This window comes from Atractosteus spatula, chromosome 18 (assembly GCF_055471065.1).
Source record: "Atractosteus spatula isolate fAtrSpa1 chromosome 18, fAtrSpa1.hap1, whole genome shotgun sequence".
Classification (NCBI taxonomy): domain Eukaryota; kingdom Metazoa; phylum Chordata; class Actinopteri; order Semionotiformes; family Lepisosteidae; genus Atractosteus; species Atractosteus spatula.
Genome location: NC_142723.1, coordinates 17,080,113 through 17,368,470, shown reverse-complemented (window position 1 = coordinate 17,368,470; position 288,358 = coordinate 17,080,113). Strand labels below are relative to the sequence as shown.

General features: G+C 39.3%; 7 protein-coding genes and 1 long non-coding RNA gene across 20 annotated transcripts; 4 read left to right on the top strand and 4 right to left on the bottom strand.

The window, feature by feature from the left end:
- Positions 1-48,579: 48,579 nt before the first annotated feature.
- pdgfaa (platelet-derived growth factor alpha polypeptide a) lies at positions 48,580-74,106 on the bottom strand. Of its 4 annotated transcripts, none has more exons than XM_088936670.1 (6): positions 73,528-74,106; positions 72,478-72,574; positions 66,089-66,202; positions 64,018-64,205; positions 53,818-53,944; positions 48,580-50,662 (listed from the first exon to the last, which is right to left on the bottom strand). In XM_088936670.1, exons 1-6 carry the CDS (start codon positions 73,588-73,590, stop codon positions 50,652-50,654), a joined length of 600 nt encoding a protein of 199 aa, XP_088792796.1. In that variant the 5' UTR covers positions 73,591-74,106; the 3' UTR covers positions 48,580-50,651. The 4 variants fall into 4 exon arrangements, with proteins under 4 accessions (XP_088792796.1, XP_088792795.1, XP_088792798.1 ...); XM_088936669.1 differs by having other exon boundaries at positions 48,582-50,665; positions 73,528-74,105; XM_088936672.1 differs by lacking the exon at positions 66,089-66,202 and having other exon boundaries at positions 48,583-50,662; positions 73,528-74,105.
- A 19,127-nt stretch (positions 74,107-93,233) lies between these two features.
- prkar1b (protein kinase, cAMP-dependent, regulatory, type I, beta) lies at positions 93,234-170,557 on the bottom strand. 2 transcript variants are annotated; one of them, XM_088936206.1, is made up of 12 exons: positions 170,245-170,557; positions 169,876-170,053; positions 168,730-168,955; positions 150,699-150,869; positions 143,729-143,820; positions 118,792-118,853; positions 111,802-111,848; positions 109,797-109,955; positions 107,558-107,618; positions 102,457-102,578; positions 95,353-95,434; positions 93,234-94,298 (listed from the first exon to the last, which is right to left on the bottom strand). In XM_088936206.1, the coding sequence occupies exons 3-12, from the start codon at positions 168,898-168,900 to the stop codon at positions 94,126-94,128; spliced, it is 1,140 nt and encodes a 379-aa protein (XP_088792332.1). In that variant the 5' UTR covers positions 168,901-168,955; positions 169,876-170,053; positions 170,245-170,557; the 3' UTR covers positions 93,234-94,125. The 2 variants fall into 2 exon arrangements, with proteins under 2 accessions (XP_088792332.1, XP_088792333.1); XM_088936207.1 differs by lacking the exons at positions 168,730-168,955; positions 169,876-170,053; positions 170,245-170,557 and adding an exon at positions 152,156-152,931.
- A 1,112-nt stretch (positions 170,558-171,669) lies between these two features.
- On the bottom strand, positions 171,670-173,346 carry LOC148818727 (uncharacterized). Its single transcript, XR_016094414.1, has 3 exons — positions 173,275-173,346; positions 171,953-172,032; positions 171,670-171,757 (listed from the first exon to the last, which is right to left on the bottom strand). It is a non-coding gene; the product is annotated as an uncharacterized LOC148818727 (long non-coding RNA).
- dnaaf5 (dynein axonemal assembly factor 5) lies at positions 172,971-217,258 on the top strand. Its single transcript, XM_088936636.1, has 13 exons — positions 172,971-173,514; positions 174,937-175,121; positions 175,345-175,469; positions 176,459-176,577; positions 179,945-180,177; positions 180,623-180,835; positions 185,786-185,929; positions 189,276-189,444; positions 200,396-200,543; positions 209,624-209,774; positions 211,840-211,996; positions 212,279-212,470; positions 216,587-217,258. Exons 1-13 carry the CDS (start codon positions 172,986-172,988, stop codon positions 216,724-216,726), a joined length of 2,505 nt encoding a protein of 834 aa, XP_088792762.1. The 5' UTR covers positions 172,971-172,985; the 3' UTR covers positions 216,727-217,258.
- A 1,190-nt stretch (positions 217,259-218,448) lies between these two features.
- LOC148818725 (uncharacterized) lies at positions 218,449-223,148 on the bottom strand. The gene is made up of 5 exons (XM_088936908.1): positions 222,845-223,148; positions 222,412-222,447; positions 222,187-222,327; positions 220,476-220,594; positions 218,449-219,315 (listed from the first exon to the last, which is right to left on the bottom strand). The coding sequence occupies exons 1-5, from the start codon at positions 222,927-222,929 to the stop codon at positions 219,190-219,192; spliced, it is 507 nt and encodes a 168-aa protein (XP_088793034.1). The 5' UTR covers positions 222,930-223,148; the 3' UTR covers positions 218,449-219,189.
- Positions 223,149-227,945: 4,797 nt separating this feature from the next.
- sun1b (Sad1 and UNC84 domain containing 1b) lies at positions 227,946-257,777 on the top strand. 8 transcript variants are annotated; one of them, XM_088936611.1, is made up of 23 exons: positions 227,946-228,178; positions 231,806-231,900; positions 237,396-237,587; positions 238,013-238,203; positions 239,391-239,417; positions 239,818-240,027; positions 241,334-241,456; positions 242,262-242,342; positions 243,450-243,557; positions 244,945-245,043; positions 246,418-246,511; positions 247,068-247,126; positions 247,842-248,008; positions 248,611-248,871; positions 249,280-249,372; positions 249,581-249,624; positions 249,819-249,957; positions 251,334-251,588; positions 252,210-252,294; positions 253,337-253,452; positions 253,962-254,129; positions 255,665-255,757; positions 256,365-257,777. In XM_088936611.1, the coding sequence occupies exons 2-23, from the start codon at positions 231,824-231,826 to the stop codon at positions 256,479-256,481; spliced, it is 2,799 nt and encodes a 932-aa protein (XP_088792737.1). In that variant the 5' UTR covers positions 227,946-228,178; positions 231,806-231,823; the 3' UTR covers positions 256,482-257,777. The 8 variants fall into 8 exon arrangements, with proteins under 8 accessions (XP_088792737.1, XP_088792743.1, XP_088792738.1 ...); XM_088936612.1 differs by lacking the exon at positions 227,946-228,178 and adding an exon at positions 228,239-228,277; XM_088936610.1 differs by lacking the exon at positions 227,946-228,178 and having other exon boundaries at positions 231,644-231,900.
- Positions 257,778-260,260: 2,483 nt separating this feature from the next.
- Positions 260,261-272,775, top strand: get4 (guided entry of tail-anchored proteins factor 4). Of its 2 annotated transcripts, none has more exons than XM_088936625.1 (9): positions 260,261-260,459; positions 262,966-263,044; positions 263,855-263,936; positions 265,784-265,933; positions 266,586-266,724; positions 267,242-267,382; positions 267,756-267,831; positions 268,639-268,711; positions 269,324-272,775. In XM_088936625.1, exons 1-9 carry the CDS (start codon positions 260,317-260,319, stop codon positions 269,407-269,409), a joined length of 969 nt encoding a protein of 322 aa, XP_088792751.1. In that variant the 5' UTR covers positions 260,261-260,316; the 3' UTR covers positions 269,410-272,775. The 2 variants fall into 2 exon arrangements, with proteins under 2 accessions (XP_088792751.1, XP_088792752.1); XM_088936626.1 differs by having other exon boundaries at positions 260,274-260,459; positions 263,858-263,936.
- A 7,517-nt stretch (positions 272,776-280,292) lies between these two features.
- Positions 280,293-283,967, top strand: LOC148818722 (uncharacterized). The gene is made up of 6 exons (XM_088936885.1): positions 280,293-280,592; positions 281,181-281,320; positions 281,715-281,782; positions 282,369-282,476; positions 282,970-283,068; positions 283,855-283,967. Exons 1-6 carry the CDS (start codon positions 280,482-280,484, stop codon positions 283,914-283,916), a joined length of 588 nt encoding a protein of 195 aa, XP_088793011.1. The 5' UTR covers positions 280,293-280,481; the 3' UTR covers positions 283,917-283,967.
- The last annotated feature ends 4,391 nt before the right edge of the window (positions 283,968-288,358 follow it).

The window sequence follows — 288,358 nt, the reverse complement described above, 5'->3', positions numbered from 1 at the left end:
CAGCACCATTATAGCAAGTTTCCAATGCCCATATCTGCTGTTGCAACTGAAACTACATTATTAAAGCGAAATATAATTTATACATCGTAAATTAATATATAGAGAGTTTGAATTAATTGTCTTTCCTGAAAAAAAAAACAGAATGTTAAATCTCCCCTTATTTATAAGATCCATAAGACAACATGACCCTTGGAAGAGTCTGCTTCTTGCTTTTCTCCTTGCTGTGTTTTTTTCCAAATCATCCAAACCAAAGGTCATCCCACCAATTGGACAGAGGCCCTTGCAAAGCAAACAGTCAGATGTTTCAGTCTGTTGTTATTATAGCAACATTAACTGCTCTCATCACAAGTTTTAACAGGCTTCTGCCTGCTACCCTTTTAATCTGTGGTGCTTGTGGTCAAAGTCATTGCCCTGCTGTGGCTGTCCAGACGTTCCATAGTAATTCTGACCTCAGGCAACCTTACAGTCTTTACTACCCACAGGACACAATACGCTCTGAAAGTTATCTACGGCGTTCAGTAGAACTAATCCCAACAGTGAGGCTTCTTTTTTCTCTAAATCCCCAGCCTTCCCGTTTGAAAAACCTTCTTTCTGACTTTCATCTTTTAGTTAAGAGTGACAAAATCACTTTGCAGTTCAAGCAAATCATTTGGTTAAAATGGATCAAGCAGTTAGAAAATGCATGAATGGATGTCATGATGTCTTTCTTTGCATACAATATCACACCGAATTCACAGTGTCAAATGCCAATGCCAGATTTTTTCTTAATAAAAACGTGTTATTGAGGACAACAGCATGAGAAAAATACAGAGAATATTAAAGCAAGTCTTTGGCTTACAAAATCACTGGTGGTTTCTGAACTGTGTGAGAATATTTTTTTTAAAAAAAGCTCATGGCTCAGAATTAATAAAAAAAAATAACCTACAAATCTGTACTTTTCTATCCTTTACAGAGCTTGCCAAATGAGCTTTTCTTCCTTAGGTTTGTCTGTCGGAAAGCGACAGTTTCTAAAAGGTTTGGTCAATTTAAATGTAGTTTGTTACCTTGGAATTACTGTCAAATACCTTATAAAAACAGGCCAAAAATTAGTTTGTCTCATATTGTAGCTATTTATTACTGCACAAAGATACTGTATTTATCTACACCCAACATGGATTTAAAATTAGAATCTTGTGGCAAGCCTGTCTTGAAGCTTTTAATTATGTAAATAGTTTTTGGTTTCCATCCTCTGATTTTATTTCTTTAATCTTTGGAATTTATCTTTACCAAAAATAATCAGAACTAATATTTACCCATCTGAAGACAAACCTGAGGAGAGGTTTTGTGGCTTTGCAGCTGATCGTAGTGAGTTTGGTCAGTCAGTCTCAAAATAGCCATAGAATAACATGACTGGCACTTCTATCTCATTAAAACAAAGACTAGCATTTACCTTTTTTTCCTATCTGTAAACAATAGGTAATTTGGATTTCTAAAAGTATAAAAAGGCATTTATTCTTTTATAGTTGGTGCATTTGCAATTTTTGGCTTTTACACAATTTTAAAATTGCTTTTTGAAAGAGAATCTAAATGATCTTAGTGTAACAGAGAAAGGACAAAGAAGATTAATGTTAAGAATAAAACCTTTGCATCAGTCACTGAAATCCAGCTGAGCTGTCTGATTTTCTTGGTACAGTACATGAGCAAGTCTATGAAAAAATGGCAACTCAGCCAACATTTTCAACACAAAGAATTTTAATACACTAATGAGCTGGACCACTACTCATTACAAGTTGTACTACTGGGCTTTCTCTCTCTTTTTTCCTCTTTGCCCAGTGAAAATTCAACAGAGATCTTTCCCATGCATTTCAAGACTCAGATAAGATTGATTCCAACTCACTTTCATTTGTCTCTCAGGTGGAAATAAGAGATTGTAATGGGTTACAGTACCTTTCATTTATTCAAAATAAAAAGGGTCCTCTCAAATTAAACTTGCCCAATGTGGCCGCTTTATAAAAATAATGTCAAAGGCAAGCTGTAGGCTGATAAAATGTGATAGAGTAGGCTAAGTATTGTCTTTTAGACACTAGAGCTATTGTTACAATATAATCATCGGTTCACATGCCCACCTTTGCAAAAATTCTGGTGGTTAAATCCATTTCAGTTCTATAATGAAAAGGAACAAATCCTTTGGCCATGATATTTTCATGTACAAAAAAATCCATTATTTCTTTCACTAAACCTTCAGTCCCACAAAATTACTACATTAAGGTGAAAGTTTCTCTATACTAATGAATGATAAGGTGCCACGTAAAATAGAAAACATTTTAGAATAGTGCATACTATTCTAATTGACTTAATAATGGATCCATAAATCCATTTCAGAAGATTGCAGTAACCTGGATTTCACCAGGAGAAAAAAGTGGACAGTTTTATGCTAGCTAAATCAATCTCGGAATATAAATCCAATTGAAAATGTATTTTACATGCCGTTACAACACCCCAGGAACAGGAGGTTGAAGAACTCAAAGTGATTGCACTGAGTCTGGGAAGCTCAAAGGGTCACAGACTTGGTACAGTTATTGCCTCAAAGGGATATGCAACCAAATACTTGACAATTTACTCAAACTGAACATGTCCCACTACGTACGATCATTTGAAATTAAATATATTACCCCCCCAAAAAATACGTACATTTTTTTAAATGATATATTGTACTTATCATTCATGTTAATCTTTTCATTCTTATAAATGTCACGTTTACAAATCAGACCACAAAAACAAATTCCTTGACTGTAAAGAAAAATAAGTTTAGACTTTGGTGTTCCAATACGTTTAGAAGACACCGTGCATTCTCTTTAACCTCTAGCTCTATCACAACTATATTTTATACCACCTCAAAAGCAGTAGAGATGGTGGTAAGAAATACTGTAAATACATTCAGGATGCTAACAGGCCAATATTCTACACTTTGTTTCTGGTAATAGAGTTTTCAAAGAGAAAATGCTCAGAATCTATGGTAACAAAGCTGTGCTTCAAAACAGTCTCATTCCTGTCTTGCAACTGAAGAAAATGAGATAAGTCAGTGGAATGAGGCCAGATAGGTTGCATAAAACATAAAAAGGAAAAATGTGAAAAGATAAGGGCAACGAGAATAAAAAAATGCACAAGAGATAATGGAACTCAGCAAAGACATGATGGACTATATCATTGTCTGATAGGAGAGCTTGGCAGGAAATAATTTGTAGTGAAGAAAGCTTCATTGTGTGACTTTTTTCTTCAAAAGAGAAGAAGAATGCAAAAGAGACCAGTCAAAATATCCCCTGCTAACTCTTTTTTTACTTATTCCTCAGACAAACAGGCTATTCCCAACAGAATGAGGCTTACACAACTGTTTATTGTTATTCAAAATTACTGCTTCGTTTTGTAAAACATGAGGTGCTGGGATCTATTAATATGCTTTGTGAATGTGTACACGATCTGTTTTTTTTCAGAGTCACTGCACTTCTAAATTCACGAATAGTTTTTAATTTAAATTTTTTATAATGATATCATAACTTAACATTTTGCAATGTGTAGAAAAACAATATTTGGACAAAAGTGAATTACCTGCCCAGGGTAAACCTTTATCTTTTATGACCTCATTCTGGTGAAAAATATATTTTGTCACAAGGAACTTCTGTATAATAATATGCTGAGAGCCATTAAAAACACAGTACCGTAAATATGTATTGAAACGGATAGCATTTATTATTTATTAGTGTTGTTCAGTATACTGTATATACCAGTATACAGTTCACGTATATACTGTACATTGTCTGAAGGTTACAGTTGAGAAAGTACTTTTATTCTGAATAAATCAGGAAATTAAATGGAGTTTTTAACAGAAGTTTGGAAGGGATGACAGAAATCAAGATCTTTTTCAACACTGATATTCTAGTGCACAATTCTCTGTGACTTCACTTCCTGAAAAACGTAAATACCATAGATCCCTTGCCTGCATTTGTCTTTCTGCATCCCATTTCTTACACTCTCTTCTTCACCTTTGCAGCTACCCCTTGCTCAAGTTTTTCTATGGGGATCCTAACCTCTTTGTCCTGTGGCCAAACCAGGTTCAATCCAAATGGCCTGTGCCTAACTTGTGAATAAGTTCAATTCAAAACCATTCCTAAATGCATTTTCCTATTGCCTTAGGTTAATCATTGTGAATTAAGGCTCTGGAATCTATATTTCTATTTTCATAAAAGTACATTATACAAAATTGGATCTGGGAAGCAGTAATCAGTCACTGTCCCTTTAATTACCCATAGAAAATGGTAATCAGCGCCTGTTATGGCATTCCAGATATTAAAGGACCCAATAAGACAAATGTGTACTTTAATGTGAATCAGAAAGATTCTCATCCTGTAATTACCAGTAAGCAGGAGCAGGGTATGAGGTCAAAGAAAGTGACACACTAGTGACTGCTATGAACTGCCAAATTTTCATGGCCTACCTCCATAGTAATGACTAATGCAAACATTTGCAACCTCTCTTTACTGTAAAAGGGTTCACTCACTGTCAGAGAAATTATTTTAGCATACTTTGTTACTAGCCCTTAAGAGATGTGTGGACTCCTTCTACTGAACATTTAAAGCATTTCTTCGTTTACTAGAAAAATATGACCTCCGATCCAAGGGACTCATCAAGCTGTTTGCTCCACACATCCAACACACTGTTTGACGTTTTGCCTTTTCTGACCAGGAATTAATCAGCTTGCTTTCCTTTGAACGACCTTTGTTATGCAGGGAACCAAGTGCCTTTATATTGCATTCCAACACCACCAATGTAATCCCTTAATCCTTCTAAATGATATTGCCTGTGCCCACGCCATACGGATCACTTAGAACCTTCTACCCGCGATGAGCTGGCCTGCGTTATAACCAGATCGTTCTTGAATCAAGTACCTGTTAGATCAGAACAAGAACTGACACTCATGTAAACCTCAGCCCTCGCAAAACAAGGTCACTCATCACTTTCCAGGTTGAAAGGGAATACATTGAAGAATAGGTTTGCTTATTCTTTTTTCTTCTTACCATTGTACACACACTGGCATATCCATCTCTGTCATACAAGAAACTGTAGCTTATATATGCATGGTATACTGTACAAAAAGGAGACGTAAAAACCTGCGTAAATCACTCTTGCCAAAATACACGGATGTATTGCGCTCCCTTCCTCCAGCTTGTCTTTATTTGCATATCATGTCACGAAAAGCGAGCAAGCAGATGCACGAAGCCAAGTTTTTAATCCACAGGATCCAACATGTGAGCACCACTGAGAATGAGAAGAGGGGAAGAAAAACTTATCATACGAAGGGTTGGGCTCTGTTGCAAGTGATTTGTATGTGTCTTACCACTAAATAGAATACAGGGGGTCAGGCTTGATTAAAGTCAGTGTGTTTGAAAAAGGATTTGAACTCTTCTGAAAGAGTTGTACATGTTACTGTATTTTCAAATCTGATAGCACTGAGTTTAGCATTAGGGTAGCAGTGGTCGCCAAGAATTCTTAGTTAATAATGTATAAACATTTACCTATTGATCTAAACCAAAAACCTGGTGATCTAAACCAAAAAGTTTTAAGTATTCACAAATCCTCTTTGTCCCATTATTTCTGCCTTGTTGACACAGATGACCTGTCACTCTCTCAAGGATACCTCAGCTCTCAGAGTTATAGTTCACATAAAGTTTTGCATTTATTTTGTGTTGGTTAAAAACAACTCTTTGTATGCTTTAGGAAAATGAAAATCATTAGTAAGAGTACTCAGTGGAAAAAAAAGCTGTTTGTTTTACCAAAACCTGCCCATTATTAAAAAAAAATGAGCATATTTTTAATAAGTGTTAATGAAAGAACATGTTGTTTCAGCTGGGCCCTTAAGTGAAATTCAGTTTTAAAAAAAACAAACAGAATGACATAGGCTTTGGCACACATTTCCCTATAACAAAGAAGACAAAGTTGGAGAATTATTGACTCTTAAGGTCATCAGTCATGTATACTCAGTTAATAAAGATAGTAAGTTTGAGCTAATGTGTAATGACATTTTTTTTCAGTGATGTTTCAGGTTGTTAAACAAGCCTCTATGTAATTTCTTGATCTTGGCTACCCCTCGACAGCATCAGACCGATTTGCTGATCAGCAGGTACATCAATGTAGTTTTTTTTTATCACTTTGCCATTTGCCACTCGAAATTAAACATTTCTATAGCTCAAAAGATACTTCATGGTCAGGTTACTTTTTTTTATCATTGTCCTTTTTGTTAGTTTTTTCCAAGAACGAAGAAACATCTTGAACATTAGTCAGATCTTACATTAGATGCAAGTTGGCAGAGGTCCAAGTGAAAGCCTCTGATATCGCTATGAAATTAAACATGTAGCATATTCATCTCTGTAATACATTGAGAATGTTGTTCTTAATCTCCACTCCAAACTGGAAGGGGGTTTATTCTAAAAGTAATGAATCTATGTCACTGGTCAGCATTTGCTATATTATACTTATGAGCCCAAACACGGTTAAAACAGCTGTCTATGGACACTGACTTCAACTTTATAGGAATTAAATATACAGTAATAGGGTAGTACTGTCTACAGTATGGCTGTGAATGGTACAATAGCTAATTAATTGTCAGGTCTGTAATTCTATATAAAGGTACATTCTTTCAAGATTGCAGATTGTAATGAAGAAATGCAACTTACACATTTGGAAAAGCAATAAAGATAATGGTCATGTCTACAGTATCTTGTATACACATGGGTCTGCAATTGTGTGTTAAGCTTTTAAAATTATATACTAAACGAGGGTACTTTCAACTTGTGCAGCACATTGGAATGCTTAACCAATGCAAAACCTTTTCATTAGACTTTTTAGTGAAACCACCTCAAAACTTAGGACTTCCACCAGCATGAACCCTGCAAAAGGTCTTCAGGAAAAAAGGATGGCTTCAACAAAGGCTAGAAATATGATTTTAAAAACTTCTTAAGATAAATATTTCTGAATGGAAAAGAAAATGAAATAGATTAACGTATGATATATTGAAATCAACTGATAGCAGAGAAAACAAAAATATAGTGATGTGATTACTTAAAATATGCTATGCTGTTTTCATATGACATTGATGTCATCTGCTTGAGGGGCAGGTGGAAAATAAAAATGAATATTCCAGTGCTCTATGTAACGTGTCTGAGGATTGTTTTCAGAAAGCAAACATTTAGTGCAGTCTATTTGGGATCTGGGGCATATACTGTAGAACTTTCTCTCACAGAACAGTCACCTTTCAAACAATCGACTGGACAAGAGGTTCAGAAATTAGTGGGCAGTACTGACTATAACACTCAATGACATTCTCAGCATATATGTTTTCCCCATGCCTGAAGTGAGACAGCTTGAGCTTCAAATGATTCTTTGTTATCTAAAAACCTGAAGAGATCTTTGAATTGATAAACTACAAGGAACCCCATCATTTTTAAGGGCCTCCACTAGTTTGTAAACTGCAAATCAAATGGTATTTGGTATATGAAGATTTATATGAAGAGGAATTTATCGCAATTTATCAAATCAAATCATCATTCTTTTAATGCTTGGTCAAGTGAATGCATCTCATTTATACACTGCACAGAGCAGAGGGAGAAAAATAAACGGGATTAAGTTCTATACATTTTTACAGTCAGAAAATAGTGAGATTGTGCACCTTCTAATTAATGTAGACATCTTGCATTTGCTGAATTGATGCATTTATGAACGTCACGCTTGCTTTCTGATCTTTAATTAAATTCCCTGTGAAAACAAGGAACAATACATCTTTTTATGTTTTCTAAATACGTTTTTCCTGGGGTGATGGGTGTGTTACAATTTCAAGGGAAAACCCAGTAATGTATTGACTTACATACACCATGCAATTTTGCGAGGGCATATCTTAATTGGATTTATTTTCTTCTTGCTTCACTGCCTTGTGCTGCACTTTCACTGTATTGTAAGGAGGCTTTCATTGCGGTTCGAAAGATGGTCATCAGTAGCTTTGTTAAAAAACTTGCAAATGGTAAAGTGAGTCCTGTAACTGGGTAGTTGATGTGTTTAGTCTTGGGCTGTGTGCCAAACCACAGTTTACCATTCAAGTGGTGCCTTGCTATGCAATTTCGCCATCTTTAAGGTGTGCCTAAACCTCAGGGAGCACACGAAAGGCTTTGCTACATAACGTCTGCTGCTTTCTGGTCAGATTCGAGGTGTATAGCTTTCAGGTGTTTATAGAAGCTACAGGTCAGACAATACACTGAGGTACGTTTTGCAGGAAACTTAATTTGTCCATCCTCTGGTTAGCATATGCCGAGATGTATAACTGCAGTGCAGAGTATAGAGCACTGGTGAACACATCTCCGGTCTAAGGATGAATCGGCACTCTTGGTCTGAAATTCAAAAGAAACACAAGCTTATCATCAGCAAGTCAGATGGTTTGACGTTGAGTAAGTTGCCACACCACAATTCCATCGAGGTCCAACATAGACTGTTAAATGGGAGATCTCTTCCTTAAAGGTGGTTTTACCTTTGAAACAATCCCATTTCCAAAATGGTTGTAGAAGCACTCTCAGATATCAAATTCAGGGTCCAACTGTTCTGCTTTTACCACAGGTCCCACTGGAAGCAGTAAGTAACAAGCCTAAAATACGTGTTAGACTTAGACAAGAAGTAGATAATGCTCTTAATCTATTATGAATGAGAATTTTAATTAGCTCTGGCTGTTCCATTAATACTAGAAAACAGAACTGTCTGAATAGACTTCTAATTCCGCTTCACAAACAAATAAAATGCTATAATCACATAACAAAGACAACACAATCCTATTTCATCCATACCCCTCCCCTCACCCTATCCCTCCCCCATCCCAGAAACCCTCTGCAGACCATCAAATTAAAGGACAGAATCATGAAAAAATAGGCAAATATAAATGAACACTTTGTAGCCGTGTGTTTTTCTATGAATATGTCATCAGATAAGAAATAATGGTCCTAAATCATAATTTGCATAGTTAAAATGAATTAATGACAAACATAGAATATTATAATCTGTACAGATTTTTTTTGTGTGTTTTTCGCCATGTACTTGGAGTGTTTGCATCAAACCAGACTGACGGAAGTTTGGTATAGATAATCTTCCAGATGATTTCTCATGGTATGAATGTGAAATTCTTCTTCCACAAAAATGTGTAGATTACTGAGAACAATTTAGGGGAGGAAGTGGAAGCATTAATCTGGAGGAACTGACATGGGGACGATATTCATACAGTTTCGTGGTTCATTTTTAACAGGTTCATTTTAAAGCAGAAATAGCTGCCCCAGGAAACTAAGTGCAACACAGATCCCTCATTGCATGTCCTCGAGAGGATGATGTGATGAGATGAGACAGATATTTCTCCACTAGATTGTCAACCTATAGAGTTTAACCTCTCTGTACAAGACCCCCAACACTGCAGAAGAGATCAAGAAATGAATTAGCATTTCTTGACTGAGCCTGACTTTGGCCAGGGAAAGAGCTTTGCACTCGGCTGCCACTGACCAAGAATAATTAGCCCAGACACAGATATACTTAGCACAGATGTCGTTAGTTGTGCTCAAAGCACTGTGCTGTTATCCTGCATTACCATGTTGGGTGGGACCAAAGACTTGGTCATGGTTTGTGTTACCATGCCACAGAAAGCTCGCTTGACTGAACGACTGAAAAAATAACAAGTTACATGATGTTCACAGAACTTTCTTTTCACCTTCAAACAAATTGGTCTTACTCATGTATTACCATGTAGATTTGACGGTGTGTCCCCTAAGCTCGCCGGGGGTGATCAGCAAGGTACCTTTCGCCTTTTGGCTGGGCAAAGACTATTTTTACGTCCCTGAATATTAACGGAAGGATGTCTGGCCAAAAAGATAGTCATGCCTGGCTGGCTCCCTCCTCACTCATTCTGCTGATGACACTGAGTGCTATCTTTCAAAGACTAAATGTTGCGGGAGCTCTCAACAGCCTGTATGAACAAAGCCAAGGCATCCACCCTAAGGGCATGGGAAAGGGACTTTATGGCAGACTCTCCATTGCTAGACCTCCCTCTGAGAGTGTCTCCTACTGATCTGCTTACGCTGTCCATAGCCTTGCTGCTCCTCTTGCAACCACTATGCCTGCAGCCCGTATCCAAAAGCCCTCCTCAGAGAGAAATCGTTGGGGGGGGATGTGTTGAGCTGGATGTTTTTGCAGGCTGCGAGGAGGGGGCAGGGAAACACGTGTTTGTGGTTTAGGTTTTAGTTGTGTTTTGGAAACAGTTACAACAACGTGTGTGTTTAAAGCCGTGCGAACAATGTTTTACATGACCACGGTCATTTATTGAAATGGACTGCATAAAACAAGATCACCTTGATATTTGCTCGTCACGATCCAATTTTTCATCAAAATAGAAGAATATTGATTTTTTTTTAAATATTGGTCACGGAAATTCCAGTGCCCTAACCCAAACTTCAGATTTTGCATGGGCCAGAAATCCTTTCTGTCACTGGAATCCCCAGAGCTAGTTGAGAACGGTGTGGTCCTACCACGGTTTTAGATCAGTAAATGTCTGTGACTTTAGGGTTATTTCTGAGGGTTTTAGTTTACAGAAATAAGAAAGCTAGACATTAAAATTCTGCAACTTACAACAACCTGTCCCCTGAAGCAAAGCAGGGGAACAACTGCACAGCTAACAAAGAAAGCTGCATTTCCACTTTAAAGGTCCACTGTCTCATCTCACTGTACCAGAGATGAGACATGAGTTTTGCACATTTTGTAGTCCTGAGATTTTAGGCTCTTTTATTACAGATTTGCAGCCAAATACAGTAGTTTTACATGTCCAAAATAATCTTTTGGTGTGAATATAGGACATTGTAATTCTTTGTTTCCAAGAACTGGTAAGGAATTCTGAACGATTTCTCCAGAGTTTTACCTGTTAAAAAAATTAGATGGTTGTCGACTGGCATGATTATGAAGTACTATGAAGACAAGCTAACTTCTGTACAAATCTAATGATCCTAAATATGAAACACACTGCCCCCATGTAACACTTCCTATTTTGACATTTCCTGCTAATAAATGTAACAGATAACTCCTTTGTTTTTGTAATAGACTGAAACACTGCACACATTTTAAGTCAGAAAATTTGGCATTTTATTGTTATATATAGAAAAAATGTAAAAAAAACCTGGCGTGCTTTTGTTGTATAAAACAAAAAATACAGGTTAAATGCACACTTAGTAGTAGAAAGAAAGAGAACAGAAAACATTTTTTAACCTTACCTTGTTCCTGTAAAAAATATTTTGGTAGGACAGAGAGTCGATATTAAATCCTGGCTCATAAATAATACAAAATAATGAACACAAATATACACCCATAAAATGACAACATCCAAAACACCCGAACACAACGAAAATAACAAAAATGCAAATAAGTCATTTAAATTTTTTTATTTCTTCATATGTTGTCCGAGATGACACATGATAAATCTGGACATAGGCTGTATTAGATGAGCAAACACTGCCTAATCTGAAGTACTTCATAGAAGGTCATGGAATGAAGGCAAAAAACAGCTCTTTATCGCACAAAATCCGTTCACGGGATCACAACTTTCTGTACACTGATTCTACAGTTATGTATTTTAGGCTCTTCATGATATGAAATCTGAGTATTTTAATCTACTAGATTGACAAATATTTTAAAATAGCCACATCTGCATCTAATTTACACTATATGAGATATTTTATAATTAGCACTATCTTGCTGTGTCGCCAAGCCTGATTGGAGCGGTCTGACAGTTATCATGTGGTTTCTGACTGAGTAACAGGAGATTTGGTCATTTACATTAAGCCATGAATTTTATAGATCTAGAGTACAGGGTAGTATAAAATAAATGTGTAAGGAAATATGCAGATGAAAGGACACTTCGTGTACTCTGTGTTTTTAGTTCTCAATGCACCTGCATTCGATTTCCGCTTGTTCCCTGGTTCTTTTTGCACTTGTGAACCTGAAGTTTTTCTTTCAGTATTGTCTTGTCAGCAGTTTGAATAACTCAATCAGATCCAGATTTAATCTCCTGTGTTCAAAGACATGCAGCTCCTTTAATCTTTTGCGTATGATATACAGATAAATACTCAATCAGGTTGGTCTTTTTTGTACTCTTTCACAGCAGCAAACTCCTTTAAAATACCTTAGTTATTGCATATGAATGCAATATTTTAAAGAAGGGTTTGCTGGTACATTATATAGTTTAGAATTTTAATTCTGTTAAAGTGTGAAGTTCGTGCCAGGCAAGGTTAGAATAATCAGCTGTGTATGAGGTCTAATTTTGGCACTGCAATCATTAAAATCCAAAACAAAATTAAAACAAATCTCAGAACAAATCACTTTATCCAAGACAAGAAATATAGATAGTTTGCCAATGTTAAACACAAGTTTAACAAGTGAAAAACACAAATAAAAATATATGAAGACATAGTAGGTAATTGAATATGAATAATTCCATTGAATCAAATAATTTACAACAACGAGTTTGCGAGTTTGAAAGATGATATATCTTATATGGTCTGATTAATATTAGGTGACAAAGGGAAGGTTATATCAAAGACAAAGGTGATCTAATTTGAACACTCGGCAAATAAAATTGTAATTGTGGGCTTTTACAAAATTACCTTTTTCTTTTCTCAGGTGCCCAACGCGGACCGTAACATTAGTACGTACGACCAATGTACACACGTTTCATCAGTCGTTTTGTTCATAAACATTATGCACCTTGATATTAACTCGATATGTTACTGAACCAGGACTATACAGTACAACTACTCCATGATTTTGAGTTTTCCTGTGTGCCTGTAGACATTATCGCCCTATTGCTCCTTGTACTGTCTCTTCAGATAAGCCTGGCTTGCACATTATCCCACATAACATCCCTCAAGAGTGCTGGCAGGCATCCCAGAACATCTTACCTCCTCCCTGGCTGGAATGAGTGCCTTTTTTCCATTCCTTCAATAGAGAACTCTGATGTCCTGGCCATTCCCCCTCCAACTCTCAAGGTTCCCAAGAGCCTCATAGAAGTGTTTCATACCTTTGTTTTAATAAATGAATGTGTATCACTGTGTACTCACTTTTTTTTTCCACAAAGGAATGTTTTAGCTTTCACAGACGGACAGCATGAGACTTGACGAATGAATTTCAATGCCCAGTAAAAGACAGTGTGGTTCCATCCAGGAAGATTCTTACTGTATGATATTAATAAATTACTGCGTAACCCTAGCCTATATACTATACCCAGTTAGGGCTGTTATCAGATCATCTAAATTAATTCTCCAGAACAGCAGTGGCATTACAATGCCATTCCAGTGTATTTATGTGCAGACATGTTCTACTGACCAAATATGTAAGATTATTCTCCATGCTGTGCAACATTATTAGAAAAATATCCAAAACAGGTGGTTCTATGGAGTGTTTAGTTTGTTAAGGCATTTAGCATTTAAACCCTCTCTGAACCTAAAGTATTTTGCAAGTACAAGTGTACATGAACCCATATCTGCAAAATCATTATTAAACGAAGCTGTCAGTCTCACTGTTAGCTGGGATTTTGTAGCATCACGTATACTAATACAAGGACAAAAAGCGAACAAGCACATGTTTGAGAACACATTAACAATACTTGACACATGAAAGCAGTATATTAATTATTGACGTAATTATATTTTATAAAGACAATGTTTAAAAGTTTCTTAAGACATTGTTCCTTCCAACAGTTTTATCAGTCACAACTCCCAATAATAAGTCGTTAATATGTTGCATGACTATTTCGGTATGAACGTTCTCTGGGTGGAACAGTGGTGGGCTGGTTAGCACAGCTGCCTCGACACTTTTGTGTCCTGGGCTCACTTTCACACTGGAGCCCCTGTGTGGAGATTTTGTGATTGTGGGAATTTTTGCTTGGTGCTCCAGTTTCCTCCCACTTTCCAAAGACACGTTGGCTGGGTGAATTGGTGACTCTAAATTGTCCCTGTGTGCAAGTATGTGTCTGTCCTGCAAATGACAAGGCACTTCTTCAGGGTGTAGCCTTACTTCACTTCATTTGTTTGCAAAAGAGGCTGCGGGTTCCTGTGACACTTCCCAGCAGTAAGTGGCTCTCTGATGAGGGATGGATGTCTTTCCATGTTTTGGAACATGGGTACGAAAAGAGCCATACTGCATTTATGTTGTAAGCTTGTGCTGCTGTCATGGCTTTGGGACTTTGACCTACATTAGGAACAGACAGCTGGACTGTTTCTGAACTTGTGAGATGGACGTCTTAGGCTCAAACAGGCATACAGTAGTCTCACCCCTAGAGGTAGCAGAGTAGTCCTATCCATCTGTCACAGGGTGCTGGAGCCTTTTGCCCTTTTTATTTACTGCTAAATAAATTTAGTATCTGTTAAACGGTCACAAGATGAAAAAGAGAGAAGGAAGGAAGAGAAAAAGATGAGCCATAAATAGGAAATGACAAATGTTACTGGAACCGTTCACTCTGAGGGGTGTGCAAAGCTACAGGTACGTTATGATTTTCTGGAACTACCAGTTATTTTTATTTTTAGGATATTTGTGTTGTGAGTTTTGTGACTATGTTGTGTTCTTGACTTACATCCAAAATGTTACAGTTTCACACCTGCAATTAGGATTTACCTTGACATTTTTTGTTGATCGTTTAAATTGAAAACAGCACTTTTTATCAGTCATAGTGTTTATATCCACATTCTGTTCCTACTACTTACAATAAGATTAAAACAAAAAAGTTCAAACCACAAAATTAAATACTCATTTATATTGTAGTACCAGGTTGTCAGAGGAAATTAATGTTTAGATAGTATGAATAGGTTTCCCTGTTACTGAAAATACATTGAAAAACATCTTGGTCAGACTGTCTGGTTCATACAGAATGTTATGTTTCTTGACTGCAAAGGGACAAATGTCTGGTTAATGCACGGGATCATTTTAAACTCACTTCAATCAGCTTCAAAAACACATTTTAACTTTTTTTAGTCAATCCAACAACTTTGACCATTTTCCTCCATTTAATTCTTAAAGCAAGTTTTAGGGCAGGAACTAATTTGGTCATAGGTTATCTGTAGACAATCTTTTAATCTCTGAAATACTGAAAGATCTGTTTCAGACTGTTTGCTTTTTTAAAAAAGGCTGGTTCTTCAATTAGTGTTAGGTTTCAAACCATAATATGATACGTTTGAAGACAGTTCAAAATCCTCCAGCTCAAATGTGCATAGGTTTCCATAAATAGTATCAACAAATTTAAATAAAATATGTCTAAGAGGACCACAAAGAACTATTAACACTGTGCAACCTAACTATTAACCACTGAGCATATAATGTTTCACCTATATGTAATGAGGGGGAGTGCTGGTGATTTCCAGGCAGACACCAGGCGCAGGCTGGTGAGCCGTGAGCCGAGACAAGGCGGACATTACACCTCAAAATCCAAAGGGTTTTCAAAAACAGGGAGCCAGACAAGCGGGGTTCGTAGCCGGGGAAGCTCGGAGTAGACAAACCCAGGGAGTACCTGGGATCGCGCTCGGGAGACATGGAGGTTGGAACATGGTAAACTGGCAAGGAAAACAAGCAAGGTAGGCAAAGTGAGAACATAGTACGAGAAGCTGACGGGACTCTTACAGGGACGTAGTCAGGGGTAGTCATGAACCAAATACTCATTGATCTGAGGCAAGGAGCACTGAAAACCACCCATACAGTGTGTGGAAAGCCCTGGTGGCTGTATCGGACCGATGAAGATGCGGTTGGGAGAGGTGACATTCTCGTGGGTACCCCCCCTCAGCGGGTGGCCTCTTGGGAACCATGTGGAAGCCAAGCGGCATGAAGCTTCCTGGCAGGGACCCAGGACTGTTCTTTAGATTCACGACCCCACCAGCGCACCAGGTACTGAAAACATCCCTGGACCCATCGAAAGACCATAATGCAATGGGGCCTGGGTTCATGGGATAACGTCACTGGAGGGGATGAGGTCTGGACTGGCTCAGGTACCAGAACATTTGTCAGAGCGGCTTTTGGCAGAAAAACATAGAAGGCCATAGAGATGTGGTGTCCAGGGGGGGTGGAGCAAAGTGAGGTGGTACGTAACTGTGTTTATCCTCTTTCTCTTACCTTGGGCCGATGAAGCGAGGGGCTAACTTCCTGGAAGAAACCTGCAGTCAACTGTTTTTTACGTGGATAGCCTCAATCCCTGACCCTGTCTCAGTTGTAGGACAGTACACTGGTGACAGTTGGCAGGCCATTTTGGGTGCAACGATGGTAGCCTGAGCAAGGGGAGAAAGTGAGCGGCCTTGGAGAATCTGTCAACTACGGTGAGAATCACGGAATGACTCCAGGAGCAAGGAAGCCCCCTGATGAATTCTGCAGAGATGCATGACCACAGACATAATGGAGAGTGGGAAGAGATAGGAGTAAGACCGCAGGAACCAGTCTAGGGTCCTTCACTTGATTGCAGTTGAGACAGGTCTCCATGAAGTCATCTAAGTCTTCCTCAGGTAAGGCCACCAGAATTACCAAATATGTTCTGCTGTACGCTGTATGCCTTGCTCCTACTCCCCGTGTCTGAAACATGCACCTCAATCACACAGGATAAGGAGGGATCCAGGTGCCAGATAAAGTGACAATAGTATCCAGCGAACCCCACAAAGTGTTCTCTGTCACCACTTTGTTAAGGTCCATTTGCAGGCCCGAGGAAGAGGTCCGGTAGCTCAAGCAGGTCATCTCCTGTTCGTAAAATTCACACTTTTCCAGCTTTGTATATAGTTGATTTTCTTGTAGCCATTGTCAGACCTGCCTGGCATACCGGCTATGTTAATGGAGAGATTTGAAATACGTCAGGATGTCGACAATGTAGCTGGCCATGAAATCTCCCTCAAAATCTCTAAAGATGTCGTTCATGAGAATCTGGAAGATGGCCAAGGCATTGAGTCCAAAGAGTATGTCAAGAGCATGCCCCAGTGCTGGTGTTAAGCACTCTTTCACTTGTTTTATTCCTGATTCATGCCTAGTTGTTGCCCCACCTCAGATCGATCTTACTAAAGATCTGAGCTTGGATGGCCAGGTCTGATTTTTGATGGTGATTTTGTTGAAACCCACTGGAGTAGATACAGGGGCACAGGGAGGACATGTGGACAGGTGGATGGATTGTTTTTGTGGTTTTTGGAAATGTTTTCCTCCATAGCCTGGGACTCTGGAGGCTACAGAGTATACAGGCACCCTCTTGGTGAGGCAAGAGTCTGCTGTATCCTAGTCATGGCAGCACACAGATCCAGAATCTCCTCCTACCCTGACCCCCTGAGCTTGTGGAGTGGACTCATGTGAGGCCAGCATCTGCAGGGTTTCCGATGGCTCTTTCATACTGTGATGAGTCAGCCTCAGGGGGAGTGCTGGTGATTTCCAGGCAGACGTCTGAATCCAGGCGCAGGCTGGTGCCCGGCGAGCTGAGACAAAGGTGGAGATCACACTTCAGACTCCAAGGGGTGTCCAAACAACATGGGGTCAGACAGCCAGGGTTCGTCGCTCGGGGAATCTGAGAGGAGACAAAGCCAGTGAGGATCCAGGATCGAGGTCGGGAGACAAGCAGGAGGTTGGTAGACAGCAAAGCAGGCAAAGCAAGCAAAGCTGTCAGGATTCTTCAGGGAGAAAACCCACAACGAGAGAGCACTAGAGCAGGAGAAGTCAGGACTACAGATATCAATAATATAATGGCCCTTTAATTAGAGGCAGGGGACACTGACAACTGCCCATACCATGTGTGCACAGCTCCAGTGGCTGTATCAGACCGCGTGAAGACACAGGGTGAGAGCTGGCATTCACACAGGTACTACACTCTTTAATGCTCCATATTTCCAATAAAACTAAAATCCAATAAAAATAATGAAGTGACTCTATTCTATATTTGTATTTATTCTGTGTTTAATCTAGATTCAGTTTTCCTTTGCTAAAACAATTTAATTTAGCAAGAGCACTGTAATGAGACAGCCTAACAACCATAATGAGACAGCTGTTGGGCTCCTAAAGTTCAGGGCTGAAGCTGTCAGTTATGCAAGTAAATTGTTTTTTACACTGATTTGGGATGGACCTTCACCTGATTTGCCAGATTAGACATAAGACATCTGCTTTACTGGACCTGTTGCCAAATATATTTTTTTTAAAAATAGGTTTTTAAATTTTGCACATGGTAGTTATCTGTTCCTAACGGAGTCTTTTCCAAGTTACACTAAGCAAAGAGAGATTGCCTTTAAAAGACTTCTAACACTGTATTGTACAATTGGAAAATTGGGGAAAGGGAGAATTGGAGAATCAAAACACATTTTATTACTTGTTTCTGACTGTGAACATGTAAATAACTTTGGTTACCCACCGAAAGGTGAACAGGATTCTACCTGGACTTTTGTCAATGCAGGACATTTTCAGCAGCACTTAATCAAAATCATTTAAATCAGAAAATTCATAACATCTTTATACGAAACATAGAAACATGTTAAAACATGTCCCGATGTTAAAATCACAAAGTTCAAAACAACTGAATTAAAAAAAATATTCCCCACAATTTCTAAAACACTTAATGCAAAAATAAAAAAAAATGTTGTCTCCCAGACTCTCAATGAAATTGCTAATGGAGAAACACTGAACATCTGGCAATGCCTCTAAACCTTTATCAGTAAGATTTCTGAGAGGTTTTTTTAAAAAATAAAATGTATTCCAACTATTTCAGTAACTGCTTCTAGCAACAGCTGTGTGTTCATACTGTGTTTTATAACATTCAAACATACTTATTAACACCTTTCCCAGTTTACAAAGTCATTTTGTGGTAATTGTAAATGTAAAGATCTATGTCACTTGCACAAAAAAAAGAGAACATTGTGCTTATTTTGAAAAGCCAGATGGTTTTAGTAACTGTAAAACTGAGAAGAAAATAGAAACACCACTTGAGCTGCACAAATAATAATTGTGATTTTACAAAGGTTAAATACAATATAATCAAAACAATTTTTGCCAGACATTTCACTGTTTTAAAAAACGTTTTTACCATTTGTGAGAAAGTTAGAGGTGAGTTTTAAAAAAAAACACTTATTCAGGAGAAACAAACTGGGTTAAATGAGACACACCTGGCTGATTGACTAATTGGCATCCAGCAGGAGTGAAATTCCACATGAGAGAAGAGCAGATAGAACAGGCTCTGTGAGGGGTGGGTTACTCCCCTGAGCCAAAGGCAAGATTCACTAGAGCAACCAGCAGAAAAAAGGGTTTCAGTCTGTATCTAGGCTTTAGTGTGAAATAATAGGGAATGAGAGTTCTGGAGGGATTTTTTCAATTGATAACAACCAACTGAGCTGACTTACAGGCCTGTAAGATTCACTAAGTAAGGGACACTTGAGAAAACGTTCAGGGATACCCCTTAGTGTAACCTTAGAAATGTGCAGGAAGAGTAGAGCAGTGATTGGCAAAGTAGTGTGTGTCCCTGACAAATTAGGATGAACTGGTTTTGTCAGAGATGAAGAGTAATATGTTTGTGTGCTTGGTTCAAGCAAAAAGCTGAAAGAACAGAGTTGATTGAGCTGAAGTGATTAAGAAACTGAATAATGGTTGGAGTTGGGAAGGATACTCCAGTGTTGTGCTTATCTTTTAAAAATATTTCAAGTTGGTGATTTGTAAAATAAGAGTGAAACCTGGCGTAGAGAGCAAAGAAGCACAGGACTGTGGCATTTTCCCTGACAGGAGATCAGTGAAAGCCCAGAGAGGTTCTGTCTGACAATTAATGAACAGGCCTCATAAAATGTGGAAATTCAAGGTGACACACTGGCATGGTTTTAGTGTACCTCTGTAGCCACAGTGTATAAAAACATCGTTTCACTAAAGTCTGTTGGTTCTAATTACACATTCATTTACTAATGGCAAAATAGTAATAAAAAACCCTTACTTTGACTGCATTGTGAGCACCAGTGTTTGGAGAACTGGATAGTAGTTTTGAGTCAAGGTTAGATTCCTTCAAGAGGGGAGTAACAGCAGCTGCCTTGAGCAGAGATGGCACTGCATCCGTCTTCAGGGTTTTATTAATCAGACTGATAAAATGAGTCTGAAAAAGTGCTCTTTGAATTGAGAAGTAAGAATAGGATCCAAGGGAAATATTGATGTTTTCATTTGAGAAATACTGGCAGCAGCAGAGATACTGTAGAAATTAAAGTACGTGATATAATTTTTATTTTTGTCAGATGATGAAAATTCTATCCTTAAAAAGTCGAGAAAAGAGTTTTCCCTTTCTCTTTCCAGTGGTGGCTGTAGAGATTACTGAGGGGGCAGGATTGAGAAGCTGGTTTATAATGGAAAAAGAGTGCTGGGGTTGCTTTTACCTTCACTGAATAGTGATGAATAACAAGTGCTGTGAGCTGCTTTGTAAAGCTGTTGGTCTTTAAACGTCCTTAAATGGGCAGATGGGGCCGATTTCCTCCACAGGCACTGCAGCCCCTGCCCTTGAACCTTCAAAAAACAAAGAACTCTCCGTGGTTTACAGAAGAAGACAGACTGAGGCCCATCCTTAACCACCGGCTTTCTTCCAGTTATGCACTGCAATTAGTGACATGGTCCAAGTTCAACCCAGTGATATCCAGGCCACTGTATTCAGCCAGTTCTTACTGGTTTATAAATGTATGTCCTGGTAATATAGTACCGGTTGTTGAGTTGATGTTCTACTTCCATGTCCTTAAAAATGATTGTCATAGAATGTCATTTTTAAAGTGTTAAGTACACAACAAATGAATAAAATATCCAAATATAAAAAGCTGATCAGGAGGCTTAGTCAGATGGCCCACAACTAAAACAATAAATAAGGGATGCTTTATTTTAATCACTCAGTTGGGAATGGTTTATTATTTTCTCGAGGATGTGTGATGCATTCTGATAGCCTGCACAATGCCAAGACCATTCAAACAGGAATTTGGACACCTGGAAAAGTTGAATTTTCTGAAGACTCCACCTTCTGACTGAAGAGTCTCGTTTCTGTTCATGTTTCTCCCAAAAGTATCACCCGCGTGAAAAGCAAGCAAGTTTGAATACTTTAGTGGCCAAGCTTAAAGCAAAAAAAAACAAGGCAAACAAAGTATTTCTGAAATTAGTAACAAACTCCTGGGCAGGGCAGATCTACAGGCTGATAAAAAGGTGTGGTTTATTGGCATGGAGTTAAATACACCTAACCTCTGATTGTATCTGATGGCCATTAAGCTTCTTTTATTATTATAATTTTTAATTCAACCCCACCACACTTCCTTTCCTCCAGGAAAAACATAAGCCGTGTTTTTCTAAGATTTTGGAAGTCATACTTGGATAAAAATAAATTGTATCACTGACTGTCAGTTCTAGTGGTGCCCATGGACACAGCTTCACCTGCTTCTCATGCTACCTGATACCCAGCCTTGGACTTAATATGTTGCTTTCCCTATCAATGTTCAGCTCGACTGACTGTCTAATCACAGATTGCTGACTAATAATAGATTAAATGATTGTGGTAGGAATAATGACTACGGTCCCCCAAAATACCTGCTTCAGTGAATATGTTGAAAAAGTTTCCCCTCCTTAGTCCCTGTGCAGGGCTCACACTTCTTTTAAAAAATCTGGTAGCATTTCATAAAAGCTTAATAGGAATCTGTTTCAGCATAGCTAGTTGGTAAAAGTAAATGCAAAGTGAAGAATGCTACAACCTCTTCTGAATTTTTGAAAGAGTAAGGTACTTTGTAGGAAAGATATTCAAATTCTACTGCTTAAATAAAAAACACTTCTTGTATTGAGAATTGTACTCCTAATGGGTATGGCTGAGGTGCAATCAGCGATTGATAATTTCTTGTTGCAAAGTAAATATTAAAATTATTTTGTTAAAATATAACTTGGCATTGAGAATATAAGGCAATACATTTATAACTTACAGGTAAAGAATGCTAGTTATTGAAACGGCATGCAGCATTTCTCTAGTTAATCATCCAAGGTCATTTCATATGGACTTGGGTAATTCTATTTCAAAGAAGACTTTTTTTGGTTCATTTTTCATCACTAAAAGCTACTGAGAGGAAAAAAACACAAAAAATCCAGATATATTAATAGGCATATATCAGACTGCTCAACAAGTCCAAACTGTTTTATAAGCACTGTGATTTATTGCATATTACGGGAATATGGCATGAATATTAAAGGCATTTTTAGAGAAGGTGAAAGAGGAAAAAAATAACAACCCAGGTGCGAGTATTAAAAAATAGCTCAAAACAGTCCATTTTTTCCCAAACACGGGAAGAACATGCAAACTCCATGCAGATAGTACCCCAGGTCTGGAATTGAACACTGGGCCCCAGTGCTGCAAGGCAGCAATGCTCACCACTGCATCTCCAAGCCACCCACATTTTATGAGAGATCTTTTTGTGAGTTTTTTATCTTCTGTAGTTGCTTTCTTTCAGATTTGTAAGTTTTATTTCTATATAATTGGCATTTTTTATGTTTCAAAGGGCAACACAGTTGCTTATAAAGAGGCTTGGAAAATTGGATTTCTTCTTTTTTTTTCTTTTTTTCTTCTTATTATCAACATAGAAGTTATGCTTACAAACTTTGTAGAATCTTCATTCCTGAATGACCATGAAGAATGATAGTTTTGAAATTTCCAGGACATATATAATGTAGAAATTATTGCTGTTTCTGGTGTTACTTTGATGGATAAAAGCAGTTAGACTACTGAAATGACTCACTACCAGAGAGGCACTGCCTGTCTTTAACTGCATTTTTTGAAAACCTTAAAATAGCCTATTTTTATTTAATTGTGTAGAAAACAGTTTTTGTCCTCTTTCATATAATGAATCACATATCCTTTTCCACATAGTCCCTGTCCACATCCAGAGTTTGTTTCCTCTGTTTGGGTGTGTATGATCTCTTGAACCATATTGCCGTTTCTCCACCTGTTTTACCTTTTAAATGTTTCCTGCTGTAACTCAGGAATGTCCTCAGCACTGTATATCTTGTTTTAAACGAAACAATCTCCATTCTTTTCAGTGTTGAGGTTCCCCTTACTTTCCATCATAATTAAATCTTGCTGAAAATATTTGGAGATTTAAACTTTTGTGCTCTCACTTTAAAAAGTACACAAAGCGGGGGCCTCTGACAGCATGATGAGACGAAGTTACTTTTCATCAAGGTTTTTGTGCCTACACAAAGGAAAAACACACTCCATTTGTCTTCTGGAATCCTGTTTCAACTTGAACAGGTCTTTCTAAATTGCCAGGGAGTGTGTGGAACATTTAGAAAGAGTGCATCTTCTGCATTTTGTAGGAAATTGCCTTTTGTATTGTTGTTCAATGTTTGTTTTACAACTTACACTTATGGGTATAGCAGTTTTCCCCCTTTGGGCAGTAACTGTACACTTCCACCAATTGAGCATAATTGGAAAAAAGTAGTAACTACAAGGCAGTGGGAGTTGTAACGATAAAACATTTTCTTCCTTGGTTCATGTCTTTTTCCACACAAGAGTAATTATTTTGCTTTCCACATTTGAGACGCCCATGAAATCCACTTTGTTAGTGCTTACTGTTGCCATAAAGCTTGTATTCAGAGAACATGTAGAAAACATAGAACTTGTTCAGGCTTAATATAAGTTTCCACATGCCATTTCTTTTAATTTGCTACCTGAATTTTTTTTTCTTCCCTCTTCTTTCATTTGCATTTCTGTTATTTGGGTGTAGTTCTACAGCAATTCATAGACATTCGGCTCAGCTAATACAATTAGCTCTATTTGTTCTGGTCTGAAGACTGTGTGTTTTGCGGCCAGGGGAAAAAAAATCAGACATACTCCTTTTATGTTATCCACAAAAGATATAAATAAGCTTAAAATGCAATGTGTCATCGGGATTAGATGGATAAAACATAACAAACTCCTCAGGTATTAAGCTACTTATCACAGTAAAGTTCACTTGAGTTTATGAAAAGACTTGGGTTCTTTGTTAGATTCTTGGATAGTTTCAACTTCATATTCAGGATAACATCTCTTCAGAGGTAATGAACTGTGATGAAGCCATTAAAGAGATAAAAGAAAAAGTACAAATAGACAGTGACACAACAAAAGAACCCTTTGCGGAGCTTTCATTTGGACACAATTTCAAAGACTTTTTTTGCTTGTTTTTATAGAAAAGATCCAGAACAGACAAAATAGTAATATTGGAATTCTGTAATTGGAAGTGCAAAAATGTATTTTTACCGTAGTTGTTTGTTGTTTAATTTGTTGTTTAACTATTTCTAGGCTCTTCATTCTTATGAAGTTAATTCACTCTGTTTTGAAGCAAACCTTTTGTTTCTTTTCAAAAACAGAAGGGTGGGACCAAAAATGAAATAATACAATGACAAAAAAGCGAAACCAAATGGAAGGCATCTCCACAAAATGGCAATTAAGAAAATTAACTTTACAGCAGTATCAAAGATTCTTAGGCTGTCCACAATGGAAGCTGATTCAGAAGGACATCTGGTTCATGTGTACAATGTTTGTCACAATATTACAAAATAGATACTGTACTACTGTCCTGGAATCCGTCCAAAGAAGAGCAACTAAGAATGTTCCCAGGATCAAAGCAGTGTCCAAAACTGACAGGCTAAAAAGAACTGAACTTTTTCAGCCTTGAATACAGAAGGCTTCTAATCAGGGACCTGACTGAAGTATTCACATTTTGTTGGCTATACCCAACCCATCGGACTTCTTCAGAATCCACAGTGAAACACAAATGTTCTTTACATTGTCCGTGTTGCTGGAGCTGATAGCCCTACAGTACCTTCTTTCAAGAAATAGCTGGGCGAGATCCTTTAATCAATTAGCTGCTCTTTGATGGAAAAGTAAAGACAACAAAAGCAAAGTAGCACAATAAATGGAAGCATTCAAAAGACTTCATTTAATTCTGTAGTTGATGCATTAAGCATTGTACAGAGTGCACTGGATGGAATAATTATTTGACTAAAAAGAAGTGAAACACCAGCTAAGCTAGACTGGAATTTCTTCTTTAAGCACATCTATTGGCCGTTGCCCAATTGCTGGAGACTGGCCAGGTTAAAAATGTTTTCCAGGGCCTACCACATACTTTCTTGGCCAATCCCAGCCCCCACCTGGGTTTCTTTGCTCCAACCACAGTTTATAATGTAATTCAGGGACATAATTTAAACATGAAAGGTGAGTTGTATTGCCAGTTTTAATCATGCTGCACTAATGACCTCTTTCCAGGTAACTGGCTCCGCAGCACAATCATTTCTTTACAAGAACACCCTTTTCCTGCCTTCCCTGCACTCAGAGCTGCCTTTTTCTGAAGCTGAAACCCACGGCCAGCTGGGAGCTGCTTTATATTAAGAGATGGGGTTCAGGAGAAAGCACCCTAATCACCGATCTTACAGCTAAAAGTTGGAAAGTTAATACACCACATGAAATAATTAAAATTCAGCACTTCAGTTTATCATAGTTTTTGAAACCTCTACATTTCTTTCATTTTCTTTCTAGTCACACAAAGTCTCTCTTTGTAATACATGTATTAAGGAATTTATAGTAGCAGTCTATAGTTATGCTTCCTTATGTTGTCTAAATTCAGCATCTCAATAAATTCATCACACTCATGTTTTGTGTTTCTGTGTGTATATTATTCTTGTCCATCCATACAGTACTTTGCAGTTACACATTGGACAACACTGTAGTAAAAAGGAGTCTGTTCCCTGAAGTAAAATCCCCCTATAATGTGTTTAAATTCAGTAGTCTACTCATATAATTTGCTTTAGGGACTGAGTAGCTTTGGGTTATATTCTTGGTTTTATTTTTTAAGGAAATATCAGCAGAGAAAAGGCACTCTATCAAATCTAAAATGATCATATACCAGGCCTCTCTTTGCGCTCTCCTACATTAGTTTTAATTGAATTACTTCTAATGAGAGAGGATGTGATATGCCCTCTGCCTTTCCCGGTTTTAGTTACGAAAGTTAATTGCCATCGTTTCTTCAAGGACAGTGATGTGTGTGGGTAGACTATGGCAGACTGTGGCATGACGTCTCCTTTCATTCCACCGGGAGCTCTCGTCAGTTGGGGTGTGGCCTCTGTTGGGGTCACCAAGGATGGGTGAAAGTATTCCTGATACCCCAGGAAGGGGCAGGAGCTGAGGCCATAACTAACAATGAAGTGTTGATGAGCAAGATCTTACAGAGGTAATTAATGAAATACAAAAACATTGGCCACAGAAGGGACAAAATATCGAAGTCTGATGGAAATTATCATGTTACAGAATATGTAGGCGTGCTCCTTGTCTGTGCCCATTTCTTAGAAATTCATTATATTATCCCAACTACCTCTGACCCAGAAAATGTGTTTGCACTGTGGCCACAGTGACTGGGAGCTCACTTTGTTTACTCCAAACGAGAAGGAGATGTAGCTTTGATACCCTGTTCTGCTCTATTAAATGAGTGTAAAAGGGAGATTAATCATAAGGCTAACTCTTAACTCTATTATCCTTTAGCAGGCAAGGACAAAATTGAATTTGTTAATTTGTTAGAGCAATAGTAATATGCAAAGCAAGGTTAGACACTGCCTCTAGAACTTTTTTTTTATAAAAGCAAGTTTTAATAGTGCTGCAAACTGCCTAGGAAATCTGTAACCAAAGTTAAATTAAACAAAATAAAATGCAACACATGTTACAGATAGCTTTAACAGAAAGAATAGAAGTTGTGATTTTTTTTATTTCTGATGCATAACTTGTATTCCACAGTGTTATCAGTGAAGTTAGTCAACCTTAATTCAGAAATTGAAAGAAGCAATACGTTTTGTCACAAGTACCCGGAATAATAATCTGAGTTAATAATGTTAGTCAGAATCCTGATCTTACTGGATTGTGTCAGTGAAGTATAAGGAAAGCATTAGGTTAGTTTTTCTTTTATCTACCTAGATGGATAACTGATTAAAGATGATTTCTTCAGAAATGCATGAAAGATCATTGATGTAAAACGTTTATCTTAAAATTGTGCAATTTTAAACAACTGAAAGGAAACATCTAGTTGATGTCATTGCTGCTCAAGGAAGTGCTACCAGTTAAAGAGTCTAAGGGTTCACGTGAGGATATTTGTTGTCTGATATTGTTAATTAAATAATCAACATGTATCTATATATATCCGAAATCCAGCCTCATTAAATGTATGTGTTATACATTGAATCATTATTGAATTATTATTATTAAGATGTTCATGGAAATCTAATCAGTGTTTTAAGTCTAACATGTGCAAGAATACAGACCAACCTATGTGATCCACGATTTTTATTTCTTGGCGCTGTCAATGGATTTATATTTAGATGACTACGATATGTATAATATCGAATAAACAGATACGTTATACAATGTTTGGATTACCAATTATAAATCAAACAAGTCTTTGTACTTGTACACCTAATAAAAGCCTTCTACAGTTCTTGAGAACTACGGAGGGATTGCTGTGCAGAGAACACTATGGAAGGGCAGTAAGCATTTCAGTGGAAAAGCAGCAGAATTATGAGCTGTTGTACAGAGTTCCATATAAAATTATATAGGCCTCATAATTAACTGTTAATGATACTGATATCAGAGATGTGGATTTTTTAGATGTTTTCCAGCTGATGATGACGATCTGCTTGACTTCTTTACCCAAACACATGGCTTCAGAGATACTGCCAGAAAAGTATGTAATGGAGAAGTTACGCAACACTAAATTTAAAGATGTAGACCACGCAACACTTTTCTCCGAAAACCTTGTACATGTGAAAGCATCAGTCAACAGCGTGTAACTACGATAGCCTGGTGACAAGCTGTCATTGTGTTCACAATTCTGAGTCATGGATCCATACAGTTGGTCACTCCCTCCCTGCAGTGATCTAGGTTTCACATATCAGAGGGGGAAGTAGTGAATTAAAGCATGAAGCTTATGCCATGTGCTGGTCTTCAGGCTTTGAGACAAATTACATGCAAACAGGTGTGCACGCAGATTCTTCTGACGATCCTGAACTCTCTTGAACTCTCATTCAGGCTGGCATGTAGCATGTCTGACTGATGACACTTAGGAAACTTGAAGTTCCTTGGAGACATCTTCTATATCTGAGCCTTGGTCAACACTCACTGCAGTGAAAATGTGCTCACTGTATTCCATGCCTGCCGAGTTTAAGCAAACATGCTCCATGCAGCAGACAGGCTGGAGCTTCCTTAAGCAGCAATAGATTGTTTTGTTGGGAGTAGTTTGCATATGAAGACGATCTCTGCATTAAGGATGAGAGTAAAAAGTTCTAATATCTTGTAAGCATTCAGTCATTCAGTGGCAGTTCCCAACTTTTCTTCTTTTCACCTCCACCACATACAAACAAATATCCTGCCCCCCCCCCTCTTTTGCGCTAGCAAACACAAAAATAGATGAGATATGTGTATTTTCAATTGCAGCTGAATGCGAATTCCCGCCAACTGTTCCTAGACGGCAGTGCAGACAGCCACAAGAAATGCAGGCAGTGTTGCTTCCAAAACCGGTCCTCTGAAGTGGCTAATTTCTTCAGATAAATAATGTCACAGCCACACACACAGTCAAAAGGTCAGTGGGGAACAGATGGTCACAGTTGAGATTTAGCAGTAGCAGAGCATTCCAGAGTTCCCACTTGTCAGAGGTAGTCCATGATTTGTTTCATATGGCTGAAAAAGACTCACGCACAGAAAACTAATTGTTGGGAAGCTGCACAATAGCACCTCTGTGACTCAGACTTTCTCTGCTAAAAGGAGCCTAGAGCATTAAATATAGCAAGATTTTTTTTTTAAGATGACTATCTAACCTGGCAAATTACACCCGTACAGGGATGACAAAAAATACTTCACTAATAGTTACTGTTGCCACTCCTGGCGCTTTACTTTGGTGTTTCTTCTGGCATGTCTTGTTATCTTGTTCCAAAGATGTCAGAAAATGCATGTATTCTGTTTCCATCTCCATTTGAAGATCCTGTTTATTAAATACAACAGCATCCTTGTTGAGCTGAAATTGAAGCTTTCAAGGAAAACCCCAGAAACTGATGCCTTCATGAATTGGGCTTTGCTTTTTAATTAAAAGAATGTTAAGAGTATTAATCAAGTGGCTTTACTTTCAGTCTCTCAAAGGACTTTTGGTAACATCTGGTAAAATATTTGCAATTCAACTTTAACTACACAGAAAATGAAATAACATGTAATTTCATATTCAGTCAACTATATCTTGAAGAAAGTCAGCATCTAATTTCTCCATGCTCATATAAGAAATAACGTGCAACATGAACCACCTCTTATTAAATAGTTGTTGCTTCAGTTTTTTTTATCCATTCTCCGTGTACAATGTAAAGAGGCAACACCTTCTGAGTTAATTCTCATTTTAAAAAATGACTATAGCACTTCTTAGACCAGACCATATTGCACAACACATCCCAACATTTCTAACAAGCATATGGGCAAAATATTATTATTTTTTGTACGTCATAATAAAATTCTTTATTGGCTGCAATTTCAAATGCAAATAATGCGGTGCATTGTCTTTTCAGTATTGAGGTGGAAAAACAAGTAGATGACCAAAATAAACTGGCACCAATTCAATACTGTATAACAGGCTGCCTCCTTGGGTTTAACAGTTTAACAGAAAGCAAAAGATGCTTTCGATTCTGAAACAACGAGAAAACAATTAGGCTACTTCATAATGACAGACGGAAATATCCAGTTGTCAAGGGACTGCCCGTTTTAGCTTTTGTTACCTTATTTCACATTACTATGGAGATACACGTACTCACTGTATTCCATACGTGGTGCGAAGGCATATTTAATACAAATAGCTGAATCACACGAAGAAAAAATATCCGGAGAGTGTTAAGCTGCTGAATTATGAGGCAGCAGAGACCCATTAGGCAACATATGGTTTTGCCTTTAAGTCTAAGAAAATGCTCCAGTAATTTGCTTAGCCAAGGAACTATCTTCATTTTGGTTTTTCAGGAACATGAGGAAAACTGCTGGCAGAAACACTTCATTAAGAGTCCAGTGAGCCAAGGTCAACAGCATTGATGTTTCACACTCTGTCATGACCTGCCTCTGCTGCATACAGCTCGCAAGCCATACATGTAAAAAACCAGAGGAGGCCATCTGCCCCATCCAGATCCTCGTGTTTTGGCTGCTAGTGTGTACAGTAATTGATTCTAGACCCTCATCTGTCTGTTGCTCTCACATACAGTACCTTTCTGCAAAAAATGAAGACTCCTATTTCAGTTTTAAATAAGCTGCTTTTGCCAATGCCTTTGAGGATTTTGAATATTTGTGTTAGGTCAGCTTGTAGTCTCACATGTCCTAGACCATAAAGATTCTCAAAATTTTAAACTCAAAATTCTTCCATGTTTTCAGAGATCTTTCCATTAAGCCCTGGAACTTATCAGCTAGATCTCTGGACTGATTTCAGAGCAGCGATGTATTTTTGTAATATTTTGACCAAAACTGTACGCAACAAATCTACATCATATTTATCCATTGGTCTGAAATGACTATTTTCACTTTACTGTCTAATACTTACACTCTTTACTGTATATTTCAAGAAGAACAGTGGTCCTAATTCACTGTGGTATGCCACTAATTACATCACTACAATTTGAGCATTCACCATTCACCTCTTACTTGTACTTTTTCCTATCCATTAACCAAGCCTAAACCCAAAAACATGCCTCACCTACCGATTTGAGCATTAAACATTGAAGAGAAGCTAGACAAAAACAATCTAAATATATTGTGCTACAGTTTGTATCCATTACTGTTTTGCTTGCTTATGGGAGTCTCACTAGAGAGGTAAGCAAGGCCTACCAGACTTCAAAATCCAAATGAAATGCTAATTCTCAGAAATAGCCCAGGGAATTGAATTAAGCACATGCAAGTTAATTAGGAATTGGTTAACGGACAGAAAACAATGCCCAGATGAGGGGAAGAACATAAGCTGGTGTTATAATACTGTATGTATGTTTATTAATATATAGTATGCTAAAGAATAATATCATAATGATCTACAACGGAAAGTATTTTAGCCAAAAAGAATACAGGAAAATGTTCAATGTGTACTGATTAAGCACTTCCGTTCCGTTCTCCAAAAACAGTCCAGAACAAAAAGTGTCAGAGGAATCCTACTCCGTTGGGCCCCTGAGCAAGGCCCTTAACCCCAACTGCTCCAGGGGCGCCATATAAATGGCTGACCCTGCGCTCTGACCCCCGGCTTCTCTCTCCCAGTCTGTGTGTCTCATGGAGAGCAAGCTGGGGTCTGTGAAAAGACAAATTCCTAATGTGAGAAATTGTATATTGCCAATAAAGTGATCCTATCTTGTTTCTCCATATTGGGTGCCTTTGCATAGCAGAGTATGCTCCTTCTATCTTTCCCAAGACTGGCGGAGCCGATAGACTAGAACTTGATCAAGAGTCAGCCCTGTCCTCCACATGTTTGCAGCAGGTCTCCCCGATTTCTGAAGTATACTGCTGTGCAAATATTGGCTTCCCTTAATCTCTTATTCATATCAGCCCGGCTGACCACTCAGCCTGGTCTTTGAGAGCATTTTTTTTGGTACAAAAGTTGTCATGTATTAAATACTGAGAATGAGCAGATGTCCGTTTCTTCAAACCAAATCCAGTGTTTAAGTACAGCATTATTTGGCAAGCACTTTTTTTCAAGTGTGTTCAAAGTTAATCCGCAACTGTCAAAAATGTTCAGAGCAGCTTAAATGAAGCTGTGACAATAAACTAAAAATGTGGTGGATTTCATCGTGCATTTATATCTTTCACCTATTTCTCATGCTTTAAGTGTCAAAGCCAAGCAAAGGAAAAATAGAAAAAATAAACCAGAGTCAATCTTAGGCCTTGTCTCCATGTGTTTGAATAGCTCTGTTGTCTTGTTAGCCTTTACAAAGAACCTGACTTGACTTCAGCGGGTAGGACCTTAAGTCAGTCTGTGATTTATCAAACCGCCAAGTTTACCAAAGGCATTGACCTAATTGTAATTTCAGATTTCAAATCCTGCCTTTGACTGGTGTGCTAATCATGTATGGTAGGGATGGCCACATCTTTGAATAGCTTTTTGGATTTTTAGTCCTTCCTGCCTTTAAAAAAGTAACTGACTCATTTGCTGAACTTCATTGTTTGAAATTACCACTTGGTTTGTGGTAGAGGTTATTTGTCTGGAGATAACTATAAAGACCCATATGATTGTGGCTCTCCAGAAGTACAAAAACTACTCAAGTATACTAAAAGGCTCTGCAAATGATATTTTACTTCATATCCATGATCTATCTGAGCATAATTGCAGCAATATTTATTTGCAACAGAAATGAATTGTATTTTATACCCCAATCTCTGTTTTTTTTTTATTGTTAACTGAGTATACAACTTAAAAGGTGGACAAAATCATCCTTGTAACTTTTTGTTTGTTCTTAATAGCCATGTTGGTACATTTTAGAGATACTTCATTATTAATTTACTATTGCAGTACACATGCAATAGAACCAATATTCCATTTTCTTCTGTACTTTTTTTTCCATTCTGAGCTCCATTTCTCGGTGAGTCGTTAATGTGAAACTGTCATCAAAAGTGTGGCAAAAGGACTTGTGACATATACTGTATGGCACTTGTTCTCTTGCTTGTATTGTGACCTGCAACCCCTCAGACTATTGCAAGCAAAGGCTGTTTGAGGAAGACCTCGCCTTGTCTCCTGTTGATATCAGAGGGCCTCTGTAATGTTAAAAAGTGCACAAGCAACAGAGAACAACTTCTGCAGTATTACACAATATCAATACAGACAATGTGGACAGAAAGGTAAATCGTTAGCAATTAATATACATTTTAAACATGTCTTTAAGACTTTTTAACAGAAAAGATCACATCTGAATATTTTGTATAAAAAAGGGTTTCCAGTTTTGTCTGAGATCTCACAATTTGAACTGATAAAGGAAAAAAAAATAGCTTTTCTTGCCAGTGTAGGATTTGATTTCACATCTTTTATCTCTTCATAAAATACATCAAGCACATTCTGAAGAGGGGTAGGTCCGACCAATCTCCTGATAATCACAGCCATCAGAACACTGAGAGATTAATCATAAGTGAACCAAACTAGTCAAGCACTTCACAGAGCTGTAGTGTTTATTGTCTGTCCTTCCCTTCTTTAATGTTTGTTTTCTTCAGTGTGAAGTTGAACCTTCTCGGCACACAGTAAGACCGATGGGAACCCTCATGCATTTATACACATAGCAGTTTTAAGGCCAAAAGGTTCCTTATCTGATGGCCTTTAACAACAGCAGGCACTCATCAGTAGCTGGAGCTTTCCAGAAAGTGTTAAAGCCATTAATTGGCTATCCTAAGGCGGTTAAAGTGACAGAACCTTGCAGTCCTCTTCTCACAGTACTGACAGTGTTGACACAATAAGTCTCTCACAAGCTCCTACTTCAGAGGATTATCACTGAAGAGCTCTGCCCTGAAAACACCTACTAAAGTTTCTGCAAAGGTTAAAGCTCACCAACGTTGCGATGCAACTTCTCCCACAGGTAAAATAAAAATGTATTCACTTACTTCTCTCGGGTAAGAGAAACGTACCACATTTCAGTGTCCTATAGCAGTGTCCAGACTGCAAAGGTAAAAAAACCAGTGGAAATCCTCACCCTCAACAAAACGCATAACCATAATATGTCATTCACTACATTTAACTTAGAAAACCTAAACTGAGGAAACCAACTTGTACTTCGCAACTTAAAGCTCAAATGGCTTTCTACATTTAGCTGAACTCGCAATTGCTGAATTGAGCCATTAACTGAACAAATAATATTCTGAATTGGTGTTTGAGTTGCTCTCGGCAATAAAATGTATTTGTTTTTGTGAACAATTGTTTTTATTTTGAGTTCTAAACCAGACCAAGGGAGGAGAGGAAACAAGTAAAAGGTTGTGGTGTAATCCCTGCAAAATGTATCACACAATACACAACTTCTGTTTAGTGAACAAACATTTTTATGTACAAAAAGCTGCTTACAATTATATCTGTAAATATAATTTTACCACTACCCTAAAATCTGCTGCTGTTTATGCGCTCAAATAGCAACCCTTTTATTGAAGCATTCATATAAAAAAATCTTCTTTCCTGAAGAACTACAATTTGATAACACAGGTCTCAGTATTTTTCCCCAGTTTTGTAAATTTCCAAACATTCTAATGCATTTTGTGGTTTATCCAGTGACTTTTACTTTGCAAATTTTTAACTCATGCAAGGTGGTCCAGCTTTTCGCTCCGATATACAGCTCAATTGTGTTATCGTTAGTTGCACCATCAAACCTCTTAACTTTAACAAAACCTCGTGAAGGAATCATTAGCTGGGTAAACATTCAAAATGGGCGAGGTTAGGCTAACCAAAGAGAGCTCACACAAGATATGGCAGGGATCAAGGCATTGATGTTCCCATTGTGGCCATCTCTCTATGACCAGGCAAGATCAGGAGGACAATTGGAAGCAGTCTGACCACCGCAGATGTCATTCAGTCGGGAAAGTCAGAGGGAGCACCTCTGATCACCATCAGTTGACCCAAAGGCTTCTTTGTCAAACTCTTATCTCATTGTCTTTGTTAGGCTGTGAAAACCCGGGGTTTGAAAAACAAAAAAAGCCTCATTTGAAAGCTGAATGCAACATACAGGGGGAGTTTGATCAAACTGGAAAACTCAGTTTAGCCTGTGCATTCAAATAGCTGGAGATTTGTTTTTATCCTGTTAGTTTTAGGAATTCCATTTTTCTAGTTCAGACCCTGTATTTTTATACGCCTTGTGTGATGATTTTCCTACTGTTTATGTAGTCACATTTAAGCCACAACTTTGGGACGCAAGGTTGAAAGGTTATTGGGAAGAGATACAAGATAACAGAAGGAAATGAATTCTAGCAAAGCTACTAAAACTGTGTTAAAATGTTTCAACAAACCAATACTTTCCAGTTTTCAAATGAAAAATAAATGTGACAACAGAACCAAAAAAACAATACGTTTAAGTTCTTTTAGCCATGCATTCCATAGTACAAATGTTGTTTCTGGAAAGAAAATAGTATATTTTAAGACAGACAATGAGTGAAATGACATTTGAGGTCTTTGGGGATGCAAGAAAATTAGCCCTCTGCCCTAGAAAACATATAAATATCTGCTGCTTGCTGATATTTGCCAGAGTCAGATTGTTTCTTTCTTTGGCATTCTTACAGTATTTTACTGGGCCCCACTCAGGTTTTGGACCGATACCTTCAGGAGCTCAGTCGGGCAAGAAGAGCCGAGCTGTGCCCCAGGCTGAACTGCTGGAGGCTGGGTGCTCCAGACACACCTCCCTGAATATGTGACACATGTATTTAAAAGTAGTTATAGTTAAGAGATTGCGACTTGCCCTTACTAAATAAAGAATCTGACAAAAACAAATTCCAGTCTGCTGAGAACATGTTCTTTTTTCTGAACAGAAGTTGAGATTAGGGAGAGTATGTGGTAAAGCCCTACGCTACTCCAAGAGACTTGTGATTTACTCTCATGGTTTGTGTCGAAACTTGTGTCAATTAAAATAACAGGTGTTCACACACTGCACAAAACACCAACTTGACAATTCAAGCAAAGTTTAATTTTTTTACAGGAATATGGAGTTCACACTACTTGAGTTTTTAAATGCCTTTCCTTTTTCTCAACTTAGTTTGCAAACTTTTCTCATTCTAAAAGTATCTTCAATCTAAGGGTGTCATTATTGCACAGCCTAATAATACTCAGATTTCTATTTTTAAGTGTTATGACTTTTAACACCTACATGTGCCCTTAAATCTGCTTACAATTCCAAAGATGTCTCTGCAAGTACAGGATTAAAGGCCTACGAGTTCAAACATTCTCGGTGTCCTGTTACATTGAAATTATTTCTTAGGTTTTATCTAAGAATACTCAGTGTAATAATACATGGAGTGTGGATGTTTTAAAAACAGTTTAGTCTCTCATTTAATATTTTAATTCACTTAAGATAATATGGAAATGCATATAATGCACATCAAAGGTCACTGAATGAAAAGTCTTCATTTTTTTTATAAATATATAAACATCATGACAATAATTTTGCAATAGTCACTTCATCATGTATATTATGGCAGTTTTTAGATTTAATTCAGCAAACAAAAACAGGAGTGAATGTTGGCCACTGAGAGTTACAATAGCTTTGTAAATAGCACACCTAACACTGGAGGAAGTTACAGTAGCTGCACAGTATCTTATCACTGATCCAGTGCAGCTTTGTCATCTATTACTGGAAAGCCTGCAAATATAATGCAAAAGAAACTCGAACACTTACTCAAATTCAAACAGCCTTATTGGTAAGAATGATGAAGTACATACTGTACCGTGTTGCCAAAGCAATAACACATAGCAAAACATTTATAAACACTGGAACAATGACATACTAATATTATGTGAGAAGCTCACTCTCTGTTTCTCAGGCTATAATAGATCACATACTATGCTGCCAGGTATATTAAGTTTCCGCCACCTTCCTCCCAGCGTGCTCTAATACTGGCAGGTGTGTGAATTCTGGGATTTGATTTGCTTTTTATGCTGCTCTCATCTTTGTTTTACAGTGTATCAGTGCATCTGACTCTACTTGTCCATCCTGGCAGCGGGAGCACAGCCTGTCCTCTCTGGGCAGCCAGGCCTGCCTGTGTCGCCTGGTTTCTGTAGGCTGTAGTCATTGATTGTGGTCACAAGGTCTTGCTTCTCTTTGCTGCCTCTCACCCCTGTCAGATACTTGGACAGTGTGTATTGACTGTTTAGAGCTTGGTAGCATTCAGGTTTATGTTGTGCTTGCATGTACTTGTCCCAGTGGGTGTGGTAGCGTTGTTTGGCTTGTGATTTGGCTAACTCTGATTTGTGGTGTTAGCAGTGCTGTCCTGAAGTTGGTTGGTATTGGTGTGGCTCAGGACCAGCTACAGTAGCTGAGGGGAGTCTTCTGTGGACAATGTTTAACTGCACTGTTCTGTATATTAACGAGAAAAGGATATTGGCTAAATTAGGACCTGTCTGCATCGTTTGCTGTTTGTCTCCGCACATAAAGATATTTTTACTATAACTCTGTGTGTAGGACTTTACTATAGAGTGTTTGTCCCATTTTGTGCAATTCTGTAATAGGACTGCACACTACATAGTATGTTGAATTGAACTTTGAAATATTCAGAGCCAGTTTCTCTTTGGGGTGTTTATATTTCACAGCCTTTTTATGATGCAGAAAGGCCTGTGTATTTTCATCTTCAGTTCTTCATTTAATCCAACATCTGAAGGTCCATTATGATTATGCTTTGTTAAAGATTATACAAAAGGTGCTCATTTAAAGAAATCTTGTTGAAAAGATCTTTAAGTTCTCCAGGTCTACATATGCTGTGGAGACTTATTTCTTACTAAGCAACTCCTGCTGTAACATAATAGTACTATAGCAGACAGTAGGTAGGAACTAACCATTCCTTTCTCATACAAATACCAAAAAGCTTAATATTGTCTCATACATGTTTTCCTACCTGCGTGAATTCAATACATCATATTAGACAATGAATAGCTTGCATTCACATTCACATCTTTTCGTTTGAAACAGCTCTACAACTCTTAGAGTAACAGCATAACTACTTCCTATTTATTTTAATACATCCCCTGAAAATTAATTAATTGCATTTTTAAAGCTGAAGGTTGAATATTTCAAGGAAACTAACATTTGTTTTTGATGGTCATGCAGAAAAACCTTCCATGTGAATGTCACAAAAGAGGAGTAGGTTAAAACAGCAGTTTTGTATCCTGACTTGGGTTTGGGAAATTTAGGCACGGCACAAAAGAAATGTAATTGTTCAATAGGTTACATTTGGGTTTTGTTTCTGAATGTCTTATACGGAAAGCAAAATAATGGTACCAAATTTTATTTTTTCTTATAGTATTAGAATCAATCAAGCTGTTGAAAAAACAAAATGTTACAGCCATATAAAGATAATGGTGTTTGTCCTTACTTTTTCCAGTGATTGAAATAATCATCTTTCTCAAACAGATCATATGTCCTGAGCCTGAACAAACCTTTTTGATGATCCTTCCACTCCTGGTGGTGGTAGTTGTGTGAGAATTTGCAATGTGGGTTGCTGGTGTTGGCAACAGTTTGATGATCTGCATCTAATCAGAGGAGGAGAATGAGGAGAATGATGGAGCAACAGGGCTGCAGGTCTTGCTTTACTCCAGAAGTACTGTTTCAAAGCTGCACTGGCACGAGACACAGATGTTTGACAGTTCAAATAAGGCAACAGCTGTTTTCATCAGATGTGGATCCAGAAATAATTAGGGGGCACTGAAATGTAAAGACTGGTGTTAAGGTGACATGGGTTAACATGTTCTGATGTTGGCTTCAGTTGAAGTCAACGGAAGTTGAATTCACCAGCACTTCTTTCTTATGCTTCTTGTTATGTTTAAATGTATTATGAAGATGTTGAGTGAAACACACAGAATGAACATGACATGGACTAATCCATTCCTTACTAAACAAAAATGATGTTAGTTAATATATTGCACTTGCTCAACATGAATGATTTTGTTTGTTTAGTTTTGAAAAATGACAAAAATGTACGGGGTTTGTCAAAATGTTGTTGACAAGTATAAATTACTAAAGTTTTGTTGTCTCCTCCACAGATGGCGAAGGATTGTTATGTTACTGTTAGAAACTTTGACAGCTTATTACAAATTAATTACATGGGTTACTGTGACAAAAAAGTTTTCAAACGGAAGCATAAATATCAAAGTTGTCGACAGCATTTTGACTAACCCTGTACTATGTACTTGCCTCGCATGAAATTGTACAGGTTAGCTAAACAAAAGTGAGAGAGTTAAAATAACCTCTATAACCATTAATACTATCCCCCATACCAGGTGGGCAGACGGATGACGAGGGGTGATATGATGGGAACAGAGAAAGGGCTGTGTAAAGCCCAAAGGCCAAGATCCTGTTGGCGAAGGTGTTGAGCTTGAACACAATGGGAACAGACCAATAAATGAAATACAAGAACACGTTTTGGAATGCATGCCTCAGGCCCATGATCAGTATATTTGACACTTAAAAGCAACAGGATATTGCAAAATGACTAAAGCAACAATTGAATGAATTGCATGATATTCAGGGGGAGTGATTGACAGACAATTTGGTGTGTAAGTGATGCATTTCCTTCCGAACGTAAGTGCAGATACTCAGGACGAAGAATGGCCAAGAAAGTCAGTCTTCAGTCCAAGGCTCAGCTGAGCTGCTCTGATCCTTTCTATTGAGCTTTGTCTTCAGCAGTTCAAGGGGTTAGTGAGGTGCGAGTCCCAAAGACAGGTATACACGACTGGCAGCTAAAAGAAAGAGATGCTAAGAGGATACATGAAGCAAACAACCTTAAAAAAAGGAAAAGAAAAAAGTGAATGTGGACAGAGTACCCACATTTGGTTTTAGAAAAAAAGACTTTGTCAACAACAGTGCTGCCTTTCAGGATCAAAAGAACAAACAAAGCATTGTGGGGAAAGGGCTTATTCTAGAGTGGTAATATGTCATCAACAGAGCATCATGTTCAACCACCAGGGCACCCTCCCACACAAGCCTCTGACAGCCCCCCATGCTTTCAAAGAAGTCCCCCATCATCTGTGGCTTTCACATCATCAAAGGCTGCATTTTGTGTTTTTTAAAGCAAATCCTTTCTAATGGCTTCAACACAGAAGGCAAAACTTTGACTGAGGATTAGCTAGGCTCAGATATGGTAATATTTTTGAGCACCGCAAGTGCTTAAGTGACCTTGCTACAGTGTGAGATAGGAGTTTGATGTTGCCCTCTTCCTTTGAAAGGACTTTTCCCCACTGAACTGGCCATAAATACTTGGGTTCTAAAGTATCTATGTCCTGTATGTATTATGTATTATTAATGTATTCCGAAGCATTTTAATTGGGGTTCACAATACTTCAAACTTTAAGTTTTTGTATTTTGAAGAAACAACTGTACAATACATATCTTCATATCGTCATGTTTTTTTCCACATAACATCCTGCACCAGACATATGACACACCAATAACCCTGTTCTATTCAAATTCGTTTCTCTCATAAATTAGTCGGCCCACCGTATTGACCCGCTCTAGATGTTTATAATACAGACCAGTCACTCCAGAGAAACATGTAAACTGAATGAAAGAAAGGGGGCAGCGCAGTGGTTAGTGAGGAGTTTTACGTTCTCCCCGTGTTTGCGTGGGCTCTCTCCAGGTGCTCCGGTTTCCTCCCACAGTCCGCAGACTAATTGGCTTCTGTGACAACAGGGCTTTCTTGTGAGTGTGTGAGTGTCTGTCTGCCCTTTCATCGCGTCCAGGGATGGTGTATCTTACCTTTCGCCCCTGTGCTTGCTGGGATAGGCTCCGGCTCCCCCACGACCCTGTACTGGACAAATCGGTTAGAAGATGGATGGACGGATGGGGACAAAGCAGAGTAAGATTGACCTGCTTGGCTGAAAGAATGGCAGCCTGGCCATAAGGCTATCCCATTAGAAGAAACAAGTAGGACATGTTAATGCCGGTGCAGAGTTCTTGCTTGCAGAGTTTTATTGAGTTTGTTTCAGATGGTTCAGGTCCAATCAGATATACAGCTGACAGGCTTCAGAACGCCAGCGTTCACAGGGACAGGATTTCCTTGCTGGGCAGTGGAGGATGCCCAGTACTGGGCTGAAATGAGCAGCCAGAATTACTTCCACCACAGAAGAGGTCTTGCAGATATAGTATAGATATAGCAATAGTGTAGCTGTTTGTCAGTTCTTGTGAAAGAATATAGGAACGGTTACAGAATAAGGTCAATCAGTCCATCTTACCCATTTGGTTCTACTAAGAAAAACAACATCCAGGTTGTGTGTGTGTGACATTCACGACACTTCTCAAGGAGATCACCAAGGCCAAGTGCTCATACCTACGAAATATCTTTTTTTTTTTTAATTTGCTAAAGTTAAGGGCTGAAGATGTTTCCAAACAAAATTATGGCTTTGGCTGTTCTGGGGTGCAAGAGTGGATTGCTGGTGTTTAGGGCCTCAGTTCAGCTGAGAAGGGATTAAAGATTTGGCAGCAGTGGGCGGGGGGTTATAGCAGGTGGAACTGGGCAAGTTTTGGCTAAGAGGACATTTTCCAGGGATATCTAACTTTTTGAAAAAGTTCTTTGTCCAAATTCAGCTGGCGTTCCATGGTTTTATCCGTTTATCCGTTTATCCCTGACATTTTGTTCTCAGAAATTATAATGTGTATTTTAGGTTCGAAATATCTTCTTGGTAATTAAATGGAAAAGCCGGCAATTCCAGACAGCGCTTCCCCCATTAGTCTGGTAAAGCGAGAGTCTGGTAAAGCATTAGACTGGTAATGCTATAGGCGCATTTTAAACTGATTTATGTTTATTTATGATATTCTGCATATATGCTGAAAACATATTTATGCTATGCTGTCCATTTGGTGATAGATTTACTGGTGTATTTGAAATTAAGAGGTCCTATCAGTTAGCAAACAGTGACAATAGCTGTGCTTTCAGTTCAAGCTGTGGAAGGGTCTCAACGGATTAACAACATGAGTCCTAAAAGACACCGAAGATGGAATTCAGCAGAGTCATGTACTACCCCCACCCCTGATCCCCGGCGGATCACACGCATCAAGCACACATTCCAGCACATCAGCGCCTTTTCTACAGGAAGGAGAAAAGATGCTCTGAGAAAGATCAGAGGTTATTCTTCAGATAGACCTCAGCACTGCTTCAGCAATTAAGCTCTTGTTTCCAAAGCCATTAAAGATGGTTTGAAGAGAAAACAAAATGTAGGGAGAATAAAAGGGAAAAGTTGTTGATTTCAAACAGGTATTTACAGAAGGACTGTCTAGTTGGCACAGCTGACAGGCACAGTGAAACTCAGGTCAGCACAGCCTGTAGTGTTTGAAGCACCTTGATTGCTTTCCCTCAGTGATAGACTTGATGGTTCAATTGCATCACCATGTAACCCGTCATAATTTATTATCTGTAGAAGCTGGAAGTATCATTATTGGTTTATTTCCATCCCCAAGACAATATGGACTTCAAACCTGGTTAAAGTGGTTAAAGCTGTTGCACTTTAAAGGTCTGTGTTGTGCAAAGTTTCAATGTTTGTATTCGAGAACTTTTGACAATGCTCAGGATGAATCTTTTCTGTGTCACAAAGAGATACTATAAGAGCTTCACAAACAACAATTGCTATAAGGTTCACATGAAGTCATAAGCACTGCTTTTGTCCAAGTTCCAAAAATAAAAGCACCGTGATTAATTCCTGGGATGATACAGTACATCCTACAAAAAAGCGTACTTGGAAAATGTAAGTTTACAGAACTGTTTGACTTTGGTCTTTTAAAATGTCAATGCAAATACATAACATTCATCATTAAAATTCATCTTCCGGTGTATGATTTTACTATAAAAAGTGTAATTTCAAAGGTCCTATTTACATGTTATCCTAAACATGTTGCTTCATTCTAACTTTGAGCTAAGATCTGAGAGAAACTCATGAAATTCTGAAAGACTAATGCAAACTACAATAGGAGGTTTGTAAGTCTATATAAGTGAGGGAGTGCAAAACTTTTAAGTTATTTTAAAATAACCTTTGGTATATTTAGGGATAATTTAAACTGACTTGTCTTCTTTCCAGAGGGTAATTGTAATTCATTTAAGGATTAGTTATGCCTTCCTGTTTAAATATCCCTGTAATTAATCCTGATATCACCAAATTATTAAAACATTTAAATATTTATTTTTAAATAAATTACAAATTATGATTAATAAAAGAGTACTTTGTGATAAACACAATGTCAAGTGTTAAGTGTAAAAGGACAATAAATGTATTTCAGATATAATTCTAGATTTAATCTTTAATATATCTCTAAATATAGTATGAAAGCCTATACTCTTGAAAGAGACTTGCCAAAAAAAATACATATTTCTTTAGGTGAACAAATGATTGAGGTATCATAAGTGAATTTGAAAAGGAAAAGGGTGTCATTCTGAGGTGTATGCTAATATGTATATACCCATCTGGGGGTATTTTAAAGAGAATTATACATATCTAAAAATTAACCAGACGTCATTAAATATATTTGTATATGTAGGGACATCATTATGAGATATCTTAATAAGTAGAGATGTTGAAGATATTTTAAGATGAAAGGAAATGATAAATCATTTTTAGGCTTATCTAAATATTTAAAGGTTCCCTAAAACGTTATTATTAAATGTTGTTTGGAAATATTTATATGTCACTCTAAAAGCATTAGAGTTGTCTCTAAATAGTTGTACTCTTTGATGTTAAATTGTAATGACGTTTAAATAATCTCACATGGTCCAAATAGTTATGAATCTAGTTTCTCCTTATGATGGATATTTCCCGTACGTGCTAAGAAAGAAACAGTAGTCTGAAGATACTTAAAGTACCGTACAAGCTCTGTATCACGTTGATTGTGTCAGTGATGTCAGTTACTGTTCCGCAGAAGACTCACGCTTATGCGTATACGTGTTCACTCCGCAGATGTAAAATCCGTAACCGATTACATCATTCTTAACTCTGAATGTTAGAATCCATCATTCTTTCATCCCTCTAATTATAGGCCATTTTTCCGAGAAAACTAAAACTGAACTGCGCAAATTTACCCTACCCACAGTGGGTAAACGTATCCTTCACATTAACTATTTCAGCCTGCTTCTGTTTGATTTCAGTTTTCCTAATGCTGTGTAAAATTGGTGGACTGCCCATGACATCCCACAAAGCACAGAAAGGCTGCTGCAACAAGCCAACCAGCCCTTTGCTTTATTTCCCAGAAATTCCCAGGAGTGCTTTTCATTTCAATTGCTTGACAAAAGCTAAAAAAGCCTACAGACAACTCTTTCTGTGTTACAAAGTCTTTTTCCTTCATGCTTCGCTTACCATGTACCTCACCAAGACTTAAGTGCTGACTTCAGATGCTTGAAAGAAAGGAAGGAAGAAAAAAAAAAAGAACTGACCATTTATGTGGCATTCAGAGAAGTTTCCGGTCTGTCCATTCTCTGCATTCTCTGAAAATGGCAATATCACAAAACACTAAGTGCCATCTCTGATGCGTTTGAGTGAATCACTGGTCTGTAACAACTAGGAGCAAACTTTGTCATTGGCAAGGCAATCTGTTGAAAAGATAAGAGGCTGCCATGTTTTTGAGTCACATCTCACAGATCAAATTCTGGACAATCACCCCCCCACTTAATATGAATTTACACTGTGAATTTATATGGCTCTGGCCTATTTTGCAGAAGAAAATGAATACTGCATTAATATATTCTTTACAAGAATTAGGAGGTTTACAGATCAAGCAATGTTAGAAAATAAATCATTTGGATAGATAATATGTTCTAATAAAGGCATAGTTATAAGTGTTCAATTGTTTTTTAATTCTATCCTTTCTTCTGATTTTTTTTTGATACGGCAAATTGAATATTTTAATGGCCATAGTGTATAAAACAACTTGTAGGCTGAGAATTGTGATGTCTTTTTAGTTTAGTTTTAGTTTGTTTTTCTATTGAATGAGCTGCTTAAAATTAATATTTGTGACTAGGTAAAAGACACCTCATTATGCATAAAAGTAACTACCTCCCCAAGTTAGGGATTTAAAAAAAGCTTATTACGCTGTTTATATATGGATTCTCCACGTAATCATAGCTCTAGGGCTCCACTGCACACTGAGAAATGCCACAGAATATGTTTTTACAAGACTGGAATACGTTAAATACATAATTAGTGGGCAATTTCTTTACATTCTGAAATTTTAGCAGTCTAGTTATGACAAAGAACACCATTCACAAACACGTCTGAAGTGAAATCACAGGGAATCCTCAAGGAGTATTTCTGTATTTCTTCAAGGAAAGACTTTTTAAGGGGGTATTTTTAATGCGGAAGGTTATGGTCCGACTTTCATAGAGAGATCTGTGATGTTTTGGGACTCATGAAAGTAAAACTGGAAACATATTGGCCTTTTTACAGGCCTTTCCACAGCTTCCAAACAGAGAGCATACAGAACCTGAACTATGGACCATAACTAAATATGTTTCTGTACTGGGGAGAGGAAACTATTTCATGGGAAAGCAAGGATCTCAGTGTTTTCTTTTCCAGCTCAATTCCTAATCAATTCCTGTAGCACTGTGACTTCACCACTATGAATTCAATAATAAAATCAGGTATACTATACAGTACATTACATAAAGCCATAGAAATTATTTAGTATCAATGTAAATCAAGACTTACTGAAGAACACAACATTTGTAAGGATATGTGAAACAAATTATGACAAAATCAAATACATCAGGTCATGTTTTCAGGAGGCGTTTATAACACATTGATTTGAGAAACCAATAGCCAATGGCTGAAAGGACACTTGGTTTGGGTACTTGGCTTTGATATCCTCTTGAGTCCAGCTCTGTGTGCAGATATATCTACTACCCTTGCCCCTGCATTAAGGAGCACTTTAAACAGCAGTGCGAGGAAGTCAGACGAGGCTGTCGCAGCAGATTGAAAGACTGGACTGGCTCCCCCTCTGCCCTCTTTGGGCCACAGTGCTCCTCTTCCCCACAGGACGCTCATTCTGTTCCACAGCTTGAGCTCTGACCTCTGTCCCCGGGCAGGTGACGGCTCCTCACCCAGGGCGCTGGATGCTGTAACTAGCTTGCAGATGAACCGCAGCACCGCATTGTCTTGGTTCTTGCACCAGTGGCCCTTTTGTGATAGTGATTTAGCTGTGTTGGCAGCACCCCCCCCCCAAAAAAAAAACCCAAGAAAATAAAAAAAATCATGTTCAGTAACTGATTAACAATCTCTGGTTTCTGGTTTCCCAGCTCAGCACTTTCACACCACAATAATGTGTCCATAAAGGTAAAGTGTGGTGCATACAGGCTGGGGAGGAGTAATTGACAATGAATGGGTTCAGCCAGGGATTGCACAGTATTCACCAAACACTTGGTGCCGATGCATATATTGGCGGCCCCTGTTACAAGTCGCCCCATGATACAGTATGCCGTTCTGCACCACTGACCTTGAGGAATGGAGGAAGTCGATGTAGCCATTCTTTCAATCGACTCCCCTTAACAAATATCATGTTATCTTCCATGACGGTTCTTAGTTTTTAAGTAATAACAAACTGCCACAGAATCTCATTGCTGGTTAACTTTACATCCTTGATCCCTGAAAATATTTAGATACTCTATGTATATATACTTTAGCTTCGTTTTTCACATTCAGAGTAAGGCTGTATTGCCCAAGGTATTGAAAAGAGAAAACTGAACCAAAATACAACCAAAAACTGCAGCGCTACTTTAGGTCCAGGTGTAAGTCTTCCAAAAAAGAAAGAGAATCAAAATATTTCAGCAATGTTTCTTCCCAGGATTTCAGCCCAACATGGAATTAAACAGGACCGGGGAGTGAGATTCTTTTGTGGCTGATCTCAACAAAGCTTGGCATTTAGGATTAACTGATATAGACACATTCCATGCACGGTTTAAGACCACACCAATTAGGACTAAACCTTTCCATGATTGATTTTCATCGCCCTCCGATGCACTTGCAGGTCTTTCTAAAACGTCAGCGTGCCCTTTTCTGAGTCTGGAATCCACAGCTAATGCACTGGTTCAAAGACTAGGAAGTCACAAAGAGTTTCATGATTCCTGAGCCACTTTGGATTAAAGGTGGCAGCAGAAAAAAGAAAAAAAGATCTTCCTGAGCCGGAGATCAGATGTTTCTAACAGATCTACACAGGCTACAGCAGATCAACACAGACTGCTCTACTGTCTGCACGAGTCCTTATCCTTGAGTTTGAAAGCACGTCCGATCCTTAACTCTTCACCAACTTACATGTGATTTGGTGTATTTGTAATTAAACATGTGACTACAATCATGTGAAATGCAGGTACACATACTCATTTACACCTGTAGGTCGTCCAGTTTGCGAGAAGCACCCCCTTCGTAATATTCGCATGATTGCCATGGTAATTAGGCACTGTGTCATTTGCAGGTCAGAAGTGTTGAGTGTTTCCTAGTTCTGAGACTAATGTGAGATGTCTCCTGTGCTGGTGACAGATGTTGCCAGTAACACTTGTTGAATGTTAGTATAGCTCATGGTAATTTTGCAGCAGCTGTTGGAAGCTAAATGAATACCAATAAAAAATGTGTGGAAAATATGCTGTCCTTCTCATACAGGGGAGGTTTCAGTCTTCGTTCCATTCTTTTGTTATGTCTTCAAGTCTGTAAATGCGGCCAACTGTAAAAGTAGGCAGTGAAACTGGAGCTCTCCTACAAGGCAGTACAGTGGGACATCACCTAGGGATGGGATTTAAAATATTCAATTTCACTGAGTTCTCAATGTAGCTGGTAGACAACACATAACCCATTATCCAGTATTCAATACTGTGGTGATTATAGGTACGATTGTGATGCTCAATTTTGACAATATTTGATCACTGGTGCCATGAAGGGTACACCATCTAACTTCCTTCTGTGTATCAATTTATACCATATTTCACAGCTTCCATTGTATGCTATTGGTGCCTTATAAGGTCTAATGAAAAATATTTGTACACAATATACAAGTACCAGAACAATAAAGTAGGTTTTGTGCCACATATTAAACTGCCTTTGTTTGTTTCTTTTTAGGGCACAAATGTTATCTTTGCATCTGTCCACCTGAAGTTGGGAAAAAAAAACACTAGTGCTGCCACAGATTGCTTTAAAAAAAGTAGTAGGAAACTGTGTGCTTCGTCTGTGCTTTGTCTCATCTTGAGACTCAGAAATGACCGCGTGACTGGCCTGTAGACACAATGGCTAGCCAGCATCTCTCGGGGAAACTCCCTGCTCTTGGATTGGCTGAGTTGGAAGCAGTCACCCGAATCTGTGTATTGTGACTGGCTGGGACTTGTGAAGCTCTTTCCTGTTTTAAACCCTGCCAATCAAGTCCTTTTGCTCTCCCACCAGAGGGCACCACCCCTTTTCAGCGGAAAGATGATTCATTACTGTACTGTGGGCAAAAAGCCTGATAGCTGTAATACATTTAACACATGTTAAATGAAAATATGTCAGAAGTTAAAATCTATTAATTAGCAAAAAATCTAAATATGGTTATGCCATATTTTTTTCTAATTGCAGAAAATGCATTAAATTATTTCTCTGTATAGCACAAATTCCATTGGCAGGGAGAGAATAGCACCTTCTCCTCGTACACACTTGCATTTTTAGCAGATATGCCAAACAACCACATCCAACTCGGATGCCCCTTTTCAACAAATGCAAAAGTGCCATAGACAGACAAAATATATAAAAAAAGAAGTTTTGTGAAACAGATCAACATCGAGAGAACACAAAAGAACACCGAACAGTAGATCACTCTTTGAATGCAGGATAAAGACAAAAGAAATTATTTTTTGTACAAAGTTTAATGAAGCAGAAATACGTATACTGAAACCATAAATATATAAATTATTTTTTCTTCCATGGTGCCTGAAAACCTCAGGACATGTATTGAGTTTATTATGGAAATGGTCCCAGATTGGAGCCATTTTGTGTTTAACAGGGAAGACTTCAGTTGTCAGCAAAGAGGCCTACTATGCTTTTTATGGAAAGTGATGCTGCAAATAATTCCTTTAAAAAAATAATATATATTTATATATATAGCACCGATTACAATGTATTCTTTTAAGGAACTGAGCTACAGAAGAAAGCAGCAGTTTCAGTTTAAATAACTTAACAGCAGGACTATTGGGTAAAACATCACATTCTAACAACACGGTCTGTTTCCCCTCTGGTTTCAGCCCTCCCAAGACAACTAAACCTGCTGCAAACCACCACACTGTTTGCCCAGTGGACACATCTTTAATTTTTCTCAGAGAGGCTTCCTTCAAACTCATTAGCATGTGAATTTTATTCCCATAAAAAGGAAGGCGGTAATACGCCATCGGCCACCTTAGAGGCTTTAGAGGAATATCTTTCTGTGAACAAGTGTTCCACTTATTTAGACTGAAATGTGTTTGTGAAAACAGCCCTCTGCTCTTTTTAGTGGGAACTACACTATATTGATGTCATTGAAGGTAATGTAGGTTTTTAATTATCCTTGCAGGGTTGTAAGCCTAAATAACTGAGCTATTGCTTTTGATTTGTAAAATATGTGAAATTTACACAACAAAGCTTATAATCAGCCAGAGAAGTGATGGTAATGGTTTGTTTACTTGATATGAGCCTGCATACAATGTTAAAACATTTCCCCAGCGTGAGTCAACAGACCAGGTTTTGAAATTAGTTTTTTTTTCTGAGTATTACATCATATTTAACTCTGAGACTTTAAACTCAAAGCAAAAAGACGGTAAATGAAATGTGTAATTGAAGCAATATTAAGTTAAAGAAGAGCATATTAAATATTTCACTGGGATGTTTAAAAAAAACGGATTTCTTTTTTAGATAAAAATACAACCATTTGAAGACAAGAAAACAAATCCTGTTGAATACATGTAAGCATAACATTTTACCAAAAATAAAGAATTTTCCCCATCTTTCAAATATTTGTAGTCGGTATTCTGCCGAGCAAAGCAGTTTGTCAGAAAACAGACTTTGTTTTTCACACAGGTCGCACAGAAGCACGTGTGAGTAACTGGGAAAAGAATGAGCAAAAAAATGCCAAGAACCGAAATGATGGAGAGACTGTTGTGAATATCACTACAGAAAACTGCCAATGGACCCTCAGGAGAACACATAGGCCGGAGTCGATGTTGAAACGTCAGAGCAAGTGGTTCAGCCATAAGAACAGAGTGTGAAATGGCATTTGCTGGTAGTAATCGCTAGGGTTGGACGCTCAACCTTTCTGGTTTATTGTTCGTGTTGTCCCCCCAAATAATAAAAAAGGGTTAGGAAAGGTTAAAGGAAATGCTTTGTTTAAGAAAATCCTTGATGCTGAAACAAAACCAGCTGTCTGTTTAAGGATTCCCATGAAGAAAAGACTTAAACCACTCAACAAGAATGTCCCACAGCAGCTCTGCAGATTCCAAATGGCTTTTATCCATCTCTGCTTCGTACGCGTGAAGTCCATTAAAGTCTGTTAGAAAGCAGCAAGGTTTCTGGCCATCAAGCACCTCTGACTACTCCAGTGTTTCTCCTTTATTCCCTTCAAATTCCTCTCCTCTTCTCATCCAGCTCCAACAATGTGCTGTTCTTCTCTTTACCTCTCCTGAAAGGAAATGGTTGTATAGTCCCAGAGTGCCACTATTCTTTTCATTTTTAATCAGTTATTTCATTTTCCAAGTACAAAAATTGTTCTGTTCTGTTCATCCGCTGTTTGTCCGTGAGACGAGTAGTTTGTTATTAATATTGATTTGTCGGTTTCACATTTTGGAGCAATTTACTGTTACTGTGAGAAAGCACCTTTGACAGTTTGTTTTAGGGTGTTTGAAGAGTAGACTGCATCACTCCCCTTGACGGTCATCCTTCGGTTAGTCATTTTCACCTCACATCTGCTGGAAAAAGAAAAGTATAGTACACAGATGACCAAAACAGCTGTGGGAGTCTCAGAAAAACAATCTATTCTTTTGTTTCAAAAATATGAAACTGTTAAATCATTAAGAAGGCAGAAATCTTAAACTTCAGAGTTCAGTGTTTGATGTTAAACGCTTATCATCAACTACATCAACACAACACAAAATAATGCAGCTTTGATTTAAATTGATTACTTAATCGTTAGAAGGACAAATCAAATGAAAAAAAATGCTTCCACTATACATTTATAAGAGACTATAATACAAGTAATAAAACATTTCTAAATAAACCTCATGGTATATTGTAAAATAAAGTTTTTCTGATTTACTAGACGAAAATCAATGCATGGGAAAGTAGTAGCATTTTCTGAATCTGGAAAAAGACTTGTAACGTAATAATTCTGTGGAAGTAATTTAAAGGTGCACATGCAAGACCACAGAAGGTGATTTTCTTACCAATTTAATTACAAATTTACAGTTACAGAAACCTGTGGAAGCACCCAAAATCCACTGCAAACTTTCCAACAGCAAGTTCCCAAAACGATTTTCTGTACAAGCTGAAGCTCATTCGGGAAAAGGGTTTTTTTCTCTGAAGTACTGAGTTTTGGAAATGGAATCATAACAATGGCAGAAGACGCCAAAACGAAAGATAATCTCAGCTTTATACTTAAACAGGTGTCTTTAGCACACTTAAGTTTCAGTATACTCGGCCCCTGACTGCCACAGTGCTGCTTAATGTCTCACAACAATTTGAATTTATTTAAGGAGTGGCTTAATCAAGTTTCCAAACCACAACAATCAGAATCTATGCCTTTGCCAAAAGCTGTCTGAAAGATTAAAGAAAAAAACAAAGCCCTATATCCCTTAGATCAGTTCTAGACACTGATTATATAAAGAGTGCTGCTTTGGTATTCATTGAAGGTGGGAATCTCATATTCCCATGAACGGTTCCTGGAGGTGGATGGGTAAGATTCTAAGCCTGAGCCGCAGCTCCTTCGAATCAGTGAAGGAAGGGAGCGAACAAGGAGGCCAAAGGAGTACGCTAACAAGCACACACACACACAAGAAAAACTTCAGAAGAATTTGCCAGCAGGTAGGATCACCAAAGCACATCACATCTGATCTCAAAGCAGCCGTAGAGTGAGAGCAGAGCGAAAATCACAGGACCATTCTGAGGCCTGCGCAGTGCTATCAGATGATTGTATTTTTTTCATTGCTTGCACTGGCTTTTGATTTATGGCCCTTCATGTGAAGTCCTACCTGTACTGCACACAGGTCCAAGGGACTTTTAGCTTTTTTATGTCGGCAATAAGTCCTTGTTGCGTTATAACTTTTTGCGTTTCCATTTTTTACCTGTGGCCCTACTTCGCCCTGTAAACAGAGGGGGCGGGGCTGGTTTAAAACAGTGCCCCAGGGAAATGCATTTCAGTTCAATATAGACAGAAAGCTATAAATACCTTGGATGACTATCAGTTCAGCAGCTCTTTTTTTATCAGATCGGAGAGCTTTTGATCATGCACCAGAACTACCTTCTGAACAGCAGGAAGCCTTTGGAAACTGGTGTCACCATTTTGGCTGATGATATACATCAGACTGACGTACAATAAGAAGGTTCATTAGCTAATTTAATAGTCCTGTTTGTTAGAAAATGGAGCAATTTCAATTCACACCATCATGCATGGCAGTAGAGCTATGGTCTAAAAGCCACTGCCATCAGAACTGACCAGTCCTATCGAGCGTTTTGGGTGACACATGTGTTTTTAATGTGACAAGAAAAACAAACATTTAATCTATGATTAAATTTTCATCAGTGAAATTGGGTCACAAATTTGCCACGTTAAATAATTTTTTATATTTTCCATTATGATCGCTTTATTGGAGACAAATGGTATCAGTATAAATTTCCACATTAATATGTATTGTATGTTTTATGTAATCCCACTTGATTCTCTATGTATAGTTTCTACAAGAAAGATTGAAGAATGGTAATATAATAGATATTCCATAATAAATGTTTTCATGTAACATACTAAAAGACACCTATAACTGAACTGAGCAGCAAAGATATATGTTTGACCACTTTTAGTGGTGATTGTACTAAATCCAGATTACATTATTTTAATTAAACATCTTGTAACCTATGTTATCTCAACCCAATATGGGTAAAAACTCACTGCCCAAGCTTGAAAATAAAGGCTAAGGCCACTTTTAAAACTGAAATATGACACCATTGTTCAGTATAAGTGTGAGCAAACTTGTTTGTCTCTGTTTATTCATTTAATGCTTTTATAAAAATGGAGTTAAAAAAGCACCACTTATCAATAGAAAAGCTGTTAGCACTAACAGGCTGGAACTATATTTTACTGCAAGCAAAAATACAGGTGTCAAAAACTGCATTCAAGAGTCTTATCAAACAGTGGAAGAGTGTACCAGGCACTAAGTACATTGAGGCTAACAGCTCCTAAGCATGAAAGATTCCACATGTACTACTTTAACACAGATACAAAGGTTACAAAGGGACACCCGCAGGGGTGGAGGGTCATTGAGATAGGAGGAGCTGTGAAAATATCTCACTGCAAAGCTGAGCAGGACTCTGCCCCAACTACCAAGGGGCCTCTTTTAAACTCTGTGCAAAAGCAGAGGGAAAAAAACATGTAAATGTGGTCTTCATTGCACATCAACCCTTCTCAATAGTAAATTATACACATGTAATGTTGTTAAGCTTCTTGATGAGGTATTGATTTTTAAATCTTCTTCTGCTCTCCCAGCATGGGATAGTTTGTCCATACCAAATATTGAGGTGACTGCAAATTATCTCCAAGGGTCAAAACCAAACGTTTGGAAATCACTCACAATTCTGAGGACCTTTTTACCTGAGGGGTTACATAACCTTTATTTTACTAAAGCTTTGGAGATGAACTGCAAATGCAATACAGCTCTAACGCCTTTAGAAGAGGAGCTTCAGCAACTTAAGACAAAAAAGAAGGGAAAATCCCTTTCTTCAGAAAGTTGCCCCACGCATCTTCAGACACATGATGTGGGATACATTTGTGAAATGCTAATAAACACGTACAACTGTAAAGACAGTGGTTTGGACCATATGCAAATGAGAACTAGAATAAAAGGTGAATTACCTGTTTCTGCCTCTGTGTGCTCTGTGACATGATGCTGTGGTATACAGACACATTCCAAATGCTCTTCTAATCTCACAAGAACCTCTTTTAATTTGGGTCTCCTCCTGACATACTCAACTTTGGCCACCTGTACGAAAAAAAAAGAATATTAACAGTTGGAAAATGTCTACACCGGGAATGAACTAGCTTGCTGAACAGCTGACTAGGTATTTAAATTGGGAAGAATGTTTTAAATCCTTAACAGACGGTATATTTTAATTAGGATTGGTTAGCAAGACACTTTACTGCACTCTGATGAATGCATTCACTGTTGCAAGAGATCATCTCTCATTTCAATGGCCCCAACATAACTATAAAAGAAAAGTTCAAAGAAGGGTCAAAAGTCAAAATAATGTATAAGTAATATATTAAAAATGAATGCTGCTTCAAATATGTCTGTTTATATACACATAGATCATTGTGCTGATACTGCATTAGTATGGGGTGTGTGGTGAGTCACTGTCAGTTCCTTTGCTAAAGAGATCTTTCTCCTTCTATTCATTTTAAAATATGCTATATAATTAAATGTACAGTATAAAGTGCCACAACAATTTTTTATGGCCTCCACCTGCATTTTCACAATTACAACAACTTTGACAACTTTATTAATAGAGTTTAGCTTGTGGAGAGAACAAAACCCTCATTTAGAAATCCTTAATTCACACTGACAAGAAACTTCATAAATGTGATCAGGTAAACCTTAAATGAGCAGCCATTAGGATAAGCCATCACATTTACCTATCCCATCCATTTTGCCTTCGTCATTTGTTCTTCATCATTAACATTATTATATAAAACCTATACAAATAAGAATCAAAGTCTATATATTGTTATGCTATCCTAAAACAAAATGGCTTGAACTGAACTGTGCTTCTCAATTTAAAAAGGGAAAATACTGAGTGAAAATCAAAACAACGCAAAATGTCCAGTGTAAAGCAGTGCACAAAGAAGGGAAGAGAAATTCTAGTGCTGCTAATATTGATTTAAGACAGGAATATGAACACCTCCATTTGAAAAAAATAGTTCCCTGCTATAACAAGTTGGGAGAAAACTACTTAAAAAGCCAAACACAGCAGCAGCCCAATTTAAAGACTTAGCATTCTAGTGATGTGACTACCATGTTGAAAACAATCTGGCTATAATTCCTGAATTCCTCTTCAATGAGTACAAGTTATAAACCATCTTCCTCATTCTGACTCCATTTAGTCCAAGAAGGCACTTTTTTTTACCATTGTCACTTATAAAATGTTACTTTTGATGCCAGATTTGAATGAATTGGTAGTAAATTTCAAAGAAATAGCAATTATTTATATTTATGCCGCACTTTATATTCAGGAGGTGACCTATGTCTTACTTCACAACTGAAGTGCAGCCCCCACCTGAGTGATTAGCGGAAGTGACTTTGAGCCAGTAGCCCCACTATACAGCAGACCAGGTGCTGAAACGAAGTGTTGAGAAAAGATAAACTTCTTCTCCAGTTGAATTAAGGGGGAATTTCAACCAGTCCAGATTGCACAAGGTCAGAGTGTTAATACCCCTACTATGAGGAACAGTGTCATGGAATCCTAGTCACTATACTGGAGTAATGGTTTGAACACTCTGGTCCAGAGAGTAAAGAGCCACCCACTGGTCTACAGTGGGTAGCAACCTGGTTTCCCTTAGATGTCTCCCATCCCAGTACTGAACAGGTCCGTTTTATCAGAATCAAATCTGAATCTGAAGAGATCTAACTACAAGATGATAGTGCTGCCGTCCACATAGCACGATGGGATTGTGGCTTGGCGTGTGCATCATGAATTCTTTTATTTTGCCATGAAATTCTTCATTTGAATAAAAATAGATATGGAAGACACGCTTGCTAAAGGTAATTCTGCACAGAAACCATTGAAGTATTTAACAAAACAACACACCCCGTGATTCAAAACATCACAAACCTGTGCTCTGAAGCTCTGAAACAAACGGTGATCATAAGTTATAATGTATATTCATGTATACTCAGACATCATAAGAAACAGTTGCTCCCTTGGATCCCTGACATCACTATAGAGTATGCAACAATGACAACAGAGCTGCAATCTGAAAAACATGCAGGGGCTCAGAAACACTGGAATGTTTTGGGGGTACACATATACAGTATTTAGAGAACAAAGGAAAGGTTACAAACACGACAAGACCACAATGAGCCCATCTAACCCGTTTGGCAGTGTATCTACAGCTCACTTTCATTTATTCCCCACGCAATGTCTGTTGGTCATTGTGCGTCCTTATGTTTCCTCTCGGCTTCCTAAATTCATAAGCTGCCACTGGTCTTTGGAACAACAGCTTAGTCTTATTTAATTTATCATCAGGGAAAAAAAAATGTTTAATAGTTCCCTAATGTCTTTCAGCGGCTCACAGAAGAAAAAGGAAAAGGAAAGGAGAAATAGAATGCCACAAGCAAATAGTTCACAATAGTGTCTGCCCTCTGCTTGTGTACAGTCTTATCAGGCCTCACAGACTACGGAAAGGTACAGGTCAAAGGTGCACACTGGAATCTATATGCTTTCTGTGGTCTGGATTCGCAGCAATAACAGCTAAGGGGTTACTATGTTATATAAAGAAACCCTGAACTGGGACCAAAATCGTAGCAAATAAGGATATTGTAATGTGCAACACACAGCATAATATACATAGGCAAAATAATTTGGGTTATGAGTATGAGTAACGTGTTATCAGCACTATTATTATGTGAACAAAGCAAAGTGACACATTTGTGTGCAGCAGAGCACAAAATGGGCTCAGGCTGTGTTTGAATTAAACTGCTGCTTTGCACGAACTGTAGGTCAGCGAAAACAGCACACAGTGTAAGTCAGAAGAAATCACTGAAGAGAATCGTAGTGCAGCAGATGTGTCCGTTCGCTCCTGACAGCCTTGGACAGTAAATATGAAAGTGTTCCTAGTTTTGCCTAACTGTTTGCCAATCACTGTGCCCTCAGTAATGAAGCTCAAAACGCATTAAGGCATTTTTCTTCAGTCAGGGTATTACAGATAAACGTCTGCCACTTCCACCACCAGAAACCGCATTTGATCAAGAGCTGCTGTACAAATTACATCACAAGGCCGGCCCGCTTGGTCAACACGGAGTGGGGCCTGGTCTCATTGGGATGGCAAACAAAAGTCCTTTAGATGCATGAAGCTGTGGACTATAACACATTTTTCAGGGATGTCGGATTTATACAAAAAAGGCTTAAAACTGCCCTCTGACATGCAAGAATGCTTTGTTGCAGAGGTCAGTAGCAGGTCACAGCAATATGTTTTCGTCTCATCGTCTCTGTCGCAGCACAATGCTTCCAGTCCTTTGAAAGCAACATTTTATTTTTTTACCCCGAAAAATAAGCAGGGCAGCTTCAAAGTCAGAATACAGCCCATACTATTTATACCAGAAAGCTATAATTCAAGGCTTGGAACCTTCAGTCTGAGAAAGAATCTGGGAGCAGTTATAAAATGATATCTGATATGCCTCAAGGAATTAAGGTTTACATTAACTGACGAAATCAGAAAGCGGCCCGAAGTGACTCGTTTGTAAAGCTCATTGTCTGTGGAAAATGAATGAGGATTTCCCATCTAAATACTACTACAGTAAATATGCTGACAATGCAAGACAAAATGCACAGATAATAGATAAGGGCAAATGAGCAACAAGATACAAAAATATTTATGGGACATTTGCAAAAGGTCTGTTACACATAGTACACCATAATGATGAAACAGAACTAAAGACCCAAACCTCTTGGGAACAACATCACCAGACAAAAATGAAACCAGGTTTGTTTTCAATTTAGTGTGGTGAGTGATAAAAGTTATGAAAGCTGTGCTGAACATGTAATTGTAATTAAAAAATATGTACATTTATTTGAACTTGTGTACCCAAAGTAAACTATGACTACTATGAAAAACGTCTGAGAAGAGTATGTTCATGGGTTATTTAAACATAATACTTTTGCCTTTACTGTCCAGCAATCTCATTATGAAGAACACAGCTTTCAGACCGATGTCTGGTCATAGATTGATTCCTTCTCTCTTTTCACCCTATCAGATTTCAAAGGAGTTCCATTTACTATTAAAAATGTAGTCTACCAGACACCCTCAACTTCTTTCCAAGCCTGTTTTAAAGCTTTACTGAAAAATACTCCTATCGTAGCTTGCCTCAAAGAAGCACAAAACACTTCATTAAAAATAAAAATGGAAGACTTGGAAGATAATGACACAGTTACTTTTTCAAATTTAATCTTCATATTGTACATATTTTGTTATAAAGTGAATTACGATGTGTTCGTAGTAAAAGGTATTAGCTCACTTTTAGAACCAGAAAACATTTTTCCAAAAAAATACCTCCACTTGAACTCCAGAAGACTTTATGTTGTATATAAAGATAATATTTTCTCACTAATATGAAAATATTGAAATGCTGATTCATGAAGCAATGTTTTGGATCATCAAAGGAAACTTAACAAATGCCAACATGGTCATTCTTGCAAGACGTTTATGAAGAAACTTTTGTAAATATGCAATACTTATTTCTTAATTAATTTATTAATACAATTTTAAAATGGTTGCCTTTGCTTCATTTCTAACAGTTCCAGTGCAGGTGAGCGTACTTTAGTTTCTGATTAACTAGCTTCCCATTAATCTTTCGCTAACCCACTTGGCCTCCTGCAAATTTCTCCAAGCCTGTGTAATTTCAAATAGGCAGCTTTGTCTTACAAGGCAAAGAAGCTCCATACCTTACCTCTGCTGAAGTCATTTTGCTTCGACTAAATCATCTGCTTGTTCAATTTCTAAAAAGATCCTAATATTTAAAATTTGTTTTGGTTGGATTTATATGTGCAATTTGTGCAAAAACACCGTCATATTCTTTAACGTCTCTTCTAAAATGATGTGTAGTAAAAAAGAGACCCCTTTCATATATAAATTTAAAGGGTGCCTAGCATTTCAAGAACAAAAAGTCCCATGTACTGTACATTAATTCCCTTAGACCACTCTTACAACAAGAAATGCTGTCAGAATGAACATTCATAGTTCCTGATGCTGATGCACTACTTAATCTGTAATTATTAAAGTGGCTTGGGTTTTAAAAAAGTCTCATAATCTCTAATGATGTGTTGTTGACTTTGTTGCCTGTTACCCAGGAGAGGAAAAAAGACCTATGGTGGGTACAAGATCAAGGTCACTTTAAATATACTGAAACAGCTGCCGGCATAGATTCAAAAACAGATCTTGGTCAAAACATAACCCACAGGACATGTCAACAACATAAATTAAACATATAGACATCACAGAGCTCTTTTCATTTTAATACACCCAGTATATTTCCAGTCCTAAAGATCTGCAGTCATGTTAATGCTGTAAGTGTAGTAACAAATATAATAAAGTGATATGGTGCTCTACAACACTTAAAGAGTCTTTTGTGTTACATTTTCCACTTGAAGAATCAGCTTCTTTGACTATTCCTTTAACCAGCCAACACATACTATTATTGAACATTTTAGAGCTTCATACTCTCCATTCTGCATCCTGCAGTAAGACTAAAGAAACTACAAAGTAACAGACGGTTTGACTTCAGTCAGTGAACAGTTAAATGGTTCAGTTTTTCATTCTCCTAATCCATATTGAATATTCATTCATTCCATATTCATTCTCCTCCCTTCGTTTGTTTTTTGACAGAAATTGGACTGCTGTAGTCTGGGATTCACTTTACACTTCATAGCAGAACAGATTCTGCAACCGTTACCACTTAAAGGTCAGTGGGATGCTCTCCATGTTGCCCCACAGCTACTAGCACTGAAGCCTGATCTCATTAGATCTCGGCCTGATGATTCATCTGAGAGGATACATCTGAGAAAAACTGGGTTGCAAAGTATTGGTCTTGAACCAGTAGGTGTCTCCGTTCCCTGTGAACTGGGTCTTTGCATCCCTTATGATAAAAAGGGACACTATGTTGAAGAAGGTTTCACCTTTCAGTTGAGACGTCAAACCAACATTTGACTTTCTGCAATTCAATTATTCAGACTCTACTTGAATCAACAGCTAATAATCCAGCTAATACAACTTTCGTGTTGCAGTGGAAATGGCGGAACAACTCCTCAGTCCTGCTGTCCAGTCCTTCTGTAGAGTGAGCTAAAGGAATGAAATGCAAAGGGACAAGTAAAGGCTCATTCCACACTGAAAGATAAAGAAAAGAAACAGTGCATTTCAGCATAGAATGAACCTTTACTTGTTACTTTGCAGCCTGCGTATACTGACTCAGCTCCCTACTAAAACATACTGGAATTAAATGAATGCGAACTCAAATGTTAGGGTTATGAATTTCACTTCTGGTTCAAAGGTGTGTTAACCTACCTGTTTCTTGTTTTGGGATGCCTCTTGATGAAAACAATATACAAATGTTCAAATAATCAGGCAACCTCTGAGTATTTACCCTTAGCAGATACGAGTGAGTTTTGGAAAATTCAAATTCAGCAGCTAGACTCGCTGGATTTGGTGGCCAAAATATTCGAAGTATAAAGACCATCAAACTTCAAGACCTTTTTTTACAACCCAATAATCCTACTTTTATATTGTCGTTCCCCAGGGCAAAAGCGGTTAAATGTAGCACAGAGGCAAATCTGAAAAACTAAAGACACATTTGGCAAGTCAAAGCACAAGGGGGATATAATGAAATCCATGCTGTTTCATCTCCTTAAACACCAGCTGTCGGGGACACTGTAATTAATGGCCTTGCTTCTGCTCCAAACTAATAGATATGTTTTTTTTTGTATTTTCCATTTTATAGTGCTCACATGTTTCTGTAGCACTCTGTCTCAGCGCTTCAGCACATGAGGATAATCATATACTATTACCAGGTACTCCTCTCACCCTTTCATTAAAGCATGGAAAGTTGAGAACACCATGTCAACCCTTAGAAGTATACAAAGAGAAGTCTACAGGATTATTTAACAACACAGAAGAGACTCCGAGGTCCCTTCTATTAGCAATTACTGGCTCATTTTATTGACTTGCGCCTAAAATAGGGCTGTTGGAGGCCGCAGTAAAATAGTTAAGGACAGTAAACTTAGAGACAGAAAGAAGAAAATAGCACACAGAGTGTAGCGGGAGTGGCAGTATGGAGAAAATGTGGTTACATGAGTAGGACACAGCGGCAGCACTGAGAGGCAGCCCCTCCAGACTAAGAACTGGAAGGTCAGGGACCTACAGCCACGCCTTAGGTTACACTAGATGTAATCCACCAAAGGATACACTGCTCTGGTATGAGACACTGCCTATTTCCTTCGAGGTCACCCGCTGTACATCAAATGGAAACCCCGGAACGTAAATCAACCAGAAATGTTGAAGAAACGGAACGGTTCCACCGAGGAGTGATGGAGGGGGGAATGGGGTTAGCGGCCGACCCTTGGGGCCAAAGTGCTCCGATAAGTGACTCCTTGATTGAAAGAGAGGATGCACCTTAATGGGAATAAGGGGAAGCTCATCATCTTGCAGGAACGTGTTCTAATGTATCCGATGACATACAATGACAGGGTGAGATAGCTGTAGTCTTGTGGTGAGCGACCCCTTGGCAAAGCAAAGAGAGCCATTTTCCAATCGACGCAGAAGAAGCCTTCTGCTGTATTAGTCATGTATTTAATTATTTCCCAAAACAATTTGTGCTGAATTATCTAAAAGCTTTCTGAAAGCTATTAAGCAAATTCTTGAGAATTGTGTTACACGCCCTGCTAATGTTCCCTTTGAGAAATACTTATCTGCATAGCATACTATGGCCTTGTACACCGGCTTCAGTGTAATGTTCCCTAGAGCGATCATTTCTGGTAGATGTCTTGCTTGCACAGACATGGTTTTAGGTCAATAAAATGAAAACTGACAAATGCTGTCTACTGTATATCCACAAAATATTATTTTAAAAATGGAGAAAAAAATATATTTATTTCCTTGTATAAAAAGTGTAAGAACCGGGCTAATGTTTTTATCTTTGAAAAAATCTAAAACACTGACCCCTTCAGAATCAGAACTTGGCACGGAATTAATGTTCTTTAAACAAATATCTTGAGTGTCTTAACCAAATGCTATGTCTACCACATCAGGCCCTGACCTTTCAGAATAAAGCTTTTCTCCTTCATATATGAAATGCCTTGACCTCAGTGGAAAGCAGGCTCTATTAATACTTAATCTCCTGAAGGGACCTTATTATATCAAAGATCATGTCATCAGAGAGACACAAAAACACCAATATGTAACTACATTCCGAGAATAACCCACATAAACCACCAGTTATGGGCCCGCCTAGCTTTTCCTCTGCATGGTCTACTGAATAATGGCATTCAGATCCCTTGCACAGACGCTTAAAAAGCTTCCATTGAACTCTTAAAACAATTCATTATATCAAAGGAAGACCGGGCAGTTGAAAATGAATCAGATCGAGCCGGTGTCCTATGATTCAGTTTATGACGGCCAGGGCCAGCCTAAAAAACAAGACCTACAAAGAACGGCTTGTCCTAGCTGACCTGTCTTTGCATTGCCTTTGAAATACAACTGGCTGCCAGAAAAAGGAAGGCCCAAGGAGGAGGGGGCAGATTCGGGGAAAAATCCCAAACTGGGAGCTTTTCAAACATAACAACGCTTTTCCTAGAATTATCACGGGGATCCACCCCATTTCAGCCTGCTCAGACATTTCTTGCAGTTAAGCTGTTAGAGTTATCAGTCTGCATCTCTAGTGTCTCCCTTGCCTGGTCCTGTGAAGTACTGCATGACAAAAGGTAATGTCTCACTGGCGCATGACCAAACAGATCACTTAAGAGAGCCTGAGTATAACACAAAAACTACAGTTTCTCCACAACAGGCGATTAAATCTTGAAAAAGACCAGTTTAGAATTTCAGCAAAACACTGCTGTTAAAACGTGCCACGAGACAAGGGCAGGGTGAAAATAAGGTACTTCTTAAGGAATTTACACCACACATAGGAACCACAGACAATAACAGAAGGAGTACAGATTGAAGATGTGTCAAGAAAGCTTACTTATTTTGTACTTATTGACAATAAGCAAATTTAAGGTGCTGTGAAATGTGTTGTATTTTAAAAGAAAAGGCACAAACATTTGCTGCCACAGGAATGTTCCATGAAGGCCATTAGCCTGAAAGAAGTACTATGCAGCTCTTCTCCATAATGTTGGTGAATCTGAAGAACCTTCACAGCTTAAAAAAGACTGGGAAGCCTGAAAATGAGAAGACTCCAAAGAGAGCCAGAGCTATATTTGTGCTCAATCTGCTCCTGTATTAAGAATGTCCTCCTCTGACTCCTCACCTTGGGCTCTGAATCTTTCTGCTTCCTCCCAACTTTAATAATAATAATGCATAGCACACAAATCAAAGCATGTCTTATGGCTACAAAGTGTAGTGAATTCTTTTCGACATAATCTTTGGGCATAATCATTACCCTCATTAGTGCTATCTTTCCACATCATTGGAATTGTAAGCATTTTACAAATTACCAGATGCTAATGAACCCATAATCTTAATTGTAATGTGTGTAACACATGGTTAATGAACTTACTGTGGTTAATGAACATGGTGCTGAAATGCCTATCCCCCAGCCTTTGGATAAGACATGTCTGATTGAATTGGAACCTTTTAGTGATCAAGGCCCACTGAATCTGGACAATTCTGACCATTTTTCCGAGCGCTGAGTTGTCATTTTGAGGTGTTCCAAAGAATAACTTTGTGTCTTCTTCTCCCCCAGTCGTCGGTGGTGTTTGAACGCCACAGCACACTAGACTGTAAATCACAAGCAACCCCCCCCAAGAAAATGGCAGCTAACTGGTCCGTGTGGGGCAATGGAAAGACTGAAAAGCTGAGAAAGTGATCTGGAGTATTGAAAAATAATGACAGAAAAGGGGATTCTGAAATGGAGGGGAGCCACTGAACGACAGCTGCTGTAGCCTCAAGACCACCTCCACCAGCCGGGATCAAAGCAGAGCTAATATGTCCCAGCGCCACCTAGCAGCTGCTGCCCTGGCGACTGCACCAGTCTCGCTTTCTGCCCCTCAGAGTCCGCCTGGGCTCGGGACCAGGCAGAGGCACCTGTGTGGGGCGTCCCAGAGCAGGGGGCAGCCCCGGCCGGCCTTTCCTCACCTTCACCGTCCTGTGATGCCTCCGCGCCGCGTGGCATTTCATGTTGTTGGTGTTGCAGCAGCCCGTGCAGCGCTTCACCTCCACGCAGGGTGGCCATATCAGGAAGTTGGCGGAGGTGGGATCGATCTGGCTGCGCGGGATCTCGTAGATGACTGTCCGGGTTTTGCACACCGCTGGGACAGCTTCCTCTGAAAGTGGAGGAGGAGAAGGTGATGGTCAGTCACGTGCACTGCGTTAAGAAGAGCGTGCTTTGTGGGTTTTCAATATTGATAAGAAAAGCATTTCTTAGTGTAAATACCTTCCTGTTTTGTTGCATGAAAAATCAAAAGGCATTGTGCACTGCGATTCAGGTGTTTCTTGCATCGACAAAGGCTCATTAAGAGCACATACAGTATGTGTACTTTCTGACCATATTATGAACAGCCCTAAGGGTATGGTGCTGTATTCCTGGGTGTCAGCCAGTATATACAAAAAAATCTTGCTGATAGAGAAATACACAGCACTTCTTTGGAACTGTAAAAGACTTGTTGCCCTGTCAAATCACCACGTTTCACAAAGCGAGTTTCAACGGAAGCACAGAGGTAGCTGTGCAGTTTGTCTAGTTTTGTCATTGTTTTCCATTTAAATTCAAAGAACTGGATAAAAAAAACTGCTGCATATTACATAATAGACGAAGTGAAGGTAAAAGAGGACCTCATCTGCACAATCGTCTTAATTTCTCAGGATTATATTATTTAACAATACAATGTCTAGTAAAACAGGCAGCGGACCCTTTCTAGGAATTATTTGATGGGTAACAAAATCAAGTTTTATTGACATTAATGATGCTTTAGTAATTTTAAGGATTCGATAACCATGCCCAATATTAACCATGTCCAATATTTAAATTATTGGGATCTTCCACAAACAATTCTCAGGCTTATTACCATATTTAAAATTCAGTCCTCAATATACTTTGGCATGACTTGAAAAAATAAGTATTTTTAATGTATTATACTACTTTATGAGAAAGTAGTGCTTTAGTGAGCTGGAAACAGAGAAACCTACGGTTTAATATGAAAGACAGATATGTGAAATAGTGCTCTTAGGAAGCAGCAGCTAAATTCAAGGTTTCCTTTAGGCAGCAGATAATACATGAGCAGGGAGCTAACAATATTCCTTCCATTATTATCACAAAACATCCTTCATCAAATTGCCCTAAAGGAAGGTAGAGACCGTCCTACACAGAACACAAAACAGAAAACTATAAAGGACTTGGCATTTAGCTTCATAGAAGTTCTCAGAAACAGAAAGAACAAACAGAAACTTCTGGGTGAAAGGCTGCCCGTTCCTTCTTTCTGCACACAGGAAATGCGCCCCAGTAACAGCCAGTTTGGTCCCTTGTAGTAAATTCTGTCCCCTCTACCACTGCTCTGTTATAAATACCCTGGCAGTCTATATTTATCCACTGTGACAAGCAATACATGTCCCGAGGATTTGCTGAATCCCACTTGTTCAGGTTCACCACACCAAAACGGACCACTGCCGGTCAGCAACAACAAATTGATGTCACTTAATTTCACTTGGTCTCTAGATCCGATGTACTTTCATGCCTGTTCCCAAGTACAGCATTACAGAAGGTACCGGTAATCTAGTTTAGTCCTTAACAAGCTGTGTCTTGAAGATGAATGTAAGGAATTTCCTAGCTCGGGGATACATATATATTTTTTTCTCCTGTCATGTGCACAGAAATCTCAGAGTTCACAGCTAAAAAGAAGCTGCCTGAAGCTTGAGTTTGTCCCACTAATGTCTGTAAATACATTTTCATTAGAAGGTGCGGGGGGTGGGCGGGGCTCTCTACAAGTTGTCTACAAGCCCATACAACTGTATACAATTTCAAAAAGGAGAGTGGGAGACTGTAATTTGAAATAAATGCAAAGAAATGTTTTTACAGTATGTTTAGTCACTGTTATCTTTTTAGAAGAAAATCTGATTTGGCCGCTATGGAATGATTTTTCAATTGCTCTAAAAGGAGAAAAATTAAAAGCTACAATAGTTTGTTTACGGACACCAGTTATAGACCATTCCTTACCGATGCTTCGCTTCCTTCTAACTAATGTCTGTGAGTTCTTCAAATCAGCATGGCTTGCAGAATAATCCTTGTGTGATCTCTCTTTGGATTCTGGAATAATTTCATTCTCACTCCCTGAAGTAACCAAAAAAAAGAAATGACAAAAAAAAATCACAATATTCATTAAATGTAAAATGTCAAACTTTTACTTTCAAATTTAGCCAAAACAGCACTCATCTCGGTTTTTGTTTTGTTTTTTCTCTGCCTGCCTCCTGATTTTACCTTATATTTAAACATCTGTCAGTCAGTCTGTATGATGTGACATGTTTGTAGCTGATAATGTGGGTAGAGTTTGCCACCAGTTTTGCTCTCTTTCACAAACAAAACATTTTAGGGGATGCAAGATGAGCAGTGAATGAGCAGTATGCAGCAGAGGTACTGTATATAGTCATACTGTATCATGTTCCGAAATGATGGTGATAAAATCTTGAGAATTCAGTTTGCACTAGGCAGTTACATACAATGCAGAGATTATGTCCAGATTCCTCAAGTTCTGAATTCCGGAGTTTGCTTCTCTGCAGTTGTTGAGCTGCACTGCTACCATGACAAAACTATTTGCCCTGCTACTTAGGCCGTACAAAATAAGGAACATACAGTGATCCAAAGCAGACAGCCAAGTCAGCATCTGAACGGCTAAACAGGAAAAGGATCAAAAGACTAGGCTGACAATTCCAACCACCTGACCCGAGCTCTGCCGAACTATAATGGGTGGATCTGAAGGAAGCTGAGACTGCCAGGAAGCCTCACATGTGAGTGCCCGCACAATGGCAGACATCAGAGAAAAGAGTCAGACTTCACAGAACATATTCTAACAACAATTAATTCAAAGCTATGGAAGAAAAAAAACCATCAATACAGACCAAGGGAGGACATACTATGTATGTAATACTGTGTATTAAAGAATATTCCAGTTGGTATATGTATTTTTGCAAATGACTAGATTTACAAAGCATTGTTTTCTGTCCCTGCTTTTCGTTTCTCATTACATTCTTGCGCCGTACATCCATACTTTTTTGCAGGAATGAACAGCACAGTCCTACAAGAAGATCCCACTGTGCAGCCAATGAGAAATGGCATCAGGGCATTTTAAATGACTGCTTGAAGCTTCTGCAAATGAAATCAATGAAACATCCCTTTTGACATCAGAAAGATCAATAGTACAATCAACACATTTAGGAAACGTGAAGAGATGAGAGAGCTGAATTAGATCCAACTCCTATCAACTCCAAAAAAGATCTGAGTGCATACTGGTTTGACAGGTAATTATTGAGCATAAAGTAGGTAGCTCATTAGTGGTTTGCCTCCATAATTATATTTAATAATTTATTAAATGCATTATACTGCTTTCCCTGCCATATAAAACAGAAAAATATATTGTTAGGTGGAAAAAGTTAATGTTTTATGTGATTCAGGTTCTGTTTGAAATGCACTTAAAAGCGAAAAACAACAATTCAGGTGAAAGAAGACAATTTAATTTAGTGTAAAAAAGCGTAAACACAACTGGAAACAGACATCCTATAAAAAGCTGACTTCTACGAAATGAAATACAAACTGAATCCATTAAAACAAGGATACAGTTGAAAATATTCAGTCTAGACATGGGATTATGAAAGGTGATTCATTAAAGCTTGTAGAATACAACTACCCTGTGATTTCTGCAAATTAACATTTGTTTAAAAGAAGACCAGGGCACTATGATGTTCATTTAAATCTATGTGTATTTAAACGTATGTGCCTATCCTTGAAGAACAATACTTCTGCTTCCAGCATGAAAAACAAATGACTTGATATCAATTCTTACTCGGCAAAAGTGCTTATTTTGCATCACATTAGAGTGACTCAGGTTTAATACTTTTGGTGTGTGATGTTGAGGAATACACTGCCTTCTGGAATGGTTACATTGATAAGAAACATTCATTTATGAATTTCTGGACACTGTTCAGACTCAAACTACAGAGCAACAGCGAAGCAGTACAAATGTTTCATTTTAACCTGACCAATGCGTACCTATAGCTTATGGCTTCTGTTATGATTTCAGTGTTACAAGGATTAGACTCCAGTTACAGTGAACATCCCCATGTAACACTAATGTACCTTTTTATAGATGAACACGGGCCTGACTTCTGCACAGACATCAACCCCCAAAACTTGCAAAGGCAACACAAACAGACACAACTGGTGTTCAGAACAGGTCACGTCCCTGTTAGTTCCATCTCGAGATTTATAGTCTGAATATGAGCTTTCCTGTGTGTCTTCCACATAAAGCATTTCTAAGTTGCCTGGTTCTTGTCCAAATATTTTCCTAGCAGCGACTGTGAAGAAAGGTATTGTTCAGTCTGACACTGTTGCTCAGTCTACCCTTAAATGTTCAGATCAAGTTGTTTACCCATGACGTGTAACCCGTCCCCCTCTTTTGAGTAGAGCTTGTCTTTCTTATAACTCCACAGCACTTGCAGAAAACGGACAGCAGCGTAGGAAAGCGGAGCAGCCTTCCTGTCAAAGATATGCAGAATGACAGGTGCCAAGGTTTGTGAACCTGCGTTTAATAGCCTGGGTCACTTCCAGAGAACACCCAGCATGAGAACTTCCACTCCCTAACCTTTTCACACGCCTGAAACCTTACCATTAAAATAACATGTGTGTGGCACCTCAGAGACAGGACTTGTCACTTAAGGGAATGCAGACAACCGGAGAACTCTTTTGGGAGTCTTGCTCGAAACAGCAAACACTTTTTTTTTTTGGGGGGGTTCCTTTCCTCTGAGAAAAGCACAGGGTAGCCAGAAACAAGAGATGTGAAATAACACTTTCAGTCTTTGTTCGATACAGGAGACTGGCAGGACATGAGAGTTTGAGTGTTAACAAAAGAGTCTAGCTGACTAACCGTTACTTTGGGAAATTTACCGATACCCATCAATTGGCTGTCAGCTACCGATTTCATTAAGAGTTTTACAGGACTTTCTCCCTTATGTAAATAAACATTGCTGAGTGCTGAGTTAGCAAAGTATATAAAGGACAAATAATTCCAGCGTGTTCCACTAAAGGAGGAAGGAAAATATGACATGCCAAATTAGTTAAATAACCAAGGAAAAAACAGCCTTAAATGTAAAGGATATGTCAACTGCTTTGATATTTTCCCAATTTCTCAGAACGATATAATGAGGCCTTGAGAACTTTTAAAACTGCTGCAGCCTTACAGCATTATTTATACACACAGATATATACTGCTAACTTTGACTTTATTTCATCAAAGGTGGAACTAGAAGACTCTTTAGATGGTTAAATGCCCCTCGGCATTGCAAAATGTCAAGAGCTAATTGATATTCATTCCCATATTATACAAATACACATACAGTACCTTCCCCAACTTAAACATCTAGATATGCACTGTGCATATCCCTTTGGGACACCTCTAGAATGTAATTCATAAACAATATACCTAATGAGAAAACTGTGCTTGAACATGTTGATTGCTAGGTGTGTTTGGCCAAGTATCACAGATTCTGTGAAACAACTCAATCATCAGAATTGATAGCCCTGGGATATTTACAGTGGAGCCACCTGAATTCATATGCAATGAAAGGTAAGATTTATACTGAGGGAGATTCTAATTCTTTATTAGATAAAGAAGCCTGGTGAACCTTTGAATTTCTAAAAATATGTGGGAGATCATCAAAATGATGGCTTTAACCATGGCACAGCAGAAGAAGAGTGTCTGTACCCTTGACTCAGGAGTCTCTGTGAAGGACTGTACTATGTTGTCTTGTTGCAGAGGATAGTGATACACTTGAATCACAGAATCAAAATCTTTGCAAGAGTGGTGAATAAGAAAGTTCATACGATATAAACCATGACTTTTCACGAAACAGCAGTACTCGCTGATCATTGTAAATATCTAAGCAGTAATATGGTTCTCAGAATGCTCTAAACTTATTGCAAACTGACTCTCTATACCTCTCTCCTGTTACAATATTAAAATGTGTTACACACAAATAAATTTTCGTGCAACACCATGTGTCATACAGCCACTAAGAGTATTTTAACCACAACTAAATCCACCCACAAACAGAATTACAAGAACCAAAGTTAATTGCCAGGAACTGGGCAGAAAGAAAGGACAATAATGATCATATTTGATTGAAAATAAGTTATTTATTATCCTGTCATTTCTCGTTCTACACTCAGTAATTTCTCAAACACATCACTGTCACTAATTCTCATAATTATTACAGGAAAATACACAAACTGACCCCCACTTGAAGCTGTGCTATACTGCACAAAAGATGACTGTGCAATTGAGCCTGACACAGAATGGCACTTACTGTAGACTACAGTGAAGATCTTGCTCAATAACCTGTTCAGCTTTTTAAGTTTTCTATTCTGTCCTTTTATAACAAAAGTGGCTGAAACAGTTATTAATGCTTTTTAATGGAAAAGACTGATGCAGTCTGTGTACTGATATTTTTATGCATCACTAATAATAAGCATGGAACAAATGTCCTAGAGCAGATTAATCTATTTTGACAGTGGCATTTTGATTTATAACACCTCTTCTCATGTTATGTGAGCAGTGGGCAACAAAGCTGTCCTTTAAATCGTCCTTAGTTCTATTTGATATGATGCAGAACAATAAAGTTACACTACAGGTACAGAGATGTCATACTATAGGCTAATAACATGGCTATTAGCGTTTGTGGAAAATAATCAGTAAGAAAACATAACTCCAGAGTTGCTTAAGGCTCTTTAGAATTCGGAGCTTTGAAGCTACATTACACTGCTAGTTCTTTATGAATAAAACATTTTTTAAATAAGAATACTGTTATCGAGACAGACCTTTGAAATAAACCCTTGTTTTTCTGTTGATTTACATACGCCAGTTCATGTAAATAGACACTTAAAAGTAACATTATCCTACATAAGGGGCCAAGGGGGTCAAGCGTTTAACCAACTGGTTTGTAGAAGCCCGTGGAAAGTGACATTTCTGGTGTTTTACCTTCATACTGTGTATGTCTAACAATTGCAGCAAGTTGCGTTACCTAGTATACCCCCACCCTCATTCAATTTCAACCCCGGATGCTATTCAATGGAACACGCAAAAAAAACCCAACAACTTTAAAACACTGCAACTGCAATATTTATAACGCGGAAGCAGGAATCGAAAAGAAATCCGTTCTTCCTACAATGTAAACAGATCACTCATGCAGAACATGATCTCGTGCTAAATTAACTGAAAATTTAGTAAAATATCATGCAATATTTCATAAATAAGCCAGTTACACACATACACTCCTCGGTTATTTGACACTTAAATTTGCATTTAAGCAGATATGGGGCTCTTTCTCCTAACCTACGGACACGTGAAAGCACTGGCGGTGGTTTTGTCTTAATGATATCAAGGGGCTTCATTCGGCAGTCGTATTAAATGGTTTCTTGACGTGCCATTCCTGACACCAAAATGTAGGAAAACCTCAATGATATATGGCGAGAGCCTGTGTAAATATAGGTTCATGTGAATGCAAACATCTTGAGCAGCGACTCTGAAACATAATCTATCGTTTGAAAAAAAGAGCTCCGACATGGATCACGTCCAAGACTCAGACTGCCCTTGGTGTTCTGTACTCATTTTACAAGACGACATATTTCCCTCCGTGCCGTAAAAATAAGATTATTGTGGTGACAACTGTTTAAGGAATTTATGCTATCAAATACCACAGTGACGTTCCACGCAAAGGTCTTTTATTCTTATACTTTTTCAGATACGTTTTATGCACGGAGCAATAATTGAAGGAAGGTCTTGAAAACTTCACATACTCCGCAAAGCATTTACGCGTGAATATTTTCCCCCCTGCTTCACAGCTCAAAGTTAATTGGAGCTAATTAAGTTCCCTGGTCCCTACAAAAAGCCGTCACACCAACGACGGTCATGTGAGTGGCTGGAACGAAGTGCAGGGAGCGCCTTTAAACTGCAAGACAAAACGATCATTTAGTAGCAAGTGCTGGTGAAGCTTGCTGCAAACCTGCAGAATTGAGCAGTAGTTGATGTCTCAACGCAACATCTCTACGATCAAAACTCAACTGAGAAAGCGTTTTTTTTAATACAGAAATAACTTAGCCGCCGCTAATGTTAACAAGTGAAACAAAGAATAGGATCATATGAACAATTTGTTAAAGTGCTGAATGCACTAGTGATAGTCCGGGTGTCTTATGACCTTCTCTGCGCTCTTTGGTTTATTACGCCGTTAAGTAACTTATAAACACATTAGCACAACACACAGCAGACCCCCCATTCGTTCATCTACCAGAAAGAAAGCAAAGTTCAGAGAAGGAGGGAAAAAAACAAAAGCAGAATTTACCTACGGAGTCAAGCTCAAGGAGGCGCTGGAGATCGCTAATGGAGCGAATTTCGCTGCGAGAGAGTCTTTCAATAAGCTCCTGGGGTATCTCTACTTCCTTGGGGCAAACAAAACGAAAACACAGATTAGAGAAAAGTACAGCTATATTCACAGTGCAGAATCGCCACGGTCATTCCTTTCTCACGTTTCCCCGAAACAGCGCTTTGTTTTCATTATTGATCTGCAAAGCTGTAGCATCCTTCTCTGGAGGCGACAAGGAAAAGTTGGGCATTTGCTCACCCACTTGCGCTTGTTGCAAAGATCTGGATTTTGTAAGCGAGGGAGAAATTAAAATTATTACAACGCTCGAGTGAAAAAAAGTTCGAAAGTAGTATTCGAGACACAAGTTGGGGTGCTATGCTTAAAAATATTTTTTAAAAAAACGATAAATGACGTATTTGTTCAATTTGGCACAAAAAATATCTGAAACGCCAATCTAATAGCGCTAAATGCTTTGGAACGACAGGTCCATAATGAAAACAGCACGGCAACGCGCTTTACTTTAAAAAAAAGTCTTCATTTGCTATCGACTTTTTCTTTGGTATTGATGGCACTTTATTTGGAAGGCCTTCATACAAACGACCTTTTACAATGGGGCATGGAAACAAAACGACCAGAATTGCGTTTATTGCCAGCCCTGTATAAGAGAGAAAGTGAATGTGTGATGTATATATACTTAACTGGCTCCGAAATTCAAGTTGTAAAGATCGATATGCCTTCCACACGTTGCATGTTTCATTCGTTAAAAATAACATATACTGGCGTTCAAATTTACATAATAGGTGGGCCAAAAGCGCATTAGTTGAATTACCTAAGGGCTGAACTGTTTCACTTATATACTTAAGTATAAACCATCTCATCTCGCTTAACAGGTATCTGCAGGAAATAAACAGCTGTTAGCAACGTCTACAGCGTTGCAATGACTTGATTAACAATGCCGTGCAGTTTTCAGAACCTAATGAGCAGTGCAGCTACGGTAGGTCACGTCTATAGTGATGCGACGTTACTCACCTCAGCAATAGCAGACAGCAGGTAAAAAGAGCAGGCGAGCAAACAGTAAACTGTGTTCCTCATTTCCCTTCAGTTTAGATTGTCCCCCAAAAAAGAAAAATGTATTCAGTAGGAGCTGAACAGTTGCTCCTGAGTTTAGGAAATTCAGTACCATCCCTCAGAGAAAGTAACGTGTGTGTGAAGATGTTTATTTCACATCTGGTATTGTACGGTTCCTCTCCTCCGAAATTTCTGTGTTTAGTAATATATGACCAGACAGTGGATCAGCATGCCTCTTCTCATTACACCAACGTTTAAAAAAATGCTAGAAAAGACAGGCGTTGAAGTATCTTAAAAGAAAAAAAAAACACTTCTGTGACAAATACAGTGTCAAAGAGCTCAACTTTAAAGTCGAATAAATGAAATTATGATCAAATCGGATCCTTTGAAAAGACAATCTTCACATTGAACGTTTCCTTTTATAAGATCCCCCAAGCTTGTCATCCAGACGCGTTTTTGCTGCTTCTTCTGAATTTCATCCCCGTTTTAATTGAGATAAATTCCAGCTGTCCGGTAAAGTCTTAAGCAGTCTGGTGAATGAAGGCGAATGCCCCGTGAGCAGGAGAATATACTTCACCAGCCTCCTGACGCGCCTCCCCTTACAGAGCGCATGTAATAATGTTATATCAAATCACCAGAGCCAGCCGCTGTTGGCTGCGCCTGACTCACGAGTACCCCTGCCTCGTCCTCCAGTGCGCCTCTGCGCATGGAAGAGCTGTTCACGTTTCAGCAGGTTGTAGACTTGTTCATCAGGAGCAAATTGCACCTTAGTGCCTAGTCCTGAAACTCTGAAAACTGGACCGCAGACTGGAAGCATTTTTTCACGGCGCGAATGGAAAAAAAGGACTCGCAAGTTTGTCCGCCAAGTCTAGTTGTGTAGTCGCGCTGTTGTAGGGTAATGGAGTAATCACTCGACTGTTAATGGGAAAACGGTACCGAGCGCTCCTATGTGCAACAAAACATGATATTGATAACAAGAAAGCACCCTGTGATTTCAGATTAAAGTGTTAGTTATCCCAAATAAAAGCGAGATTTGAAGAATTTGGGATTTTCATGTGTTTTATTTAGTGAAAGTGTGCGTGCGCGCAAAATAGATTTAGCCCTTATGATCTCCACGTAGTAGGGAGCAGAAGTGGAATAAATCACTTTGGAAGATATATACAGCAGCTTATGCAAACGGCATGGTTTTCAAGTGTTTGGTCATAAGCTTTGTGATTGATATGCGCATGAACACAAAATAAACAATGACATTATGTACTAATGGGTTTATAATTCCGTCGTCTGATCTATGTATCCTATTGTTGTGGAGCACCCAGTTACACTCTTATCATGGGCCGGTACTCAGCATAAACTTGTTTAGTTCACAGGATGAAGCCTAATAAACTTTCAGGTAAGACAATGTACACCATTGAAGCTACAGGCTGAAGGCATCAAAGCTGACGCCTTTTAACAGCCCCTTCTCGCATCCCAATTACACATACATATGCGCATTTAAAAACTAACAGGACAAACACTGGAACGCTGCTGATAACGGTCATTAATGAAGACAATTGATTGTAATGGAGACGATGAAAAGACTTCTATTCTTTCATATACATCACCCTATTCTTTACACGCACAAAAAAAACGAGTAAAAGAAGAAAATGTGTTGCCGAAGGGGAATAAATATAACTGGCTATGACACGCTCAGAGGAAGTAACTTGCTCTTTCAACGCTCGGGTTTCGAAAGGCGTTTCAAACGTTGTTCCAGCACAGACTTAATTGCCCATTCAAGGTCATATGATGCATCAGGGTCTTCCAGGGTGGTCTCTGTTCAGTCGAATGAACACAAATGTAGAATCCGTCAAAAGACAATGTGGTGAAACAGGGGACAGAGGCTGTGCGATTAAAGAAGAGGACTTTTATTAATACTGGGAGACCGAATACCTTATAGAGTATTTCTTTGACCATTGATTCCATTAGATTAAACTGTTTGATAAAGCATCATGTGTTTGCAAGACAAAATCCCATTTTAGGATTCTGCATGTCTTCATTATCCAGAGGATAAACTTGCTGTCCTCGGTTAGAATCTAATAAACATGTTGAGTTGTTTTCTGGAGGGTTTTAGTTCATGTGACACATCCTCCCGACAAGTCAGTGTGGTCAGGCGCGGGTCTTACACCGGACAGGGAAGAGTGGTCAAAGGACTGAGGCTCACAATGTGGGAAAGGGCATTATTCTCCTTAAAAAGACAGTCCGAAATGAATTCAATGAAGTTATAGCGGGTATGTTCTTCATTTCATTCGCTTATCATAGCACGTTTCTACCAGGCACGCCAAGCAGAAAGTACCCAACAGCTCGCGTACAACGACCTCCACCCACGTGCTCTCACTCTGCTTCTTTTGTGACACTCGATGTCTCGGGGTTGACAATCCAAATGACACCCCCTGCCACCTACTGAGGTTCTGCCCTCAACCACTTATCGGGGTAGAAAACGGCTGCATCTGCCAAGTTCACATTTGGGCGCATTCTGTTATACATGCTATTAAGAGCATGTTTACTGGCAACTACGGTTTGTGTACCTAACAACATAAACCCCAATAAAGAGTTTTATAGACACTTATGCAATAAAGCCCGGTCATAAAGGCATAGCTAAGAGGACATTTTTCTGAGTAATGTAGCGACTCCTGTTTCCCCAGGCCACACAAAACTAAAATGAGAAAAAAAAATCCCCTTAAATTCCTTAGTGAACTGTACATTGCTAGGGGTTGTAGCAGTTTTACAGCTTCAAGTTTAAGTAGAAATACATTATTTGGTCACATAAACAACAATTTTGTTTTAGCAAGTATTTTACACAAACAAACATGAACAACATAAGTTGCAAAACACGAATATTTTGGCTTTTTATATTAGGTTTGCATGATGACTGTTTTATGATAATATGTTTGGTAATTGAAATGTACAGTAGCTCATCCAGTATGTCTGAATAGAATGCCAGAGGACGAAGAACAGTCGATGAAACAGCGATAAAATATCTATCCAGCAAATAGTGGACATACAGTATATTAATAGTACAACATGATATCCACCACACTGTGGATCTAACATTTCTGTCCGAACTGTAGCGAGGAATGCTGATAGTTAATACAGATTACTGTAAAAGCAACCCAGAATTTTGGTTTGGTCACTCTCTACCCTGGTGAAATACATCACAGCTGGTTTTTATAAGAGTATTTATATAGTTTTTTTTTACAACTCTCTGGTTTGGTCTAACTTGCATAATTGGTTTTAATATTTCCTCTCCGGGTAACCAGGTAAATCCACATGTTCTTTATTGTACAGGCATGCAACTCAGTGCTGACTGTCATTTAAACAGATATCTGTGCCTCTGGTATTGCTTTCACGATTTTATATGGCAAATACTCATCAGTGTATGGGGCTTAATGAAATTAAATTAAATTAATTTATTACGCAGCCTAATCACCGTGTCGTGATACACGAGTCTCAATTTAAAAAACACGATGCATGCTAATTGGCTAATATTTATTAGTTATGTCGCTGCAGAGAAGAAAAGCCCACAGATATGAACACTTTGCAAGTATCCCTGCTGTTAGATTGGCACAGGGGGTTGTACTCTCAGAACCACAGTGAACCTGCCACAGACGACAAAGTCAGGAGCTGTATGAGGATTTGCCTTGCATGTACAGTACCTACTGTATTTCCTTGTCTCAGCTAAGAGAGAGGGCTCAGGAAACAACAATGGGGTAATCGCAAATCACTGATGGCATCTTCCTGTATTTTATCCAAGCTTTGTTTATGGAGGATTTTGTTTATGGCAGTGGTTGACATCGCTGCCTTGCATTGCTGGGGCTGTGGGCTCAGTACCTGGGGAGCTGTCCGCATGGAGTTTGGCTTCCTTCAAGAAATGACTGGATGAGAAACCCGGCTCAGTAAGCTACCAAATGGGCCAGTAGTCATCTCGTTTGTCACCATTCTTATGAAATTACCTCCCGTTTTCCTTAATCGCATTCCAGTCTCTTACGGGAGAGAAGGGGCAAATGAAATGACATTCTGACCGATATTTTAATGAGTCGAATCTTAGCTTGCTCCAGGATTTACAGTCTCAGTTCAAACTACCTGCGTCTTTCTTTTTCTGCTTCTGTGTCCCCCAAGGACGTGGGTGTCTACACATTCAATGCATAACAAGGAAAACAAGGGATGAGGGCTGACTTCATACCGGCATGAGGCAGCTGTTACTGTTTGGAATAGGGGTTGGACTGTTACAGACGAGGAATCTTTCTGGGACATTGTAAACTTTGGAGTCATTCGTATAGAGCTCTCCGTTGCTTGGTTCCATGGTGCTGTTTTCAGGGAGCTCTGCTGCGGAGGCAAATTGTCATTACGCAGAACTTACTCCTGCATACTGGTCTGACTTAATTTAAGGGCCCTTTTGATAGGAATCTAGGGGAAACCACTAATGGTGTAAAGGGCAGTTTGGGAGGAGGGCAATATTTTGTTGTATTGTTCTTATTTAGTCATGATTTAAATAAAAATATTAATAACATGATTAATTCTGCTTAAGTTTTAATATGCCAAAGCATTACTGAATGATGGTGCCAGTTGAATATTATTATCCTGTTATGTTTCTTTATTTAGAAAAAGTAACTTTTTAGTGTTTAAAAAGAACACTAAATTCATTGGTAAGCAGGGGTTGTAAATGTTAGTCTTCTTAAAGCTAGCATGGCACACACACAAGTCAATGAATGTGCATATACGCCACACTGTTTTATTAATAATGATGGCTTTCCCCTTTCCATTTTTCAATCTCTCTGTCCCTCTGTTCTCCCAGCTTGTGTAGCCAGTTTTGCTAGGGGGCATCATTATTTTATTCTGGAAAGATTTCAGTCTTATGTTGACACCTTTTATTCCCTTCTGCAATGTCAGCAAACCGGGAGCTGGGGGTTATTTTTGCTTCTCTCATGTCTAATTTAAGAGTTGTTAGTTTAAGGGTTCACAAACGCAATTACAGTTGGAACTCTTGTTGATGATAAGTTTGGACAACATGCTTTATTCAGATCCAGCTTTGATTTATTCCAGAATGATGTACATTGGTCACACTGGCCAATTGGGACTCAGAAATTTCCCCCAAAATGACTGATTAAACAAAGAAAAACAGGCTTCCTATTCTCCACAGGCTGAACTTTCTCAAAACAAGACCCCAAAACACTGACTCTTTATTTCTAGTGTGCCAAAATTAGAGAGCACTGAAATGGGGGGAAAATAGCAGTGTAATTGCTGTTGCTCTGTACTCTATCAACTATTGACCTTTTCAACATCTTACAAAACTGGCTCTACATACTTTCAGAAGCTAAGGTTTCTCTGCACTGTTTCAGCTTGTCTGATAGAACAGTTTTCTTGAGGCTGGGGAGAATGTGGGCAGATAAATAATCATAACATGGCGACAAGAGTGCCAAGAACTTAGTTTCGTGGGTTTTTTTTTAGGAAATAGCTATGCCAAAAAGACGAGAACAAAATATCAGGCTAGGTTACACACAGCAAAGGTAGTGAGCAGGAAAGAGGGGAGAGTAATTTGGAAATAAGGACAAAGAAATTGCTCTCCCTGCCTTCAACATTCTTTTCATCTGCTGCAGCTCCACACTGAAAGGAACATAAGGCCATCTTCAAAAACATATTAGACATAAGCCCATAATTACTTAAATTGACGTGTCTTTTTTTTCTTCTGGTCACCAGTTCCAGGCAGTATTAATGGTGCCGAGTACTTCTGAAGAATGTACGAGCCTGGAAGTGAAAGGATTAGGGTGGAATTCACTGGTCGGCTTCATCCTCGCTGGCAGCAGGTCAGAGGGGCAGAAAGGTCCACGCACCACATGGATTCACACACGAACGGGCGAAAGCATCTGGTGTCAAGAACAAACTGCAAAAAAGTAATAACCTTGTTGCAAGAGTAGAATTAGATACTGGAGGTGTTTTGTCTCTAGAACCACTAGCTCATACTGTCCATCTGTATGTCCACCCTATAGCCATCAGCAGCACTCAAACCCTGCTGCATCTTACTCTATACTGATGAAATAGTGTATCCCAATCCCAGCCTCGCCTGGCAATAGTGAGTATTTCCATCATGCATATGCTCCTAGTCTCTCTCTGTTTGGGTTTCTGTGTACCCCTCGGGACAATCCTGTCACCTCTCACTCTTGTTCTACCAAAATATATGAAATTCTGAAAAGGAAAACAATTTCAGTATATGTCACTGTGTGTTTAGGATCTTGGCAGTGTTGGCATCATATTGAAAAGCTGAATGACAGAATTTGAGCAAAGGTAGCAGCACAATGAGGAACAATAAGAAACCTACAACATCTTTACATCTTTACTCTTAATGAGCATATCATTAGGCAGCAGTGTGGAGTAGTGGTTAGGGCTCTGGACTCATACCTGGAAGATCAAAATACCAGGGGGGGCTGTTGTACCCTTGAGTAAGTTACTTCACTCACAAACAGTAGTTTCCATAAAATACACAGCTATAGAAATTCAGACAAATATAAGTCTCTTTAGATAAAAGCCTCAGCCAAGTAAATGAAGACTAATAATTAACAGGTTCCTTTAAAACCTGAACCAAAAATCTCATACTGTACTTGTGAAGATTAAGGTTTTGACTGAAAACTGCAGAATAAAAGAAAATGTCTTGTTAAGAGACTTGATGGCTAAAATCCACTTCTCCGCAAATTGGTTATGTCATGTTATAATTGGCTTCTGGGAAAAACAGCTCTGGTATGAGTGTGAGCGTGTGTGTGTCTGCACTGCGGCTCATCCAGAGTGTGCCTCATCTTGTTCCCAGTTCTTTGCCTAGATCTCTGCCTCCCCAGCAACCCTGAATTGGAGAAACCAGTTAGGAAATGGATGGATGGACATATATATATTCCAGTATATAGCATGTTAATCAATTTGCGTGATTTAGATCATGCATAATCCTCGTTTTTCCACTGTCTATTAAAAAAAATAAGAATAAATGTATTGTATATGAATACATAGTTATGAAAGGTGTTAATAACTATCCTTACTGAATGTATTGTATATTTCAAATACATGCCACATACCCTTTATTTTGGTAGTTTTCAAGAAACCTTTGAATATTTGAATATTTATACTTTTTAAATACGTGCTTTTCTTGAAGGCCTGTCAACTACAATTTGAGAAAAAAACTTTTATGAGGAACTTAATAAAAAGCCTTGGGAAACTCTAAACCTACCATATCATATGCTCGGCTTCTACTACAGCTTGTTCAAAGACCTCTAACAAGTTCAGCAAAATCTACTTTAACAATCCCATCAAGCACTATTGCTATACAGATGATTCTCTCCATTAGTTGTAATTATCAATAATATTATAAAAATAGGGGACTTTAAACTTTATCAGGGGATTTGCTATACTAAAGGACTGATACTAATACTGTGCAGATTCGTTCCATGAGTGATTCTGAGCTGCAGAAAGCTGTGCACAAATGGTTTCTGCATATTTATGTAGATCCCTTTGTGGCATCATCTAGACAGTGTGGGGAAGCAAGAAAAAGCAAGCAGAATATGTCTGGGTGCAGCGTAAATTAAAGTGTACAGTTTGACTGAAGGGTAATTATACACATGCTTTACAATGCACTAGCAGGTTTGCATTCATTCTACTTCAGTTATGGTTACTTTACCACAAGAAGGATAAACTTAGAACTACATTAATAATTACTTCCTTTAGGAGTTTGTCATACAGACAAGTTTAAATAACTAAGTCTCATCAGTCAAGAATAAAGAAGATTGAGAGGAGAAATTGAACGGTGTTCTTGAGCATGAATGCTCTTTTCTATGTGTAGTGGTACACCACCCCTTGTTCGGCCTTTTCTGTCTCATCAAAATGACATGTGTCCACCGATGTTGTATTCACCATCACCATCACTCTCTGTTAGCCATGTTTCAGTGATTCCAGTTACATTATAATCTCCTGCTAGTACAGTGGCTCTTATTTCTTGTATTTTGTTCCTAATACTCCTAGCATTCCTGTATAAAAACTTAATTACCAGGTTCTTTGACGTTTTATTTTTCCTTTGTGTTCTCTTTTTGGCTCTATGTATCCTGTTGGATCCCTTCCATTCCAGTTTAAAAGACTTGGAATGCCTCTGGAGATCCTGGCCCGGTCATGTGCTGTGTTTACAGATGAGCTTTTCTAGTTGTCCACCTTGGCGTGGTCTTCAGCCCTGTAGCTGTGTTGGTGAGCCAGCAGCAAGCACTGTGATAATGCAGCTGAGCGGCTGGAGTATTCAGCCCCGTGGCTGTATTGGCCTGTCAGGCCCCTGTGGTGAGTTAGCGTGGCTGCCGTGATAGTGGCACAACCGGTCATCAAGCCTGGAGGCCAGTATTATAACAGGAGAGGGATTCTTTAGCCCGGAGGTTGGTTTGGTGTCGTGTCAGCCTGTACAGAGGCAGAGGCTGACGTGGAGGTCTCGTGTCGCTCGTGCTGTGACTTCTTCTCGACTACGTCACTCTGTTTGCGTGCAGAGCTGATCCCTGCTCCAGTGAGTGCCGACGTCCAGACTCTTGGGAGCTGCATCTCGGGTAGTGGAAAAGCTTTTAAGAATTGGGGGAGACCTTGGTGAAAGTAACACCCCATGTTGTAACTCCCTGAGGATAGAAGCCAGAGAATCTAGAGAAGATCCCCGACCCCTGGGACTGAAGTACTGTAAATATTTAGGCAATTGAGTATTTGGAATCTCAATTTCTTCCACAGTGAAAAGAGGGATGTGTATGATAGACATGCAGGTTATGCATGAGTTTTGGCAGAATTAACCAGCTCCCAAGACCGAGAAAGCAGCAGGTCTGGAAAAACAATAGGAAACACTCCATTAAAGGATTAAGGATTTGGGGCTCCAGTTACACTCTGTACTAAATCAACATGTTCTGTAATGTGTGAGGGGAGCTATTTCACTCCTGAGATTTATGCTACTGAAAATACACGGGGCAGTTTATTGATCCATTTCTCTAGCTCAACAATACTGTGCATATATACCACGATTTTACTGTACATTTCTAAAGGGTAAAGAAGAATTGAAGAATGCATAGGTCAATTTGAACAAGGGAAAATTTTAAATGTAGGAGTTTTTATCTGAATTAATAAAGTTTTTACCATCAGCAAGTTAGGCTGAAAGGTAAAAAATAAAGTTTGCTGTGGGTCTTACCTTTTAGTTTTAAAAATGCACAAAATAATCTACACTACTCTTGTTCTACACTACACTACTGAGTTTTTATTGAAAGGCAATCCACCTTGTTCTAGCAAGAAACTGGCACAGTTAGCATTGATTTACATATGGTAGGTTTTAATCTTTAGTCAGAGATCATTAACATGCTTGCATTTGTTGAAATGTAAGACTTTAGGGCAAAGAACACCACCCAGAGTGTATACAATAAGTTATTCAAAAGTAATGTACAGTATCCAAATTAACACCACACCCTTATGTATACTGTTATGTATATGTATACTGTTAACCGCTGAACGAAATTGTTGCTTAATGTTGGCAAGAATGTAATTTAAAATTCAAATTACTGTAGGTAAATAATCAACTCTAACTTTGCAAAACAGTGAAGCACAAATCCTCTCGCATCACTTCAGTGAATAAATGGTCTGAAAATTGTGTATTAAATTTTAGTTTTTACAATCCTGTTTTATTTTAGGAGTGCATTTGTTACTGTTCAGTTGGTACTATGAAAGTAAAACTGCCCAATCGTCAGTCGTGGAGAAAGACTCTCTTCAATAAGGGCAATAACTTCAGTGAAAGGAGCAGACTGTAAACTGTAAGCAAATAAAATGGATTCATTATCTCTTTGCTGGAAAAACTCTGCATTAATCAACACACAACACCCAACTCTTCCTCAGAGGCCATGAACAGTGGTATGGAACTCATCTACAACCATCTGTCTGTACTCTCCTGTAATCTCCTGTCAGAACAGTTGTAAAAACACAATAGGTATTTAAGCCTCACTGTTGTTTTAAGAGATACCAACACAGCCTATTGTTAGTGTGAATACAGTCAAAAGGGTAGAAGATCATTTCAAAACGCCATTTGTTAATTTTGGAATTTTGGAAAGATCGAACTGAAGATGACATGGTAGCTTATCATAAATGTTCTAAACAGTTCTGCTGCTGGTACAACTGTGCCATAGCTGTTGCCAATGAAAACTCCCGCCTGGATGTATGTTATTGTAAGTTATCACCACTTCTTGAGTGGGTGAAGGCACAAAGACATGACGATATCCCCTGATAACAGAGATCCTTCTGTGTACTATTGCCAAGGATACAATTTTGCCATGATATAAATATCACAGCACTGTTGTGGTTAAAAATAGGTTATTTCATTAACAGGTCATAGTAACATGTAGTAAAGCTGCCAAAGATAAAATTACCAGGTTTCTTCCGTGAACAAATGAGACAGTAGGGCTGTAACAACAAACTCCACCACACGACAGTGCTGTGACTGACAAGATGGAGAGTGTGTGGTGGGAGTTTAGATTTCACTTGATGGTTCCCATCATCTGCTAATTAAAATACTTTCCCCATGTCAACAGACAGAGCACAACATTTTAAATACTTGTGCTGATCACATGGTAAATGCTCAGAACCATGGTTTCTTTGAAAGCAGTCATGAATCATGATCATGTCACAATTATATCCTTAATTAATTTATTAGCAGTTCCCTCAGAGAAAACCAAAGTTGAAGTAGCACACTAGTATAATGTTGCACATATAGAAACATTAGCCATTCCTAATGGGTTCTCAGTATCAATAATAGAGTAGGTTGCTGGCCACTGTACTGTTATACACTTACCCAAGACCCATTCCACACAAGCGAGCCAGTTATAGTCAACATGTTGATATGGGATAACCAGACAGCACTTTTACAAAAGTTGGGTCTGAGACAGAGAGATACAGGGTGTTTGAGACCAGCACAGCAGAGATATGGCAGATGGAGGGGTCCATAGGCTGTACAGAAGTGCAGGGCTTGACCAAAAAGTGCTGAATATAGAAACATGCATCAAGCACTGGCAGACCAGTATGTAGGGTATCCTTATTGCACAAGAAACTGAGAATTGGTGATGGACAAAGAGCCATCAGAAGGTAGAGAGTGCCCTTTCAACCAGATACCCTACAACCTGGCCAGCAGCTTTCATCAGAGTTGTTAGCCAAGCAGGGGTGAGAGTCTAACAGCTGCCTCTACAACAGTGTAGAGACTCCTCGAACTACTTTTTACTCACTGGTCCTCTGGTGCTATGAAGGAGATGAGCTAGCAGGTTAAAATAAGTGGAAGTGGAAGACAAGAAAGAGAAGAATGAATGTGTCTGAAATAATTTCTGCCGATTGTCGGACGTCCTCTGCCTTTGATTATGGTCCCCTATGGATGTTTCCTTTCTTTTCCACCCCCAGAGAGGAAGCAGATGCCAGGTTTTAGAGTGAAAGTAGAGATCCTTCAATCCAGGGGAGCACAGTACAGGATGACATCTTCTTCCCCCTACAGTTCAGATGCTCAAAACAGTCACCTTTGGATACTTCTGCTCACTTTTAAACTGTGGGTGGTGCCCTCTCTAGGACATAACTTATACACACAACATGAACTACATTACAGGGTTTTGCAAAAGCTCAACCCAGTACATGTCAGTGTTTGGCTGGGAAAAAAAAAACTTTTTGTAAAGCCTGATCTGCCCACCAGACTTTTGCACATTCTCAGTTTAACATGCTCATAACAAAAATAACAAATCCATCCATCCCTCTCTTTTCTAACCAATCCAGGATCGCAGGGGAGATGAAACCTGTCCCAGAAAGAAAAGGCACAGGGCTGGATACAGCCTGAATGGGACACCAGTCCATCACAGGACACACACAGACACAACCACACACACCAGGGCCAGTTCTACCAGAAGCCAATTACCTCACCAGTATGTCTTTCGACTGTGGGAGGAAACCGGAGCACCCAGAGGAAAGTGTAACTCCAAGCAGATAGCACCCCAGGAATTGAACCCAGGGCCCGAGCACTGCAAGGCAGTAATGCTGAACACAAGCACCAACATGCTGCCCCCAAAATGACTAATATCATTTCCATTTCATTAACAGTTCATTAAAATATTGCAGTTGAAAAATAAAACCAAACATGCTATTTAAAATCTTTTATAAAACCATGGCCTACTTACCTAAAAAACTGTTCAAAGTGGCTCTGAAGGTTACCGGGTTCACCTCATCTGTCCACTACCTGCTCTAAAGCAGTGTGAAACCCATGTTTGTAGTCATAGCATCTCATGCCTGTCAGAGAATAACAGGGGTACTTGGCAGTTTGGCTTTTAACACATTTGTTAAAAATGGAAACTATCAGAATGATACAAAGACTTGACAGTATTAAGAACATTGAATCAGTTACAAAACTGAATCAGCCAACCATACGTTATTTTAGAGTTAAAGTTGATCAGTACCCCACTGCCACAAATTGTGGCAGTATAGTTTTGTCTGATAACAGATTAGAGGCAGTGAATTACACAGACTGTACAGTTCTGACCTTTCTGTTAAGCATCACCCAGGGGGGGCTTAGAACACCACTCACCACCTTCCCCACTCTTGGAATCTCATCAGCTGCTTCTAGTGTTCTTTCACCTCTGACCTGGGAAGGTCATGAACTCTGACCCTACTGGGTAAGATTAAAAACCTGGTCAAAGATGTTCACCCTGAGCTTAGCTCCAGCAGAGACACTTTAAAATAAGACCTGCTTATCAGCCCATGCTCATTACAGCATTAGGGGTTAATTTGTGACACAAAATAGGATTTGTCATGAATTGAGGCTTTCCCCTCCTGACTTTGATGTGTACATCTGTTTGCATGTTATTTAATTGGTCTCCTAACTGAAGGCAGTTATATTTTAGAATAAAAAAAGCAAAGTGATTCACTAGGACAGCTTATTTGAGAGGAAAACATGGAATTATGTAGCATGAAAGCACTGGCATTTAGCACACAGAACATTTCTAAAGGGTTTGCTCACATTTTCTAGCAGTCCTAGTAACATTACTGGTTATGCCAAAAACTTTATAAAGGAGTCCTTTGATAATTTCAATCCTTCTTAATATGAGGTAATTGTTATATTTTCTTTTCATCTGCAACTTATAGACTTATTACAATGCACGTAGTGTGCTTTTCATTAGGATATTTGATGAACTTTAATTACATCACCAAATAATTCAAATGCCAATGATTGTGAGATCCATTAACAATGGGTATTCCTGTCACCCCTATCCTCTCATGGAATTGCCAAAGCTTAGCTAGAACATTTGTCAAGAGAGGCAGACTTGGAAAGAACTAACTGGTGACTTCTTGAAGGTGACTTGATAAAAACAGGGGCTTTTCACCTGGTCAGACAAGTCCTATATGCAGGCAAGAATGACACCAGGAGTTACAGTACAAGCGCCGAGACTGGAATACTACTCCAGTCTCATGAAGGTAGCCAGAGGTGATTGTATGACATCCCTGTAACATGACCAGAAATGCCCGAACTTGTCAGATTCTGCCATTCAATCCCTACCCCAGGAACTGTAGAATCTGTATTCCGGATGGCCGCGGCTGATGGCTGGGAGAAGGTAGTGGGTTCCGGCAGTTGCCATAGCTCTGCCTAAAGCTTCTGAATGAAATCCACAGACTGGTATGACCAGGGTACCTGAGCGTCACCCCAAACCCTGAAGCTCTCATCTGATTTTTCCACCGGCAATCCGCAGGAAATAGTGTAAGAGAGCTTTGGGGGACAATGTTGTACCCATGCTGTGTATGTCTGTGCATGACAACTTGAGAAGAACCAAAATTCTCCCTGGTAGTGAAGATGTTAACAAAGGGAGTCCAAGAGCAAGTCCAGGTCAGTCTCGCTTCACCCAATCCCAGAGCGCTCTGACTTTGACAGAAACCTGTCACCATTCACTATGGACAGTGGGTCCAGCGCGTTACCTCTCCAACCGACACAGTCCACTCATCAAACCTCACGTGGAATAACATTCCCCAGTCAGAAACTGCTTTTAGGAATGTGTGTTAAGTTTGGCCTAAGAAGCTTTGGCGAAACCCGTTTTGCTGGGCCCAACTACCAGGCTTTCTTGTAGGACAAGGAAGTCAGGACCTCCATACAAAAAGAGAACTTAACCAAGGATTAGCTGTAAAGGGGGACAGGGGGTGGAGGAGGGGATGTGAGCAAGAGAGGTTCACTGGGGCATTAAGAGTTTTTTGCGAAGTGACATCATGAAGGAGGACAAGTTAGTTTAAGGTGGCTGATGGAGACCAGGGTTGCTGTCATCTCTCACACACTTTTCCATTAAAATCTCAGTTTTGTCTTGAATTATCAAGTATAACATTGCATTGATACAACGGCCACAGCCTGCTTGTGGTACAGTACAAGAAGTTAGACAAGCCATAGTTTTTGTGCTGGTGTATGGATTCTGGATTATTGTATCCGGGTTGGGATTCAGCCTCACAATCAGCTGCTCGAGAGTGAGACACATGCTTCTGTAGTTAACTGTTAACAGTAGGCATGCACAGATACACAATAGGCCTGTCTACACAGCAGGGTCTCCATAGTAACATCCTCTTAAGCCTAAAATTAATAATTTTGTCCTTTGAGGATGGATTAATGCTGTGGACACAGATAAAGCAAAAGCCACATTGTTTGATTATTGCATTCTTGAAAGAAACCTAGCCTGGTCTAGTTTCAAATGCTTCCCAACACAGTGCAAGAGTACCGGGTATTTATGACACGTTTTTTCCATTTGATTCCTACGCCAGTGGGATAGACTGGAAATCACTCTCCTCGGCTTCATTATCTTTGGTGCCTCAGAGGTAAATTCCACTTTTTCTGCTTCACTGTGGAGTGATAGGGGAGGATTTACATTTTAGCTGTCATGTTCAATGAGAAGAGTTTTCACTCACTGCAGAGAAATTTCGGTCTCAATGTGAGATACCTGAATCCTCTTTCACTGTTACTCAAGTGCTTATTGCCTCCTACGTTTGTCAACCCAATTTTCCTAATTTCTAATTACTTAGGGGAAAAACGGGGAGATTGATTTTGTTCCTCTCGTGTTTTTACTTTAAAGGCAGCTCATAAATCCTTAGCATCTATTGGAATTAGGGATTTTAAGGTTGCAGAGGAAGAATATCTATTTCAAAATATCTAGGAATATTTGGCTCCCAGAAATCCTGAGTATTTCAATTTTCTTCACAACTTTCCTTCAGTCTTTCCTCGTGAATAAAATGTGTATCCAATGTCTGCCCATGGGGCACTATGGGAACTTTTCTTACATATGTTCTGGGAGGCCTAACAACAGCTGAGTATTGAACGTGGGTTTGTGTGTGTTTTGTCCACTGTCCTAGGCAAGGAGGTTAATGATTCTGGGCTCCTTCCCACCCTCTTTAAGAGATGCTGGCATTCTTGTGGAATCCTCCACACTCCCTTTTCTTGCACCACTGGACTACAATTCCTATGTCATTTACAAGAGCTAGGATCCATGGAGCCAGGGGGAGTGAGCAGAGAGGTTGGGTTGCAGGTTGGGTCCTTATTTGAAACTTCTCCTTCTGTTGTAGAGTTGCTGAGACTGTGTGTTCGGGGGAAATGGTTTGGTTCCCTTTTGTCTGGGTTTCGAGCATTTCAACAAAAAATGCTCAAAAAGGACACAAAAAGCAGTCTTTGAATCCCTCCTGCCTCCTCCAGTATCTTATCTCAATCTCCGCCATATTCTTGCACGGTTTGGTCCTTATCTTGAATTGAGATTGAGAAGTGCAGTTTCACAATGCAGACGCACATCGAGTTGGCTTTCCATTTAAAAACAAAGGCGTTACTGTGTGTGAGTGGCCTTGGGCTCCTTAAACCCTCAAGTGTCAAAAGCCTGCCGTCTTGTGATTCAATACCATTGATTTTAAAGTCTGGCAAAGCAGCGACTGGAGTTTTATGGGTTTTCCTAGTGTTTCAGACTTTTTTTCATTCATTACCAAGTCTTTGTTATGCAAATGTGGTGAGGTGGGGCTGGAAGAACAATTGCTTCCATTGGGTTAATTAGGTTCACATGGCTGTTAGATGTACAACATCAGTGGCTTTTGCTTTACAACATTAAAGACAAATTTGGGGGATTGGCAGCTTCATAGATGAATAGAAAGATTAAGGCAATTTGGATCACCGTCTTGCCTGAAGGAAAATCCTACATTTTCCTTATTTCATGCAATGTTAGATTACATTATGTAAATACTGGTCTTTATAGAGTGCAATTGCAATAAACTCTTGCCCAGAGTTCGTGCTATGAGCATGTGATATGAAGAAGCTGTGCCAAAAGCTGAAATAACTTCTCCGAAACCTCTCCATTAAATTTTTTATGCTACAGAAACCCAAAATGTTTAAGTGTGCTTTTTATTGAAGAGGTGTGTATAAAGAGGCCAAGGCATATCTTACATAAAGGTATGCACTTTTAAGAGCATGTAGTTTATTTAAAAATGGGTTTGTTGATAATATGCATCAGTAAATGTTTTCAGAAAAATAAAGGCTTCTCGTGAAACATCCTAAACAACCCCTTAACTTTTATTTGCCTCAGGACTGATTTTAAGTGACTACGTATTAGACAGTATTTAAGATGGGGGCATAAGGTTGCTTTTGCTAAATATTTCAACAAATGAAATGACAAATTTTGATTGGTATTAAGTGTGTCTGGATTTGAAGCTCCATTGCCTGCTTAGTGAATAAAATAGAAACTTTCTGTATATTAGATCTGCTTATATGAAATATGTGCATGGTTTGATAATTTTGGCAAAATGGCAAAAATAAAAATAAAAACTCTCTTTAGAAACTCTCTAAGATTATTTTAAAAACAAAATGATGCACTGAATGCCACTGTTAAGCAGTTAAAAGCTGACTGCTTGTATACACAAGTAAATCTCTTTGGCACAATGACAGAAACCCCTATCTTCAGTCAGCCAAAACCTAAAGCGTGTTTCAACGAAGCATTAAACGAAAAATCAGCTTCCTAGCATATTGAAAAAAGAAACAAAGAACAACAACAAAACACCACAAGTCTAAGCACAGTATCTGAATTATATACTGTATTAAAAAGGAAAACTTTCAAAATTTAAGTATCTGTAGTTTTCTTTTAAGATTTTAATTGATGATTGGATTTAGAGAAAGTTATGACAACACAGCCATTAATCTATTTAACTTTCTTGATTCTGAGGATTCAAAACATTCTAAAAGGGGATAGTCACACACAATGTAGTTGACAGAAGTAGAGAATGATCTGCAAAGTTCTTGCAAAACAAGCAAATCAAGGTTCTCAAAGAGACAGATGTCAAGTTACTTTCTCAATACCAGAACATAACAGTGCACAGTATTTATGACAGGAGCCTACAAGATTCATTCGGGTTCTCTGGTCAGAGAAAGCTGGCCTTTTGTGATGCTTTTCTCAGCTGATTTAACGGACTTGAACTTTAAGAAGTGTCCCAATTGTAGTCGTAAAATAACTCAATAACATCTGTAACAGCACTTTCTGGGAGCAGATTACTTCCCAGGAAAATGCTAGTATATGAAACTTTAAAGGTTTACAGAAGAGACAAAAACAGTGTTTTCCAGAGTGATTCACAGTCCCAACAAAATAGGAATAAAAATATCATACAGTGGAAATATCTGTAGAATGGATATCTTGCTTAAAATATTTAAAACATTGTTGTGTAATCTTAATAGCAATGCACAGAGAAGTCAAAACATGCATACATAATCCATGCTTAGAAAACAGAAGAGGTTTTACGCTTTGATTTTGGGGTGTTGTCATTCCTTGTGAACTTACTTGCAAAGTTGAATGGTAGAGTTTTAGAATCTCCTCGAGATGTTAGTATGTGTTGGAGATCTTCAAGTATTGCCTTTAGATTTACTGTTCCCTCTTGAACCACTTGTTTCACAGCCCATAGTGATGATATAAGCTTGCACCTTCTTACTGTGTTACCACTGATACCAGTAGTCTTTAATTACCTAATTAATGGGTACCACAGTGGAAAGAAGTAGACTTTTTTGTGGAATCTTCTACAGCTATCCCCAAATTTGTGGAGGTCAATGACAGTACTTCTGCAAGCAAAAGTTGTTCAGTGAGGAAAAGCTTTCTGACTTTAACCATGACGATGCATGATACTACTTAATGTCTTCCAATGCATTACCTTCTTTTATACCCAAGGGAAATGGGAAAACCTTGGAAGCATCTATATACTGTAGTTCCAGAGGCTTCCGGAAGCGTGAATATACGTGACCCTTGTGTTTTCAACTATTTATGATAAATATGACTTGGCTATTATGATCACAATAAAACAACTTGAGAACTTAAACAAAGACACATGATCTCATCTTCATTCTGCTATTTGTTTTGTTCCTACCTTAGCAGGGGTATGAATAAACCTGGAGGACACTGTACGGGGTGGGGAGGTTCACAAATAATCAACTGTTTTAAAACCAGGGTTCACCTCAAGTTGTTTGCAGTCTGCCCATCCGTTAACACATACTGAACAAACACAGTTCCTTGATAAATGTCAAGACAAATCAAATGTTATGTGTATCAATTATTTCCTAAGGATGAAATGCAGAATTTAATTTTCTAATCACATTAGTCTGTTCATCACCTCTGAAGACACGTTTTACAAACCCAAAAGCAAAACAGAATCATTCCCTGTCTTACTAGAATCTCAGAATGTACGTATAAACCATTTATTGTATATTGGAAAGTGTTATGGAATGCACATCACATGACGGTGCCTGTGACCTAATTTCTCCGCTCTTTCTAGGAGCTGCTGCTGAAGCAATATAATCCCGGGCAAGCAGAGTCCACTGCAGTTAAGGTTAAAAGCTACTCTGCTGTTTTTTAAAACTGAACTGTATATACAGAGATAAGAGCATCTAGATGGCTAATAATTAGAGACTGTGTGATACTGAAGTTTATAGAGAGCACCAAGTGATGTGAATAACTGAAGGAGCCACAAGAGTCAGTGAAAGATCAAGGATGCTGGAGATAGCATCACTTCTCTGTAAAACAGGCAGAAGCTCTAATTTAAAGGCACGTACATAGTTCTGTATAAGAACAAGTATAGGTTTACTACAAACCATAAAGTGGAAAGAAAAAACAAAGTTGAGTCATCTTCTTGTGTGGAAGGGTCCACAGCTGAAAAGTTTTGTTTTTTTACTTTAAAAACATAAGCTCTGCTTATTCCTTTACTCGTCAGTATGACCTATTAGTTGAGCATATACATTTACTTTCATAAAAGGTTTTAATATCTATTAAGTTTTGTAGTTTATTTTGTACTTTTGGAAAACACTTCCCATTATTTCACACTTTAAAATGTCAATAAAACTGTTTCATAAATTTAAGATTGCTGTTTAAGGTTTCAAAAAGCCAAATGTACACGTAAAGCTAAACAAATCCAGTAAATTGGAACTCTGAACACAGTATCCTAACAGGCATTCGGCTTTACAGTATTTGAATGTGTATGAGACTGAAAAACATGGTGTGAAAGGTTGCAGAAGACTTTCTCCTCCTATAAGAAATGGCATGTTAATGAAATGGACAGCTTTGCGTTTTCCAAAGAAAATGTGTTCAAGAACGACTATAACAGGATGGATCAGAAGGTTATGCTTTATTTGCGCTGGGATTTAGATAATTGATGTGAAATATGTCATATGAAAGGATTAATTAAGATTTGATGTGTAGTTTGATAAAGAGCAATGTTTTCTTTAACTTATGGTATATAACTAGATCTAAACAGCTGATGTTATATTAAAAAGTTCAGGAGTTATGACAGGTGCCATGCTCTCAGTTTCAACAGAACGTACAGTATATTCAATATTAGCTATGGATGAGAAAGTGTGCTCCTGAGAATGTTTTAACTGATTGTTACTCAATAATTTATAATACTACTGACCTTTTGCTTTGGAAGGTAAACACGGCATTAAGGTGCTTATATCCAGTTACAAAACATTTGCACAATATATTTTCAAAAAACAAAACAGGTGTTCGTAATATCACACAGGGATTTCTGACTTATTTAAACATTAATCTTGTAAAAGACCCTTCAATTTTAAATTTCATAATTCCAGTTATAGTACACCTGCTTCACCATTCATACACATAATATATCACATTCAAAAGTACTAAACTAAAAGGAAATGCTGGAACATACTGGGGGGGGGGGGGGGAATCAATAACTTTTTTCACCATAGGCTGCAAAATAATTTTTCAAGTAAACATGGCACGGAAATCTAATCAACCTGAACCGAAACTCTAAGATCCGCTCTTCCACTGTATGGCCAGCAGGCCCATGTACAATCTACATCCTATAACTTTTTATTTTAAAATACATATTCTAGTGCATCTGCCACCCCTTACATAAAAATGCACATGAAATGCACAACTCATTTTTTTTTTAATAAAGCTACGCAACAGCACAGGTCAAATCGCAGTGCACGAGATAACACAAAAAAAAAAGGCAGCAATCCTGCCAGGGAGCCGATTACACGGTCAGAGAAATAAAGCTGTTGTATCTCTGGATGTTCCTCTTCAGGATTTCGGAGCAGGGCCCCAGCACGCGCTCGAAACGAGGGCGGTCCAGTTTGACGCACTTCAGGGGCCCGCGGGCCACCACCGTCGCCGCTCTGGGTCTGTTCAACAGCAGTGCTATTTCCCCTACGAGTGAGGAAAGCGGGAAAAGAAACATTATTAGCGGATGGGAAATCAAGCCACCGATAAATGGATCGCACCATACTGAGAGCGCTCCAAGCCAAAGCTGAGCCACTCTCCGATGGCTTTAAATTTCGACTCGGACATTGTAGAGTTTGGACGTTCGTGCGGTTTAGAGTTGCCGTATCAGGTTAGCTGGAGAAACGGGTAAATTGTTACGTCTTTCTCCTGCAACAGCCAGTACCTGAAACTGAAGACTGCAAATATCAGATCACAGCTCAGCAGTCAAGTGAAAGCCTCTGGCCAAAATGACAGCTGTATGCAGTGTTTCAGTTGCAGGAAACATCAAGAGTACAACTGTGTTACTGTACTTTGCCGATCACAATAGCTAGTATGGAGAGCTGGGGCATCACCACTGGATCTATCCAGTGCTCTGTTTTCACTCCTCTGGTCCCCATGTGACGGGCCAATATCACCTCCTTCTCAAAGGTCACTAAAACCCGCAGGAAAGCAGCTTGCAGGCGCAGGGCTGGTTTTTCAACATGGAAATGATCCCATAACACACACCAGAATGGAACCTCTGTCATTTGAAATGGAAGACCAAAGCACTTACTTACACTGATGGACTTGATTGGTCTCTCCCCTGTTCTAAGACCAGTGAAAAGCAAACCTACACACCAATATACTGAGTGAAGACTGGTTACAATAAGCTGCGACAAGCTATTTGTTGTGTGACAGAATGCCCACAGTACGAACAGGCATGATTGTTAATAAGAGGGATTTTGATCAGAATAATTTGCAGCAAAACTATTCTTTCTTCCTTTCTGTTACACATTTGCATTTGGAGACAAGAATTTTTTCCAAAATTTTCCATTTGCTTTTGGTCATTTTCCAGTTGTTTTTCCATAAGAGTGCATACATCATTTTAAAGCAAAAAAAACACTTGCACCATATGTTCAAGTCCGATTGATCCCCCACGTTGTGTTAACAGTAAAACAGGACAAACGGCACATTGAGAACAGGAATAAAGAAATAAGCAAGAGGTGAAAAATGTACTGACCAAAGTAATCTGACGGTCCGAGTCTTCCAACTTCCACATACTCTTCATTGTCAGACCTGCGCTGCAGAACAGAGGCAGTGCCCTGTACAGGTACAGAAAGAAGGAACAGCAGTGAAACTGGAGCTCTCTTCTCTACCTGCACTGAACTTGGGCCCTTGTGCTCACTTCAGCTCTGCTCTCTACATCAAGCTGACACCAGGTTGGGCAGACTTCTCAAAAGACACAACCGATGAGCACACACAACATGCAAGGAGTACTGCATTTGCACGTCATTAGCGAATGGCCATTAACAGGATGGCACCAGCTTACATTACTGGACTCAACTTACCTCCTTATTGATCCCAAGAGACTGAAACTACAGGCAAAAGCCAACATTTTCCTTATAATGGGTCATTAAGTTCATTAAAATTCTACTCATGCCAAAAGGAAATGCACACAAAAATAATGTAAGAAACTCAACTACCCTGTAAAAACCAGCTTATGAAGATCCCCAGGGAATAGTCAGGCTGGGAACATATTAACCAGTTCTGACTACCTATGAAAGAACGCAAAGAAGCTGTTCCTGGTTATGACTTTGTATTTTTCTATTTCAAGCACATCCATACCGAGAAAACGTTTTCAATTCCTACAGTTTACTGCACTGACCAGCCTGTAAAAAAAAAAAAAAAAAAGAAGTGTATGATTCAAGTAGGAAACCTGCTGCAGGCATGGTAAGACAGGACTTTGGCAAACTTTCAGAAACCTGGAGAAGAAAAATTCCATTACCCCACAGCTGTTTATAAAGCACATGTCATTCCATCGAAAAGTAGTAATAACATAGATTATTCGGCTTTACAGCCCAAAGACCCTGACGCTACTGACCAAGTGAAACACCTGCAACACAGAGAGGAGAAGCAGCTGCCTGGAGTACACGGGCAGCACACACACTACGATCAATCGCACACCTCCAGCACCGCGAACACGCCAAAGAGCTCGAGCCCGCTGCAGCCGCGTGCCAAACCGAGCCAAAAGGTGCGATTTATCTTTTCGATCTGTGCAGCAGCCCCCCCATCCCCCCCAAAAAAAACTTCTACAAAGCAGCTGCAGATAAGCTTCAAGTTTGTGTTGGGATGCTGTATTGCCAGTCTTCCCACCTGTGTGCTGCTGACACCTACTGTAGTTTTTTGTTTTCGACAGACAGAAAATAAAAACAGGGGCCGCCTGACACTGGAAATAGGACCAACAGGGAAGTTTGCTACAAGAGACAAACAGTGTATTCTTTGTTAATATTCTGATATTACAGAACAAACACTTAAGTCTATTGTAGTAGCTGAGATCATGAAAATATGTACTATATGCAAACACAAAGGATCCATGATGGCGATCTTGATATCGCTCTTTTTCCTTCTTTTAAATTTGATTTAAAATAGTGATTTAGATTTGCTTTCCTTGTACACATAGTATAACACCTAAATGGTGTTATACTGAAAATAACATTAAACTAAACCTTTCAAGTGTCCAAATAAGGACTGTAAATCATACTAATAAAGCTGGAATTCACTGAGGTAGAACATTAAACATTTATCTTCGCTTGGGTCCCAGCAGAACCTTTAAGGTTCTTGCATTGCTGTGAGTCATATGGAAAAAACATCCTAAACCATGGGCTGGGCTGTGTTCTCAGCAACAGCTGCTCCAGATGGGTCCAGATTCTCTATCATTGTAATAAGTGATTTGATAATAGCTTCCACCTTCAGTGGAGGTAGACAAAGGTGCTGAAGATTCAACAGAGATGAATGTTTGGCTACAACTTTTACATTTACATTAATATCAAGGTCCAGGTGTTCTAAATAGCCACAGACATGTAAAATAGGTGCTGTTTAGCTACATCACAACTTGCTAAGAGAGGATTACTTCACTGCTTCTTAAAGTGCCAGATTGGAATTAGTCACATATTAAACACTTGGCCTGGGGCTGGTAGCTCATCGTCAGCTTCTGTGGGAAAACCATCAAATGATAGTTCAATTCAATGCCAGAGAAAAAACCCCCGGCAGAATGTGTGCCAAGAAACGTGGACAACTGCCAATAACGGCACTATTTTTCCTCCTTCCAGACATATCAAGGAGATTCGTGGCAGTAAAAGTCACAGAAGATTAGAAAAAAAAGAGGAAGAAAAAGTGGTAGTCTTTCCTGAATGAAACGCATTATCTTATTTGTCTCCGCCGCTTTCGCAAGACAAAAAAAAGTCCGCTGAGTCAATAAAATGGCAAATTTATATTGGATTATGCAGCCGAGGCTTAACTTTCATCACCGTCCACAAAGATGATCATGTCTCGGGATGAGACAAAAGCACAGGCCACCACCCACAGAGAGTGTTTCACTACAGACAAAAGGGCACAGAACAAGGAGAAGGGATCGCAGCCTGCTTCAAAATACAGCAAACAAAAACCAAAAATAAATGCATGCAGTCTGCCTTGTACAAAAAGCCCAGTTATTTCAGTGCAGGCAAAAGGCTAACATTTTCTGTTGAGCATCAGGGTTAGTTGTGCCATTCCAGGAGAAAAGCTTTCTGTTTCGGACACCACAGTAGATGTGGGTATAACTTGGCAAGTTTCTTCTGCAACTCTGTCGTAAATGTTTGCAACTTTGATTGGTTTTATTGCATATCCTGGCAATTTCAGAGTTTTAAGATCATACTAGATAGGTGCTGCTCCCACCGTCACACAGAATTGAAGGGAGGTGTAGCAAGTACGCAGGTAGATGTCTAGGGACAGATGATTACCCTGGGCAAACAAAAGGGTAAAGAAACCTGCAGTATTTCATGTTTTAAGGCCAAAACAAAGAGCTCTATTCTCCTGCAAACGGAAGAAGCAGCATTTTGGAGGGCAAATGAATGACAGCCAAGCACGTTAGGAAGTGCGGACAGAGGAGAGACAGAAAAGAGAGGGAGAGCAAGGCTGTTCAGAATGTAATGAGAAGCTCAAACAGACAATAAGCGTAATCTTAGCTAATGCAGTGAAGGCCAAGGTATGGACAGTGTTTACTTTAGCAATATCTTAGTAAGTCAGAAGCAGAAGGGGGGGCTCTTTAAGGCGATATTCTTTGCTTGAATTTACCATCGCGAACAATAAGGGCAACGCAACAAGCTGTGATTTTTGGAAAACAACGTAAAGCATTTTATGTTTAACTTATGACAGGCACAATGATGGTCAGGTTTCTAAAGAAAGCATTAGCAAGGAAAGAACCTGAAAGCTGCACATATAAATGAGAACACAAGCAGGCGTGTACAGCACAGCCCGTAGCAATGGAATTTCAGATAACGTTGTGCAGGCTTGGTTCAAAGTTTATATGCTAGAGCGTGCCAGACCTGGAAAGCCCCCAAAGACTCATTTGAACAAACCCCGGCACACACACGGTATGAAAACGACTATCTTTCCTCAGGTAAGGGAAAATAACCCAGACTGATCTACACACACACACACACAAACCCCCCAAAAAAATCTTCAGAGCCCTCTCATACAAACTTCGGTTGCCAGACCTCATCAATCATCCTAATTAATAATTAATCGTTCTGTATTTCTGGAAAGATTAATACCGAGATAGCTGTGTGTGCCCAAGGCGGTGGCTATGTTAATCCATCTCGCAGAAACCTTCTCCTTTGCTCTTTGATACTGCTGGGGCAGTCTCAGAGGGGAGGGTCAGATCTGGGCTGACATGTCAAACTGTCACAACTTAAAAGCAGGAAACAACTACTGAGCAAATACTGGGACAAACAACAGATTGGGCATGGTAACTTTACACTGGAAAGAGGATATGCAGGGAAACCTTTTGGATAAGCCTATTGTACAGAAACGTTCGGATGCCATGTCAGTTTTTTAACATTTCATGTTAAAAATCTAACATTTTCTTTTAGAAGTGAAAGTAGCAAATTATAACTGTAATGTTTTTTTTAATAGGTTTAAGGTCTAAACTTAAGGTCCCAGATAAACACTTTCAATAGAAAAAACCTTAATTATAGCCAGCTTAAATTATCTTCAGCTTTAATCAGGAAGGCCTACTCAGCAACCATTCTGTTGCTGTATAATCAGAGCTGTGCAGGAATTCTGATCTGGTGTTAAAAGAGATGAAAAACTCATCAATAAGGGTGTAGCCCAGCACAGGAAGCTGAAACTGTAAACCCAATAACTATCACTGAATTTAAAGTGAAACCGAAAGACACTGCATCAAAGAAAACACACTAGTTTGTCAATTACTATGCATCAGCTAAGCTTTACTGTACTTTTGCAGTGTATCGATCACGGATAACAGTTAATCAGAAACTGGTTTTGTATTTTTGTTTTGTATGCACATCCTACAATTAAATTTAAACTGAATGCTACTGCAGCTGGTTTCTGTAACTTGAATAATACAAAGCAATCTTCACCACAAAGTGTAAGCCTGTGTTATGGAATACAGTAGGTACCAGATTTAACAGTGTTTTGTACAGACTTGTTTGTGCAATGCAGAAAAAAATGAAAACATGTCAATTTCCATCGGGGCTCTATCCCCATAGTTATAAAAGAAACTTATATCATTTTGCATTTTGCTCTCTGTTTAAAATCCGCAATTGGCCTTTTTACATTATTTTTTAGTGGCCATACAAACCACCGAAATAAAGCTAAAAACAAAAGCAAAGCTGGCACAACTTATCTCAGCCTTCTGGGGGAACAAAATGCACGTGGCTACACCACCTTGAAGGTGATTAGCACTTGAAGTGTTGTTTTCAGCAACGAGCCATCCCATGAACTTGCCAGTTGTCTCTATTGCAGTACATTTTCAAAGACCACTAAAGTTTTCACCGTAATTTCAGATATCCCTCAAGGGACAGTTTCCTGACCTTGGAAACCACATTCCACATCTGTCCCGTCTGGGAAAGTTTGATTCTGTGCTTACATTGTGTGAAAAGCACAGTGGGAAACCGGGGTATGGAAATATCTGAAAATTAAATGTTTGTCTCGTCTTACAAAAGGAATTTAACATTTGGACATCCCAATCTTAAATGACAACATTTTTTTTCATCATCCCAGTTAACAGAGTAACAGAACTGAGCTCTTCAGGGGAAACAAATGAACAGTGTTCAAGACAGTCTGATCAGTTTAGTCTGTCAGCATGGAAGGATCACACAGTGAACTTGGTATGAAGTTGGCATAAGTGTCCATGAGCTACATTTCTTGAAAGGCTTAACCAAGAATATTTGATTTTGCAGCAGGTATACAGCTTTATATTCTTATCTTGATCTGCAATTAGAGACAATTTTATTCACTACATTATTTAGAGTGTGTGTTCTGAACTGAAATATAGAGCCGCTAATGAAAGAATAATAGAGAGCAACAATTAAAATAGTTCCTTTTTCATCGATGATATTTTAACATTTCTTTTTGTGCTCAGCTCATTTGTTAGCCAGGTAACAGCATACACTGGTGCATCAAGAATGTAAATTAATTTATACTTCACTTAAAATAAATGTCAGGATCAAGTCACACTATTAACATAAAGACAATGTATTGGAAATTCCTTCCTAAAACTTTAAACAAATTACAAAAATTAAAGTACAGGCTATTTTAACATTATCATATGTAAAAGCAATCATGTAATTTGATACAGAGATGGGGAATTAACAGTAATTAGACTTTAATATGAGTAACATCTTAAAACCTGCTTTTTGTGTTTTGAAGATTATAATGAATAAAAGTATGCAAAATTTAGTCAATTAGCCTAGCATCCCTATTACCAGATTGCTTTTACTTTTATTTTGTATACTTTAAAGGTTAACCATTAATCACCACTATTCCCCTCTCTCTCAGAACAAGAGAGAATGATCACAAGCCATTTTATTTGCAATTACAATTGGTTGAGCAGGCACTGAGTTCAGTCCCACAGGGACACTTTTAAACAATTTCTTATCTAACTTTGTTTCAAAACCTCATGTTAAAATCCATTAACTTCCATCTTCAAAACTTAGGTCTTGTTCTCAAACATCGGAGAAATGTTTCAGAACAACTAAAAACGGATAAATAAATTTACACATTTAGTTTTTACCTTTTAAGTTCGATGCCCTCACTTATTCAAAAAAAAACGTTAGCAACTTTGGAATATCACTATCTGTGTGTGAGTCCGAATGGCAGCCATCACGAAGAATAGGAAGAAATGAGGCGAGCAAGCTGCTTAAAACAATAGGCTCAATGGGGCCTTCAAATACAATTAAAGCCAAGAACAGCAGCTGTAAATAAAAAAAGGGACAGCAAAGCAAATGGGAAAAAAACAGCTAAAGGCTGCAGGTGGAACCAAAAAGGATAAGAGCAATATGTCTGTCAGCACAGTGATAATAGGACTCCCCTTCAGCTGCAGTGATTGTTATTTGTTCAGTCCTTGCTAGTCACTGGCTGCATTGTGAGACCCATACAGAGTACTGACACTCGACAAAGACATGAGAACGCTCCATGTAAGAAAGAGCCCATTTCTCAACACAGTAAAAATCCTGTGTGCAGAATTAATGAAATGCTTGTTAAATCACAGGATTTATTTCCTCACAAAGAAGCTGTGTGAAACGTCCAGCAGCCCAGTCTCTCTAGCTGCCTTCCCCTTCAAAGAAATGGGAAAGGGGTGAGCCACTTGGTGAGGTCAGGATCTAAAGCTTATTTTTATTGTAGTTCCTAATTTAAAAGAACAACTGGAATATATAAATGATTGTGGTGTATCATGCAGACATACACCAACAGGCTGAATTTGAGTACTGAACGTTATCTGCAAAACAAAAACTTAACGGCGTCCTGAATACTACAGACCTTTCACAAGAGTCACTGCAAGAGCGTGACACTTTTAATCATCAGTAATCTCCCCCCAGACTGCTTCAGACTTCAGTCATTTCTGTAAGCAGTAGTTACATGTTACATTAGGCACTGTTTTTAAAGTTAGGCTGACATTTCCTAAAAACATGCATTAAAATCCACCCCAAAGCACGGGGTTATTCAATTTATTACTCAAATGACCTTGGTGCTGAGATAAAACCGAAGTGGCAGTTTGGAAAAATTATGTTGTACCTTAGCAACCGAGAAATGGTACCCCGCGACCACACGCACAGGCTCTCACCTCTGTGATGATGAAAAAGTCATCTCCCGGCTCTCCTTGGACCACAATTTTCTCCCCGTCTTCGAACTGGACAGGCTCCAAAGCATCCGCCACAGTCAGGCGTTCCCACTTGTCTAAGGACTCTACACCATCGGAAAAAGAGATGCTCAGGACGTGCAGGACTGAGTGATAAAAAATGAATGACCTTTTCCCTTCACAAACAACACTGGCCAGAAATCTTGACTCCAGCTTTTTGACTTGCTTGTTGCCTAGACTACATTTATTTTTAACTTTCTATAAATATTAGAAAAACAAACTATAACTGTGTGGAACTCAAATAAATGAGCCCCCCACCTCGTGAGACCAGCATTCAGCACTGTGAGCCATGGCAGCTTTAATTACATGAAGATCCATCTGTCCCTTTTCTAATCCTTTCTTCAGATTCAGGCTCATGGGGGAGACAGAGCCTATCCTGGGCGAGCACCAGGCACAAGGCCGTGATGCCAGCCCATCATAGGACACACGGACACACACACACACACTCACACCAGGGCAGATTTCACCAGGACCCAGTCAACCAACCAGCATGTCTTCGGACTGTGTGAAGAAACCGGAGCACCCAGAGGAAACCCACGCGAACACAGAGAGAACATCCAAACTCCACGCAGACAGCACCCTGGGTCCAGAATTGAACCCAGGGCCCCGGCGCTGTGATGCAGCAATGCCTAACCACTGCACCACCAAGCAGCCTATAATTACATGAAGATGATGAGTACTAGCACAGCTCTAGTGAGTAGCTGTTAAATTATGTCCGTCATACTGTATGCGGTGTTTCATTTGCAACATTTCCATTGGTTAATCAAGCACTAATTGCTAAACAGAACCCCACAGGCCAGCTACAAATTTTATACACCAAAAGAGAGTAAAAATAAATAACCAATAAGGAGGTGGTGTTAATTATATTCAAAAATATATAACTATTCTGGATTGGAATGGAAGATTGTTCACTACAATAATATCTATATAGTACCTGTATATACAGTATATTCTCCCTTAATATACTTTTAGTTTCTTTGAAACCAATATTTCAAATTAAAAACTTTGTCAATATTGTTAGACAACACATTTATACATTAAGAGTGTGATTTAAGAGTGTGATTTTCAAAGTACTTTGCACCAGAAAAAAACACTATAAACATTTATTGAAAGGAATAAGTTAACAGGAGGTAACACAGGTATGCAGTAAAATCAGTGTTTTTTTTAACTAAAATATAGCTTGTGGAAAAACAGTTGCAGGTCTTCTAAGCAGAGTCTTAAATGCTGCTTATTTTACAATGGAGCAGCCCTCTTTAGAAGTCATCCTGCGGAGATTAAAGATAGTCATGATTTACGGAAGCAATTTGGCACCTGAAGAATGTCTGTATCGTTTATCAATAGGATGAATTGGTTCTGTTCAAACACTTTACTTTGGTTTGATGGCCCATCCCACCTCCCTTTAAACCACTCAGCTATGAAGTGTGGTTGCTTTAAATCTGTGTGTTAAAGCCTTAACTAGCAAACAAACTCATCTGAACGACTAGAGGAATCCCTGAAGAAACACAAAAAATAACTGGAAACAGCCATCAAACTGCTTCTTGGCAGAATAAATCCAATGTTTCAACACATACACGTGCAGCATCTTTTAACTCGAAGCGTCAGCCTGGTGCACATTTAATTCTTTTGCTCTTTTCATCGGCACCAAACCATAAACACTCCGTGCACTTGTGTAAATGCACAGCACAGAGAGAGGAGTACATTTGCACTCGGGAGGTTGAAATGCAGTGCGTTCTGGCCACTGCAGTCCAATGTCTTTCAGACAAAAGTGGTGAAAGGAGATCTTCTGCTTCTTTCAGAACTTCAGGCATTATGAATCACGGCCAATGTTTCTTTGGTGTCCACTCCCTGCCAATTCACCCCAGATTATTTCCTTCATTGTCTCAATAGCACCTCAAAATGACAGTTTTCAGTTTCCACAAAGATTCATGAGACATTCACTTTTTTCCTAATGTTTACCTTTGCTGATCACACCCCATACAGTCCAAAGCCTTCCACTACGAATAAAATAATTGCATTTATAATTCTTTTAATTAATCATTTAATAATTAGTAATTGCATCCAGTCCTCCTTATTCTCAGCGGATATGTTCCTGGACTGCCCTTGGATAACAAAAAAACATTTATATTGGGGGAATGGTTCTTCTACACCATATATATGCCATGGGTATGCCTACTACAGCATATTACGCCATATAACAGAAGATCATGATCCAAAATAAATACAGAGTTCCACCGTTTTCTATTACAATAACAAATAAGGAGGATTCAAAAAGCGAAATCTGTAGATGCACAGTGTAGGTTCTGAGTGATCCCACGTTCAGGACGACGTGATGAAGCTGTTATGGTGTGATCAGATGGGAAAAGTCACATGTGAAATTTAAAACTGAGCCTTGGAGATGGTCTAGAAGCTCCGGGGCTCTGAATGTTCTAGAAGCTTCAGGAACACTAAAAGGCACATTATCGTTCAGGAACACCTGACACGCCTGGGTTGGCCTGACACCGCAGGTCCATGGATGAAGAAATAAACGGACGAGGAAGAACTTCTCGATTTCTTATTGTATTGAGATTCACTGAGCCTAAATACACAATCTCTTTTCCCCAGTCCCCATTCAACGTCTTCGCAGAGACCATATTTTTTCCTCTTTTTTTTTTTGTGTGTGTGTTTTTGTGCTGCTACATAATACCACAGTGTTCTTATAATGTGGATGGTTATGGTCTGTTTAGTAAAAACAGTGGTGATAATGTGGACGAGCAGCCTAGAATTTCAATTTAGGTGGCAGCTGAGTGCCGCCAGTGAACTTACGAAGTAAGAAGAGGATATCTGGGTTAATATCAAACAGAATGGCAAAGGGCTGACAATAGGGGTTTGCTGCCGGCTGCCAGGTTCAGATCGCTATTAAAAGAATCCTTTGTTCAGCTGTGTAAGGAAGCCATGTAGAGGGAAGGAGACTGTACTTAAGGAAGACATTAGGAAGATATTTCTGCTATTAAGTAGAACACTCTTAGGAGCTGAGAAACACAGAACAGGTACTTTTAGATGACAGTGTAACGTTTTATGACAGCGTGTAAGTATAAAAAATAAGAGATGAGTACTTAAATCACCTGTACAGTATATAAAAGAAAAGGTATTGAGCCACCTGGATAAAGTAATCATAACATTTCGTTTCAAGTTGTTAAAAAATCGTACTTCAATTCAAACATCTACACAGTCCGACTTTAATTATTAGCATCTGAAAGTCAGATTTTCTAGAAAACACTAAGATAGATGGGATTCAACCAGTAACCTCAAAATCAACGGAAATATGTTTTTGGTATAGCCTTTTTGGGATCAGGTTTATTTTTTGAAAGAGGAAAAGTTAAAAAAAATCAGGAACACAGTAAAAATGAATAAAGTTAAATCAGAAAAGCTGTTACTGGTAACTCTCTCTGACAGACACTAGGTCAGGAAAGCAGAGATCAAGTCAAATGTTTTGTAATGTAAGGAAATCTACACCATTTAATCTTGCAGTGACCAGTGAAGATGAACTACTGCACATCCCTATACACAATTAGCCAGCAACGCCATGTAGCTCTAACAGTTTCTTAATGGTGTTCTTGGTTGTGGAGTTTTGGGTTTGATTAAACAGTGAGAAAAAACACACAAACAAAATACTAATCTGAGGATCAGCCTTGAAGTTGTGTGATGTTGTGCGACACATTTGCTGACTATTTGCTGCCTTTGGAATCAGGTCAAGTGAAATCTGCAAAAACGTTATCAGATTTATACTTTATTATTTATGCTTATTTATTATATGTATGTGTATGTTTGTTTATTCTTTAATGCAGAAAGTGATGATGCTTAATGTATGCTTAAGGCAACCAACAGAAGATATGAAATTCATGTATGGAAAACTGCTTGCAGGTAGTCCTGCTAGTGATGTGTAAAAGTACACGTCTGACTTAAACCACTTACAGCTAAAACTGATGTGTTAGCATTCTGGGAATTATCTGTCTCCGAAATAAAAATTGCAACATTGCACAACTATATCTGACAACAGAACGTTTTATCAGGATTTGTTAAAATGTATTTGGGCAAAAAGCCTGGACTATATACTGTATGCCCTACAAACAAACCTTCGATTTTAATTTGTAGAGTTTCTACTCAGATTAAAAGGAAACTATCCAGCACTATAAAATAACTTGGTGGAAAGAAAACTGTCTGGAAAAACCCCTTTAGGAACAGATTTGCCTGATTGCTCGTGACTGATGGGCACTTTACCAGAGATGTTTTAAACATCATCGTGGTATTCAAGATCCTAACTATTCAAGTGGTAATGTGATCCTGCTTCCATAGAATTGACATTTCACGGTACGGTTAACATTTTCCCACTTATGGGAAGTTGTTGTTTGGGGAATGGAGATTGGTCATTTGGGGATTAGGCCTTTGTTGTTTTATTCGTACTGAAGGACGTCAAGTGCTTGTCCCAATTTTGTGGCTATCAAAATAATCAAAGAAAAACAAAAAAGCCAAGGACAAAAATTGTAGGAGCTGTTTGAAGACGGCCTCTGTGGGGCTATAAAAAGGCATGGAGGAAATAAGTTGGGGCCTGTGAGCTCTTTGGTGTCAGTTTATTTAGCTTACTTGACAGAGGTTATATCCTCTAACCAGGCAACCCCCTGTCACATTCCCACTCAGCTTCTGATTAAACACTGGGCTTGATGTCATGGGATAATTGCCACACTCAGTGTGTATAGGTCCCACAACGTCTCATAGCTCCACCGAGCTCCAATCACCACAAGCCAAGGAATTCCTTTAGGATGTTTCTTCCACATAACTGTTAAGGTATTCGGTGAGTTACAGCAAATGTTTCCATAACTGAGTCAGCTTGTCTGAGCTGCCATGTGCTATCTGTCCAGAAATCCCATGCTAGAAATGGGTTTTAGCTTTTTGAAAGGATTCAATGGCCATCTTCGTGCTTCAGAAAGGGCACTGTCTAGGTGTTGCGTGTGCGGCGGTGACCGGCAATTTCACACACAAGACAACTGACCCAAGATGGAGACCTTGCTCAGGAATTCCTCATACATCTTCCGCTTCCTCAGCGTGCTGCCCTGTTGGGAAAAAATAAAAGGAGAAACGGAGGAAAAGAGAAAGATGGAGAGAAGGGCCGTAGTCAGTAACCGGTGATTTGGTTCGACGGCTGCCGACTCTAATTTTCTTCTGCACTTGTGATGTGGGTGACAGCCTCTGGAAAACATATCCCTTGCAGAAGAGATCAGAGACAGCAGCGCTTGATGTCCTCACCTGACGCAAACGTGACAGGCCCATCAGCAAGACCCTCCAAAAAGAGACGCATGATTATGGAAAATTTACAGTAACGTCACAAGTGTGGAACGTGATTCTGATTTATTTTTCAAGACAAGCAAGGGGGACCTTGCAAGACGTTTGCAGCAGTGTGTAAAAAAGGCAATTTAATTTCAATTACAGTTTAAAACCGAGAAAAGGTTCATCCTACAGCAGAAAGCAAAAATCCATGACCCATCCCACTCACATGTACAGGGGGTTTCCCTAACATTTCTGTGTGTTTCAGCAAAAAAAATAGCATTGAGTGGCATGTCTAGACAGAAAAAGAAAGATCAAGAAATGTCTTTTCGCTGTGATCAGGTTAATGTAACCCTTAGGAAAAACAAGAGAAGTAAAAAATGTGCATTTTTACATATGGAAAAAATACAGAAGAGGTACTCTGTAATTCCTCCCTTTAATTTAATTGAGGCCAAGGAGAAACACGTACCCTTGTATTACAGTGTTTAAACTAAACTCCAGTTATTTTAATTAAAGGCATTTTTGCAACATCTATTTTTTTCTATTAAATTCTTTTCTCTTTTTTTTAGTCTATAAAAAGTAATATGTGTAGTGTACAAATGAACCTCACAGCCATAAGAAAAGGGTGGGCTGCTGTCTATTAGAATTCTGACAGCTACAGTAGGCATCGGTGAGGTTCTGAAACCGTTCAAAAACGGAAAGTCTTATTTTAAACTAAGACAATTCCTCAACAGCAAATTAATCAGGCCTTCATGATAACGTAAAGGTCAGAGTTAGGCAATCTGCCTGTGTTTCCTTCCTTTCAAATCTACCTCTCTTTTTGTTGGGAAATAGGCTGGAGTGTAAATACAGTCCCTTAGAGCACTCATAATAAAGTAGCCAGGAAAGTTACAAGTCTTGTCAAACTCGATGCAGTGTACTGTATAATCCCTGTCAGTTCTTTAACATAAAGCAGTGTCTTCTTCCCTTTTAAGACTATTTAACATCATCCACGCTAAAGAAGCACTAGTGTCCAGCATGTGCCATAAACAATAGGAATAACTGCTCATCGGGAGCAGACCTTAAATCAGTAACTAAATAGAATCTTAGGCCTGTTTCATTTCATGCAACTTTCTTCGTCTCCACACTTCAAAAGTATGCTTGTTCTCTAGCTTCAGGAATGTTAAGACTTCACACTGAAAATATGGTACTTGGTTCCACAGCATTTCTGATCAAATGTTTTATTATTTTTAGTGGAATAACTGGATTTGATTTTTTATAACACTAGTAAAATTCTAGTTATTCCCTTAGGAAAAATCTCTCTGGATTGACGGTGCAGCTCACAAATTCCATTGTACAGAGTGCAAGCACACAGAAAAGCAAATTCACCATGCCTGTTTTTATGAGGGAAAGTTTTACTTGGAGAATACAATGTGCAATTTATGGCTGTGTATGTGCTCTGTTAATATAAAATCTTGAAAGCATGTAATTATTGACCTTTGCAAAACACTATTTTAATGATTTTGTAGGATTCCCTTTTAACATAACTAAGAAAGCAAAAATCTTTCCAGAACTATTTGACAAACATACCAAATATGTATTTTTATGTAATATTGTGTTTTTTGGGGGTAAATGTTGGGTAAAAAGCTTGTTCCCGCCATATGAAGTAAATAGATAAAGGCTGGCAAAAAATATGACAGCAGGTTACTTGATTAACCACTAAATTGTAAAACCAATCAGCTAACTAGAACAAAATAAAACAAACATGTTGAGTTGTGATAAGGAGCTGTCGATTTTCCTGCTTAGATTAAGGGTCTGTTTTGTTTTGTACAACCCTTGGCCACACATTTATCATGACCAGAGAGGAGATCCTGCCTTTACCCAGTTACAGGACTTGAAATGAACAGAGCGAATGAACAGTGTAGGGACTTTTCTGGCACCCATGAGATAGTGAAACACTGAGTCCCATAATGAAATCTTGCATTTACCATGAGTATTCGCCTGTAGCTGTCCCGGTCAATCCCCCATAATTTGAGATCAGTTTTGGCCTTGACAGTTGCTGCCCTTGGGGTCCCATAGATCAGGGCAAGTTCCCCAAAGCTGCCTCCTTCCCCAATACTGGTCACCCATTCTCCATTCACATAGACCTATGGACACACAGACACATAGAGGGAAAAAGATACAACAACACGCAAAACACAAAGCTTAAAGCCACAACGATTCCCAGTTGTGAAGATGGAAGAAAAACCCTATTTTTGTGGATGAAGTTTCAGCTTGTGTTTGTCAAGCACAACTGAGTTGTTGACTTTGTAAATGCCCAGCTCCCTCCCCCTTCCAGTGTATTGGTTTGGCTTTTCTTTAACACTTACAAAAATCGACAAGCAGAACCGTCACAACGTTAAGCGTAATTGTGACTTCCGCACATCATGAGAGCAATTCACTTAAGCATGAGTAGGAGGTTGTGCCGGTAAGGTACCTGATAACGGTCAGTTTTACCTAAATATGTTGAGATTTCATGTTCAATGCAAATGAAAATATACTATAATGCAAATATATAAATATAAAAATATAATTTGTGACACTAGAAACAGTAGAAGTAGTAGTTTTCATAAAATGTCAAGACCTTTTATGAAACCAAAAATTACAGTGGCAAACACTATCTTCCATGTGTCTTAAGGCCACTGAAACGATCAAGAGTTTTCTCTCACGCAAAACACTAATGCAGAAAAAATAAACCTGCTGAATGCTGAAAACACCACAAAAAGAAAACAGCTAAATTAAGATGAGAATGGAAGCTTTTTTGCCAGTTTTTGTGGAATCACAGCAACATTATGGTGTCTTTGGGGGGAGTGTATTTGGGAGATGTGTCTCGGACTCTCCAGTCCAAATGTCTGACGGAGCTGTCTCCTGGCAGCCTGGACTTTAATCATCCAAGCACTGGAACAAGGAAACAGACAGCTGCTGGTTTCAGGGTTCTGGGCTTGAGAAGCAGCCAAGACCATAGTTGTGAGACTTGCAGGCAGTTCCCATGTGTTAGTCATGGAATATCAAGCCTGATAAATACATTTCAAAATGGGTACACTTGGTATCACGCTTTGTTGATTTTAAAAAGGCTCTGAGATTTTAATACCCATCAATCAAATTAATGAATTTAGATTTTAGATAACCCTTCTCAGGGTAAGCACCATCTCCCAATTTTTTTTTTTTTATCGAGTCAGGTTGCAACAGGATAGAGTGAGATACCTAAAGTACCCTCCTGGAACTACAAGACGCTTGTGTAAATATTTAATCAGCTTTTCAAAAAGACAGTTTGTTCTGTGCAAGTAGACAGCAAAGATTCCTGCATTGTAGCCATTCTATCACCGTTGCCATCTCATCTAGGTCATGCTTCACCTGATCATGGAGGAGATGAGGCTCTGTACTTTATATGTTTTGAATTGAGGAGAGAAAGCCAATCCTGTTTGATCTATCACTCTGTTTTTTTTCATACCTTTGTCCCTTTCTGTATAAAATGATAAGTAGTTTCCTGTTTATATTTCTCACTAAATGCTATCTTTTCTCCTTAGATTGCACAACAATGGGACCTTTTTCAGATTGTTCCTGCCATCTCAAAACCAGCGTGTCCATGTATAATCTTGTAGAAGAGGAACTAGTCTCAATGGAATTAAAAAAAAAACATTCAACTTTTCTGTTATATATTTCATATTTTACAGGATGCTTGTGGACATCTACAGAGCTATATCCATTTAATTATTTTCAGGCTAACACTTTCATTTCTAAATTGAAGGATGGTAAAAATATACAGTACACATAGCTTGTTTCATTCGAGAAAGAAGTATAGTAAATTAATAATTCTGAACGTCCAATGCATATATATATAAGATGTCTACACCTTTCATTGATCTGATCAGAACTTATTAGTTTGGCTAATTGTGGTATCAATGTACTTATTTCTTTAGGGGACACTGTGGAATTGAAATGAATATTACTTACATCAACTTCTCCTTGGTCGATTACATAGAAGTTGTCTCCCTCATCACCTACAAAGAAAAACACCACATATTAAATGACTTGTGGAAGGCATTTCCAATAGGATTTTTCCTCATTCAGCAAATCTTTCTGTAAACACTTCGTAGAACTAAGAGATTACAGTGGTCCGAAAAATGCCAAGGCTACTGCCGCCTCCCCAGTTTTCCTCCACAAGAAGAAAAAAGTCTCCTTTTACCCTCTGAGGCCCACAGTTATTTGAAAGGCTAATTGTATGAATTATATTTTGTATTAATTTGAACAAAAACAGCAGTAGCTGAAAGAGCCAGCGCTTCTGGTGAACAAATATTTTTCTTTCCATGGTCAACCTTTAATCCCCACACTCTGCTTTATTAATAGGCAGCTATTGGCTAAAGGATGGCCACGCAAGTACCAACTGCGGTGCCGCACAAAAGCGCCGACACCCTTTCGACTTATTGATAACATGTGCAAACACAAGGAAATGACATGGACTTTGTGTGAGCTGACAATTCAGCATGGGAACCTGGGATTTTTTTTCCTCACTCAGAAGATGGGACATAAGGAGAAAGTATTTGAGAATTCCAGCTGAATTGTCTGGTTGGACAAGGTGTGTGCCATGATTTGGGGGTGGAACTTATGATAAGCATGTTTAGGACATATGAAAAACTACAGCAGCATGCAGCCATTGGCTCACATACCCGATGGGTGTTTTTTAGAGTTAATCGGAGGTATTCGTGTAAATGCTACATCAATTAACACCTTTTACGATTAAAAGACATTAACCCTGAGTGAACAAAAGCAGGTATGTACTGTAGCATATCAGATGCTTTTACAGTACTTGTAAATGCATGATCCTGAACGTATACAACGCCCTTCATCAAAACCAAGCTTCCCAAGAGGATTGAGAAACCTGCCAAACCTACAAATATATGCAGAAATGCAGCCTCTTTTGAGGCCACCACTGCAAGCCAGCTAACCCACAGTGGCTAGATCATGGGAACATCCAGCAGGAGGGAGGGAAGCAGAGTTCCTTCAATATCTGGGAATTATCTGGGAATTACGAGCTCGGTGGTTGAACTTTGAGTTTCTAAAATTTGGATTGTTTTTTTATAATCTGTTATTCTGTGTCTGGAATGATTTTCACAATTTTATTTTATTTTTTAAAGTCAAACTAAATCAGCTTTTTTTACAAACAGAGCTTCTACGCATCTACGTGGATTTCCAGTTGGATGGGAAATATTCGCCAACCAGCTCCTTCTTGGTTTTTGTTAATCGTTAATTACATCTTTCCGGACCGAAGAGGAAAAACACAAAATGTAATTTAAGGCATCCATTGTCTGTCTATCTCCTTTTAAGAGTTTAGGACTATGACATATGAAACCTTTTTTCCCATGTCTGGTTTATCAAAACCGTGGAACCATAAAACCTGTGGTATAGACAGATAAATTCATTTTTTATTTACCAGGCAAAACATTTTTTTTTCACGACACCAAAAATAAGTAAAATGTAACAGTGGTCGAAAGCCATTGCATGGGAAATGCCATCTTGGTTACAGACATGGCTGTCTACTGTGTTGGCAGAAGGTTCTGCCCCCATATTAAAAATCAAAATGCTAAACACGCAAACATCAACATAAAGCTTACTAAGGTTAAACCCATGTTAATGCTGTTATTCTCCAGTTGGAAGGTGGTTCCTGGCTTCCAAGATAGTGCAGACCGGTGAGCAAGACAGAAGTTCGCTCTGCTGCACGACCATAACAAGAATGTTCTTCAGGCAGGCAGTACTGTCACTAGAGTTACTATCCCGAGGCAGACACCAGGATTACTAGCCCTTGGCTGATGAGCTGGAGTGTAGGATGGTATCCCACCATCATCAGACACCTGCACACGTCTTCAGTGGACGTGTTAATGAATAGGCTTACTTCAGTGATGTTTTGACATGGACCACAGAGATTCTCCCCCCATGTTTTATCATGGTTATTTGCAGAAATCAGACCACCCATCTCCTCACTATCAGGAAAGCAGCTTGTTCCTGGTAAGGGCAGCAGCTGGTCTGATACAGTGCAGACCAGTCCAGAGCCAGCCCAGAAACAGGACATGTACGTAGTAGGCACGACTACATGTTAATTGGGTCGTAAGGTCATCACAGGGCTTGCACACCGATACTACTGATAACTACAAACAATTAACAACCAATTAGGCTAGAACCTAGCCAGCAGTCTTTGGAAGGCTGATATCAGAGCACCTGAAGGAAACTGTGAGGAAGCAACACTACCTACAAGTCATTGTGTGCCCTCCATAGATGTCATTAAGATTAAAATGCAATAAATAGCAATATGACACCTTTCAGCATGGAATAATCCTTTACCTGCTGCTTTGCAACCTACTCATGCTGAAGCAGCTCCCTACTTACACTTCATAAATAGCAGTATTTGTCCACATCTTTTCCCATGTGGACAAAAACCGAACAAGTTAGAAAATTAATAGAACACTCATAATAGTTCCTTGCATTTATATGGCATACAGTATAAATATGGTAAATATATAGACTTGGAAATTCTGGTCTAGAGGGAAGAGCGGTAACTATTGGACCTCCAGCAACACTTGCAACGGCAACTCGTTTTTCCTTGGAAGTCATTCACTATTGATTAGTGCCTTAGGATCTCAACTCCTGCTTGCTTTTCAAATCTCACAAGACCAGGCCGCAGGGAGGTAACAATGCTGCCGAGAAAGACAGACCATCAAGTAAAGATGTGAAATCACACAAAACAACAACAATTCAATGCGATTAGAATCTTAGTCTTCTCAACAAGGAATGTCTGATTGTGCTTTCTTACGTTAAATTATTAAACTTTTGTTAAAGCTAAAACCTAAGAGGTTCCCTGAAGACTCGAAGGATTAACAACCCTGTTCTGTCATTCAATAAGGAAAAGAAGGCCCAAAGCTAATTAATATGATGTGCAAGGTGGCCATAACTCATGTGGCTAGAAGTCGCAAAGGGGGTGCAAGCTGCACACATGCTTGCTCAGTTGATAATTATCAAATACCATCAGGAACTCGTCAACACACTCCTCCTCACCAACCATTATCCCTGGTGCACAGCAGGCTTTGTTTTCATATCCACTAACCTAAACCCAAGTACCAAGTACAAATATTTACCAGCTACAGGCACAAAGATCCCACAGTCGTACCGGATTTTAGAACTGCTTTGTGCTGTAGGTGATTTGTTTCATTTCATTTCCAACACTATATCAAACACACTGGGAATTCAGCTGAAATTTACCGTCATCGGCTATTCAGATTTACTTTTGTGACATGGAGCATTTTCAGAGTTATCATACCATTGAGGTATTACACATTTTACAGAACAATATGAAAGTTACAAAAAAATGGCCAGAACAGCAAAGAAAACAACATATTTCTCCTCCTTTTACCTTTTCATCATCCATTCGAGTTCTGTAGATTTTTTTATTAAATAAGTTGTTTGCTGCATGCACCAGATTTGAAAACATCACTTTTCCTTTATACTCTTCTCTCCAGCAACAAGCCATATAGCCACACAGACATGCTCTTCCAACAAACTAACCTGCACAGCCATTTATCATCTGGCAAGCCAAGAGCACCACAGCTCATCTCTCACTCATCTCTCTGTAAACATGAAGTCACCCAGCTAGTCACAGAGTTTGCAGTTATACCACTAACCCAGGAGAGTCCTCTCTGATTAATCCCAGTGCTACAGCTGTACTCTTGGGAAATTGAGGAACCAAGGTCCCAGTTGGTTAGTGACACAATCCAGACCCGAACCACCTAGATCACAGAGTACAGCGTTGGTAGTGTGTGGTTTTACCTCAGTCTCTGAATTCTGCAGAATTGTTTTTCCTCATAACAGAAGACGTGACAGACAAAAAGTCAAAAAAGGTTGAAGTTTTGCACAAAACCCCCCTCCCCCAAAAAATAATAAACAATCAATGTATTCACCTTTCTGCTTAAATTATGCAGAATATGGATCCACATTCAGAATCATTCTTATATTAAATAATATAAAATTGAAAAACAATGAATCACTGTTCTTTGCATTGTAAAAATGAATGCCAAACATGATAGTAATCATACACTGTAACTCGGTAGAGTCTACTTTGGTTCTTGCTATAGTTTGCAAGCTCTTTTGTAGCTCTGGAAAGAAGGTAGGCATCTGTGTGGTGAATTATCTTTAAGAATACAACTTTGAGAACATTCAGCTCAGACTCCTAGGGTGATAAATATATTGTACGTTATACAGTACTTTGCAAAATTATTCTGATTCTTTCTATGGCAATATAACACAGACATTTTAAACTTAATATCTTGAATACGTTTAAGAACTTTTAATGATATTATAAAGTTTATAACTTGGATGCTCAAACTCAAGACCTTAAATGGTACGATAAGTAGCAGTAAATATCAGCAATATTAAGGAGAAAAAACTGAAATATGCTGACTGCATAAGTATTCATACCTGTGAACTTCAGCAGCGATTACAGCCTCAGGTCTTTTGGAGTAGGTTCTACCACATGCACGTCTTTGAGTCCAGCTCTGCACACTGGTTTAGTGCAGGGATTGCCTATACTTCTTGGCAGATTTGCTCAAGCTCTCTCCAGTTGCTTAGAGATGACTTATGGAAAGCAGTTTTCAAGTCTTTCCACAGATTCTCAACAAGATTCAAGCAAGGACTTTGACTGAGCTACTCAAGGACTTTCACCTTTTGAAGCTTTGGCCTTGTGCTTTGGTTCATTATCCTGGTAAGAGGTTAAGTTTTGTCTCGGTTTCAGGTCTGAAGCATGTTTTCCTATAAGATGTGCCAGTACATTGCTCCCTATACTGTATGTTCCCATCAGTCCTGACAAATTTCCCAGCCCCTGTTGATGAGAAGCAGATCTATAACAGGATGCTGCCAACACTATGTTTGACAGCAGGGGTGGCGTTGACTGAGTGATGCACTATGCTGTGTTTGCATCAGAGGTAACACTTTGCATTTAGAACAAAGTGTTCCAATTTTGTCTTTATCTGACCACAAACTCTTTCACCATATGTCTGCAGTATCACCTACAAGGCCTTGTTGCAAACTCCATGTGCGGTGTGAGATGGGTTTCCCCATCCTCTGTTATGCAGGCCAGCTTTCTGAACATTTTTTCCTATTTTAGAAACAGAACAGTGGCATCCCTATCCAGTTTCCTCTTTACCCAGCTGCTCAGTTAGGAGCGACAGCGACAGTCTGTGTGGTATGATTCACATCCTCAAAGCTTCTTAATGACAGACTTCTCAGTGTTAAGGGGAGATTCAGGATTATTGAGTTTTCTTATACTTTATTCCTGATCTGTGCTGTTTTACAAAACTAGTTGTTTTAAAAGCTCTTTGGTTTCAAGGTTAATCCCTTGCTTAAAATTCACTACGTGAATGAGGGACTTTACAGAGTGCATGTATTGTGAAATCATTGTGACTGACAATATTGTGACTGAGGCCCTTCAACTGTGTGGCTGGTTAAGATAATTTTGTGCATCTAAGAGGTTTGCCACAACAAAGGTTTTGAAGACGTATGCAATCTTTACTTTTCTGTGTTTATTTCATATTAATGATCTATTTACCTCTTTGTTTTTTGCTTTTGAATGTGTGGAGTAGATTGTATATACCTGTACTGTGTAACATCTATTAACAGCTGCTTCAAAGTGTCATGACTGCAAGTGTTATTGCAACAAAATGTAATGTGCATGAGTCTGAATACTTTTGCAAGGTACTGTATATGAAGATATTCACGTATTTAAAGTATGTTAACTATTCATCTTTAATTTTAAATTTAAATTATTTAAATTCTGAAATTCGTTGAAATAACATTTACATGACAGAACAAATGATAAGCTGAAACAGGAACATAAACAGATGTGACAAATTAAACTTCTGCCAAGAATATTTTAGGATTTTCACGCAAGTCCTAATCAGAATGAGTATTTTAATATATTAATAATCTTTTACTCACAACTGAAACATTAATCATCTACTGAGTGAAGTCATTTAAATGTCCTAGTATCAGAGGCAAAAAATATATCTATTCATAGAAACAACTTTAGCGAAACGACTGAGAGGAAAAAAGACAAGCTCACATTTGATGAAAACCTTTATCGTCATGTCTCCCCTTACTAAATAGCTTGAGAAAACATTGTGTGTCTTTGGCTTTCTATGGCCTGGCTGAGAGGGGGAGCCAGTTTTCTCAAACAGAGTCCTGGAATCTCTCAATAAAAGGACTGCAGTGTGTCTACAGATTCTGGTTAACATGAAATGTTGTTTTTAGAAATAAATATAAACAATCTCTGAATCATGCGAACTCTCAAGATCATAAGAGCTCTTTTTTAAACCTCCCCCTTTCGCTGGTTTGAAACCCAGCTTGCACTGCTATTACCCAAAGCCAGGTCTCAGGAGAAGTCCAGGCTAAGCAAGCTGGCATTATGAAAGCCTATATCAACCCATGAGATGATTCGGTATGTTTTCCTACTCAATCCTTCACGTCTGATTTCATATGCCAACTGAGGGGCATATGGATTGAGATCTACAAGTTAGAAGGTTGAAAATATGAGCTATCGCATTGCAATGATGAAGGAAAACAGTCTATAAAGTAATGGGCTACTTAATATATGGCACCTTTGAAGTGTATGTTGAAAGTAAGAATACTATTCCTAAACAATGCTTTTTTTAGCCAAGTTTAAACATGAATAGCGTGCACACCTCAAAACAATGAGTTGCCTGTTTTTACATTATAATTGAAGGAAATAAGTGCATTGTTCTTTAAAGAATTACACAACATTCCAAAAGCAAGTTCGTAGCTACTGAGTAATTTAGGAAGTGATTTTCCTGAATATGCACTGTACGCCCCTTATTATCACCAAATTAGGACACAAACGTGTCTCAGTGTGCATGTGTGTTGGGAGAGGAAATAATGTGTTCAAACCTTGCTGGATGACAGTTTCTCCTGCGATGTGTGTGACTGGGAACATGGCATCAAATATATCGCTGAAAGAAAGAGAGAGAACAAAGTTATCATGCTGTGATACTTGCTTTGCTCTCTTGAATTAAAAAACATGAAATTTTTAAATCTGTGAAATGAAAAATGAAGTAGATACCCTTATCTAAAAGCCTTGAGTAACCCATGTTTCTAAAACTCAGTGTTATCATGTACACTGATATATAAATACACCAATCATATATACATATGCTCACACCTGAAGAAGGCTCCACGGCCGAAACGTTGTGTTTTCTTTCTTCTTTTTTTTCAGCATGGAATAAACCTATTACTTGTTCATATGTACATATCGTCAGGCTCGTCCTAGCTGCTGCTCTGTGGGGGGAGCTAGCACTGGCGTGGCAGTCGGCTTCTGCTTCATCCGCCTGTCACTCATTGCCGGTTGCCGTGGACACTGACAGGAGACTTGAATCACCTGGAGGCAACCACCAACTTGCCTGTCTGGGTGATTCGGGGATATTTAAGAGCTGCTCAGACTGCTCACGCCTCTGTCATAGTTTGTACTCTGAGCCTCTCAATTCTGTGCGTCCTGTGTCTCTAGTCCTTTGCTTGTTTCTGTTTCCTGACTTTGCTTGGTTCTTGTCTACATTTCTTGGATCTCCCTTGTGCTTGCTCTTGTCTATGGCATTGATCTCGGCTTGGACCTAGTGTTGCTTGACCTCATCCCCCTGGTCATCTCCTTTGTGCCCAGCTGTTCCCTGTCAGCATGCCGCCCCCCAGTCTCATCAGCCTGTCGAGCGGGTTCACCTGATGACTCCCAATCCCCTGCTCATTCCAAAGAGCAGCAGTATCGTCACACATATGGTGCTGATTGCATGGTCTTTATAACTAGTGAAAATAAAGTAAAATTAAAATAATAACTTTATATTATATATATAATAACTAATAAAAGATCAAAAACACAGAAATGCCCCAGAAAAAACACAAGCACTGTCAATGGAATACTGTGGTATTTTTATTCTACGAAACGGAACTTACTAGTGGGAAGTATCAAACAGAATTGTAGGTATTTGGCAGTAGATCGACAACAATAAGCATATAGTGGTGCTATAATGAAAGTCCTGGCCTTGCATATTTGGGGGGTTGTTTTTACATCTTGGATGCGCAAGGCCCACTTACATCAATTCACACTCTGTCACTCGTTTACCAGTATTGCGGTATGTTTATTGTTCTGTCATCTACTTCCCATAGGTCATCAGAAAAACCCTGAATTCAAAGTACGAAGTGGTTCCAAGAAGGACTGTAACCTTTGTGAGACCTACAGATGCACACGTTCGGATACACAGAGCCCTTCATGCTTAGTCACAGCTTTATACTCATGCTTAGTCACAGCTTTGACTTTGTTTGTCCGTTTGATCACTTTTGCATTTCCTCATTTCCACCCACACTAGACTCCCCAAGGAAGCGCGATCCATTTCTGACGGCATTGCTTTAAATGCTCCGTTACTCCACCTCTTTTGTTCCTGAAATTCCTGTGTTTGCATGACCTGCCAGCAGCACCTCTGAGGGCAAGCAAGGAAGAAACAACAAACCATCAGCAATCGTGTTTGTGCTGCATTAATCCCCAGCCAGTCAGTAAAATGCCTGCAGACCAGTGCTGTTTGAGGCTGGTGACCCCAGAACCTTTTCAACAAGGTCCTCTTGTGCCCTGTTATACGGTGTACATGTCCACCAACAAGAGATGAGAGAAAACTACCGCTGGAAGGAGGCAGACTCGCAACTGTCAACAAGACTACTTGAAGTTTATTACACTCCAACAAAGCAGACCCAGCAGAGCTGAACGGTCACACTGTGAAATGTTTTGAGATGTTGCTGTTGTTTTTTTCACAATGAGGGATCAAAGACGACCACGCTATTCAGTTCATCTGCAAAGCTAATGCACAAAAACAACAAAAACACACATAGGAGCATCTTATTTTAAGAGCCAAAAGCAGTGAAAACAGCACTAATGCAGATAGTTTAAATGGCACGTACTGGTGATAAGTGACAAAGGTGTATGCGTTGAGACTTGAATGGTGTTGCAAAACTTATTTAATCAGCTGCATACCATCTGTCTTATAACGGAATATAAAAATGAAAAGTCATGAATATCAAAGATCCACAGGCTGATACAACGTGGTGAGTGAATCTAGTACATGCCTAAGCCTGTGTTTCATGTGTGTGATTTTAGGCATGTACTAAAGCTGCACACTGAATACGTGTCTAAATATGTCACAGATTAAAGTGAGCTAAGAAAAGCAGGATTTTTAAAAGCTCGCATTTAAAGAGAAAAACATACACTAATCCTTCTAAAATATTCCTCACAATGTATGGGTTCTTTGTTGAACTTTAAATTTCCCCTTTTTTACACATACAGTAATACTATCCAAAACTTTTTTTTTCTTGATGGATTCTACAGTGTCACTGTCAACAAACTGCAGCAGTTTGTACCCAACACTTACAAGTCTCTGAGTGTTTTATTATTGACCTTCAAGTGGTTTTTCTTTCTGAGATGACAGCGCCAATGTCTTTCAAAACTTTGAATAACCGAATCAAGTCCTAGCACGAACTCTAATAGTAAAATTAAAGAGATTAAGTTCCTTTAAAGGGACTGTGTACACATCTGAAGACGACTCTTGTAACGGAATAGATTTATTCCCTGCTGAAAAGAGAAGAAAAAAAACACAACGTTTCGTCTGTGGAGCCTTCTTCGGGTGTGTGACTCTTCTAACACTGTGTCCAAATATATGGACAAAACCTTTTAAATTTTCAGCATGGAATTAAATTCTCATTGTTATTCTTCACCTCCCACTCGGACCTTTTACATTCCTTTAATATACCTACACATGGAATACCTTTCAGGAACTGCTCAGCTTGCTTTCCTTTGAACTATCCCCAGATCAAAGGGTTTCACAGTTCTCATGCGCTGAACTCTAAAGACACTTTACAGCAGACATATCCAAATTAGAATGTAAGAAAAAAATACAACATTAGAAAATACAATTCAGTTCTACAGTATAATTCCAGCTGAGGTGCTGGTGGTATATTGTAAAATTGTAACGTCTCTTGATTTCAAAATTAATAATTAAGTGTTTTAGTCTGCAAAACAGATAAATCAGCTTAATAAAGATTGGTGCATGGCCAAATTGCTTTCCCTTTATAGACTCCGATAATACACAGTAAAATAAACCTCTCCAATAAACCATTTAATTTCTGTATATAGTTCTATTACTTTGTTTCTTACATTATTTAATAAGCTGGCTTTTCAATTCTTTAACCTACTCACCCAGTGCTACACAATCACCCAGTTAGACATGCACTGTAAACATCCATTGAGTCTCCCTCTACTGCACAGGGAACAGCACAAGGCAACAGATGCACGTTGATATGTTTTACTAACTGCAACTGGGAAAATTCTTGTTAGAGTTTATTGGCATCTGTTGTACTGTACTATCTTCATTTAGACATGCATTTTGTGTGTTACCCAATGGAACTCACAATAAAGGTTGGTAGCTCTTCCTGTGCATGCCTACAGACTCCTTGGTCAAGTGTCTATCTTGCAATATATTCGTGTTTTTAATCGTGTGTTAATTGTACCCATCGAATGCAAATACACGGATGGGTCATTGAGCAAACGAACAATTTCGTCAGCTCCGTAGCTTCGAGCTCTCCCGTTCTTCGTGATTTCACTGTGTTTTTGTGTATCCGATTTTGAAGGTTTGTAATTTCAGCTACCTACCAATCACCCTGGGTAACTTTTCACAAAGCCAGTCCTGTTCAGTGTGGAACCAGTGGACAGGAAGTCCAGAAACTTAAACACAAAAGGATGGCTGTCAAGATAAAGCCTCTGTCAGCAGTAAGCAGAAAGGGCTTATAACCCCTCCCCAGGTTATAATTTATCAGCCTTCAATCAGAACTACTTCATCAGATGATGAGTTATAGCTAAAAGCAATCCATTCATGTGGAAAGTATTCATTTGTCATCCTTAAATTTGCACTTCCCAGGTAAAAGAACTGAAAAATGTCAAAATTCATATGAAGGGCCTTTGTCTGGAAAGAAGACAGCTTCCATCTCAAAGATCCAAAAATAACTCCTGTCAGGCAAAAGCTGATATTCTGTTTCCTTTTTTAAAGATAATGTACAAAAAGGCTTAGTCTTGGTCATTATGTAGAATGATATATCCATTTAACACCAGACAACGTTTAGGCGCAGTCCTGGCACTGTGGGTACAGCGTGGGTCTTTCCAAGCAAACTGTGATTTCTCAGCATCATTGATCAGAGATATAGGAGTCCTCTGTTTGGTACTACCTCACCTGTATGGCACACAGAAATGTCAAGTGGCTTGATATCACAGCCTTGTTCTTCCATACCAATGCAGGGGCCATAGAGAAGAGCTGAGCTGATTGACAAAACACCAATTTCGAAACGGGACAGTATGAAAAGCATTAGCAATTCCAAATTATGAACAACCCTTATACAAAGTTTTAACTTTCAGCTGCAGTTGATCGATACATGATACTGCTTTGTAAACACTAAAATATGTATTGCCCAGAACACATGAGTATTTATGATGTTGCGAGTTGGGTTACAGATTACATTAGCGGCTACAGCTAGGCACACTTCCACATGAGTATCTCCTAAGAGGCTGACAATAGGCATCGGCCTTTTGACCGTAAAGCCCTTCTTAAGTCAGAATTTAAATAAATCAGAATCTCCAACGAATACGATATTGTAATTGACATTTTTAGGTCTTTCTCATCTCAGTTAATTTTGATCCAAGAGGAATATTGCTCTCAACTTCCAGATGATTTTGCCAACAAATACTACTTACTTTTTAACACTGCATGCAGATCACATTGGAAACCTTTTGCGGTTAAACAACTACTGAACAACCTGCACTTATTCCATTGTACATCTCATTACATTAGACATTACAGTGACTAGTGAGCAGGAAGGGCTGCAACACGTCACAATTGTCGTGAACTCTCGCTCTCGCCCGTGGTGAAACCATAGGTTTGCCACCGCATGGCGACCTGCAGTACTTTCACAAAGGTAACGATTTTGTGCTTCGTTCAGAATGTGTAAAATTTTGCGATTCTTTCAATGAATTTTTTTTTACCAAGATTTAATAACCTGTCTGAAAAAATGGAACTGCGGTTCCCCTTTAATCCCACGTTACTCGCAGGAACTAATGAGAGAATAATAAAACTCATAAAGATAATGTGACAGAAGTTCTCGTTACTCAGTGGTCCCCAGCTCAAGTCAGTTAGTCACGATGTGTTCTCTGTAGCATGGTATTCAGGTTCCTGGTGCTCTATCATTTGAAATAGACCTAAACGTGGAGGCCTGTTGTAAGTAAGTGCAACAATATAGTCTATTTCCTAGTTTAAAAAAAGAAAACTGGATTAACCTGCATCTTGAAAATGAAACACTTATTTATTCACTGTGAGAGGACCATAAAACAAGAATATGATGGCATGTCTTAGATTGTCTGTGTCCTTGTCTGATGATGCAGTAGCAGTCCAACAGGCAGTGTCTCCTACAGCACGAGCAGTGGTCGGCCTATTATCTGTACCTCACTCCCCCAGTGAGCCATGAGGAGCACTGAAGAATGTTATCAATCCTATCAGTGGCAGGGCTGACCTCAGGGGAGATCATACAGGAACTCAGGTTTACAACAGATAGGCCATCAGCAGGCCTACCTAATACTAAACATGTCTTTATCACTTCAAAGAACCAAGGGTACCCCTTCACCTAAGGCAACTCTCCTCTTGAATGTTTTCAGACTTAGTTACCATTTAATCATGTTGCTGGTGGACATGCCTTATAATTTTCAGAGAATGTGGTGAGGGAGAAATGAGAAAGGAAACTGTACCTACTTTAATATTTCCTACTTTCTACCAAATGGGGCGTATTCAATCTCATGAATTACCTCTTAAGAGACAGTTAAAGTACTCCAAGGAAGGTTAGATACTGCATTTGGCCTGGAGGCTACGGCATATTGGTCCTTCCATCTGGAGCAGGTCGCAGTAGCAAATTAAAAAAAAAAAGGGTGAGGATATCAGTTTTAGAGTTTTGATTTGGGAAAATTTTGATTTTAATTTTTATTATTCTATGGCAGAGTCAGATCCCAAGAGTTAATGTTTTCACATTTATTTTCCCCCTAAGCATATCAAAACTTGGCTGCACCCTCCTGAAACTCAGATACCTTCTGTTAAAACCAGTGTTAATGGTTAAGTGTTCTCACTCTGACCTTTAAAAATACCTAAGAAAATGCCGCAGTATACTTTATATTCTCCAAGCATAAGATGTAATTATTTCAAAGGCTAATATAAAACACATTCAGAAAGTTCCAGTAGGTGCTTTTGCACTCATTAGTATTATCAGTCTTCTGAAAAACTGTGCAGTGATATGCATGTATACCCAGCTACAGTGACAGTGCGCAGACACAGTGTTAGTAAGCAGAACACCTTTAAGAGTTTCACATGAGGTTTCTTCATGACAGGCAAACAGGAAAAAGAATAAAGTGGGCTTAAATTAATTTAATTCAGATTTATTTGTATAATGCTGGCAAGTGTTCTTACACAGCTCAAAGGGAAACAAATCAATAAGATTATTATTATTTGATTTTATTTATTTGATTATTTGTTTTTTTTTCCCCCTGTGCAAGTTTTTTGACAGCTAACAAATTACAAAGAGCTTTTGAATAAATTTATCAGCCTGGTAATACAGACTGAACACACTAGGGATATATGTTCCAGCACGTGTGTTCCCCTGTCAGAGGCTGAAATGTTTTTTTTTATATAAGTATAAATAAGTAGATTCCTTGGGAGTGGAGGGATTTTATGACAGATTTTTAAAAAATGTATAGATGATTTTTATATCTAATATACATAGTAAAGTAATTGCAAAGACAATGGAAATTCCGGGTTGTTTTCAAATGTTTTCTCAATATAAAACAAATTCAAATCCGAAATAACCTCACTTTCTTTTAACATAGAAATAAACAAACACTTGATATTGTCCTTGTCTCACTTCAATCTCAATCAGAGACAAATTAAATACATATTAAAATAAGATGATAAGTGAGTGTAAGAAAGATATAAAACTGACAGATTTCACAGTTATACAGAAAATATGTAATCTACTAAAAAACAACACTGTTTTGGCCACTTATTTTATATTATTTTTCCAATCTTTAAACACACTGTGAGAAAGCCCCATTCTCTTTATACCCCAAACCCTTCTCAATCACACTTCAATAGTAAAATGAGGCCAGTCTTTTCTTTCTTAAAGCAAGCAGGAAGGAGATCAATTATATCCAAAGAAAGAACAGGTAGCCTATCTACTTATCCCATACACCTGGCCCTTTTATAACAGATATAAAATCCAGCATGCTTCCTGAATGCTTTTAAGGGCATGCAGAGGCTTCATTAAGCACCTGGAAAGCTAGTTTTATGGTAATGATCTACCATGACCAGTATGATACAATTAGCACTTCTTGATTGAAGAAAGTTATTTACAAAGGAAAGCCCAACTCAAATGCTGTCACGGTGTGGTGTGGAGACTATTTACAGCCAATCTTTATGGCTGGGTGTGATCTGTAAAGAGGATTGTGAAGTACCTTCAGGTCAAACACTGACTCACTGGTTAAAAACAAGATCTCCGACAGAACGCTGGGCTCCAGCTGCCTTTCACAACCAAATCAGGACGCTGAGAAGGTGACATGAAGAAAGAGTTAACTTCATTTTGTTTATGATTACAGAGAAGGGATCAGGGATCAGTAATTATATTGTAAATCTACACTAAAATGTAAAATCTGCTATAATTCATAACATGTGTACATATTTTTATGAAGACAATTATATTTGGCAGACTCCATACCAGGTCAGTTTTCAGTAGCTTTATTTTACAGCAGCAGAAGGAATCCACGAAAAACTGCAGTAAAGCACACTGCACATTACGTTGCCTTTGACAAGTGAAACCAAACAGCTGTGCTGGAAATACACACTCTATTTAACAGCGTTTTATACCTCTGTCGGTTTTCAGGTCTAATTTGGTAAATGATGGCTGACACGTGGGACTGCACAAAATATTGGCAGGCCTCACTCTTTGGCAAACACTTGTACTGACAAACTTCATTCCAGCTGTGAAGTGGAAATAACCTTTTTTTCCTGCTCCTTAGATTCAATTGGTTTTCTCTCATACTTTTATTTCTGTGCAAGGTGCATGCAAAGCCACAGAAGGGAAGCAGCACGCTGCTGGTTTCAGACAAGCGGCTGACGTTAACAGTCACCTCAAGGACAGAACTGTCATTTCAGGGCTTCTGTGCTTCTCAGGTATTAGCGCCTGCAGGACTGAAACAACTGCGTGAAGAGAGTGGGTTTGAATCTAAAATTTCCTAGCAATGTTTACAATGTTTAATCCTAATTTAATCACTCTCATTATTACAAGACCGTCATGCATTTCATACTGTCACTTCCTCAAACTTGAATTTACTGTCAGAAAACAGAGCAAACTGTTCTCTGTTGCAAAAGGCTTTGAACATCAATATTGTTATTCGTTTATCTATACGACCACTACAGTGACAGATAATAATGATGATGGAGATGAAAATTACACAGGAAAAAGAAGATGCTTTGCTTTTCAAAAGCCAAGAACTGCCACATATAATAAGTTGATGTAACACAGAATATTTTCTAAATTAAAAGGTGTTTTCTTCCTGCCAGTTAGTAACTACTGTCTGTTTGAGGGCTGCAGGCTAGTAGTGATTTCCTCAACAAATTATGCGTTCATTTGTTTTTCTTGACCGGGTTAACATCTGTTTTGATTAATGAATTACCCTCCTTTGGTCACTAAATGCGGTTGGTCGGCAGTAGCCTAAGAGATGGACATCATTTCCAGCAATTTTCCTAGCTGTAGAAGCACTCATTAATGACTTAACCTTCTGACACCTAATAATAAGCCTTTTATTCAACTGTACACTGGGATACTTTTAAAGTTTCCTTCTTTCAAGCACAATCTTCTGTTTAGAGTAGGCTATAACGGCAGAACTGCAATTATATACTTGGATTTTTACTGCATTAAGCAACAATAAACTATCATTATTCTGAGGGGGAAAGATGACTTCATTATTTTATGTGCGAAAGAGACTCAATAAAGTAATGATTTGGATTTTACATCAGTATTTTAAAAGCAACAATAACTTTCTATAATAAATCTCTCATACATTGGAATACTTGGTACATTAAAAAGTGAACATGAGAAAATCAATTAAGACGCCAAAATATCATGCAAATATCGATCATGTATGTCTTAGTGAGTTAAAAACGAGTACAAGCTCATGATGTCAGATGCTAAATATGTTAAATGCTGTCTCTTTTCTGCAGGCACTCCCAGTTCACTAGGTTCTGCTAAGATGTGCCTCAGGCAGGAAAATAAAGGATTCTTTGCCCACTTACCAAAACTCAATGAATCAAATGTTGACAAGACTAAGCCGCCCTTTGATGTGTCTACAGGGAATGTGTCACAGGAGAAAGAAAGACATCCTCACATCTACCTGCTCAGTCAGGCCAAAGTAACAAACCAGCCACAACAAGGTCTATATGGGACCCAAATTGCAAGAACTCTGCTTCACAGGAGAAGCCGACACAAAGCTTCTAGCCACAAGCTTTTAGAATCTGGCAAAGCTGAAGCTAATTTCAACACAAATTGCCCTTTGTCTGGTATTTGGCAGTATTGCTTACATAATATTGCGGTTACAGCAACTATTTTTTCATTACATCTTAGGCCACAAGGAATAAATTCCCTATGGCTAACAAAAAAACATGTTATTTACTTATCTGTCGCATATATGTGATTATCAGTTACTACACCTGAGGGCTATGAGATTTGGTCATTCCTATTCATGCAGGTTACTGACCTATTTACGCAGGATAAATGGTAACAGTTCATGTGATCCCAATACAAAGATATTTTTCATTCTGTCTAGGTTAGCTGTCAAAATAATGATATCATACCGATCTAATCCAGGGGGCAATTCTGCACCACTAAATCAATGGTCCCTAAAGGATTTTTTTAAACTCAAAATTAGTGTCCTTCACCAAACAGTATAAGCACTCCAGCAGTGAGGAGAATAATTTTATGTGAAAACCTTAATAGTGTCCTGTTAAACTGAGCTCAATGAAAGGTATTTTGAATTAAATTTCCAAAACAATTGAAACTGACATGGCCACATTTGAACTGGTGGGGCAGCTAGCCTTACTGCCTGAAAGCTTGTAAGTCCTGGGTTCAATTCCAGCCTGGGTGACATTCTGTCTGCATGTTCCCTCCATGGTCAGGTGCTCCAGTTTTCTCCCACTGTCCAAGACCTAGGCTGGTGTCTCAAAGCTGCCCCCTTGTATGTATCTGCGCATGCTGGACTGGACAGGTGTCCTGTCTAGGGTATACTGTACTTTGTTCCAGTTGTCTGCCAGGTTAGATTCCAACTCACTGTGGCCCTGTATTGGGCTAGGCAGTTATTGAAGACGGATGGATAATGAAATAATCACGACAATATTTCAGAATTACTCAATACTGTTCACATCATTTTAAATTTTTTTGTGCAGAACTCTCCCAGAGGCACAAAGGACTTAATTCAACAGTAATGTGCTTGCACTGCAAACATTCTGGCAACATTTTTTTTGGAAAGACCTTTTCGAAACCATTTTTGGAAGGAACGAATTGCTTAGCAGAATAAAAAATGATCTACCAATAAACAAAAACTGATCATGCAGAACCAATTCAGAGGAGCCACTCCCCTAACTTTCAACTCTTTCAACGCTTTGCTTATTAAGATTAACACAAAGCATTTTGTACTCGGTCCATCAGCCTGACCTCACTGCAACCATACAAGAAGAAGAACGAACATTTTCCTACAAATCTACAGCCAGGAAATGGCGTTACCTCAATATTCATCTCAAGTGACTGGTCGCTGAGTATAGGCATTTGCCTTTGAAGAACCTTTGTTAACTTCTGATCTATAACTTTCAGGACCTTTCGTAGATCCAGGCTGTCACTAGCATTTAATTTGCCTTCACAGTGACCTGTCTTCAGCAGTTCACACTGTGTATCAGTGTGTGTTTAGCATGTTGTTTTGGAACAAAGACTGACCTTTAACAGACAAAATTGAAAAAATCTATTCTTAACGTAGAATTTGTACTCAACAACGTATTCGTATTGGCAAATCTTTTTAACACATCAGACAAGAATGAAAGAAAATGTGTGGATGATTTGAAATAAAACACATGGTTATTAAGTTGCTCTTAGTGAGAAAAAAGTTCATGAGCAACATACTGTATGCAGTGAGGTAACCACAGCCATTTCTGTAAAAGGGAACAATGCGAGCCCACCTCCAAACAAAGTTGTCGACAAAAATGTCTTTGTCACTTTGCACCTGCTACTACTAAAAGAAAACAGCCAAAATGTATACAGACACAGAACCCTGGGAAGAGCTGCGTTCTGGAGCTCTGTGTGTGTGAGAATGGTTCTGGTGACTGTGGGGTCCCAAGGTGACTTACTTTCAGGAAGATTCAAGGATTGAGTTCACTATTAAAGTGAACAATTATTAACCAGATTCCACTTAATTTCGTGCTATATTATCACAGACCTTCAGAATCTATTCTTGTCCACTTCAGATGTGACTGCTACTACCTTCACTTCCCTAGAGCTCAGTGTGAACAGCGCTTTTCTCGTAACTCATGCTACAATCTGAATCACCACAATCAAGATTTTGCCACCTTTGAAAGGTATTACTCTATCTTGCTCTGACGAACGTATCCTAAACTCTCAGGGTCAAAAGGTAACACTTTCAATAAACTGACAGCAGGATATTCACTGAGGGACCTTTGAGTGACATTAACAGACTGACTGTGTCAAGAATCACAGATCATTCCTCGGCTTCCCCTACAGTACACCCTCAACCAACTTTTTTATACAATTGTTTCAGTGGTTAATCGGTCTAAAATGAAAAGAGGAAACTGCTGATTGTGAAAAAAGAGACGTACGTCAGCTTTGAGTCTTTATTTGCACAATTTCCAGTTAATTTTCCAGTTAACTTCCTTTCAATCAGGGGCTAGATATCCAAAACACAGTCGTGTTGATAGAATAGTAAACACACACAGCAAGAATCTTTGATCAAGAAAGAAAGCCACACTTTTGTCAAATAAAATACAAGTAATAGAGGCGATTACTATTCTCAAGTGAAGCTTCTGAACCACAGAATACCCAGGAATTTTTGGGAGGGCGCAGTGTGATACTTGTGGGAAAAATGATTCAACCAGCAGTAAGTCTACATATTAGAGAGCTGGAGGTGAACATATATCATTCTTCTGTGTGAAGAGAAATGTGAACCAAACCAAGCCAGAGAAGCCGAAAGGTACTTCTGACAAAAGCAGTCAACGTTTTATGAAACAAGGACAGAAAGAGGTTTCAGCCAAGCGATTTTCAGATGTAATGTGTAATTGAGGATTGCTCATGAAAGAGAAGTTCAAGGCTGTGTGCACTGGGGCTTATTCAACACTTCCTCTTTTCTGTGAATGACTTCATGGCAGCTATTTTAAGACTCAACCCTTCTAAAGAGTGGGCAATGGGCACTGCAGCCCAGGCAGCCAAGTACAGAGGGGTGGAGCAGTTTACTGCTGTACTGCATGTACCCACACCGGGCAGCCCAGGCAGGAAGTCACTGATACGGTGCAGAGAACAAGGCTTCATAATCACTACAGTTTCCTTTTTGTGTTGCGGCCCAGTGCTGTTGTACTTACTGTATGAGCTCTATGTCATGCCTCAACGTATTTACCCAGGACTCTATTTCTTATTTCCCTGTATACCAAAGATACACGAGACGTAAGAGTTTGTCCTAAGGTTACTTGATCAGGGTTCTAATCACTGATCATGAAAGAGCTCCGTGGGGAATAAGAACACTATAAAAGTCCTGTGTATGCTCTAGGTTTCAGTAACTCATAATCGTACTAAATGTTTGTGATCACGACATGTTCACTTATCTTCTTCTGCATTCACAAAATACGGTCTTGTTCTAAGAGAAATCTCTGAAAAAAATCTAGGTCTGTAGTTCTACTGAAAGCCAAGAAATTTCTGATACAAATTCATATAAAAAATATTTTGTACATTACATAAAATGGAAACAACTTAAAGAGAAAAAAATCACAGAATTAAAGCAAAAAATGCACATTATGGGTTTAGATAAATTAGTTTCTGAGCCTCAGTTATCCAAGTATTATTCATCTCTGTAGAACTACACCTCCCAGAGGTCCAGCATTGCAGTTACATCACACGCAAGTCAAAAATGTCTTTCTGCTCTTATTTTGTTATTTTACCATGCTGTGCAGAACAAAAACATTTCTGATTCACTCTTTCCGATACACGTTTTGGCACACAGTAAAATGTGAGACCATATTAAGAAGAAATCTCACTTGGCTATTTCAATGAGCCAGTGCTCTATCAGTTGATAAAGAAGCAAGACAGTTTACAGTGGAATACTGTGTTGCTCACTGTATTCCACTGACTCAACAGTGTCTGCTGTAGTTAAAACAGCTTCACAATTTTAACGCCAAACATCTGTCTTCAAGGGTCAAAGTTGACAAAAACTCCTCTTTTTATTCCAGTTCAGATCTCGGTTACTTCATTGAGTTTATTTTACTCTTAACTGGAAATTGTAACATCCACATCCTCGGCTAGACGTTTTACAATCCTTACTGCAAGGACTGAACATGTTATATCCAGAATAGTGCAAAACATCCTTTAAATATTGTTTACATTTTAATGGTTTCACCCACCACTGTTTGTCTTTTAAAAATGTCTGTTTCCTTGTTTCCTTACCAGAGGTTAATTTCCTTTCAGTATTACTGTAGGATACAAGTCCCTTTAAACTAATTTTTCAGTGAAACTGTTAAAATACCTCAGTTCATCCTCAGCCAAGGCCACTCACCCTTTGACAGGGGATGTTTTGTGGCATGGGAAAAGCAGAATTCAAGAGACCTGCTTTGATCATCAAAAAACCCAGCTGGCATCAGTCCTTATTCCATGAAAGTAGAATCTAAGGGTACTGAGGACAGCTATTCTTCTCCCTATCACTCCTCAGAAAATCAAAAGTCATAAACATTCCATTTATTCTCACACTCTTTTCTCTATTCTATTTTCCAAAGGCTGAAATGTGCAAATTGTTTCTTGTACTACAAGAATAAACGATACATGAAGGCGTGGTTTTCAGTTTCAGATTTTCAGTGATGGAGGATTGACTTTATGCATGTTCAGCCAGTCTCATTTCAGATCTTTACCACCAGATTTGACGTATTTTCTGCCCGATAAACCATGTGTGATGCCCAGAAGAGCTCTAGTGTGAGTGGATACCACAAAGCTGCTTCGCAATTGTGCAATATCACTGCAGTCATACACTCAACATCTGAATGGACGAATTTAGCGAGTTATAGTGGGATCCTGACTATCCCAGCTTGGACAGGGTGCAGACTGAACTCTGTAACTTAGACAGCCCAGTTCAAGTCTATGCCACGATGGAGGGAAAGTGGCTGAAAGCTACTGGGGCAGGATTTAATCCAGCCAGGGTGTCTTTGAGTTGTCACCCAGCAGTGACGCTGAGACCTGTCAGGGAGCTGTGAGCTTGCAGTGTTTTGAACAGGAGTCGCCGCGGTGCTCCTTCCAGGCAGCGCCATGCACAAAGAGTGGCGGCTGACTCCGACAGCGTACCTCTTATAGACAGGTTTAGAAAGCCCTTGTCCGTGCCTTCATCAAGGCAGCCTTAAAGCCTGGTAAATCGACAACCACTGATTCCAAATTGAGGGGATGTACAAAGGACTGGAGATTGCAATTTAAATAAAATGAGAAATGGTAAGTTTTTGAGGGAGTAAATTATGAAAATTAACACTTTCAGAGATGATCTCATATGCGAGCTTTGCAAGGCGGCTTCAACTCTTTATTTGACAATGGACTCTAATGGATATTCATAAAGTACACATTCCTATTACTACTACACAAAAACAACTATAAAATGCTGTTTATGAGATTGCTTGGGATCAATCGATTGCTTTAGGTGAAAAACTGAAACTTTGATGACTGTTTTAAATCTTTATGTAGTGTCATTATGTTACAACAAAGCAAATAACACAAATCAGAATGGGGACAGCTGGTAAACATGTATGTTAGGGAGACAACAAGAACAACAGACTGACCCTCAGTCAAGCGAACCTGCAAAAATGTGAGTCCAGATAAGACTGAATAAAGGTTATCTTCTGCCATTCACAATATTTATTTCTACAGGACAGTGCCAAGTATTTTGCTGCATTTTTCATTACTAGAGCAATATGTTATCATGCAGGTATTCTTTTTTTCACATGATATCAAAACCGGATGGAAAAGGAAGTTTCTGATTTCACTTAAGATTGCTAATACAAAAGTCTTGTTTGGACAGCTGATAAAAAGAGGCTTATCAAAAATGTAGAATACACATGCTACCGGTAGAGATAATAGTTCCTATATCCCTGAGATGCATCAAACACTAGTACAGCCAGGTTCCTGGTTTGAAGTAAAATTCAAAATATCTGCTTCAGCTGCTGTTTATAAAACATGATAAGGCATAAGAAAGGTGTACAAATGTATTTAGTCTCAGATTAAATGGGTCACAAGAAAGTCTTAAAAGTTCCAATATTTATCTGAACTCGACCTTAACTGATCAAGCCTAAAAAAAAAACACTCTTTTCAAAAACAAGCCATAACATTAGGGAAATTGTACAGTTGTGCCTGCTGGAAGATTAAACATAATTAAATGTCACTCACTGCAATGTGAGTGAGTTATCAAAGGCAGAATAAAACACTGGCTTTCATTTCACCTGTTATCAGTACAGGAGGCAGCCAGTACTTCAGGCTAAGTGGCTATCCCGTGCTAAGCAGCACAAGATGAAACACAGAATTGCCACACCTGTGTTTATTAAAGGAAACAATCTGCTTTATAGGCATCATAATAGACTGTTTCAAAAGATAACCACTTTGACAATCCGAAAAGTGAGGCAGTAACATCAGGGATTGTTCGGCATGTAATTCAACAAAAAGCCCTGCAAACTTCACAGGTGAATTTGAATGACTTAACTAAACTGTATTTGTGTTCAGTACTGCAAGGCACTGCAGTACACGGATGTAAAGAATGTTCAAGTCATTTTAATGAATTAAAACGACAATGAGTAATTATTTCAAACATATCCCCAATTAACAAAGAACCAGTTCCATTTTTGCAAGTGATATATACAAAAATATAGTTGTGAACACTGGCCATGCAGACAGTATGCTCTCTAGAATATGCTGCTTTTATTTTTCACTATTATTTTCACTATTACAAAAGTAGTTCCTCCTTTTAGATAGGGTCCATTTGTCTGTGGCTATTTTCTGCAAATACAAATATATGTTCTACACTTTGTAGGATTTTTCTGACACCATTTATAGTTGAATTAATGCCAGACAACACTAACAGCAATTCCTTGTTTAATGTGCAACAAATTGTATCTTAACCCCTTATCTGAATGTTGATGCACACCTATCCTTTGATCCAACTTTATACATCAACAATGACCTTTTATATTATTATCACATATTATTCTCCCTTTTACTTTCAATGATCAACGTGCGGTCTTCAGTCTTTAAAACTGGTGCCAACAGGCATACAAGGGCCTGTGAGAGAGTAAAAGGTGGCTTTGGAAGACAGTCAACAAGTTAACAGAGAAAAGCTGGGTACAATGAGACACACCTGGGCTGATTGAATAATTGGCAGCCAGAGGCACTGAGATTCTGCAGGGGGGAGAGGAGAGGATAGGCTCTGTGTGGAACTGACCACTCCCCTGGACCAAGGGTAAGACTGATAAGAGCAGGCAGGGAGAAGGGGGTTCAGTCTGTGTCTGGCAGCTTGAAAATAAGGACAGGACAGGACAGGACAGGACAGGACAGGACAGGAGAGTTTTGGAGAGAGAGAGAGAGAGGTGTCTGTAGGAAAGAATGGAGCAGGGTACAGGCTTGTGGGACTGTTGTTTTCCCAAAGGAGTAATGAAGAGAGGTCCTAATAGGCCCAATTAAGAAGGAAGAACAGGCTCCTATGTTTCCTAGTGAGTAGCAGTTCTATTTGCTAGGCTCAACAGGGCAGGATTGAGGTGACAGCCTTATCACCTGGCAAGGTAGCAGTGGATCTTGCACCCTCCAACATAGCTGAGTGACTAAACTGGGGCTGGCGGTGCATATGTTGGCAGACCTAATAGCACCAGATTGGCCAGTATAGAAATGCAGCCAGTTGCTGCATTGTCATATCAATCACTCGGTCAATTATCTGAAGGGTGGCCAAAGTATTTTAAAAAGGAATAGTCTTTTGGTTTCCTGAAGTGAGACTTTTCTAATGTGCACCTGGTCTACCCTCATGCCATTGTAAGACTCAGTGTGACTTTATGTCAGTATATTCCAATATATAACATTGTGAGTGGACTGAGAAGCTGAGGTAGCCCTTGAACCCTCCATAGGAAGCATGCATTTTTGCTAGTGTGTATACCTAGTCACTGAGCCAGACTGATGAGTGACAGCTTAATAGAGCACAGGCTGACAATCAAGGCCCAGCTGATGCATATATAAAACAGAATGGTGTTTTCTTTTCAGAAAGACAAACCAAAAGGAAGCTCTGTTATTTGGCAGTGTGGTTTGTGGGGAACAGGATTTAATCCTGCCTTACAAGAGATCAGGAAAAGTCATCCTAAAGTAGAGAAGGGTCTCGGTTTGGTTTGTACGACAACCTTGGGGGGGAAAAACAAAAAGGGTTCTGTGACAGAAGTCTGCCGCAAGATGGCCATCTGACTCACTTGAGTGAAAATGTTGCAAGGATAAAACTACATTCTGTTTGTACATTTTTAATCAACTGTTTGTCTGCTGTTTGTTGCATTTTCTTAATTGTAAAATTAAAGAGATTAATGTAATGGTAACGTACAGTTCTGAAAGTTAAAAAAAAATAAATCAAAGCAAAGTTTTCTCTATTCTAATTTTTGTTAATCTGTCTTGCATGTACAGTACATGTATTTTACAGACAAAACTTAACCCAGATATCTTTGGTTGTACATCATTGTAGACCGGTGATATTGTTTTGCAGCACAGTAAAGCAGGGGACTGTTTCACAAAGCAAGATTACTCAGGTAGCTGGATAACTTCAGCAAACATTGGCAAGAGCCTGGATTTTCAGTTTCATGAAGTGAGACTGAATCTGGTTAATTAACTATAGCTGATTAACATGTTCTCTATTCTTAACCTGCTCTGGGAGACTTTTTTTTAAAAGAATTGAACATCATTCTAGTGGAACTGTGACCAATGTTTTAGGATGTTTTTTTCCAATTTTATTTAGGTTATTTTTTAATAAAATATATTTAGGTCACATTTTTATTCTAGTTTAGGAGGGGGGAGCTTCACATACTACTTGATTCACACCAAAAAAAATAAATAATATCCCAACACAGGAATATATTCTTTAATGTGTTGATGATCATTCCTTCTCCTCCTCCAGTGTGATTCTGCTCACACTTATTCTTGTTGGATAAAATTAGGGAACACATTAAGTTGGAGGATTGCTCTACACTGTATCTTACAACTACACTATGGCTTAAAGAAGAGCTCCACTTCAATGCCATAATAATGTAAATTAAGTAATGCCAACACGTGAGTTTGTGTAGTTTTGTATGTGCTATTCTTCACCAGGAGTCTTGTCCGGCAGTGTACAGTGTACTGTAGCTCCTTGCTATTATAACAGGTTTAATCCTCATAGTTTTCCATAAAGAGCTGTAATTCATGGTTGTTGGATTAAGAAGCATGTCCTTTTGCCCTGGATTTGCTGGCTCGAACGAAGGTTTTGCATATTCGACCCTCCTTGTCTACTGAACTGCGGTGTGAACATGCAGTTAGTCAGATTGTTTAAGCCTGAATCGCTTTAACCGGATAATTTTAACCAGCGTTTGCCTTCGTGAACCTGGAGTAATCCTGGAGGCAGTTATCGAGTTGATTCAATCTGACTCATTTGAGAAAATCCTGCATTAGTCAAACCTGCTTCATGCAACAGACCCCAGGTCATGCATTTGGTACCAAGTGCACAATTTAAACACGCTGATAATTCACAAGCTCTTCTTTCCGGTGTTCGCTGGTTGACCTCATAAGAGTTAAAAAGATGCAGTGAACATTTCTCCTTCTCTGAGTTTTCATGTTCAACAGCTGAGCGTGGATGGTGTGACAACAATATGCAGCTGCATATCCAGAAACAGAACACCACTGTTCCTGGCAGATTTCTCATTACTTATTTTCTCCTTGAGGCTGTCAAACAGCTGGTTCCCAACAGCATGTCTACTACTCATTCCGTCTGGGGGCACTGTGCACATTTTTTCTTCAATAAAGGAGTCTTTGAAAGTGGCCAGTCTTACTACTGCATGATTTGTGTGAGTCGCAGTTCAATCTGATTAAAGTAAAGCATTGTTCTTTTTCTGTGTGTGTCTTTGGACTGCACTGTCCACACAGAGTGACCAGAGGTATGCTCCGCTCTAGAGCTACATCCGTTTGTGTGCTAATGTGGGCGGGTTGAAAAACCCAACCGGAATCATACTCCTTTGGTCTTTGTCCTGGTCATGTCATCCAATGTTAGAATGACATGAATACTTTTTTTTCTGCTTTCCTCCTCTTAAGCCTGGTAATCTGTGAAGAGACTTTAAACAGAGATGCCCATTGACTGAAAAGACGGTAGATATTATCATCTGTGGAGACATCTGACGCCACATTTTTCCATTCAAAAGGGAAAAGAGGATTATACCCTTCAGAAACAAAAGGCGCACTATGACTTTTCAAGTGCTAACCTGGGGCCTGTTTCGGTACTTCTCCGGATATATTGTGGGAAGGAAACAAATAAGTTTAATGTTTCTGAGCTTGCAAACTGTATCTGATCGCACTGGTGTTTCGGGGATAAATATGTACAAATCAATCTGCCCCCCCACTAACCGCCCTCAAACTTGTCATGAAATGTGAACATCCTGTCCTGCAGACAAGGCAAAGTAGAAGATACTGTACGCTTATCAAATGACCTGTCTATTTGGGAAACATTAATTGTACAGTATCTTATCAGCCTTTGAAAAAAAGTATTTTTTTTGTCATAACAATCAAATTCTAGTCTACAGGAATTTCACTTCATTGATGGGTTTTTTTCTCCTGTGCCCATACGAACGCTACCCTGACTGTACTGTATTCAGAGCGGATATCTCGTTCATATCCCAGAGTATGGTATCTAATAAATGTTTTTTAAATTGCTTTTTACAGAACTCTAGATGATATTTTCACAATAACATCTTGAGTATATTTTGTAAATAAACAAGTGACTCATGATCAAATAATAAAGACTGGCACTGTTGAATTGTGGTAAAAACAAAAAAAGGTGTGGGTGTGTGATATTTTTTCTTGCCCCTTTTTGAAAGTCTGAAAACAAACGGACTGAGAGAAGAAGGTGGATGCCACAAATAAACATTTCCACTGAGGGTTGTAGGTCTTTTATTTTGCTTATACTATACTTACGCTGTTTCCATCTTAATTAGAACACCTTCTTAACAGGAACATGAATACATTTCTAATTTAGTATCTATTTACTCTATGAAAGTTTATGATTTATGGACTATTATTTAATTACGTCTTTATTATATGTCATAGAAACAGAATTGTAGCCTACATCATGAATGTATTTTTTCTTGTACAGTTTTTGCTTTAAATGATTATAGAAATCACAGCTTGACAAAAAAACAAACTGTTTATTGCTAACCCCTAATACTAATGTCTCAGTACATTTTTTCATGTCTTTTAAAAAAATACATGATCATATTTTTTAAAATAAATGTACCTCAAACTATTCATAACAGTAGCTTTACTGAAACCATACAACCAAAAGATCTGAATTTAATCCCAGGCAGTCATGGAGTAAGAGAAACTTAGAAGAGAAAAGAGTAAACTCCTATGTACAGAGGCAGAATACTGTATTATCTTTGCATATTGACTTGCTATAAAATCCAAGTGTTTCCTCTTTCTAACATTTGCCTGCTTAATCCATCTGTCCACAGAAAATGCTCTCCTAAATGGATGCTTTCTTATGAGTACAAGTTCTAATAGATTGAAAAAACAGTAATCAAGATTTGTTAATATTCTATACAACACTAATCTCACTCTTTGGAGCCAAATACACAATAGAAACTGTGCTTTCTAGTAGCCAAACTGCATTTATCAGTAATAAAAAAGTCTTATGTGGTATTAAGGAGGCAAGATACTCAACAATAATTCCCTGCAGTGACGGCCATGACTGATTCATTTCCACTCCTTATTTACGTGTTTCCTATCTCTGGTCTATCTCCCTGCCCTTTCTTTGGCCATGCCTCTGAATGGTGCTGTTGAGCACATCAGCGCTCGACTGCAATCGATCAGCCAGACAAGACAATAAGGGGTGTTCAGGTTCATGCCATTTGTGATCATTATAAAGGAAAGACGACCAGGGTCATGTGTTTGTATCCCGGCTTCATCTGACATGTGACACCACTTGACGCAACTTCTGCATGCGATAAACCACAGAGCAGAACGAGTCCATTCTCCAGTTGGCCTGTTGTCTGGGTTGAGAGCACTTCGGTGAACCTAGATATCCAACCTGAACATGACTTCCAAACTGTCACCACACCTTCAGGAAAATCACCCGCACCTAAAACTTGTGTTTTAGAAAAAAGAAAAGGTATTTATACATGCCTCTACCTCCTTTAAGTTAGAACGTGTTTTCTTTTCTTGCAAGGTTTTTTGCTTGTTTTATTTCATGTGGTACATAAAAAAAAGCCCTGTTGCCACAACAGTTTCATTGATTTCGGAAATCTCATGGTGACAATAAAGTTTGCCAACCCCTAATACTAAGACTTACTTACACTACTCACATTGTTCTGCAAATTATCATTAGGTTTGAAATTGTCTGGGGTGTAACTATTTGATTCAAGTCATATATAGAACAAACATAATAAAGGTTTCAAACATGAGGAAGCCATTTGATCCATCTCTATCATTTGACTGATAGTAATGGACCGTGGAATCTCATCTAATCCCTTCTTGAGGCACATATAGAAGCATACTGTATGTCCTCCTGACCTAGGCTCTTATTTCATTGCTGAGCCAGAGGTAGTCCCATATGTTGGACGTTTTCCATATAACTTTCCAGGTCTTGAATACTTGAATGAAATTCCCACACATTCTTGACTTAATCTAACAAGATTCAGTTCATTTAACATGTCCAACTGTGACATTCCTCCAAGTCCAGGAATAATTTCAGTCAATCTTCTTTGAACTGTCCTGAGAGACGTTCAAATTAAATACAGAGCATTTAAAGCATAAGAGACATAAGACGTTTGAGTAGAAGCTGCATCATCGACCCAAGGCTTCTAAGGAACAGGTAAAGAAAGGTTCATTCCATGAAAACAAACACCGTGTTGTGGCTGTGGAGCCTGGACACCTGAAGAGTTCTCCACAGCCAAAACACAGCCTTTTTCTTTTTTTTGACCTTTCAGCATGGAATGAACCTTTACCTATTCCATAAAATACATAATACACACCAGTCTCTCACCCTGGCCCTGGAGTTCCCTAATCTAGCAGGTGTTACAGGTCACCATTAAACTGACAGTTTCTAAATGTTTAGACCAGTCTAATTGCGATCAAGCCAGAGACTTGTTAATCTAAGAAATTAACAGTTCATTTTGAGCAAATACATATTCTTCAGCTCTCAAGGACCATGTTTTTCTTGATTGAATAATAATTTACTTCCCTAATCGATCGATTATATACAAATAGTTACAAAATAGGAGCACTACAGGTATAGATTACTGGCAATCAGGGTCACCTATAAGACAAAATGTTGTTGGGCTCTCTGAGACCATAACAAGAGATCCCTGTTTTAAGTCAACGACATACAATAAATTAATATTGTAGCATACTTCCTGTCACTATACATAAAACACGACAATTACTTCGGTACATTAGTATAAACATCACTATAAACATACTTTTTCCATTTTTCAATATGTCTTTTAAATGTTTTTTTTGTAAGAGGCAAAAGACACCTTTTTACTTATCGTAAATGATATTGAAAAAACAAATATAATTTATGCCCAGTCCTGACGACAGTTCAAGGCACACTGGTACTTCAAGCCAAGCCAAGTGAGATAACCCTAAACTGTTATACTGATAGAGACTGAAAGTGATGCAAACAAATCAGTGAAAGAAAGCAGGTATAACTTCGACTGAACCATTTACATCTCAAAATACATGCTCTTATATTAAACATTCCTGACACTTTCTAAACACACTGAAAAATTGTGAATTCACATACCACTGGAACAGACCGTGTTTCTTTTATATTCAATAAAGATAGGACACAACTTCAGAATGTTTACATTGCATAACTTGTTCTTGTGAGTAATGAACCAGGAGGATTATCTAGTGAACAAATCCTTTGAGTGAATCACAAAAAAAAAACACCGGCACTTTCACTCTGGTGAAAACAACATCGGTGAGCCACCCATTAGAAACAGTTGTTATCCATATTCTTATGTCAGATTAATAAAAGCATCCCTCAACACAGCAAATAATTCAAACGGGATTCAAAGGAAAGCATCATGGTTACAGTTCCTAATGTTAGTGGCTTAATATTTGATGTTAAGCCACTCTTATTTTTATAATACACAAGGAAAGTGGTTCAGACTTCTCAAGATACAGAGACTAACAGTCAGTCTGACTATTTTTTTAAGTAGCCAGGGCTAACCCTTATTCCTTCTATGGTTTCTAGTCTCTAGACTGTACACCTGCACAAGAGAAGGGGAATGCTTTCACATGCCATTAATCACAAACCGCATGACATTGGCATTCCAGTAAAATTGGCAGGTGTACCAGCATTAAAGAGTCAGTTTGATGTTTCATCTTCTGGTCCGCCCCTACCTCCAGTGACTTCCTGCTCAAATAAAACAGGATCCATGCTCAAATAAAATACGTTGGCCTTTTTAGTCTGGCCTTGGCAGATCATTTATGGTTCTGCTGTTTAGTTTAAATGCCATAAAAGACTAACTAGCCTGCTCATAATAACTAGCTCAAAATCCCACTAATATAACTTTACCTATGGGGTAAAGATGAAATATACACAATAATACATCTCTAGGATTCATCAATTAAAGCAATTATTCCGAGAGAACGTTCTTTCCGTAAAAACTGAAAAACATTGGTAAGAAGAAAATACTTTTCACTAAGATAGAAAAACAGTTTGAACTGACTCTGAAATAATCCAGGTTTCTGCAATGTCAGTTCCGCATAACCCATTCTCTTCACTAATAAAAATATTGCACTGCGTTCAGTGCCACCTGGAAGTTTCCCACAACCACAGATATTAGGCGATTAAATGGTAGGAGGCTGTTGGTTCTGGAGTTTACTCTAGCTGGTAACCGTCCAAAAGAAATCTTTAAAATTAAAGACACAAACTTACACAAACTAATAAAATGAGCAGTTTATGAAATGTATTTCTGCCTCTACAAGTAATAGACTAGATGTGAAGGCACTATATTTTTTTTCTTGGATAAGTGGGCACTGAGCATTTAATGGTATCTCTTGAGCTACATTCTCAGTAGTAATGATACTTTGTAGTTTGATATATCTCTCTGCAAAAATCCTTAAATCTGTGCATGCAGAAAAGATGTGGGGTACCTGTATGCTCTGAAGGAATGTAAATATAGTATCAGACAGAAAAATAAACGCTGTGCTTGAAAAGCCTTACCTTCTCTCATTGTCATCAAGGTGTGCGAAGAGCACGTTCTTAGATATTGCCTTGGCCAGCGCTGTCATTGTTTTGTAGTCCTTTGGTATTACCTGTGGAAATATGATCAAAGAGTTGCCACTGCACAAGAGGACTCTGAATGATATCAAGGAAAAATGCAAATATCCAGGGTTAACATCACAACTCCAGGTGCTAGGCTTTCTTTTGTGCTACAGGTTTAGATGCTCATTTTCATTTCATTTTGTCAAAGTATTTAAGAAACATACTATCTGAAGTGCAAGTTTTTCTCACAGTGGTAGGCTCTTGATACCTGCATGACATAAAAGAGGCACAAGGTATCTAGGTCTCCAAACTTTTTGTATAGACTACCGAGGTATAAAACACCTCGTTATTGGCCTCCATTGTCATTATAACTGTCTGAATGACTGACAATGATAACTGTCTTTGAGAGTTTAAAACACAGCTGGTCTTCACTTGAATATCAGACTTTAATTAACACTAGTAAACAGGTGTACTGTATGTGCAGGACACTAGCAGTGTTTCTGAAAATCTAGAAATGCAGAGGTTCTCGAGAATCGTATACGGATAAATAATGCTGCACACATGGCATTAAGTAAGAAGAGTGAGTAGGCTGAGGAAAAATGTCACTTGGCACAGGAAAACAAGGCAGGCTTTAATTAAGTAACTACGCCAGATGGTTTACCATGAAGGCGACCACGCAAAATAAAAAAGGCAGGCATGTCAGTCCCAGCATCGTTTTCAGACCAGCATCTGCAGTTGGGCTATTTACTTTGAAAAAAAAAACTGTAATTACCAAAACAATGCTGGGTTTTCTGAAAATCTGCAGCAATAATTCTCACCACCATGGGTTGGGAATCTCCAATACTCTGCAGCACAGTGCTGCACATCCTGGAGCTGAGCTCCTGCACTGTCAGGAGCTCTAAACTCCCCAACAAGGGCTTTGATATCGCTGCTTTAAACAAGGAGACAAACTTTCTGTCTTGACCGCTAAAACAATTGGCACTAAAACATGTAACAAACTTTGAAAATCGATAGGTATGCCATAGTGTTATAGGAGATATTAAGAAAATATTTAGAAAGAAGAAAGTATTCTACAGATTGTGTAAAATTTAAAGAAAGAAAAGACTATACCGAACTTCAGGTGCAGCTGAAAAACGTACAGTAAGAATTGCACACAGAAAAGAGTATTGTATCTGAGGCAGAACCTAATGCAAATTATGCAAAAAGGTTTTGTAGATTCTTCCATGTTAAGTACGACAATGTGGCGAAGCAATAAAAAGCAAAAAGAATAATTGTGCGTTTAGAAGAAAGTTAAATTCACTTAAACAAGGAAGATTGTTTATGCTGTGCAGAACACTATTAAGTCCTCACTTACAATATTGTGTTCAGTTTTGGTCAATAACGCTACATAATGGATATTATAATCTAAGAAAAAGTTCAAAGAAGAACAAGAAGAACGATTTTTTGTCTCAGCGGATTGTCACATATAGATTAATGGAACTATGACAAGGGAGTTCGCAAGATTTGATTCAAGTACAAAGGGGTATAAACAGAGTTAACCCAGGGGACTAATTTACACGCTGAAGTAAAATGAGGACAAGGGGCCACCATTGGAAATGGAAAAAAAATGTAGATTAGAGAATAAGAAACAGTTCTTCACACAATGGTGTGGGTATCTGGAACACACAGACAGGTGGCTGAGGCACGTTTTTAAAGAAATAGCTGGATGAAATGTTGGTTTCACTTAGCTAATAAATTGCAAGATAAGCAAGACAAGCCAAATGGCCTACTCTGGTTTGCAAGCATTCCCATGCTCTAGAAATCATTTTGGTAGCAGCAGGGAATATAAAAGGAGCAGATAAATCAAACGCTTGGATCAAATCAATAATTTAAAGCTGCGGTTATCCACAAATCCACAAGTTGGAGATCATAGATTTAAACACTGTATCTACCCCGTACCCTCCCACTCCCTCCCACCTGCAAATGAGCACTGTAAACATGTGGAGCTGGCATGGTTAAGTGGCATTATTCATCAATGGTTACTGACATGTTTTTGCACGATTTATTGTAAAAATAAAATTGCTTCTGAGTGTTTTTGAACAGTGAAGTGTATTGTTGTTTGAATTGATAAACAAAACAAAAGAGAGGAAAAGAGTGGAATGGGTGGAAAATATGACTTTCGTACACGTTTTCCAACATTTAAGGAATTGTCCCCCTTTCTAGAAAACAATCCCATTTGCACCCAGGAGAGAGTTTAAAAAAAATTGAATGACTTTGGCAAATGTAGGGACAGAGATAAAGTAAAGTTCAGTTTTTGTTAATTAAAAAAAATCAACAACCGATGATAGGACTGATTCAAACAATGAACTTTCAAGGTGTGCTGGTGCTGTGAGCAAATTTCTTTTTTTTCCCCCCCTTACCAGGATGCAGTAGCTTTGTCTATTAATATTACTTTAATTCCCTGCACTTATATTACTAAAATAAAGGATTACAAAAGTTATATGAGCTACATATGTTTAGGTAGAGGTAAGAACTGCATGAAGGGGTAATTAAGGTAGAGATTTAGCCAGGACACTCTCCAGCTACCATATGGTATAAAGCGGTTTGGCAAATGACATGACATGACTCTCCGACTAATGAAGCTATTTACAGCACTTTCAGTGTCCACTGAAGCTGAATCTCCTTGAATATAGTGCACAGACGTGCATTTTGGTTCCTGGCAGAACGTATCATTACACACTATTTTGCTAGAAGCTTTGCAGTGACAGCCAGTCAGTGCTTTGAAAACCTTTTTATCACGAGATGCGTTCTGCGAGGGGCTGAGAGGTGGCCTTAAGAGAAAAGGAGAAAAGAAAAGTTCAGGAGAAAAGCCAGTGCAAAATGAGACACATCTGGGCTGATTGAATAACTGGCAGCCAGTGGCAGTGAGATTCCGCAGGAGGGAGAGGAGAGGATAGGCTCTGTGTGGAACTGACCACTCCCTTGGACCAAGGGCAAGACTGATAAGAGCAGGCAGGAGGCTCCAGGGTGACAGGAAAGAGAGTGAGAGTATGGAAAGGACTTCCCAACAGCAATGGGTTGAGCTGGCTTGCAGGCTTGTGGGTCTCAGTGAGGAAGAGATAGCTGAGAAAATACAGAACTGCTAATATGGTAGAAAAAGGTCTTCATATTAATCCTGTCATGCCTAATGAAAATATTGTAATTTGTATAGTAATCATGTAGAAACCAAACAGAAAAAATCTGCCTACTGGTTGTGCATCTCCATGGACACTATGTATAGTTTTCATTTTATTTACTTTTACAATTCATCACTTTGGCAGACATGTCAGGGGGAGATCTTTCACTTCATATGATACAGTCTCTATCAGGAAGAAGCAGTTTTGTCTGCGTGCTGCCTGTTTCTCACTGTGCTGGTATCTAATGGCAGGGTGGACAGGCAGCTCAGCACTAGACAGAGCCTTCGTGCAGTGTTTGCCACCTCTGTCTAACAATGTGCTGCACCAAAGGTGCTTTCTATACCAATATAATATTAGAAAAATGTAATCAAGATAACAGTAACTAATTTTAACATGCTGGATAACATTTAGAACTAGAATCTGATCATATGTTTTCAGTAATGATGGGATATTACTATTAGGTTGCAGAGTGATGTGTAACAGTGTAAAGATAGTTTAGGTATGTTAGTTAGTAGACATAGTTATTGAATTAAAACATTAAAAGCACATCCCTGCTGGAATTGTGTAAATAACCTATTTGAATAATTGAAAAATTAATCTCAATTCAGAATAATCTGAATTTGAATAAACTAAATCATTCGATTTTTTAACATAATCCTGTCTGAGTGGAAAAAATAATGTAAAATTCAAGAATATGAGAGCTGTATGTAAAGCAGTATCAGTGGGAAAATTCAAATTGGTTTTCAACTCATGAAGGATAACACATGGAAAATTTTGAAATTTGAAATTGTTCATTTCCATTATAAACAGCAAAACGTATATAAATAGTAAGCCTGTATAGGGAATCTGACATGCTTTTGTTCTTGTGGTTTTTTTTTCAAATATATTCTATATGCTGGCTCAGATCTGTTACTCATTCTGCAGAATACAGCAGCATTCCACACGACAAAATAATGAAATGCAAAATCCAACACAAGACCACGAATAACAGTCAAGTTCAAACTTGCCATGTGGCAATGACAAGATTACATAACTGATCTGCCAGCTGTGTGCTGGAAATTGCATGTTGTATCTGTTGCTAAGTCAACTTTGACATGGGAACTGAAAAACATTTCACAGCGGACTACCAAACATTATCTGATTAGAATTAGCAATAGGGTTCATATGGTATATAAAGCATCCCTTTGAATGGAAAAACAGAAATGTAGTTACAGTAGTTTCAGTGATTACTAATTATTGTAATGCAATAATTATGTTTCCTCAGTTTGGCTCAATGATTTATGGTCTGTAATTCTATCTGATGCATACCTCATGCTATGTATATTTTATCTTGTTCTATCTACTTAGTTAAATGACCATTCTAATACAAATTCTCACAATAAGGATTTATCAAAGAATATCCCAACGGTACACTAAAGGAAAAAGGCATGATACAATCCTGCAGAGATTTTCTTCTTTGCTGCGTTTTCTGAGCAGAAATATTTTAAATGACCTCTTAATCTACCTAAAGCAACTCCGGCCAAATCTACAGCAGCACAGACATTAAGAAAAATGCTGTTCTATGAAGAAGCAGAAAGTGTGTTAGAGCTGCTGAGCACAGTTGTACTGTCCCTTGTTGGAGGGGCAAGTGACCTTCGTCCTTCAAGGGAATCAAATCTACACAGTCAGGAGTGTGGCCCCAGCTGTGCCCCTGGCAGCCGATCACAGGCCTTTCACTGCAGAACCTGACCCTCCTACAAATGCGAAGGACGACCACAAGGAAGCCTGTGCTATAGCAGCCATAAAAATAAAATAAAAAAGAATAGAAACGCCCGCCTCCCAAAGAATACAAAATATTGCATTTGCTTTTCATTTTGATTTTCATCAGAAGCAGCTCCAAGACCACGGATGGATTATTAAACAGAACACTCATGTTTAAATTCCTCAAGATCAGTGTCTTATTAATCTGAAGAACAACCACGAAGAAGAAGAATTATACAAGTATTAAAGTATCAGTGCTTCTGCAGGACAGAGTAATACTGCAGATGGAAGAGAACTGCAGCCCTATGACAGGTGTGAGGATTCATCATGCACCGGGAAGGAGCTGTTTTCTCTTTTCTAGCTCTCTGTATCTGCCAGTGAAGCCCCGGCTGGCTGATTAGAATGTCATAATTTTAATATAGTAGGCTCTATAAAGATCCGGAATCCAGCTTTATGGTATATAAGTTTTACAAACCCTCCATTTAATTCTATAATTCAGAAACAATGGCTGGAGTGTCAGAGACCAAAAAAATGAGGAGTGACGAAGAAAAATTTAGGAGAGATATTTCAATGTGTGTGCACTTACATGTTTAAACCTACTTACTGTGGCCCAGTTTATTTTTTCTGTGTGCAATGCTCACAGATATGTTTGCCAGTCTATATATATTAACAATATTTCCTGCAGAAGACTCACCCCTACTCTTGGCCCACTCTCTCTTGTCATAATGACCTATAATCAATAAAATATTTTTGAATGACCTTATTACCTTAAGAGCTTTATCGGGTGGAATCAAAAGTGTGATAAAGTAACTTCATGTTAATGAAAAGAAAAGCCCCATTTGGAACTTTTCTTTATAAGTTGAATCTAGTTCATTTTACACTGCATGCGTGTGAAACGACTGACATACTAATCTGTCTACAACAGTAACGGCAGGAGTAATTAAACTTCCTATCACCCCACTCAGTTAAAAGTAAAAACATTATGCATGTTCATGTAATAATTGCATTTGTTGTGACGTGTTAGTGTTAATGCACTTTGTATTGTGTATTATCGTATTTTGTAATACAATTTAGAAGTTACAAAAGTCGTTATTTTGTGTATTTTGGGAAACGTTTTCTGACTGATGCTTTTCGGTAGTTTTCAGTCTTCTAGTCACGACAAGCAGATTAAGACTTTTCAATAGGAAACAAAATATCGTGGAAAGAGAAAACATCTTGGGTGTAGACTCAAGAGTAAAATCTGAACCCGGCTTTCATTGTCTGTATGATGTCAAGAACGGCTCAAGGACCACAGCCATGAGAATCTATTAAGCCAAAGGTATAAATTCTATATTTACATAAAGGGACAAACTTCAATTAAAAAATGCTCTCTTTATTTGTGGAGGAAGTGTATCGGTGATAATCTGAAAGTGCATATCAAAGATTTAATCTGAATTTCCAGAAAGAATGTGAACCAAAGGGATCATGATAAATGCAATTATTATGAAGCATAATGGCTAGGCAAAGCAAGCACTGATACTAGGATCAGCTCCCAGCTGTATAAACTTTGATAAAACGTAAGCGTTCAGATAGACCTGCCATGACACAGGCAATTAGAGTAATCTAATTCAAGATAACTAAATTCTGAAAAAAAAAGTTAGCTGATTTTTAGCTAATGTATGCCCACATTTTCTAAGCCTGGTTACAGCAATAACGTGACCTTTCGGTCTGTCAATGAGTCTAACTGGACATCAGCCCCAGGTGAGTCGCAGGGTTTTCTGAATTTTGTCCCAGGGAAGCATTTGCTTACCTGAGCCTGCTAATTTCCTTTCGCCTACTGTCTGTTAACAACCCAAGATCGTAATGAATTTAACAGACTTATTAAAAGCTGCTGGAATTTCAAGGCCCAGAGTTGACCACTCCAAGTCAAAGTCTTATTTATTTGCTTCAGCATCAAGCTTCTTGGCTCTTGGAGAGATAACAGGGCCTGAGTGACAGAGGCCTGCCTCACCTTCCTGACATAAGACACAGCATCTTCCTCAGTGTAGACTCACCTTCCTGACATAAGACACAGCATCTTCCTCGGTGTAGACCTCAGCGCTGACACCCCCTCTTCGGCGTCGGGCCTTCACCACTGGATTTGGGGGTGGAGGAGAAATCTCATCATCGTGAGAGTCGGACTGCGAGTTGGACTTCTGGCGAGCCAAGATTTGTTTGCATTCTTCCTAAAGTGGCAAGCAAAGAGGAGACCTGTTAGTAGAAATGGAATGCAACAAAAGGGCCTGGAACTCATGTCCACATTTTAAACAGTTCCATGCTGTGTACTGGCGACTTTCATTAATTAACGGAGGCAGCCTTCATTTGGCACAAACAACGCTGTCAATTAAATACCCATCTCTGAAAAACATTTATGGGGTTCCAGTAAATGATTTGATCTAGCTTCAGAAAGCTCACCTTTCAAAAACATCAATGATAAAATCAAATTCCATTGATTAAGCCTGAACAGATATTTACCTCGAAATAGAAATCAGGGTATCAGGTGCAAAGTCTAGTCAAACAATCACAAGATGGTTGCCTGGTATTATTTACTACCTTATTTACTACCATGCAAAGGTCTTTCTTTTGCCTTGATTTTCCTGCCTGCTAAGTAGCTGATCGGGAAACACACAGAACACATCCAATCTCTCTGATGCACACATCTGCTTGGACCACAGATCCCAAAGTCACACAGTCTTTCAGTGTCAAACACTCTGCCCTGAAACAGGAACCAGTAGCTGAATGGCACCATAGAACAGCTGCCAAAAGCTCACAGGCTCCTGTAAAAGGTAGTGGTCGATTTTTACAGCTGAAGGTAATCCTACTACTCAGCATTGTTAAGAATATGCACTGTACGTAAATGTGAAATGAATTAAACTATGGAAGTAAGCATTTACAGCATTGTTTATTCCTGCACACATCCAAAATCTAAAAATGTCTAAAAATGATCTAGAAATTACAAAGGAAAATCTAAAATGAGGAATACCTGTATGTAAACTGTATGATTAGTATCATCTAGGCATTCAAGATACCAATCAAATTAAACTGAATACATTTACAGTCTAACCTTATTACCTTGACACAGGATGTGCAGTCCACAACAGCAAATACTGCACATGGCGTGCTCTTGTTTTCTTCAATGACTAAGCCAATATGTCATATTTGACTTTGAAGAGTAGCCTACATAGAAAAGGAGCCCTGTGAGATATCCCAGGATGAAAACCCTGTCCAATGGTCCGCTTTACAAAACAGGACCACAGCAAACATGAACAAATAACCACTGTGATTAACATCTGATGAGAATCATAAAAAGAGGAACTCCTCCTATTATGATTGAAAACAAAGACAATATCACACAGACTAAGCTTTGTAGATACATTTCGATTAGAACAGTATGCTATCACTGTTACATCAAGAATAACACAGCCCTAATGGCAGTAATTAAGAACAGCAATAACACGAGCTCTGTATTTACCATGCCATGCGGTAGTCTTCTGCGGGGCTCCGTGTTACTCAACCAGTAATTCCACAGCAGGAGGCCCGTACTGCCCCAGTTGCTCTGTCATGCACAAGCAAGGGCGTGTGGCCGAGGCGCACCTGCCATCACTGAACTACTGAAGCATCCACCTCCCCAGACACCTTCCCGCACGAGGCGCGGGGGGCTGCAGTCCCCAGAAACAGCGGTATGAATAATATTGCCAAGCGTGCGCGCGCTCCCCCCCCGGCCACAGGACGAAACGCCGAGACAGACCCTCACCCCCAGGTGAACACCTTAACGTTCACTCGTTGCCATGACAACGGGGCATCTCACCCTCGGTGAGGACGAAGCGCAGCTAAAAACGACGGTCGCGCAGATCAGGGGAAAGGAAGAGCGAGCGCACAGGCTCACACACACACGCACAAAAATTCTGCATTCTCCTGTTCACCAGAGATCTAGCTCACAGTTGCCAAAGCATCAGACAAGACCTTGTTCTGAAATCAGCATCCCCTTGTATTAATATTAATGAGGATTTAAATGTCACCTAACAGCACAGTAGGCTGATTAAACATTCGCATTACGCAGCTGCATACTCAAATGATGGGCTCCGGCGCAAGCTGTCTTTCTGCAATGTCGTCAGATAATTCAGCTCTGCACTGAGCTGTCATCCCTAGCGGTATTTTCTCGGATTCAGGCGCAGTGTGCCCTTCTTTCTTCATTGACATTTCTGCTTTCACTATGCTGTACTGCGTCACCGTCTCGCTGAGAGCAGCGGAGAGGGAGGGGGCAGGGAAGAACAGGGAAAACAATATGACGAGAGGCCACTGCTATTCAGGAGGCTTAGTGCATGCTTAGTGCATCCCTTAAACAGCTCGCAAGGAGACGCAAAATGAGCATCCCCTGCCAGACCGCAGCGGCCAGTCTCAGGGCTGGAGAGCAGAAAGAATAGTTTAATCTGAGCGGAAAAGAAGGCAAGAGAAGGAGCAATATCTTCAGGCTCCGGGACTCCACACGCACTGTCGTGGAAGGAGGATGACAGCCTTTTTCAGCAGAATCAATGAAACCTCTGGGACGAAAAGAAAAGGTTTTCTGAGAAGAAAATCCCATCTTGCCCACTGATTCTTTCCTCGATTATGTTCTGTGAAAGGTGCCACAGAGAAAAGAGTACTGTTCATATGGTCTTTTGTTCCTCAAGAAAACCGCTTCATCTTGTCCAGCCATGCTGTTCCCCCCTGTCTCAAATATCCTGCTATAGAGTGACCGCTCGTTAAGGAGACTAAAGGGCTGTACAGTCTATAAAGTAATAAATCTTTTTCACCTTCAGCTGAGGTCTTGTGCTGTGCCAATACAGGTTTTGCTTTGTTGATGTTCACTAGAGGCTAATATGAGAGCATCAAACTCATTATACTTGTGACCTTGGTCTCCAGAGGGGAAAGGTTATGTCCTCTCAATAAACACATCAGAAGAAACCTTCAAGAGCTACTGTCAGACCTCCTTTTCTTCAGTGATGTGTCCATAAGAATGTTTTTCCCCGTCTTGAAGTTAAAAAGTGCTCAATGCAGCAGTCAATGTTTCCCATTTGAAGTCTGGTGATAGAAGCACTCCCTTCTTTTCTACTATACAGCACAGCAGAAGAGCTGTGTTGATAACCAAGGACCTTGCTAAAACAGAACGAGCACTTGGGCTTGCAAAGTAGAACTGACAACATTTATGAAACAAAAAATACACCAGCAAGCTGCAGAATACACTGTTGCACCCCAGCAGTAAGTCTGGGTTTCATCACTTTACTTAAGAACATGTCACGTCACTGATTCTGAGGCACTGATGCCCCTTTTACTCCAGTATCCAACCCACTGTATGTATCCTGTGCTTAAACCATCTCCTAATATTTTTTTTCAGCAGCAGTGGATAGCGAGATTAGGTACTTACATTTGTGGTTTGCAGTGCTGAAGAGCTCCAGCAAAATGTGACATACAAGAAGCTACAAGGCAACATATAACAATAAGAATTATTTATTCATTCTAATAATTTCACAGAGGATTTTTTTTCTTTGGGTTTTCTGAACAGATAAGAAAAGGTGTTTATACTGTAGGCCATTAAAGCCAGAGTATGTTCTGGGCAGGGCTCATTCCAGACTCTCCTATATACAGTAGCAGTGTAGTCTCTGTAGACAAAACACAGGACAAGTGTGCAGGAAGGCTTTTGTTTCTAGATAAAATTCTGAGGCAGGATATTTTTATTTGCTTGATTTTCAATAAATCACAGGCGTTGTAGATCGTCAGCCCCTGGCTGGGCTCAGAGAGCCTCAGTGTTTATTGTGCTCAGGGCCTGGGAAGAAAGACAGAAGCTCCTCAAGCCACCCACAGAGACCGCCACACCTTTCTCCAGACAGTCTTGTTAAAATATTGATGGCATTGCCCCTCCAAACAACTCGAGATTCTCGAAGATAGGATCATAACAAAAGAAAAAGGAGACCACCATGCTTCTTCAGCATCATCGAGCCATTTTCGTCAGTTCTGTTCCGGTCTATAGAGTGAAGCAAGGCCAGGTCAGTGCGTAAGCTAGTTACCTGTCCTTCAAAACCCGACACCGTTACTTGTCTCTGCATGTTGTTAACACATGATGCTCATCCTAACAAGGGAGTGCTTTGAAATGCATGTCTTCTGGGGGTCTTTTGTCACTCACTTCAATTACCTCAGGCAGAATACCATCAGTGCAGAACAACCCACTCGATCCTACTGCTCACTCAAAAAATGTTTTAGGCAGAGGGGGGATTGTGTGTGTCTGTGTGTGTGTGTGGGGTTGTCTAATCTAGTTTTATGGCACATTTCTCAAAAATAATGTGATTGCACTTTGAAGGCACATTGGTAGTTCAGTGGAAGAATTCTCACCTGCCACGAGCAAAGCCCACGTTCGATTCCAGGCAAATACAAGTTTTTTTTTTTTCAGATGAGACATCCTGAGCCTGAAGAAGCCACACATGAAAAAGACTCAAGTGTTTATATTCATACAGAGTTTTCATCTGCTAGACAATATGGGGAAGCCATATGGGGAAGCAAAAAGAGAAAGTTAGAATGGATAGTTCAAAAAATTTGAATTAAAGTGTGTTAGAATTGTATAATGCACTAGCACAACGTCACTGGAAATTTTTGTCACCTTACTGCAAAAAAGATATTGCTCTTCGGAACTAGATTAATGTGTAAATTTTGTGTCCCTCTTATCTCAGAGTGCATGAAGAAGACCAGCTTTTCACTAACCGGAACTTAAAAGAATGTAATATCCATTCCAGCATGTTTAAGGCGCAACTGTAAAATGCAATTATTATTATTGCTGTTGTTGTTGTTTTCTGTCACAGTCAAAATGTCCTCAGTCCTCCTCCAGAAACCTAACTTTAAAGATCGACAGAAGGTCATTGTTGAAAACTTTTGCTTAAATAATTTGAATCTTCTCTTCTCTTATCCAGAGAACAGACTACTTTTCAAACTCACAGCTGCTTTAGGGTGTGTGCACAAAGAATTGCCATACAAGCAAATATCTCCATTCAGGACATCATCGAGCGGAAATCTCACTGTCACTGCTGTCAAAGGCACTGTATCTCCATCACTGACAACTTTATTGCACTCCTCCCCTCTCCTCCACTGGCACTGTACAAGATATAAATTCCTCTCAACACAACAGCTAAAGTCATTGTTGTGCACCTGCGATCCCAGGAGGCTGAAAAATCTAACTGACATTGATCCCCACACAGATAATACGTTTGCTTTGTGAATAAACCATTCCCAGTCCTCACTTGGTTAATGCATAATCCCTGATATAGCACATTTGCCTCATGTGCTCAGCTCTGAAAGCTGCAGCTTAATTACTAGCTGCTGATGGTAAACCATAATGTTGGTCCAACTGGAATCCATATGATAAACTTCAAAAGAGAGGGCTTGTGCTTCAGTTTAATCTTTTGGAAAATTAGAAAGAGCCCTAATTCTTGCGGTAGCAGGCACTGACTTCAAAAGCAAAGGCTCAAAGCAGACTACTTGTTTGAGTGGTGAAATCTCAAACCACAGCAATTGCAACAGAAATGTAATTCCCTGCCATGTCACTTGTTGAGCAAAGGAAACACAGTAAAGGCTTCCGAAAATAACTATGGAAAAATCCATTTCATAATTATTCATTAATTATTCTGTATTCTGCAAAACATCAGTGACTAAGGAGGAAAACAGCTCCACAATAAAACGTTTCAAATGCACCTGTTATATCAATATCTCTCTGTAGTCATACAGGCATCTGACGATTTCTACAGTAGCTATCCTTCTAAGAATCTTTTGAACTAAGAAAAACTTGCAGACATAAGAAAGAAACGTAAAGCATTAAAATCAATTAAATTAAAATCTGTCGTCTGCCAATTTCACCCACATTCAAGTAGTTCCTTTATATAAGTTTGTCAAATATCATCCCCAAATGTCATAATGGATTTCCCCAAAACCAACAGACTTCGAAACTCTCACACTAACATTACGTGTGGCGAAAGCTACAGTACCTACATTTCTAACAGACCAACTAACAAGCACTCAGTTTAGACATAAAACAACTGGCTTCACTTCACCTTGGGGATCAAAATGACAGATCTCTTCTTTCCCAGTTTTAATTTTAAATAATTACATTTCAGAGAGATTCATATTTTAATCTGGAAAAATATACTGCTACATATTCTACTTATTTAAACAAAAGCATTCTGTTTCTTCCTTTCCAAGCTAGTACAGTAAGGTGAAACAGCCTGTGCATTGTTAAGTCAGATATCCAATACTCAAAGATTATCTCAGCTAAGATAACTTCATAAACCTTAATCCTCCTAATTATAATTTTCTGTAAATCAATACACCTGTAATCTAAGCACTGAAACACCTGCATATGATCTTTCAGTTTACAGAAAATGTGCTTAATCAGTTAAAAGGGTTGGTAGAACAGTAGAGTGCAGATAACGTATCATGTCTGTGTCCGTGACACAGTGAGAAAGTCTTTGTTATTAATGTTGAATAAAGGGTGATGTAAGATGTATGCCGTCATTAATGAAAATGTGGCTGAGCTTTACCTTTAGTAGTGCAGGAAGAAGAATTAGAATGGGCCGACAAATTAAATGCTTGGACAATTATAAAGTGTGCTCAATGTGTCCAAGAAAAATGTTAAGGAATAAATTCATGCATTAAATCTACACTTATAAAAGGAGGGTGAAAAAACTGGTTCTTGATTCTGACATTACACAACACACAAAGGTGAGTATGGGGGAAAATACAGCTTTGTGCATTTATGGAATGGCTTGGAAAGACATGTACATTTATTTTTTTAAGTATTTAGTGTATATCTTTCTATATATAGCCTATGCTCTATATTCTATGTATGTTTCTGTTTTCTACCAGGAAAACATACTATTATTTCAGTCTTTGCATTCAGCTAAAGTTCATAATCCAGAAGAATCCAAGTACATCTTGTCAAAGCTGGTGTCAGAAATGTCAGAAAATTAGTATGACTTGAAATTAGCATATGTGACAGGCAGAATTTAGGCATGCATCCAAAAGGGAAATGATTTCAGTGTCATTAACGAAGGATATTGACACTTAATTTTAGTTCATCACATTGTGTACAATGTTTCAAGATTCTGATAAAAACCACTTAACAGTGGCTTTTGATTTCTTTGACATCAAGGTCACAATTGGGGATTCTATATCAGCATGTATCTAGCTTTAATACTTCATACTACTGTATTTCAAGATAAACACAAAGTGAAAGTTCTGTAATGTACTGAAATATCAAAGTTTTGGACACCAATAACAATCACGTAATTAATTTTGATCTGCATGTTTGGAGAATGTTTATAATTTGATTAGATATTATATAAAAGCAACTTATATCAGCTGCAGTAGTATCTTCAATGGCATAGTTTCTTCATCCAGAATCTCCTGGTTATTTGTGCAGAGCTGCTATGCAGGATTTTAAAACCGGAAAAGAATGATTTTAACAATAGGAAAATATTTATGACCTTTCAATGAAAAAACATATGCAAGAAAACACATTTCCCAAAATACGCAAGCATACTGGGAGCATCACTGAAATGTCTTACAAGTACTATATTAACAATATTCCACAGGGTTCCCAAGAGCTTTGTACATACTGTAGGAGGGATTTCACATATTTCACATTTCACAGTGCGGAGCCCTGTGGCAGATATGTGGCAGAGATTATGGGCTGGTGGTCCTACTACACAGCAGATCAGGGGAGTAGTGAGTAGCGAGAAGTTGATCTCCAGCTGAGTTAAGGTGGACTTTAGGAAGGCCAGACTATGTGAATCAGGAGAGAGGGGTTACCAAACCTGCTCTTTGGAAACGTGCCCCATGACATAAAGTCAGGACATTGGTTTGACACTCTTATCCAAAAGCATAGCACTGTCAACAGTATAGGGTCTCCGTTCACCATACTGGGCTTTTGGTTTGAAAATTCCCATTCAGAAGGAAGAATGACACCTTTGGACCACCAGCATCGCTTACAAGAGCAGCTTGGTGTTCTTTAGAGCTTTCCCATCTGACCAGTAGTGGCCAGGCCCAGACTTTCACAGCTTGAGATCTGATGAGATCAGGTTACATCTCATCTGGTGGGTGGCACATTCTACAGAAGCGTGTTCCCAGTCACAATACTGGGAAATTAATCTTTAAAGGTCTAGACCAGAGGGAAGAGCACCACCTACTGGTCCACCAACACTACTATCAGCAGCAACCTGGCTTTACTTAGACTCTCCCACCCCAGTACTGACCAGACCTAGCCTTGCTTAGCTTTATACCTATATATAATTTCCCAGTTTAGAGTTCTGCAATGAATTCGTATTGAGACAAAATACTCTTAATATCCAGAAAATGTTGAATATTGAAATCCCTCCCAAAAAAATATTTTCCAATCCATGATAAGCAGTGTTGTTGCTTAAGATGTCTAATTTCAGTATGTAATTATCTGACCCTTAAAATCAAAAACAAAATCATTCATCATTTTTTTCCCCTCGAGTCTTCTTGTGGTTTCTGTGACTTTAAGACTGACAGTTGTTTTGTTTCTCTGCTCCAGGACAACATTTCATTGACTTCAGTGAAGTTGCCTACGTCTTCATGGAGGATATTAGGATCCTACACAACCTTTTGCAGAATTATTATTTGCAGGCAAACAATTTGCACAGGCAGTTCACAGGTGCCATGGCACCTCCATGAAAACAAATGAGACACTTCCTTTCTTCGCATGTGTGTTTTCACAGCAGTTAGTGATTTGCTGTGGTTGCCATGGAATTGAATGACCGACTGCGAATTCTGCATTGAATTCTGTGTAGACATTCCAGCTTGCAAACCACATCTTTAGTGCTGATTCGTCCTCCTGGGCCAATTTATATATCTTATTGTATATCTGCAATAAGATGTCACTGAGACCTAAATTTTATGTGACAGGGAGTTTCTGGATTGAACCCTCTATACAAACTAACAGTATTAAATCCTTGCTTATTTACAGTCAGTCATTGTGTTTCAGCACTGTCACAGTGACAATGTATAAAGCCCAGCTTTACTGCTGTACCATCCAATATGGCATGGCCTGGAACTGTGTGCCAGACTCTTTGAGAGCATTCTCTCAAGGCTCCAGCTGCTGGCCCTGGGGGATACATATGATGACACCCGTAACGGCCTTAATATCACATGTGTCATCACACGGGAGAACATGTGAGAACTTGTGACCGGAGGAAACAGAAGAAGAGTACACTATGACAGTAAACCGCAGTGCATATTGCTCCCACATTGTGTTTGCCACAGCAAAGAGTAACCTCGGGAGCACGGAAAAATCAGAAAATAACATCCACATTTCTTAATAACTAAACATTAACCCAACGATTAGACTGCCAAAAACCCTACTTGACATAAAGCATGCCACCCCAACAAAGTTCCAGTTTGAATGTTGTGATATTCGGAGCTCGGTCCCACATTCATTTCCCACATTAATCAGTAAACAATCAAAACAACACTTAAAAAGCTACTCTATTGTGTGAGCTTTTACAGATTAGACCACTTCATTAGGAGCAGAAAGGTGCTGGGAACTCTATTAACCAAAGCTCCCAAAGAGAAATACCATTCAAATATGTTGAAGAAGGCAGTGACTGGGTATGATCCTCAGATCACTGTGCCTCCTCTCGTTTGCAGACTTAAGATTTATAATGCTGACTGAAGATGGTGTCACAGTAATTTAATGGGACCTCATATATTTACTTATCCACAGTAAGGACCATTAACTTCCTACACTCCTACTAAGAACAAATCCAAATGATTAAATACAATTTATCAAGACTACAGAAAATATAAGAACATAAAAAAGAATTTGGATTACTATGTAATTAAAGGTGGTCTGTGGGCTGCAACTCATTGTTTAGGGTACAACAAAACCCATTAATAAGTTCTGAAGCTTTAACAAAGTTGTCAAACATATAAATTACCCCCACTGTGATTCACAGTATGATAAGGAGAATCACCAAGAGATGCCGAAATCAAAAGAGTTATAATCAGAGTACTCTCATTTTGTGCACACTTGAAGATTTAAGGTTATTTGGGCAGCAGAAGACAGTATTTTAAGTTAAGGTGTGAACTCTGTTAATGTTTTACTACACCACATAAATAATACTATGGCTGGCTGTGGTAGTTTATGCAGGCAGCAACAGAGACTAAGGATTTTTTTTCCAAACGCACAATAATTAGGTTAAGATGGCCCTGTTAACGCAACAGATTCAACAGAACTCAACTGCTTTCAGAATCACTGAAGATACTGTAATCCCAGATGGTTTAGCTCATGAACATGCTTGCTAACACATAAAAGGGCCTGACTGGGTGTCTGGGTGTGTGGGCTGATCTGTAGACACAGACACAGATATGGAAATACACCACAGGATACATTTTCCAGATCAGGATATCTGCAACAGATGAAGCCGCAAACAAAATGAAAAGGAAATTAAACATGAGCCCAAGATGTGCTGATTTTGTCACATATGGCTACTGACTGCTCTGATACCCATCCAAAACCCAAAAGTGCTCCACAAGTTTAGTATATGGTATTTTCAGCATTTTTAAAGAAATTATCTTGATGGAAATAGACACCAAAGTCATCTGCATTGGATTAAACTTAACTGCTCTGCCCCTCAGAATGGTCCAAATAAAATTCTTGATATACTTAAAAGAATAAATCATAAACAAAGGTAAGACAGATAGAACTTCTGCAATTTCGTTTCACACCTCTGATAATCACAACAAAAGAGCAGGTATTATTTATGAAGCAGATTACAGATCGTACAGAACCTGACAGACTGGAGCACACTGTGTGAGTACCTGCCATGATCTGAGCTTGTTGGAAATGTGCACAGAGAGTCAGTTCCCCTGGTGCTGTTGCAGAGATTGCAGCAGTTACCCAAGCTGAGTTACAGTTTCAGGGAGGAAAATGGTTCAATATCACAGGGGCCCTAGACTCACTTCCAGACGTCGGGTACTATCAATGTGGAGTTTGCATGTTCTGGTCGTGTTTGTGGGGTTTCCTCTGGGTGCTCCAGTCTCCTCTTACAGTCCAATAACTGTTTCCTGGGAAAATTCGGTGTGAGTGTGTGCGTGTCTGTGATTAGCGTTGTGTCCTGTGACAGAATGCGTGCTGTGCAGAGTGTACCCCTATCCCCCACGACCCTGAATGGAAAATCTGGTTAAAAAATGGATGGATGAATGCAATGAAATCTTCACAATCAGCAACAGCTCCTCTTCTAAAAAGATAAAAGTTCACTTTTCCTACGTTTTTTGCACTCATTTCAGAAAGCCTCCTATTTTAGCAGTGAAAAAAGTTCATTATAATTCGTCAAAGGTTATGAGTAATTCTGACGGTCTTGTGTTGTTAGTCTCACATGAAAGGGATTAAACAGAATCTGAAATTAACAGATCAGCATGGAAACACATTGATTATAAAAAGAGGAGAGGAAAATTCCAGCAAAGCTCTTCTGTCTAGTAGCGATTCTATCCTGTCATACTCTGTCTCTTGGGTTACAGCCAGAGATCAATGAGAATAAGTTAAATATGGAAAAAAATACACGACTGGCTCAGTACTACCTAAGATGTAACATACTGTACAGTCCTACTTTTTGAGCTCAGGCCTCTGTGTTATAAAAATGGACATATTCATACTGCTGTTTCCTCATATAGATAAAAAAAACAGGCAACTGACCTTCACCAGATTATTTGTACAAGAGACTCTATTCTGAACATTCTTCTTCATCAAAGACTTCAAGCACAGAAAAAGCACATTCGTTCGATCCCGACAGTCCTGCTGGGATCTCATTAAAATGTCATGGAAGCTTCTGATATCTGCAATGGCTCACGCATGCATTTATTTCTATGAACCCCGCAATGTTACAGAGCCTTGACTGTAATATTATAAACCCGTACGTTCAAAAATCGCCACTTCATCAGAGGTCGAATAAAATAAAAATGCATAGTTAACAGATGTTTTCACATAGTTTAAACTACATTTACAAAAGCATAGACAGCAAACAAAAAAAATCTTAATAATGCAGATTAAAATATAATAACTGAAGTAGTTAAAGACCTACAAAAAAAATTCAGTTTTAATTGATTTAGTAGCTTTATGATATACTGAGTATCGAAATAACTTATCATTTAGAAAATGCAACATAATCATGAGAATGTTATCAGAAAAATGACCAAATCTCACCTACTAGGTGCACTGACATTATAGAACAGACTGACATGTCATCTACAGGACTAATCGAGAGGGGGTCTACTGTCAAAGTCCCAGTGCAGTAGAGTGTCACCACTGGAAGCAACACCAGCTGTATATCTGTGACAGACGCTTTGCTGCAGGTTGCAGATGCTTTCCTGGGAGTCTCTGTCCCTTTTCTCTTGTGCCCACACTCACATCATCCCGCAGTGCACCTGATTGCCCAAGAAAGCCTCCGTTACATGATCAACACGAGGACATGTGTTGTCTTCCTGGTCATCCTGGAGATGCCCACAGAAAGGGCAGGGTGTTCCAGGACCCGATCAGTGTGGCGGTGTGTAAAGTTGCCCTCAATCACTCCAAATGGAGTTCTGTACTAAACACCTCTCATCCACCGATCTCTTGTGCACAAGAATTAAAGAGTATTGTTCTGAATATCTGGCACATTGGCTGGTGTCCATCAGAGTGGTCAATACAAAAACTTACAGGACTTGACTCCAATGCTGACGGTTTTCATCTGAAGTGACCTTGTCAGGCCTGCAAAATTTCTAACATACAGGCATTGCTTTCTTGATAACCAAGACATTTTGGTTGCTTCCTGCATTTTCGTTCTTAAATTTCACTGGGTTTGATAGTGCGCCAGTCAAATTAAATCCTTGCTCATCAAAATTTATCACCAATCAAATTCTTATGCATTATTAAAAATTTTAAATTAATAAACTAAAATGTTTCATTTTTCTAAACGTGTACTTGAAAGCAGCGATAAGTTTCTTTTGATGAACAAGATATGACTAAAAGCAGTCAGGGAGCTTGCAAGACTTTTGTGTTGTCATTCTCAACTGCAGAAACTAACCATCAACACTGAAATGGGAAATGTTGCAGAAATATGTAAGCATACCCTGCATCTCAAATCAGTGAAATAACTAGAAATCATATCAGCATTGTGCTGCGATGAATGAGTCTGCTAAAAAGCTCCTACTATCAAATAAACAGCTTTAAAAGATTAACTATAATCCTTTTGTCCCTTCTTGTCACCGTTAAGATGAAGATGGTAAACTTCAGTAATTCTCAAAAACAGTGCATGAATAAGAAAGCAATGTTGCATTATAACTCAACACTGAAATAGTCATTGTTCTTCAAATAATAAAAAGAATTGAAGCTGTATATTATGTAAAATGCATCTATTGAATCTTCAGTTCTTTTATTTTGACATTAAAGAAATAGGATTAAGATTCAATACTTAGAAACAGGACATAAGCAGTTCTCGATTTATCCTGGCCTGGCTTGCCATAATATATAGTGCCTTATAAGCTGCATTTGTCTAACCGTAATACCTGGTTTGTGAAATTCAGATTGAGAAAATGCTGTTATGTTTTTTTAAACTATTTTAACTGTAATTAAAACACACAAGACATGGAAACCACTTACATGGCATTTCCACGAATTAAAGAGATCACTAGCTATGGTATTGGAAGCAAAGAAGATTACTTTAATTCCAAAGGACATTATGCACAGGAAAAAATAAAGAACTATACGAATACAAAATTATGATGTCAAATGCAACATTTCAAGCCACAAGGGTCAAGACACTTTACAGACAGTATCTGAAACATCTTCTTTTATAAGAGCCTTATCATTCACATTTCACTCACATTTTTCAAATTATATAACAGCGACCAGTAGTTACCATGGTAGTTTCAGTCATGCTGAATGTGTTTTTTTTATCTCATTTACAGTTACTTATAATAATTTATGTCTTTCCCACAAGCTCCTAAAGTAAAAATAATAAATTACTGAGTGGAGAATTTTAGCTTTCCAATTCTGAGATATTAATCTGAGTTTCAGCCATTACCACAGCTATCTTTATCATTGGCTACATCACCAGAACTGGACACTCATTTTCATCCTAACTTCTATTAGCTCATTCGCCTTTGTCTTGTTATGTATCTTGACGGAGGTTTTACAAAAAGAACAGGAAGCCATAAATCTGTTTTAATGGGGGCAATATGGACAATGGTCCCCACATTCCAAAAAACATGTTGGTGTTCTGGAATCAGTATGGGGAAGAACAACTATGTGCACCCCTAGCCTCAGCGAAATATCTTACAGTGGCATCTTGAAGAGAGAACAGAAGTGCTAATTGCTATTAAACCTGGTTTGTCACCGCACTCCTACACAGAGTGCGAAATCACAAGCACAAACTCCCCACGATGGGCCTTCAGGCTGACTGTGACTTTACAGACTGCCAGCAGGGAGCTGAAACAGCACGGCTTGCATGTCAAAGGAAAGGCAGACAGATTCCCACAGGTCATCACAGTCCAAAAAAAGTGAGGCGCCCCAAAAACAGTTCGCCCTTGGGTGTGACAACTTCTGACCTCCTCGCAAAAGCAATTGCTGCAGCAGTATTGCAAGTAACATGCACGCCTTCTGACCTGTCACTGGAAGAACCAATGCTACTGGAGCTCTTTCTTTGCCCAGCATCCCAGAACTAAATAAACACCACAAAATAACAACAAAAAAACCTCCAGACCAGGAGATTTCCTGTTAAAGCACTTCAAATAGACCTCAAAGAGAGGAAAGAAAGGCAGACTGTCAGTTAAATCATGAGGAGACTTCTGTAATGTAAATCACAAGTCAGTCAATATGCACTATCTCTTTTCTAAAGCCTAAAAGGTCAGATGGATAGGGAAATGACTGATAGAAGTTTATACTTTTATTTTAATTTTCTGGGAAAATTAATGTCTGACCTTACTGCCCTATCTTGCTTATTTCTATGTTACAGAACACTGACTGCAAAGTTAAATAAAGACCTTATTACACCCTAATTTATGACACAAAAAGAGAACACTGCTAAACCATCTTATCACTTCTGATCACGACATTGTAGGAAATGGTTTTTGCAAGGTTTAGTTATCACGAGCTTGGTGGGTGGCCTGAGCCATTATGGACCCTCTCTTCCTGAATGATTCAGTATTCATGCGGATCAAAAAATGTAAGTAGTGGAAAAGATGTGCAGACAACACTGTGAGGACACAGCAAGAACTGGAACTGCCTGTGGGCACTGCATTCCATAGCAAACAAAACCCAATATTATCTGTTAGCTAATCACATGCAATATAGAAGAGTTCAGAATCAGACCACAACTGAAGACAGAAATGAGAAAGACGGTTTAGTATTTCACAAGGAAAACCATTAACCAAAAGATGAGCACACCACAGAACTTTCTTCTGTTTTGCAGATTTTGAGGCATGTATTTTTAATCTTCCAGTCTCCGGAAAGGTTCAGGGAAGGTCCATTTATAATTCAAAGACTTCTACTCCTACTGTCAAGCAAGACAACATGCAGCTATTTGATCATTCCCCTTTCTCACTTTCTTTCTTTTTTTTTGTCCATGTCACACAAAGTGTGCCCCAACCACAGCGCATAATTACAAGGCAAACACTGTCTTAGCTATCGAAAAGGCTTTTTAACAGTGATCAGGCCCAGGACATTTACTGCGAGACAGATCAAAACTGACCTCTGCTTTTAAGATTTGCCAGAAGGCTATATTTGGGGCGCTAAAAGACGTCACAGACTGTCAAAAGAAATATTTCAACTTGCGACATTTTGTTCTTTCCCACGTCTGTTAATCAGAAGTGTCTGGCCTACACGGGGCCTTTAGTTTCTATCGTGGGTAAACTCATTACCATACACACCTTCACTCCGTGAAAATGAGCAGAAATGCTAGAACGTCTTTCTTGTGCTTTGGATATGTGTAATGCTAAATTACATAAACAGAAAGAACAACAGGCACTGAGACTGACACACTGGTCTAGCCAGGCACCCTTACTCAACACCATTGCAAAGTGATGCTGTATAAGCTTGACAGGAAGAGTGAAAAATGCATCCCTACTTAACTTTGCTCTGGGAGATGGCCAGTGTGAGGTGATAACAAGGGTACGTTGTATTTCATTAAAGATCTGCAACAGCACTGCACACTTACAAGTGTCTGGGGGGGGGGGGGGGCTTCAGGAGTTCCTGTGTTTACACAGAGAGCCTTGACTGACTTTTCCCACACTGTCCCTCCCGCTTGTGAAATGACACAGGCTTGAACCCCTGACGTGTGGAACAGAGAACTCACCACACACTCTGGAGAGCACCTTTACCGGTGGAGCAAATCAGGAGGGTAGGGTGTTAGGGGGGCAATTTTCTCAGTTTGATATCACTGTAGTGACCCGCGGTAAGTCCGTTCAGAATTGGATTTGCTGAAACCGTTAATTTTGGTCAAAAAGGCAAAAGCCGAGGCCAACCAGGAGAACAGAGCATCAAGGAGTGTACCCAGAGAATATTTCATATGGAAGAAATGGAATATCAGGACAAGGATTAAAATAGTTTATTTAAAAAAGAATGATCAATTATCTAGTGTTATCAACCCAGCCGATTTGTAAACACAATGTGTTCCATGTGCACACAACCTATGAACCCTGCAACCGCACACAGGGGAGAATCAGGAAGTGCAGGTAGACTCCTCCGACTTGCCCAATTTTCAACCCCTCGTCTTTGGACACCTCACAAAACTACACGGCCCCACGCAGTTCATCCGTCGCCGACTGGAAGAGCAGCGCACCCCTCACCGAAGACAATACAGCCTGTAATCGCCCGGGAGGTTGCAGGGGTCTCTGCGTCGACAGGAGCCAAGACAACCCTGCTGACTAATCCCAGCTCTCCCCTCGGTAGATAAGGGCCCAGTGAGTCAGCTGGTGAAATGGCCCAGGCTTGGTCCTGTGAGGCCGAGTCACTCATGAGCTCCCTGTACAGCTTTTAATACATCGTGCTGATATATACCTCTGTAATTCATTCAATGGCTAACTGTCAACAAGCAGATACTCAGTATCTTTTAATAAGCACCATTTAGGCAATTATTATTAATAATTTTTGGCATTATTTTTGTTGTAGAACGTCCAGGTGCATTGTCTTCATAGCACATTGTGGATTTACAATAACTTCCTACAGCAGAACACTCGATATGCAGGGGACTGGTATAGAGGCCCATGAAATATTAATTCCGTGATGAATATATCACGTCGTGATTGAAGCTGGTATTTCTTCTCCAGGGGAAGAGTGCAGCTGCCCAGGTCCATCAGTGCACAGACAGGTTTGCCTGCAGCCACTTCTACTGGGCTCTTCGATGTCTGTCTTCCTAGCCACTTCCATTTACCACTCTCAGAACTACTATCAAGTACTCTCACTTAATATCCATCTACTTTTCTATGTACAATTCGCCCAGTTCATGTATAATGTGTCTGTAATTATGTGAAGTTTTGACAAAGTGTTGTTCTAGAAACAGTGCGTTCACTGTACATATGAGGCTGTGTGTATTGAGCTAATCCGCCATCTTTACCAGATCACGACAGGCAAAGCATGAGGTCTCCAGCAAAGAATCTGTGATTATTTTTTTCACCACTTAACCTGCAAACCTTAGCATTAACCCATCCGTTCTCATGAAATAAATTCTCGTTTCGTGTGGCAATAAATGGTATTGGGAAAACAATCACTGTAACTGCAATGTAGCTCGTTTACCTGTTGAGTATATATTAAAAAAAGTCTATTTATTAAAAATTTTAAAACATAAAAATACAGACTTTTTTTTTACTAATTCCATCACAGGATACACTATTTTGATATTCAGTATAAATTCATAAATTAAACGTATTTAAGGATTGCAATTGAGATAAGTTGGTTGTTATTAATATGGAATTACTCCATCACACCCCTGACTTGAAGTCACTCGGCATAAACAGATCATTCACACTTATACTAACCTTTTCCAGCTTTTCAAAATGTTCTCTGAGGAATTTCATGGGTCGTTCTGGCTTTGCTATGCAGAGATTCACAATGCACTCTTTCAAGATCTGCTGGATGTTGTGTTTCTGCACAAAAAGTTCACATCCTTTCAGACTCTCGTCTTCTTCAATATTTGAAGAGGAAGCCATCTTATCTTTGCAGCGGGGAAAGAAAATACCTCTGTTTCTAGTATCACTGGAGGCTCTGCCAAAGAAACGAGTGGAGAAACAAAATCAGAGGGTCTTTAAATGGTGCGCATGCTTAAATTATAATTTAATTGGTTTTAATTGGTTGCTTCTCATTAAAAGTGCTTTCTTTTCTCGACACCCTCCTAAAAACGAAACCTCGGTGAAAATGTTACAAATACTCGTTTGTGTTACAGAACATTACAAAGTATTCACCCGTTTAAATCATCACACCAATTCAAATTGAAATGTTTTGTTTCCCAAGCAAAACACAAGCGCGTACATACATTTACGTCTACAAATAACATCCTCATACATACCCAAGGAACTATTTGTGCAAGTATTAGGAATTTCTTTCGGGAAAAAAAGGAAGATCTGGCTTTTCTGAGGAGGGGAGAGACGAGGTATGCCTGAGCAATTCAGTAATCACAGTACTCCTGTGAGTTAAACAGTTGAGCTATCTTCTATCTATTCTCTGCATCAACAAGCCATTTATTTGCTCTGTAACCTTGCTAACTTCCGATGTGTCAAGGGAACAGGGCATCACCGTCGCGGGGATGAAAATCGAAGCAAATAAAAATAATCATTTATCATGAAAATAACGAAAACTTATTCGAGATGTCATGCGAACGGAGGCTTCGGGGATTTGTTTTTTTAATAAATAATGCTAAGCGAGCACACGTATGATGTGCAGGGCGACGGTTGCTGTTGTTGTTCTGTGTTATCTGTCATGATCGCAGAAGTAGCGAAGCATCACTCTTGTGATTTCACACAGGCCAGCCGCAAAACCCCTATTTGAAATAGTATTTCTACGCTCCTCCGTCAGGCAGGGATGTCATGCTAGGCGCACCGAGAAAAAGGAGATGACCGCAGGAAAAAAAATGCATTTGTGAGCCGTGGACACCTACAATCCTAAATTCTAGTTTATCGCCGCCTTACCGTTATTTCCCGGAGATAGTGCCTGCCAGTGTAATTGGCTGTTGCTGCTGCTGCTGCTGTTGCTGCTGCTGTGGTCTCAGGTCGCTGTGCGTCGGTTTCAGTGACGTCAATCAGGCTCGCTTATTTCTAGCGCAAAGCTGCTTTCTGAAGTCAGGCATCTCCGGCGAGGGATTTGTGGCTTGGAGGGAGATTTTGCTGCGTTACCTGATAGTGTAACTGCAATGCTTATTTTTTAATAAATATATACGGTATATAGATATTTTCTTCCCTCCAACAGGGCGTCAGACAGTGGTTCTTGTGTGTGATGCTTTTCCATGTAGTGGATGTGCGGATGCAAAGAACGGAGCCTCTCGGTAGGATATACTGTACCTGGCTAGCGTTGCGCCTCTGAGAAGTCACAGCTCCTTCTAAAGCGGACAGGTGCTGAACAAATCGTAGGCGTGTTGCGTTTTCTTTGACAGCAACGCATCTGTTATAACCCATTCTCACAGTCCAAGTCACATGGCAACGCTGAATGCATGTGACCTTCAGGAATAAACGACAGTTTATTTGCATAAACCTTTCCCTTTGTGTCAGGAAGATTCAACTACCAGAAATTGTGCATAAACCTTCCAACGAGTCCAAAATCTACATTGTTTTCAGCGGACATATTGTATACTGGATATCAGGATACTGTATTCTGAACCTATTTGTAAGATGAACTAACTCCAACATAGCTCAGTGACGCAACAAAACCTTAATCCACCAGTGTATTCCATAGCTGCTTCCCGATTTTACTGTGGGGTTTCCCATCCTGTCCAGCATGAAGTGAACTGCGTGAGTTAGTTTGCAGTGAAAACCGTAATCTTGAGATGTATGAAAGGGGTGGAATGATGGTTAGTAACTCCAGCATCGATACCCAGTGACATTTGCATATTATAAAACATAAGATCAGAAAATGATCTTCTGCGTCCAAAGACAAGAATGGCTTGTTTGTCAAGCAGTGGCTTCGCTAAAGCATACACAGCAGGCCAAGGTCTCAAGATCATAAATTACATACCTGTACCTGGCAAACTGTAAATACATAGGAAGTCTATTAAAAAGAAGCTGAATTTTAAAACCATTCCTGCAATTAGCTGGCCAACAGTGCTGATATGTGTACAGCTTGAGCATCTATTTCTACTTATTCAAATACCAAATTAGCTTATTGATAGGTCTAAGATAATGTGGCTGTGGACCTATGTGAAGTCAAAAACCTGGTGTAAGCAGTTCTGGATGAGACTGGTTGTTTGTTTAGAGTCATTATCATGTAGAAAAAAAACAAACAAACCCTGAACTAAATGTACCAGTCAGTTTCCTAAATATTGTACACCTTGCTGTTGAAAATAGAATAATACCATCACCTGTTTTTGTACAGACCAACAATAAATACCAAACCGTCACTTCAATTCAATTCAAATACTTTATTCATCCCCAAGGGGCATTTTAAGAAATTCTTAAACTTCTTATTATATGATAGGCACTATAGAAAAAAAGACCTTCTTGTTCAATATATACTAGGCACTATACAACATTTTCAGATTACAGGCAGTAAAGTGTTACAAATGTTGCTATGTGATCCTGCTGATTCTTAAGTCTTCTCTTTGGTTTTCAGGCCACAAACTCATGTAGCTGATAAGCATGTAGTCTTCCCAAATGTTCTTTGAAGGGCCTTTGTTAACCTGTTGTTTAAATTCTGAACAATTTGAATTTCTCATTGCTTATGGTGCAATTTCTGGGTAAGCCTGGACTAGGATCAGGATCAGATGAGTATAAGATACATATTCCATCTGGTTCCACGGCTGAAACGTTGTGTTTTCTTTCTTCTCATTTCAACATGGAAAAAACCTATTCCTTATTCAATCTGTGAAAGATAAGAATCATTTTTACTTAAAAGCTAGGAGAATAATAATTACAGTTTAACTGTAAACGAGGACGTGCATTGGGTTACCATTAAAACTACAGTTTGAAAAATGTTGTGAGTCACATCCTTCTGTGTGTACTTCATAACCCACGAATTTGTCATGTTGAGGCCTTGAGGCCAACACTGTGGAATCACCTGAGGAAGATGGATTCCATCCAGAATTCCGGGAGGAAGTCTGCCTCCAGGCCAGAATCCCTTCTATTCTTTCAACATCCCTGGGAGGAAGAAAACAGTGGAAGTGCTCAAAATTAGAAAGACACCTGCTTACCCAGCAAGAAGTCACACACACACGGAGGCGTTCCGCAAACAATTCATCCCTTATTTCTTGCTCTCATGCATTTATTATTTTTAAGAAACCCTTTTGCAGTGCCTTGGTTGCACACATGATTTTGGGACATCTGTCCTGAAAATGAACATCCCAATCCAGGATCACTATTGCGAATCATGGGGTCACCCGTCAAAGCAAAGTATGTACAGTATGCACCCGTTCACACATTTTCCGTCACCGGTTTATCTCGGAGGTCGCAGTGAACTGGAGCCGAACCCGGCGGATGTAGGGCAGAAACTGGGACAAGAGCCTAGGTGAGACTCCAGTCATGTGCAGGCAAAGCACGAAAAGCATTGCCGCTACGCGGTGCCTGACATGTTTCATATCATATACTGATAGGCTGTCAGTATAGTATAATTGTAATTCACCTTAGTTAAGAGATAGAATGTTTCTCATACCCTTAAATAATACATTTTCCAAAATGTTGGAACATGATTCACGAGTGTGAAAAGAAATGATATATGCAAACAACGTTTTATTTTTATTTTGTGATAATCTGTTCCATAAGTGAGAATATTCTGGAATTAAATCACTCTCATGTAGTGCCGAAACTGAAGCCACAACGACAGGCAGACCTGCTGCTGTGGGGGGAAAAAAGGCAGTAAAAAGCTCTTAAAGTGACCGAATAAAAAAACATTCCGTCTCTTATATAAATGCATATTTTGGCTTGAGTAGCATCTTAGTAGCATCTTTGGTTGGGCCATCCCCACGGAGAGGGAAGGAATTTACGACTGCAGTGAATGGGGAAACTAATAAAGTTTGCTCAATTGAATATGCCGTAAACCGATCAGTGTTTGTCGGAACGCCTACGGTTGCCATAACGACGGAGCAACGGCAGCAATGGCGGCCGGGGACGAGCGTGCTGCAGCTGAAGTAATGCAAACTATAGCCCGACATTTAAACTGCTTGAACGAAGCAAATAAACACACCAGAAAGAGAGCGCTGGAGTCGATTCGAGCAGAAACCTTCGACAAAAGGCTTTCCAGCGGTGTGCTCCAGGAGGTGTTTGACTGCCTGCTCAAGCCTCTCTTGAAGTGCCTGTCAGACCCCATGGAGAGATGCAGGGAATGTGCTATCAGCATGATCGGTGACTTCATCAAGTGTGTGCCCAAACCGGAGGAGAGCTTACCCTATCTCATCCCCGCTGTCGCCCAGCGCCTGGGCGGCTGCGAGATTTTGGAGCCCTCGGAAGAGTTACGGCTGTCCCTGCTGGAGGTGCTGACTCTGACTGTGGAGGTGTGCGGGAGACGGCTAGCTCCCTACCTCGACGACGTGGTGACAATCCTTCAGAAAACCATCGTCGACCCTTTCCCAGAGGTGAAGAAGGAAAGCTGTAAATGCACAGTGAGCTTTGCCCGGTCTGTGCCAGGTAATTGCTTCGCGGAACTCCTGACGCTTTAAAAAACGTGCAGCTAAAGGTCGATATGCCTTGTAATGAGCAAATTACAAAAGCTTTCCAATGGCATGTCTGACCACCCATCATCTTTATTTGTTTGATTCAGCGGCAGAGATTGTGAGATCCATACTGTAAATGTCTGTAGATTTTATGTTCATTGTATTCGTATTCCTTTGGCAACAGTGATTTATTCATTGGCCATGCCACTAAAGCATCTTGAAACGAGTCTGTGTTTCCATGGTTTCAGGCTGGCGAGCCCACAGCTTGTGTCTGACTGATGCACAGCAACGGGATAACCGTCTCGTAAATGTCTTGTTTGCCTCCAGGGTTTCAACAGCTTAAGAAGTGTTTTTTTTTTTAACTAAACCTAAAACCAGCCACAACAGTTTAATGCGCTAGACATTTAAACGCATATTCCAGTGTTGAAGATAATGACCCAGGGACGTGCTTTCACACGTGTTAGTTAAATCGCTTTCAAGTCACGTTTTCGCAGGGGTGTATTTTGTTAGTACGGGGAAGGCAGTAATAAAGAAAACATATCAAATTCAGTACATTCAGGAAATAATTATCTACACTTGGGTTTTGTGACAAAATTATTATTATTATGGAAATTATAGGACCAAGGCAACGGAGTTCACACACTTGAAGTGAAAATTGCACTTAAAGTTCAAACTCTTGACTGTTAGTAGTGATGCCTGGTCTAGTTTCTATGTCTGTACCTTTCACTTAAATAGAACAATTAAAAAAAATGTTTTGATATAGCATTCCCAAATTTAGAGTACCAGTTTATACATGCATAATAGGTTTTAGAGAAAGGATCAGTTTTATTGATCCTAATACCATCTAATAAAGTGTATAATGTATTTTGAATGAATGCTTTTTTCCCAGGAATCTTCTTTTTGTAATTTGACTATTTGCCAGCCATTTAGTAATCAGTGAGCAGTTTGACCCATTGTTCTGCACTGGAGTTGATTGGAGTCTCAATTTAGGTACATTTGGATCAAAGTGCAAATTGCATTAAGTGAATTAAGTGAATATGCACTATTTTGTAATGTACAATTTGGAAGCTTTGATAATTTTTTACAGATTAAATAAATCCCTAAATGTTTTACCTGGAATTTCACAGCATCCATAAATATTTCAGTATTGCCGCTTCCCAAGTGCGTCATAAATATTTATCTCTGACATGAGATGAAAGTCTGTATGATCAGTTAAAGGACATCACCACAGGATGTCCACAGGTTCTGCATGGTTCCACAGCTGACTACAACTGCTGTAGTGCATTGTATGTGGGGGCAGTATGAAAAAGTCATGAGTATCTTTTTCTGTACTAAAGAAATCTGTTCTATTGTTTGTGATGCGTCAGCCTGATGCTTAAATTGACCTTTTTTCCAGAACATTTTCACATGCAGTCTGAATCTCTTGTGAAGCCTTTAATGCAAACCATCTCACACCAGCACTCTAAGGTGCGAGTGGCTGTGATTGAAGCAACAGGCTCAGTGATCCAGTATGGAACAGGCAAGTCCATGGATGATGTGCTATCACACTTAGCCCAGCGACTGTTTGATAATGCACCACAGGTAAATCATAAAATAACATTTCTAATTCACCTATGGAGTATGTTAAAATTGTTATTAGTGTGTTATTATTTCTTTTTTACTTAGAAATAATAATTATGGCTTAATACTGTTTGATTCATTCTGTTTCTGCTCTTTATGTGTCTTTGCTGTCTTTAGTACAAAATGACCTGGTGTTAGAAAAGTAAATGCTTTAATACCTGATTGTCTTTTTCCTCTCCTTTAGGTCCGACAGGCTGTTACAAAAGTGGTGGGAAATTGGCTTTTGAATCTACGGGACAGATACTCATATTTCCACAAATTGATTCCACTCCTTCTGAGTAGCTTTAGTGATGAGATTCCTGAAATACGGTAAATTATATTTTTAAATGCATAAACTGTATGCTGCCCAAAGTAAGATTACAAGTGCAACTACAACCCTTCCAACCCGTCTTAGTGTCCAAAGAAAAACAGACCCAGATATTCACCTTTTATGATCTGTTAAATCAGAATTTTACTGTCATCCTAACACTGCTGAGCAAAGGTCTTCAATAGATTTCTTTTAAATAATCCCCATAATGAAATATACTTGCTTTGCCTTCTGAGCACAGCTCAGTTTGATTATTAAGAATATTGGTGTTCTACAGGAAGAAGACAAAAAGCAGTGACTTCTCATTACGGCAGCCTTCATTGTTCTGCCTGTTTATTAGGTGGGCCTAATTAGTGTTGTATACCCAGAATGAGATCTGATGTGGAGGCCAGTTACAGTACATTTTGTTTACTGTATGTCTTTGTGTTACCTTAAGGTTGCTTCACCAGGATGTGGTAAAGTAACTATGCATTTGGTGAAAGACAGGAACGATTTACTAAAGATATTCCAAAATTCCATGCAGCAGTCCTGTCAGACTACATTCCTTTAGGCTATAAATGCCTTCTAATAACTTTTTTTACCCTATTTCCATTCTGTTTGTGCAGTTACTTGGTAAAACCTGTTTTCTACACGTTTTTTCTTGCCTGGTAAAAAAAAAAGTGACTCCCATCCAAATAGAGGAAAGGATTCAGTACATTTATATGTAACTAAAAGCCACAGAACTCTAGTCCTCCAGGACCAAGACTGGACAACCCTGCTGTAGGCTGTCCAGCTGCTTTAGATCTACTGTTCAAGCTGTGACTTCCAACCAGAATTGTCCTAATATTTACTTTCTTTCTGGGTCTGAAATACTACTAACATTCAAGGGTTTTGTTATTAAAAATGAAGGCTAATTCATATATGGTTACATTGTGATTGATACAATTGTAAGGATATATTCTATATAATGTATATATAATACCAATATATCCCTTCATACGATGTTTCCCAGGCATCTAGCTTTTGATTATTGGAAGGAGACAGGTTCCCAGTGGCAAAAAGAGAATGAAGACGACTTGAAGGATAAGCTTGACTTTTTGACCTCGAACCCCTCTCTGTATCCAGCCGGAGGTAAGGGATCTCTGCCAGTATAAATGCTAGGAGTGTCACCTTTCTCTCTTTGATACCTTTGATACATGTAAATGTAAGTTGTCGTTGTGGGTTTACTTTAAAAAGTAATGCAATTAGTGCATTTAAGATCTCTACATGATGAGTAGGATTTGTTATTCAGCTGTTCAGAAGTGTATTTAGAAATATGTTGTGGATGACATGCCCTTTGTGGACATGATTTATTACTAAATAACACTGAGATCTTATCTCTCATACCTTCTTCCAGACTTCAGACTTGTTTGTCAGTGTGCTCCAAAGTGTTGCCTAGCAAATACTAGAGGGAAGTTCTGAATGCATTTATTCACCTTTATACCCTAAATGCACCACAGAAATGTAACCGTGCCATATTGTAATAGGGATCTTATTCCTATGGCTCAGAAGTTACTTTTAATAAATAAAGGATGTGTAAATGTAAGTAAAACTAAAGTTTAGAAATAGATCCCTGACCCTAGGTTTTCCAGCAAGCAGATTTGTAGAGGTTAAATAATAAAACATCCCACTAATAAGTAATTGTCAAGTGGTGGGACATAGCTCCTTTTTCACAGGCACAGCATGGTTTCAGAGTAAAAGAACAGCCAACATTATACAAAAACTAATGGACAAATCATATAGATTATTATTTAGAATTGGAGCAAGTGCCTAGTCCCAGACATTTACAGCACCGATATACACTATAGCCACCTGTGTCTTTCAATAATAAACAGATCCCAGTAGCATCCAAAAGAGAGTGATTCAGTCTGTTAAAGGTAAAGCTGTTCATACTAGTTCTTACCCAGTAAAAGGCCCTGCTCCAGATAAATCTGTTGCCTGAACTGGTGCTAAACCAGAGCGAATCTTTCGCTTTATAATATTCATTTTCGCAAATATGAGAATATTGACCCTTTTTCCAAATCTTGATTTGGTCTCCCGATTGCCTGATAGGCTTCTGTCTTTAAAGGCTTAGGCCCAAAGTGTTGGAGGTCTGGTTTGCAGAAGATGGTTCCCACTCACTCTGTGAAGTAGAGATGGAGGGGGTGGTCAGCTCTATGATATACTGGAGCTGGCCTCTGGCCCTTCACCTCTTTTACACAAGCCTCTTTTACTCTGCCTATTTGTGCCTCCCAGTCAAAGAAGGGTTTAAGCCCAGTCTATGCCTCCTACTACACAACAGTTTCACAGCTCTGCTTTGTCTGTATGGGACTGAGTGGTGATTAGAATGCTCAGCAACAATGCAAAAATCCAGTCTAGCTATCCTTAACGCCTGGTACGAATGACGATATTTTCATGAGTAGTTTCTAAACTGAAAATGATCCACAAGTTTAGTTTAAGATGTTGGTGTTAAAAAAAGAGCAATTTTGATTGACCTGAAATGTGTTTTCTGAACTGACCACTTATAATGTATTTTTTGTCCTTTAATCTATTCTGAAAGGTTAGATTACTGACCTCTAGTATTAATCTACCTGAAGTAATGGAATTAACTGAAGTAAAAAGATAAAATGATTTGGATTGTATATATTAAAAAGTTTATATATTTGCAGCTGCACCATAATATTTTTATGCTTTGAGAAGACAAATCATGCAAAAATAGACCTTAGGATTTGATGCTATGTTGAAGGCATACCTTCCTCAGTAGTGTTTTTTTCTTCGTGCTTGTAACACTGCAAGTTGGTTATATTTTATGCCTGAAGGTGAAATTGAAACACCCTTCCCCCTCCTTGTGTATAACACTACAACTAAATTGTCATTGATTAATAGTCCTTACATGACCGCATTGCTTAAACATTGTTATTATAATGGCGAGGTAAGATTAATAGCTTATAGGACACTCTTTGTGCTGACTGCAGGTCAAAGTTAAACTCTGCTGATGTGCATAATTACACCAAGTCTCAGCAGTTTTCTGATTTGTGTGTTTCCGGCTGTGACACATTTAAACACCCTAATGTGCTGCTGTCAGAAATGCTGAGGGAGCTCAGCACCTGCTGGTGCTTCCTAACCTGTTGCCGCAGCCTATTAATAACATTGTCAGGCTTAATGAGTAGGAAAAAACTTTGCAGAAAACCGAGACTCTTACTTTTTCACCCTAGTAAATGTCTCGGTGTTTTGTTTTCGACCATGCTGTGGTTTGAGACGTACAGAAAAACATTTTTATGTCCCCTGACTGGCAGTCGGTCGGCAATAGTCAATCAGTTTTTGGCCAGCTGCTGCACCCCCTTTACTAGCACAGGACGAAGGACCAGTTCCTGACAAGTGCAGCTCAGCACCGCAAGGCTTATGTGAGCATGGGAGAGAGAATGCAGCATAACCATTATACAAACCACATCCAGCCTTTTCCTCGGCATGATGCATGCCCAAAGCGCAAACAGGAGAGCTGAGGTGTCGAACAGAGGATTGTTCACCTTTTATCTGTAGTTCTACTGTCCAGCAAACTACAGGCGTTTTGCATGACAAACCAAGGGGACTGGTCAGCTTTAAATGTAATCCAAACTGGAAGTAGTATGCGGCTGGTGTAGAAGTCCAATTTCAAACTAGAGATATGTGGTTACCAGTTGAAGTCTTTTACCATCAGAGGTCCTGTGGGAAAACCATATGTCTAAATTCTCTGTTAAGGCAGGATTTGGAGGATTTGTTGTGGCATGACTCGTGCAAGATGTCTGTTTGCATTTCTCCTGACCTTTGATTTTTTTTTTTGCTATACTCCTTTGCGTCAGTTCTGTTAAACCATAATGTCACTTGCCAAAGAGAAATGAGGAGGGTTGGTGTAATAAATTAAAATCATTATGTTTAAAAGTCCTTTTGTCCAAGATTTAGGAACTACCCTGAATTGTTTCTTGATTTACTGATTTTCTCTGTGCCTTTTGTTATCGTGGAATTTGTCTCTTCTTTCGCTGAATACTTTGTTTGTAGTGGGGAAACACTGACAAGGTAGTCTGTGCTTAAGTTTTCCCTTTTTATGTTTTTTTGTATGCTTTTGTTCATTACAGTTTGCAGACTCAGACCTCATAAAGCAGCAGGAAAATAGCTTCTGCTGAGTTGATTGAAACATTAACTGACAGAGTAAGAATCAGAGGCTGCCCATTCTGTTTTGCATTACCATGTCCAGTGTAGTTGTTTGATGAAGTTATTATTATAGTAAGAGTCAAATGTTTTTAGAAAAGAATTTGTTAAAAGTTCAGAACTCTTACTGAATGTTCAGAGGGATTTTGTTGCATGAGTGTACTAGCTGAGGAGTGAGTAGATAATTAAAATGTTTAGTCGTCTCTAAAAAGGCCTTTTGTGTCTTTCTTTTATATGAGAAAGAAAAAACCGACAAGGGAAACGTTTTTTTTTTGTTGTTGTTTTCGCTGACCAGTGGAACGGCCAGGTCTGGGCTGTCGAGAGCTGATTTTTAGGAATTTGTCGAAAATCCTGCCGGCCCTCAGCAGGGACCTGACAGACTGGGTGGTGGGGACCAGGGTCAAGTCTGCCCAGCTCCTGACCGTCCTGCTTCTGCATGCTGAGGACCACATCACACAGCACATGGAGCTCATTCTCAGCACTCTGTACAGGGCCTGTGCTGATGAGGAGAAGGAAGTTGTGAAGAACGTAAGTCAAAGCTGCAAGTCTTCTACAGGATCAGTGTTACTTCTGAAGGAATATACTGTATCAGTTGAAATATCCCTCGGATGTCAGAAATTGTCTTGTTTCATAAATGGCCCTGCCAAGAGCAGACTCACTGGATAATGTGAAAATTTTGAAGCAATACAGCAATTTATTCCTATTTGTGTCTTAGCATGCCTGTTATTATTCTATACCTCTTTAATTAAGGACAAATTCTGATTATTTGCAGACAGATGTAAGATTCTTTCAATCGTTCCTATATATTTCAACCTAGACTCGCTGAATTAAAATCTGACTATAAGGAAGTAAAGCACTAACAGACAAAAATGTATTATTTAATTGGAAAAATAATCAATTTTCTCCATCCTTCTCTAGCACTGACAATTTTCTAAGCACTCCATGCCTGACTACAGTTGATTCGTCTTTGCAGTGTTTGGAGGCGGCAAACTTAATTGGGACATTTGTCGATCCTGAGGTCTTCCTGAAGCTGATACTGAGTCATCTGAAGAAATCACCCTCCCCAGCTCACCTCATGGTCCTGAGTGCAGTGATTAGAGGATGTTCAGGACCAGCACTGAAGCCACACCTTCACAAGATTGTTGACGCCTTGTGTCACCCTGACATCAGCCAAGATTCTGAAAAGGTAAAGCCAAAAAGAATTAATGTCTCACTCTTTGCTCTCATGGGCAGCAGGTTGTTGACTCAGAATACGACATGACGGGGACTTACACGCTAAACATGCATGTGTTGCAAACTGAATCCTGAGATCAAGGTGTTTCCTAGGTAATCCTTTATGAATTGTCCTCCCCACTTATATATTCTTCAAGACAAAAAACCACTAAAATAAAAATGGTTAATTTCTCTTAAACTAGTCACGAAAACACCTAAGCTTCATTCCAGAGACTTGGTTGTGTTCAGCTTTTTTACCACTACTACCTTATTCCTACAGTGGTGCCAAACATATCAAAGAAAGACGATTGTGTGTGATAAGAAAAAACAAAGCAGGAATCCAGAAAGGAAATTTAATTTCTAACTTCAGCAACCATAATTGGTGCAGGTCACACATTAGATCCAGATGGAGCCAGACCTAGTGCCATGGGGAGCAGGACATTTCAAAGCCCAATTACAGAGGCATTCCCACACCTGTGTGATCAAAACACAGCTTAGCAAAACACAGCCCTTAATGGCTGGCAGCAGCAGAGAGAAATTATTAAACTCACACTCAAGAGGAAAATGTGCCTTTATTTATACTGAATAAAAAAATATATTTCAGTATAGCCACAATTACAGACTTACACTGGGTTTATACAAAACACCTATAACAGTGACCTCAAGTATTTATGATCTTGGGTTGCAGCTTGATTAGTCAGTGAGGTCTCCCACCCATGTTTCCAATTTTTTTTAATTCTATAATGTGAAATTCTTGGGAAGGAATCAGGCACATGAACATGCTTCTTAGATACTCCTACAGGTATATGTAGTGCTGTTTGTTTGGCACCTTGTGAGCTCCAGAGCTCCAAATAGAGAAATAGCACCGAACTGTAAAACTGCAGGCATCTACAGCAAGTAACAGGAGTAGTCGTTTGCCGGAGAGTTGAGAGAGCTCTGTCCTGCAAATCTCGACCTTTCCCTCAGCGGTACTCCGACAAATGTGTGTGCTGCTCCTTGGGCATACACAGTCACTGTCAGCTGGTGACACGACCCTGGCTCTGAGCGAGCGCCATTACTGGTTGGGACATTCAGGGGCCCTCCAAACTACCGGTTTGAATCTGCACTGTCATGGCCTTCTATCATTGCTTCTAGATGAGATTCTCCAAGCAACAACTTTCAGTCGACCTAGCTCTGCAGGAGTTGCATTTTCTTGAATTAGTAGGGCAGTCTTTGAGTTGAAACTTAGCAGCAGTGCAGATGTATTTTCAATTGTGAGAATGAATTTTAAATACACAGTAACACGTTTTGAATTTTCATAATGGCCTAGCTGTGTGGTTCTTTGGTGTCTTAACACTGTTTCCATTTATCACTAATAACTCTGTCAGTTTTGAATTTGGAATTTCATCAGAGGTCTTCAAGCTCTTCATCTTCCATTGGTTCCAAAACTGCTGACAAAAGAAACTTTGCTTCAGTCATCTTTGGTGAAGTCCTGTCACATTCCAATTAATGTCATTAGTATATTGACATTAATACATATTAGTATCATTGTTATAAAAAGTATAATATTATATTAAGTAGGTTCTGTTCTAAAAAAATAATTCTAGGGTGATGCAAAACCTTTGGCCTAGTGCTTTGTAAGTAAGCAACAGGAGGAGATAAACAGTACATATTGGAAGCTACAGAAATAGAGTGCAGAAGGCTGAATCAACAGATCTAAGAATACCAAAACAATATATAAAGCTCCATTTGGCGCAAGTGGCTTCAACTTGACTTCAAAGAGCTCTTTCTTCTCTTCTCTAAATAACTGATGTGTGCTATCAGGTACTTTAATATTGTTAATCTGACTGTCACCACAGTCTGCAAAATTGCATTTTTGAATATTGTCCTGTAGGCAAATAACTTTGAGCTATTAAACATTTGAGAGTTTGCAAACCTGTACAAATGAGGTATGATTTGGAAGAAAAATGTTTCTTTGAACACAGTGTAAAGTAAATCTTCAAAGAAACTAAGAAACCACATCAGATCTGCTGTGCATTCCAGACCTCCTAGAGGAAGTGGAAACTGATACAGTAGGTTTGCACAGTAAACATATTTAACCAATAAGTACATTTTTCCCTACAACTGATCTTTGTAAAATGTCATAAATGCTGACAGTTGTATGAAGGTAACTTCAAGGGCAGCAGATTTGTCATCTTTTCCCTTTGTCTAATCGTTGTATTCTTTTCTTTGTAAGTGGAATTACCCATCTAATGTCACCAACAGATTCACTGCAAGCCGCACTGTCAGCCATAAATCACAGTGGTTTAGTTTTTCTAACTGCTAGGTACGCGTTACCACAGAAGTACTAGTATTTTATGTTTCTAGAATATAGGGATGCCTCAACAACACCTCAGATGTAAATACAGCATTACACTCAAAGCAAATATTTTTTCAGGGGATGAATTCTTGTCTCAGCAGAATAATACTTTCTTCGGCTTCCTTCTCAGTGTTGAACTGAAGTGTTACTCTCGTGTGCTCTTGACGTAATGTCTGTCGCTGATAAGTAACGGATGACAACTGTCAATGATGGAATTTAGTGTAGTGGGTAGATGTATAGTGGATACATTGATGTCAAGTTCGGGGCAGCAAATGTATGTGGGAGTCTCTGTAATATCAGCTTCTCTTTACATGTTGTTAATTAATATATCTGTTATCTGGGGCTTCTGTTGTTCAGATCATTTTGTCTCCAGAACTTAGTTCACACCTGCATAAACACTTAGATGGAAGGGCCTTAATCAGGGTTTCTTAATACATATTTGTGAATGTTATGCATTTATGTCTGCAAAGACTTTGAAAAATTTCTGAAGGCTTTCTGTAGTGACTAATTGTTTGACACTGCTTTAGTCACAAGAGACCACAGCAAAAGAATGGCCAGGGAAAACCCCAGATCCAGACAGGAGTTCCTCTCGAATGCTCTGTCACGGTACAAACTCTCTAATGCTTTCCCTGCCTGCCACCCCCGCAGTGTGTCAATTGAGAGGCTTTAAGATGCATTTGTCTAGATAGACCGTGAAACAGCAAGCTCTTATGTTCATGTAAACCGTTCCACATACGAGGTTTGTGCTGTGGAAAAATTGTCTCGACCTGATCTGTTGTTTTTGATTTCTTATGTGCTCTGTCCTGTGCACAGTAAAGTGAGATGTTGCTCCTCCTAGTGTGCTGAGCGAGAATCAGGATCGCTTGCGCAGAAGGGCCTTTCCCTTCGCTTACCCGAGCCTCCCAGTTCTGTGGGAAGTCATTTCCCAGGTTTCCTGAGCCAAATCTTACACCTGGTGGCTTAGCTTGAGCGAAATCAGACACCTTCCTTTGAAATTTCTCTCTCTAATGACAGGCCGGTGGAAAACAGGAAAATGATCCGATGATAAAACAGATCAAGGCTTTTGTTTAAACAAGTTCAGCTTAAGTTTGAAGGAAGGAGGAAAATCTTTATACCTTGAAAGGATCTTTCTCTTTTTTTAATGCTTTGGTAAAGATTCAATATTTTTTTAAATTAATAACGGGGACTTTTTTAAAAATAGGAAAACAAGAGTTTAACACGGGAGGACAGAATAAGAGATAAAGCTACCAGTGATGTGTAGCCTCCAGAACAGAAATGGCCGGTTGAGGCAGGGGGAAAGATTTTCCTCGGATACTGGCCAGTGAGTCTTTTTTTGTAAAATAAATTTAAAAGAAATATGTCTGTGATTCTAAACTGGCACAGTAGTTAGCACTGCTGCCTCGCAGAACTTTGGCCCTGGGTTCAATTCTGGAACTCGGGTGCTATCCGTGTGGAGTTTGTATGTTCTTCCTGAGTTTGTGTGGGTCTTCACTGGTTGCTCTGGTTTCCTCCCACAGTCCAAATACTGGTGGTTAACTGGCTTCTGGGAAAATTGGCCCTGGTGTGAATGTGTGTCTGTGTCTGTGTGTACCCTGCTATGGACTGATGTCCCACCCAAGGTATATCCCATCTCGTCCCCATTGCTTGCTGGGATAGACTCTGGCTCCCCCATGATCCCTAATTTGATGAAGCAGTTGGGAAATGGATGGATGACTGTGATTCACTGATTCTGAACAACGCTGCCGTAACAATTTAATCATATACAGTATATATGTGTGTTATTTTGCAGTTGTGTGTTATTGGAAGAAAATAGGATTTCTTTCAACACTGTTTTCAGTAGAGAATGTTGATGTTTCTTCTTCTAGAAGAAATCCATCCTGTATTTTGGGAGAGAACCTGATCATACATTTTTATGTATTATGAGTTGTGTTTTTGAAATAAGGCATTGTAGGACTGGTGAAGCTGGAATTGTTTTTATTTATATGTTTTCAGTCTGGCTTTTTTCTTTCAGAAATTACATTGCCAGAATGTTGTATACTATTAATGACACTCCTGGAGGTTACTGTAGACATTGGTTACATATACTGTAACTAAAGATTTATTGTGTGCTGTTTTTTTTTTTACTAAGTGCACTTCAATCTTCAATCTGGATTCTTTATATGGTTCTAGTCCTAGAGCTAAGATTTTAATTGTTGTGTTCTTCATATACAGCATTGTTGGAAATGCTGAAATCCTAGGTCAAAGGTTTTATAAAACTAAAGGAAAATAAGAAATAAAAAATATTGCTACGTAATTCAAAGGTTAAAAGTCTAGATGGTGCAGTAAATAAACGAAACCAATTTAGTGACAACTACTACTGTAGTAGCTGTTGTCATTAAATTGCAATCATGCAAATAAAAAGATTAACTTCAATTTATATGCAATTTTTTTTTCAGCTGTGCATGTTTGTCTGATTTAGCAAGCACTGAAAAGTTTTATTTTTAATATATTGTGAAACTGTTTTTTTTTCCTGCACAAACCATAGCAACATACGGTTGAAAAAGAATACCTGCCTTTCTAACCCTTCTGTCTCTTCCCTGCCTGCAGCTGGAGTACTTGGAGCAGTTGCTGAGTTGCGTGCAGGCATTGCTTGCGCAGTCTGGACACGACTGCGGAGACATCAGTCTCCAGCTGCTGAAAGTTTTAGTGACCATTCAGTCTCTGTCCTCAGATCAACCACTTCATGACAAGGTAATTCTACCCACAGGGGTTTCCAACAGCTGAAGCGATTTGTGATCTGGAGCTGTGAGCCATGTAAGCCAGCTCTCTTAAAAAAGGCATTCCTTATCCTTTAGCAAGACACAGATCTTTACTGTGGGCATCTAATTGATAGTTTTCATTCTGTCTTACAAGTGGTTTTTGGCCTGGCAAAGTTTTTTTTTTAACTTTGGTGCTGGTAGCGGGAAAGTAATTTCACGAGTGTTCCTCTGGTTTAAAGGAAAATGAAAACACTATTTTCCACTTGCACTGTGCTAGATTGTACAGTGTAGTCATTTAAAAACAGGGGAAAGGAGCAATAAAAAAGGTGAAATGTTTGCTTAGCTGCATCAGCATTGTCCCAGGCAGAACAATTTATGGTGCTAAGAAAGTACAAAATATTCATTTCGTGGTCATAATTTCCAGATCAAAGCTTTTGTCCAAGCACTGTTGTCCTTGGTAACCTTGTATTTGTATGGTCTCCTTTCCATACAAATATAAAATGGTTTGAGAATAAAATAGTAAAGTGTGCAGTTTTAATGACAACAGTTTCAGCTCTTTGTTTATCCTATGGGTTTCATATTAAGCCAGCATTGAGTGGAAGAATTAAAAAAAAAAAGTTGTTTAGTCTCCTTGGATACAAATGTTTTCAACTCAATATTCTGCCCTCTCTTACAAGAAATATACCAAATAGTGTCTGGCTAAGCTAGGCTAGTAGCTGACAACTTTTTATTTTCTGCAATCAGCAAACCCTTGTTCTTGTTTTAACAGCAGAATTTATTTTTCTTCAGTTCTCAGTTTTTTACTTCCTGCCTAAGAATCCTTCATGGTTTGCTTTTGCCTATTGATTGCCTATGTTGGCATGTATTAATAATGAACAGATTAAAGTATGTTTTGTTGTGACATTTCCTGGGATGACCCATTCAAGTTGCCCAATTGGATTGGTTTTATACATGACAATCATGCAATCTTCATTTAACTAAATAAACTATACTGTTCTAGAAATATACCTTCTGCTTGGAGAGTAGTGAAATGTAGACTGTAAATGTGTACTACAACAAATGCAGTCACATCACTTTTCAATCAATTACTATACTAAATAGCTTGATAAAAGTGTGCATATGATTATTGTATATCACACATATACTGTACATTTATAAAGAAATAGGCATTTATTGATAATATAGTGTCTATGAAATGACGCAACCTAAAACAGAAAGAAAAACAAAGGGAAATCAAATCAGGAAATCAAGGTTACATCTACTTTTTAATCATATACAGTTATACTATGAAAACAGCAACAAGAGCCACAACTAACCGGAACGTAATCCAGTGTATAGTAAGGCAGTAAGTGTCACGACAGCTCGGGCAAAAACAATTGTGCACTCCTGTGATATTACTGGAGTTAAATTTGAATGCATGAATGATGAAAGGTAAACACTATTAGTGCTTCAGATTTGATGTTCACAATTTGATGAAATCTGCTTGTTTTCATTTGGACATAATTTGTAAATGTGAATACTGTGATGTGTTAGTAGGTGGAATATCATCACTGCATCATGAAGAATAGAACCACATCAGCTCCCACAAGAATCTGTTCTGTACATTCTTGTAGAGGCAAGCTATCAAAGTCTTTTCACAGTTCGTGTCCAGTATACCATTGAAGGCATCATCAGATATTAGTGTTCTTGCATAATTTAAGTAACCTTATGATGTCTCTTTGAGTTAGCAGGCATTAAGTGCAATGATACTCCACCAGTTTGTATTTTACATACCCTTTCTTTCTGTTGTGAATACTTATACAGGCTCCTTCTTAAGTTCTAAGTAAGCTTCCAGCTGTCCCAATAGTCATACACACAAACACAGCCGGCTCTGGGGTGGAGCACTTCTGAGAACAAAGCATGCGTCGGTCTCATCCCTGGCACCGATTGAAGGAGTTGACTTGAGAGAAGACAGATTTTGTTACCTGTTTTTGGATTTTAGCCATGACATTGCGGTCTTCCTGTGTGCCTGTGTGGGACTGGTTTAATTAATTTGATATTTCTAAATTTGAAAATGTACAGAAATGTGCTCGTTTTTACCCTATCTAAAGATGCTGCCATTTGAATTTTGGCCTTTTAGAGTTTTTATGTTTACCAAGTTTTTTTATCATGTTTGTAAGCTTAATGCAGTTACTCAGCGTCTTACATTTTTGTATTTTTGGCAGCAGTGAAAATTTTCTTAAAAGGAGATTATAGATTCTGCTATTTTAAAGTTTTTCCCTCCTTGGTTATTTAAAATGAAAAGCTATTTCAGGCGACACAGCGGTACTACGATGACCTTAAAGAATGTGAGACATAATGATGTGGTATAAATATAGATAATAGCAATATAAGCTTTCCGCATCTGTCTAGATATCCCAGCCTGTGGTTATGGGAGCAGCAAGCCTTTGTGTTCTGTTGGCATAAACATTTAAAAAAATATTTAACTTTTTCTATTTGTAAAGTAGAGAATGTAAAATTTAATAATTTAAAGGGAAGTTCTGTATCTCTACCAAATAGCTGTATTTTTCCCATTGAAGCATTCAGCCCTGGTATGCATATATGTAAAAACGACTAATTCTTCCCCAGTAAAGACTATCCCTTTACTGTGAGGGACTGTGTTGCATAGTTAATTATGCTTATTTAAAGCCTTATCATTTAATACTGCAGAATGATTAGAAAACTGTGAAGTGAATTTATGGTTCAGTGAGCTTCAGTCACAGCCCGCTTCAATAGTAATGGACAGACAATCCATAACGTGACAAAGTCCTAGACTTGGAAATATACAGGTCTTATTAAATATAAATATACAGGCCTGTTTGCCTAATGTGTCGGTTTCTGTAAATGAGAACGATTGTCCTTTATTAGAGTGGTTAAAAATTAGTCTGCTTCTATCCCTTATTGTTAATACTATTTACGTATAGTTGTCTTCTAAAATGACTTGTCAGTACAGAAGGAGAGAAAATGGGGAAAAGTTATGATAATACCACAGTGATTTACCAATTCAAGCAAACAGATGGTAAGGAGAAATGTCCTTACTTTCTGGTGGGTGCAGATGCTGCCAAATCACTGCAAGCCTCGAGCCAGGTGATAGAAATATGTCAGCGTTATTGCAAAGGATGACCGAGGGAGGAAGATGAATCACAGGGCAGTAGGCACAGCAAAACTGTGAAAGTTTTAACTCATGAAACTCACCAGTAATTTTTTTTACGTTGTGAATGTTTTTGTCTCATGAAATGACACTCTTTACACTTGCTGTTATAATATTGTCGTAATTATTTCAACCTTTTTGTTCTGCCCCTGGGCCTTTTCCTCAACAGGTGCAAGAGATGATGACGCTCCTGTATACACAACAGGGCCTGAGCAGTCGGACAGAGCTTTACCGACAGCATATCGGAGAGCTAATTGAGTGGTTAGCAGCCAGCCAAAACAGCTGGACAAGTTACTCTCTGGAGAGACTGCAGTTTGAAGTCATTGTCATCCAGTCAGGTGAGGATGATAAACTCCCTTATACCAGCACTGCCAAAAATGTTAACCTTGACAGCTTGGCACGTTGTATGTCAAGTAAAATATTAATTGAAAGCCCCTTCCTGTGCGAGGTGTTAAAATTCTATTACTATTCATAGATGACCTTGCCTGATTGAAAGTCATTGGTAATCCATGGGGATGTATGACTGAACTGAGAGTGAAAATGCTTATTAATTTATTATGTTAAGGAAATAGGAAAAAGCTGTTTTTTACCTTTAATTTGCATACTGTAAAAATAATATTGGAGTTTAATCATCCAGATTCCTCATGGATTTATTTTATGTCACTTGTTCTGGATTGTGCAGGTTGTACATTTTACTGAAAGCTTCGGCGTATTCCCAAAACGTGTTCAGTTCTTTGAGCACTAAGGACTAAGAATAAAAGCCCATCCTCCCACAGAGCCCAATACATACATTTCAATTCTGAACTACTAGATTGAACTCTGCTAGTAACACTCTTGCAATATTCACACCTAGCCATAAGGGTTAAACACACAATCTTAAGCATGTTTTAAATTTTACAGGTTTTCTGTGTGCTAGTACTAGAAAGTAATAGGACTAGCTTCACTTTATTCAGATTGATACAGTATACTTTTTAGGTGAGAAGAAAATAGTGCTGTGTGAAAATGCATCACTGGTGTCAGCACAGGATACAGAGAGCAGTAATGAAAGGTCAATAATCGTTGTTAGTTTATGTAGTAAGTAGCCTCCCTTGAGGTTCTAGGTTGATTAGGTACCAAAAGCAAATAAGTTACATTTGGTGATTATACAGAGATGGGAGGAATAGCCAGCAGCAACACAGTTAAGACAATACAAAATGATCTGATGGCAAGTCATATTTGAATAACGTAAACTTCTCCATGCAGATAAAAGGCAGGAGATAATATACTACAGCTGGGATGCAGTTAGTTTTAAAATCTCATGTATGAGATTCACCACTGATAACATTTAGGTAATGATGCACAGAAACAACAAAAAAAGACCTGGATAAATTCAAAAGAACAAAAGCAACAAGTCATCTGGGAGTATGTTGAAACTGTGCACTTGTTAGACCTCAACTGTAATACTGTATGCACTCTTGGCCTCCACATCCCAGAAAGGATGTAAAAGCCTAAGAGGAGAAAGTATTAATTTGCAGAAGCTATACAGTCTTCTAAGATAGGCTTTAGAAAATAATGGTACAGCAGTATGTTTTTTTTGTCCACAAAAATTACATTAAATTCATGTGTGCACAGCTCGTGTTTTTATGGACACGGAGGCTAGCCATTCAAAAAGACTTACTTTTCAATTAAAAATTACATTCAGGACTTGCTCCACAATCTTTAAGAATTAATGTGTTTTTAAAACTGTTTATGGCAGCCTGTTGCATCAACCTAAACTTTTTCATATTCTCACTCTTGGGAAAAAATCACTTTCACCTGTATAGGAAAGATGGAACAGGACAGACTGAGCATTGAATTGTTTTCAGCAGACTGTGAAATTGACCACTCTTGCATTTCTACTACTGAAAAGCTGAATTTATTCTACTGCATTAATCTGTAACTGAACTGGGAACATAATAACCTGAATTAGGTATAATCCTGTAATTTACCATTCTTGTCCTCCTAGTGCTCAAATAGTGTTATAAAGGTCAGTTGTAAAAAGGAATTGAGTTGGGTTTGACTGTCGCTCAAGAACTTTTTAAGTTTAAAGTAAGATTCTCTCATTAAGCACTATCTTCCCTCCTAGTCCTTAAAAATTAATAGATTTGCTATCATGAACATTTTTCTTTGACCTGTTTTATACCCATTTTATTGTATATTTAATTTACAAGGTTTAAAGAATGGCAAGAAATGTGATGTCAACTGGCATTTTCTCTTTTAATGGAGCATTTGAAAATGACTGATTTATAAATATATATTTAAATCTGTATCTACATGTACGCCAATTTTACACTTTTCTAAAATGTTTATGTTTCTTGAAACCGTATATCAATATTGATTGCGCTGAAATGTATTTGGGTAATTATTTATCCTAAATGTAAAATGAGAAATTGTACATATTTATATGAAAACAATTTATTACTGTTTAATTAACAGAAATTAGTATTTGTTTTACAATCTGCATCTGCCAGGTTATTGCTGGCAGAACATTATTGCTGACAATTTAATAGCAATTCAAGATTTTTCAGGTTCACATATTTGGCCTTCTCTTGATTGCTAAATTCTGGTTACCATATTTACACTACGGACAAGTGGCCTCTTCTGCAAGGTAGTTTTGTCTACGTGCTATTATAGCCAAATGATAAGGGCTTATTACTGACCATGTAGTAATAGCTTCAAGGAAGCATACAAGTAAATACAAAGTGGGGGAAAAAAAGCAAGTCTAGCCCAACAAATTCGGAAAACTCAAATTAATCAGGTTGGTTAGAAATGCCCTTGAACTGGATGAACGTTTTCTGTAGTCAGTAACCCCCCAGGGTTCTTAGTTACTGATTTATAATGCAGCAGGAAGAGGCTGTGTGGCTACATCCTCATGTGGGTCACTTTGTCAGCTAGAGAGCCCTGGGCTGCATAGCAGGAACCGAGGTCTGGAGTTCGAGCCCTTTTCTCCAGCTGAACTGAGCGCTTTAGTCTGAATCGCAGCCATGTTAAGTATAAAAGCATTAAAAGGTCCACTGACCAGTACGTCAAGACGATCATTTTAGAGTTTTGAGTGAGCAACTGGGTCAGCAACAGGTTAATTTCATGCTGGAAAGAAGAAACACAGTCTTGTAGCTGTTGAGCCTCTTTCACCACCTAAAGAAGGCTCAACAGCCACGATATTGATGATAAGCTATTTTTCCTCATACTTCTCTCTGTTATTTTAGCAGCATCTAAATAATTCTTCTGTTTTTTGGGGGGGTCATTCTAACACAATATTTGGATGTATTACTTGCAACATTCACTAGATGACAGGACCTAACATGAAAATTAGAATTATTGCACGACATTGTTGGATTAAAGCATACATAGCAGCCGTTCAACAGATGAATATTTTACGTTTTGCTAGATAAAGTAGAAACCACTTGCAGTAGGTACCCAGCTAACTGTAATAATGTGACTGTTTTATTGGGAAGGTAACCACATAACTGTCAAGCTAACAATACTTGACATTGATACATTTACTTGTTCTAAGCATGAGCCAACCACACATGGAGCAGAGAATTCCTCGGCTGTGGTGGGGGTCATACTGAACTGAGCTCCTGCCAACAGGCAAAGCTCTACAGCAATGAATTAACAGCTGTCATCAGGGAATGACCAGAGCTATTTTTGTTGTCCACATAAATCACAGAAGAAGATACATCCATCCTTCCATATTCTAAACGCTTCACCCCATTCAGGGTGACAGGGGAGCCTATGCTGGCAAGCCATAAGAAGATCTATGCTATAGAAAGTTTTTTACAAATGTGCAGCAGCATAAAATGGAATACAAGATATAGATCAAAATACAACACAAAGAACAAAATGAAGCAAAGCACCATATCTTACGAACCTAAATTATTTAAAACTGGAAATTTTCTTTGAAACACTGTACTTGCAGTTGTGCTTGTGAAAGCATAACCGTTACCACTGATGCAGCACAGCCACTCCATGTTTTATATTCTGCGCGTCAAAAGAAATGCATCAGATATCACTCTAGTTATGCATGTTTTTAGAAAAAGAAGGTATACTCGCGAAATCCTTGACTGGGCGCAGGCAATGAGATGATCAGACCTTCTGAATGTCAAGCCTGGTGTAAATCAAGAAAGAAAAAATGCAGAAAGGAACCAATATGCCCCACTAATTAAGGAAATAATGTGTTTGTACCATTGGTATGTTGGTGACTGGGCTAAGTCACCTCAGGTGCCCCTGCCGGCACAAGAACCAAGCCCTCTTTAGCAGTGAATTAGGGTTTTGTGTAGACCACCCATATGCATGTCGGCGAGTGAGGTGCAGACTCATTGGACAATTGCCGATTGTTATGTATTGACCAGACCAATTGATGTGGAGGTACAAGTGTGAGGATCTGGGTTGCAGTGTGTGGTCAACATCTTCACTTGACTGCACTACAGCGATCAATCCCTAGGACCTCATTCGCTGCCCCTTCCGCGGGCTCATCGGGTGATGACAAGGGTTTTTCCTAGGAGATAAGAATGTGTAATGAGCTGCGTATGCCCTGCTCGTCAGACTTGAGCCTCCTCAAACAATTGTAGGTTGAACAGGCGTGACATGTGACAAACATGACACATAGGCCAGTGAATAGGTATGTGCTTGTACAGGCTGTAGGAGAGAAATGTGACAGGATCCAACAAGACAGAATCTGCAACCTGGTGCAAAGCATGTGTTCCAGATACAGTGACTATCAAGAGCATGCACTTCACTTTGACTTTATCACTTTATATACACTATAATGTCAAAGTGAACACAAAAGACTTGAGCCCAAGCAACACCTCCACCTCATTCAAGCAGACATTTATTGAATGTAGCAATCCAGCTGGTTCGGTACGAACAACTACAGTACCACAAAATCCTGATAGATCTGGAACAAAAGAATTGGTTTGTAAATGCTAAACAGTTATCTGCCGGTTGTCAAGTTTGCAGCAAGGAAGACCTCAGAATATTTTGTTGTGTTGCTCTGATTGTATCACTAGGGTTGATTTACAGCTGTTTTGCATTATCTTTGTAGCATTAAGGTAGGTAGGAATTTCGTGCTTTGGAAAGCACTCTTATTAAAGCAAGCACGAGACATGCCATGCCATTCTGAAGTTACTGACAGCTGGAAGGTTAAGTTTACAAAAATGAGCATTTCAAAGGAATTCTTCATCCGAACGGTTTTCATTACCTCAACAAATTGTTTGAAATCCCGTTTTGGGGAAATGACATACTTCCTGTTGCCTGAGAGGTGGCTGTGCTCTTCTGTTCCTCCAGTCCTTCTGTCTTATCTTTTCTACAAGCCTTTGGAATGTCTGAGCAAATACTTGGCTCTTGCCCCCAGTACACTGTGCCCAGCTGTCTGTGTTTTCAGTCTTGCCTCTCGTGTCCTTGCAAAATAACACTCTCCTTCCTTTCGCGACAGCCGTAGGCACCAAGACAAAGCAGATTCCCTTCATCCATGGGTTTGTGCATTTTGTTTTTCATGGTCGAGGTGTGAAAATCCTTGAGACATGATATTGCAGTCCAGCTTTATTCCCTGTGTGATTCATCCCTTTCACAAATATACCACTGCCTCCCCCCTTCCCTTCTCAGGTTTGAATAGTTGCTTCCACTGTGGAAACCAACACAGGATTTCCTCTGTCTTCTTCTCTTAATAGCAATAAAAGCGTCAAAAATCAATTTTAGGGCTGGGAATGTTTTGCATGTCTATTTCTCAGAAGATAACACATGATTTCCATTATTGTGAACAAAGGAACCATTGTTTATTAATACTTCTGAGTTTTTTTTCTGGATCTGTATAGAAAAATTAACTTTTGCTGTACTATGTTCCTCTTTTTGTGAAAAGATCAAATAAACCTTACTGGATTTGTTTCTGATGTGCCCCCGATCTGTGAGCTATCTCATGAATCGCATGATGGTGGCTGGACGTGTTTGTATCTTGAAAAGGACAAGTCGCCTGACACTTCGCCTTTTCACAGTTCTTCATATTAAGCTCATCATGAAACTCATCTTGAGCTTTCCACGAAAATGAAGAATGTCTGAAAAAAGTGCTTCTTGACATAATGTTCTGAGTTTCTATTATTATCTGATCAAAGGGGAATCTAAATCTAAGGAGTAAAAATGCTGACAGGTGGGATGGTTTAATCCTTTAAACAGTACAAAAATATAAAAAAGAATTAGGAGTGAATTGCTGACGGCGCAATTTGTATTCATAACAAAACATAATAAAGTTCTACATATTGATTTCAGTGTCATTACAATGGTGATAATGGAAAAAGATCTTTTGATTGTTTACCACTGTGAACATCCTTGAGTCAAATTAAGTTTAAAAAGTGAACGTGCTCTGGAACTAAAGTTGATTGTTGTTGCTGAGCACAAAGCGGTAACTAGGCAGTTGAGGTCCTCGGGCAAGCTCTTAAATATGTGCCTTTTCCCCTTTAATGTTTTTGGTGTTCAAACAAAAAAAGAACTTTATTGCAGATTTGCAATTTGTTAACTATTATACAGATACCGCATTCTGTTCATCAGTCCTGGAGCCTATTCAGACACGCAGATCCATTGGAATAGCAAGTTGGAAAGTGTAATATCCTCACGTCAGTATTAAAATGAGTTAATCTGAAATCTACCAGGTGAAAATATAGACTTCTGTAGTGTTGATAGACTGACATTTACAGGCAAACTGTCTTGCTCATAATGCTTATGAGCATGTCTGTTACTTTTGTATTTTATTGAGCTATTGAGCTTATTTTGATGGGGGGGAAAAAAACAAGTAAGAAAGACCTTTTCTCTGAGAGCAAAAGTGTTCAGAGCTATTTCTTTACTGGAAAAAGCAGCGCTCGGGTACTTCTAGTTCAATAGGTTCAAGATAGTGAATTAGTTGTAGAGGAGTCTGAGAGGAAGGTGGCAGCTGTCAGTTTGGTCCTCTGTGTGTCAGTGACAATTTCAACACCATCTAAAAGCTTAGACAACTGAGGCAACTAAGGTTTTTTAATGTAAAGTCGTCCATACATTTTTTAATTTGACTTGGAGGCGTGTTTGACAGGACAGGCACAGTCAGGAATTTAAAGCTGGATCACATCTCAGAGTCTCATATTGCCACTGGAGTACTATTATCAGCAAGCTAGCAATTATAGCAGTTGAAATGTATTTTAAAAAGCCTGCTCAGTACTGAATTTGAAATCCTCATCATAGGCAGAGTATGGGATGCAATCATTATCAATAATTTATTGGTTGATAACTGGCCCACGAGCATGATTGATACCCCCTCATGCATTGATGCTGCATAACATTGCTCAGAAATATCATCTGCACTAGTATTTCTAGTCTTGTTGCCTAGTGCCCCCGAGTTAAAACTACAGCTTTCTGTTTCAGAATTAGTTGATTTTGTCATTGCTGTTTCATTGACTGTAATCCTCCATCAGTGAACTGGAAATTAATATTGTTCTACTATCCAAGTCACTGCGTTTCAGCAGCCAAACCTGATAATGATGTCTCATGCTTTCCCATCTCTGTAAATATGCTTATTAATCATTTAAGAGATTTCAATGTGTCTGCATATATTGCCTATGAGCTACTATGTATCAACTACAATACATAAGATTTACATTAACTGTACATAATGTGACGTGTAACAGCTAGGTGGTAACAAAGTAGTAACGAGGCTCGATAAGCACCTTAATGCCACCGTGAAGATTGTAAGAATTATTTGGGGCAGCTATAAAAAGGCACACAATGCTTAGGTATATAGCACAAAGAATGTAGCCAAAATAATTTCTGTAATCATAGGTTTATACAGACATGTAGAGAAGCTATATCTTTAGAATCTAGAACAAGATTGAGAGGACATTTGATACACTAATCAACCAAGTTACGTGGGTTAAAGTTATGCTTATATGTAACCAGTATTTCAGTTCACCCAATGCTCTGTTCCAGGTTCACACGGTATGCAGTAGAGCAGCTGCGGATTTGGTGTTTGCTGCTTAATAGCAATGTTTCATCATCTATAGTGCTTGTATCACCATGCACATACTGTATATTCCTGACTAAACCCATTCCTTGTCAGTCTAAACCCTGAAGACTTGTGAAAGTAATACAGAAGAAAGCTTGTGTGATGTTGTACCAAAAAGAGTGCATGTCCATGAAAGAGAAACAAGAAAGTTTAAACGGCAATACTGCTGCATGGATTGCTTCCCAATGAAGTTTAAAGGAATTGATTATGCATACTATTAAAAAATGGAAAAAAATAGAGACTTTATAAATATAATGGTCACTGGTCACCAGAATTCAACAACCATCACCAAATGTCAGTTACCAACTCACCTACTGTACGTCAACTCACTAACCTTGTGTACTTGTTTCACCTAGTACACAAGGTCAGTGTTGGGAAGAGATGGAGTATGAGAAATGCTTCTTGACTCACAGAGTTGAGGGTCTCTTCCCAGCCAGGGAGTTGAGGACTGAACTCTAGGCTCCTTCAGTAAGTGACTGGACTCAATTTTGAATTCAGCTAGCTGATAAACCACCAACTGACCTAAATAGGTCAGATATGTCAGATGTCCTTCTCTCATTTACAGGAATTTTTGGGTTGTTGTTTTTTTTTTACTTTTCAAATATTTTTTTTATTATAAAACCCCTCACTATGCAGTTACTAATAATTAACCCTACAGTTTATGCGCTTTGAGAAGCCACCTTTAAAGGCGTTGTAGACAGTTTCCTTTTACATTCCCAGCTCAAAGCTGTTTACCTTTTAATACATCACAGACGACACAGCCCTGTACCGGGGTTTACTAACATTCAGGACAAAGGAGTGTGGAGTTTGCCTGTATCACTATAGCCATGTGGGTTTTATCTGGAAGGGCTGGTTTCCTCCCTCTCCCAAAGATGTTTCTGTATTTTTGTTTGTCTGAGTATGTACACTGCAGTGGGCTGGAAACATATCCCGAGTGCTGCCTAACCTTGCCCTTGGTGCTTCTGGGATGGGCTCCAAGGTGCTGCCAACCTTACTATGAATGAGCAGCTCTGTGATGATGGATGGTTATGGGTAATTTGTTTGAAGAGTTTTGGTTGTATTTATGTTGAATACATGTATTCAAACAAATTAATCACTTTCTAACAGACTGGTAGCCCTCATGTTTTGTTGAAATTGCTATCTTTAATAGTAAGTGTGCATTTTGTTTTTTAATGGTTCGGTAGCGTCTGTGTGGATTTGGTGGGATTAGGGAGCCCTCTGCTGTTTGAGGATTCAGGACTGTTCAGGATTACAACAGTCTTGCAAAATCCTGAGGAAACGTTGCAGCTTGTTTTCAAGTTGGCTTTTCTCTTAATACCCCAAGGTCTCCACAAATAGAACAAAGAGTGTTTTATTTTTTGTTCTTTGAGAACTATTAAATCTAGTATGTGTGCATAGCTGCAGTATGCATAAAGAAAATGATGAAGAATGATTTCTTTAGGTGCTGTCTGGAATGGCGGGGTGTTTTCTTCAGGGTAGAACAAATAGCAGAGTGGGTCATCTCTTTAATTCAAAGTTGAAGACTTGGTGGACATGAAGGTAGAAGCCCTTTAACTGAAAGGATGACTTGACACAGTGACTGACCATTTGTACCACTGACTGGTAATTTTCTGACCAGGAATACTGAATATCTGTGCATAGAAATAATGGGCTTTGTATGTTTGCCTTTTCGTCTCTTCAGCTAGCTTGGTTTTTATTTCCCTTTAACACAGTTTAGCATTATATGCAACTTCATCAGTAAGTGGTTTAACATTCTGAACAAATGAAAATAAGCATGTCTTCACAGTTCGTCTTCCAAAATCCTCTTTTCCTTCAGACAAAAAAGCGGTCTGCCACTTACTTCCTTTACATAAACAAGCTTAATTTGTGTCTGTTACAGAAGAAAAGTTAAGACATCAGTAGAGCATTCCATTGACTATCATACTTATCCACCACAGTGTTAAATGTTTTGTCTATTCAAGAAACATGTTCGAACAGAATGAGTATGTTTAGGATAAAAGGACTTGCTGTCAAGCTAAAAAAAGATGTTAGACGCTAGGCAAATGGCTTAAATGGTGTCACACAAACGCTGCATTTGCAGTGAACACGAGACTTTGTCCTTAACATTGCTGTGAAAGTGCTCATCTTTCTGCAGCCTCTCCTTTGTCCTAACTGGTACATAACAGGGACTTGTCTTCCCTGGGGATGGAGTTACTCAAAAAAAGTGTGAGAGAGGAGGAAGTGAGTGAAGAATATTGTCTGTCCTCTGCTAGAGTGACTGATGAAGACTTGTGACTTTCCACACCTAGCAAAGCACACAAAATACAGTTGAGAAAGTGAGTACAATTGTTGACATGTACAGACCACAAACTCTGTTAAAAAGACGTTTATTGCTATATTTTTCAAGCCAAACTATGCATTTCTCTCGCATTTTAGGCGATTGGTATCACATTTTCTCAAGTAACTTGAAGCTATTCGTAAAGAAAAAAAAACATAGATGAAGACTGTGCTGTATGTTTGGGTGGTCTATAATATTAGTGATCATATTTGATGTGATTTTTTTCCACCAAAACCTGTTGAATTAAAACGACTTACTCCCTTCCCTCTGCGTGATAATCAACAAAATGGATTCTGGGTCCATAAACTGGAAGGTCACAAAGAAAGTCTTCCTCTTCCTCCTACACAATTCAATATTTTCATCCGGGAATCCTTTCATTATAGCAATTTATTGTGTTGAAAAAGTCCCGAGGGAGAAGCAGGATGTGACTAAGCTTACAACTTTTTCTTATGTTAAGGGTAAATGAGAATGGGAAGGAGATTTAAACTTTAGACATTGAGGAATTAATGCTGAGGTTCCCAGAAGATGCATGGTGGTGCTGTTCCCAACTCTGTTCCATCCCTTTGTCCGTTTTGGTCATAGTTCTGGCTTTGAATTACACTTATGTTTGAATAGGCTTTTACTTCACTTGGCATCACAATCTTTCCCCCTTCCTTTGACCCTCACACTGAAGACTTTGTCAAGCCCCACTGATCACATACTCTCCCAGCAATAATGTTTCCACTGCCAACTCTGACAGATGACGTGACGGAATCAGAATGGATTGCCCTCTGGGTATTCTTCCAACTTATCCCCGATTTAGTGCTGAATAAGAGCAGCTCCTATTCAGAAACATTAATATAGTTTTAAAAAAGGGAGCTGTCCTTGGGATGAAGAGATTTGCACTTCAAAAGTACTTTTTTAAAAATAATGTTTTTCTGGGATTTTCTTTCAGGACCTGTGACGGGAGAGGCCCTTCCCGCGATAATCCCGGTCCTGAAGACATGCCTGCAGCCCAGCCGGGACCCAGAGATGAGGCTAAAGCTCTTCACAATGCTGTCCAGGCTCCTGCTGAACGCCAGCGAGACGGTGAACTCGCGGGGGTAGGTAGCACATCGAAGCGCACCGCCCCTGTGTGCAACAATAGGGAGATCAAGGTCAGTGTAATTATTGCAGCCCCCTGCAGGAGCAGTAAGGGCTGAGAATGGAATCCAGGGAATGAGTCAATACTCCCGCTAGCTGTCTTTTGCACAAATGCTCCATCCCTGCTGCGCTCATTTAAAATGTAACAATCGAACAGAGGGAGTAATGTCACACTCTTTAAATATCTCTGGGAAAAAATGCACGATCAACAGCCTTCTGGTTATTGAGTGTCTTGTGGGGGACTGCCGGAATGAGACAAAGGTGAAAAGTTTAACTCTTTCCAATAACATACCATTTAGGAAATGCTGCAGATCTTAAATGCCCATCACAGGTCTTGGTTAGTCGTCAGAGTCTAGTATGGGTGTAGTGTTGTGCATTCGGTTCTGTTGTTCCAAGGCTGTGTAGAATTGTGTTCTAGTCCAAGTTAGCACTTTCAAATCCTGTCCTAAAACACGCTTGTAAGCATGAGCTTTTTTGTTTAATTGTATTTGATTTTGTACATCAGCATGTTTCTCTTTATTTTTTGTTTTTTATTGCAAAATACCTTGATGCACAGGTTCCTTGAAAGCAGCAATATAAAATAACACTCGTCTTCTTTTTCTTCTTCATCTTTATTATCCAGTATAATATCTGAAACCGAATGAAAATTGTTGCTAATTAGGAAGAAACAGCAGGCAAAAGTACATTATACATTATAAAGAAGCTTGTAACATTATAAAGAAGCTTTAATACACATTCGTGAACTTTTTCAACACTGTAAAACACTGTACAGCATTTTGCCTTACTGAAGCAAACTTTGCAAAAGCTCCAGTTTTTTGCATCCAGTCCAGTGTATTACTGTATCTCTTCATCCTCAAAATTATCCATCAAAATTAGGTATATAAAAAGAATACCAATACTTTGTGCAGGTTCTTGAATTATTGAATTCTTTGTAACCCATTATCCTAACATCCAGGCATGGTTATTTCTGTGTGGTCCATTTACCCATTTTTGTTTGTTTTACCACCTTTGTTGCTTGCTTTGCATGATAGCTCCTCAATACAAAAGAGGTGTCCTGTTTCCATTATGTTATTCTCCAGGAATTACATGGCCAGTGGAGAATGCCTTAACAGACATGAGTGTGTTCTCAGTACCCTCACACTTCCACATAAAAACAGATAGAATGACAATCACCACTGCAAAGACTAAATCAAAAGTTATTTCGTGTAAGCCACAGGGGGCAAAATCCTTGGGCTGCATTGTTTCTTTTAGGTTGTGTATTTTGGCTTGGTCTCTCTATGAACAGGCTTCAGATCTTTGTCGTTTAATTTTTGTGGAATGTGTTTAACGTGAATGTATCATTCAGTGCGGTTCTTGTGGTCTGTGCAGTGATTTCTGAATCAGTTGGGGACTATTAACAGGTTTGCTTAGCTGGCAGATAATATTGCGTTTCGCTGTTGCTCCAAGGAAATATTTATCTGATCTTTTTCCAGTTATTTCATTTCTTCCTATATATTCCTGATGCTTACTTGCATTTGCTCACTTGTTAAATATTTGCTCTTTTCTGCAAATAAAGGAAGAGGTGGCCAGAGCAAAAAAAAATAATTTTAAGATGGTAAAATAAGAAGTCTGAATTGTAAAATTAGCAGTTTAAGTGGTAAATTGAAGTCCAAAAAAGAAATTTGAGCTTGTGTTTAATGATTTACATGTACAAATATAAAGTAATTTTATCACTATAAATACTATTTAAAGGTTAGGAAGTTCAGAAACAAAGAACTGCATATTAGTTGATAGAATTTGAATTAATGTAGTGCGTCACCTTAACATTACACCTCTTATCTTCCAAAGCACCTGAGTACACTGTACATACATTTCACACCCCACCTGAAATAATCTCATCCTGTTTTTTGTCCTTTTAGAAAATTGTGACCTCTAGATTGTAGAGAAAAGTGAGGTTGATGTAATAGTGAATGTCTTTCTTAGTGTTTTTTAAAGAGATACAAATGCTGTTTTGTTCACGTTAATGACCTCTCTGCTTCTGCAAGAGGTTCTTACCTTAACCTCTGTGTTACTGAACCCCTGGCCTTGAAACCAGATAGGAAATCAGAGTAACCATCCACCAACCCCAGTTAAGGTGAAGTACTAGGAATTTAGCTTTAAATATGGGATTTCTTCACCCTTTACAAAAGTTTACATTATAATATGCAATTATTGAAACCACGCCAAATGCATTCAGTGACATCTGGTGGAGCCTCCTCATTTTTTTATTCTGTTTGTAATCGTTACTTAAATCTCATCAAGACACTTCGTTTTTGCTTCGACGTGTAGCGCTGTGAAAAGACTTAGAAAGCACCGATGCCGTGCATTCCTTTCTGTCAGAAAGCACCACCCACCCTGCAGGATGAGTCCTACTGCTTGATTCAGTTCCAGGCTGTGCCTTTGATTGAGGGTGGCGAGAAGTCCCCGGCGATGGAAGGAAATGCTGCAGGAGGCAGAGCCAGGACTAGGTCCTGGAGCTGGCTGGAGGGTCTTTCAGCACCTGAAATGGAGACACGGTGGTCATGTCCCAATTGACTCTGCCCTCCAGGCCACACTAAAAATCCATTGTGTCCATTTCACAATCGCAATATAAACGATTTGGCGATCTGGCCCGACCAGTGTTGAGGATGCTTAGGTCTACAGTGCTCCTAAACTCATCTGAGAGTCCAAAGGCCGGTGGGGTTTGACCAGCTGTTGGTACTGTAATTCCAGATCCATTTGAATACATTCATGTCAAGGGTATTGACGTTACTATTTACTCCTTTTGTTAACAACATCTGAAAGGTGACTTTCAGTTAATAATATTACATTAATTAATACATTACAATGATTAATAGTACATTCATTTTAATACAATTTAATAATACATGAATTGTTAAGTTAATAATATTATCAGTATACATATATATGTAATGAATCGTAAAACCCAGAGGTTTCTGTGAGAAAGTGTGTAGCACAATGTGAAAAGTCATAAGGTGAGGCAAAATAAAATAATGTTTATAAAGTTCAACGTGGAATTTACATTATGGACCTCCACAGCAAATACAGTGCAGGATTGCAATTCACTTTAACTGTAAACCTGTATTAGAACAAAGAGTTCAACAAACTGTACTTACTGGCAGCTTTTTGGCAGCAAGTGATTTTAAAATTTGTAGCACTGGTGATAACAGTTTGCAGATAAATCTGGAGTATAAAATGACTGCAATTAGAGGTAAAGCAATAAGTGCAGTAGGATTCGTTTCAATTCATAGAAAATTACAGTTTAAATAATTCTTGTGTTTTGTTGTTTACATATGTTAACTTTTTATTAACATTCTTAACATTTTGTGGTTTTCAGATTGGTTCTGTTATTCCCATATGCTTTTCAGTTGTATAATGGCTTCAAGGGTTAAAATTCTGTGTTTGGGCCTTTTGTAACACATGAAGAAGGAAAACAAATAACCTCTTCTAAATTGTCATACGTTATGGTTACCGGAGAGCATTCTAATGGACTTGTCTTCTCCGAGATTAGTCTAAAGTGTTTTTAGAGCATAGTGTGGAAAACCACATTGAGTTAGTTTTTGCAGTGGCTTTACAGTGGAAGCACACGCTGAGACAGTGAAAGCAGGATTGTCAAGCAGCCCACTGGCTAGAGTAATGCAGGATCTTCTACTCTATATCCTAGCAGTTTTTCTTCAACCAGTGACTTTGAGTGTCCTCAGATGTACCCAGTAAGCCCTGGGAAAATCCTGGAATCTTTTCAGTAACAAAGAAATAGTCTAGCTATAATAAACATCCTTACTGCATAATTACAATTCATTCAGTTGCTCAAATTGTCAGAGTCTGGATCCAATTTTAGTGTCTTTGGCTGCTTGAATTCTGCTTACCATTCAATTAATTTCAATAACATTGGCTGCCATTCTGTATGATTTTAATTTAATAAACCCATCCTTTAGGACTGAGGTAGGAATATTCAGTTGAAGTCATGTGAATTGCTGTATGTTATGTTTGTCTTTTGCAAGGGAGTTTGTCATCTGTGAGATTTGCATAGAGAGACCCTGAAGAGCATTTTCATTATAAAAAGGAAAGCTTCTATCCTACAGCATTCTTTGTGAGGATAAAGGAGATTGTCTATTTTTGCACACTGACTGAAAACTGAGCCCTCAGACAAAAAAACTGCTCACCTACACTGGTGGTAAAGTTTGAACCAGTTCCCTTGATCAGAAATAGCATGTTCATTTACTATGAAACTGCAACCAGTGACTCAAGGGGTTTGGTTTTGGAATGGATCTACATTACAGTGAGGCACAGTGATGACAGAAGGAAAGAAAATGAATGGATCTGTCAAAACTTGGTGACAAGCTCCAAAGAAAGTATGCCTAATAATAAGAAGTATGGAGCATGGAAATATAGAAGTCTTATTTTAGCTTCGTTCTCTTTCGATGTCTACCTAACACTACATTGAAGTACAGAAGGGAAGAAAAGGCTAAACTTATTCATGATGGCATACGTTTTGGTAAGATTAGTAATTAGGACCATAAAGTCTGGTTAAAAAGGCTCAAGTATCTGCGTTCATGAGCTGAAAAGACGGAAAAATTGGAATGCTTTATCCCTTATGGCTCAACAACTGCAGTTACACTGTGAGATATATGATGCCCTGGTTGCTTCAGGTCATTATCACTACAGTTCCACCAAACTGCAGATTAGGTATGTGATCTAGTTAAGCCTATTATATTTTGGATAATTTAACGATTAGCTGTTAATAGTGTCGCAGTCTTTGTATATCTATTGCTTAAAGTACATCAAAGTCAAATTTGTTTTCACAGTAAATTCATGTTGCTTGAGATCTTGTTTTTTATGGATGTAACCCTAAAATGGGTTATTCATTACATCATGTGGTCATTATTATGGTCATTATGTAATGTACGATGAATACATTTATAGAGAACAGTTCAACTGTCTGACAGCTGCTGAATTTATTAATTTTAAAATATTAATGTTTTTCAGTGGTTCTTATTTAGTTTGAAAGGTGTATTTTAAACCTAGTAATAGTAATTCATATTTGTTGATATATAAGTGATTTTAAAAGATCCTATGATGGAATTAAGTGCAGTTTTAAGATTTTTGTTTTATGATGAGTCTACAGTGTAATGTGAGAAATTAATAAGAAACTGAATTTCTGCAAGCAGTGGTACAGTAAAGTGGGCTTACATGTAACACTAATAAATTACTAATCATATTACAGCAGTGTGCTGTTTTTAACAGAAACTGCAATGGCTTATTTGTTCTACTACTTTGGAGATTCAGGCTCACCAGTTGAAATGGTAGCATGTTATATGGGACAGTTATCAAAGCTGGGACAGATTCACTATTTTTCTATTTATATGAAAGGTTTTGCTGGCTGAGATGCACCATCTGCTGGTAAAAAGCATTTTGACTTGCAATTGTTTCTTAGCTGCACAATCTAATAAACTGTGGCACCTCTTTCCCCATGGATACTTGATTGAAATAGATTTTTTCTTAATTTAGAACGGTCTTAATTTAGAATCCTTCTTAAATTCCTTACCACTTGCTAAACATCTTAGCCTTTCCATTGCAATCCTCACACCAGTGTGGAAGGGAACAAAGACTATTCAGGAACCTTCTTCTGTTCTTATTCACAGTGTGAGCCTTGGAGTGCAGCCCTTTTAATGTGTTCCAGTACAAGATCGTGCATTTCCCATTTAATAATAATAATAATTAATAATTCCTTACATTTATATAGCGCTTTTCTGGACACAACACTCAAAGGAAATGGGGACTCTCCTCCACCACCACCAGTGTACAGCCCCACCTGGATGATGTGACAGCAGCCAGAGTGTGCCAGTCCTCTCCCCACACACCAGCTCTCAGTGGGAAGGATAGCAGAGTGATGAAGCCAGTTCAGAGATGGGGATTATTAGGAGGCCATGTTTGGGGAAACTCTTTTTGAGAAACACCCTGGGATTTTTAATGACCGCAGAGAGTCAGGACCTCGGTTTTATGTCTCATCCGAAGGATGGCGCCTTTTTACAGTATAGTGACCCCATCACTATACTGTGACATTAGGGCCCACATTGACCGCAGGGTGAGCGCCCCCTGCTGGCCCCACTAACACCTCTTCCAGCAGTAACTTTAGTTTTTCCCGGGAGGTCTCCTGTCCAGGGACTGACCAGGCTCACACCTGCTCAGCTTCAGTAGGTTGTAAGTTGTGAGTTGCAGCGTGATATAGCTTCTGGCTTCTTAATTTACCTTCTTTAAACTGAAGTGGAACTCATAAATAATAAATGCATTTATGATGGAATAATTTTATGGAACTGATTAATGATGAACAAAATTGTGATGGGACTATCTGTATCGCAATCCTATCCTGTATTGAAGTAGATTGGACAGTCAGACTGATGAAAAGCAACCAATTTCAAAGCTGTGAACAAGTAATAGCCTGTTTATTTTTCCATCAGCTGGAATTGTCTCATCTGTTGGGAGTTTTTCCCTTTGTGAAAACTGAGCTCTGGGTAATCGCTTAGTTTGCTCAAGAGGTACATCACAAGATCTGTAAGGCTAGCTGTGCACTGTAAGACTGTGTTCAGTGTAAGAAGCCAGCTGTGGTAAGAATTCTATACAGAACCCCCAATCTGCATTACAACCCTAAACGTGAACCACTGATACTCTTTTAAGTTTACCACAATCAGTTATAAAATGTACTATATCCTTCAGGCTTTTCTATACATAAAGAAATTTTCTTTATATCTCTGTAGTTTGCGAGATACAAAAATAAAATATCTGATTAAAAATCTAACTAAATTTAATCTAAATCTAATTAAAAAGTAACTCTACAAGTACTATGTACTTATTTTTAATAGGGAGTCAACTACAAACTAAAAATTCTTGTTTGCTAATTCTTGTAAAAAGCCCTTTACAAGCACTGGAATACATAACCAACAGAAATAAAGACATAGAAATGAGGAAATGAAACTTGAAATCTAAATCAAACTATGGTACATTTCTACACTGATTTTACAATCACGGGCCTTTTTTCCACCCCATTAATCACACGGGGGTGGGCATGTGTTTGTTTGTGGCCATGTCTTAATGGTGGGGGTTGTGAAGCTCGGGCTTGCTTCAGCCTGGCAGTGGCTGTTTCTGGTGATTGAGGTTCCGGATGTGCTGTCCTGATAGGAAAGGGGAGTGAAGCATTCCCTGAACCCAGCAGTGAGGCTGCGTCCAGTCAGGCACTAGAGAGCCTGAATAAAGCCTTCTTCAGCAGGAGGGCATCGGGCCAGTTGAATCAGCAGGTCTCCCCTTTTCACAGTTTACTATGGTAACCGCTGTTTGGAGCTGTTCCGTGCCTCCTTTTGAGTCGGAACAAAGCCCCTGAGAGATAGGGTTGCCAGGAATTCATACTTCAGTATTAACACACACCGAACTATCGCGCATGAGAAGAACCTGCAGTCGAGTTTGTTTGAATCATAGCCTGCACAAGAGCTGGAGAGCAGTTGGACTTTCTTCTTAGTATTGTGGATGGTTCTCCTTAGGCCAGAGGCACAAAAAATACAGGCTACTACAAATATTGAATAATGTCTGCAATCTCTCTAGTGGTATTGATGACAGTTCCATGAGTTCATAATATTTTTCAAAAGATCATCCATCTCATTTGAAACACGGCGATGCAATTTCTGGTTTTCATAATTTCTAACACATCTCTGGTGTCCTATTCTCTTACCACTAATCTCCTACCATTTTAATGACAGTTCTTTGCATTTATACAGCACTTTACATCCTAAAAACATTTACATAAGAAAGTGGATGCGCATCTTCAGCCACAGGTATACAGAGCACACCTGGGTGACCTTGGCAGCCATTACACACCAGCAGCCCCACTATACAGCAGATCAGGTGCAGATATGCAGTACACAGCAGAGCAGGTGGAGTGAGAAATTACTACAGCAGCTGAATGATGGAGAACCTCAGGCTGGCCAGATTGTGAAAGCTCAGAGCAGAGTTTAGCCAGGACTCTGGTGTTCATACCATTTCTGTTAGAGGTCTCTCTCTCCCCGTACTGATAAAGTGCGTCCATGTTCAGCTTCTGAGTACTAATGAGATCAGTACAGAGTAATAAAGGTGCTTTCATGTTGTATAAACTTGAAAATAGATTACTCTAATACATTGTGTGCATGTCTAATTATATGCAGAATGTTAAGTTTATTCAGTTTTCTTAACTTTACTGTAGACAAAAAATCCAATTTGTTTATATTTTTAACCTGCCTTTAATTATACTTGTAAAGATTCTATAAATTGTTTTCAGGGAAAGTACCACTATGATGCTTGTCTCTCAATACACTGTCAGACTCTAAAGAGGGTCTAGGAGGTGTGCAGGGAAAATCACAGCCTGGGTAGCATAAAGGAAAGCATGAAAGACTAAAATAACCTGAAGCTGGAAGACTTCCAGGTATTCGAACGCAGACTCTTGTGTTCCTAGTGCACTCTGCCTCCCATCACCACTGTTTCAAAACAGTCATTAACACACATCAAGGATTTCATTTCACAATGCTTATATCCAACAACCTTGAGTTTTGTCTTGTACTACAGTCTTTTAGGTTCTGGTTTACCTTTTTTAATTTGTGCCATTCCATTTTCCATTTCTCAGTTCTTTTTGTTACACAATTAAGATATTAACCCTGCAGTTTCAACGTGTACATACGGTAACAAACACTTCTGTGGCCTGTGTTGTGGTTAGTGTATAAACTTCTTTACACTTGTTACTTTTTTCCTTTTTGGAATTGCTTTCTAGGGTGTAATTAATTGTGTAAGTGCAACCAGGATCTGACTTGTAGGTTATAAGTTTAACTTCCAGTAAAAAATGAACTATAGGAGTATAAACTAACAAGAAAATACACAATTAGGGATGAGATATTTATCTTTTGTCTGTGACTGTCCAGTCATATCCTAAATAAAAGAAGCACCTTTCATTTGTTGAGTGCATTGGCTTTTCTTAAACATTTTTATTTTCCATTGATTTCCTCAGAGAGTTCAGCAGCTACCTGGATTCCTTCCTGAGAGATATTCTGATTCCTAATCTGCTCTGGCATGCTGGACGGACTCCAGCTGCAATTCGCACGACTGCAATATCTTGCCTGTGGGCACTTCTGTACAGTGGAACGCTTTCAGGAGCTCAGGTAAGTCAAACCGTGCCCTTTTAAAACTTGCCGTGACACTGACTGATGCATTGTCAACTTCAACTTTTGCTTTTTGTCTTTTTTTTTAAGCCACCGGCATTTCCGTCTTAGAATCATATATATGTCAGTGCATATCGAAGGATGAATATTAATGTCAGGAGGAGGGAGTGTAAAAGGACTGGGGCCAGCCAGTTCAAAAGCCTTTAACCTCCATTACAAACTGAATTGTCCTTAAAGTGGCGAGTGATAGTGCTTCCCATACAGTACCTTCTGTGCTGTGACGTATGTGCTGTGACGTATCTAATTCGGGAACATCAGAAGGAACTTGGTGCAATGTGTTTGTTCCTTCATTTTAAAATTAGCCTTTGGCCCTTCCACATTAGACTCATTAGACAGTTAAATGAAGCCCAGCATTTTCACACATTTCACTACAGGTCTATCAGATTGATTTAACTTCTCATTCTTTTTCATTACAAAGCACCTCTCTTGAGCCATTTTAATTATTATTGTATTGTGATTATTCATTATGATGCATCTGATGACATAAATAATAATGTAAGAGAGGCTTGGCAAAAGTCTTATCATATAATCACATAGATCATTAAAACATTAAAATTAATAAAACCTAAATGTTACAATAACACAAAAATAAAATATTATGGCTCAGAGTTAACATTATCCATTAGCACAGTCTACAGTGTTGAGAATGTTGCTTTACTAAGTAAAATCTAGATGCTGTTTGCTCCAGCAGTATGTTGCCAGAAGCTATCTTTTCGACTTCCTTGTATGGAAGGGGACATTTGAAGGTCTTTAAATTTAACAGATTGTGAAGTGTTAGTGTAGCCTGTTTGGTCCTGCATACCTTGTAGAACAGGCTGGCTTTGAGGCAAGAGTTAGAAAATATGGGATTTCAGTGATACACTTCGCATTGACAAAACTAGATATAAAATCTTTCTTGTAGGGAAAAACTGGCTTTCCATGTGCAAGAAAAATGTATTGTCCCATCAGTAGCTGGAGTTGGAGGAATTAACTTTGCCTTTATGCTCATTTCATTTTATTCTTTCTTAGAGGAGATCTTCATTTGAATTCTCAGTTTGATCTGCTTCTTCCTGTAAAATCGCTTCAGCACTGCTGGAGTCCTGCTTGGCCCACCTGGACTGTTATCACAGCACTAACCCCTCTTAATGTTATCGGTGCCCGGGATTTCTTGCTTCCGAGACGGAGAAGCTTTTTACTCGGCACTTTCTAAAGCCCTCCAGAGTACGCCAGCTAGGCTATGTCTTTAACAGGTTTTTGTGCATAAAATGTGGGTTTCCTCTTAGGGGCTCCTGCACCTTTCCGGCAGTGCTTAGTATCCAAACAGTTTACCTCTGTCTGGCTTAGTGGGTGGCATGACCTGGCGGCTTTGTAGTCAGTGGCCAGCTGGGAATACTCAAACTCCTCTCAGCCTGCTAGACTACAATGGAGACAAGGAAGGGAAAACAAGCTGTTAATTACAGAGAATGCCACAAGTCTTAACCTGCTATGCCACCTAGTACTCGGCAAAGTGACTTTATCCTTTTTTTTCCATGGAATTTGTCAGAAAAATGAGGGTACAGAGCAACTGCGGCAACATTCTAGAGTTTACATCTTGTCTGAGTGAGGATCATGCTAAATCACATGCTAAATACTCTACATGTTGGGTACAGGCGCGTACAAAATCAAAATATTATCACTGTGTCGCTCAGAATGAGGTGAAATGTCTCTTCCATACTGAACTGCTTTCTCTTTTATTTACTGATCCTGATTCCAAGATAAATAAGACTTGGAAAGAATTAATATTCTTCACATGTTTGCCCCTTCTAATTAATATAGGGTTCTCCTTCACTGCTACAAATTAAGGGGGGCTCTTAGGTAGACAGTTGTGTGGTAAAAAAACAAAACAATTGACACTTACATTTCACGAACTTTGCATTTTTATTTGCTCATCATGAGATTTAAAAAAACAAAATTCTGTTGTGTCACCAGGGTGCCGAGACTGCTTGTGTGCTGTTTGACTGAAAGTTAAGGGCTCTTTCTGTTCTAGATAATGACAGTCCACAGTGAGCTCATGCCCCACGTGATCGCCGCTCTTGATGAAGACTCCAAAACGACTCGTCAGATGGCTTGCCGTATCCTCGCTTCTCTTTTGAAACTTTGTGGATGCCAGCTGGACCCAGACGGGCTGAACAAGGTTTATCCTGGTATGCTTGCAAGCGGTCTCTCCTAAGTAAGAATGATCAGAATAATTACTGGTCTCAGGAATTTCCCAGACAGACAGGAATGCAGTCTCCTGGTAGAATAAAAACAGAGGCAGAAGACTTTGATTTATCAATTCAGGTTTTACTGCGAACAGCAGGAGGGTCAGGGTAAACATATCAGGTTTTAAACTATTTCAAGTGATGTTGGTAATTGGTTCAGGTAAGTCTTCAGCATGAGCAGATGTGTTGCGGCCCTGACACCTCTTCTGCTCTTCCTCACCACAGAGCTCTTGAAACGCCTGGATGATGCCAGTGATGAAGTGCGTCATGCAGCCGCTAAAGCCTTGGGCGCCTGGTTCCAGTGCGTCGGGGAAGAGTACGACAGAGCCCTCTTCAAAAGTCATGTCGAGTTTCTGTTCCGTGGGCTGCTGGTTCACCTCGATGACCCAGAAACCAGTATTCAGAATGCCGTATTCGGTAAGAACTGGGAAGCAGAACGCCTGAGATTCGGTATACGTTTTGTAGCTTTGTTGCTGAATCACAGGGCCATCGACTTGGATGTTACTTAGTCTGGTTGAGAATCCTGCAGCGGGAAGATTGTTAGTCAAAATCTGGCTGCAACAAGATGTAGATTCTCTTAACAGCAGTTTTTGTTTTCTCAGTATGTGTAAATGTTGCTTCACTTGAAGGCTCGAGGTTTGTCTTTTCCCTTATGGAGCTAGACCCAAATTAAATACACTGTGGTATTCGAATTGGGCATATTATCTATTCATCCATCTACACATTTTCTAACCATTTTATCCAAAAATGGGTCAGAAGGAGACAGCCTGTGCAGGCAAGCAAGCATTGGGCATTTTATTCCTTAAATCTGTGCTTCTCATTTTTTGTGAGTATGGGGACTCTGTTTGCAGAATATTCATCTGGAGGATACCATTAATATCTAGGTGAGCTCCCAATGAGAAGTGAAAATTAGTCACTTTGCAAGACCTCAGTCAATCTGCAAAATAAACCAACTTTTTTCACTGCTCTTTGATAACTTGGAAAAGCAAAATCCCAGATTGTTAACGTGTCACAAAGTGTTTGAGAAATGGTGTGCTAGAGAACACTGGGTATTTCAAACATTAACTGTTCCCACATCTCTTTCTGGGCATTTTTTTTGTGAAAAATATAGGGCTAAAAATTTCCTCTCCCTTTTCCCGATACTTCTGCTGTATATCATCGGGATTTATTACTTCTTATATCAGCACAAGGCTTTCTGTATTTAAACTACAAAACAAAGTAAAGAATCACATGGATAACATTTGTGCTCCTGTGGGCAGGACTGCTAGTTTAAAATAGGTCACTTAGTGAAAATCCATCTTTCTTATCTTTTTACAAAATATGCCTGAATCTAACAAGTTCTGCAATCAAGTGGGGAGCAGTGTTAGGTTGCAGGCTACAATCGAAAAAAGTAGAGGTTAATTTCATGCTGAGGAACAGTGCCATGAACGTGATATGAAGCATCTTTTCCTGCAGCAAATACAATGATAATAACCCTTAGTGGCTTTGTTGTGTGGGTATTGTAGAAATGACTTTGACAGCAATACCTTCAAAGGCTTGTTTTAAAAAAAAGTTTAATGATAATTGGACGAGTTGTCCTTCACTTACAAAGGCAAGAATTATCCTGTCACCAGGGATAAGAAGTACTTTAAAGAGACGGAGTGGAATGAGATGCCAGATTGTAGATAATGCTGATAGAGCACATTAATGCTTATTGCCCACAATAACAGATACCATGGCATAATGAAGACATTGTGTTGTCATTTTTTTTCTTTAAGCTATTACATAGGTATTCACTTTTAAACATTTCTTTGGCTGCTTGATGTCTGATTTCCTGGCAGTGCTACCTTGGGTTTTCCCCTCTTGTAATGCTATAGTACTGTTGGTTATAACTACCTGTTATCTTTCATAATTGTACCTTTGTCAAAAAAGTATCCTTTATTACATCTTTGCACAAGCAGGCATTGTTCAACAACCTCTACTTTGTGTGCAAATATTCATATAAACTAATAAAAACCTTTTAGTTTTAAAACAAAGAAATGCTTATATCTGATAACTTATCTATATTGCAGCCTTAAACTGTTCATTTCCCATGTGGGCTAAAGCATGAAAATAAATTACTCAGTGTGGCAGGTTTTAGTGCATTTTTTTTCTTTGCTTTTTAAAGTGCTCTACATGAGAATGCATGTATGTGCGATTACAGTGCCATCTAGTGCTCACACATGGATGGGAGACTAAAATATCGAAGGTGACCAAGGGCTTTAGTTCGGTTCAGTTTGTCATACGCACAAGTGCAATGAAATGCTTATTTGCACGTACTGTATGCCCCAGTTTTAGTCAGTGGTAGGGGCAGAGTTCAGTAATCTGATAGCTTGCGAGAAGAAACAGCTACCTTAGACAGTAACTCTAAATTTTTGAAGATTTCACTCTCTTGGAGTAGAATAAGAGACATTTTCCAAAATATGCACCTAACAGTTATCTGTCTGGAGGGAAGGCCTGATCTAGGTAGTGTCTGGGTGGGACAATACAAAGAAATGCACGATGCAAAAGAATATTAAGTGACTCTGAAATAGGTTTATAGCCTTCTCCCAGCTTTATCCCCGAGTTGTTTTTTTAAAGGTCCTTGGCCATTCAGCCCATTGTGACTTAAAATAATGAACAAACTTAGATTGCCATAGCAAAAAGTTTGAATACTTCTACAGTCAACATATTTTAATTTTTGATTTTTCTTCAGCACTTTTTGCTGACATTTAACTTTTTGCATGAGAGTGTTCAGTTTGAGCATTCAGGTCTGGATTTTAAAAAATCAACAAAAATGTACAACATGTAAAAAGGGATGAATATTTTTGCAAGGCACAGTAAATACACTATACTACCTATTTTGTTTGCTACGATATAAGCAGATACATGCCTGTGGCTGAAATTGCTATTCATTTTAAATTTCTAAATCTAATTTTTAGCTTTAAGACATGGGTGATTAAATAACATACTTACGGCTGTAGGAATCATCTTTCATCAGCCATTGTTGAAAAATTGTGACTTTTAAGAAGATTATTAGTGTTTTTTTAAGTACCAAAACCATTAGACACTTAGTCACGTTTAAAAGTTTAGTCGTTGGTGCAGTGATTAGTCTGGATATATGGAAATGTTGTAGACAGCTGGATGATAATACAGCACTGTAGAATGCCTGTAAGGCTTTGTTTTCAAGTAGGATTAGCCCTTTATGAGTCTGACATACAGTGGAATAAATCAGGAAAGAAAATTGAGATCATTGTCCTTGGCAGTGTGGAGCTTTGTCGTAATTTATAAATGAGAATTAGGTTTTATGTTCTATCCCATTTAAAATTATAACCTTTCATTTATAAATCACCATTCATAAACAAATCTTAAAGCGTACAATGAAAAATATGGTAAAAGCATATACAATAAATCAGTGATCAATTGATGGTCTACAGCATAAAACCTATAGGAGTGCCATTTTAAATTATTTTAAAGCAAATTTTGAAAACAATAGAGCTGATGTTTCTTTTTCATATGATGGCTAGACAGGTAGAATAGTTATGTTAACATTTTCACACGTTAACAGCCTTGGATAACAGTTCCATTACTTGTCTTTGTGCATTATTATTTAATATGAAATTAAGTTTGGGTATTGACTCATACTCTGGCTCTTCTGTTATAAAAATATTAATCTGATGGTATTTGACAGGGCTTCTGTGTGGCTCAGCCAGTCGATGCACTTGCAGGGTCAAGCCTGGGTCACGGTACGAGCTGACTGTGTGGTGGTACGCTTGGCTGAACGCCCCAGAGGGAGAGTCAGGAATAGTCGGCCGTGGTTATATTTAATCCCAGCCGTTACGATGCGATAAGCAGGGGAGGGAAGCCGCATTCCGCTGACAGGCTGAAGAATCCAGTAGCTGGGCCCAGCGAAGACTCGGAGACTGACGGGAAACTCGCCATTGTTCTGGTGCTTGGCAAAAGCAACGTAGTGCAGACAGGCAGAGCAGGTTCAGGACAGACAGGGAATCTTTCAGGCAGGATTTGGTATGAGTGACAGGTTGGTAATGCTGTGAGCACTACCTGGGTCAGGAGGTAGCTCAATGACAGAGCACCGGATCAGTAGCAGATAAGGGTTTAAATATCCTGCTCTGATGGATGTAGCACCCGTTCGTTGGAGGAAGGTGGTTGGGACAGTTGGCCCGAGTGAGTCCGAGTAGCTATGAGAGATGTTTCACTGCCCGTGCAAATGCGAGGAGACCGAGGGCTACAAGCTATTTCTCACCCTGGAATAATACCAGTAATACAGCAATCCAGACCACTAATACTGCTAGTGAGTGACTCGCCTCTCCTCCAGTCAGCACTGGACCTCCAGCACGGGGCTGTGCTGTGATCCAGGCTGAGTCCCGCCCTGTGCCTTTTGCTTCCTTGGATAGGTTCTGGCTCCCCTGTGATCCCACTTTGCAGCAGTTGGAAAATGGGTGGATGGTACAGATTGTTAAGGTTGAAGGGTAGGTTTTCACTAACTGTATCTTTTCTGTGTGCTGTGTGCTTCAGATGTTTTGAAGGAAGGCAGCACTGTTTACCCGTCACTCCTGAAGCGGGAGGTCGAAGCTGTGAAGGAGAAGCACCGCTCCCCATTCTACTGCGATAAACTCCTGCAGCACATCAGCCAGCTGCCAGAGGACGGGGTTTAAATTTCAGCGCGATCCCCCTCTGCAAACCAGGACAAGTTCAGTTTGTTTTTTCTGCGTTGCTCAAGAGGAACACTCAACACAGATGAGTTTCATGTTTGTCTGTGCAGCTCATCTGCCAAATGTGTACAAAATTACAAGTCTACAGAACTGACCCAAATCACATTAGTTGTATCTAGTAGGCAGCTAAACATTCCCTTCAAATTTTTTCCTGCGTTTCAAATTAAATGCACATGCTCATTTCTACTAGTTAGTGTTTCTTTAAGCGTTTAGCCATTAAATAAGACTTTTTATTGTATTATTATAAGTTATAATGGTGATGTAACTTTGTATTTAATTGTTTACCTTTTAACATTTATTTCACGCAATCAAAAGCAATTGATAGAAATTTGAAAATTCTTTGTTAATACATACATTGTATTTGTGCTGCACAGAGGAATGTGAAATGTATGCCTGTGTGAGATGTTCAGTGCCTTAACTTATTCAAATTGTGCCTTTATATTTTTTAAATAAACATTGCTCTTTGTTTTCTTTATTTGGATCTCCTTTGTTTTATTTACATTCACTAGTTATAATAATCCTTACACTTATATAGCGCTTTTCTGGACACTCCACTCAAAGCACTTTACAGGTAATGGGGACTCCCCTCCACCACCACCAGTGTGCAGCCCCACCTGGATGCTGCGACAGCAGCCATAGTGCGCCAGAACGCTCCCCACACTCCAGCTATCAGTGGGGAGGAGAGCAGAGTGATGAAATCAATTCATGGATGGAGATTAATAGGAGGCCATGACATGGTTAACTGCCAGGACACTAGGGTTAAACCCCTACTCTTTTCGAGAAACACCCTGGAATTTTTAAAGACGACAGAGAGACAGGACCTTGGTTTTACATCTCATCTGAAGGACGATGATTTTTACAATATAGTGTCCCCGTCACTATACTGGGGCATTAGGACCCACACAGAACGCAGGATGAGCGCTCCTTAATCGTCCCCTAACACCTCTTCCAGCTGCAACCTTTTATTCGCAGGAGGTCTCCCATCCATATGGGCCACTCTCACCACTCCTGGGCTTCAGTGGGTTGCTAGTTGTAAGTTGCAGGATGATACAGATTATTATTAAGGTTTAGTTACAACCTTTAAAAAGAAAGTTCAGAGAAAATTTGGATACAGTTACAGGTTCATAGATACTTCAGAGAAATATAAAATTATACATTCCTACTCCTTTAGATTTTTTTTGCACCAATGCAAAGTCTATTACTCTATTTTAAGAGGAAAAAGTGTCCACTAGGTGGCGTGAAAGTATTTCCACTGTGAGGTCCATAGCTAAGAGCTTTGAGAAAGATCTTCCACTTTGTGTGCATTAGGTACAGTATATAGTATTTTGGATATTGATTAAATGTTTTTGGCATCATTTTAATTATTCACAGCTGGTTGCGATGCATCTAAGTGACTTAATGTTACTTGCAAGCTAATCTCATTACTGAGAGGGCTGATTGGGAGCATGTGATGAGATGATTTAAACTGTGGAATGTCAAGCCTGGTGAAATTTTGCAATAAAAAAAGGAGAGATTGACCTAGGTGTTCATGTTGATTTGTCTTTATAACTTCTAGACTAGGTGGGGGAGCCATTAAAAAGGCAAACAAAGTGCTCAGATATATATCTCGTGTTTGCCTATGTCATGCCTGTTCAGTGAAAGACCACTGCTTTGTTACAGAGAAGATTGTCATAGATTTTTTAATGCAGTTTTAATACTCAGTATTTTTGATTTTCCATCTGATACATTAAATGTAGCACATGTAGGTATAAAGCAGTCATTTTTTGCCTGAGACAATTACACATATTTTCTTAGTCCTAAGATTCATCTATATTGTTTGGCACATCTGGATAAATCTAGGATATTGGCACCCTTTTGGAACTGATATTGGCAGTGTATTTACTTTATCATTGTATGGTCTACTAAGTTTGCTTTTACATGTTTTGTTAGGGTGAAAGACTCTTGACCAAAACATAATTGAATAAAGTCTTATCTATCTATTTAAAGTGAAAACATGCATCCCCTTGTTTAAAAAGTTTAAAAAGCTGTGGAGGTGGTACAGGCAGCAAATGACAAAGTAAAGATGCACTGAAAGCAATACTTTTCTGTATACAGATATAATACAGAAATTATTTTATTTAAGAGGAGCCGTGAATGAGATCAGCTGGTCTGAATCATGTCTATGGACGGACACTGCTTTAGCACCACAGGGTGAAGCAGAAGGTTACACATTTTAAGAGACCTGGTACTTTTAAATAAACACATTGAGCCCACAATAACTAAGAAAAAATGTGTTCTTTATAGACCAAAAGTTCTTTATAGAACAATGTTTGAAAGTAGTTTGCTATTATTGAAATCTTTATTACATAGTATTATAAAGCTGTATTCAGTAAATGTTCAGTCTTCTTGCTGAAATTCATCTCGCTCCTACAGCTCCTCTTTAGCTGATAAACTGGGGTTGATGTGGACTGGATTCGCCAAACGCACTTTGTCCTTGTGGCGCTGCAGCAAAGTTTCAACATGCTTGTCCCTGAATTCCTGCTTCTTATTGTCCTGGAAAGAAGAGGGACATTGTAGTAATAAGATACAGTAGTAAGAAAACAGTGATGTGTAAAACACGTGGAGTTTCATTGGAAGGGGAGGTTTTAGACTAAAACAATGAATACTTTGAGACTGAAGATGTGATTGATGATTTGTTGTTGCGAACGTGCATGTTGAAACGCTTGGTTTTTTTTCACTGTGTACAGTTCCAAAAGAGACTATCTGTTTTACTGACACTGATCCATATTGTCCTTTCTGTAAAACTGAATTCAAAACAAGGTGATTACTCACATCGTTTGACTCGGATTTGGTGAAAAACAATTGATCGACTTCTCTGAAGAAGTCACGAGGCCAAAGGAAGCAAATGATTTTCTACATAAAACAGGCTGTTCTGTCAGTCAGGATTGTCCTTCTGCTCGTCCAGGTTGCTACCTTAAATACTGTACAGAGCAGTCTCAAAACGATGGTGTGAGAAATCGATATGTAATCCACTGTATCTTGGTGGTCGAGTGTGCTAGACTCCAGAAACATCATGTATTCCCAGAGAGCAAATTCATCTACAGTGAATAAAGCATTTAATCCGTCTTTTCTCTAGACTTGCCCTGTTGGAACACAGTTTGGTCTACATAGATTAGCACATGTCCCCTGTCTAGAGTGTCTGGGACTCTTTGGTTGTGCAACCTTCCCCCTCTTTTGAAAGATTTGGCTACAATAATGAAATATGGCTGCTGTGAGCCGATCCAGTCTCAGATGTGCACGACATACAGTACATGTCTTTACTAACTTTGTGACACATATCTACAGCAGAATGTTGTAGGCTACTAATTCACTACAGAGGAAAGGCAGCCACATCTGTGGGAGTTAGAGTCCACATCTGAATAAAGCGCATTGGTCACATGACCTGTCCTTCTAGACCCGATGGAAAATTAGGTTTTAACTCCATGCCAGACGGACATGGACCGTATCTTACCTACGACCTATGGCCTTTACTAAAGGTCACATGCAAAATCTTCTCAAGGCTCGTTAGAGGAAGCTCGAAGGAAACACACATAGGCAGCAATACATGCTCTATAAAAACTGTTCTTGCCCATGCCAGCTGGATCGCTGGATGTTCAGCTGTTATTCCAGGGTTTTTAGCGTGTCTGGCCAGTTATCGTGCGCCTTGTGCGTACCTGAGTCTGCTCTCGCTTCACTCCCATGCAGGCCAGAGACGTCTCGTAGCATAAGAGAATGTCAAGTTCGTCCGCTCTCCTGGTCAGCAGCACCTCGTTAAAGTCCTTACCGTGGGCATCTGTAAAACCGCTCACATGCATTAGGCTCCCTGCTGTTGCTTTGCAAAACACAGCACCGTTTAATATCAATACGATCCCGTGGTTATTATGAGTCTTTTTCCATTGCTATGAGTTAAGAGGTCATAAAACGTAAAGACGGTGTTTCAGAAGAGGTGTTTGCCCAGCTGCACGACAGGTAAACACGGATGATCAAGGGGGGTGTCTGATGGTTCCCTCTGGTTAATTAACGTCTTAGCAAATTGTTTGAGTCTTCTTTAGTCGTAGAAACACAGCATAAAAAGGACACGGGAGATTAGGAGTAAAGGGAGGGAAGGAATGAGAAGGAACATCATCACCCTTCTCTTCCTCTACGCCTGTGCCTTGCGAGAGGACTTTGTTCCGATCAGATTCTGACTCGGCAATTCGAGCCTCATCCTAGACAGCTGGCTGACTTATTTATTGAAGGAAATTCTGATTTCTTTTATGCTGGAATCCTCAGGTTAAATGATGCATCTCCTAGTGAATGATGCATCTTTTGCATGAGGAGATTCCCACTGATTTTCGGACATCCAGGTTATGGGAAAGGAGATCTGGCTGCAGGTCATATTCGTTTCTTTAGGGAGCGGGCTGGATTTCTCTTATTGGAGTTTCAGGTTACAGGGTCAGCATTCTGGGTCTGTAGAACATTAGCTGCCGAGTCTATATGTAGTCTGACTGATGTTAATGTTGTATTTTGTGTAGTGTTTTGTGTAGTTTAGTGTGTGTTATTTTATTGCTAATACTTGTTTATCAAGCTCTGACTCTGAATTGTGCCAGGGGAAAAAACAGCTTGCGTGCCTCAAAGTATGCCGCGTACTGCTCGGATGTTTTTGACACAGTTAACGTGTTATTGTGCACTCGCTATTTTATGTCAACGGGCTGCTGTGTTTGAAAATAAATTTGTCAGAACTGTTTTTTATTTTCCCCACCACTAGAATTTAAAGACATCAGGATTCAACTTGAAATCTACATTAGTTTCAACTTTGTTTATAATAATAATGTTAATGTTTATATAATAAAAATAAAGTTTTTGAATCTAGACTAAATACGTATCCGGTTACTCTGGCTTTGTTTGCCATTTCTCCCTTTTCCTGCTTTTTTAAATCTCTGTTTTATTTCTTGTTATGTTGATGTTTTTTTATTTTTTGCTTGATTTGTTTTACTCTGTAAATTGCTCTGAACAGTGTCGGAGGACACGGGCACTGAAAATAACCTTTGTAATCCTAGTAAAATCTGAATTCTGTAACAACAGAGAACATTTTTTAATTACCGATGTCACATGGCTTAATTTCTTATGACCAGTTCCCTGTAACTTGATGCCCCATATCTTAATATGCAATCCTGTGACATCGCTTCTATCAATTAGACGTCTATGTACAGAGAGGTACATATTTGTATTTCTGCAACTTTAAAATATAACAGCAGATATAGCCTGATCTTTTTCTAAAAGAAAAGGTTTTTCCCCCAAACAGTTTAAACATGCAAAATAGAGATACAACTCAAAAGCATTTATATTAATTGTGGATTTTTCTGATGAGTGTCTAAATATAGCATGAAGAGACAACCAAATTACCTAACAGGTGCTTGCAGGCTTCTTTCATTTTGTCTGTGGGTAAATTGACGCCTTTAAATATATCAGCTTCACACACAGAATCAGTCAGTTTCCGTTTGTCGGTTGGGTCTGTAGAAGGAGTCCTCATCAAATTCTTCAGCTCTGGAAGACATAAATGCAGTCTGACCAGTTCTGGCATAATCCTTTGTCTCCCAGTGATGTGTAACAAACAAAGAATGCTCTTACCCTGCACTGTAGCCAGGCAACTTTCACAATACGTGTCTGTTAAAAGGACGGTAAAACAATTATATTAATTTACAAACCGTTTAAAATTTACATCTCTGTTATAAAGGTGTGTTACTTAAATATTAGAATATTACTGCATATGGTGCTCATACAGTTCCCACGCTCTTTGTTAACATAGCTGCCAGTTATAACTTTCCTTCTCATTAGTAAACATAGGTAAATTCACAAACCGTATCTTTAGTTTTACTTTTCGCACAACATCCAACGTTACTTGCAGTCAGAATAAATAGGTCTAAGGCTATAATATACTCACTTTCTCGGCAGGTTACGCTTTGCTACGCCTATCTCTTTATACTACATCGCTCTCTAATTGCGCTGCTACTGTCCTACTCCTTATCGCGGTAGGTGACCTCAAGGACTTTAAGGTACTTACAGCGGTTGATACCTTGCGGCAGCTCGGCCAAAGCCTCAAAGGAGCACATGATGGAAATCAAGATTGCCGCTTCTTTTAAATTCATTTTTGTTCTGCTTTCAAAACAGTTCAGTCGAGTCCCTAAAGCTAAAGCCAGATGATGAGACACTGTGTTGTGCCTTCAGGCAGCTTTTAATATCTCCTTTTTAACACTGCGTACTGCTGGACGACAACTACAACGTAGCCGCTTGGTGGACAGGAGATGTGCACACCTGTATAAGAAGTACAACTGTATTCCACGTTTGAGCGCTCCTAGTTACTGGTCACGTGGTGAAAGGTATACCAGCAGACAAAACTAAAACTGAACTTGAGCAACACACCTGACTTCTTTAAATATGCTTGTGATTTCTGCTTAGGTTTCACTGCTTTTACTTCCTAATATCTGGATACGAATCGGGAGAAATATGAGTATGCATGTTCCCTTGTATTAGAAGAGTTTATTGACTGACAGTAACGAATCACTGTATCTCCTGTCGTCATTCCTAATTTAAACGAGTGTGCAGTTCACATAAAATGCAGTCTTTTCATATTGGAAGGACAAGAACATCTTTTTGGATGCGTTCAGATAGGGTAGGCTCTGGATTGTGATGTTAAAATGTGACCGCACCAGATTACAGTACTTTGCATTACAATTCAAAGGTAACATACAGCATATAAAGGGAATATCCTACCTCAAAGTTTATTGCCAGGAGAAAACATTGGTGTAAAATGCATTAATGTACAAATAAAACAGTAGGTGTTAACTTTCTTCTACATTTCTGTCCAAGAAAACCTGTTATTCTGTGTTTGTAACATACATAGTTCTGAATGTACAAGTACTGAAAAAATAGTAGAACATGTTAGTTGCAGCTAGTCCCAGACTCCCACAAATCCTTTAGTAAAACAGTGCCTCCCATTCTCAGTTTTAAAAGCACTTCTTTGTACTTGATATTGCGTTCTCTGAATGGTGTATTCTGAAGAGCTTCATCGGGTTAACTTTATCAGTGTTTTTAAGGATGTAGCATCTGGAGGAAACCCACCCAAACATGGAGAAGAACATACAGACTCCACACAGACAGTACTCAGTAATTATGGCCACAGTATATTGTTACACCCTACCCCATCCTCGAATACAAGACAATCAAGCAATATTTGTGCTCTTCATTATCAATGCAAGGCATATAATGTAAACTAGGGCAGGTTCTGCAGGCACGGATACTGAGAACTGTAGTCGGGCCTTAATGTTGTGATTGAACCACTTAGTGTATCAAACAGAAAAACGATGAGGGTATGTGACAAAAACAAAATGGGCACAGCATTGTCAATAATTGTAGAGGCTACATTAAAATGTGAAGGTGGGAATGGGTTGGTGTTCTTTTGTCAGTGTACAGAACGAGATAAAACTAACATAAAAGGCAAATTTGCGGAAAAGGATGGGGTTTAACGGGCGCAAACAGCTGTCAAAACACAGATGAGGCCATTACGCACAGAACCCATGTTCCAAGCGTTAATGTGGGTTCATGCAACACACCACATTGTGCCACCTCTGCCTAAATATTATTTCATCAAAACGTCCAGTGGTCGTACCTTTAAAATGTATTTGTATGTCTATTCCTACGTTTTACAACTTAATACTCCCAACGTATGCATTTTTTTTAATTTTCCCGGTAACTAATTGAAATGCAGATTTATTATTGAAACATAGTTTTGAATGTACAGTACGCCGAAAACCAGATGAACAGTGCCCAGAGAGGGAGGCTTCCGGCCGGGGGATGGCGCTCTCCCAAAACAGGGAATAAAATGGGATGGGATGGGCTGGGCTGGAGTAGCGGGCCGTTTGGACTTGGACTTCAGCCTGGAAGTGTGTCATAAAATCTTGCATTACCGCTGTTTGTTAGGGTGTAGAGAAACTGTGTATGAGTGCTTGATAGTTGTCGCTGTTAATGCCGCCTTACCCTCGTGTTGTGCAGATGACGTTTTAAAAGAGGGGGACTTTCAAATATCCAGGAGGAGCTGCATCGCGGAGAGAGAGAGAGAAACGGATTTGGAGTTGCAAAAACCGGGAGGTTTGACACGGGTGAGTGTTTTCCCCCCACTTTTCTGGTCGTTTTGGCTTCCTCGTGTTTAGCTTCAGACGCTTTTATTCATGAAAAACCAAAAGAAAAACGTGAGTTGCGACAGAGGCGGACACGTCAGCGAAAGCCGCTGTTTCCGTGTTATTACCAGACTTTTGCGCAAGGGATGCAAACAGTGCTCTGCTCTGGAAAGCTTAATACAATTTAAAACTTGTGCTTAAATAACTAAAGTCCGGGGGTAACGACGTATGAATGGAATTGTGTTTTACATGATGTTTTTTTTTCTTTCTTCTTCCTGTGATGACATTTACTGTCTTGTCTGAATTATTTAACTTCCACTCGTTGAGAGACTTTTAAAGTAACTGTCATTTGGTAACCGAAGCGTTATTATTCTGGGTGTTAGCCGGGGTGTCCGTCCGGTTCAGTTCGCATTTCGCGGCGGTCCGGCCCCCTGCAGGCTGTCACGCCGGCTTGCGTGTCGCTCGGCCCCGCGCCAGCAGGGGGCGCCGCCGGCGCATCGGACAGGCCTGGGGCCGCGGGCTGGGCTGACTCACCGCGTACGTTAATAATCCAAGTGTTGTGGGGTTTTTTTGGCCAGGGAGGTTATTGAGGTTAATTTACTGGGCGGTGATGTGAGTCAAGATGTTTGTTTCAGCGTTACCGTGGATAGGGCTGCCTAAACAGGCTCGTATCTTGAATTACTGTCGGGTCACCAATACCCGACTAGTCGGGTACCAGTTTAGCAAATGGGCATAGCCGCTGTTGTATTTTTTTCGGGGGGTTAAGACTGAGAAGTTGGAGGGGTATAAGTAAAAGACGTGGACCTGTTACTTTAAAATGTGGGTAACGTCGCAGAAAAAAGTCAAGATTCATGTCGTAGTCGACACGTTGCATACCTGACAACTGCGTAGTGGATTAAATGGGGGGGGGGGGGTGTTACTTTGCCTATTCTTAGGACCTTTATCTGTTGTACATAAAAGAAAATCGGTGATCTTTTTTTTTTTACCATGCAAAATACAGGTGCTCCCGAATAATGCTCTCCCCCTTGACAAACTTCAGATTCCCCTGCATGTGGCAGGTGGAGAACTTCTGCACCTGGAAGTGTCCAGGACTGTGCGAGACGAGCTGGGAGCCATAGATATTAAAGTAACTGTTGGTAACCAGTTAAGGCCTTGTGCAGTGTGATTCGTATGTAATGTTCGTGTTTTTCTGCGGTTGCCAGGATGAGGGCGGTATTTTCCCCTTGTGCTGATAGTAAACCTTTATGAAAAAAAGGGAGATGTGCAATCGCGTAAACTCATGCGCAGTAAGACCAATATCTTATAGAAGGTTGCTGTTTTGTGGGATGTTGCATTCCCCCCCACTGTAGGGCTCAATTCCTAGGGACAAGTGCCCGGCAGGCAGGTGAGCCACTGTCAGCGATGGCTTTTTCGGGGTTCATCTGCCTTTGCTCCCCCTTCATGCATTTGCAACAGTCGCGCTTGGCATCTCTTGATAACGGCTCACGGGCTTCTGCAAAGCTATATAAAGAATTAATGACTTAATAAAATTCTAGGAAACGTCTGAGAGGAAATGATAGCTGGGACCCGCTGCAGGCGAGACTGAGCAAGGGTGTTGTCTTTAGATGGGTTGCTAGGCAACAGCTCTAGTCCCTTCATCTAAAAGGGGAAGTTCCGTTTTTTTTTTATTTCCCAGGGTCGACATCGACATGCCTTGTGCTAAAATGGTCCGTATATTCTCAGTCGTATTCAAATGTTAATGCGGCTTTTCTTCCCCGAATTCGAGTGGTCGATATTTTCCGTGTCGGCACGGTGGCCTGGCGGGAGGCGCTGGCCGCGGGTCTGTCGGTGTGGAGTTTGCATGTTCTCCCGGCGGCTTTTCCCGGGCTCTCCGGTTTCCTCCTGCAGTTCAGGATCACCGTGGAGGCATTTATCGGCGTCTGCAGATTGTCCCATAAACTAGGTGTGAAGTGCGCCCTGCACTGGACTCGCGTCCCGTCACGGTAATACTGTCCTGCCTGGCGGCTGTCGGCCGAGGGTCCGACTCTAGATCGGACTAAATAGGACGGGCAAACATTTTCTATGTAGGTGTCTTGCAAAATGTTTTTTTGTTCCTTTTTTTCTTATTTGGTTGTCAATCTTTCACTATTACTTTTTTCTGCCTTTGCAGTGTAGAGATGAAGCTTTTAAGGGAAATTTGCTTTGCAAGCCTTCGCACTTTTAATAGGGCACCGGATCCTCCTCCTCCTCCTCGTTGCTTTTGCGAAACGAGCTTCTCCGTCACCGGGCTGGGGGGGTCTCTGCAGCTGCATAAAAATAGCCAGCAAGGCTAGTATACGCCTAACCTTCACCCACTGACCGGCAGCGGAGTGTCCAAATTATTGCGCTGCAAAGGGTCTGGGCTGCAGCTGGAAATGACTCCTGCAAATGTTAATTTGCGCGAGTGAAGATGAATAAGGCGCTGAAAAAACATTGCCTTAGTTGCTCCCCAACTTAATGCACGGCCGCTCATCCCGTCACGGGATTTGTTTCCCTAAATCCCTTGATGTCTGCATGTTAGGAGTTACCCAACGTTTCGTGCGTGTGCCGTTTCCCCCAGTGCCTGAGCTTGTTGTGGGGGCTGTCAAAGCGCAGCCATCAAGTGGCTGTCGACGGCCAGGAGAGTCTGAGTCACCTCTGCCACGCCTGCCTTGAAACCAAGCCCAGCAATCCTGTGGCTCCGCCGTTTCCCCATTGCAAACGTTGCTGGACTGGGCTCCCGGGGGAGGAAAACCAACACGATCTGTGGCAGCTCCCTGTTCATTGGTGTGGAGCTGACTGGGGACGATTTGATGCCCCGGTGGCCCTTGGTGCCTCGGCTGGGCACCTCATCCCAAGCAGTTAAATAGCCTCGGCGGGCTGGATATAGCATCGTCTCTATCCAATAGATTCAAACTGCGCCCTGACTGACAACGGGGGCTGGAGTGGGAGGACCAGCTATCCTTCAGGCTTTGTTACGTCTGGGAAGCCATTTTGGAATTCTGTAGCAGGGGGTAGAGGAACAGCGCTGTCAAGTTGCAAACTTTTAACCCTCCAGATACACTGTAACCAGCGGCGCAGGGGGCACAAGCGCTCGGATCCCGTTTTCGGGGGGGGGTTTATGTCGGAATGCGGGCGGCAGCCGGGGCATCTCCGTGTCTGAGCTGTGCCTTTCCGACGGGATTGCGCTAACGTGAGACAAATGGACTCGTCCTGCTGCATGGGCAAGTGAAAACAACTTGAGCTCTGGTTCTGTTCTCAGTGACTCGCACCCCCTGCGTTGGAGGAAATAATCTGCCGTTTGTCACTGGCGATCCAGACGCGTGAGCTCCTTTTTTTCAGATCTCTTCGCGTTAAAGCTGGGCTTTAATCATTGCTGTGGCGTAGTGTTCTGGCTATGAAATGTGTGGATGATCTTGTTACTTCTTCACTGCGCATGAAGATACATGTACGCGATACAACAATTGTGCGCATTTTAATTTACTGTAAAAGATTGCATGTATTCCCATACAGTGCTAGAATGTAGTGATCTAAATTTAGCATTTCAGACTGTCGGGACTGGCGATATTAACGCCATCGGGTCCAGATTTGGAATAATCTGCTGGTGCCTTTTATCTTTCCATAGCGCCGCTGATCCCAAATTTTGACACATTTTCTGTTCCAGAGAGCGTCGCGATCTTTAATTTTCTTGCACATTGTAGAAATGAATTTGTCGTCATTTTGAGTGGTATATTGAGCTTTAAAAAAGAGTTCTGAAAAAAGGAGCTGTCTGTATTTCGCCAAGTTTGCTGGGCATGTCTTGCGTGAGCGTGTTGCCCTCTGTGCTTGTGTGAGAGAAACTGATTTCAAGTTCAGCCTGTCTCCTGTACTAAGTCCATTAGCAGTTGCCCTTTTTAGGATTAAACTGATTGAAGCAAGGTTATACGTAGAAAAAAATAGTTTGTACCTGAAGCTGTTTTGAAATTATCTTCGGATTTGAAGCTGTTTCAGATGAGATGCAATTTGAATAGATAGCCTTGACAGTTAAAGCTCTATTAAGTCCAATTTAGCTGAATAGATGTTGTTGTATAAACCAAAGATGGTATGAACGGTCTTAAATGTAATGATTATTTACTTGTTTTGAAGTAGTATATAAGGTTTATGGACCATGAATTTTGGTCAACTTTGTCAGTGTCTTTCAAAGTCCTTGATATTTGAAATGGGGCCCCTCTGTACAATCTGTGTTATTGAGTAGAGCCACTTTCCAAGAAGTACATGATACATCTACTGGTCCTTACAAAAATGCTTCTGCGCAAAGACATTTTAAGTACGATATTCAGGTGATGTAGTACCCTCTCTAAGAAGTGTTTACCAACAAGGGGCCTTCGCTATAGCTAGTGTTTGACTTAGAGTATTACCGGCAGCAGATTTTGCATCTTGCAGTAGTAGGAGAAGGTATGTCTTCTGCACGTTTTATGAGTTATTAATCTAGTTTCTAGTAGATTTCAAGATTTCTCGGCCTGGTTGTGCTGGATTCATGTCTAATGAGGTTGAAAAGAAGGATGATTGGAAAGTTATTCTTTTCATGCACTGAAATGGTGTTCTGATGAACAGGGCTTTTGGACATTCTGGGTGTGCTCAAGGATTGAGACCTTTATGCTGAGATATAGTCTAGAGAGATAGGAATGCTATCCTGCAATATGCAGTGCTTTGGTAGTCTGCGAATACAAGTTATCTCTTTATATATTGCCTAAGCTTAGGCTTCTTTATCGAAAGTAGTTCAGGTGGGGAGCTGCGTCAGCATGCGTAGGCTGCAAAGGAACAAGTAATAGGTGTATTCCATGCTGAAAAAAAGAAGAGAGAAAACACAATGTTTCGGCCGTGGAGCCTTCTTCAGGTGTGACACCTGAAGAAGGCTCCACGGCCGAAACATTGTGTTTTCTCTCTTCTTTTTTTCAGCATGGAATACACCTATTACTTGTTTCTTTATCAAAATGCCATCGTTCATAATGCCATCTCGTAAATGTTGTTATCCTTTCTGGTTTAAAACTAGAATGCCCACGTCTTCCTTACTTTCTGGAAAGTCGACTTCAGTGCACATTCTTCTTCAGACAGGATTTTAATGTATATCGCCTCACCCAGCCCTCCAGGCCTGAACAGCTATGAGTGTTTCTTTCATATAGGAATGTTGTCAGGAAAGGTCTGGTACCAACTTCTTCAACTTCTTTGAAGTTTTTTTCTTAAGAGTAGGCATATACAGTAGGTTACAGACTGTCGGTTATAACCTGTCTGTAGCACTTCTGTGGAAGCATTTTGTAAGTTCCTGGATCCCTGAATGAGTATGTGAGCGTAGGTAATATAATACATTTTAGGTAACATTTGTAAAAACTAGCCCTTGTTTAACTCATTAAAAACAATAGTTTAATTTAAAGTAAGAGTTTAGAAGTGCAAGTGCAGTAGATGTTAGCCTGCTGTGTAAAACACAGGTGTTGCACTTTAATGCTAATAAATGAAGGTTCGTCTGATATACAGTGCCTTGTAGAAGTATTCCTCTCGTGTCTCGTTTTGTGAAATTACAAAATGATGCATGTTTTTTAATTTCATATTTATTCAAAACACAAATGGTCAAACTGAAGTGTTAAAAGGGTAAGATAAGTTACGGTAAACATCAGCAAAAACTAAAGACATAAAACTGAAACGTTATGTACAGCAGTCATCACATCTTTTCACAGATACTCAAAAGGATTCAACTCAGTATATTGACTGGGCTGCTCAAGGACATTTACTTATTCTTAAGACACTTCTGTATAGACTTGAGCGATGCAAAGCATTACATGTGATGCCAAACGTAATATAGTGCATTTAAAGCAAAAAGTTCAAGTTTTGTTTTGTCTGACCACAAAACCTTTTGACATACATTTGTAGGCTCACTCAAAGTGTTTTGTTAAAAAAACCCTAGTGGGATTTTAGAAGTATCTCAATTCATTCAGTCTTTGGAGAATGACTGGGATATTGGTGACCTCTGGACATTTCCTCTCACCGCAGACACTGAGCTCTGTTGTTCTCACTGCATCCAACTAACCAGTTTCCTCCTTCCTCCTGACTGCTCATCTTGAACAGATAGCGTAACCTAGGCAGTGTCTGGGTGCCCTCCACTTCTTGATGATCGACTTCACCATGCTCAAAGAAATCTTCAGATTCCTTGATATGTTTGTATTCCCTTCTCCTGATCTTTTCCTTTATTCAACTTTATCCTTGAGTTGTTTTGAAAGCAACTTGGTCTTCATAGTGTTTTCTTGAAATTCACTATCTGACAGCAGGAGCCAGGTGTTTTTATTCTGAAATGGTGTGAAACCATTCACTGCTACTTGAAAGCGTAATGAATGCACACTTCAACCCCACAATCCGAAAAATGTGCAAGAGTCTGAATACCTTTGCAAGGCACTGTATGTTTATTTCAGATGTCTTTTATCTCATAACCATGAGGTGCTATTTGCATTTTGTCCCGATTAGAATAAAATCTTCTGTGTAAACAATAAGACCAAATACCATCACTGTCTCATTTGCCCTTTTTTGTTGTTTTCTGATAAAGAAAATGTTTTCAGTGCACTTTCTGGTTAGAGTAGTTGCATAGCTTGGAAGGAGATACTGTATATGAAACCTGTCTGTGGAAATGAGCACAACAGAGATGCCAGCTCTGTTCTTTCCTGGGCTGCTGCAAGAGCTGAGTCGCATGTTGCACAAATGCCAAAGTTTACCAACTGCTGCGGATGAGACAGGCTGAACAACATGCGGTTTGTTTGACATGGCTGGGTGTGAATGAGGGTGCGTACTTGTGTTCTCGCCTAAAGCCCCTGCCTTCGTTCTTGCAGTCTGATCAGGGATTGACCATGGATTTTTCTCGCCTGCACATATACACTCCGCCCCAGTGTGTGCCAGAGAACACTGGCTATACGTACTCGCTCAGGTGAGAACCCACAGCTCGTCTGTCAACCCACTGCTGCTCTTGTTTCTCACTTGAACAGCTGGATTGTTGGATGTGGATTGAACTGTTTTTTTTTTTATTGCTTTGATCATTATTTAATACTTAAACGTGTCCTTCGGGAACTTGTTTCTTTTCCACATTCCCAATGAGTGAAACCGACCAGTGTTTAACTGAAATTTCGGGTCCGAGAACCAGGATTGTAAGTTCTTATCTGGGAAGGATGAGTGCTGACTTGCCGGACGTGAATGTGCTCCATTTACACTCGCCAGTGTGACACTGTACCCTGGTGACGCCCACGCTCGTTGGGACTTTTCCTCTTGTGGGTTGCAGAAGAGCGGTTCATAAGAGGAAAAGCTCTAAGAAGTGCGGTATTGGTATCTTAGCGTTACGGAATTTCAATTCCGGCGTTGACGTTTTGCAGTCTCGCTGGGCAAATGCGTTGGAAGAGGTGTACTTGAATGTGTCTAAAATGGTTTCTATGTGTAAGAGTTGCGCTGAGAATCTATATCCTGAAAGTGTGAAGCCCTGAAAGGAAACTTAATTGTTCTTCTATATTGTAAAGCCATTTGAAAGGTTAAAGAAATATATGTATATACAGTTATAAGGGGAAAATGGTTACTCATTTTGTAACTTGCAGATTTTTAGACCCTCTTTCATATGTTGAATTACTTTTCAATATGCAATTGATCTATGAGAAATGTAAACGTTAAATTGTATGTCGATTATAGACACTCAAGGCATCTGGTCCAGTGGAAAAAAAAATGGTCACTAGCAAAAATGGTTTCCATAATGTTTTTTTAATAATCCTAATCTTTTTTATAGATGGTTTTAGAAACTTGAGAGAGCTTAGTTACTTCCCCCGTTGCTTACATTTGAGCTAGTGTATAAACAATTCTTCCACGAGGATACTGTAAGTTACTTTAAATAACTTTCAGTTGTTGCACTACTGTGTCGGTTTAGTACATTTACTTTACATTACAATGTCATTAAGTTCATACCTGTAGTTGTCATTTGCTGAGATTATCTAAACTGCCCGTTTTGATGCAATATGTTTCTTGGTGACCAATCAGGAGATCTGTTTAATCCATAAAATAAGTCATTTTCTGAACCTTGTGCGTTCACACCTTGTGAATGTTTGCATGCTCAAACCATTTTTTCCCCCAAGGTTCTGATTAGGCAAGAGTATTGTACCTCTACAAAAATTAAATTTCGTAATTGAACTGGAGTAGCTTGCAAGGGCTTAAAAGTGTCATTGCTGTGCAAGTGTGTGGTATTTACAGATGTCTTGGTAAAGGTGTGAGACATTGTTCTCAGTGGTATGAGGGTTTGGGTTTCAAGCAACACAGTACTCTACCTTGAACACAGTTCTTAAATTGTTGTACAGTTTCTTGGAGGAGGCTTAAGCACAGATTTCAGCAGTTCATTGACATTTGTTGTTCTGCTGCGGGTAGTCTACAGTGTATTTTTTTTAACTTAATTCTGGCATTCTTCTTTGACCCAGTAATAGATTTACTTGGGAGTGTGCAGGTCTAGGTGTGTGGAAGACCTTTGCCTGGGCTGTTCCTGCCAAGTGAACAGGAATCCACTGCTTCTGGGGGAATTCAGATCGAAGAATCAAGAAAAAGCTTGATTAAAATTGATTTTTTTTCTATTGTATAGCTACTGACCATTTTAATTCCTGATTAAGAAACAGAAACATTAGGTTTAGCAACCTCGATTTCCTCACAATGTAGTTAGTAGCATGAATGATTCCAATTTCAGTGCTGCTTTTGCCCCAATTCTAAATAGCCATGAAAGTGATACTAGTTCAGTCTGCCTATTAGATATACTGCATTCCCTGATGCTCTTTTAAGGGAGCCGGTTGCTCTTGGAGCTCATGTGCTTTCCTCGCAGTTGCTGTTTGCCGACTGCATCTTGGAAGGTTACCAGCGAGTGGCCGTAGCTTGAAAGCAGCCTTGAAGGGGCTGGTGTGTCTAATACAGACCTCCTCCTCCAGAGGGCAGGGGCACATGTAGAGGGCGGTCCCGGGGGGTCGTGTGACACCAGTTAACCGTTGGGCCATCTGCTTTTCCGGCCTCTGAAAATTCCCCAGAGCTGGTGCAGGGAGCGGAGAGAAGCTCTCTATACTGAGGCATCCATTCTAATCTAGTGTGTTCAAGAAAAGTCTCCCGAAATAAAAACAAGGAGTGTTTCGTTTAACACAGTCGTTAATCTGTTGTTGTTTTTTAAATGTCATTTTCATTTCATCTCCCAAAGCTGAACTAGTTAATGTTAGATTGTGCCATTTCTTCATGGTCTCCCATCAGACCTTCAAATCGGCTTCTGCTGTCGTCTCTGACATTCATTTACATTGATTTTTCTTGTGGAACTACAAGGTTTTGGATCGAGTAGATCAACTAAAGAGAGATTTGATTTACAAGTCCATCAACATGTCATGCAATAACAATAACACAAAAAATTGCGAATGATGATTTTTGGTGTTTTATAACAAAATACCTCCCTTTTAAAATGCAGTTAACAGTCACTGCATCTTCAGTAATTTTTGATGTGGTATCTAGTGATTACCCTCTAAGTGTAATTATTTAAAACATCAGTTATAATCGTGCAATATATAAAAATTGGTTTTGCTGCAAAGAATACCAAATTCTTGCTTTGAGCTTAATATGAAAAAATCTTAACATAGGACCCCGATACATACTGTAGATTTATACAGTGCATTTTATAAAGCTTTATAACTGGCATGAAGCTGTGCTCTTTCAAACATCTTTCAATTCTCAACAGAAATTTTTCCTTACAAATTTTAATCTTGCCCATTAGTACTGTTAAATTGCAACTTCACTGTTCTGAACAATATGGTTTATATCCTTTACGTTGTATTATACAGTAAGATTTGAGATTAGCTGCTCTATACTGTATAGGTGTGTGTGAAATGGGATACGGCATTTCATTGTTAGTGGTAAAGGTAAACCTAATTAAGATGAAATACTTGTGCTTTTGGAAGTCTTTACAGTATTCCAGGCAGTGATGTAAAAGTAGACCTGGCCGCCTGGAGTGTTTTGTACTCGGGCTTGGCTGGTCTGTAGCTCAGTAACCATGGCTGTTCTGTAGTGTGGGAGGACTGGATTCGAATGCCATCTTGTGCAAATACACATGAGATTTTTCCTTTTCTCCTCCTGCAGAGTTTATTTTTACCATCAGCCTGGGGGTGGGAGATGAATACAGACCCCCGTGGTCTTGCTTTGCTGCGTTAGGCATCCAATTCACAGGCCAGCTCCTGTTTTAATCGCGTACTTGCCCCAGTCGGACCCGGCTCTAGACCAGGGACCACTGGCTGTGTTGATTTCTACTCCTTGCTTTGACGCCCCCTCTTGTGGCGAGGGGGAAGCTCTGGCGGCCTTGCGGTGCCTCGCCTGTCCGGGGGGGCGCAGCTGCTTGGCGCGGCAGGGTGTGAGGGAGACAGATGCGTGTGCCGAGTTGGGGGGCAGCTCCTGGGAAGCACACAATGGGCTATTGAGCGCTGGGTCGGCTGGCAGGGCGGCGCGCGGGGTGTAGCTGCTGTGCGTGGACATGTGGAGCGCGCTTCACAGACCTTTGCCACAGCTGTCTCTTCACACTGAAGAGGCTGTTTCATTGCTTCTGTGAGCAGTGGTGCCGTACTGGGGCAGCGAGGCGCCAAGCGAGTTCGCAGTAAACGCCCTTGTGCATGCGAGTTGCTGTGTCTTTCTCTTGCTGTGGGACTACATCCAGGTAAGTCTTGCGATGGTGCGGTTTTCCCAAACTGTGCAAGAACCGGCTTCCAGTTTTGTAAATAAGACTGGTTGGCTAGTGTTTGAAAGTGCGTTCTGTTTGAGTTCAGTTTTTTGTACTGAACCAAATCTTGGAAGAATTAACGATTTCAAACTGAAAACAAAGCATTTGCTGGTAATTTGCAAAGTGGCAAGTTTTCTTTCTTTCCACTTTCTAGCAGGGCATATAGTGTTTAGGCCTACATGAAATTCTGTAGTGGGTAAATTCTGTCTAAGAGGGGTGTCAAATGAGTTTTAATTTCATATGCTCATACCAATGCAGTTGACTTTAGGAAACTCTTTATACAAGCTGACTGTAATATTCTTAATGTGTAATTGGTAACTAAACAGTCTTGAATGATTATCAATAAATGTTAACTACAAATGTTGGTATAACAGTATGCAATTTATAGAAATGTAAATTACTGTGAATATAGTTTAGCCCATTGAAATAGAAGGAATTTCCTAATAAGAAAGCATAGCATGTTTTGGAAGAAGTAAAATGCAATAGAAATCTTTCAGACTGTTGGTGATGAGTATTGAAGTTGTTGGTGTTTGAGTTGTACATGGTAGGACGGTGTTCTGTGACTGTCTGCATTTGTATTTATTATAAAGGTGGCAAAACCAGTAATCCTTAGTGTCCTGGCATAATTCACAACTTCACAAAGCAGGCAGATCTTTGGCTTCATTTGAAAATGTGTGTTTTCTTAAAGCCTTTAGAAGAGCAGAGAGAATGCATATCTGCTTCACATTGTTGCACTGCGATTGTTCAGGGTTTGTTTCTTGTGTAGGCTCTGAATCGCCTTCCTTTTGCTTTGATGAAGATCTCTAGCGAATGTTTCTGGGGCCGATTTTTTTTTCATTACACCCACATCACTCATCTTGCTTATTTTTGCTACAGTGAAGCATGTAAATTTATTCGATATACATACATTTTCAGCACAACGAAGAATCTCGTTTGCTAGCAAGGATTCTTTTGGTTTGCACCTGAAGTACAGAGAAGTGCAGACCAAGCCTACAAGAAACTGGATCACAGAAACAACCTTAAAATCGCCACTCTTCTGCTTGGCTCATGCGATCCCCTCTCTTGATCCTCTCGTGTGATGCTCATCTTAAAATATCTTGGCGATCTATAATCATCATGGGCCTAAAAAAGAGGAAAGGTTAATTTAGCTGGTGTGATAGAAAGAATGCAAATCTATAACCCTGGCAACTAAATAGGGAAAGACAAAAAATTAAAGAAGGCCAGCAAAGTTAGTAATTTGTAGCTGGCCTACAATGTATTTCTGTGCAATGTTAATTTCGGCTCCAGATACAATCTGAATTTCTCTTAGGTCTGTGTCTGCCTGCCTGTGCTGTCTTACCTGAGGGTGTTTTCTTTAGGATTTTTACAGGTGTGACGTGCTTGATAGTGCCTGCAGTGATGAGATATGGCAATGCGTTAAGTAAAACAATGGAATCGGTCCCTTTCTGTGTAAAATAGGAGTTTACAGCGTGTAAATGTGAAAAATGCATTTTGGTTACGCAAGGACACTGTCACTCATTGCTGTCAAGCAAACATCTGTGTTCATTATCTTTAAGTGTGTCTTTTAATTCATTCTATTTTGCGTTCGTCTTTGCCTTTAACCCTGAGCACCTAATAACCCAGCCCCTTAAGCCCTTAAAGCGGTACATTGCTTTAATATTTTGCAGCTCCAGCTACTCTTCTGCAGCGCTCGACTTTGAGAACCAGCACGCGCTCGAGCCGGTCTTCGACTCCCCCAGGATGTCCCGGCGGAGCTTGCGCCTGGCGGCCACAGGGCACTTCTCGGACGAAGGCTTCCTGGACACCGGTCACAGCAAAGTGTCCTACAGTGGGGGGGGCAGAGCCTACAGAGAGTCCAGGCGAGTGTTTCCCTTGGCACCGCTGTGGTGCTAAGAAAACTGATATTTTTTCCTTGGTGGCGCTTCTGTAGTTATTGCTCTGAAATTGAATGTTCCAGTCTTAAGATCATTGGAAATGACTGGTTGAACATTGTGTGGAATTACTCCAAAGCGATGCATTGTTTATTCATCGCAGTGCCAGGTCGCAGTAACTCATAGCTGTTTGGCTATGAGAGGGGTCACTTGCCAGTCAGGTGACCACTGGCCCAGCAGAAAGATGTGCTGGGAGCAGCACCTCAGGCAGGCTTGGTCCGTTCACTGCAGGGCTGCACTTGTAATGACTGGCACGGCACAGCACCGGTCCTGGGACCCAAATGATCTAAGAGCTAACCAGGTAATTGCCAATAAACAGTCAACCATTCTACATTCTCCTTGTGTGTGTCTAGGACTCTAAACAGAACATCCCACAAGCAGACTGCACTGACTTCACAACAGACTCCTTACAAGACTCAGTCAGACAGTTCCCTCATCCTCAGCCAGAACAGCTTCCGCAGCTGTGCCAGTGACGTGTCCCTGATGTCCACGCTGTTAGATGAGTCCTCAATACAAGAGAAGACATTAGTGGACAGCTTTTGGGGTAGGTGTTAGTGTTAAATTAATTTTACAAATACCAACATAGGATATTTAATGATCGCCATTTTTATTCTTCACCTGCAGGATTTAATCATTTATAGTGTTGCTGTTGCTTATGGACCACTGGTAGGGAGGTCTTGTCCTGAGGGAAGAGTGCCACCTACTGGTCCACTAATACTGAGCTATCAACCTCAGTTTTCCTTCTGTCTGACCTTTATAGAGACTGCTGTCTGTTGTTTGTAAATGAAATGTATTGCATTTTCAAAGTAACAGCAATAATTAATGATGCCTATATATAAATAAATAATTGTATGAATTGGGTCTGTCTAAAAAGATGAACTGATGAACATTATTCTTGTTTTAATGTTGTACTGTAGTCTCATCCATTGAATTAAAAATCTCACTGTTTTGCACTCGAGCATCTTATTTGCATTTCCTGTGCATCAGATTTTTTCTGCATTTTATTTTAGCTGTAACACACAAAGTATAATTTATATACAACGGTGTTAAAATCTCTTAAGTTCCCGTCCCCTCTTCTCATTTCAAGTTGCAGCCTGCATTTATTTAGGGACCCCATGTCATACTTTTCATTATAATGGCTACCAGAATAGTCTGTACTCTTATCTTCATGCATAATTTACTTCAGATGTTGTAAAGGCTGTTCTTCAGCTGCTCATCTTTTCCTACCTCAGTAGGTCTGGTTCCATCAAGCTGATGTGATCTTTAAACAAAAATGCGTATTTTCACCCCTTTTCTAGCGATTCATTTTTCATAGACTGAAAAAGTAACCATTGTTTCTAAAATTGATTGAGTGTGCTGCATTGGTCCAACCTTGGATATAAAGAAAGAGAGAGAAAGAAGAGCCAGTTCTAAACTAAGAGGTGGTGTACTACTCTTGTTTTTAGGGGTACTTCAGTTCAGGGTGCCTTTTTGTGTAATACACTAAAATCTCTAACTGGGTCTTGTTGAGTGAACAGCAGTTAATTAGGATTCTTCTGTAGTTCATGCTTCAAGATCTGGATATCAAGTTAGAAAAACACTTGTTCATGGTGACACCTGCCATTTGATGTGCATGCTCAAGGGAAATCTGTTCCTTTAATTAGATAAATACCTAATAACTATTCATTACATTCTCCATTCATTTCATATCTGTGCATTATCACTGCAAGAACCTGCCTTTTGTTTTAACAGGTCTGGATGAAGATAGAGACCTTAAAGGTGAGTTCTGCGGTTATACATTTTTGCTTGCTTCACTCCGCACTCCACATCAAACCCTGCTGTAGCTGTAAGATTGTGTGCAAGACTAGAGTGGTTTCACAAACCTCTTGACAGGTGACATATTTAAAACGGTGAAGCACAAGTAAAAAGCAGTGAACGTCCTGCATTGGAAAGTATGAATACATTTGAGCAATGAGATGAAATAATTGTGGGCTGAGCGTGTATTTGGTAGCACATAGGAGAGCATAGTTGCAGTCAGTCCTTGTGTGGTCGATAACTGATGGGCATAGAGGGTAGCTGGAGAATGAGGGAAATTGGCTTTTAGGCAAACTGAGTCAAATAATTTTTTTTAACTGAAATTCTTTCAGAGCTGTTTTTCAATGCATTTTTTTCCTCTTAGGTGGTGATACGACTGTAGTTCAGGGAAATGGAGACCTCAACACTGCAGAAACCCAGACCAGCATGGCGAATGGCTACATCTGCAACGACTGCAGCATACTGTCTCAGAGGAAAGATGTTCTGACAACCTACTCGTCCTCCTCTCACTCCCACTCCCCCACCCCCTCCTCCACCGTCTACAGCTATGACAAGACCAAAAGGCACAAGTCAGGTCAGAACCCCCTCCACACCTGGACTTTTGGCGCTGTTGGGTTGTGGGACGTGTAACTATTGACCCCCACATGTCTTCACACAGCTTTAACAAAACTCATTGTGATGTCTTTCAAAAATTGTCATAGATTATGGTGTTTTTTCTGCGCTGAAATTTTGTGCCTGTAGTATTCCTAGAGTAAGTGTAAATTTGATGAAACAACGTTTGATAGGTTAAACCGTTTTCTTCAATAAGGGTTTTGTAATTTTGGTGGCAACATGGAAAGTACCGAATGCATAAATAGAAGGAATGATAAATGGGTGAACAAAAGACATTTAGTTGCACTGAATGTTCTTTTAACTAAATGTAAATGTTTATCTTGTCATGTAAAGTAAGGAAGACATGTTAACGACAGGTTAAGAAGAGTGTGGAAGATGTCGTGACTAATGGACACAGCTGAACAGCAGTTATTTTTGGTGCTTTTACTCTGAGCCGTTTTGGTTAAGTGTAGCAATTAAAAATCATATCCCTTATTTCTATTTTTAGGTGGTTACTAATTGTAGACTGTCTTATTTAATTGCTTTGTTTAGTGAATGCCAATTTTTTAATAGTTTCCTACACAATACAACTATTTACAATTTTATTGACTTTGTTTTAGATGATCTACAATATAAATATAATGTGAGGCTAAAATATTTTATATAGGTTTTTAGCATATGAGAGTTATACAGGGGCTGGAGCCCACAACTTTAAATATCCTTGCTTTTAGAGTCATTGTATTCCGACTAAGAAAGCGACTGTGTATCTCCCTATTTTTGTCTCCTGGTTGCTTAAAATGCATTTTGCTATATCTTATGAACACTTGAAGATTTTTCTATTTCCCTTTGATGCAGTGGCTGCTGTGCTGTCACTTATACGTGTCCATGGTAGTCAAACACAGGCATGTCTGATCTTTTTAATCTTTTCCCTGTCTGCTCATGGGCCTCCTGCTTTCACAGTAATGGTGAGGCAGAGCAGTATAGTGCCAGAGCAGTGTGAGCCCCTTGTCCAGCTGCTACTGCAGAGCGACATCTAGCATGACTGCAGTTTACATGTTAACAAAAAGTAAAAAAAAAACGAAATGCAGTTTTTGGATTCAACTTCTAAAGCTCTTGCTCCAGTGGATATTTTGAGTTGCCAGTTTCTCTTGCAGGAATATAGAATACATGGCCTTTATAAGTGACACTAATTGTAAGCACAGAAATTAAACTCAGACACCTAACGGGCCTTTTTTTTGTATTGTTGAAATACTGTACTTTAACACCTCAATGATTTGGTCTCCCAATAGGTATTCTTCATTCGATCAGAGATAAATGCCTCCTTACCAGCAAGCGTGCTGCAGCATCTGTATTTTCTGCAGTCATGCTGCTATTTCAAAACATTCTCATGAAGATCGGTTATGAAGGGAAAGGTATCTGTTACAAAGCATATACCTGACCTGTCTTGCTTCGCTGGTGACCTTCACTCTGCTGTCTGTGGAATGAAGCAGAGCACTCTTTTGCACTCTCTTGAGCTGTTAATCTGGGCAAGGTGAAGGGGCCATGCTTGCATGTCACTGGGTTTCATTCTGAAGAGGCTGCACCTATTGGAAACATTTTCTTATTTTCTGACTCTTCCATTACTTTTGCATTTCCAGACATCCAGTGGCATTTTAAGTAAATTTGCAATTTGTTTTTGCCACTCTGCCCTGTTAGATCACATTGCAGTAGAAACAGATTCACCCTAGTGAATTGTAATAGGCCTCCGAATTCTCTTCCTGTGCAGTGGGAGGATTAGTGCAGTGCTCACTCTCGGTACTCTTCCTGTGATATAGCGTTGTGCTGCAAATTGGTGGCGGAAATCCCTTTTGGCCTTAACGTTTATTCAAATTTTGGAGTTTCGAGGCCTTACGAGGTACATCATATCTTTACAATCTGCCCTAACACCCATAAGAAGCTCAACCATCATCCCTCCCAGCACAACCCCAAAAGATCTAAGCTAAGGCGACACTTGAGTGCTGCTCTGCTGGATTTGCTGCCCCTTTCTCCATGGGTATGAGTAATCCCTTTCCTGGGTTTATTCCGGTAACTTCTCGTTTTACTAGTAAGCAAATAGGCTCACCCTTTGATGCTGTTGCCCTGGCTACATGCAAATAATTTGCTTTCCGACTTGCGCTCATTCGCTGGGGCTGGAGGGACCAGGGGAGTAAAAGCATAATTCTGATTTTTCTGTTGCAGCCCATTCAAGCTATTGCGGAAGCATGAACGTCAAAGGTTTGATGACTGGGGACGGACGGCTAAATTTAAATGGGTCTTTGTGTAAGTACTGCTCTTTTGGTACATCGCTCTCAATGTCATTGTAATCAGCCACGAGAGACGAGGGATTGCCGGTCTGCGATTGTTGAGTTTGAGTGTTGTGATAAGGATTCTCCATCCTGATTCAGCGAGCTGGTCATGTGGACTGCTTCGGAGAGGAAGAGCACTTGTCTGAACTGAAGTGCTGAATGTCATCTTCAGGGAGTAAAATTGAACTGTGAAATGTTATTCTTTTAATCTGAAATATTTCCTGTTGCCCAGGAGGTGGAAGCTACAGATTGTATTCAAGATGTTTGATATCGTTGCCCATGTGAGATCCTGGTTTCTTTAACAGGCATGGTTTTTACATCTGAATGGGAGAAAGTTATGAGAGTGGACTTGACCTGTTCATAAAAAGCTTTTTTTTTATATTCGTTGAACACCTATGGTTTAATTTAATATTAACAGTGATAGTATTCTTATGACACTTATGAGTTTAATTTCTGTCCATTTATATTCCTTGATTTCTGGAGTGAGAGTCATCACATACCACATCACTTATCTCACTACAGGCAAATAACCTTTTGTGTTTTTAGGTTAACAGCAGTTAATTCAAAATGTCATAATAAAGTGTAATTATATATTTATAATTATATTTACAGGAAGAGAGAAAGGTAAAAAATATCCATCAGTGCCCATTATTAGTACAGCTTGTTAAAATTACACTACCAGTCTGTTAACGTATTAAACAATTGTGGCTTCAGGCTGTACTGTCATTCGTGTGAATCAATAAAGTTACGGTGTTTTGTGTTAGAACAACCAGCAAATTTGCCCTTTACAGAGCTTTTGCAGTTTGTGCAAAGATGAGTGCAAGTCACATTATCTGTACATCTACAGACACTGAGTTTGCTGGAAACCTGCACTAGTACACACCTGTAAAAATGCTTGATCTGTCATGCTGATGACGTGGGAGAAAATGAGTGTGCACCCAGATCAACTGCATCATTGATGTGAATTTTTATTTTCATCCTCCATATCCATGACCTGGATTGAGAGCACTGCAGTCTAGAAGATAATGTTTTTCAGCTCCACTGCACTCGTGATGTTTTACAATGTTACCACCACCAACAGGTGACGACTGTAAAGGGAAGAAGCACCTTGAGACACAAACAGTCCACATGCGGTCTTCAAGATTTAGAACCGTCACACGGACCTTATGGCACATCGTTGCTTATACAGGTTGATTCACCTCTTCTGTCGTCCTTCATCACAGCCGCAGTGTCCATTGCCCTGCACCAGAACCTCATTATTAGTTCAGCTATTGTACATTGTGAGAGGTCTTAGGTTTATTCTCCTCTTTTTGGTAGAGAAAACCTGCACGACTTAAATTTAGCACTTAATGTCAAGTATTTACTTTTTTGTTTTTATGCTTTTTGAAGAAAAATAATTTAAAAAATCTTTATTATTGAAAATGACTAGTACTGTACATAGCTATGCTTTTTACTTTAGCATATTAGGTAGAAAGCTTACAGCAGGTGCAATCTTTTTTTCTTATTGCAATAAATCCTAATAATCTTCCATAAAAGAAGAAAGTTAACCCCATCCCCTTACTATTTGCTTAAATATTGACTGAAAATCTGAGCCAGGACTGCATTTGATCTCTACTGCAGTGTATTTGAGTTTCTTTGACATGTTCTCCTCTGTTTTGTCTGAAAATAAGTTATCCAGCTTAGTATGGTCTGCATCTTCTGGTTATAATTTTATTTCATGGTGTTCTTGCTTGTCATGGACTGAGATCGTCTGTGTAAATCAAACCAGTTCATTCAGCTTTAAGTTGAAAGTTCAGTGTTAACTGTTCATTTCCCGTTTTGTCCATGACCAAGAAACAAATGCCTGAGTTAATATAATACGTGTGGATAGATGTCATGTTATTCCATCTGTAAAATCGGCAAGTTCTGCAATAAGCAGAATATAGTTGGTGTTTCCAAGTTTCCACTGATTTTCTAAATTAAAGTTTGTAATATTCAGCTATGCTGACTGTACTTAATTCCCAACACTTATATAGCACTTTTCTGGACACTCTACTCAAAAGGTTGACAGGTAATGGGGACTCCCCTCCACCACCAATGTGAAGCCCCACCTGGATGATGCGATGGCAGCCAGAGTACGCCAGTACTCGCTGGGGAGGCGCTAATGAAGCCACGCATGTGGCATGGCTATAATGAACTGTACAAACCAGCACCTTAAGTGCTGTAGCTGTTCGTTTCCATGTTGGTTTGATATCATTAAAACTATTGACAGGGGATTTGATTTATTATGAGAAACATGATTGGCTATAGTTTGAAGTTTGTGATCAATGGATGTTTTCAAAAGAGATTAGATGTTAATGTTAATTAAAAAAATGAGAAGCACTGTACAGGGTTGGTTATAAGTGGCTGCTCTGTATGGAGTCACCCTTGTAATTGAACCAGTGCGCAGTGCGAACCTCAGATTAAGTTGGCGTTATAACCAGCAGATGCAGAGGTAAACAAGTAGGAAAGACAGGTGCTTGTTCAATTAAAGACTCAATCTTCATCAACGCCAGTGTTTGCTTTTTAATTTTTTTTTCATTATTTATTGTTTGTAGGCTACTATTTGTTTCAAGCAGTACGGACAGTTGCCTCCGCTGGCTGGTTTGTTACCAAGAAGCTGTGGTCTTTTCTGTGGTTGGCCGTTGTGTCTCCAGGTTATTCTTCTAGTTCTTGATGTTTTAACAGCTGCATGACCTCTTTCCTTCTGTCGGCTAATGCGAGTGGTTTGTGAGGTTGCTTTTTAGAATGTAGGCTCTTTCCACTAACAGCAGCGCGTCTCTGTGTGAAATTAATCATGGGCAGTGCTTGGAGATCTCGGCTGACTTGTGCCATGATTGGCCAGCACTGCCTTGTACCTTTATCTGTATTGTGTTAAAGTTATTCGTGTCACTTGGCCTGTCTTCCTGTCAGGCCTCGTTGCTGAACGTTTTCTGATTTTCTGAGGTGTTTACTTTACCGGCGTTAAAAAGTTAGTCCTTTCCATCTCCATTTTCAGGGTGTTTTTATCTTGGTCCTGTGTTTATGGATGACAGATGTCTCCTTGTATGTAATCTGCATTATTCAGATTAAGGTCAAGAAAACATCAGAACCTAACGCACCAAAAGCAAATTCTAGACAGGTCAGCTGATAGCTGCTTTCATCTACCCAGTGGAAAGCTTGCACCATATAAAGCTATTGAAGGTTGCACTGGTCAGGGAGAGTTTAAGTTGCCATATAATTCTGGCATTATTTTTGTGCAGTGAATCTTCTTTGAGAGGCAGTCCCTTATATAGAAAACTCCAACGCAAAACAAGGCTTTGACTGACCCACACCTGATTTATGCGCCACTCAATGCAACAAGCACTCATTATGTACAGGAGACCCGCACTTTAACTGACTAACAGGGGGAAGAGGTGTCTGTTATTGCTGAAAGTCCATTAAGAAACAAAGGACTTTTTTTTTAGCCCAAAAAACTTTTGTATGAAAAATATATTCTGTATAAATGATTTCTGGGTCTTTTGACTTTTTTTTTGACAACTGAAGATCAATACAGTATTATTTTCTATATTATTATACAAACTATATAATGAATTGTAAATATACTGTATAAAATTCACTAAAGCATACAAAACACAAACATGCATCGTAAGCAATTGACCTACCCTTGTACTACTGATACTCGTGAATATTAAACCCATATAGTTTTTACTTTATTCATTGGTATCGTGGGGAATGGTATTTTTCATTTTACTGACAGGATTTCCCTTTAGCAGGTTTTGTCCATTAAAGCACAGTCTGGTAAACTGAGGGTTCACTGGAGTATGTTCTTGGTTAAGACGGTTGAACAACTGGATTTCTTTGGCTCTGTTGCAGACTCTTTGCTTTGGCTTTGACGAGCTCTTTTCTTTCCCTTCTGCCTTACTGCTGGTGTTTCATGTGAGACCAAATATCCCTGAGGATCTGCATGCATCTCTCCTGGATCAGATCTTCGAATTTCCTCTCCAAAGGGCTCTAACAACCGTTCTTTTTTTTCCCCCCTTTCACTGCAGGCAAAGCAGCAACAGGAGCGTTCTGGTGGTTAGGGACTGGATGGTATCACCTTGTTACACTTATGTCGCTCTTAAATGTGTTTATCCTAACAAGGTGAGCTGTTGTTCTCATGTTCTTTACAAAGAGAAGTTTCTGCTCAAATGGGGTTTTCAAGTTTTTGACTTCTGTATAGAACTCCAGTCAAATCCTTGGCTTGATTTGATTTGACATAAACCAACTGCAAATTTGTCCATCCCATCCATTTTTAAATGTGGTTCTGAAAAGATATTCACAGCTGAAATGCTTTGGCACCATCTTCTTGTTCTTGTAGCTGTATTGGCAAGGAAGAGTAAACATTTCTTGGCAGACAATTTAATCAGCCTTGAAGTATGTTATCCTTTTTGCCCTTCTCTTTAATTGTTGTAACAGTTATTTTCCATGCAAGGGCGCACCCAAAAACCTATACAAGGTACAGTTTTGAGATTCACTGTGCCAGATCCTGCCGTTATAGTGTAAAATAAGAAAAAGATGAAGTGCCACTTCTTCATCTTGTTGCCAGTGTTTTACATCTGGTACAGGAGTATTTTTTTCTTTTGAATTACTACAGCACAGAGCCAAATGTCAAAGTTTGAAACCACAGAACCTTTTTTTTTTACATTTTCTGTTCCAGATGCCTCCCTAAACTGTTGAAACTCCTGCTGCTTTTGATTCCTTTCTTGCTTTTACTTGGTAAGTATTTACAGGTTAACATTAGAGAATCTGCTGTTGAATTGACCAGTACCTAATTATTGATACATATTAACTTATAAGTTATATTGAATATTTTTAATGCAGGTGGGATGTGCAGACATGTAAATGTAGTTTTTTAAATTGTAATAAAAATGGTTTTTGTTTATAATGACTGCTGTCTTTTTTTAAAGTAGCAATTTAAACCACTACCTGAATAATTACGTTTAACTGTAGTTTGCAAATATTTTGGCAGGAATACCCAACTGTGATCTTTCTTGTCAAGTTTGTCATTTTATATAACCAACAGACAGCAGGGCAACCAAATGACCAGATTTCCTTCAGGCCATTACAAAATCACTTTACGCTTTACACTTCTGGAATCTTTGAAACAAGTTAATTGAGGCTTCAACGACGTGTCCTTGTAACATGAGAATAAATTAACTGGTTTTCACGTCATGGCTGCTGCTGTACACTCTGAAAATGAAAGCTACCAATTACAGCTGATAAGAGGAACTCCACATTGGGACTTGACAGCCCTGGCACGTTTCATCTGGTTCCATTGCAAGTCTGTCTCCAAGTAGACCTAAACTGCAATAGGATTTAGTAGTAGGATTTGGTTCTCTAATTGAGAATTTAGTCATTTCCCAGACATTGCATCGGGGAGGCCATCATGTCTTTAGGCATGAGTGGAAGATCATGTGTCTTTTCACCCCAGGTCTGTGGTATTGGAGCCCGTCTGGCTTGTTGCCCAACTTGCCTGGCCTGAGCTCGTCAGACAGGCAGGTCGAAAGCGACGTCACTCCGACGCCTTCATCAGGATTGGATCAGGTCGCTACAGAGCAGCAAGACCAAGCAGAGGCTCATCTTCACCCATCTTCAGAGGCAAGGAGATGGTTCTTTAACACTGTTGCTTTTCATTGAGCTTTTATTGAACAGTGCCGTAGCTCTTGTATTGGTTTACCAGACCTCTGTTCTTGGACGTGTACATTTATGGCCTACGGAATGTGAGGGATACTCAGCCTGTACCTTGCTGGGTCTTTTGTTTAATAAGTGCATGCACAGTTTTTAAGGAGAACATTCACTTCCCTGCTTACAGATGTATAATTTCATCAAAAACTGCATTTAACAATGTTAGCTGATGAATCAATGCATAAAAAAAGGCATTGAGTAACAGCAAGGTGTTGGATTTTACAGTAAGTTGCAAATTACATGTAGTAATGCAGAATAGTACATTGAAGACCTGACTACTTTCACATTTAATCATTTCATGGTGACCAAACTATTGCTGACGGCTAATTCACGGCATTATTTTTCTGCATTGTTAATTACACAGGGCGTTTGTTGAAGTGACTGCTCATCAACACATGGAGTTCTTTGACAGTGTAACCCCCCCATGCTTCACACCAGAAATTACGTATCGCGTACATTGTGCTCCATCGAGAAGCTGAAACCCACCGTGCTTCTTGTTTTTGTTTGTCGTGCAGAGCGTTTCTGGTGTTTTTGATTTTGAGCGCGTGATCAGCCTGGAGAAACGGCTGGCCCTGCTGTCGGACAGCTGCCAGAAGACCAGCCAGCAGTACGACGAGCGCCATCGCCACCTCCTGGGCCTCTACGGCAAACTGCAGGAGCAGCTGGCGCGTGCCCATGACGAGGAGGGCGTGTCCGCGTGGGTCACCAACCTCTTTGACCAGCGGATGAGCATCCTGAAGCAGGATCTCCAACAGAGCTGGGAGGAGAAGGAACAGGTACCCTCGAGGGGTGATGCATCACTGATGAGAAGATCCTCTGTATGCTTAAGATAGTATAGTGGACTCTGTCTGACTGCATATTATGTTTCTGTACCGGACTCTTGTTTGGTAAAACCTCTTCACTTCTCTTTTGTCAGATCAAAAACAGCTGGCTTCCCCAACTTTGTCCACAGCTGCATTGGAGGAAAAAAAATGTTCTTTAGTTCTCATTCCTTTTATATTAATTTGACAGTGTTAAACACATTTTAATGACCAAATTAAAACTTTAATTTTTTAATGGGTTGTGTGTTATGGTTTCCTATTAAATGCTTGTACATCTGGTTCATTGTGACGGGGACCTGAGTGCTGTCCATTCTAAAGGCAAGCAATGGAGAGTAATTTGCATGTTTTTTTTTTCTTATGCAGAATCAGAATGAGTACTTGGCTTTGCACCAGAGCCATGAGTCTCGTATTGCTGACCTTGAGAGGCTGCTTCAAATTATTGCTGCCAAGACAGAGGTACAGATCTGACTGATTACTGTAGCATTACTGTACTGTATTCTTTCAAGACATTTTAATGTAAAATTTACTGTTAATTGTGCTGGCTTACGTAGATCTCAATTAATTATAATTTAAAATATTTCCATGAAAAAGCTTCTTGGATTTCAGCACCACATTATGGTGTTGGAGCTTGTGCGAAGTATGATTGCATTCATTGTGTTTATAGGAGGTTCGGCAAAAACGTGAAACGAGCACACCAGCAGCCGTAAGGTAGGTCTTTTGACTTTACTCCTGTTATTTCTCACCACTTCCTTGTTTACCGTGATGTCAATATAGTAAACATTCAGCTTGTTGTGCCATGGTGAAAGGTGGGCTGACATGACTGGAACACAATGACTAAGAATGGAAAATCACCCGGAGTTCCTGTTTTTACTCGAATGTCCATGTGCCTAACCTTATTGCAGTCAAGAGAGCGATGATCATAGCCTGCTTCTGTCTGAAGTGAAGCGATTGGAGCTGGAGTTGAATCAGATAAAAGCGGACTTGCTGGGTGTCAAGACCTGCCATTCTAAGTGCGAGGCTCTGGACTCCCTCCAAGACACTGTAAGTGACACGACACGCCGGCCTCCCTGTGAACAGAATGCTCTTGAGCAAGAGGATGTTCTTTTCCTTCAGGCAGTGCCTGACTCATTAGGTGTTAATCATAAAGCGGGTCTGCCTACGTTGAGCGATTTTCTACACAGGATGAAAACCTGCATGATTGTGTGCAATGTTTAATATTTGTTGTATTCACAAACAAACACCATTTTCAGATTTACACTGGATGAGTCTGGTGAGCCACCCATTGAGGACGTGGATATTGATACCAACTCCTCAGTTTGTGAAAGGGATGCATTCCTTGAAAGTTGTTTAAGTGAAGATCTGTTGAAAATCCTTTTTCCATACAGTAAAAAGGAAATGGTGGTCCTGTTTGATCTTAATGAGTGAATTAAGGGTGCTTGAGGGTCTGGGGCAGATGACTGCAGAAAGTTATTAGTGACTTCTGCTTACTATGTTCTGTGTTTAATAGGCCTCCGCATAGCAATGAGCCTTTTGTTATATTTTGTTGGAGGAAAACGTTAACTACACCATCTTAACCTGTGATCAAGCAAATATTTTATAGCATTTTTCCACGTATGATCAAAATATGTTTTTTTAGTATCACTCCTCTTTACTGTAAACATGTTGGCAGTTTTACATGAGAGCCAGAAGCATGTTGCTACCCTGAAAAATGAGTGCAAAACGAGATTAAAATCTGTTTTATAACACTCTACAAGTGTTAAATTTACCGCTTGAACCCAATACGCCAAGCTGAACTGTAACATCAGCACTGTGGAGACGTCCATTCTGCGCATGCAGATAGAATCATACTTGCTTGTTCTTTCATGTGTCTTGACTATTACTTCCGTTATATTCTTTTAAATAAGTCACTTGTCATGCATAGTAATCCAAAAATTGACTGGCTGCTTCAGCACAGTTATCATTCACACAGACTGCCCTTGTGCAAAACTCGGGCTGAGAGAGAAGCACGTGCATAAAATGTAAACAGTTGAAAGAAGGAAGTGAATCACTGACATTTATGGTAGGATTTATAGTCTGTACTTTTTTACTCTTGTTCATTAGTTTTTTCTTTGGTCACAGTGTTTTACTGGGAATGGTTGAGTGAGCCAGGAGCCATATTTTGGCTCCTGCTGCTTTGTTGAGTATTTCTTTTCACCAGGCAGCATCCTCCTTAAACCTTATTCACCGGACACAGTCGTGAGATCTTTATCGTACAGTACGGTGGATGGAAACATATGAACCCGTGCTTTTAACCTGTCATAGCTGCTTGCTTAGAATTCAGCATGAAAAGCATTGTGAGCGATATTTGGGTGGGCGTGCCAGTGATGAGGCTGTGCGGTAGTGATGAGGTGCGAGTAACGGCCTGATGTGTGTGAAAGGTGGACGCGCGCGTGAGGGAGTCTGTGAAGATGCTGATCTACGGGAGCAGAGAGGCCGAGATGCCCGAGTCCCTGCTGCAGTGGCTTTCCTCGCAGTACGTGAAGCACGGTGACCTGCAGGGCCGGCTGGCTTCCCTGGAGCAAAGCGTGTTAAAGAACATCACCAGCTATAAAACCCAGACCAAGCAGATGCCCACTGCTCAGGTGGTGACCAGTGCTGTCAACGGTGCAGGTGTAACAGGAATAACGGAGGAGGTGGGTGACATTTCGCATCCAGGTGAAACATCCAGTTTCTCTGTCTGGAAAGCTGGTTTCTGATTTATTTTATACATTCATTATTTTGTCTACTGATTTAAAGTTTGTTGAACTGCCTATCAAAAGCAAGTTACATATCTGCCTTGCAACAAGGAAAGAGTGATCTAAATTTGATTAAACTGTATCAAAACACATCAGTTAAGTATATAGGTGTTCCATTATTTGATATACATGTCTTTTTAAAAAAAAAAATCTGACAGCTCCCAGAAGGAGGCAATAAACATTGTATAGAGTTCCTGTAGGTGTTTCAGTTGGCCATTTTCTGGGAATCCAATAGAAAAAGATAACCAAATGTATTAAATAATACACAATTACAATAATGATGTACTATGTATATAATAATTTGAATTATCTTTTACTGACTTAATTAAATTAACTTTGTGACTTGTTTGTTTTGGCAGAATGAATCTATTAATCCATGTTGCGTCCATGTGCTTCACTGATCTAAACGGTTTCAAATGTCATTGTGTTTTCTCCGCCTTCATACCCTGCTTCTCAGTGGATTTACTTGCCCAGCCTACCTTCAGACTGAGCACAACTGACTCTTGTTTCTTCACACAGCAGGTACATGCAATCGTGAACAATGCATTGAGGCTCTACTCTCAAGACCGAACAGGCCTGGTGGATTATGCATTAGAATCGGGAGGTACAGTAGCTGCTACTTTTGCTGATTTTACACATGATTTAGAACTGGTGAGAGCAATGAACAGTGTTGGTAAGATCAAGAATTTATATCAAATATTCTGCATTTGGTTTCTGTAGCAGATTAAGAAAAAATATATGTTTTAAGCAGTTAAATATATGTAAATATATGTTTTAAGCATATGTAGATATGTTTTAAGCAGTTTTGTGTCCCTTCTGAACTTATATTATTGATGCTGGGACTTCAGATTCACATGGTGGAGACTATCCCTGCTAAGTATTCCTGTTTGCTCCTTCATTACATGTGTGGTGTTAAAACATGGAAAATGGTATCCCTAATAAACTGTTGTCTGTTGGGGAAGAAATAAATTCTGTCTAAAACAGATATGATACTGATGAATATTCCCCAGCTGTCTGTATGTGTCCTGCTGTAGGAGTTACTGTTTTCATGAAGGATGATAAATTCATACTGTCACCAGTGTAATATGAGTGTTGATTATTATGTGAGTATTCTCACAAAATAAGTCTGTTCTCAGCACACTTTAGAAGGAAAAGTCCAGCCTTCTGGAGCAGATGCAAGCAACTCCCATTATTGCACAGAGCTTTAACATTCCCATGTTAATACTAGGCCTGAGCCTAACTAACGAAGTACTAGCAGTATTTGTGTGCCAACATTACACTACCGTCACAGTGAGTCTTCCAGCTCATCTAGATCACAGGCTTTGAGCAGATTCTCTTCCTTTGAAAATTGGCAGTCGATATTTCACAGGGACTTTGACAAGTAGCATGCAAAGTCACAGTATCTACGATCTTCAGAAGTACCACATTTCTTTTTTTTTTTTGTATTTAATGACCGTCAAGTTTATAAATCGCTTATGTATAATCACTTGTGAAACAATAGAGAATGAATTGATTTACCTGGATGGACAGCTGCCGGCCAGTGAGTCTATTTTAGTTTCTTCCTGCTGCCCCGCACCTGTGTCTTCGAGATCAGGGTGCGAGGACTCGGGTCACGGATACGCTAATTATTGCCATGTTCTTGGTAGGCGGCAGCATCCTCAGCACCCGGTGCTCTGAGACCTACGAGACCAAGACGGCCCTGATGAGCCTGTTTGGGGTCCCTCTCTGGTATTTCTCCCAGTCTCCACGGGTCGTCATACAGGTGAGTCAGCACACTGTAGCCCGGAGAAATCGCTGTTTGATGCATCTTGTAAGCATAGAGTCAGAGCTCCTTATCCACTTTAGAAAGCAAAGTAGAGATCCTAGTCTCTCAGAAGTAAAAACGGGTGGTATCTTAGACAAAATGTGCAGTCTGTATTCGTATGAAATTGCATTTGGCACCTGATGTAGTTTTAGTTTTTTTTGCAGTTATGCCAGCCAATGCATTTGGAAAAGATTGGTTTTATGCGAGCAATAATGGTGGTGTTGTTAAAGTGTAATGTTTATTATTCTTTTGCGTGATAAAAATTTGCTTCCCGTGTATTCTTCTGTTGAGTGCATGTGTATATACATTTTTTAAAAAAGTAGTGGATCTCAGAGTTGTTAGTTACAATCCCATATTAACTCTTTTTATCTTCGAAGTAACAGCACCCCAAGGTGGGGAGAGTCATTCTGAGTGATACTTTTCTACTCGTCTGCCACTTGAAAAATAATTCTGCCTCCCTCCCCCAGCCGGATGTTTACCCTGGGAACTGCTGGGCTTTCAAGGGCTCGCAGGGCTACCTGGTCATTCGTCTTTCCCTGACCATCGTCCCCTCCTCCTTCACCCTGGAGCACATCCCCAAGGCCCTCTCGCCCACGGGCAACATCAGCAGTGCCCCCCGCAATTTCACCGTCTATGTAAGTCAGCGACGCTCCCTGGCTTCTCGATGTTTTCGATTGCATGGCAGCGTGCAGCTACAGGAGACCGATCTGCCTTGTTCGGAGCTCTGTGAAGTCCTGCTGACTTAAAGAGGAACTGCAGTCCCCATCTCCAGACCGGTTATCAAAGCTCGGCAACCAAATCAGTTCATTGAGGTGTTGGAGGAAAAGTTTACGAATTTTGAATTAAGCACAAAATCAACTGTGAACTTTGTGACAGTTGTTGTTGCAAACTCGCATTTGAGTTCCCATGCATTGTGACGTGAAGCAGTCCTTCCTGCTCGGTAGTCTCTGTAATGACTAATGTAATGCAATGTAGGAGAAAATAAAAACAGGGTGCGCAGCAGACATTTCACCGCAGAAATGTTCCAACGTGATCTGCATGCAGAGTTAAAAAGTACAGGTTGGTCGTATTTGTCGGCAGTCGAGAGCAGTATTTCCATTGGATTAAAAGAGACTTACTCACAAGCCTGCTGGTTTGCAGTGGAATAAGGCTGCAACACGTCACCAGAAGTTTTGTTGCCTCGTACTGAACAGAACATGGTGCTGCGCATGCCTGGAAATTTCATGATGTAATTTAATGTAATGTTTTTGTGATGTAACTTGTAAAACCTCCAATTTTCTATGAACATTTCTTTTATTGTGGTTTGAAATGCACACTTCCAAAGCTGATATATAATATATAAGTAGTTGCAGTTCCCCTTTAATGGTGTGCTGTTTATAACTACTCATGATCATTTTACACAACAGACTTTCACTACAGTGGATGTGCTGTTGTAAGGCTTGGATTTTCAGTATATAGCAAGCTGGCAATGTAAAAATATTCTGTAAGCTTTTTACTTGAATTTTTGTGGAATAAGGGAAAGGTTTTAAAGGAAAAAATAAACCTTAGTAAAACCAAGATTACGTCCAGTTTTTTGTTGGAAATTCTATCTTTCCAATTTCTAAACTGTGTAAGAATTGGACAGCCTCTGAAATAATTTATTGTATTTAATTGCTTTTAGAACAAAAGTCAAATTTTGTGATTGAGTCAGATGTTCAGCTACTGGAAAAAAAAATAGGTAAAAGTTTGGCCACAGTGCTTGGTATGTTCCTGCTGTTACACTGTGTTGTGCTAGTTTCTGACTTTTTTATTTTTTTTGTAAAGACACGATAAATTGTTTAAAATCTGATCAATATTTTTTCTGGTAAATGTAATATTGTAAGCTATAGGATTAGACCTTGGCTCATCCAGAAAGTTTGCCATTTTGATTGTTGAATCATAACTAGATGTTGCTAATAGTTAAAGCCAGGACAATCCTTTATCAAAAAAGTTGTGGGCTCTTTGGCTTACAGTACATAGGAAGGAATGTGTAGCATATTGGCTAAAATTGATAGTGGCTTCTTCTAAAATGCATGTGTAACATACATTTTATAAAGGCTGTTCTTTAATTACTCCGATAATCAAACTGACAAGTCCATTTGTGTTGGGGAAGAGTAACAGTCTTGTCTCCATGTGTTGTGGTTTGTCCCAGGGTCTAGAGGATGAGTACCAGGAAGAGGGAAAGCTTCTGGGACATTACACTTATGAAGAAGATGGAGAGTCCTTCCAGACCTTTCCTGTAACTGTACGTTTTCCACCTAAATCCATTTTTACGTCTTGAATTATTCTTCCAAATTCAAACAGCAAACTTTAATTGTGAGGCCAACCTTAATGAGGCTTACTAGAAAAGAAGGCACACAGACTAAACATCATCATCCATGTAGCCCCCTGTCTGAACTCCTGTATTTTGAATATCTTTTTTTTTCTTGAAAGGTTTATCTCGTGTTTATGAATATTGTTACAGGAATAATGCAGTGGTCATTATGCCCGCTTTGGCTGGGAACTGGTTTTGGATGCATTGCTACATCCTCCTCTGAGCTGTGCAAAATGTCCAGCCAGTGGTCGGCTGGATCGACTTCCCTCGGCTCCGAATAGTGAACTTAGAGTCACGTTGGAGGACCAGGAGCACATTCTGAATGCAGAGCTAGGCATCTCTGAAACATGCATTCTGCCACTCCTTTCCCAACGTACTGCGTTCTGGAGCAGTCTGGCATGCTTGTGTGTGCATTCTGTTCGGTTAAACTTCGTTATAAAGTAGATGTAAAGCATCAAAGCCATTTTAATCTGTGTCTACATGTGCAGTAGTGCTATTATGTATTTCCGTGTTGTTGAAAACTATTTCTTTTTTTTAGGAGGAAAATGACAAAGCCTACCAGATCATAGAAGTCAGAGTGCTTTCCAACTGGGGTCATCCGGAGTACACCTGTCTCTATCGATTCCGAGTGCACGGAGAGCCCTACAAGAAATGAGTCATCTCGGACTTTCTCCTCCAAATGTACAGTGGTTTATTTTGTATATAGTGGAAGACTTGGGACTATTTACGGACATGGAGGAACATGTCTGGGCCAACATGAAGCTACACCTCATAAACTCTAAAAAAGAGGAATAGCTAAATCTGACATCTGCAGAACAATTTGACCTCCTTGCGTTTCTGGCACTTGACGCCTGCACTGAATGCTGACGTGTGGTCAGCCTAAGGGTATACAGCTGGAAAAATTACGGTCTTGACCACTATCCCTATCTCGTAAAAGGCAACGCTTTTGAACTGCTAATAACCCCGAGTTTTATAATGGATGGATGGATATAAAGGAATATAACAAAGCTCTCTCCCTTGGTGAAATCTGGTGTACACTGGATTGGCTGTTTTGTCTGTAGCAGGGATGAACAAACTGGTTTGGTGAAAACGGCATCAGATCTAAATGTAACCTTTATTTAGTTTTCTGTAATGGTTATTCTGCTATAATTTTTTTTATTTAAGGATTTGGAGAGGCTTTTTTTTCCCCAAAATGCATTCAAACATTTTATGCTGGGGATCAAATAATAGGAAATTCAAGCTCACTGTTCATGCTGTACAAACTACTGATGTTTATTTACTATTCATGCACTAATAGCTGCAGTATATATTTTTCAAAACTTACAGGGAAAGAAACATCCACAACTCAACACTTCCTGCTCCAGCTGGCTGTACACGAATGTTGATATTCGATATCGAAGACAGAACAGTTAAAATGTTGATCCGATTGTTATCCATCATCTGGGCAGGAATGTAATTGTATGTTTTATTGTTAATAGTTTGTCTTTAAAGTCTGCTATATCAGTGTTGCTTTAAAAGTTATACCCTGTCATTTTTATTTTTTTTTTTACTGGAAAAGTTGAAGGACACGCTTCTGACTTGTTATAAGAATGTATATTGCACAAGTCCTTGTAATTTGTAGAAATATCTTAAAATGGAAAAACCAAACACATAGGCATCCTCTCTTAAGAGTGGCCTGTCAGGATAAAATTCTAAAATGTATTTTAAAATGCATCACTTGTATATCTCCAGTAAAGTCAGGTTATGGAGGGATGGGAACTGTTAATAACACTATTTATTTTTTAAAAGATAACGAGTTAAAGATTGGACTTTGTGCAATGTATTTTTGTAAATGCTTTTCAATCTATTTGGATCGTCTTGAGACAGTTTTATTTTTTTTTTAAATTTGTCTTTGCTGTTATAACATGGACAAACAGCTACGGAAATGTTCAAATAAAGGATTTAAATTTTTGAGAGCTAATGCATGTAATATTTTAAAGTGAATGTAGGGTATTCTTTTAATCTCCGGCAGACTGTACATCAACCATTGAGTTCAGCTTTGTGAGCTAGGAACTAACTGCATGTGGTTAATAGAAAGATGGGATGATAGAAATGGGTTGGTAGACCCTGATTTAACATACATCATGTTGTAATAGATTGTACTGTAGTATAGTGTGCCTCTAAAATATAATCAGCAACATGGCCCCTGCCACAGTAATGTCTTATCACACAAGTGTACTCAACCTCTTCAGCTCTTCCTAAAAGTATGGGCAGGTGAGGACAGGTCAGGTGAGGTCTGGCTGGAGTAGGACATGTGATCTGAACCACTGGCCAATGAACGATGGCTCCTCTGATGTTCTAACGATGCAGTACTGTAATCCTATAGCCGGTCGGACCACTCGGGAGCCCCCCTCTGGAATGTGGTACGGCAATGGTATATTCACAATCAATTGGCAAAATCACAACCAAAACGAAAGCACCACTTGTGAATCTTTTGCCTATATAAGATGAGATGATTGAAATAATAGCTAACATTACTTAAAATATCCGTCAGGTGTGTTCTGTAAGTTCATATGTGAGTATCTATCAAGGCACCCATCAAAGATGGTGATTTCCCTATTATCAAGTACAGTACATATACACACATGTGCTCGTCATCCACAGGCAAACTGGCTGAAGGGATTATTTCTCTTGAATTCTGGCACTGCTGAATTGAGACTGCGGTATTGCCTGCCGCTCCTCCAGGACAAGGATATATGATGGAAAATTACCCTCATGCTGAAGAAATCACCACTGGCCTGAAACCGTCAAAACCCCAAAAGCTTTTGGTTAATGGATTCCTTGGGCATACCTTAGACACACTCTGTCTTTTTAAACACAAAAAGACATTTTCTATTTTCATAACTTTATTTAAAAATGTACCTCTCTCTAAAGGTCATTGAAGTTCTACAGTTTGATCAAGCACCATGTCCGTACGCAAAAAGCACGATAATTTTGAGAGCACAAAAAGTGGCGCAACTGTAACAGATGTTTTAAATGTTTCTGGCTCCAGCTTGTCCCATACTTGTTTATGAGTTGGATTCCGCTGAATAACTGCTGACTGGAATATCGCCAGTCTTAGAAAAACAGACTCTCTCCTTCCACCTAGTGGCTACTTAAAACACTGATGGTCTGAATGAGAGGACGTCTTGCTCAAACAAGAGACGGATTTGTAGAGCGATTTCTGTACAAATCAAAGCAGATGCTTTGAAATGAAAAGCTCCCAAAACCACAGTACTTCTGAATCAGTACTATGGATTTCATTCGGGTTTAGCTGCCAGTTCTTAACGTCTTCCTTTTAATTTAACTAAAACTTATGAATAAACTGACCTTCTCATTTCATAAATAATGCGATGGCTTTAATGAATGGAAAAAAAGACCATTGGCTCAGATAAAAGCCATAACAAGGGATTTTAAATTCTAAACTCTCTATTTTTTAATTTTTATTAATACACCAGTGGGTTACAGGCTAAAGGTGTTTAATATACTGTATGTGACGATATAAAAAATCAGTCCTGTCTGCAAGCTTCATCCTGCAGAGAAAGAAATGGAATATCTTATATTTAGGACTATATTGTGGATCCTATTCCTACTCAGTGTGAAAAAGCAATAGATGCAATGCTAATTCTCGCACACCATAATGTACTAAATGAACATTTGAACAGAATCAAATCTCTTTTGCTGACGAGACTCCAGGAATAACCCTCATCGGATCAGCATGAGAAAAACCTTCAAGGCTGTACTGAGAGGAAAAACTAATACCAGTAAGCAAATAACAAGGCCTTCTTTTGTGCTAATACATATTGTGGTTTGTAACAAACTAGTGGGATTCGTATTAAATTACGAGAAGCCAAATACTGCTACTGTGTCTCAATACGATCCATGCAGGTCTTTTCTGTCTCTTTATGTTGGAATGAGCTCGTTGCCAGAGATAAGTAATTGATCTATTTACGCGGCAACTAGACGACTCTATCCCTTATTCATATCCTTAAACTGATAATGCTTTAAAGACATTGAAGGTCCACTAAATTCCGTTAGTAATCCTAATCCCTTAGTTTAGGGTAAGTAAATAACAGCCCTAAATAACAGAATTGAGAATAGACCCCCAGTGATGTGCAATTACAAATTATAGTTGTCTTTGCATAAAAATGCACAATAGCTTACTTCTTCGGGGTTTTGAAGTGCCTTAACATTATGTGCAGCCTAACAGTTGAGCAAAAAAAAATCACTTCAGTTAACGCTAGCATTAGTTGCTCAAGTACCAAACCGAAGATGCAGATGGGTTTTAAATCGCTTGGGAAAGAGCGCTACATTCACACTGGTCGAAAATATTTATCGCCCACCTCCCTAACTTTGACCCTACACGTGTATCAAGCTTCACTCCCCACTACGGAAGCCCGGATGTGCCAGTTCCGTTTTGTCGTTTTTTTTTTGTTGCTGCTGCGATCAGCCCAACCGACTGGGAACCGACAATGATGTCTGAGCAGGAGGCTGTGAAATGCTCAAGTGCCCGAAACCGAGGAGGTGTACAGAGGGTAGAAGGCAAACTTCGGGCCAGTGTGGAAAAGGGGGATTACTATGAAGCCCATCAAATGTATCGTACTTTATTCTTTAGGTAAGTGTCAGCCATGTGCACAAAAAATAAAAAAGTGTTGTAAAATACAATACAGACAAGCGTTGAAGGCCTTGGTTTCCAGATCTTTCTTTCAACCTAACAATCCCCTTTATGCTCCTCCTACCTCCCCGTGTGATTGGTTGGTCGCGGGTGCGGTTCCGGTTTTTGAGGTCGGTTCTGATCTCTGATTGGGCGAGACTCATGTTCATCAACTGATAGCTGTCATTTAGGTTGGTTTTACAGACTAACATTAAGTAAGGGAAAGGGCTTTTTTTTTAAGTCAACGCTACTATTTTGTATTATCGTCCCGCAGTCACATATTATATTTTTAAATCGCAGGCACGCTATTGTTGTTTCTTTCGTTTTGAATCTTGTGGTTTGCTCGGTTGTCTAGTGATCTCGGAATTGCGACCGACACACAAGTCTTCAGCAGAGAGAGAAAAAGACCCCCCAGCAGCAACGTAAACTGCAAAAGACATAAAAAATAATAAACGAGGAAAACAGAGGAGAATATATCTTTAGATCTATCAATATTATGATCAGCGGGCAAAACTAAAAGAAAAACCGTATGCTGACAAGCTGCAGATTGCGATGCAGAAGCAACACTGTAATCCCCTTGTGCTCGGTCTAATACAGGGGGTATTGATGTATTCAGTGTAACAGTGACACTTCTGACACATTAAAACACCGAAAACAGAGCCCCCTTTTCTGAGTGCTCATCCTAGATTACTGCGGGCACCAACGAGTCACCTGTGTGCGGTTACTAAAAACGGGCCCACAATATACCTGAGGAATGAAGGCATTAGGCAAAACAACAAAGTTATAGTTGCAAAGATAACATATTTAGCAGGAAATTAAGGATCGAGGTTTGTGACTTCTGTCAGACAGAACGTTAAAATCGAAAGGCTTCTTGTAACGCTGCGAAGGGCTGGATTAGCAAGCCTGAATAATTATGTAACTGTATCCTACTGCAATGCTGTGGATCAGGGGTGCCCAGCCAGGGTGCAGAGCCTCAGTCCACTTAGGGTGCCTGCAAGTTATTGATCAGTTAAGCAACTACTCAGTTTCGATAAATAAAGAGATCTCTGGTCATCAAGGGATGAAGGGCACTCAAGAGTCTGGTCCCAAATGATCCCAGATGATCTTTAAATTGCATTGTTAATCAAATCACTTGCTTATCTGATCACATTGAAATTGCTCCAAGCCTTTAGAAATTGATAACCTATAAAATCTGCTGGTTTGGGTTTCTCCAGGACCAGGGTTGGAGACCATTGCAAGGTGCATCCTGACAGTTCATTAGACTGGTATGATATCTACTCTGTGAAAGGAAAGGGGCTTTTTTCATTGTACACCGTTATATATATATAACAGTAGTTTACTATAGAGATCAGCATGATTAAGAATTCCAATGTACATGTACATATAGCAGTGAACTCCTCTACTCTACTATAGTAATAGTATTTTGCTATATATTAGTAAAATGGCTGTTGTTGTTGTTTTTTAATACAGCCATGCAGTCTGTATGATTCCAATGTTGGTACCTAAGAATAAGTGCTCAAGAATATTGGACTCAATATTTGTCACGCTAATTGGAAACTTAATTTTAACCCTGCTGATTAGGACGTCCTTCATATTTTTACTAGTTTGGCTGACAGAGTTGTCAATTAATGTGAATCTTTATCCTACAGAAGCTGTGAGATTCACCTCCTCTTGGTGCATGTGTTTGGTGGTTTTGTGTGGTTTTGCACAGGTGGTCTGTGAATCTTGACTGCCTTAGGTAACCTAGTCTAATGCTGAATTCCTGTCATAATTACTGATGTTCATTGTTTTGGAAGTTCTCCAACAAATGCAAAAGTATACATCTGCTCGATTATGTAGGTTAAGATCAGACCAAAAAAGTGTGCTCATCTACAATAACGGGCAGAAGGACAGCATAATTAACATCATTTTGCATCAATTCAGATTGCATTATGGTTTTAGATTAAGGATAGTGGTCATTGTTTAACAGACTAGCACTCACAGACATGTTGTCAAGTAGTTCATCTTTTTGCCTATTGTGTCCTTATCTGTCTGCTTTTAGTTTTTGGTCCAAATTGTAATCTGAAAAATGTAGTATTTGTATTCTGCACTTTAAGTCATTGCAGAATGTGGGGAAGAAGAGCAATTAAAAAAATCTGTAATGTACACAATCTATTTAACTCTCTACAGGTTGGGCTAGGCTAAAAAAATGGAGAACATAATGACAGGACTGCACTTCTTCACATCCTCAAGCTTCATGAGTGAATGTTTCTCTGGTTGTTACTTAATACTCTGGAGGGCAGAGCCCTGGGCTTGGGCACTGGAGGACTCTGTCCAATATACGATAACAGTGTCATGGTAATGAGCAACTGACTAAATGTTGACAAATGTTGTCCGTTTACATATATTGTACATTTAAGACTAAATTATGGTGATTGGCATCATGTAAATATTTCTGATACACTCATTTTATTTTTCCTCCATGCAGGTATATGTCACAAGGCAAACATGCAGAAGCGAGAGAGCTAATGTATTCAGGAGCCTTGCTCTTCTTCAGTTATAACCAGGTACTTAGCTACAGAGGTTTGCTCAGTTCTTGTTCATTGCTTTACCTCCTGTAGTATTCTATCCACCTGCTGCTTCCAAAGGTGCCAAGCTACACTGTTATTGGTTCTTGATCAGTGTTGTTTTACGGGGCTCTGTATTGACCCTTGGATGACAGACTGAAGAAGAGGTTGGGGATTGTTGGAAATTGAGGGTAAAGTCAGCTCTTATGCCCCTTAAAATTGGTCCTTACAGGGCAGTGCTTTCTAGTTTTGCAGGGTGGGTCTTAAATTTTGTCCCAGTATCTTTAACTGAGGAGAGCTGTAATCCAGCACAAGTCACATACTGTATGTCTCAACATAAATCCAGCCCCTAGAGGACTGAAGGGTACTTGATCCCAGATGAGCTGTAAATTGAAATTGTTCCAAGTATTGGAAATGATTTAACGGTGACCTAATAAGGGTAGCTTTTTCCAAAAGAAATGTGTTTTTAACCTCTATGCATGTAAATTGTGGAATTTAAAGTAATTATTTTGATGCAAAGTCTCTTATTACAGCTGAATTTGTGTCAACTAGTGGGAACATAGGAGATGGTAAAATAGTGGGTTACTGCTTCATGCCATTCAGAAGGAAGTGAGTTTGGCCGGAGTGCAGGTGCAAATATGAGCAGTTTATACCATCTGCGTGGTCCCAGGTTCCTCGGAATAAAATGGCTCACTGCTGCAGAGGATCCTCCAACCAGTTGTAATTTTTCATTGTGTTCTGGAGCTGGGGGGGGGGGTAGCAGATTTCCAGGAAGATCATGCAGTTGTATTTCTTTTTTTCCATCCACAGCAGAACAGCGCAGCAGACCTCTCAATGCTGGTGTTGGAGTCACTGGAAAAATCAGACACAAAGGTAGCAGATGAAATTTTAGGTGAGTGGAGTTAGTTTTGTCTGACTTCTTGATTAAATTAACTGAAATTAAGAGTCCCAATGTGTTTTGTATTCAAGCATAGAACATATTTGTTTATTATCAGTGTAAGACTTTCACCGGCATCTTGATGTTTTTTCCCCTGATGAACAGTTCACATGCTCTTCACTGTCTGTATAACTGTCTGACAGTACTGTTGCCACACAGTAGCCTGATCTGGTCAGACCTCTGGGGACAAGCAGGCACTGTGGTGGGAGACTGCTGAGGAAAACTTTGCTCTAAGAGGTGTTGGTAAACCTAGAGTAGGGTTGTTAACCCCATGTCCTCACCAAATTAGACTCTGATAATTTGCACAGTCTTGCATACCTGACATTCCCCATTAATTCAACTAGATAAGCAATCACTCGCATCCCGATCTGATCTGCACATAATGGCTACTGTGTGTCGCACAGACAGGTGCTGTATGGCACTGGAGGATGAAGTGGTTCTCTCCTGTTCAGTATCTAAAATGCTTTAAGATCTTTTTAGATATAAAGGCTCTGCTTGGAGAGCTGTGAGCAAGGACCTTTACCCAGATTGCTTCAGCAAATTATACAAATTGAATTGGTTACCATCTGTATTAAAATATTATATTGTAAAATCACTTTGGCTACCTATGTCATTTAAATGAATAGAATTAATGGTGGATGATAATAGGTTTATATAAGATATATATATACAGTATATATGTACACCTAGCTCCTCCTCCCAGGCTCAATACAAAGCATGGTTTCTATTATAATATGTTTTCTTTCTTTTCCTGTGTAACTTCTACTTGGGGACCTTGTCTCGGGTCTGTTTCTGTTCTCTCCTTGCTTACTTTCTGGCAGCTCAAAGCCTCCTGTTCAGACTGTGCATGCAGATCCAACAGCCTGTCAGCCTTGTATCCTCCAGCTGTACACTCCTACTCCACCCACTGCCGAAGATCTCTCATCTTTTTTTCTTATTCTGCATTCTTGCTGTTCAAGCACATTCTATTTGCAACCTTTTATCTTCAGCACAGTGGTTGCCCAAAATTATTTTGCTGTGTTTTAGTGTGTGGCCTATTTTATTCAATTTAACCTGCAATCTCATACACTATACTACATCATAGCCTTGTAAAAGTTTTCACCCCTTATCATTTGTCACATCTTGATTAATTATTGTTTAATTTCTACCTGTTAGTAAAGGCTTCATCAACAATACGAATGTGTTTAGAGACAGGTGTCCCTTTGCAATGGATGAGCTTCAGCAAATATAATTTAATAGAGAATCATTCAGAGATTTTGTCAGGAGAAAATCTGTCTGAAACCTATAGGAGTTAGAGAATACCTTGGTTGATGCTTGGATTAATGTACTAACTGGTTTAAGAAGAAACCGGAACATTGGTTGATACTGTACAAACCAACATCATCAACATGCACCCAATGCGCAAATCTTATTGAGTATCATGCCAATACACCCACACAAGGAAGGAGCCACTGTCAGGGCTGACCAAAGCCAAAGCTGTAGAGATTGGTCAGGAAGGATCAAATCTTGGTTTAAGAGTAACAACCAGCCACGTTTTCAGTGTGGCTAGAATTAACCAGAGAGGAAATAAAGGTTGAAACCAGGAGGGCTGTGTGGCTAAGGTACAGAATGGCTTGACTGTATTCTTCATTATTCTCATACTGCGTGAGCCTGCGAGGAATAAAGACTGACACAATGAGCTGACAGGGTCAGCGGCTAATTTTTCCAATCGTAGCAATGTAATATAATAATCACAAGAATGAGATTCGGGATGTATCAGTTTCCCCACTGGACATTGGCATAATATTGTGTTGGCTTTGCAGAGCACTTGGCGAAGCTGTTCAGTCTGATGGACCCGAACTCCCCAGAGCGAGTTGCGTTTGTGTCCAGAGCCCTGAAGTGGTCCAGTGGCGGGTCTGGCAAGCTGGGGCATCCCAGGCTGCACCAGCTGCTCGCTGTCACGCTGTGGAAAGGTATTGCCAAGACACAGACTGGACGCCGGCTTCTGAAAGAGACATCCTCTTCCAGATTTCAGTAGGCTGTAAAGGCACAGGCTTTATAGCAGCCAGAATGCACTTTATTGAAGAAAGTTTTGCATAATATGTACAATAATACTTTTCTGAATTCACTACCCAAATGATCATGTATGCAGGTCATGTCTTAAGTTCTTAAGTGGAATTCACTGTACTGCTGCTAATGTCAGAATTCTTTGTGAAAATTATTTAAAGGTAATAAAGACTCCATTTGTGATTGCATTTTTCCTAGACATCATTCACAGGTTCATTACTTTGCATTCCTTTCTTTGAAATAAATACCAGTTAAAGATGGTATTTATTTCCATTTCTAACTGAAATTTCAGAGGCCAATATTTAAAAAGGATACTGCATCACGACCCAACCACAGCTTGATCACAATTATCACAATAGCATTATCAGGTTTTACAGCATTAAAGAAATAACACTGTCTTCATTTTTCTTCGCAAGCCACCCAGAATACGTACGGTCTCTGTCGTTGTTTTTTTTTCCATTTCTTAATTGTTCCGTCTGAATCGGCATTCCCAACCAGCAACTACTGTACTATATAAATACTAGTCTTGGGGTTTATGCGTTTTGTTTTTCTGCGCAGAACAAAACTACAGCGAATCCCGCTACCACTTCCTGCACTCCTCTGACGGCGAGGGCTGTGCCAAGATGCTGGTGGAGTACTCGGCGTCGCGGGGGTATCGCAGCGAGGTGGACATGTTTGTGGCCCAGGCCGTCTTACAGTGAGCTCCTCCCCCGAGCCTCGTCATCCGCGCCTCCGTGGCGTCGGGATTGGAGATCTGTCGGGTTTAATTGACTTCTAAACCCGAAGTGGGAAACTGCTTTCTCCTCAGGCCTGCTTTCACCATGGATTAGGGTCTTATCAGTAATTCAGAGGAATAGTTTAAGTCTCGAATTGCATTGGTAGCACAGTTTCAAGCAGGGAGCTATTTTGTTTGTTAAAATGTCCGACAGGGTTTACTGGAGTTTTTATATACCTGCGTTAATCTTTTTTAATATTTTTTATATGTAATTAAACGTGAAAAGCTAAATGGGGAAAAAAGTCAAATAAAATAAAGCAGGTACTTTGTTGGCAGTAAATTTAAAGTTGGTAGAGGGTGGGAATCTGACATTTTGGTAGTACCATGCAGAGCTTAGATACGGAACATGCTAAAGAACATATTTACCCTTACAGAAATGGCTGTTTGCTCTAATTACATTACTATAAAATTGAATGTTCTGTTTTTATGTACCCCCTAGGTTTTTGTGTTTAAAAAATAAAAGCAGCGCCTCCGTGGTCTTCACCACATACACACAGAAACACCCTTCAATAGAGAGGGGCCCTCCCTTTGTACAGCCCTTGTTAAATTTCATCTGGTTCCTGTTACTTGCAGTGGATGGGTAAGTCCACTCTGAAATGAGCCCTCTTTTACAATAATATAAAACATAAGACCAGTAATGTAATCTGCTTCTTATATGCCAGATATGAATCCCCCTACATAAGCAGCGACGAATTTTGGAAGAGCTGTTTGGGTTTGCAGTTTGCTTTTATTGTCTTCTCTGTTAAGAATCAACTGTTTTCAGAGCTGTCACTGCAACACATCCGTCTTGCATCTAAACATAAAAGACCCTAAGGTCGGCCAAATATGGCATATTTTCTCACAGTGAATGCTGATTCTCACTGGGGGTGAAAGTCGGTTGTAGAGTTATAGTGTATGAAGATTGATTTGATATTATTTACATTGCAAATGCTTGTGTTCTGTCTCTGTTCCAGGGGTAAACTAACCGTTTTTACAGTGTTATGTGAACAGTATCAGCCATCATTGAAAAGGGATCCTATGTACAATGAGGTATGGCACTGGATGGTTCCTGAAAAACATGTATATTGCTTTCAGTTATTTAAAATCACCATTATTATGATATATGCAGTATATATCATTATTACATGATGCCTAATGAGACAACTGAATGGTATGCTGTTAGATTTAAAAGGTGAAGGATATTCTAAATTGCTAAACACTCACATTTAAGATAAACAGGTTAGAAAAGTAAATTAACAAACCTTATATACAGTATGTAAGAGGGTGATCTTTATACTATTTTGTATAAAAATGTAAATAAAAAGAAACACTGCTTATGGCACAATTCACCAGTTGGGTTATAATCGCTTGTGTGGCATATACATCCATGAAATACTAATTCTAAACTTTTTACAAGACAAACATCTACAAGCAAAGTACAATGCTATTTTGAAATAAATCTACAGAAGTCTATAATTTAATGTATAATATACTTTTTTATTTTCTCACATATAAAAGCCCATTTAAATGATGTTTCTTAAGGATTTACTGCCACCCTGTACTTGCTTTAAAATCTGGCTGATTTCCATAGTGATTTTTACATTTCTCTGTCTTCCAGAATGGAATGACCTGCTTGCCATTCCTGCACAGTCAAGGAATTAAATCAGTTTAATTGTCTTTATCCCTGGATTTTGTGTTTACTTGAACAGCCATCTTTGGCATCAAACATCAGTGGGAAGCATTTTACAATCCATATCACACTGTAACTGGGCAAAACAGCAGTTCCAATTAATAACATGCTGTTTTTGACAACTGAATAACTTTATTTTGTTTTTGAATTTCTTGCCTTTATTACAGTATCTTGACCGAATAGGACAGCTCTTCTTCGGAGTTCCTCCCAAGCAGTCGTCATCATATGGTGGATTGTTAGGTAAGGGAGTCCCTCTGTAGAATGGGATTTGGGGATGCGCTAGGTAGAGGTGGTGAGGAAACGTTTAACTTCGTTCATTTTCTCAAACCTTTATAAAACAGTTTGTATATTGCATGTGCAAATAATCCATATAATCAAAAAAGGATCTCATTACTGGTACTGTAACATGATGTGCTTGTGTTAGTTTTATTTGTCATAAAATTATTGTTTGGTTTCAGTTTTTCACATGACAGCTTGAATAGTCCTTTTAGGTTACAGTATGATGAAGAAAAAAAGGGACAACAGATCCAAATGTTAACTTTTAAAGAAAAGTCACTTAGACAGTTGTCATTATTTGTGCAGAGCCATTGATATTGGCACGCTTTAGTCATTTTTATTAGTTTAAGTTCACAAAGATTCTCATGTTTGTTTTCCCTTTAGCGACGATGACTAATTAATGATTGATTACAGCTGATCAATCGGGATGGACACTTAATAAATAAACACTTAGGACTGAGGGTCCCAGATATGACTGCCGATAGAGAGTGTAGGAAGTCAGAAATGAAATACATTGTGCGACTGACCGAAAGTCTTGAGTATTGACCTCAAATTCTTCCATTTCCCTTCTTCCAGGTAACCTGCTCAACAGCTTGATGGGGGCTGGAGAGGAGGAAGGGGATGAAGCCCAGGAGGACAGCAGCCCTATTGAGCTGGACTAAAGCAGGGCTGTGCTGGAGGGGTTAAGGCTGCATGGATCAGACAGGTTACTCTAATAAAAACAAGGCCATTCCAGGCTGGCTTCACTGCATCTGGAAGAAAGGACTGGTGTTTTTGTTTTTTTAGCTTGTGGGCTTGAATGACTGGCAGTTAGTGTATCTGGGACTTGGACACCTGACATGAGAGGAAAACTGCATAAATAAAAAATCATCGGGGGAGATGTTGGTGGTGGGTCTCCCTTCACAATCTGGAAAAAAAAATTGTCGGTTTATGTTATTTTGCGTGTGGAAGAGAACACCTGTACACATACAGACCTGACGTTTCTGCAGTTCTGTTTTAGGACTGATCTACGGTTGGGGTTTGCTCATATGAAAAAGCTTAAATGTTTTTGGAATCCCATAGATCCACAGGCTGATTGTGAAGTCAGCCTTTGTTTTGCAAAAACTATTCTGTTGCAATAAAGAGTTTGGGTGTGATTGTGGTGAAAGTACAATTATCTTGAACTTAGTGGCACTGCTAGATGTTTGGTTACTTTAAAAAAATATATCTTTTTGATTACGTTTATTCTAGTAGATGATCCAGTGAAATGGGGTTTTGAAAAATTCTGACAGCACAGCAGAAATTTCAATACTGATTTGTCTTTATTTATAACTGTTCTTTTAAAATCACTGTCCTCGTGATGTGAGGAAAAGGTCTGTGTTTTCAACAGATAAATCATTCGTCTTGCTCCTTTAATTTGGAAATTCCGTCTTTTCTAAACCCAGCCAGTTCGTAGTCGGAATTGTGGCTGTAATTCTGCGCTGCTCCGGTATTACACTGTACACGATCCATCCACCCGACTGGAGGCACAGCACGTCTCTTGTAGACACTGCGGTGGCTGTGTTGCTGGAAGCTGACATGGCCCTCTCCAGCCCCAGCTAACACCCACTCTGACCCATACCTACTGTGCCACAGAAGGCTCTCGAGTTCACCCAGGCTTGAGCTGGCAGTGCCTGGGTCGTTGTCCTCCACCTGTGCTCTGAGCAAGCAGCTTTGTTGATCAGGGCCCCAGTGACAAAGAAAAACTGTTTAGTTCACATTCATCAATGACGTTGCTTAGCAGTGATGTTTCTTTATCCAACACATTTCTGCACTTTCATTTTACATGGTGATCTCTGACACCTGAATGATAATTCACATGTATAATTCATTCATGTAGGCTACAAAACTGGCAGTACTTTTTAGTCTATAAGATGTGGTAGCCTTATACTGTATATGTTAGGTGTAAAATACTGCCAAAACTTTTGGTTTGAAATCAAAGGTATATTTTCCTTTTCACTGTTAATGTGTGCATGTACTACTCTAAAATATATTTGTATAAAAGCACTGGGGCCAGGATTTTCACACTGGTAAAATTATTAGAAAACTCCATTACACACATTATTTTGATTTGTCATGCATGGCATCCAATCACTGTAAGCTGACATCTTGAAAGATTATAAAGAAAAGAAATTTTATTAACTGGACAGTTCTGTTCATGACTCCATTATGTCACACTTGACATCAGTTTTAAAACCGTATGAGAAAAGCCTCCTTTAACTTCAAATAGAAGTTAAAATGTGTAACATTATTGAAAAGCATAATAAATCATAAAGATACAGGTATCTAGGATATCTCCACAGCGTTTTGAACACATTTGAGTGACTAACAGTATGTGCTGGATCCTACTAATGCCTTTCTAACTTCCTTGCAAATTAATTGAAATTGGTTAGGGTCATTTGGATTATTGATTTTTCTTTAGGTCAAGTATCTTACTGGCATTCCTTTTGAGAAGAAATCATTTGAAAGCTTTATTTTTTTTTAAATGGAACCTGAGTTTGAGAAGTTGTACAGTAAGTTTAAGTATGTCATAGAGTCACAATGCGTCAAACACAAGTTGCATTAAATGTTGAATGTTCTAATATTCTGTGTAGTGTTGGGAAAATCGAGGGCCCCTTTCTGATCGCAGTGTTATATTGACTTAAAACAACCAAGCCTGCCAAAAGACACACTAGAGTTGTTTAAAAATGATCACGAAAATGATCTGTTCCCAAATCTATGCGTTGCAATGAGTTTAATGACCATTTTTGTTGAAAAGGTGGCCCTTTTTGAGCCATGTCTGCAACCAAGCGTTCACAATGTCTAGAACACGAAATGGCTCTGGCCCTGCCGACAGCACTGTCCTCTGCAGGGAGCCCTGAGCTGAAGAATCTCCCATTCTTACTGTGACAGTATCACTGACATTGAGCCTTGACATGCTGTTACTACATGTTTGCATTTAAGGAGGGTAAACTTTTTTTTTATTTTTAAACTATTGATAACACTACATCGCATTCTCGTTACTGGAAACAAAGATAAAACTATTTCATTTCACCCTCTCACCTCCCCCAAGGTGCCAGTGACATACGCTCCAATAATTGGTGTCAAATAAAATATTTCTTTTACTACTGCGTAGGCGTTACGATATAGTGTTTGACCATTTTAAAGGATAACTGGGCTACTCCTGTCTGATAGTGTGCTCCTTTTTTGATAGTGTCAAGCATCTTCTAGCCAGTTTGAACATTGTTTTCTAAACAGGACGTACTCCAGTTTAATGCTGTACCCCCAAAAAGTGAAATGCGTACCTTATGGAGAGATTTCAAATAATTGTCTGTTTTGTGTGCTTCCTTATCCAGTGTCATATTTGCGAATCATGTCATCATGCAGTAGTTTCGAAGATACATGTGCCAGTGCATGTGTGATGAGCAATACAGTCAAGTGTCTGACTGCTATGAGACATCGATACTCCACATCACCTGTTGTCTGGCGGCCTCAGCCATAGCTTTTCCTGCTGATCTTTAAGAGAATCAAATACATACCCTGTGAGTATGTAGAATGTAATGAGTTCAGACTTAAGTTCTGTTTCAGTTTCCCCTGAATATAATGTTTATTTGGCCCTATGCCTTGCAGCTATTTTATTGCTTTCAGAAGACACCGTGATTAAACAATATAAACTTTTTTTTGTTTTTCCAAGAGGAATTGTTCTTTTTTCTTAAACACTAGTTAATGAACTTACTCTGTAAAGCAGACCATCGTATTTTGAACATGGACTAGGCTTAAATTATTTTTTAATCTGCTGTAATACCAACCAGTGTGTGGCGTGAACAGGTGACAGGAAATCTTTTATATGTTTTCAAAAGCAGTGTTCATATTTATAACTGGCTTACGTTTAAATCCATTTTTTTTTGTTGTTTAATATTCTATTAAACTCCTATTTTGTCTAAACTGTCAAAAGATTTTTTTCGTGCTTATGTTTTATATACGTGCTGCAAAATTGAGAGCCTTAGAAAAGGAAAATAAAGATGGAAATATGACTTTTCTGAGGATTATCATTTTATTACATCCATCCATTTTCTGAAGCACTAAAGCACCTGGAGGAAACTCATGTGAACACAGGGAGAACATATAAACTCCACACAGACAGCACCCCATGTCCAGAATTGAACCCAGGGCCTCAGTAATTGAACCCCAGTGGCAGACAGTAATGCTAACCACTGCGCCATTTATTTATGCTATCCATTTATTTAAAAATGTGCATACAAAGATTTCAAAACGTTGAATCCTAATAACCACAAAAATACATCTCAGTTTTGCACACCTGGCGTTATTTTCATGCATTTAGTATCAAGAGAAAACATTGATCTTTGAGCAGGTTTTTTTAATGTGAATACATAGCAAATTACTTCAAGAAACACAAAGCTGAGCGGAACCAATTCTTTTTCGTTGGCATTTTGAGAAGACGCTGAGGCAGTGAAGGAGAAGTCGTCCAGTCTGAAGTGGGACTCAGGCACTGTACACGCTTTAGCTAACAGAAAGTTCATATATGGAACATTTTCAGGTACAGACAAGATTTTTTTTTTACTTTTCAACAATACCAGAAGACCCCGGGACCTGGATTCCACCGAATGTGGATTCACTGAATCCTGGCCTTTCCGTGCTTGAGCAAGAGCCCCAGCCAGCAGCAGGGGGGACCTTCAGCAATCCCCCGGACCAGACCCCGAAGACCAATGAGCTCACGTGTGCTGGGAGACTGCGAGACTGTCTTGATACAGCTCACAAATACACACTGCAAGGCAGGCGAGAGCTTCAGGGCAGCGGTCTCGCTCAAATTACAACGTCCGGCCCAGAGGGCAGCCTTTCCAGTGAAGGAACCTGTGCCTGTGTTGTGTGTGCAGGATGAGACCAGCTGGGGTGTGTCAGGAGTTCAGAATTAAGTTATTGTTTTGTGCATTCCCAGCTGGCCTACGTTTCTCTGAGGTCTCTCGAGTGGAGGTGTAACTCGTGTATCCTACGCTTGATTCGGCAACATCAAAGGGAATAAATGTCTTGGCTAATTAGGATTCTTGGTTATTTGCCCAAGGGTAACCTCAGTGCCTACCTTTCTGAGCCTCTTTACACCGTGTATGGTAAGAAACTGTTCCTGACCAATCATAAATGTATGTTTTTGTGTGAAAATCTTGCTCATCTTCGAGAATAAAACCCTGTTGCTATGAACAAGAGGCGAGCTGCTAGCCACATCTGTCCTCCTATCCTTGTAGCAAGAAAGAAATCTCCAGCTTGATTTAGCAGAGTCGAGTGCTTTACGGAGAGGGGGTCCAGCACCAGGCTCAGGGGGACCTCTTGGTCTTCAGACCCCACCGGAAGGTTGCTGAGGTTGAGTGAGACCAGCTATGGTGTGTGCTGTGCCCAGCTGCGTTGTCGGGGGGCTCTCCATCAAGCCCAAGCAGAGAGAAGTCCAAGCTGCTCCCGCAGAACCAGGAAGTCTGGCAGTCCAGTCCACCTCCAGGCCTGTGAGGTCTCCCTAGGGGGGAACTGGAATGGGGTGGTGTACTTCTGCCACTTCTGTTATTTGCCCCTTTTAAATTTTAAACCGTTTATTTTTTTCGGCAGAAAGAAGGAAAAATAATTTAAAAGAGTAGAAATACACATTCTATACACATTCATTTTGTGGAAATGCCATTATATTATTATTATTATTATTGTATTCAATAATATTTAAATATTTAGACAATTAAATCATTAATAGGGCTGGCGCCACCGTTGTCCTTGCAGCTCAGCAGTTGGTTCGTCAGCCCGGGATTTCACGTGGATAGCAGTGGGAAATGACTCGTGTGGCAATCCTAACTGCAGTCAGGTGACGGGCATTCCTGAAGGACTATAAATAAACAGATCAGGCCGTGCAGTAGTAGCCTGCGTTTAGGCTCGGTAAGGTAATAGGTTCCCTTTCTCGACTGCTGCCGTGTCAGCGACGCTGAAAAAGCCGAAGGTTTCTTTTTCCTTCCTCGGCTGCGTCTTACTGGCCAAACGGGATCAGCCGGGATAAAATAGGGTTGTTCGAGTAGCAATGCATTCGTTTGCGTTAGGAAACCATGTGAGATCGAGGTCTCGATTGCATGAGGAATAAGGAGAAAACCGCAGACCAATGAGAGACGGAAATCTCTCCCGGTGTACTGAAGCCAGAGTTCTCTCCCTGAGAGATCCAGCAGTAGGGGAGTTCATGGGCTCTGCGGTTTTTTTTAAAAAACGCCTTCAGTAAAGAAAGCAATTCTAGTAGCTTTCCTTTTGACTGATCGAGTCGGGCATGTTGTTCTGATTTGCTGTTCCCGAGCTCGGAGGACGAAAGGAAGGATTCCTCAATTTCTTTAGGATTTCTAAACTGTCAAGCCTAGAAACGCATATAAAAAAAAAAAAGCTACTATCATCTTATAATGTAACGACGCTTGAATCTTTCTTCAATCTCGACTAGCGTTTTAATGCGAATTTCCAACAAGAGGAGCTTGATCTACCCTCATTATAGGGGGTATCGCTGGTCGTAGAAAGTTTGTTTTGGTGTACAATTAAACGAGTTGGCTCTCTTATCTTCTATTATAGAGCTTGGAGAATAGTTATTGCATTCGACTCTTCGCCAGTAGACATTTAACAATCCTAAACTGTGAAGCGCTCAAGATGTAAATGGAGAGCTAAGCGTGAAGGATGCGGCTTCACTATTTGTGCACCCTCAGAAGAGGGGTGACCTTGCCATGAGACCCTCCTGGACTTCACTGCAGTGAAGCGCTGGAGAGGGGAAAAGTCGGACCAAACAAATTTGTCTCTAAAAGTGATTGGAATCGAATATACAGCCTCCCAGTAAACAAAACCAAGACTTTAATCAGATTTGCGTTTATGCAGTGATTTTGCGTTCCCATTTTGGGGAGACGCGCTCTGTAGAAGCTTAAAACAAACGACATTTAAACCAGCTTTTTTTTTTCCTCCTGTTGAACTACTCGTAGTTCTGTTTTCTAGTGCTTCTTTAGATAATTAAATAACTGGAGAGCAGGGACAGGCTTCTTATTTGTGGTTCCTTTTAAAAATAAAAGTGCCCCAAAACATATTACAGGGGAAAATGCTGGACAGGGTATGGTTACATTTTTGGCAAAACAACTTGTGCATCCTCAAGAGTGGGTGGATTGCACTATTAACACCCACAGCAAAGCAAACTACTGCTCTCATTCAGTTTTGCATCCTTGCTAACAGGTTTTCTTTTATATCCCTTCTGACACTAGCAGATTTGTCAGTGCTGTACAGGGGGAGCCTTATTTATCATTAAACAAACTTGTGCTTCTCCCCCCAAAATAGGCAAAATCTCATCTATTAGCCATGGGTCTGTAGTAAGTCGCCTTGGTTTAATTGGATTTGTGTCTTTACAAATGTTGCTGGTGTTTGCGGATCACCTCCTGTTGCCCGACTGCCACCTCCCTGGGCCATGCCGGACAGGGGGGTAAACTCGCTCACCCCTGTTCTGATAATTGGGAAGTGAAAATACATTACTGGTGTCTTTACATCACAAACTGCTATTCTCTTTATTCAGATCAACTTTTCAACAGACAATTACTCAAACATCATCTACTGCTGCCCTGCATATCTAGGGTATTACCCTTTGGGTACAAATGCTGCACAGGGGGGAGGGAGAAAATGTCTTTGAACTGCAGGAACCCTCTGGGAGTCCACAGCTGGCAGCTAGTGGGGACTCTCTTTACAAACTGATCTCCAAAACCTTGTGGAACAGAAAACTTAGTCTGCTGTAAGTTACAGCCTCTCAGTGGGCCAGGTTTTATTTGGTATGAAGGTCAAGGCTCCACATTCACTGCTGTGAATTCGACTAAAGGATTCTGTATAATACTGAACTTGCCCATTGAGGGAGCGGAAGTTTAAATCTCTCTCTCTGGATTGGGGAGTGAAGACAATACAGGTGACCGTGGAGATCGCAGACAGGGCTTGAATGATCCTCCTCTTCGAGGAACAGCTGTGGAATAAAAGGGGAAAAATAATTTCTGGTAACTTTTCCTTGAAAGAAACATAAGACTGATTATGCTAATGTATCACTGTGTATAATTATTTCAGATTCATAACTAACACAAGGGCACAAAGCTATTTGGAAATGGGATTTAAATTCCTTACAGGAGATGAGGTACTGTGTAAGACTGGACTGTACCTTGTCTGAATGAAAAGTTTGAAACTGATATGTAAAGGGGTACTCACAGAATTCTGGGTCTATTACGTATGGTATGTACACAGCTCCATCAGAGGACTTGGGCCAGAAGCACTGTGGACCCCTGGGACAGATCAGAGCGCTCCTCTGGTTGGAGTAGGCAATATCTGTAAATCTGATGGAGTGGCTTGATGTGAAGGGCATTGCTGGAACAAAAACAGAAGGAAGAGTCCATTAAATTCTCTCAATTTAATTAGAGACTGAGGTTTCCTGTCATGAGACATGTAGACCGTTCCTTTGAAGTTGAAGAAATGAGCTATAATGTGCATTTTTACACAACTGAAACTGCTGTGTATTTGCTACAGACATCAGAACCAGTTGTTAAATTTTAATTTGTTTGTCTTTACTTTTTCAATATTGGTGGTCTTCTCTTCATGAGAGCATTTTAACATGCACTAGTTTTTGCCATTTAAGTCACATTTAAGCAATTAAGTGCCACCAGACTGAGTAAGTAAAAGTACCCTATATGAGGTGCTTTAAAGTCGCATATCCCTGTAAGTCTACCATCTAAAATGCCATTTAATTAATACATCCATTAAATCACTTGAGACAGAGTTGACATTAATAATCACTTCCATGGCAGAAACTTCATCACCTGAGACAACAGGGCACAAGAACATATTAGTTTATTCCAAATCCCAAGAGATGGAGTGCAGAGAAATTGTTTGGAGTAAAGTGCAATACACTTGAGAATACCAGCTTGAATGCTGTAGGTTAATTCAGCTCAGACATTATCTTGTCAATTCAACTTTATTTGTCATACTTACACAGGTGCATAGTATAGTGAAAAGTGTTTCTCATTAGTCACTCCGGTGCAGTATATAAATAGAACAGAAGACAAGACAATAGTAACACAATAATAGTGTAATAACAGTGTAATCAAAACTGTGCAAATATGCAAACAGAAAAAAAGAATACAACAGGACAAAAACAGTGCAAAAATAATATGGTGATTGATAAATATTACAAGTACAATTTTGGCTTACATTCAGTGGTCGTGTATGTAGTGGTGTTGGAGTACAGTCATTGTGGGTACAGGAAGAAGTGAGGAGAGATCATAGTATGATGGGAGGGAGTGGGGGCGTCACAAGCTTGACGGCTCCGTCTTATCAGTCTGTTATACAGTGTGAACCATCACAACAGGAGCTACAAAACCCACCAGGCAGAGAGGGGAGAATTTGTCACTTTTTAGTATGTATTACTTTAATCAATGTGTCAATTTTTTTCTTTCTATTTATGGACCCCAAACTGGAAACAATTTTGATCAATCCAGGTCAGCACTGCTATCCTCATCACTAACAAAGGTTTATACTGTACATGGTTTCTCCTTTATTGAAACATGTACTGTACATTTGGGCAGTTTTCACACTAACCTAGTGTGAACACAAGAGCTCACAGATGCAGATTCCTAACACTAACAGTACACAACCCTATCACATACCCTAATATACCCATGATACTCAATTAATGAATGTTCCCCAACTTATAAAAAGGACAGCTGCAATAGACTAATATGTTATGTGTTTTAGTATGTTTAGCTCATCACAGGCCTGTAGTTCACTTGTCTTTGTTTTTTTTTTCTCATTTGTCCTCTTTCTCGAAGACAGTCAATCACTGCCTTTATCCTCTGTTTGGACAGTCTCTGTAACCTAAAAGACAGGATCAATACTTCAGCTTGATTGATAAAATTCCCCAAGTAGCACCACTTACGGGCACTGGAGAGGCAGAAATCTGGAAAACTGGGAGGAGGACAATGATCCAGACGAGGAGCTCCATGTCTGAGCGGATCTGAGCAGCAGTGAAGGTGCTGGGATGGGAGTTCAGCAGCAGTCTGGCTGGAGGTGAGAGCTGGAGGTGTACAGTGTCCCAGGGTGAGAAGTGAAAGCCCTTATATAACCTCAGAGAGCCCCAGTTGCGTCACCTCTGGCTTTTGGGCCTGGGAATGGGAATACTGACCTGGTAGGAAAAACAGGAATGGTTAAAACATGTAGGAATGCAGGCAGGCGACAAGAGCAAGAGTGTCAATTCTGAATTCGCACCACAGTCCCCCACCCAGTTCTGAAAGATTGACCATGGATCCTTTCATAGCTCTGGAGAAATGTGATTTGGGTTCCATCTAATATGAAGCCTGTAAAAAAAAAAAAAATAAATAAATAAATAAAATAAATAAAAAAATACAGTGGTGGCTACTGCCCACTACTTCAACAAACTTCTCAAAGTGCAGATATTTCATGTCTGTGGAAAAAATATCAAACAAAGTTTGTAAAACCAACTTTGTGTGATGCTTTCCCTGAAATAGTTTTACTGAAAGAAGTTAGACTTTTTTTGGTATAAATGAACATCTTTAATTGACTGAAATGAGTCTCTAATATGGCTTCCCCCACAAACGTGTTGTAAACGTCTCCTCATGTCCTGCTCTTTAACTGTTCAAGCAAGGTGGATAAACTTGTTTGAGAGAAGATAAAAGTTAGGCCTTAGTTTAGACAGATTCTCTACTGTCATTTCATTAATACTCACTGATGTTCATGCTATCAAACTGATTAAATCATTTGTGCAAATCTTTGGAAGGCTCATTATTCATTTAAATGCAGGTAACTTAAAACAACTGACATAATTGACAATGTATTCTTATTGTTGAAATTATACCCTTTAGTTAAATTCATCACAATCTCAATACTAACACAATATTTTTTAAATGATCTTCCAGTCAGTTTTAGCATTTACCTGCACTTATAGAGAACCTTTAAAATCCTGTTCTCTCTCAATGCTGTGGAACTATGTGTCCAAGTGGCTGCCTTGCTTTCTCACTGCATGAGGACTGACCCTGAAACAACCCCATGCTTAGACCAGGTGCAGCCAATTAGCCATTGTATTGACACCTGAGAAGAATAACTGTGTCCTCAGCACTGGGTTCAATGATTCCTCAAGGCAGCTTCTTTAACAGCTTTGAAATGTAGAAATGCATCCTAGTTTCGTAAATTGAGAGAGAAGAGAGAAGAAAAACCTCTCTGGAGAGAACTCAAGCCTGCCTTGAGAGTAGAGAAGAGATGTTTTGCTCAGGAAATTGTGTAAGACCTCTAATTACGACAAAGACAAACGTTTGCCTTTTTCTTTGAACTTTTCAATCAGTCCAAAATTTGAACATTTCTTTCAGGAGACAGTTACTAATAAAATAATGGTCAAAACTGTCCTTGGTTTCTCAATAACTGGCACGAAGGGCTACTGTTTGTTTAGGAGATAATGTGTACACATGGGGAATTTTTTTTTTGGACACACTCTGGTGCTTGTTTTAAAACTTTCTCAAAACGGCACTCCCAAAGTGAGTTCACATTGGAATTTTCTATCATAAGATCCAGTTTCTGGTAAAAAATGAGGATTGCAGCAACAAGGAATTTCTGGAACCACTTGCAACACCTTGAAACGAGAGTATAAAAGGGTTTCCTACGTCCGTTTCCAGCACCACAACGGAGACTACTCACTCTCTAAGCCATGGTGTTGCTGTACTTTGCTGCTGTTTTCAGCATAGCGGCTCTGAGCTCTGCAGCTCCTCTGCAGTGTAACGGAACAGTGAAGCCCTTGATAATCGAGGATCCCACTGAGGTGAGCTGCTGAAGCTGGAGTAGATATAGAGAGACTGAAATGTTCCATCATATTAGACCTGTTGCTTGGGATTAACGGAACAAATAATGCTATTAACTCAAGCTTTGAACAATAATTGTGGGATATCAATTTTCAACTGGTAATTTAAAAACTTTGAATGAAAGCAGAATACAGTACATTTTGATGAGCTGTAGACCTGAATGCGAACCTCAATTTAAAATACCCTCTCTAACGCTTTGTTAAATTTTATAACATTCTTTTCTCCAATAATAGGTTTTATTTAGAGTGCTTTAAATCCAAATATGAAACATATGACTTATTGTTTTATTTAGGCTGATGTTTCAGTCAATGTTTTGGGGGCTGAAAAAAGGATAATGTCCCAACTACAGCAGAACATTAATTCACAAGTCAGGCCTCAAAGGAAATCATACTGAATATTGGGAAAAAAAATCACAGAGACTCGCTGGACAACTGTTAAAATAAAGTTTTACATAACATGCTTTGTAGGTCAGGGTGTAATGTTGTAATTTAGAATTGACTGTCTTATACTAAGTACTATTTCTTTTTTTTTTTTTTGCCTGCACATAGATCTTTGGAAAATGGTTTCTGCTTGCAGCAGCTACAGATTATAAGATCTACCAGGACATGCTGAAGGACCTGCAGAGCTCCTGGATAGAGCTCTCACCTTTAACTGCCAATACAACGGTTTTGAATCAGGGTTACAAGATGTAAGTAGGTTTGCACTGTCCACTGTAAATGTTTTGTGATGACTTGCCAGAGGCACAGGCTGGGCTATATTCATATGGCATAGTATGTCACTCTACAACTCTAGAGTTCTGGGTTTGATTCCATTTTGGGGAGTCTGTGTAACTTTATACATGTGCCTCATGTTGGCATGGCTGTCCTGAGTGAACTCTTTTCCACCCCCCAGAGACGTGCAGGTTAGACTTGATTAGCTGTTCAAAATTTCCCTCCCTCTCCAGAAGGAGGTTCAAGCAGAGTATAGTGGGTTTTTCCTAGTACAAGCAGGCTCTAGAGGAATAAAGGAGCACAGGTGTTCTATGCATGCTCTGCACAGGTGTATGCTGTTCAATCTAAACAGTTCTTATTTTCTGATTACAGGAACACGTGCATTTGGACATCTACAGTTATGAACATGATAAACAACAGTGGGGTTCTAACCTTCGAATGTATGTACTACCTGTTTGCAAATATTCTGGGGGGAGAGGAGGTATTAAGCATTAAGTCCTAGTTAACATAATTACTTCTATCCCACTACAGTTCTTTACAAACTGTACACTTCAAAATATCAATATTCTAATAGTAGAGAAGAGAGGTCAGAGTGTGTATATATATAAATAAAAAGTGGTCTTCTAAAGTATGTTGCAGCTTCTTCACTTATCTCCCTGGAGGCGTTCACCATCTTTAACATAAATCATAGGATTTCCAAAGAAACCAACAGCAAGCATCAGTAACAAGGGGCCGAATTAAATGATTCTCTTTAGGGAAAGAGAATAGTAGGGATTCCTAGTCATGGCCCTCATTATGCCTGTCATTTCATGCCAAATAAGCCTGTTGGAAAAACTTACAGCTCCCTCTCCTCCCAAATAAATGAATATAGTTTGTTGTTTTGAGTTTCTACTCTGGAATACCAGAGTAATCTTCTCACTTGACTCCAGGTTTCAAAATGCTTTTTATGTGATTGTTAAAGGACGGGTTGTTCATGGGGGGGACCTGAAATGGAAAGTAAAATCCTTTGTTCTGATTTTGTTGAAGTGCTTGGCAACACCACTGGCACAGTCATGGAGACCTGCCCCGAATGCCTGCTGCTATACTTCACCAGCAGAGAGGGAGAGCACCTGGCTCACTCCTTCTATATTTTTGGTAAGTTCTCCTATCGTTTCATCACAGATAATGTGTTACTGTACAAAACCATGACAAGAATAAGACAGCAGTGAAATTTTGGAAGGCCTCCTCATGACGCCCAAGTAGGCATTGACAACTACAAAGTGCCAAAACCATGGAAGTGCCTTTAGTGCAGGAGAAGACTAGATGGGTCAAATGGCCTCCTCTCTCGTCATCTGGCTGATATTTAGTTTTGTCCAATGATCTCAGCCTGCCTTCTTTCCAGGAACTATAGTATATCAGCTCAAAGGTTGTAACTCTTTGGGTAAAGAAATAGCAGATGTTCTTGGGTTTTAACTCCACTTCAATTTTATTTAAAACCAAAGCTGGGCATAAATGTACACGAGCCATTATAATGCTCTTGTTATGCTCCTACAAATTACAGAGTTGTGAAATTATTTTCTGGTTACCTCTGCATAAGCTTGCTTTGTGTTAATATGGTTAAATATTTATAATGTATATTTGTTTTTAGCTAGATCCCGAGAGCTTCGTTTAGAATACAGGGAAGAGTACCTGAAGCAGTTGTATTGCCTGGGATTGCCTCCTCCATCTTACTTTGACCTGGACAAAGGTGAGTTTTCAGTACTGGCACTACACTACAGGGCACTATTATACGCAGGGTGGCTCAGTGGTGAGTATGGTTGCCATGCAGCACTGGGGCCCCAGGTTCGATTCCAGACCTGGGGTGTTACCTGCTTGGAGTTTGTGTGTTCTCCCTGGTTTCCTCTTGGTGCTCTGGTCTCTACCAGTTTCCTGGTAGGCTAATTGGCCTCTGGAAAAATTGGCCCTATGTACAGTATGAATGCATGCATTTCTGTGTCTAACTTGCAAGGGACTGGTGTTCTGTCCATAGTGTATCCTGTTTGTTGAGCGAGGCTCTAGTTCCCTGCAACCTAGAATTGGAAAAATTATACACTACTTGGTACAATTATAGTATAGTTGAGAAGTACATACTGTATAATGGATAGAATTTGAGTTACAGCCCTGTGAACTGTCCTTACAGGGACAACATTCCCTTGAGAATTATTTTTCATCTCTTGCAAAAGCAGGGACTGAGTCAGACCTTGGTGATGCTCTCAAACAAGGTGCTAGTGATTTGTAACCCCTACTGGACCAGAAGGCACTGAAACCCTCAAGTACCTCAATCTAAGGGATACTAATATGGTGTACTATTCCCCATCATCATCATACAATATGTTCATTCTCACTCAGTATACAACTACAGACAGTATTTTAGTAGTATAGTGCTTCTTTCACAGCCACCTGTCTTTAGTAAGCTGTTACTCACACAGATGAATGTAATTTTGTTGAGTTCACTTTGCTAACTGAAGTGACCACCTTTTATTCTCTTCCCCAGAGCTATGTCCTGACAAGAAAAACGCTTCATCCACGGATGTCTCAAAACTGGACAAAGACTAACTTAAACTCTGTAAAACCTTCCTAGCTACACAAATAAACAATACAAATAGGTCTCATCTGCTAATGTTTTGTAAGTGATGGGTGATCCTTTTCATGCCATTTAACATTTACATATCAGCAAACCTGTTCTCTTAACTGCGCTGTGTGAGGTCATTTCCTCGTTGAAGCAGTGTTACCACGAGAGCTTTACCAAGAGATACCTGCTTCGTGCTACACGAAAGACACACTTCCCTAAACACATTTGGAATTGAAGCTTTAAGTAAAACCTGTAATTAGAGGAAAGAATTATAAATTTGAACAAAGCATTAGAGAAGGTGTTTTAAATTGAGTTTTGCACTCAGTCTAAACCTCAGTCTACTGTATACTGCTTAATTAAAATGCCTAAAAAATTACCAGTTGAAAATTTAGTATTGCACATATTTACTGTTCAAAGCTCAAGCTCACAACATTGTTCCATTTAACTTCAGTATCTCTACATCTGCTTCAGCTATCACTTCTGCTGCTTCAGCAGCTCACCCCACTGGGATCCTCGATTTATCAAGGGCTTCACTGTTCTGTCACACTGCAGAAGGGCTGCAGAGCTCAGAGCCGCTATGCTGAAAACAGCAGCAAAGTACAGCAACACCATGGCTTAGAGAGTGAGTAGTCTCCGTTGTGGTGCTGGAAACGGACGTAGGAAACCCTTTTCTACTCTTGTTTCAAGGTGTTGCAAGTGGTTCCAGAAATTCCTTGTTGCTGCAATCCTCATTTTTTACCAGAAACTGGATCTTATGATAAATTCCAATGTGAACTCACTTTGGGAGTGCTGTTTTGAGAAAGTTTTAAAACAAGCACCAGAGTGTCTTCAAAAGAAAAATTCCCCATGTGTACACATTATCTCCTAAACAAACAGTAGCCCCTCGTGCCAGTTATTGAGAAACCAAGGACAGTTTTGACCATTATTTTATTAGTAACTGTTTCCTGAAAGAAATGTTCAAATTTTGGACTGATTGAAAAGTTCAAAGAAAAAGGCAAACGTTTGTCTTTGTCGTAATTAGAGGTCTTACACAATTTTCTGAGCAAAACATCTCTCTACTCTCAAGGCAGGCTTGAGTTCTCTCCAGAGAGGTTTTTCTTCTCTTCTCTGTTGTCCGTTTTAGTGTCAGTCCAGGCAAACTCTAACTGGCCCAGTCAATCAATATAAATGTTAGATCTCAGGAAAGTGAAATCAATACAGCACCAAGGCGAGAAGTCGAGGCTGTAGAATTACAAGGGCCTCTGGCTGAGGTGATGAAATATAAGGTGTGGAGCTGAGAAAGTAACTCCTCACTTCTGAAGGACAGGACTGACTTCACGATATTGTCTGTGATACAGCTCGTGAAAGCCTGGCTAAAAAAGGATATGAGGTTTCTGACTACTGATCTGATTCTGGTATTTAAAGTTTGAGGAATAAAACGTACACAATTGTGTAGCAGAGCTGCGTCTGTCTTATGATACTTCTATCTGGTTTCCAATTGTAGTCGTTTTCAAATGGAAACACATTCTGTATCTGATTCCATGAACTGAGTAGGCTCTCATGTATTGGGCTTGCTGTAGAGGCTTATTGGTGACAGGCACCAGAAGGATTGTGGATACCCTCGAACCTGGGACAACTGGCCAATCTGTCTCAACAGACCTCTCCCCTTAAAGAAACAGCTGTGACTGTGCAGCTCATGCTTGCTTGGATCAGAAAAGAAATTGGATACAGAGAAAGCACAAAGGCCCATATGAGTGGCCTTGTGTCCAGAGCAGAACCAGACCAGTGCTCTACAGCTGCAGCTACACAAGCTTCCTCCAGGCCAGATACAGGCACGGTCTCCCGTACATTAATTTTTAAATACCTAGAAAACTCTATTTAAGTCTGTTTCACTCACACACAGAACACATGAAAGAGTTCCAGCTCTCTAGTAAGTGGGAACTAAAAGGGATGGCAGTATAAAATGCTACTTTATATTTTTGAAGGCTTTTCACATCAGTTCGAGCCTCATTATGTAACCAACCAGCCGACCAGCAGATCAGAGGTTTAGGTGTGAAGGTCCTGTCCACTTCACCACAGCAGCACATTGTAATCTGGTCTTTTCTTTCATACTGAAATGACGGGAGAACTGCAGTAGGGGGTCACACCTGCTGAAGCTCTTGTTTAGCTACAGTGTCACTGTTTATATTGTTAAGTGATTAGTTCAGATATGCATCAGAGGTCATCAGGAATAGAAATCAGCAGGTGTGAGGGTTCCAAGACTTAAAACTGAGAGCAGTCTGCGAGATTGTGCCCTGAGCTCTTTACAGTAACAAACTGTAATTAACCAGCTACCCAACTACAGTAATTATAGCCCAACTTCTACACAAGAGGAACAATGGCCTCCTGACCTTATCCGTCAGGTCATTGTTTCTAAACTACTATTCAAAAATGGTCAATTTACACAGAGAGTGACCACAGCCCTTCACTCAGGCTGTACATTCTGCTGTATCTCAAACCTGCATCCTGTGCTGTTACTGGAATGTCCTGATTACCTCAGGACTGGTCACACCTGCCAAAGCTCTTTACAATTGACACTTTTAAACAGGTCCCACTGTCCTGCACTAATGCAGTACAATCTGAGTGAATTGATTATATTGTATTATCGCTGCCAAGGCAATATGTGTTAGAGGTCAAACCGCATTGAGGGTTTCTAATTTAGAGGTACAGCATATATTATAAATAGATTCAAAACTCCCCCAAAAGCTCTCTCACAAAGATGAAGCAGAAAATGGGACCATTTTGTCCAGATTTACATAAATCTTTCAGAGTATTTGACTCAAATGCTTTCACTGTTTCTTTTGCACGAGGTGAAAAACATACTGTGAAAATATTGGGACAGTGAGGTAAAATTTGGCAATTTGCCATACACTAATGAAAAGTTTAAGAAAAAAAGATTAATGTGAAGCAAAAGTACAAAATTGTAGTTCTAGGTATTATTTTGTATACATGTTAATCCATGTTAGAACAATGTTATTTGTTATGTTCAGTCAGGTGAGCATAATTACTAGGACAAATGGCTGTCAGCTGTTTCTAATAACTCAGGGGTTTAATATTGCATGATTTGGCTAACTTTGGAAGAGCTGTGAGTATATAGTCTTGGTTTCAAGATTTGGAGTTTATTTTTGAATCTACCCCTTGAGTTAAGGCAGAATATAAGAAGAGAAGAGCTGTCCGTGATGAAAGATCTAGCAAACGTGAAGATCAGACCAAGTAAATTCCAATTAGAACCATTTGCAGAGAGATTGGGCATTGCAAAATCAGTGATACACAACATTTTGAAAATTAAGAACTGCTGAAGCAGTGAACAATTAGTAAAGAGCAGATCATCCAAGGAAGATGACAACAGTTGATGACAGAATAATAATTTGGACTGTGAAGAAAAAACTGAAATACTAGGCAAATAGTTCAGGGGTGTAAGTATTTATTCTGACTATGACAATAAAAAACAAAGATTAAGTAGAAAATGGGACCATTTTGTTTTATTATAATTTACATAATACATTTTTCACAGTATTTGACTCGTATGCTTTCACTGTTTCTTCTGCACAAGGTAAAAAACATACAGTGACAAGTAAAAATATTGGGACAGTAAAGTGAAATTTCACATTTTTGCTGTATACTAATGAAATCTTTTTCAATTAAATATTTAAGAAAAAAGGTGAATGTGAGGCAAAAGTATAGGAATTTCCTTCTACATATTATTTTGCATACATGTTAATCCATGTTAAAACAATGTCATGTGTTGTGTTCAGTCAGGTGAGCATGAGTACTGGGACAAATGGCTGTGATAAAAGTTTAAAGAGCTGTGAATATGTAGTCTTGGTTTCAGTCCTTGAAGATAATTTTTGAACCTGCCTCTTGACTTCAGGCATAAGAGAAGACAAGATGACAACTAGAGAGTTGTCCATCACAAAGAAGGTCAATGATACTGAACATTTTGAAAAAGAAAAACTACTGGAGGAGTCATCAATCAGTAAAGACCAGGTCATCCAAGGACGTTGATGAAAGAATAATCATTAGAACTGTGAAGGAAAAAAAACCCTAAAATAACAGGCAAATAGGTTGTAGACAATCTCCAAAGTTCAGGGGTGAAAGTATTTTAATTTACTGTGCACTGCAAGATGTAAGTCTCTCATCAGCACTAAAAACTAAATGACCAGATTAGAATTTGCCAGGAAGTCTAACTCTTTTGGAAGGTTTTAAGGACGGACGAGAAGGAAAAACCTGGATCAAACTGACAGGAAGTTAAAAATGTGGGGAAAGAGGAAGTGCAAGTGACCGTGAGCCCATGTGTTAAGCGGGAGGGAGGGAGAGTCATGGCCTGAGCCTCTGGAACTGGCTTACTGGTCTGTCAGTGGTGTCACTGATGATGGCAGCAGCAGAACTCCTGAAAGACACAGGAACG

Excerpts from the sequence above, each read along its gene's own strand:
- pdgfaa (XM_088936669.1), bottom strand. The coding sequence starts at position 73,590 with ATGAGGAACACAGTTTACTGTTTGCTCGCCTGCTCTTTTTACCTGCTG. Across the intron at positions 72,575-73,527 it reads TGCTGTCTGCTATTGCTGAG|GAAGTAGAGATACCCCAGGA; the intron begins GTGAGTAACGTC and ends GTTTGCCCCAAG. Across the intron at positions 53,945-64,017 it reads GGCATCACAGGACGGTGAAG|GTGGCCAAAGTTGAGTATGT; the intron begins GTGAGGAAAGGC and ends TTTTTCGTACAG.
- prkar1b (XM_088936206.1), bottom strand. The coding sequence starts at position 168,900 with ATGGCTTCCTCTTCAAATATTGAAGAAGACGAGAGTCTGAAAGGATGT. Across the intron at positions 111,849-118,791 it reads AGAAACTGTCATCCAGCAAG|GTGATGAGGGAGACAACTTC; the intron begins GTTTGAACACAT and ends TTTTCTTTGTAG. Across the intron at positions 95,435-102,456 it reads ACTTTTTCATCATCACAGAG|GGCACTGCCTCTGTTCTGCA; the intron begins GTGAGAGCCTGT and ends GTACCTGTACAG.
- dnaaf5 (XM_088936636.1), top strand. The coding sequence starts at position 172,986 with ATGGCGGCCGGGGACGAGCGTGCTGCAGCTGAAGTAATGCAAACTATA. Across the intron at positions 175,470-176,458 it reads GATGAGATTCCTGAAATACG|GCATCTAGCTTTTGATTATT; the intron begins GTAAATTATATT and ends GATGTTTCCCAG. Across the intron at positions 189,445-200,395 it reads AGTCATTGTCATCCAGTCAG|GACCTGTGACGGGAGAGGCC; the intron begins GTGAGGATGATA and ends ATTTTCTTTCAG.
- LOC148818725 (XM_088936908.1), bottom strand. The coding sequence starts at position 222,929 with ATGAATTTAAAAGAAGCGGCAATCTTGATTTCCATCATGTGCTCCTTT. Across the intron at positions 222,328-222,411 it reads TTGCCTGGCTACAGTGCAGG|AGCTGAAGAATTTGATGAGG; the intron begins GTAAGAGCATTC and ends TATGTCTTCCAG. Across the intron at positions 220,595-222,186 it reads AGCCTGCAAGCACCTGTTAG|ATGCCCACGGTAAGGACTTT; the intron begins GTAATTTGGTTG and ends GCGGTTTTACAG.
- sun1b (XM_088936610.1), top strand. The coding sequence starts at position 231,704 with ATGAGACAGGCTGAACAACATGCGGTTTGTTTGACATGGCTGGGTGTG. Across the intron at positions 239,418-239,817 it reads TGAAGATAGAGACCTTAAAG|GTGGTGATACGACTGTAGTT; the intron begins GTGAGTTCTGCG and ends TTTTCCTCTTAG. Across the intron at positions 241,457-242,261 it reads GATCGGTTATGAAGGGAAAG|CCCATTCAAGCTATTGCGGA; the intron begins GTATCTGTTACA and ends TTTCTGTTGCAG.
- get4 (XM_088936625.1), top strand. The coding sequence starts at position 260,317 with ATGATGTCTGAGCAGGAGGCTGTGAAATGCTCAAGTGCCCGAAACCGA. Across the intron at positions 263,045-263,854 it reads TCTTCTTCAGTTATAACCAG|CAGAACAGCGCAGCAGACCT; the intron begins GTACTTAGCTAC and ends TTCCATCCACAG. Across the intron at positions 263,937-265,783 it reads GGTAGCAGATGAAATTTTAG|AGCACTTGGCGAAGCTGTTC; the intron begins GTGAGTGGAGTT and ends TTGGCTTTGCAG.
- LOC148818722 (XM_088936885.1), top strand. The coding sequence starts at position 280,482 with ATGGTGTTGCTGTACTTTGCTGCTGTTTTCAGCATAGCGGCTCTGAGC. Across the intron at positions 281,321-281,714 it reads TTGAATCAGGGTTACAAGAT|GAACACGTGCATTTGGACAT; the intron begins GTAAGTAGGTTT and ends TTCTGATTACAG. Across the intron at positions 281,783-282,368 it reads TGGGGTTCTAACCTTCGAAT|TGCTTGGCAACACCACTGGC; the intron begins GTATGTACTACC and ends ATTTTGTTGAAG.